The following is a 270,448-nucleotide window of genomic DNA, read 5'->3' as shown; positions in this document are numbered from 1 at the left end:
TGTTCAATTCAGACTTAGTTCTCCTTTAATTGACTATTCTTCTAGTGCAATTCCTTCCTTTGCTGGCTTTCATCTTTATTTTTCATTTCTTCTTCATGAAATATTTAATTGAGTATGTTTTCTAGTGTAGTCTTTGTAGTTATGAATTCTTTTAGTTTCTGCTTTTCATGGAAGGTTTTTATTTCATCATCAATTTGGAACGCTAATTTTGCTGGGTATAGTAATCTTGTTGGCACCCATTTTCTTTGAGAAATTAGTATATATTATTCCCAGACCTCCTGGCTTTAACATCTGGGTTGAGAAATCAGTTGAAATCCAAATTGGTTTACCTCTAAATGTGACCAGTCATTTTTTTTCTTTCAGCTTTTGAAAGCTATCCTTATTTTGTATATTAGGCATTTTCATTATAATGTGTCTTGGGGTGGATATATTGTGATTCCATCTATTTGGAGTTCTATATGCCTCTTGTATTTGAATTTCCATCTCTTTCTTAAGATTTGGAAAAAATTCCAATATTGTTTCATTGAAAAGATTGTGCATTCTTGTAGTTTGTATTTTGGAGCCTTCATATCCTAATGATTCTTATTTATTTATTTATTTATTTAAGACAGAGAGAGAAAGAGAGAGAAATTTTTTTTAATATTTATTTTTCAGATTTTTTTTTGGTGGACACAACATCTCTATTTTTTATTTTTATGTGGTGCTAAGGATCGAACCCAGTGCCCCGCGCATGCCAGGCAAGCAGGTTACTGCTTGAGCCACATCCCCAGCCCTCTAGTGATTCTTAAAGTTGGTCTCTTGATGTTATCCCAGATTTCTTGAATATTCTGGCCATGGTCTCTTAGTATCTTTTCTTTATGGTCAAATTTATTTTAAAGATTATATAGTTTGTCTTAAGTCTTGAAAAATCTAACTTCAAGGTGGTCTAAATTATTGGTGATACTTTCCATTGAATTTTTTAATTTAGTTTATTGAGTCTTTCATTTTCAGGATTTTTTTTCTGAATCTCTTTTTATTGAAGCAATCTTTCACTTCCTATATTTTCCATCTATTCCATCTAATTTCACTCCTTACTACTACAACTATTACTACTACTACTACTACTACTACTACTTCTTCTTCTTCTTTTTTTTTTTTTTTTTTGGTACCAGAGATTGAAAATTGAACTCAGGGGCACTCAACCACCGAGCCATGTCCCCAGCCATATTTTTTTATATTTTATTTAGAGAAAGGGTCTCACTGAATTGCTTAGTGTCTTGCTTTTACTGAGGCTGGCTTTGAACTTCTTGCCTTAGCCTCTCATACCACTAGGATTACAGGCATGTGCCACAGCGCCCAACTCACTCCTTACATTTTCTTTTAGCTCACTGAACATTTTAACTATGAACTTTATAAATTATTTCTCTGACATTTTCTCTACTGTGGTGTCAATAGAGTCAGTTATTGAAATGTTATGGGCTATTTGGGGTGGTCTTTTTCCTCAGCTTTTTCATATTGCCTGTATGTCTTTCCATCTATGTGATGGTTATTACTTCTTCTTTTTTTTTTAGAGAGAGAGAGAATTTTTTAATATTTATTTTTTAGTTTTTGGCGGACACAGTGTCTTTGTATATGGTGCTGAGGATCGAACCCGGGCCGCATGCATGCCAGGCTAGTGCGCTACCGCTTGAGCCACATCCCCAGCCCTGGTTATTACTTCTTTTAGGCAAGAGATTACTTCATGAGCTTCTTTCTCATAGAGCTTTGAGTTGGGCAAATATCCAGGTATTAATACTTAATTAATAATTAATAGCTCTGTGGCCTCTGCTGATCCCAGTATCAGCACCACTTTGAGAGAAGTCACTAAACCCTACTTACCACAATCACTTCAGAACCAAGTCACATACTAGTCAATCTTATAAAATAAAAAGAAAGAAAGAAAGAAAACATGTTGATACTGTTTTCCATTGTTCCTCTAATCCAGGCATAAACTTGTACTAAAGTTCTGGAACAGGTTGAAAAATTAGTTATTAAATATAGTAAAATTGCTGCAACTTTGTACAAGAGCTGCAAAGAGGATGAAGAAATACTGGGCAAAAGAGAAAGAAAGAAAGAGAGCTAGAAAAGAATAATACACACCAAGGTGAAAAGGAGAAAAAAAATAGATGAGGAGTATTTTAGGTTGTAACAGATAATGTAAGAGGGAGAATAAGGGATAAGAGAAGCAAGAGAACTAGGAAAACTAAGATAGGGAGAATTATTCCAATTAGTCCTTTAAACCATTAGAAGAAATACATTCAAGTAGATTAAGGGAAAAAAATGTTTGCTATTGGGTAACTACTAACAATCAGGAAAAAGAATAACATATGATCAAAGTTGTTGTTTGTTATTTATTGTCAACCATGCCAAGGTGAAGAAATTTCTTGTTGAATCTTGGCTTGGATTTCATTAGGATTTAGGACATTTAGAAGATGTCCCTCCAGAATGGATCCAGAGGTACAGGAGCCACCCCTCTAGTTGCTATGGATTTCACCAACCAGTTCTGGTTTGTCAGCTCAATCAGTGGCTAACTGCTTGGAGAATGTACTATTATGTTTGTTGTTTGTGTGTGTGTGTGTGTGTGTGTGCGCGTGCGCGCACACATGCACGGGCAGGAGTTCAGGGTGCAGGGTTTTAGGCTGTGATTACTATAGCTCCCCTCTACAGGATCCTTTTCATGTTGATGTAGAAGTGGTCATCTATAAGCACAGGTCCTATAGTTGGGCATTTTCATTGGGTGGTCTACAGTGCAGCATCATTCACCCTGGACTATGAAGCTCAATGAAGTATGCTCCTTACTGTTGACTAAAGGGATTCAGCTGGTTCACCTGGGTTCTAGTTTCCATTGCTTCAGGTTATGAATAGTGGGTGCCGATTCTCTCTGCTGACTGTGACTGAAGCATGGTCCTGCCAGTATCCAAACAGTGCCCTATCACTTGGCAATTGTGGTCAAAGGTCAGGCTGCAAGCTGGGTCAGGCTGGGGCCCATTGCTCTCTACTGCCTTGGACTCAGGCAGCTTTCTGCTTTTGACTGACCTCCTGCTAGCTATGGTAACATCCAGGCACTTCTCCTTTAAGCTTTCTGGGGACTCAAGGCAACTTCTCATTAGTTGGCCTTCTGCCAACTGCTGCTACAATCTGGGGAACCATTCCTCTATGCCACTGGATATCCAGGCAGCTTCCCTCTTGGATGGCCCCATGTAGATTGTGGCCACGATCAGATGGACTATCTCTCTAGGCTTCTTAGAACTCATGATGCAGCTTCCTGCCTTGTCTATCATGTTAGCAGGTAGCAGCAGCAGCAGTAGCAATAATTCTAAAAGCTTCTCTTTCCCCTTCCCGCTGCTCAGGGATCCAAAACTTCTTTGCTGTTCACATTGGAGTTCTCACTTCAACCACGCTGAATTGTGGGTGTCTGCTCTATCTCTACCAGGCTTCTGCAGAGGCTTTGTGGAGTTTGGCGAGAACTTCCTGGGTGGGTTACTCCACCCTGTTCCCCTCATTCTCAGTAATGGGGAGGGGGTTTCAGCAACTTTCGGCTAATAGCTATCTCTCTACAAGTTCTTCCTAGATGGATTCTTAAGTGAACCTCTGAGTTAATTTGCTGCTCTCTGGAGATGCTGTCTTGATTTACAGGGGTGACTGACAAGTCAGTTGTGGGCTCTGCAACCATTTTGCAAAGCCTGGCAGGGCTTTCTATCCAGGATTTGTTTTATACTGCTTGATCTGTTTCAAGGAGGTCACTGTTCCATTAGGTTTTAATTATTTCTGCCTTTCCAAATGTTGTTAAGTGGATAACCTTATGTGCTTTTCCATTTCCTTTTTCTCTTTTTCTGTTGCCATTTCCTCCTTCCCTGACTCTTCAATTCATTCAAGGTTTTGAGAGGTGAGGAAGCTGCAGAAGAAAAGTCTGAAGCTAGCAGAGTTTTGTTGATGAGATTAAGGAAAAAAGTCCTTTATCTAAGTGTAAGCAGGTGTAAGGGTGAGTGTTTATAATCCCAGATACTTGGTAGACTGAGGCAGGAGGATGGCAAGTTCCAGGTTAGCCTGGGAAAATTAGTATCTCACTAATTGGGGATATAGCTCAGTGTTTGCCTACCATGTTATTGAAGCTGTAGGTTCAATCCCCAATACCAAAACAACAACAACAAAACATGCTTTTAAGTGAAGCAGCAAGTGCTGATATAAAAGTAGCAACAAATCATTCAGAAGATTGTGCTAAGATAATTGATTAAAATGGCTATACTAAACAAGGGTACCTGGAGTATTATTTTAGTGGAAGAAGATGCCGTCTCAGACTTTAATAACTACAGAGGTCAATGCCTAACTTCAAAGTTTCAAAGGCAGGTTTAACTGTCTTATTAGGAAATAATGTAGCTGGTGACTTTAAATCAAAGTCAATGCTCATTTACCATTCTGAAAACCCTAGGGCCCTTAAAAAGTATACTAAATCTATTCTGCCTATGCTCTATAAATGAAAGAACAAAGCCTAGATGACAGCATATGTGTCATCTAAAATGGCTTACTTAATATTTTAAGTCCACTATTCAGATCCACTGCTCAGAAAATAATATTTCTTTCAAAATATTATGCTAATTGACAATGCACCCAAGAGTTCTGATGGAGCTGTATAATGAGATTAATATTGTTTTCGTCTCTGGTAACACAATATCCATTCTGTACCCCACAGATTAAGTAGTAATTCTGACCTTGTTATTATTTAAGAAATACATTTCATAAGGTAATAACTGCCATAGATAGTGGTTCCTCTGGTAGATCTGGGAAAAGTAAATTGAAAACTTTCTGGAAAGGATTTGCCTTTCTATATGTCACTAAAAACATTTGTGATTCATGGGAGAAGGTCACTAACAGCAGTTCCGATGAAGATAATTCCAGGCCTTGTGGATGACAGTGAGGTGTTCAAGACTTTGGCAGAGGTGATAAAAATAGCAAGAGAATTAGAATTAGAAGAGGAGCCTGTGCATGTGACTGAATTGCTGTAATGTCATGATAAAATTTGAATGGATGAACAGTTGCTTATAGATGAGCAGAGAAAGTAGTTTCTTAAGACTGAACTAACTCCTAATAAAGATTCTATAGATATTGTTGAATGACAACAGAGGATTTCAAATATTACATAAACATAGGAGCACTTTACCACTGAGCTATATCCCCAGTGCTTTTTATTTTTTTTATTTTGGAACTGAGTCTCACTAAGTTGCTGAGGGTCTAAGATGATAAGACTGGCTTCAAACTTAACTATCCTCCTGCTTCAGACTTCTGAGTCTGTGGATTATAGGTATGCACCACTGTACCTGGCAACTTGAGAGGACTGACTCCAATTCTGTTGTGGGCAACATGCTATTGTATAACATCACATGCTACTAAGAAATCTTTCATGGAAGGAGGAGGTCATTAATGTGACAGACTATATTGTTGTCTTATTTTAATTGTCACAGCCAACCCAACCTTCAGCAAGCACCACTCTGATCAGTTTGAAGTCATCAACATCAAGCCAAGACACTCAGCCAGCAAAAAGATTATGACTCATTGAAGGCTCAGATGATCATTAACATTTTTAGCAATGAAGTTTTTAAAATTAGGATCGTACTTTTTGAGATACAATGATATTGCACACTTAAGAGACTACAGTTGAGTGCAAACATAACTTTTATATGCACTGGGATACCAAAATCTTTGTGTGGCTTGAGTTATTGAAATATGTGCTTGTTCCAGGCCATATTGCAATGGTCTGGAACCCAACTCACCATGTCTTCAAGATATGCTTATAATGTGCTGGGAATATGGCTTAGTGGTAGAGTCCTTGCCTTGCATGTATGAAGCCCTGGGTTCAATCCCCAGCACCACCAGAAGGGGAAAAAAAAGATATGCCTTCACTCTGTAACAAAGGAATTTGTTGAAAGGAAAGCAAGAAGTCCACCAAAAAACCATAAATCATAAACACACAAATATAGATAAGAACTTTTCTTATTAATTGAAAAGATGAATCTATCTACCATTCATCTTCCCAAATAGTATAAGAGATCCCCTTTTACCACTTGCATGGATTCACTTTACAGCATTTCTTCTTCATATTCTTTTCTCCCTCCATACCATTTATTACTCTTCTATTCTTTCTGACCAGGACTGCCTCTAAAATTTGTCAGGCATGGAATTAAAGAACAAATTTGAGTCAGTATTACATATGTCTAAATATTTTAATGTTACCAATTACTCTAAATTTTTAAAAAAGAAGATGTGCTCTATTTTCTTGCTTTAACAAATATATCTTTGTAATAACCTGGAAGGCTGAGTTCTAATTATTGCTTCATGCCAGCATGTGATAGTAGAGGAAGAACCAACCCTTGGCCTTCATCAGTTAGCTGTTTTATTTTGTTTTTCTTTAGCTGGGGTTTTACTATATTGCTGCCCAGGCTGGTCTCAAACTCCTGGAATCAAATGATCCTTCCACCTTGACCTCCCAAGTAGCTGAGGCTACAGATATGCACTACAGTACCCATCTCCACTCTTCTGCTTGTCTAACTTCTACTCAGTCCTTCACCTGGCTCTGGATACCTCAGAAAAAGTCCTGTGCAGGTCCTAGATGTAGACTCAGGGTATTTGGCCAGAATTTGGGAGTCCCAGTACACAAAACAGGCATTTTCTCAGAGATTTATTATTATTGAGCTGGGGTATGAATAGAGAAAGGCCAGAGTTGGCCTGTAAGCCTAGTTCCTAGGTGGGGGACTATTTCTGATCCAGATCTGACTCCATTTTATTTTCCTGAAGTCTTCTTTGTTTTTTAAAGTTCACATTGACCTCACTTTTGTCTTTCATAAAGTTCTCAGAGCATTCACCTTTGATGTCACTTATTTAAGCATCTTTTTGTATGTGTGCTGGAGATTGAAACCAGGACCTCAAGTATATTAGCCATGCACGCTACCATTAGGCTGCATCTCCAGACACATTTGAGCATTAGGCTGCATCTCCAGACACATTTGAGCATCCTAATCTTACATTTACTATATTATTACTTAGATATTTTCTGACTCCAAAGCAATAGAAGACTGGGATCATAGCTTATAAATGTCAAATATCTGGGTTATCACAATTAATATTTCATAAATACTGGATAAATTGGATGTCACTGAAATCCTATAATAGCATATTAAATTGATATTAGTAACTTTCTTTGTCCTCAAAAAATGCCTCATTTGATATTTTCAAAATTACCATATATATATTTTGCCATAATTACAGAATTATATCTTTTGATTATGCAAAATAACAAACATGCCTGGGGAGGTAGCTCAGTGGTAGAGAACTTGCCTATTATGTACAGGGTCTTGGTTTCAATCCAGTACCCTAAAATAACAAATACAAAACCACACACACATAAACAATTACCTCAAAAAAATTCTGTAAAAACCTCTTTTAATGGGTAGAACTAGCATTGTGATAAATGTTATATATCTAAAGTATAGTTCCAAATTTAGTATATGAAAAATCTTAAGTGAATACACTATCGAATATTGCCTTCAACATAGGAGAGAAGGATATATCCAATATAGAATAAAATTATTTCAACACATCACATAATTTATAAATTTATAAAATAATCGTTAATCAAGCCACAAATGCTTCCTAAGCACCTTCTAATTACTGAGTGCTGTGTTCAGTAGTAAATAAAGTTAAGACAAAGTTACTCCTCTCACAGAGTTTATACTAGAGCTAATTATAACAGAGGACTATAGAAACATTTATCTTTAGCCGTTATATTTGTAACTCCAAATACAGGCCAATTATCAGTCCATGAAAGTCTGAGAAAGAACTGGACAGAGTCAGCATAGTCCTTCTTTCTGTAACACATTTTCCATAAATATCAAGGGGATAATTAAGAACAATAGCATTGCCTCAGAGCTACCTGCTCGTTTCTCTTCAGGTTCCACCTTCTTATATGCCTGTCATCACACCTGCAGCTCTTATTTTTCTAAAAACGATTTAGATTATTCAATCAAGTACTGTGTTGTCTTGAGTTTGATTTTGAAACTCTAATTAGAGTTCTCTAACTTTACTCCCTAGTAGTTTGCCTGAAGGCTGTTTAGGGACTACCAAGGACAAAATCATCTCCCAGCTACTCTAAATTGTCTCATTGTTCTATTTTTCTCCTAAGTCTTTTGAGTAGAAACAGAAAGGAAATGGGAAGGGGAAAGAGGATGGACATACAACTTTGTTCAAACTCTAGGAAAGCATCACCTCTCAAGCTGCCACATCAATTTAGTGATGTAGCACAGAAAGAGGCCTCTTGTTTAGCTTGCTTGATCCACCCTCAGTTCCCTCGCAGTTCAGTCTGAATTATAGCATCGTATCTGCCCTGAGGCCTAGTGAGTCAGAGCAAGGTAACTTACACTCTCCCCAAGTTCACAGTGGAGACAAAGACAGGAAGACTAAAAGTGATGCCAGAGACTCAGGAGTCTGCAGGCAGCAGGAGCCAGAGGACAATCAGGGAGCACCAAGGGGTAGCATTGCCCAGGGTGAGAGCACCCAATCTTTACTTTTTGTTTATGTATAAACTAGTGACTGAGAGGTTATTGGGCAAATCACCAGATCTATAAGATCAGCTAGAGATTAAAATACTGTACATTTTTCTCAACATCAAATGCTTTAATTTTTTTAACCCTGCAGAAGTATCTATTTCAAGGTCCCTCAGATTATTGGCTTACTTAAATCCCTTGAAGCTCTAGGCCCTCTGCTCCTACAAGTTATCTGCAGCTCCTTGCCATGTGGGTCCCTCCACAGGCAATTCACAGTATGGATGCTTGCTTCTTCAAAGCCAGCAGAGCTAGAACAAGACTGCTGGCAAGATGGAATCTCATAAACATAAATTACAGGAGTGACATCCCATTATCTTTGCTATGCACTCTACCTGTATCTACAAGCCAGATACAAGTCTCACCCACACTCAGGGGAGGAGTTTATACAAGTGCCTCAACATTGGAAGGTGGAGAATATAAGGGTCAATTTTTTAAATTGTTTTCACAGATAATTTCTTTTATTCCTTGTGGATTTCTCAATAATCAATTTTTAACTGTGGATTAAGAATAGTGGTTTGCCTTAAATCCTTTGTGAAATGAGATGGGATGTCAATATAAATAAAAAGAACAAAATAATTTGCTCTTCATGTACTGAAACACCTAAGACCATGAATTCAAAATAATGTTTACTGGGAGTTTTTCTCAGTCATCTTCATGCTTTTTATGACTCACTGCCCTTGACCATAGGCATATTTCTGAAGAAAAGTTTAGAGGTGCTGTGGCTATGAAAACAAAATCATCTCTGTGTAATAAACATCAAGTAAATATCAAAGACCAGTCTTGGTCTTTTAGCAGCAGCAAAGATTGGGATGGTTTTTCAAAAATTAAGCCAGCAACTGTTTGTTAGGAAAATTAAAATCTATGTGTAAATGTTTATCTAATTTACAGTTTCTTCAATATCCTTGAATAGTGTGTAGACAAGAATAATAGGGTTATTCATTTGATTTTCCCAGCAAATAATGCTAAATATAATGCCACCCTAATCAACCATGGGTTTGATTTCATAAGCAAGCAGATCATTGCTTCTACATAAGATGTACTTTCATGTAATGGAATATGAAGAATAACCCATAACCTATTAAATAAATAAATGTGCTACCATAAAATAACTAGTGTGCTTATCTAGTTTTTCTTTTTTTAAATTTTTTTTAGTTGTAGATAAACACAATACCTTTATTATTATGTGGTACTGAGAATTGAACCCAGTGCCTCACATGTGAGAGGCAAGTGCTCCACCACTGAGCTATAACCCCAGCCCCTCTAATTTTTCTTAATGTTATTCTTATAATGTGTCATACTGTTCTACGTTCATAGTTGAGCTGTAATATGCAGAGAGAACTATAAAGGATCATGAAAGTTAGATGGATCTATCTATTTCTTCTACTATGTATTTGTTTAAAGTATTATATTTTAATCATAACTAATGAATGATAGTCTTTGAGACGTTAAACAATTTGTAATATCTTTGAAATAAAAGTAATTTTTAGAAAAAAAATTAATTTAAAATCAAACAAAAATGTTCTCATTTTAAAAAATTCCTTCTATAGCCAGATATGGTGGTATACACCTGTAATCCCAGCAGCTCTGGAGGCTGAGGCAGGAGGAATCATAAGTCCAAAGCCAGCCTCAGCAAAAGTGAGATGTTAAGCAACTCAATAAGACACTTTCTCTAAATAAAATACAAAATAGAGCTGTGGATGTGGCTCAATGGTCAAGTGCCCCTGAGTTCAAATTCCTGGTACCCACCCAACCACATTCTTCTATATTTGGGCACACAATGACACATACCTGTAATCCCAGCTACTCAGGAGGCCAACGAAGAAGGATGGCAAGTTCTTGGTCAGGTTGGGCAACTGAGCGAGACCCTGTTTCAAAATAAAAATTAAAAATGGAATGGGAATATAGCTCAGTGCTAGAGCAGTTGCTTGACAAACATGAGGCCCTGGGTTCAATCCCTAGTACCACATGCACACACAAAAATTTCCTTTTTATTGAAAGTCAGTCTCATTTAAAATGGATCATTTAGGAGCTGGGTATGTGACTTGGTGGTAGAGTATTTGCCTAACATGGGCAAAGTTGCCAGCACCATAATCAAAGAAAACAAACAAAAACTAAATCACAAAATTTTTTTCCCAAGGGCCAAGTATATTAGAAGAAATTCAAGGTTGCCTGAACACTACATACAGAAGTAGATGTCACCTCCCTCTAGGTAGTGTCAAAATATGATGATATGTTCCAGTAGCCTGAGTTAGAAAGGTTCTTTCTATAAGAGTGAGTCTTCTGTTGTCCCAAGGGAAAAAATAATGGATAAATGAGGGAGGCTGTTTATAAGTAAAGATTCTGTGTACTCCATGGGAGGAAAGAAGGGATTCTGTATCAAGTTTAACTCATTGGAGATTAAAATGATGATTTTGGATTGTACATGCAGTGACGATCAAGGGACACAAATCTCAGTTATTTTGTAAAAACAGATAACTATACGCTATCTCAAGGAGGCGGTAGCTATGCAGTCCCCATGAAAGGCAGTTACTCAGGAAAGTAATCAGGCTCTTCTGTGCTCTCCCAGCTTTTCATTGTTTCCTTTCTTTTTATCAAATTCTGTAGCAGGAAGTTATTAATCCTAATTTTTTTTGTGTGTATGTGTGTGTATGTGTGTTACTGGAGATTGAACCCTGGTGTTCTCTACTACTGAGCTACATTCCCAGCCTTTTTGGATTTTTAAATCTGAGACAGATCTGGGTAAATTGTCCAGACTGGCCTCAAACTCGCAGTCCTCCTGCCTCAGCCTCCTAAGTAGCTGGAATTACAGGCATTCATCACTACGCCTGGATCCTAATTGATTCTGAGACTACTTTTTAAAAGTGGTACTTGCCTTCCTAATTTCTGTAGTTCTTGCCATACCTATGGGAAAACACATTTAGATTTCCAAATAATTTGAAAGCAAATATCTGAAATGTAACCAATTTGGAAAGTGATAGGTTTTTCCCCTAGACTTGAGGAACTCATATTCTTATTTATCTAATCTACCTTTAGTCATTTTTTATACTTGCACTTAGTAGGTGTTGAATACATGAAATAATAAAAACAATTAATATGCTTCCTAATAAATATACATATTCTTATTTTACCATGGGGTAATCACTTAACAGCTTCAATATCAACTATGCAGTTGAAATTCTTTAAAAATCGTTTAAAGTATCACTAAACAATTATTATTTCAATTATTTTCAAATGAAATTATAATAATTGGGTTCTCATCCAAAAAAGGGAGGAGGAGGAAGCAAAAAGAAATTCAGAGCAATGTTTTACTGGTTACAATAAGAGTTACAATACTGTTTTATTGGGCCTGTCTTTGTTGCAATGAACAGTTTCATTGGGACTTAATCATAGGCTCCAAGGAGATTTCACCAGTGGGACAGATGATAAAGGAGAGGTAAAGGCTTCTTAGCAATTCCAATTTCCCAACACAGGTTCAGGTGGTCACAGAGGACTCAGACTTCTTCAGAGTTCTTGTCCCTGCCCACCCCCCTTTTCCTTTGAAACAGAAAATTGTATTTGCCTGTGGATGACATGCAAAAACTGAAGCTCACCTTGAGTACAAAGAGTGATTTCAGACTCATCGGTCTTTACAATGTCACCTGTACCTTCAGTCCTACACCAAGGTTTGTCACAGAATTTTGACTATTCAAATAGGTAGTTTGATGTGGAATAAGAAGTACCTGAGACCTAAAAAGACTCTCTAAATCGCCTATCTCTACCTTAAGATTGGCTTGCACATAAACCAAAGGATTTTTAAATTGCAAAATCTTCCCTTCCCAGCTCTCCAAAATCTCAGAGCCAACCCCCCATTTACAAGTGGGTAATACAATTACTGTTTCAATTACTTACCCTCAAACAAAATTATAATAATAAAAATAATTGAGGCATACTCCCCTCTTAAAAAAACAGGGTTGGGGGGGAGAGAGAAACAAAAATAAGTTCAGGGCAATGTTTTACTGGGACCCCAAGGTAGGAAAGCACCCATGTTTAATCATCAGACAGCCATTGCAACCTTTGTGTCTGACTGGAATTTGATGTCATCTTTCAAGGCTGGCCCCCCATTATTATGGACAGTTACTATTATCCACTGAGTGATGATGTACCACAGACCCAGAGGGGTGCAAGATTGAAGTAATCCTTTGAGACAGGACACTCCCTTCGTCGGTGCTAGACTTAGTCAAGGAATACCATCACTTGGGGTTAGCTGTTAGGGTGCTATCCTAGTGAGTCCTTGACAGGTCATTCCCTAGCTTGGGAGTCAGTATCCTGGCCAGTTTCAGCATTCACTCCTTGTGTACTAAAACCACTATCCCTGTTCCCTCTTGGGTTGCTCAACTTTTTCTTTTCAACCCTCAAAACCAAGAGGACTGATGACCCCTCTTCCTGGAAAATAGAGATCTGGTCTCATCCTCCTTCAAGCAGCCACCTCAAGGAGGCAGTACTCAGCTCTCAAGACAAACCTGGCATCCCTTGCTATCAAGCCAGAAGAAAAGTCCTTTTGTCTCTAGGGGCACATGCAGAAAAAATGATAAGTTTGCTGAAGTGGAAACTTTGCTCTCTCTTTTATTTTTTCTCTATCACTCTTCATTCTCACCTCCCACCCCTGACAATGGACATGTTTCCAAATTTCTCAGGCCATCAAATTCCTAACACCTAAAAAGGTAAAGATCTATGAAACTAAAATCACCATGAACAGGATATGATGGCACACATCTATAATTCCAGTTACTATGGAGGCTGAGGCAAGAAGATCACAAGTTTAGGACCAACCTAGGCAACTTTGGGAAACCCTGTCTCAAAAATAAAATAGAAACGGCTGGGGATGTAACTTAGTAGTAAAGCACTTTGCCCACCATGCATGAGGAGGAGGAGGAGAAAAAAACAAAAATAATCATGATTCTATAAATTTAGATTACATAAAAAGGAACTAGATGTATGTGCACGTGTGTATTAATATATGTATATGGTTACTAAAGTGATATTTTCCTTCAAACTAAAGAACAAGTACATAACTGGACACAGAGGCCCACACCTGTGATTCTAGCTACTAAGGATGCCGAGGCAGTAGGACTACAAGTTAAGGGCTAGTCTGGGCAATTTAGTCAGATCCTATTTCAAAACAAAAAATAAAAAGAGTTGGTAGAATACAGTGGTAGAACACTCTTGAATTTAATCTTCAGCAGGGGTGAAGGGTGGGGATACATACATGGAAAAAAGAATACTGAAATCTTTGCTTTGTCTATAAAAGATACAACAATTAATAGTTCAGTCCTTGATTGCTAACATTATTACGATCAGTTGCTATTAGCAAGGCCTTTGAACTGTAAAATTTTTACCTGACAAGAACCCTAATGGGAACAATCACTTCATTTTGAGGCTTTGTTTCAATTTTAAACACACCAATAGAACTTCAAGATAAAAGGTTTTTTTAACAGTGACTACGTTTCTTAAGTTCTTTTCCATGGGAAGATTGACATTTCTCTTTATTCTTAGGTTGGATCATTTATTAGCATCGTTTTCATTTAGAGTCACTATGCAATATAAAGTGTAGCATTAATGTACCCCATTTTCCTCATGATGACTAAAGCTTTTTGTTTGGTGACTATGGTCTGGGAAGATCAGTACAATCTTGAAAGGACTGATTGAAGAGTCTGCTTTTCAGTCCTTGGTTACCTACCTCTCTACTTCTTTCCCTTGGATCTTATTTCATAGTCAGCTTTGAAACAGTGTTATCTATTCTTTTCTGGATTCAAATAAATGATGTGGAGGAGGGAATCAAGGGAAAGAAGGAGGAAGAGGAGAGGCACAGGACAGGAATTCTCCCTCCTCCACAGTTACAAGCTTTACCCCCTCAGACCAAGTGCAGGGGACGGAAGGAATTCAGGATTTGCTGCTTTCCCCAAATGCAGAACTTTAAAATGTATTATTAAAAAGATAGTATTTACAGTTACTTTTCTATTTCTGCCGATTTAAATATATATTTGCAAGGTGAAGAATTGTATAACTTTGAAGAACTTCTGAGAGCCTGGAAGGGAATTCAGAGATGGATGCTCTCTTTTGGTGAGAAGAGACAGAGGCCCAGAGATGGGTATCCAGAGTATTTTAACAGATTAATGGCAGAGCAAAGGATCCAAGTTTATTCCCCTTGGTTTACTGCTCTATTGCAAAAGCTGACTTATTCAAACACTCATTCTTCAAAAAACATTTGAGTCTTCACTATGAGCCAGGCATAATTCTGGACACAATCCCTGTCCCAAGTAAATCATAATTTATGTGTTAAGACAGTAGTGAGTACAGCCTCGGAGTAGATACAGGTGCTATGGGAGGGATGATGATATCTAGAGGTAAGAGCTCACAGGCCTCTGATGTAATAATGGCAAGTCATTTTGGTGTGATTGGAACATGGGGAAGGGAATGTGAGGAGGGAGCAAGAGGGAGTGGAAGTGGGGTCAGATCTTGAATAGGCATACAAACTGGTGGGGAGCCACAGAAAGGTTCTAAGCAGAACAGAGGGCTGGTAATTTCTGTGCTTTAGAAAGACCAGTCTGGGGTTGTAGATGTAGCTCAGGGTACATACAAGGACCTAGGTTCAGTCCCCAACATTGGAAGAAAAAAAAAAGATCATTCTGGCTGTGGAATGGTTTGGCTTTGTGCCAAGATAGCCTCTGTGGCAGTAAACAGAACCTAGGGGTAGCTTCTTCCAGCCTTGAGTGTTTATCCCAGTGTGCTATTCAAAATGTCATTTCATGTGTGTGCTATTCTTATCAGCAGCCTTGCCCAGGGACCCTTCCTGGATCCTGACTGGTTGGATTTGGCTGCCTACCCAAATAGAAATAGACAAGAGGTAGAAAAAGGAAAAATGAACTTCATGCAGTTTGACCAAACCCAGGAAAAGTAGCTAGATTGCTTCTCTTTGCCTGTCCCAAGCAACATTTATAATTTATACAAACAAAAGCCAGGTAACAAACATGTAGATCTAATTAGCCAGCCTGTGTTAGGCCTAAATGGACAATTTCTGCTCCCATCTTCTTTGGCATTTGTCAGAGTAGGGTGGTCATGGCCTTTCAGCTTCTTTTCTCAGCAGTAGGAAGCCATTCCCAATTTCAGATGGAGGAAGGCCTGAATTCAGTCTATTTCACTATAATGAGAAACAGACTAGAAAGCACTGCCTTGGAGGAGAGAAAACCATTGGCTGAGACTCTGGTTAGATAGGAAATCCAGGTGGGAATTATATTGACCTGAATCAAGAGATTAAGATCTGATTCTGGACATTATAATTTACTGATTGTAGGTAGTGAAGGGAAAGTAGAAGAGACCCTTGGTCTTGGGCAACTGGAAGGATAATGGTGCTGTTTACTAAGATGAGGAACATAAGGGAAGAGCTAGTTTATAGGGAGAAACTACAAGTTAGGACATGCTATTGATAAATTACCTGGAAGACATCTATGAAACCATATTCAGTGAGCAGGTCAGCATGTGACTCTGGAGCAGAGAAGGAGGTCTGAGATACATCAAATGTATATAGTGAAGGGAAAATGGGGCCTGGGAGAGGAGCATCAACATGTAGGTTTGGGCATAGAAAAGGCATTCCAGGCTGGTCCTGGTGTTGTGCATCTGTGGTCTCAGCTACTTGTGAGGCTCAGGCAGGAGGCTGTCTTGAGCCAGCCTGGGCAACATAGAAACTTCCCATTTTTCTCTTTGTGTGCGTTTGTGTGTGTGTGCATGGATGCTGGCAATTGAACCCAAGGCCTCTTGCATGCTGAATACATGCTCTATTACTGAGTTACTCACTCCCCACTTTTTAAAAACAAAATGGAGTTCCAAAGGAGAAAATGTAGCCAGAAAGGAAGGAGGAAGATCAAAAGAGGTGGGGTTCTGGAAGCCAAAATGAGAAGCTTTCTAGAAGATTGAAGTGATTAAGGGAGTAAAATGCTGTAAGGCCTGTTGGGGGTGGGACTGTAAATGACCACTAATCCCAGAGTTTCTGATTCAATAGATCTGAGGTAGGGCAGAGAGTTTGCATTTCTGACACACTTGGGTGTGCTGATGGTGCAAGTTTAGAGACCACATTTTGAGAACTACTGGCTTATAAAAAAGAAGATATTGCTTGAATAACTGAGGGAAGGAATTGGGAGTTGGGGAATTGGGGATCCAGGAGGAAAGGAGGAAAGAAGAAGGAGGCAACAGGCTTGTGGGATACTGGACACTGTGTGATGCAGTCTTCCAACTTTGGTAAAGAGTTGAAACACAACATGCTTGCAGTGAAGAGATTTCTTGTGGAAGGTGAAAATAGGATTGAACTCTGCTTTCTGAGATGACATGAGGGTGAAATATACATTATGCATGGGACCAGTAGAACTTAAAACTAACTCCATAAAGTTTTCATAAATTGTTTTGTTGTTGTTGTTGTTGTTGTTGTTTTGGTACTAGGGATTGAACCTAGGGGTGCTTAACCGCCAAACCATATCCCCAGTCCTTTTTATATTTTATATTGAGACACTGTCTCACTAAGTTGCTTAGGAACTTACTAAATTGCTGAGGCTGACCTCAAATTTGTGATCCTCCTTCCTCAGCTTCCCAAGCCATAGGGATTCTAGGTGTACACCACCATGCCCGGCAAGTTTCATAAATCTTGGAGAAACACTTGAAAATTTCTGCAGGTGGTAGAAATTGAGGGTGGGGAGTGGTTTAAAGGAATTGTACTCTAAAACTCAAGGAACAAAATTTAAATAAATTATGGATATGTATATATATACATATATATATATATATATATGTATGTATAAAACCTATATCTACATGTACATCTGCTACGGTTTGGATCTAAAATGTCTTCCCAAAAGCTCATATGTTGGATGCATGGTCTCTGATGCAGTAAGGTTCAGAAGTTGGGCTTTTAGACAATGATTGGATCATCAGTGGATTAATATCAGTTGGAAGAAGTAGGTCACTGGAAAGATGCCTTGGAAAGGTGTATCTTTTCCTTCCCCCCAGCCTGCATCTCTGCTTCCTGGCTGCTGTGAACTGAGCCACTTTCTTCCATCACACCCTTCCACCATGATGTTTTGCTTCACCTCAGGCTCAGAGCAATGGAGCTGACCAACTACGGACTGAGACCTGTGAAACCTTGAGTGAAAATAAACTTTTCTTCCTCTAAGTTGTTCTTTTTAGGTATTTTGGTGACAAAAATGAAAAGCTAATATCACACCTATCTGTAAAATTCATGAGTTCACAATGTTTCTTCTAATTTCAAACCATCGCCTACAGAGTTCATCTCCCTCTCCTTATTAATAAATGAATTAAATTTGAGATGAGGTCTCTTATGTTGCTCAGGCTGGTCTTAAACTCCCAGGTTCAAGCAATCCTCTTGCCTCAGCCTCCCAAATGATGGGACTAAAGTCATGTCCCTGGCTCCCTTCTTTTTCTGACAATGATAAACATGGTTTTCATTATTCATAATATATTTACAAATTTGCTCCATCCTAGAATACACAGAAAATGGCTTCAGGACTGTTAACTCACAGCTATAAAAAAGAATAAGGAAAATCATTATGATATGTGATAAAACATTTTTGACTAATAATTGTATGATATTTGTTTATAATTATTGAATTAAAACTCATAGTATAAATATTATTTACTAAAGTTACTTAGTTTAGTTCTTTTCTTCCTTACCCCTTTTAGTATGGATATGTTATTCCTTTTTACTTTTGTGTTTCATTTTGGGTTTTACTCACATCTTATTTATTAATTCATTCATTTATTTGTCTTTTGAGTATAGAGAATACTAACCTAGTTCTAAAGGTCAAAACTATATTGAAAGTTATATTTAGAGAAATGTTGCTCTCCCCATATTTCCCATCCTCCCATGCTTTTCCCACTTTCCCCTTTATTTCCAATAGATAACCAATCAATTATTAGTTTTCAGATTATACTTCCTTTGTTTCATTTTGGACAGATGAGAAAATACATGTACACACTTATATCTTCTTTCTAGAAGATAGTATGTTATAGATATTCTTTTGTATTTTGTTTTTTTCACTTAATAGCATTTTAGTCTGATTTCTATTACTATAACAAATACATGAGTGATCCATTGTATAATTATGTATACCATAATTTAACTATTTTTCTATGTATAGGCATTTAGATTATTTCTAATATTTTGCAAATACAAACAATGTTGCAGCAAATAATTTTATGCAAATATATTTTTATATTGTTGAAAGCATGTCTTTGGGGTAAATTCCCAGAAGGATTACTGGATCAAAATGTAAGTGTATAGATAGTTTTATTAAATATTGCCATATTCTGCTCCAAAAGGTTTACATTCCCAACAGCAATGTATGAGACTGCCTATTTATTTCCCTAGAGCCTCATCACAGAAATGTGTTAGTATATAATGTATATATATGAGACAGAAATTTATTTATTATTTATGTATTTAGTTATTCATTTAATACCAGGGATTGAACCCAGGGGTGCTCAATCACTGAGCCACATCCCCAGCCTTTTTTATGTTTTATTTTGAGACAGAATCCTGATAAGTTGCTGAGGCTGACTTTGAAACAGGATTTTATTGCCCTAGCTGACCAATTCTTGGACTCAAGTGATCCTTCTGCTTTATCCTTCCTAGTAGCTGGGAGAGATGTCATGAGTCTTAATTTATAATTTTCATCAACATTAGAGGTGAGAAATGATGATATTTTAATTTGCATTTCTCTAAGTACAAGTGAGTTAGAAGTATCTTTTTGTTTAAGGTCCATTTTATATAATTCTTGGTGAATTTTTATGTTTCCCCCATTTTTATATCCAGTTTATGGTACTTTTTCCCTGAATTTTTGTTGTTGTTGTACTGGATATTTAACCCAGGAATTTTCACTACTAAGCTACATTTCCAGCCCTTTTTTATTTTATTAATAAGTCTTGCTATATTGGGTAGGTGGTCCTCGAATTTGCGATCCTACTGTTTCAGCCTCCTGAGTAGCTGGGATTACAGGTGTGTGCGACTGTAGCAGATTTTGTCCCTCAATTTTAAGAGTTTTTTATATTTTAGGAATATTAACCCTTTGTTTCTGATACATCTTAAATATATATTCTTCCAATTTTTCAGTTGTTTCTTGTCTATGATTATTAGCAGAATATTAAAAAAATTATTTATATATATATATATTTTAGTTGTTGATGAAACTTTATTTTATTCATTATTTATATGTGGTGCTGGGAATTGAACCCGGTGCCTCCCACATGCTAGGAAAGCGCTCTACCACAGAGCTACAACCCCAGCCCTAGCAGAACATTCTTTAGCTGAATAGTTCTAAATGCTAGAAAGCCTGCTGGTTTTATGACATTCAGACTTTTGTCCTATTGGAAATGTCATCAAATCATTGCCAATAGCCTTGCCACTAATTTGGCGCTAAATACTTTCATCAACCCTACAAGTCAATTAAGTATACTTTATGAGCAAGAATTCAGAAGATGTGAATGAATGTGAAGCTTTCAATTCCTTAATAATAATGAGTAGGGGCCAGAACAACTAAATTACAACCAAGCGAAATCGCCCTACTACATGGGACTTTTATGATTTTGACAGTATGTGATTTTTACTGAAAAGGAAAGATTACCTGTAAAATATACAATATGGGAAGCTCATTTTTGGTTATTATTAAGTATGGTGGGGGTAAAAACAGTGTCTCTTCAGTCGACATCAAAATCATTATTAGAGAAGGAATTATCATTTGTTTTAGAAAAAACAGTTTGATCCTGTGAGAATGGGAGTCAGGAGCTAACATAATAAGAAATGGAAGAGAAATCTGGTGAAATGAAGGGAGGCAATGGCAGCCGGTGGTGAATAGTGGCAGTCTGCTAAAGTCGTCACAAGATGGGGCCCATCTCTGCCAACATTGTCTCACTATAACAAACATCTTTTTGTTTAAGTGTAATAGATCTCCAATTGTTCATCAACAGGTGGTTGAAATTGTGATTTGTTTTCAACATAGTGTAACTGGTAATTTGAACAAGAACATATTAATTACATAGGAAGTTTAATTGTTCTTCAATAATCCCTTTAAAATTTACTCAGTGGGGAAAGTTCTTCCCCTGATTCTGGCTAGAAGCACCAGGAGACCCATGCTGCTTGATAATCCAAAGTCCTGAGGCCCCTTTAAATTGCAAAGCATAGTCTCATTTCAGAAATTAGTGCCACTGTCAAAGCTTGACTCTTCATTTGAAGCTATAGTTACTCCCACTTCCTCATATAAGGCCAGCTCCAGAGGGGTAGCTGGCTCCTGGGGAATGTATGGAGTTGGCTTCTTCTTTCCAAATGACCTCCTTTCCATCTTCCTCTACCTGCAACTAACTGCTGTTTCTTTTCTGCTCTTTCTCATCCTTCCTGCATTGGAGCAGAGAGAAGGAGAAGGGAGTGGGAGAGTTCTTATTTGATCTACACTGTGGAAGCTCAGTTCATATTCTCTAGACCTGGGTGATGTTTAAAGCTGACTTTTTTTTTTTTCTTATTGGTCACTTCCGTGTTTATTTGAGACTCTGGAATTCTTTCATGGGTGCTTTGCAATGTATCACTGGGGATTTCTCACTTGCAGTTTGCTTGACCTAGTGGATATGCTTCCCTCAGGCTCATTGTGTATCTTTCTGCAGCACCTAGGAGTGCTATGATACTTTTTGTATTTTGTCCCTCATCTGATCGTTGGGAACACTCAGGCTTCTTCAGCATCTACCAACTCTGGGAATGCAGCAACGACTCTCCTTCATAGTGGCCATCAGGGTAGTCAGCTATCTCTAACCTCTTACATTTCCTAAGATTTGGTAAATGCCAGTCTATTCAATCTCTCCAATGCAGGATAGACTTTACTGAGCCCTTCTTACTAGGCTTGAAGTGAGGGGCAGTCACTGGGGGAGAGGTAGGACTGAAATCTTCCCCCTCCAACCCTTTCCAAGAGAATCCTTATAAATCCTCTCTCCAATTCTTGCACAAGAATTCTTGAGGTCAAGAATTTAGGATTTCCCTCATCATTCTCAAATCTCTATATTCTGTTTCCCAAAGTGTTTTGCTTCACTGTTTACTTTGACATTTGATATCTTATATCTTGAAGTTGCAGCTAATACATGAGCTTTCTGAGAAAAAAATTATTTGGCCTGGAAAGAAGAGAATTGGTAAGATGTAAATTCAATTTCTTAGCAACTGGCTTCAAAGAGTTATGATTTTGTGACTTTCATCACTATGTGAAATGCTATGATTAGGATGTGAGGTGTTTCCTAAAGAGTCAAGTGTTGAGGGCTTGGTTCCCAGTGCAGCAAAGTTCAGCAGTGGGGCTTTGAGGAAGTGATTGGATCATAGGGTTGTTACTTCATCAGTGGATTTACCTATTGATAGCTGAAGGGACTACTGAAGGTGGTGGTGGAGTTTGTGAGAGGTAGGACCTGGGTTAGGGATTGGTTCCTTTGTGGGCGTGCCCCTGGGGATTATATTTTTTCCCTGATTTCTTTCTCTCTCGTTAACTTTGCTTTCCAGCTGGCATGAACTAAACTTTTCTCCACCAAGCCCTTCCACCATGACATTCTGACTCTCCTCAGGTCCAAAACAATGGTGCCAGCTAACCATGCACTCTAAAAACTTAAGCCAAAATAAACTTTTTTTCTTTTAAGTTGTTTATGTCAGGCATCTTGCTTACAACAAAGAAAAGCTGATTAACACATGAAACTTAGCCTATCGGTTAAAAACATGTTTTGTGGGCCTGAGATCTGAGAGAAATTTGTCATAGTCGTACTGGTAATTATTTTTACCATGATCCTTCAACAGATGAAAATAGTATGAGAAAAATATTCTTAACAACATGATGTATATTATGATAGCTTTGAAGGAGTTAAATATGTACCATTCAAAGATGTGCCAAATTGGTATATTTTTACTGAGGAAAAACTGAATAAACCCTCTAGCTTCACTCATTCTTAATTGACTTGTAAATCTCTAATTTTGGAGATCACACAGCCAGGAAATACAGTATTAGTCTGCCTCTAGCTTTGCTGTAGATAACACCTCTGACATGTGGGTTATGATGATAACGGTTGCCTAGGTTACTTCTCAGAGACTTGAAGACTGCTTTTACTAAAAACACTGACTTTACTTGAGCCTGCAGATATCTGATGGTTGACTGCAATAGGGTGAAAAGGCTTGGCTTCTTTGCCTTCATCATAGTGGTTCTGTGTCCTTTGCTGCCTTTACATTTTAGTCAGCTCAGCTCTGCCTATAGACACAGTGATCATTCAGGAAATAGTTTGGCTGGAACTCTTAAGACTGAGTTACCTTGACCTAGCCTCTCTTCTATTCCTTCAAGACTAAAGACATACCTACCAGCCATCATGACCAGAAATACTAGGCCATGAAAGGAATGAAAAGAGGTGGCACTTGAATTTCTGGAAGATCTCCACCAATTCCAAGAAAATACATGAATATTCCCCTCTTTATGAGTCTCTCTCCCTCTCCCTCATTATTCCTATCCTATATGTGTAACTCCTCAATTCTTTTGGAATTGAGAAGCTGATTTGTGAGCATTGGTCTCCACTTCTCTGTTTTTGACCACCAAAAGAGCCTTTCTCCCCAACAGTCATCTTTTGGGCATTGGTTTTTCCATAAGATGAATTTTTGAATCTGGGTTTGGTAACCTAGGGATTATTTTAAGTTGAAATTGCTTGAGAAATTGTAATGTCAGAAAGGATCATTTAACCTGTATTTTCCTACATGCAGCAAGCTATATTCTTTTGGGAGGGATGTCCTTCATATATCAAGACCAGAAAATAGCTTCGATCACCAGAGACTGGTAATGGGGCTGCAGTGAATCTGAATAAACAAATTTTTTTTTGTGAAAAATAATATATGATAAAATGTATTTAAGTCATAGTTTTATGGGTAAAGATTATCATCTATTAGGATTACCATGAAAAAAACATAAAAAATAAAGCATTAACTTTTCAATATAGTAGGTTCTTGACAAAATATAAATTAAATCATCCTTTAAAATATAACTACCGTATACATTTTACCTTCATTAAAGCAAGCATCAACAAAGTTCAGGACAAACATAGGCAAAAATTGTCTAAATATCATAAATAAAAATTGTAGAATAAGTCATAGAAGGAATTTTAACATGCTGAAATTAATTATGGAAGTAACTTCCAATTTTAGAAAATGTAAAAGTGTTTATCAAAGGCAAAGAAACTGAGCTCACCTTATAATTAAATCCTGTCTAGTCTAATACATAAACAAAGGTGACCAGGCTCCTAGCTTTACACAGCAATGCAGAGATAAAACTCCCTGGGGGCAAAGCCATTTCTGCTTATGGCTTAAACAAAATTTTTGACATAATCTTTTCTTCCAATAGCTTCTAAATTATTACCCTCAGTAACATCCCTAGAATTACCACCCTAGTTCAGATACCCATTTATCCTGTCATTCCTTCACAAATGTATTGTTCTTTGTCTAAAAAGTATAAAACATCATGCTTTCAAAAGTTCTTCACTTTACTCACCCATGCAGATTCCCATGTACATGTAAGATTTAAAAAAATTATGTTTGTCTTTTGTTAATCAGCTCTTGCATTAATTGTGTTCCTATATTCAGTCAAAGAGCCTCACAGAACTGAGAGGAAGTGCAGGGAAACTCTCTCTTTCCTATGGTGTGAAATGGCTATTGGTGAGAACAACAGAAAGTTTTAGTGTGGCTTGAATTTGCTGTAAACTTGCTGTTTACCTTGAACAAAGTACCTTTCCTTGGGGATAAGTTCATTTTGCTAAAAAGGAGGAGATGATTTCTGGGATTCATTCTCCATTAAGTCTACGAGACTAAGCTCTCAACACTGTATAAGTGACAATTCCAACCCACAGGAATCTTATTAGGACAATGTAGTGTGTTAAATATAGTTCTCCAAAAGATGTGTCCACATCTTAACTCTCAGAACCTGTGAATGTGACCTTATTTTGAAAAACAGTCTTTTGCAGATATAATTAAGGATCTTGAATTGAGATCATTCTGGATTGTACAGGTAGTCCCTAATTTCAATGATAAGTGTTCTTATGAGAGACAGAAAAGAAGACAGAGGGAGAAGTCCATGAAGAGGAAGAGGCAGAGAGCAGGAAAAAGCCAGGACAGATTCTCCTGCCTTCAGAGGGAACACAGTTTTCCCCACACTCTTACCTCCATAACTAGAAGAGAAAACCATTTCTACTATTTTAGGACACCATGTTTTGGGGAACTTGTTATAGTAACCCTAGGAAACTCATGTAGAAGGTGAAGAAGAAAATAAAAGCAGTGAAAGGCTCCTGCTTTGGAATTAGAGAAACACATTGAGTAGTGAGAGAAACACATTGAGTAGCCTTGAGACTTTGATAACATTTAGTTCCTTCCTTTGTAAAAATAAGAATAAAATAAAAAAGAGACCACTGTTTTTTTGTATTTCATTTAAAATTTTTAAAAACAGTGACTATATTATAAGGTGTTTGTGAAGAATAAGGAAGATAATGAATGATTTAGAACAGTGCCTGGTTCATAGTAAGTTAGTCATTGTAACTGACACCATTACACATATGAGAAGGCAATCCCTTCCTTCTTTTAATGCTTTTTCTAAAACTTACGTGTTTATGCCCACATTGCTAGGATCATCTAAAAATGAGACTGGGTACAAGTCCAACCAAACCATGTGCTTCTGTCTCCAAATCTGCCTAAATTTTTATTAAAAAGGCAACTTTTTGTATTTCCTTATTTGTATGTTAGTTCATTTAGATTGTTGTAGAAATAGATGACGCAAAGCACCGAAGATAGCAGGAAACAGTTTTATTTGGCTGCAGCCAGGTTCAGAGGGCACAGCTTTTGCTGTAATTAATCAATCCCTTGAACCCCAGTTCAGGTAGTTTCAGAATTTTATACCCAGCATGTAAGGGGAGGGGCTCAGAAGTTCACAGTTTGCAGAAGTTCACATAAAAGCAGCTTTTTCTTTCACCTTTCTGGGCAAGTTAACCCTTCAAGGACAGCATATGAGGAGAGAGCTTTTTCTCCCCTTTCTTTCCTCCCCCAGCCAGCTGTTACCATGGAGCCCAATTGGCAACTACTTTTATCTTAGAAATGTAGATATCTCTGTGAAGCTCCAGCTCAAGGCCAGAAGCCTTGTTTACACATTTCTACAAACTGGATAAATGTTTGTGAAAAACTAGTATGGGGGTGTCCAGCACCTGGAGTGCTGATTTCTTCTAGGCTAGCAGCCAAGTAAAATAGAGCAACACAAAAATAGGAAATTTATCTACATTGAACTCTTTTTTTGTAGCGACTATTTTGCTTATAGTCTTAAAATCAATTATGGTGAAGTTTTCTGGAGAAGCTTAGTTAAGATTTTTTTGTGAAGGAGGGGATACCACTAAAAGATAAGTAAGGTAAGTATAAAACCTGTGGTGTTCTTGACCTCTTAAATGCTGTGTATTCACCAGGCAAATAACAAATATTGTTTTGATGAAATGGATTAGAGAAACACATAATACTGTATCAAAATGAAAATTCTATGACTGATTTATAAGAAAAAGTTCTTAAAATTCAAAATGTGTGGATAATTAAATGATGCTTGCATAACAATTATAAACAGAATGTCCTGGAAAATTGGGTAAGTGCCTATATTATTTCCTTCTTCTTCATCACATCATCATTATTTTGAAGGGCTGGGGATTTAACCCAGGGCCTCGAACATGTTAAGCAAAAGCTCTATCAGTGAGTGAGCTACATCCCCAGCCCCTAAAAAATATTTTTAGTGGTAGGCAGAAAATGAAAGGGAAATTAGAAGGTAAACTGTAACTGAACAAAAACATCCTTGTAATCTTCCAATTTGTATTCAAAGATACTGCTGATAAAAGGCTTTGTGGAAACAAATTTTGTGTAATGCTTTAGAGTTTTAAATTATGTAGCTTATATATATTTAAGTACCAATATGAATACTAATATGGGCTCAAACTCATTTTAAGGTGACCACCAACATTGTTGACAGGGTTTTCTCCTCTGAAAATGACATTTTTCTAGACAAACTCCAAGATCCTTCCCAAGTCCAAATGTCTCAATTTATGTGCTCCATTGCATCACACAGCTGAGTGTTTTTTCCCAAGGAAAAATGACCTTTTATGAACTGTTAAGATTTATTAAAAGGGCAACTCAAGAGTTTACGGTTCACTGTCACTACAGTCATGATGCCAGTTGACGCTGTGTTTTCTTTGAAGTCATAGAAATGAACCATAGGAGCCTTCTAACTTTGGAAATCACATGTTGTCTTTATTATAATTCTGCTGAGATCACTGTGATGGGAGATTACAGAGGGATATTTAGTCTGTAGCTATTAAAACTCCAAATCATAAAGTGTTTTGGCTCACCTGCAGGACTGCCGCAGTCTGGCTGGGCACAAAATTACGAGCCACCACAGCCTTGTAGATTCAAACAGCAATTCTTTATTCCGAACTCACACCGGCACTCTACAAGCAAGTTCTGGGGAAAATCCACACCTCCACTGGGCTCTGTATCCCAAAAAACTCTCTGAATCCTGGAGAACTCAAGGGGAACTCAAGGAGCGGGTGCGCCTGAGGCAGCAGGATACGCCCTATTCCCAGCAGGGTACACCTTAAACCTGGAATCGCCCTAAACCCAAGGAGCGGGATACTCTCTAATCCCAGCAGGATACACCCTAAACCTGGATCTGCCCTGGTCCTTGAGCAAGGTCACTTTTCATGCAATGTCACTGCAAATGACCTGGGTCATGCCATGCATCATTCTTACTTGGCAATGGCTCTCAGCACAGGGCACTTCTCTGTTACTGAGATCTTCTATTTTAGTGATTAAGACAGAAAATATCTAAGTAGGGAGACAAACCTGAGAACCAAAAAGTTATCATAAAATTTAGTTTTTCTTGCTCCCTTGATGTATGTGCTAATAATTGCAAGTGTTGTATCTTCTTCCATTATTCTATCAAAAGGAGATTCATATATAGGGAGTATATAGGTAGACCCAAAGTAGCTGAATTTTCTCACCTTCCCCTCTTTTTTGGGGGGGGGGGCGTGGGGTGGGTTGCTGAGTATTCAGCATGTGATTTTTATGTTTGTGGATTTTAAGCATTTACTCCTGCATTTGAGTTTTAATTCTTTTGTCCCACCTTTCCAAACCAATAGTACCTCTGTAGGTAGAATGCAAGAATTGCAGTCTACGAATCAGTCATGGTGACTGCCACTAAAGAGGCTGCTGCTGTTTCTGTAGGCTCCTGTAGTTCTCTACCATCTCCTCTCTTCCCCCATGTGGGATTACAGAAATCTTTGGCACAGTTGGGAACCTCCTGGGCCTGTAAACAAGACTCCCTAGAGGAACAGATTAGTCTCTCCTTTGTGATGTCTTTAACTTCCTCCTATCAGGACCTCAGTAATCTGTTTTGGGACTATCATACTTTTTCTTTCTACTTCTTCAGCATTAACTGCTTCTTACCTCGAAAGTTATTTTTCTAATCCGCTCAGGCTTTTTTGTAAAACAAAATCCAGAGAGTAAGGAGAGCTAATTCTGCTTTCTTGTCACATGCATTAAAACTTTTGCAGTGAGGAAGCCTAGGGGACAACAGGTTGAGAAAATTAGATCTAAAAACATTAATGCTCAGCTATATTAATTTAATCCTAGAGGCAACTACAGTTATGGGAGGGAATAATTTTATAAAAGTATAGAGCATTTATTGCCATGCAAAGATATATATATATATATATATATATATATATATATATATATATATATATATTTTTTTTTTTTTTTTTTTTTTACCAGAAGCTAAAAAGCTATTAGGAAACTACAAAGATTAAGTAACAAAAGTACAATAAAATTGAAATATACACACACACACACACACACACAAATGCGCCAGCATGAAACAGTGGGTATCCCTAGAATCCACATTTCATAAACAACCTTTTAGGAAGAGTATGTCACAGCTGAATTGGTGAAGACACCTGAGATTGACTAAGGTCTCATTAATATTGTCTTGATTTCTGCTTTATATTCTCATTGATATTTTTCTATAATCTACTGGTTAAAAGCCTAATATCTGAATGTTTTGGCAATACCAGTACACTAAGTTCATAGTTTCATCACAGCAGTAGATAAAAGAATTTTAGGCGAGGGAAGCTGTATTAGGAGGGTCTTGAGTTAACAGTTGAGAAACTATTCAAGAAAAAAAGGGGAAAGGCCTTTTGGCCTCTGCTTTCTAATCCTATGAGGAATTGGGTGCAGATGAACAAACTGTTAACTAAAAGCTGGTAATTCTTTTGCAACTGTCATCTCTAGGAAATTTCACAAAATGATAAAAAAAAAGGGGGGGTGGGGGGAAGAAGGGCGGGCGAGAGGACTTCCTAATGAGTCCTAAGGCTCCTACTAAATCTTTCACTTCTCTGAATACAAGAGAGCTCTAAAGCCCCTTCTATGCTCAGTTACCCCGTGGGTCTAGGTCTCCAAAACGTGGAGACAAAGGGCAACTCAGCAAAAAGGACGATGCACGTGTGTCCTCGGGGCTGTGGAGACTTCGGGGACCACGGAACTCCTGAAGTAACTATGGCAGTGCTTTAAAATCCTAGCATCACACCGTGACAGCGTGCCTCCATGTAATAAACATTCCCACAAAGATGCCTCAAGAAACCCTCAGCCGTCCCAGCGTAGCTCAGGCCCGCCCGACCCCGCCTCTCCCGCAGCCCTCAGCGCCAAGACGCTTCCTCCGGCGGGACCCCAGCCCGCGAGGCACACCACACCCACCCAAGCGCTCCACAGCAGAAGAGCTGCTCTTTCTCCCAGCACCTCTGCGAGTTTGGCCGCTTGCGCCTTTTGCGCAGGCGTAGAAAGCTGGGCGTCCGCCTCAGGCCGCGCCCTGTTGCTCACGCCCCCACCTCTGCTGGCGCCAGCGGCCGTTTACTTTCGAACGGCGGCCCCGCGCTTTTTCCCATTGGCAGATGTTGCGCAGTTGAACGTGGCTTGGAGACTGCGTCTGCGCAGTCAGGCTCTGCAAGGCCCCGCCTCTTTGGGGGCACCTGAAGTCCTTTGGGGCGGAGGACTGGGACGCTTGGCACCTCTCATCTGGCGGCTGCTGTGGTGTTCTGTGTCCTCGTGGTGGACTTACCTCGTCGCCCACCTCCTCGCTGTGAGTCTGAGGACTTTCTTTTGCGATCTGAGAAGGCGGCTGTAAGTCCCTTTTCTTTTGCTGTAACGCAGGCTGCTGTACTGGTGTATTTGGCGGGGAAGGTAGGGGCTTGATGATGGAGAGGGTGGGTGGGCTTGGGTGCTGCATCCATTCCCTTGTTTGCCACATGTGTTTGGGGAACAACTTCCCTTTCTGCAGTCTGGAACTGCATTGCTCTGAAGGAGAAGGTGCTCTGTTGGGGGTGATGGTGAGCTTAGCGGGACTATGCCGAAAGGGTCAACCTTGGCGGAGCCTGGGGCGGGGGAGATCGCGGATGTGGAGGTGGCGTGTTAGCTGGGAGCCTGAGGAGGTTTGTTAGAAACCTTCGAGAAGGGGAAGGAAGAGTGCTGCCATTTTGAGCCCCTTCTTTGTGTGAAGTTTTCACAGACTTAACAGGGGAAGTTGTTAGTATGCCCATTTTGCAGATTTGAAGCTTCACTTTTGAGAGTATTAGTTAAAACAGACCCAGAGTCCCACAACTTTTCTGTACCAGAACTGTGAGCTTTGAATAACCTAAATCAATAGAGATTTGACTGAGTGGTCAAGTCTTTCATGGATGCTTCTTGTCTTCCTGTTAATTTTAAGCAGTCTAAAATGACTGAATATTTTGTTCGTCGTCACCATGTTAGTTAATAGCGTCGAAAGCTCGTTGAGATATTTGATGCCGTTAAAAGAGTTCCTTTGTATGCCGGGCGCAGTGACCCACCCCTGTAATCCCAGCGGCTCAGAAACCTGAGGCAGGAGGAGCCCAGTTTCCAAGCCAGCCTCAGCAGTTCAGCGAGAGACCCTGTCTCAAAAAGGTCTGGGGATGGGGCTCAGTGATTTAAGTGCCTGGGCTCAATCTTCAGTACAAAAAAAAAAAAAAAGTTCCTTTGTGTCAAAATTGGGTTTTCAAGATGCAAGAGATAGCTCCACTTGCAGTCCAACAACTGTTGGCATTTGTCACTACTTTTCTAAAAACACAATGAGGTCTAAGTTCTGAAAGGTACACATCAAAGACAGTGAATTAGCAGTCATTCCCGTGACATCGTATTTAATATATTTTTTTTTGAGAAACTAAATCTGAATACTAAAGATAAAATTATTTTAATTTTAGAACAACAAAGAATCTGGAAAAGTTGGAGAAGATAAAGTATATCCAGTATCCGAAACAGGAGATCAATAAAGGAGGTAAACTCAGAGCTTAAGTGAATATAAAAGAGATTTTTATGATTTCATAGTGTATGATTTAAACTGTAAGGTGAAATTTAAAAGTCTCTTGAAAAAAGGTATACGTTGGTGGTGTATAAAATTATAACATTATAGAAGGAGCATAAAGTGAAAAGTAAATAATGCTGTCATCTGACTTTAAAGGTAGTCATTGTTGACGCTTCCATACCATTCCAGAAATTTTGCAAGGATGTGTACATCTCAACACACACACACACACACACACACACACACAAATTGAATTATTTCATACATACAGATATGCAAATTAAATTTTTTGTTATTTGGATAAATTTTTATTATGTATTTACATATTGATCTCAATCATTTTTGGTGAGTCATAACTAGCTGTCCTTTGAAGGAAGGTATCATAATTTAATCAAGCAAGGTGCAAATTTGACTTTAGGTAATGCTAATATTGACTTTTGAGTAAATATTTTGCTGAGTATTTTTCACTATATTTTCACTTTGAAAAGTATTAAAAAAGCAATTAAAACCTTTTCATTAATGCTTTCTTATTTTGGGGAAAAACAGGTTGATATAATAAAAGAAAAAAGTACACAATGGGTAAAGAATTAAAATCATATCTGATCATAGAATTTTTTTCTTTTTAAGTTTGAGAGTTATGGTGATGCTTTATTATTTTTGTGTATATTCATACATGGCAAAGTAATTTCTAAAAATTTTCTCTTATGCTGGTCTTGTGTACCTAGCTATTCTGGAGGTTGAGGCAGGAGGTTGAAAGCTAAAAGTTACTGGGAAATTTAGAGGAGATCCTGACTCAAAATAAAATTTAAAAAGGCTGAGAATGTAGTGAAGTGGTAGAGCTCTTTCATGCATGAGGCTATGGATTCAATCCCCAGTGCCACATATACAAAAATCATGTATGTATGTAGGTGATAACAGTGGTAGCTTTTCTTAAGGAAGTCTTGAATTGCGTGAAATGCAGTTTTTATCAGGACCACAAAGATGTGAGCCCCAGTCTGGGTGATGGCACCACTTGAATTTTCCTAGACTTTCTTACCAGAAGTCCTGTGATAAGTCATCTAACTCTGTAATACAGTAAATATCATTTCTTTTCAAATATTACAAAATCTAATAAATGTTTTATAACCATTCTCATGTTTGGAGATGAAAGACAGTAAAGCTTTATGAATTTGAAACCTAAAAAGTTGTTTACAGAGGAGAATGAGTATAGTATTTTTGATGTTGTGTAATTCTCCTTCTATTATCATCATATCTGTTATCTTATATGCTGGTTAGATACTATGGAGGCACATGTCAGCCCTTTCTGGTGAAAGACTTCATAAAAAGTTTGGAAGTTCAAACATGTTTTTGACATTTAAACACAAGAAATTTGTGAAATAATTTGTAAGTAGATAATTCAGCCTCATTTTTCTGAGATTTAAAAAATATTCGTATTTCTTGGTGCTTTCAAAAAAAAGTGTGAAACTTGAACTAAGTAGTTAAGCTTTTAGTACTCACTGGAGGAAAATATGTCTTTGATTTTCCGTTTTTTTTTTTTCCTTTTGGTATCAGGGATTGAACCCAGAGGCACTTAACCACTGAGTCACATCTCCAGTCCTTTTTTATATTTTATTTAGAGACGAGTTTTGCCGAGTTCATCAGGGCCTCACTCAGTTGCTGAGGCTGGCTTGGAACTCAGAATCCTTCTCCCTCAGCCTCCCAGACTGCTGGGCTTATGGGCGCGTACCACTGCACCCAGCAACTTTTTTGTGTGTGTTTTAAAAGCATGAAATAATATAAACTGATTTTGAGATTATTTTGGCAGAGGAAAGACTTGATAATAATCATGACAGTTAAAAACTTTTTTTAGGTTTTTTATTGTATTAAAATACATAATATGGGGCTGGGGTTGTGGCTCAGCGGTAGAGCACTTGCCTAGCTTGTGTGAGGCTCTGGGTTCGAGCCTTAGCACCATATAAAAATAAACAAAAAATAAAGGTATTATGTCCGCCTACAACTAAAAACTAAAAAAATAAAAAAATAAAGGTATTGTGTCCAACTACAACTGAAAAAATATTTAAAAAAATAAAATACATAACATGATTTTAATATTTTTTTAAAAATTCAGTTTCTTTAAAAAAATTTTTTTTTAGTTGTACATAATACCTTTAGTTGTACATAATACCTTTATTTATTTTTTTGTGGTGCTGAGGAGCGAACCCAGGGCTTCACACATGCTAGTCAAGCGCTCTACTGCTGCTGAGCCACAACCCCAGCCCTAACATTTAAATTATTCATTTTAAGAAATGTACGGGGGCTGGAGATGTGGCTCAAGCGGTAGCGCGCTCGCCTGGCATGCGTGCGGCCCGGGTTCGATCCTCAGCACCACATACCAACAAAGATGTTGTGTCCGCCGAGAACTAAAAAATAAATATTAAAAATTCTCTCTCTCTCTCTCTCTCTCCACCCCCCCACTCTCTCTTTAAAAAAAAAAAAAAAAAGAAATGTACCGTTCAGTGGCATTATATACATTCTCATTTTTTTTTTTTTTTTTGGTAACTATTTCCAGAATGTTTTCATCTTCCTAGACTGAAGTTCTGCACTCATTAACCAATAACTACAGTCTCCCCTCTCTCAGGTCCTGACAACTGCCATTCTACTTCCTTTCTCTGGATTGCTTACTTTTTTTCATACTGTTTTTTAGATAATGTGAAAAATGGATTTTTTCTTCCATTGACATAATTGAATGAATTGTATTAATAGATTTTCTGCTACTGAATTAACTATTTCTGATGTTATTAGTACCAGTATGTTATTAGTATGTTATTTAGTACTGGTAGAGTGGTAGAGTATTATGTGTGTACACACAAGTGAGTGCACGCATATGCTGGGGATTGAATCTAGGGCCTCCCTCATGCTAATCATGTTTACCACTGAACTACTTTTTTAGCCGAGTCACAATACAATATTTTTTTATACTCCTGAATTGTTTTTATTAATGTTGTGTGTAGGATTTTACATCAGTTTCCTTCTTTTTTTTTTTTTTTTTGGTTCCAGGGGTTGAACCTAGGAGTGCTTAGCCACTGAGCCACATCTCTAACCCTTTTTAAAATTTTTTTTATTTTTGAGACAGGGTCTTGCTGAGTTGCTGAGGCTGGCTTTTAACTTGTGATCCTCTCTGTTTCCGCCTCCTGAAGTTCTGGGATTACAGGTGTAGGGTGTCCTGCTGGCTTAGTTTCCATTTTTGAAATTGGCCTATTTTTAGTTATATTCTGTTAGATTTTGGAATCCTGTTATACTGTCTTCAAAACAATTTGCAAACTTCTTATATTTACTTTCTGTTACAGTTGAGCAAGAAATTGTTTCTTTAACATTTGACAGAACTCAAGAGACTCTTCCCTCCTTCCACCCCTCAGTAGATACCCTATGAGCCCTGGTCCTGGTCCCAGAGTATTTTGGAATCCAGGTATTTCTTGCACATATTAGGCAAGAGCTTGACCAGTGAGCTACATTCCCATCCTCATTCCTTTTTTTTTTTTTTTTTTTAATAAAAATTTGAGAAGGTTGTTGCTCAGGCTGGCCTTGAACTTGGGATCCTCCTACCTTATTCTCTTGTGTGGCTGACATTACAGGATTGTGTTATTACCTAGCTTTAAAACAGCAAGTATTAAAACATAGTTTCTATGGATCAGAAATCTAGGAGTGGCTTAGCTGGTGCCTTATGTCTGCTGCCACTTAATGAGTTTGAAGTGAAGCTGTTGGAGTCATAGTCTTTACTGGGCCTGAAGTATTGCTTTCAAGCTCACTTATGTGGAAGGTTGCAGTCTTAGTTCCTTGTGGGGTATTATACTTAAGGGCTTAGTTCCTCACCATACCAAGTGTGCCTTGGTCTGCTTATAACATTGGTAGCTTGTTTCCCTTAGTGAGAGTGCTTCAAGAGAGGTAAAGAGACAGAAGCTGTGGTCTTTTATTACTTGCAGGTGATAATAGTACCCTCACTTCTGTGTATTTTCTGTGTTAGAAGGGAGTCACTTGGTTCAGTCCACACTCAAGGGGAGGAGATTAGAAAAGAACCCAGGAAGCAGAGGTGGTTGGGGGCCATTTTAGAGGCTGACTGCCTATCACAGATAGCTAAGGCTTGTTTATTTATTAAAATAAACAAACCAGCTTAAGAGGGTTTCTTTGTAAGGTTTGTCACTCTAACAATTTATTTTTGGTACTGAAGATTGAACCAGGGTGCTCAACCACTGAGCCACATCCCCAGGGCATCCCCCTTTTTAATATATATATATATATATATTTTAGTTGTAGGTGGACACCATATTTTTATTTATATGAATAAATATGGGGTTTGAACCCAGTGCCTCACCCATGTGAGGAAAGGGCTCTACTACTGAGCCCCAGCCCCAGCCCTTTTAATATTTTGAGACAGGGTCTAGCTAAGTTGCTTGGGGCCTCAGCAGGCTGCCTTTGAACTTGAAATCCTTTTGTCTTGCTGTGATTACAGGCGTTCATCACTGTGCCTGGCTTTACTCTTGCAAGTTTGTGTTTTCTTTCTTTTTTTCTTGTTGATATTGAGAATGAACCCAGGACCTCATTCATGCTAGCACTCTTGCCACTGAGCTAAATCCCACTACAATTTTAATTTTTCTAGTACCTTTATTATTTTATTCAGGTTGTTTTTTGAGAAATGGGGTCTGGCTGTGTTGCCCAGGCTGGTATTGAACTTGTGGGCTCAAGTGATTCTCCTGCCTCAGCTTACGAGATAGCTAGCTAGAGTATAGACGTTTACTGTTGTACTTGACTCAAACTGTTTTTTAGCAGAATCTTCATTTTTATATTCCTTCTTTTTTTCCTTGATTAATGAAAGTGTATGGCTTCAGTTTTGTCTGTAGAATTTTTTTTTCACTCATTATATATATTCTGGTTATCTACTGTGTAACAAAATTCTGAAGGTTTGGCTAGTTGTTTGTCGAAGAAGTTTTTTTCACTAACATATCTGACATCTCATTGCTTTTCCACCTGGCCTCTCTTCAGCAGAGTATCCTAGATTTCTATTCTTTTTTTAAAAATATATTTATTTTTAAGTTTTAGATGGACACAATATCTTTATTTAACATTTATGTGGTGCTGAGGATTGAACCTAGTCCCTTGTGCATGCTAGGTGAGCACTCTACCACTGAGCCACAACACCAGCCCTAGCCTAGATTTCTTATATAGCAACTGGTTGCCAGAATTCTTCCTCTTTTTTTTTCTTATTGACAGTTCTGGGGATTGAGCCCAGGTCCTTGAGCATGCTAAGCAAGCACACTGTACCACGGGGCAACACACCCAGCCCAGCCAGACATCTTAAAGGCTATACCTAGAACTCAAAACATTGCTTCAACCATATCCTATTGGTCAGAGCCATCCCTTATTTTCCTAGTGGGAGAATAGATTTCATCTCTTGACTGGAGAGTAGCAAAAAGGGCACATCATAGAAAGCATATATGAGAGATAATTGTGGCCATTCTTTTTTTGAAAATTAGGATCATCCAAAAAAAAAAAAAATTAGGATCATCCAGAGGAGAATCTTGAGACCATTATAGTTTTGTTTTGCTTTTTTCATCCTGCCTTTCTGCCTGTGTGCTTGTAGGGTTGTCCATGTATCTTTAACATTTTATAAATTTTTTTAAAAATTTAGGGGTTTAGCAAAATTGCCCAGTCTGGCCACCAGCTTGCAGTCCCACTTCAGCCTCTCTAGTAGTTTGGGATTCAGGCTAGAGTCACCACAGCTGGCTAACATATTTTTATTTGCATGTTAATGATTAAAAGTGAAACCACTGTGTAATAATAAAAATAGCAGACCCTTGCCCATACTTTCCCTACTCATGATTCCTACTGTCCAGAAATAAAATCATCTCTTTTAACTGTTTCTTTTGGCATTTACTTCTGTATTTTCAAATAATATGCTTTTACTATTTTTTCCCCCAAGTATGTAATGGCTTTCTTATAAGGGAAGATTAATAATTAGTTTTTGCTGGGCACAGTGGCCCATTCCTGTAATCCCAGTGATTTAGGAGGCTGAGACAGGAGAGTTTGAGGCCAGCCTGGACAACCTAGTGAGACCTTGTCTTAAAATAAAAAATCAAGGGGGTGGGATTGTGGCTCAGTGATGGCTCACCTGTCATGTGTGAAGCACTGGGTTCGATCTCAGCACCACATAAATATAAAATAAAGATAATGTGTCACCTCAAACTAAATAATAAAAAAAAGAAAAAAAAAAAAAGTCAAAAGAGATGGGAATGTAGCTCAGTGGTAGAAAGTCCCTGGGTTTCAATGCCCAGAAACCTGACCCTACCCACTCCAAAAAAAAAAACCCACATTTTTTTGTTGCTCTGGTAAAATCAGTTTTATGATATATGTGTGTGTGTACACATGTAACGTAATATGACTATGTTAATAAAACAGCTAGGATATATAATATTTATTCTCTTTTTATATCTGTTCCTTTTTCCTGAATTTAGTTTTTTTTTAATGACCTCTCAGTATGTTCAAGTACATGAAAAATTTTGTCAGTTCCTTTATTTACCTAAAGACACCCCTGTATGTGTCTTTTTTAGACACATTGTTCTTTAGGACTGTACTGTTGTCCTGGACTTTGTTTCCTTGTTATCCTGATGAGAATTATTTTCTTTTCTCCTGCAGTAGCTTCATTAAGAATGATTGGCAGGGTCTCATTTGTGAGAGGTTTCATGTCTAGTTACCTTTATATCAAAATGTATTTTAGGTTCCATTAAGGAAGGCTTTTTGTCCCCTGAGAATATCGAAAGCATTGCTTCATTGTTTTCTAGTTCCAATGTCATTATTGATGTTTTCACTTTTTAAAACTTAGTAAATTTAAGAGGTTCATATAAAGTTGTCATCCCCTCCATCCCACTGCAGGTTGCATAAAGTTTTATTTTTTTGTTGCATAAAGTTTTATTTTTTTGTTAAAAGCAGCTTTATTAGGGTGTAAGAGGCACAACAAACTGCATCCATCTCAACTGTACAATTTTTTTTTAGCTATTAGGTTATTATCTCTTTTTTAAATTTTTTATTCTAATTTGTTATATATGACAGCAGAATGCCTTACAATTCATATTATACATATAGAGCACAATTTTTCATATCTCTGATTGTATACAAAGTATCATCACACCATTTATGTCTTCATACTACTTAGGGTAACGAGGTCCATCTCATTCCACCGGCTTTCCTACCCCCATGCCCTTTCCCTTCCCCTCCCACCCCTTTGCCCTATCCAGTTCATCTAATCCTCCCATGCTCCCCTTCCCAACCCCACTGTGAATCATCCTCCTTATATCAGAGAAAACATTTGGCATTTTTTTTGGGGGGGGGGATTGGCTAACTTCACTTAGCATTATATTCTCCAACTCCATCCATTTACCTGACAATGCCATGATTTTAGTCTCTTTTATTGCTGAGTAATATTCCATTGTGTATATATGCCACATTTTCTTTATCTGTTCATCTACTGAAGGGCATCTAGGTTGGTTCCATAGTTTAGTTATTGTGAATTGTGCTGCTATAAACTTTGATGTGGCTGTGTCCCTGTAGTATGCTGTTTTTAAGTCCTTTGGGTATAGACCAAGGAGTGGGATAGCTGGGTCAAATGGTGATTCTATTCCCAGTTTTCCAAGAAATCTCCATACTGCTTTCCATATTGGCTGCACCAATTTGCAGTCCCACCAGCAATGTATGAGTGTGCCTTTTAATCCACATCCTCGCCAACACTACGTTGAGATGTAATGTAGTTTTGATTTGCATTTCTCTAGTTGCTAGAGTTGTTGAACATTTTTTTTCATATATTTGTTGATTGATTTTATATCATCTTCTGAGAAGTATCTGTTCAATTCCTTGGCCCATTTATTGATTGGGTTATTTGTTTTTTTGGTGTTTAGCTTTTTGAGTTCTTTATATACCTTAGAGATTAGTGCTCTATCTGATATGTGAGTGGTAAAAATTTGCTCCTAAGATGTGGGCTTTCTATTCACCTCACTGATTGTTTCTTTTGCTGAGAAGCTTTTTTATTTGAATCCATCCCATTTATTGATTCTTGATTTTAATTCTTGTGCTATTAGAGTCTTATTAAGGAAGTTGGGGCCTAATCCCACACGATGGAGATTTGGGCCTACTTTTTCTTTTATTGGACACAAGGTCTCTGGTTTAATTCCTAGGTCCTTGATCCACTTTGAGTTGAGTTTTATGTATGGTGAGAGATAGGGTTTAATTTCATTTTGTTGCATATGGATTTCCTGTTTCCCCAGCACCATTTGTTGAAGAGGTTATCTTTTCTCCAGTGTATGTTTTAGACACCTCTGTCTAATATAAGATAATTGTAATTAAGTGGGTTAGTCTCTGTGTCCTCTATTCTGTACCATTGGTCTACAGTGTCATACTGATCTCTGGAAAAATAGTGCGCAAGTGTGATAGCAACCTGTAATCCTGTAGTTCTTAGGCAGTAACCAGTCAGAAAGTTCCTGGCCTTATTAAAAAAAAATTTTTTTTTGGCATGTCCCTTTTAAGTTATGATTTCTATCTAATTTGATACCCACAGTTTTTAAGAAGTCTGCAAGAGGGTAGTCAGAATAAAATTTGATTCACTGATATTTAAATTTAATCTGTAAGTTTCTGGTAAATTTTAATAAAAATTCTACATACTGTAACAGTAACTTTGAGACCATGATATTTTATTCTATTATGTTCCATTTTATATAAGCACTGGAGATGGCTTATTATTATTATTATTATTATTATTATTATTTGAATATTCTCATTCTAAAGAAATTCAAGCTTTTGGGTCCCTAAATACATTCTCAGAGAAGTTTTCTCTAGCATTTTGACAAGTATAGAAATAGGGCTTTGGAATGAAATGTTAAGAGTTTTTAGGGCTAGTTATGCTTCTTATACATTAAATAACTCTAATAATATTAAATCTAGGTTGAATGTCTATTTAAATTTTATTCTAGCTGCTCTGTGTATTCCTTCATTGTGCATATGACATCACTGAAATACTCTTGAGAAATATGTTTTTCTTGGATGGTTTTTGAATGACTTCAGTGTCTCTGTAGGTGTGAGGTAGAGTTGTAAAGGTTTTCCAACATGCATTCACTTGAATTTATCTGCAGTGATTATTATCTTCTATGCTATTGCCCAATTAACTTTAGTTTCCTGGAATGCTTCACAATTCAAATTTAGTCTCTGTATGACACAGCTTGGCTCATTAGGGATCTGAATTTTTTCAATCTGAATAGAGTATTTCCTGATGGACTCTCCTGCTAAAGCTTTTCCTAAATAGAAATTTTGCTATTAAAAACACTTTTAAGATTCAGCCAATGGGGAATGAATGTTTAATGTGTTAAGTTGTGTGTGTAGATTGTAGAAATATAGCATAGTTTAGACATAATTCCTATCCTTATTCAATTTTTTTTTTGATTGAATCTAGGAATGCTCAACCGCTGAGCTACATCTCTAGACCTTTATTCTCGAGACAGGATCTCACCAAGTTGTCAAAACTGGCTTCCTTGTGATCCTACCACCTTACTTAGCCTCGAAAGTTGCTGGGATTGTAGGTCTGGGCCACTGTGCCTGGTACAAAATTCTTATAAATAAAATCTCTTATGTGCTATGAAATAAAAGTGCAATAAGATTAACAGAGTCCTAAACTGGTGCAGAGCCAGCTTCATGCTGAAGGATAGGAGTTTGGTACATAGTAAAGGAAGCTAAACAACTAAAGTCTACAGAGGTTTTTAATCTTTCTTAAAAGTGTATTTAGTTATTTTTAGATGCTGTTTTCACAGACTTTTAATCTAAAAATCTGGTGTAATACAGGAGGATTTGATATTCAATAGTATTTTACATGAATAGCACTTGGATTTTCTTGTTTTGTGTGTTTTAACAGTGATATAACTTATTTTTTTTTCCCATCAAAGGGGTAAGTCAGGCTTCTGTTGTTGAAAATATCAATAGCTTGCGAAGAAGTCGTTACTTGTGTCAGTAAATTTCTGAACTATTACTGGATTTATTTTTCTGTCTCATACACATTTTTTAGTGAAGGAAAGATGATTAATGGTGTACTTTATCTTCTTTAGCATCTGTACTTTAGTTTTTAAGTACTCAGTGCTTCAGAGTCAACTTCTTCATATTTCAAACTGATTTTTATTTCAAGGTCTATTTAAAATCCTTTTCTTTTCCAAATATTCAAGTTAAAATTATTGCTTTAGAAAATTTCACTGTGGACTGGTTTAATTCCTAGCTCATTGGTAAAGGGCTTTCTTAGCATGTACAAGGCTATATTCTGTTTTCAGCACTGCAAAAACAGCAGCATTCATCTATAATCCCAGCAATTTGGGAGACTGAGACAGGATTGCAAGTTAGAAGTCAGTCTAGGCAATTTAGTGAGATACTATCTAAAACAAAAAAGGACTGGGTTGATTCAGTTCCCAGTACAAAAAGAACAAAACATGAATGAGCCAACTAGGGACTATGTTTCCTTTTGAATTAAAGAACTGAGCCAACTCGAAGCATGTTTTTTCCTTTTGAATTAAAAAATATTATATTGCTAACTCTGTGTAAACATTATGTAGTAGAAATATTTATTTTTGTTTATTCATTATATACATATCTTTTGACAATGCAAACTTTCTTATTGAAAATGTTAAAAATTCATTTAGCTATAAATTTTGATTTTAGCATAATGAAAAAAAGTTGCATATAGTAGTTGTAATTAGATTTCAGCAGAATATTTTGAATTTTTCTTAAGTGTTCAGTACATGGTAACAAATTTAAACGACTAATTTGAAGCATTGTATTACGAACTAATTGGAATCATTTTGCTTGGGTTGCCTTTTCAATAAACTCTTAAAGATTATCAATTCAATATTAGATTAGGATTTGAATTACTAAGAATGTCGTTTTTAAAAATTTTTAATAATTGTCCTTTTCAGTGACAAGTATAGTGGAGGTTAATGACTGAAACTTTATATAATAGATGTATTTGTTATATGTAAACTTTAAATATACTTCTTTCTCTTGACAGGAAATGCACAATTTTGAGGATGAGTTAACGTGTCCCATTTGTTACAGTATATTTGAAGATCCTCGTGTACTACCATGCTCTCATACATTTTGTAGAAATTGTTTGGAAAATGTTCTTCAGGCATCTGGTAACTTTTATATATGGAGACCTTTACGAATTCCACTCAAGTGCCCTAATTGCAGAAGTATTATTGAAATTGCTCCAACTGGTATTGAATCATTACCTGTTAATTTTGCATTAAGGGCTATTATTGAAAAGTACCAGCAAGAAGACCATCCAGATATTGTCACCTGCCCTGAACATTATCGGCAGCCATTAAATGTTTATTGTCTTCTAGATAAAAAATTAGTTTGTGGTCATTGCCTCACTATAGGTCAACATCATGGTCATCCTATAGATGACCTTCAAAGTGCTTATCTGAAAGAAAAGGACACACCTCAAAAACTGCTTAAACAGTTAACTGATACACACTGGACAGATCTTACTCGTCTTATTGAAAAGCTAGAGGAACAAAAATCGCATTCTGAGAAAATGGTCCAAGGTGATAAGGAAGTTGTTCTCCAGTATTTTAAGGAGCTTGTGGATACATTGGAACAGAAAAAAAAAGTTTTCCTAACAGCTCTCTGTGATGTTGGCAATCTGATTAATCAAGAATATACTCCGCAAATTGAAAGAATGAAAGAAATAAGAGAGCAGCAGCTTGAATTAATGACAGTGACAACTTCATTACAAGATGAGTCTCCACTTAAATTTCTTGAAAAAATTGATGATGTCCGCCAACGTGTGCAGATCTTGAAACAAAGACCACTTCCTGAGGTCCAGCCTGTTGAAATTTATCCTCGAGTAAGCAAAATATTAAAAGAAGAGTGGAGCAGAACAGAAATTGGACAAATTAAGAAAGCTCTCATTCCTGAAATGAAAATCTCTTCAAAAAGAATGCCATGTTCCTGGCCTGATAAGGATGAAAAAGAAGTAGAATTTTTTAAAATTTTAAACATTGTTATAGTTACACTAATTTCAGTGATATTAATGTTGATACTCTTTTTCAACCAACACATAATAACCTTCTTAAATGAAATCACTTCAATATGTTTTTCTGAAGTCTCTCTGTCTATTTACCAAAGTTTATCTAACAATCTTAATGATTTAAGAAATATACTGTGTCATACCTTATATTTGCTAAAGGAATTCATGTGGAAAATAGTTTCTTATTGAAAACTTAAATCAGAATTGTAAATAGGCTCATTGTATATAGCAGAAGCTAACCACTGCTAAATGGAGAAATAGGGGTAGCATAAATAGCAACCAAACTTGATTTGCAACAAATATATATAGAAATGTTAAAACTTATGCTTTTGTTGAAGAGATGTCAGACATAATAGTTAAGTCATAATTAGAAAACTACAATAAAATCTAGTAATTGATTTGGAAATTAATTTTTATTGGTTTGAATGAAAGAGGTTGACTTAAAGCTGCTGGGACCATTTAAACATTTTATGCTATTGGCTTTGCATTTTTCTCACTATATAGCTTTTAGATTAAAACATGGCAAAATTCTCAAAAAAAAAAAATCCTTAAAAACTTGAAGCCTTTGAATGGATAAGGATGTTAAAAGATTAAAAGGTCAAGCAGCAAAGTCTTGTGGCAAAAGACTGCTTTAAGATCTTTTTGGTCAAAGAGAACTAGATAAAGAGCGCCAAAATGTTTAACACCTTTCCAAATAAAGCTTTTGGATAGTCAATATTAGTGAACAATGACAATTTCTAATATTAAGATTTGTCATTCGGGAGCTGGGTGTGGTGGTATAGGCCTGTAGTCCTAGTTATTTGGGAGGCTGAGTTATAAGAATCTCAAGTTCAAGGTCAGCCTGGGCAATATAACAAGATCCCCTCCCCTAGCTCGTTTCTCAAAAAAAAAAAAATTTTTTTTTAAGAACTGGGGTTATGGCTCAGTAGTGGAGCTCTTGCCTATGTGATCTACAGCACTACCAAAAAATATTTTGTAATGTTTTAGTCAGATCAGTTCTTGGATAAAAACTAGAACATGTTACTAGATAGTCATGCTGATGATATACTTCATTTCCAACAGATTTTGATAGCATTATATTCATCTTGTCACATGTTCCCATGGGTAATGCAAATTTATATTGAACTTTTCTTAAGGGATGAGCCTATTAAGCCAGAACTCAAATTCCCTTAATGGGCTGTAGTTGTGGTGCTTGCCAGAGGACTTTTGGCCCATTACCTGTTAAATCCAGAGCATACAAACTCATTTGCTTTCCAAAAATCCCAGACTGGCTGCTCTTGGATGACCTTTCTGGGCCTTATTTGGTTCAGAGACTTTCCAGGTCAGTAATGTTCTTAGCCCTACAGATTATGTATAGGTAGGTTATAATGAATGAATGTAACTTTGTTCAGGGAACTAGTTCTAAAGAACTCCTTAGGTCTTATTACCAGCTGAGATTAAGTCAACACAGATGATGGCATTACATTGATATAGGATCACACTTGGTCTACATTCAGCACAATCATTGTGTGGTCAGAACATTGGAAGGGTGTTAATGAGAGGTGAATTATGTCCAGCTATTAAAGACAATTTTAAGAAGCAGCGGTATCTGGTACATAGACTTAAGCACTACATGTTTGCTTAGAAATCTAAAAAAGCAATAAAGGACATTGTAGTTTAATGACCATTTAGATCAAATGCAGTTATCCTGTTTCCAGTAACTATTAGCAAAAAATGTGTTAGCTTAACCCATTTTTTTTGCACATAAGAAAACACACAAGGTCATATAGGTAGTAACACATGGGAGAACCCATGGATTCTTTTCAGTTTATGCTCAAATTGAATTGGCCAAGACTAATTAATAAATTAGGTGTTCTAAGAATTACTTGTAGCTAGAAATCAAAGTGTATGTATGCCCATTAACAGCAATACAGCAATTTAAGCTTGACATGAGACTACTATGCTTCTTTTGTATTTCACAGGATGAGACTGTACCCCTTTAAGTACATAATCTTGAAATTTTCTTATGTGTAAGTAATTCATTTTAATAAACTCCTTTTGGTATTTTATTTGCATTGACTGGCTTAATGAGGTGGTCAAAATTAGGATGGTAGCTCTGGAATTTTCATATGGGCACTAGGTATTTTGTTGGTTTTAGCTGTTCAATAATTTCATTCACTTCTCTCTCCAATTTTAGTACTTGATTATAGCAGTGCTGATACCAAACCATATCCTAGCCCTTTAATTAAACTTATTTTTCCCTTATGAAACCTTGATTTCAAGCAATGACAATACTTGGAAGTTTCAGATTTTGCTTTATTTAGGTTCATGCTGCCAGTGTTTACATTTTCAATGGCTTTAGTATGATGCAAACTATGTTGGATTTTTAATACCTAATGAATGAGGAGTTAATTACTGAGGATATCTAGAGATTTAAGAGCTAAGGCAAAGACTTGATTCAATACAAAAATTCCTTCTGAAAACTGTTTCCCAGACTATTTCTAGTAGCATAACTTCCTAATAAAATCCTGACAATCTGTTAGGTAAGTTACCTAAATTTTAAATGGGCACATCAAGTTTTAGAAATGTACATTTAAAACTCTTCCCTGTAAAAATTCAGAATGACTGATATGCAAGAAAATGTTCCTATTTAGGTAATAAAAACAGTGATTGTCAGAATTAGTAAATTGAGTGGAATGCCTTAAGAATTTAAACAAGACTAGCTAGCCTTTCCAATGTAGGCCAAGTCACCTACTCTCTGGCATTTTATTTTCCTCCAGTTTGCACTTAACAAACAAAACACATTCTTATACACAGAATATATATATTTTATACAATAACTAACAGCATAAAATAAAATAGAAGCATTTTGTCATACAGTTTAGGAATATTTATACAACTCTAATTCAGTTTGAAGACTCTTCAGTATGAACAAGTTCAACAAAGTCCTTTTGATGCAATTTCTTTTGGGTTTACTGCAACACTTTTTGTAATATTGTATGTCTTGTAAATTCCAATAAGTCGATCTGAAATCTCAAACATGTTATTTCGAAGAGAAATTATTATGAACTGAGCATTTTTTGTTTGTTCCTAAAGAGAAAAACAATAAGGAATATTAAGTAGTAGCAGGTAAATCACATAATAAACAGCTAAACTTTACTTTCAAGTATTTTATTTTTTTTGGCAGTGTAAGTTCAACATTACATAGATATGTTAACATTTAATCAGTGTGAGCTTAAGAGGAAAATATGGGAGCATAACTGTAGAAATCTAATAGAAAAGATCTAGGAGGAGACCTGGGATTCTAGCTGTGATTCTACTAATTTGCATCATCAATTTATTCTTCAAAATAAACAAGAAATTATTTGGTTAGTTCAGTAATAAGAAAGAATTTAAGGAATTCTATCTATATGTAATGTGTATGGAAACCACAAATCTTCCAGAATTAAAAAAAAAAAAAACCAAAATCCACCATTACTTACATATATATAAAATGCAACAATGGACACATTTTTAAAATCAAGGGCTGCATCAATCTCATCCATGAAATAAAGAGGAGTGGGTTTGTAGTGGTGAAGAGCAAATACTAATGCCAATGAGCTAAGTGTCTTCTCTCCTCCTGAAAGGTTGAAGATCTTCTTCCAACTTTTCTTAGGTGGTCGAACACTGCAATAATTACGAAAATCTTTCAGTTACATTACTTGTAAAGCTGAGGTTAAAACTTCATGATTTGTTTTCTATAACTGATTTCTACCACCTTTCTACTTGGAAATCTCATTTGTTTTTTCAAAAATTGGTATATGTTCCAACTGGTAAAATTCATATACCAAATAAAAAATAGCAGTTTAATGTACTGCTTGCTGTTCTTTCTCCTTATTCTGTATAATTTCTCAGTCTTTATGTAGATTGAAAAGGCTTGAAAATTAAAAATGTAGGAATTAGAGAAAGATTAAATATCTGCTATTTGCATGTAATTTATGCTGTAAATTGCCATTACATTTAAACAGATAAATATTGATCTTCTAACCAAGATGTGTAGATCCCACCTTCACATTTCTCAAGAAATGTCAATTTGGAGAACATGTAAAATAGGCCACAGGATTCTAAACAAACCTGAACATGATTCCTTCAGAGAAAGGATCCAAGCTGTCTACAAGCTCCAGTTCAGCATCTCCTCCTAAAGTAAGCATTTGGTAATTTTCCTTTAATTTATTTGTTATTATATAAAAACCTGCCATAAATTCATTAAGCCTTTGTTTTCGAAGATCTTCATAAGCCTGTCTAAAGCTATCTCTTTCAGAAGTAATTTTGTCCAATTCTGCTACCCGTTGCAAATACAATTCTTCCTGTGAAAAGATTGTAAGAAAAATCTATTCAGATATAAATTTGAGATCTGAATTAGCATTAAAGGTCCTAATTTATACTAAGAACTAAAAGAATTTGACTATTACATATAAATAGTCCATCCATACCTTCTTTTTATATTCTGCAATGGCACCGAGGTTTGGTTTCATTTCATGACACTGGGCTTCCATAAGTGCAATCTGATTTGTTATAGAATCTGGATTCTCAATTGCTTTGAGATCCTCTTGGCTCAGAACTGAAACCTCTTCAACAGGACCATCTTCTATAGGATGTAATGATATTTTTGAAATCTGAAAGTTCAATTTATATAAGAAGAAATGGTTCTATGATTCATTATTAGTTTTTTGTAATATTGGGAATTGAACCCAGGGGAGCTCTACGACTAAGCTATATCCACAATGCATTTTGTGTAAGTTTTGGTCTTATCAAGTTGCCAAGGCTGGCCTTGAAATTGCAATCCTTCTGTTATAGCCTTTTCAGTTGCTGGGATTATGGGCATAGGTCACTTTTTTTTTTTAAATGAACATGAAAAAGTACAGTCATGAAAACATGGGATGAAAAAGTAACTGCCCTATACTAACTACTAAACAGATTTCTCTTAATATTACTACTGGTAATTATACCCCTTATAAATCTGAAAACTGATTATATCACAGACTTAAGAGTCAAAATATATTTCAAAAAACAAAACACCCCAAACCTTTTTTCATGAAAAATTGGTATAAAGTTAACTAATGGCAGCAATCTCACCTTTTTCTTAAAATTTTTAGTTGTTGATGAACCTTTATTTATTTATACTCAGTCCTGAGAATTTAACCCAGTGCCTCACACGTGCTAGGCAATCACTCTACCACTGAGCTACAACCCTAGCCCCTGCAATCTCACCTCTTTTTGCCAATATTTTATTTTAGAATTATGTTCAGCAATGTGACCATCTATTTGTTCAAGTTTCAACTTAATACTAAGTGCATCTTTTTGAAGAGCATGTTCATTTTCTTGAATAACTTTTAATTCTTGAAGTAGATCACGATGTTCTTTCTGGATCTCTGGTAAGGACTTCTAAAAATCAAGAAGAACTGCTATAAGGTTATGATCTTCCCAAATAGAACAGATATATATTTTCACATTACAAAGATGGGAGTTAGCAATCTCTTCCAATAATTCACAGAAAAGCTGTAGTTTTCATAAGCTTAGTTATAAAAACTTTTAACCTACTAACTTACTATAAGGCACTGAGGTTGTATATCTAATTCTTACCTCTGCAGCATTTGTATTGTTTATGACCTCTGTTGCTTTGTCCTCAAGACTTTTTAGCTCTGCTGTTAAGTCACTAACTTCTTTCTCAGTGTCTTTTATTTCTTTCTCTGTGAGAACAATCGAGTCTTGTGCCTTTTTAAGATTTCTAAAGAACCAAAATGACAAAAAAATGTGATTAATCTGTTGCTTCTGTAAATATACCACTGAGCCACATCCTTAGCCCTACCAAAGAACTTTCAGTGACATTTTTTTCTCCAATCAGATTTTTAAGTTTATGGTTTACTCAATCATTCTTAGTTCTTATGCATTTATAAGTACCTATGGAATCAATTATTTTACCACACTCAATATATTAATAAAACTTCTTTATATAAATTTATATTGTCATCCAATCTTTGACTATCATGTCAAGTTATCTATCAGATCATCAAGCATTTTTGTCAATTTCTTATCAGATTTAGAGATTCTTCAATCTCTTAAGCATTCTTTTTTTTTGGGTACAGGGGATTGAACACAAGGATGCTTTACCACTGAGCTACACTACTAGGCCTTTTTATTTATTATCTTGAGACATGGTCTAACAGAGTTGCCGAGTCTGGCCTTGAATCTGCGATCCTCCTGTCTCTGTCTCCCATGTCACCGGGATTACAGGTATACAGCACCGTACCTGTGTTAAGCATTCATTTGCTCCTAACAATAAACAAGTGGTTTTCCTGTTATCTTTGAAGAAAAGACAGTGGATTAACCAGATTATTCGGATAAAATGAAATAGCTGTTATAATCTCAACATTTTATGTATATAGTATTTTAAGTAATTCAATACTTCAAACTAAAATCCATGAATGGATAAAGATCCATTTTTTGTTAGTTAGGATGATGGAATCCTCCAATTAAAAATTTAGGGACTGGGGTTGGAGTTTCTCAGCAAGAGAATACATGCATAGCAGGTGTGAGGCCCTGGGTTCCATTCCCAGCAACACACACATATTGTTACCAAGACAATGTTGCAAAAAGACCCCAATTCTTACCTCCTATTTTCTTAAGGCTAAATCTATTTAAGTTACATCTAATTGCCTGAAGTAGATAAACAAAACTTTCATGTCTAATGCCCTTCACAACTATTGGAGTTACACAATTCCAGCCCCTCAAAGCATACCTGTTTACTATTATTATTATTTTTGAATTGGCTATATGATCAATGTTCATTGTAAATTTTCACTTACTGAAGTCCTGCTAGGTAAGAACAAGTCAGATTTAGTAAGTAACAACACAAGAAATACTTAGTGGAATGTTATATTTAAATATAATCCCCTTTCCAATGTGGAGGTAGAGAAAAAGAGATAGGGAAGTATGCATACTCTACCTGTCAGCAGTCTTGATTGCAACTTGGGCTTTAGTAATAGTAGAAGCACATTCATCTAATTGCTTATTTATTTTGTCAAGTTTATCTTGTTGGGCCTGGAGTTTATGGTTATTAATTTCTACAATGAGACTGTGTAACCGTTTAACCTCAGCTTCAACTTTGCCAGCTTTCTCAGCCACATCATCATATTCTAAAATTAAAAAATAAAAGAGTTTAATTCATATTTCTGTGCTAAAGAGCACATTTGTTAAGTTTCTTTAATGACCTAACCCTGATGCGTGATAACAAATTTTAAGACATTTAGGAAAAAGTATTTAAAAAGCCAGAACACCATGTCATAACAAACGCACAAGCTTAAATTCTCTGCTTAAGCTGGGAACACAAACATTGATTTCTTTTTTGGGGGGTGGGGTAAGAGGGATTGAACTCAGGGGCACTCGGCCACTAAGCCACATCCATAGCCCTATTTTGTATTTTATTTAGATATAGGGTCTCACTGAGTTGCTTAGTGCCTCACATTTGCTGAGGCTGGGTTTGAATTTGTGAACCTTCTGCCTCAGCCTTCTGAGCTGGTGGGATTACAGGTATGTGCCACTGTGCCCATCCCATTTCTTTCTTTAAAAAAAAAATTTTTTTTTAGTTGTAATTGGACACAATACCTTTTTTTATTTGTTTTCATGTGGTGCCAAGGATTGAACCCAGGGCCTTGCATGTGCTAGGTGAGCGCTCTACCACTGAGCCACAACCCTAGCCCCCATTAATTTCTTAATGGCTTTACACTCAGGTTGCTGTTTTCAAAGATCTCCTCAACTTTTTCTTAGGGTAGTTCATTGACTACTGGTTTCACATTTTTTTAGCTTTCAGACTAATGTGTAAACTTGTCTGGTGAAAATATTGTGGTTATTTTCCTTTGCTAACCTAACTTGTTCTTCATATATTATAATAAAATGGAAGGATATAAGATGAAGTGGTACTTGCTCTTATGGTTAAGAAGGGTGAATATTTCCCAGATTCTTGTGTACCTAGGGTTTAGACACTATTTAGGTCCATCCAATCAAAGCTAGTTGTGTAACTTGGAAGGCATAAATTGTGAACTGGACATGTTTCTGTTGGCAAGCAGTCACAGAGAAGTCAGGATTTTTTTGTAAGGGAGTTAAGAGATTCTGGTGGTCAGTCAATAAACACTGCCAGATATTCTGTTCTCCACACTTGAATCTTAATCACTATCCAATACAGGAAAGTTAAAAGTGGCAAAAAGGTGGGAAATTGAAGCTACCAAGAATATTCATGTTTAGGAAGGCAATCAGAAACAGAGATCCTCATAAAGCTCCTATAGGTATAGAAAAAAGAAAAAAGATTTGCTGAGAGAAAAGGAGAGTCTTAACTATTTATTTCTTTTGTTTATCCTGTTCGGTAGGTGGTAGAATTTCAAAACTTCTTAACTTTTTCATTTCTTTTTTTCAGTGGTGCCGGGAGTCAAATCTAGGCCCGTGAGCAAACTAGACAATGATTCTACCACTAGCTAGGATCCACAGCTCTCATTTCTTTACCGTTATATATTATATTACCAGATATGCTTAAAACTCTTTTAGCCCATCTCCTAAGTTAATTCCAACATCCATAGTTTTTATTTTCTGAGATCACTATTTGGCTCTTAAAAAAAAACTCCTTTTTTTTTCTTCCTAAGGATATCATAAACATCTTATATATTGCTTACACTGGTATTTGCTTTTCTTTTTACAGATCTGAGTAACTGCATTTGTGATGACCTTTGTGATTACACTACTATTAGGATGCCTCTGTGCTCAGCTCACTTGTGGGTAGAGCATAAGCTGCTTTGGGGGCCATTACCACCATGACATTGACTGAGGGATGGATCAAGTATGCAGCCTAGAAAGTTTCCACCCCTAATCAGCCTCCATGAGATTTTTTAGAAGGAATCTTGTTTCCAAGTACCCACCATGTATTTGTTTTTAAATATCAATAGTAGTATGTCCATTAGAAGTAGAAAACTCTAGCCTGTAATTTTGAAGATGCTATTCTGCATTTAACAACTTATCTAAAAAATAAGATGCTTGTAAAATTAAAGGTTTATCTAGCCATTTATTATTTCAAAACATTGACATGATCAAGACTTAGAAGTTAGTTATGAGTTACCACCTACTGCCTGAAGTGCTGCAATAACACACCAATTTCTCTGCTTTCACCTTGTCGCCTCACCCAGAGACATTTTTTTTCCAACTTAAGTTTCTACCAAATTAGCTATTGAATCTTAATGTTAAGCTTGTAGAAATGGGTCTTCCATATCAGATTAGAGTCTACTGATAATACCCAGCATTTCTATGAGAGGAGATATATAGAGTACCTAATAAAGTTAAATAATCTTTTTCAATTTATAATATAACAGATTCCTACAGCTTTCCTAAGAAAGGCCTGTTATCAATGACATGATAAAAACAGCCACAGAAATAGTTATTATGTATGGGGCGAGGAGTCTGTCAAGTCAGTGTCAGCAAAAATGAATTAAAGAGAAAATAAATTCAATAGGGAAAAAACCCACCAAAAACACCAAACCGTCAGATAATGCCACTTGTCTTAATGGCTTTCTATTTCAGTTAGAATCTTTATCATAACCTATAAAGCCCTTGTAGATATATAGAGTTCTCCATCCTTGAACACTCTACTATACTCCTCAGGGCTTTTGCATTTTACTCCTCTACATTCTTAGAAGGCTTTTCTCCCAAATTATCTACAAGATTATACTTACACTTCCTTTGGGTCTTCTGCTCAAACTCTGTACCATCTTAACTGTGAGCTCGTTAGAAAGAGGGATATTTTATATACCACTAAGTCTGTAGCACCTAAATGAAAGGTTGCCAGTAGCAGATACCAAATAAGCAAATGCTTGAATATTAAAAATGCATATAGGGCTGGGGATTTGCAGTTCAGTAGTAGAGCACTTGCATAGTGTTGTGGGGCTCTGGCTTTAATACCTATTGCCACAAAAACAAATAACCCAACAAATTAAAAAACAAAGCAAAACAAAACAAAACAAGAAACTAATAAACACAAAAAGTATGGGTATAGGTGAATATCTGATGTGCACACTAGACGTGTCTGCTTAGAATCTTTCTAGACAAAACTCCCTTATTACTTGGAGCATATAGATAATTGCTCTAATTCCCAAGTTTTTCGTTTGAGATGGGGTTTTGCAAAGGTGCCTAGGTTGGTCTCAAACTCCTGAGTTCAAGTAACCCTCCAATGAAGCACTGGAGGTGGATATCATTATGTTTGGCTTCCTTATCAGTTTCTTGGGACAGTCAATATTTGTGTCCCTTGGCTCATGAACCAAAATGTAACAGTGATGCCTATTAAGGCAATAATGAAGGCCCACTGTGTTTTTCTGGAGCTAGTACCCAAGATGCTATAAGCCTAGAAGAGGTCTGTGGCATAAACTACCATTTCCTTTGTTTAGAGCCAACATGGAAACAGAAGCACACAAACAGGGGACTCTAATAAAGGCTACAGAGCCAATTCTGCCTATGAATTTACTTTCTTGCTTACAGATTCTATTTTGGCAGGATATTTACATATGCATATAGCACAAGAAGAAAGGTTGTTGTCAGCAGCTTGGGAGGCCAAGGCAAAGGACTGCAAGTTCAAGGCCAGCCTCAGCAATTCAGGGAGACCCAAAGTAACTTGGCAAGCGAGACCCTGTCTTTCTCTCTCAAATAAATATTGTTTTGCTTTGTGTGCATATAATTTATTTCCTGTTTGCTTTTCTTTGAGTGATTTGATTCCTCCAAATCTATAAATTTATTATCTTGAAGCTTTCTTGTGAAGATTAGGACCAAAGTAAATGAATATAAAATTTAAAACATGGGCTCTGGAATCAGATCATATCACGTATACCACCATATGCTGTAAGACCTTAGGCATATTATATATAAAACACTCAGTGCTGTCAAGTCTTGTGAGAATTAAATAGTAAAAACCATAAAACAGGCAGTATAGTGCCTTATACATAATTATTTAACTGCAATTTATTGTCCTACAATGAAAACTTAAAAAAATTTCAAACAATCGGCCTCTTTAAACAAACCTGTTTTGAAAGCATTGACATTGTCTTCTAGCAATTTCTGCTTTTTTTTGTCAGGGGCTGTAGCAAGTACATTAGCTTGAAGTTCCTTAACTTGGACACTCAAATACTCTTCTTGCTCCGATAAACGCTATAAAAATGTTTAATATTTAAGGTCAACATTTTAGCTCAGTAACAATAACACTGTTTTCAACACTCAGGGCAGAAAACATGAATACAGAAAGTAAAAACTGCCAACAAAAGAAAATGTGTAAGCACATTATAAAGAGAAGTTAAAATGCCACTTTTTATACAGAAGGTAGCAAACTTAAAATATACTTAAGACTAGTTTTCAAAGACTTGGAAAAATGTTTATTTGTATATGCCATCTGTAGTGCATGAATAAGAACCCATTTTGAGGGCAATTTGGGATTATACAACAAATGCCGTAAACACTGTACATATATTGTGTAATATACTTTTAATTTTAGGAATTTAAAATAATTACATGAGTGTGCAGAAAAACTTATCAAAATATGATAAATTAGATGCTCTTGAGCAACTGAAAACAAAGGAAATTTATACTGGCTTGAAAAGAAAAATTTATTAAGGGAAGTAAAGTTAGTATGAAATTAAAATACCACATGCAAACATTACATGCACACTAAACATTTTGAAGATCCTTTGGCTCTTTTTTTTTTTAGGCAGTGCATTTTTAAAATGCACTGCTTTTTAAAAATTGACAAAACATTCCACTTTCAAGAGAATGAAATAAATGGTAATATGTTGGCTAAGGGAATTCTTTTTTCTATTGCATACAAATGGAAAACAGGAATGGCTTTGGTGGGTGCTAATACTCAGGGAAATACCCACTAGCATTCAGGGAAACAAAATTATCCCTTATATTTAAAAATGGTTCTGCCAAAGTGCTGCAGAACTCCAACAGTTTTGCTCTCCCTCATATACAATACCTGGATGCTTGCAGTAAACTTTTCTAAGGTATTCCTCATTTCTCGTTCATCATGCCTTAATCTAACTACTGCTTCTTCAAGTTGTACTTTCTGTTCTTGGATTTCCACAACTTTTCTAGAATCCCTTTGCAATTGCAACTCCATTTTATTTACCTAAAAATAAAAGTATGAATAAAGTTCAGCTTTCTCTACAGGTCATTTCAAATTGATAGCAAAGTCAACTTATGAACAAAGAAAACCAGAATTTCTGATTTTAATGACTAGAACATCAAACAATGCCAACACTGTAAGCTTCGGAGATGGCCAATAAATCGTGTTGTAAACTTGCCACTAGTTCAGAATATGGAGGGTGGGGGCCTGGGAGAGAAACCCAACATTTTGGAAAAAGGTAACCAGCATATGAATTTACCATTGAACTATCTATCCCCTTCCCAGCCAAGAACATGTGTGTTTTTTTTTTTAAAGAAACCAAAAAGAACCAATCATCAACCTTTTGAATTTTATTACAGACATGAAGAGGCCAGTAACATTGGGTAAAGTTAGGGGAAAAATATGTTTTCAAGAAAGAAGTTTATATACTGTCCTGAGGATGATAATGGAACTGAATATTTTTATATTCTCATCTACCTTTTGTGGAATAATAAGTATAGGAAAAAAATTCATTCCCCCTTTTTTTAGTGCTAGGGATTAAAGCCAGGGCATGAGCATTACAGGCAAGTGCTCTACACTGAGCTATACTTACAGTTGTCCTGAAAGAAAATGTGTGAACAGTAATCATACATCTTAAAGAATTATTCAGAAACAGAAAATACTGGATATTACACAATGCAGCAATAATTCTGTGATTGAACATTAAATATCAACTAGTAAGTAAACATTTAAGTGAACTACGAAATACCTGTATGATTTAAATATAATAATTGAAAAGATGTATATATATTTAGCTTGTATTTTTACTTAAAGCTTTTTTCTTTTTTTTTTTTTGGTGCTGGGGATGATCTACCACTGAGGTACATAAACTTTCTAATTAACATGTTTTGTTCTTAGAATTTTACATTAAAAACTCCCAACACCATATATAATTGTCAACAGAAAATTCAATCTGTTAACCTAAAATTTGAATACAGTTTTTAAAAACTGCCCAATTTTATAGTGTATAGGTTTTATCTCAGTAAACCTGTTTAAAAAAACAAACCACAAAACAAAGCCTGACTACAATTTTACATATCCTGACCTCCTCTTCAGAGATTTCCATGACCAATGATGAACCCATTCTTCCTTTCCTTACTTTGCTTCCACCACCAGTCATTGTACCTGGAGAACATGGGAGAGAAGCCATTCTTAGATGTCTTACCCATCAACAATAAAATTCAATGGCAGGGGAAAAAAAAAAAAAAAAAAACACTCTTACCTGACTGTTCTATGATTTGCCCCTTTAAAGTTACCACTCTCCATCTTTTATCTTTTTGATATGCTAACCTTGTAGCTTGATCCAAGTTGTCAGCTACCAAGGTATCTCGTAAAGCGAAGTAAAAAGCTTGGCGGATTTCCTCATCTTTTACTTTAACTAAATCAAACAATCGAGGAGTATTTTCAGGAGTCTGAATTTTGTTCATTTTTTTTGCCCATACTGTCATCTGAATGTTAAAAAGAAAAGGGCGGGGGGGGGGTGGTGGTGAGGCACAATGACACACCACTTCACATCTATTAAGATAAACTGTAATCATAAAGACAATAACAAATGTTGGTAAAGAATGTGAAAAAATTTGAACTCATAGGCTGGTAGGAAATAGTACACCCGCTGTGGAAAACAGATGGACAGTTCCTTAAAAAGTTAAACATAGAATTACAATGATAGGTAAATACCTATGAGTGGAATTACTATAAGAGAACTGAAAACACATTCACACAAAATCTTGTATATGAATCTTCACAGCAGCATTATTGCCAATGCAAGATTTTTTTTCATAACCAGGTAAACCCAGAACCAAAAACTGGAAACAATCCTAGTGTCCATCTACCGTCAAATGGAGAAACAAATTTATCCACACAATGGATTATCACTCAGCAACAAAAAGGAATGAAGGATGGGTACATACTACAAAATAGGTAAGTGTCTAATGTAGCTATGCACAAAAGACCACATATCATTCCATTTATATAAAATGTCCAGAATAGATAAATCTACAGAGACAAAAACACTGGTTGTTGTTGTTGTGTGTGTGTGTGTGTGTGTGAGAGAGAGAGAGAGAGAGGGATGGATGGATATTGGGATATTGGGTATGACTGCTAATGCCTAGGGGGCAGAGAAAATTTTCCGGAATTAGATGTTCATGGATAAACAACCCTGCAAATATACTAAAACCCACTCAACTGCATATTTAAATGTAGTGAATTTTACTGTGTGAGTTAATATTATATAGTTTTGTTGAGGAAAAGTAGTTAGTGATGAAAGTCAGAAAAACAAACTGCCAGTCCCTCCAACACTGAAATGTGTATTGCTTTAGTAGAAGCATTCCAAGATTATTTCCCCAAACCATGTAAAACCATCTTCAAAACTTATGGGTGTTTATAAGTGTTTAGTGGTAAAAGAAAAGCTAGAAAGAGAAAAAAAAAAAAAAAAAAGTTGGCACACAAAAAATTAAATTATAAGTAGCTTAATATGAATACCTACCTTATCTAAACCTATAAAAGTTGCAACTCCAATATTTTGTCTTTTAAGGAAGTTTACACATTTTTGGGCTGTATCAATAGAATCAACAACAATGTAATCTAATGCTTGACAACAGGATGAAATAGCAACATCATACTTTTCATCAATGGCTCCTAAGTCCCCCTAATAATTAAGAGGAGGGATAAAAAAATTAGCACACAATTACCATAACCAAAACCTTAAGTGTGTTATTAAACCCAGAATATATCAAATTCTTATTTTAAAAAATAGGATAAAGTAGTTCTGTTACGTTTGCTTATCACTATTAGTTTTTTTCTTGGTATATATAAAATTATAATTAAAACTATTAAATAAAAAACTATAATAGCAAAAATATTTAAAAAATGAGTTGTCACTCCAACAAAAATGTTATTTTATATACAATGACCCTCTATATAGTTAAGTCAAAATAAGAATATAATTTTCAATGTTTTGTCTAGAAAATATAACCTTTCCCAAACAAATGTACTTTACCAATCGTCCATATATTCCTGGAATCCTTCCAGATTTTTTTTCTTGAATTATTGCATCAAGGACTTTCCCCCTACTTCGATTCATTGCTAAGGAACTCTTTGCTTCTTCAACTTTTTGAAAAAGATCATGAACCAAACTTTTGAAGTTTATTTCTTCTTGTGTAAGTTTTTGAAGTTCTTTTTCTTTCTATAAGTGAAAAGTTAAAAAAAATCAAACTCTGAAACATTCGATCCTAAATATGTCCAATTATACATAGATTTAATTGTAATGCTTCAATAACAATTAAGGAAAAGACCAAAATACACACATGAGCCCAAACTAAGCTTTCATATAGCATTCAATGGTCTGGCTATGAAAAATGTGGATGGGGCTCTCTAAAAAGGTATAAATTATTTGGGTTAATAAAAGGGAAAATAGGTACAATATGGTTCCAGGAACAGTCCACCCCAATGAAGCAGAGCTACAGCTATGAAAATCTGAAAATCCCAGTTTGGCACCCACCGTAATGTCATGTTTAAGTATGTCCTACTTAAGTTTTTCGCTAATCAAAAGCAGATCTCAGAACAGGACCCGAGGTATGTGTGACTGGGCTACTACAATTATGATGTGCTTTGTTTTCTGGTTAAATAAAAGAACAAAACCAAAGAAAACAAAAAAGGTATAAAGGGGAAAAAGATAAGCTGCCAGTAAGAGGAACTATAGACAAATGAAATTCTCAATTTCTCAATCTCCAATTTAGTTATCTTTTCTACCTGGTATTCTCCCCAACTTCTTAGCTTTAAATTATTTCTACTAACTGGTAAATGCTCAAGTTATAGATATAATTTTTCAAAAAAATAAAGTGAATCACCAGGGAAAACAGAATAAACGTTGGATGTAATTTAATTTATATTAAAATTCTACATGGTCACAAAAGCCCCTCATGATCAGATTACTACAAATATACTAAAATGAAAAAGACTTAGCCATTTTCTTCTTCTTCTTCTTTTTTAAGATACAGTTTTGCTATGTTGCCCAGGGTGGCTTCAACTCTTTTCATGACTAAATCTCCCATGTAGTTGGAAATACAGACACATAACACCTCACCCAAATAGCATTTTCTATTGTCATCTTGCCTACTGAGGCTTTGGAGATTATAAAGTTTATGAAATTTGGCAGTCATCTTATTCACTCAAGGATTGGGGCCTGTGGCATACTGATGAGCTAAGCGAGGTATCTTCATTAATACATAATATTCTGGAGTTCCAGAAAGAGAACAAACTACATCCATAGATTCAAAAACAGAAAAAAATACATTAAGATAGTCTGCAACCAGGAGTGGTGGCACATGCCTGTAATCCCAGCAGCTTAGGAGGCTCAGACAGGAGGATAGCAAGTTCAAAAGCCAGCCTCAGCAACTTAGATTTTGTCTCAAAATAAAACATAAAAAGGTCTGGGGACATGGCTCAGTGGTTAAGCTCCCTGGTACCAAAAAGTTTATACATTCATTGTTTTTCATTTACCCTTAACATAAGTTGTCTACGCTTGAGATTTAGAGAAACACAAATGTTCTTTTGTTTAAACTATTTGCATGGAATTTTGGTGCTGATTACTTGCTATTTGATGCTTCTGAGGACAAGTTTCTTTGTTGGGGATCAATCCAAGGGCCCTTGCACATATTAGCCAAGGTCTCTTTGACTGATCTACACCCCAGCCCTAGTTTTCTTTCTTTAAAAAAAATTTTTATTGGTGCATTACACATAATAGGATTCTTTATGCCATATTTGTACATGCACATAATTTCCTTAATCTCATTCCCCAGTATCTTCCTTTTTCCAGCCCTCCTCCCCCACCCCAGCCTGTTTCTTCTTTCGAATATGGGATAATGAAATGCTGACCCCATTCTTTTGAGATTAGACTAAATGAAAAGATATCTATAATCACTTAGCTGCTGAGATTAAAAACAACTATACAAATCTACAAAACTAGTTGACACATAATTTTTAGGAAAATACAAAAGCAAAGATTTATTACCTCCTTTAATTCTTGTTCGGTTTGAGGAAGTTTTGCCTGTATATCTCCAATTGCAGCTTTCCTTTCTTTGAGAGTCTCAGAAGCTGCAATTAGAGCTTCTTTCGCTTTACTTAATTGAGACACTGCAGTATTATGACAACTGAGATAGATATCAAGTTCTGACTGGGCTACATCCATCTTTGAACGTGCTTCATTTACTGATTTGTTGAAACCCATAAGTTCGTTCTCTCGACTCTGTTAAAATATGATTCCATTAATCCTGAAATGTATTTATTTTCAAACCTAAACTGAAATGAAAACCATAAATTTTGAATTTAAGAAAGGTGATTTAACAAGTATAGTATATAGAAATAAACAATTCTTATGAATGGAACAGACGAATAATTCATTCCTAGTCGCCAGTGTTCACTGTACATAAAGTCTTCCCAAGTGATCACATAAGAGCTTCATGAGGTAGATCTTAGTATACTCATTTTAAGATTAAAACAAAAAAGAATAATTCAAAGAGAAAAACATTGGTCTTAAGTTTAGATTTCACAATCGTTCCAGATTACCAAGTGTAAGAACTACTTGGAAAATTCTCAAGTGAATTTATATTTTATATTATGCTGAAGAATAAAGATATTCAAATCCTGGCTCTGACATTGGGTGCAAGGTACACAGAAGTACTCAACATACATTAAATAAGCAAACATACAAACCTACCATTCATTAAATATTCCATTATAAAACTTAACTACATTTGCCACTTAATGACACAAGTATTCTACTTATAAAATTCAATTATCATTATTTAGTAAAGTGTGCATTTTACATGCTTAGCATTTTCAAAAGACTGTCTTGAATAAAATCAAAGCTAATTTCACCTTTCTGTTGAGTAGATAACACACATCAATGTGATACCACTTGCTCTTATTTTATTAATGAAATTATAAAATAACTTAAGAGGTAACATTTAATAATTCCTTACTTTCTAAGCACTTTATATAAATTTACTCATTTTTAATTTATCCTAAGTAAACGTTTTCTTTCTTATTTTGAGGAAGATGATCTAGAGAACTAACAAAGTGTAGTACAAAGTAGAGATAGTTAAGTGACTGAGCTAGGATTTTAACCAAGAATAAAAGTGCTACAGTATTTAACTATTATTCAAGAGCTATAAAAGTGGTGGTACATGCCCATAATCCCAGATACTCGAGAGGCTGATGCAGGAGGATCAGGTAGAAGGATCCCAAGTTCAAGGGCATCCTTTAGCAAAACCCTGTCTCAATATAAAATAAAAAAAGGGTAGGGGTATAGCTCAGTGGTAGGGCACACCTGGGTTCAAACCCTAGTGCTATTATAAAAAAAAGTTATTCTGTGTTTTGTAAGGACACAAATTTTATAGGTGGCCAACACTCTATAATCAAGGAGATAAGAAAAAACGTTATGATTCAATAGGCTTAAGAGTGGCTATATGCTAAAGTATTGGACAGTACATATTTTTTTAAAATCATTACAAATCTCAATTCTTTAATTTTAAAATGTGAAAGCAGAAAATAAAAGGGGAAAGAGTACCAACTGAGTAGTTTTAGGAATATGAGATTTTATAATTTAGCTTGTAGTATTACTACAGAAACAATCTTCAAGTTTATTGCCCCCTCACCCACCACCAAAATAAACACTGAGACAAATCTCACTTCTTTTTCTTTCTGAAGTCCTTGTGTTTCCTGTTTAAGGCTATCCATAACTTCCTTTAATTTTTTTTCTTCTTTCTCTTTTTCCTTCTCAAAGGAATTACTTCTAGTTGTTGTCTCAGTTATGATATTTTTACTCTTGGCAGGTACACTTTTAAGTTCTTCAACCTGAAATTAGAAAACAAAGTTATAGAACATATTCCTTTAGGCTGTCTAATACTACTAATATTGACTGATTCAAAAAGCAATTTTTGGGCGAAGGGCAAGGTTTGGTGGTAGAGCATGGGCTTAGCATGCAGAGGCCGTTGGTTTACACACAAGCATACATATACATGCACAAAAAAACCAAAACAAAAAAACCAACCAAGCAAAAAACAACTCCCATCCCCCTCCGCCCCCTAATAAAACCCAAAACAAAGGAAAATACTTCCTGGGATCTCTAGGACTTTTCTACTTTTTTGTAATTAGATTTGAACTAAATGGCTTTGCCAGGTACTTTACCATTTATTTATTGTAATTTCAGTACTCTTAGTCTAATGGTAAAACCAATTGTATAAATTCCCTATTCATTTATGAAAGAAAAATTTTTCTGGCAGGGCTTTAAGTCTGTTTCCTATCTTTGATTTTAGGCTATAAATTATTCTTTAGCCATAAAAATGCCCTGATCACACGGAGTTTTCTAAACTATCCTTCATTGTAAAATATATCAGAAGTATTTCTACTCTATTCCCTCACTTCAGTCCTAAGATCTTTTGTAACTTTACCCTTCCAGAGTCACCATGCTGAACTAATATTTTATCTTATTAACATCCTCTGGTAATAGTCACATGTCCACATTTTATGCCCAAAAAAGCTAGTGCTTCTATAATACACTTTGTTTATTCTATCCAATTTTGGGGTTACTCCTAACTCTGTTGTATTTGTTTATCTTGTCATGTACTACAGAAATTCAATATTCCCACAAATGATGCCCTCATAACCTGTTTTAGTTATATTGAGCATCAAGTACTTTATTAATAAAATACATTTGATAAATGATTATGAGGTAAAGCAGAGCCTCCACTGTAATTACTCTGTCACTAAATGAAAGAAAGCTTTTTCAGAGGGTTGGAGTTTCGGTATCAGATCTATTAATATCTGATAAAGCTATGAACATAGCTTGAAAAATCTTAAATATCAGTTGATTAGAATCTGTCTCTGGCCAGAGTAGTTAGGCTTTTACATATTCTGGTCCAAACTTCATTTTCTTTTTGTTTGATCTAAAAATAGTTGATTGATCCCTGGTAAAGTATGAGCTTTCTCATCAAGGATGTTTCCCTGATCCTGTAAGCTTGATTTTGGTGGTGGTGGGAAGGAGGCACGGGCGAGGTAAAAATTTTAAAGGTCCTTAACACCAAAATAAAAAATTTCTTTTTAAACCACTGTTTTAGAAAAAAATTATCATTAGCACCAAAATAGAACTGGTGATTTGGTAGATGTTCTCCCAACAGCATTTACTATAATGCAAACTCCAAGTCACTGTATGCAAGATTTCCCTTGGCAGGGGCAAAACATTTCAGAGATAAAACACTGAACATCTGTATTTTTAATTTGTTATCTTAGGAAACAAGGGTAATAATTTGTGAAAAGTAAAAAACCAGATATAATATTCAGACATAAAATTTTCATGTTTTTTTCTAACACCTACCTTTTCTTTATCTTTTTGAAGTTGTTTCTCCAGTTTTTTGGCTTTACTGGTGGCATGTTTTAGTTTTTCTCTAACTTGAACATCTTCCAAATCCAGTTGTGTAAATTTTTCTTTATTCTCCTCAATAAATTTTGTAATTTTATTCAGTTTCCTAGCAAAGCAAATAAATCAGTCATTATTTGGGATATTAATTTACTTTAAGGCTATGTTATGTTGCCTTACTGGGATACTTCCTCTATAAATATGTCCAAATTTTTATTAGACAGAATCCTAAAATTCTCTCTTCTTCAAGCTGATCTTCCCTCTCCGTTGAAATTAGACCTTAGAATTCTTGTTTATTAGGATTTCTTTGTTTTTCTAAGCTGGAAAGGAAATACTGTTTTCCAGTAACTATTATATGTCTATTTATATAAACCATAAAAGTTAAACAGAAATGAAACTTGCATCGGTAAGAACACTGGTGATAATTGATTATTGGCAGAGTAGGGTCATGATGACATTAAGGTAATTCAAATTCTACCTGATTTAGATTTGTGGACTTAATAGAATAACTTGTCAGCTCTAATGTTCAATTTTGGTTTTGTTATTGTGTTCTACCACTAGGGGGTAGCACCCTTACTATTTTAAGACTTAAGAGTTGGGCCCTCAACCTGTAAGGAGGTGGAGATGTGTAAACATATCCCTGCATCCAACTATATAGTTTTTTTTTTTTTTTGAAAAAGGGACTATCTTATTTATATATTAACAAATACATTATAATGTGTCAACAGTAAATTTACATGTAGACACATAATAAGATTAACTCAATCTCAATACTTTTAGAACTTTTCAAAAGATTATTACTTCTCTGTATCTTTTACTGCTTTATTCTTAGCTTTCATTTCATTCAATAGTATATTGCTCTTCTCATTAATTTCTTTGGTATCTTCATGAATTTTTTCTTTCTGAGTTTCCATTTCGGCAATTCGTTTCCGCAGATCGTAACTAGTGAGAAAGGAAAAAAATTGGAGATCCTAAAATGCCACTTCTATAACTGCACAACAATTTAATTAAAATAAGCTATTTTGGAAGTATTCTTAACTTCAATTTACAATTATCTCGGGCTACTGAGGAGGAAAAAAACCCCAAGGTCAAGGCTAGAATTCCGAAACAAAATAAGTTCATTGTAAATAAATAAAATTAGATCTGCTATTACATGAATTTAAACAAATATGCCTTTACCCCTTATTTAGCGTTCCATGATTTCAGTTACTTGCAGACAACTATCACCTGAAAGTGGTAAATGGCAAATTACAGAAATAAACAATTTGCTAGTTTTAAATTACATGCTGTTCTGTGAATCTTCCCCTTTTGTGCAGTACACTCACTGTATGCACTACCACCTCCTTAATTAGTCACTTAGCTATCTTGGTTATCAGATTCAACTGTTAAACAGTATTACAGTGCTTATGTTCAAGTAACCCTTATAACTTCGTAATAAGGCCCCAAAACACAAGAATAATAATACAAAGGAGGCACCAGTGCACAAAATGCAGAACACAGTTACTTTTATTATGTGGCATTATTGTAGAGGAAAAAAGAAGACACAACAATAATTAATACTTATGAATCTTCAGGTTATTAAAATGTCACTATCTATGACCTTATATTTTAATTAATTTATTACAACAATTTTTACAACTTTTTTCACTTTAGTCTTCAAATTTTTCTATTACACGAAAAAAGGGGTTTGAGCTTAATGGTTAGAACTTATGTAAAAATTGATGAATCAAGATACTTACATATAATATTGACAAACATGATTCTTTTTTCTGAATATTTCATTTTCCAAGGTAAGAAATTCAATGGCTATGTTTTTCTCTCCTTCTAAGGCATCCTTTTCCTTTTCCACCATCTTAACTCTGTTTAACTACAGAAATTACAAATTTAAAGACTCAATACACATTTCATATGTATAATTTGAATTTAAAATATGCCAACATTAGATAAAAACAATCAACAAGTAGCATGTTCATCTTAAATGTTAGTATAAAAAAGAAATTCCAAACAAAACCAGTATGGTACTGGCACCAAAACAGGCTAGTAGACCAATGGTACAGAATAGAGGACAGAGACTAACCCACAAAATTACAACTACCTTATATTAGACAAAGGTGCCAAAACCATGTACTGGAGAAAGGATAGCATCTTCAACAAATGGTGCTGGGAAAACTGGAAATCCATATGCAACAAAATGAAATTGAATCCCTATCTCTCACCATGCACAAAAGTTAACTCAAAATGGATCAAGTATCTAGGGATTAAACCAGAGGCTCTGCGTCTAATAGAAGAAAAAGTAGGCCCTAATCTCCATAATGTGGGGCTAGGCCCCAAATTCCTCAATAAGACGCCTATAGCACAAGAATTAAAACCAAGAATTAACAAATGGAATGGATTCAAACTAAAAAGTTTTTTCTCAGCAAGAGAAATAATATGTGAGGTGAATAGGGAGCCTACATCCTGGGAACAAATTTTTACCCTTCACACATCAGATGGAGCTCTAATCTCTAGGATACAAAGAACTCAAAAAGCTAAACACAAAAAACCCCCAAATAACCCAATCAACAAATGGGCCAAGGACCTGAACAGACACTTCTCAGAAGAGGATATACAATTAATCAACAAATATATGAAAAAATGTTCATCATCTCTAGCAATCAGAGAAATACAAATCAAAACTACTCTAAGATACTATCTCACTCCAGTAAGAATGGCAGCCACGAAGAAGACAAACAACAAGCACTGGCGAGGATGTGGGGGAAAAAGTTACACTCATACACTGCTGGTGGGACTGCAAATTGGTACAGCCAATTTGGAAAGCAGTATGGAGATTCCTTGGAAGGCTGGAAATGGAACTACCATTTGACCCAGCTATTCCTCTTCTGACTATACCCAAAGGACCTAAAAACGGACACAGCCACATCAATGTTTATAGCAGCACAATTCACAATAGCTAGATTGTGGAGCCAACCTAGAGGCCCTTCAACGGATGAATGGATAAAAAAAAATGTGGCATATATACACAATGCAATATTACTCAGCACTAAAAAATAATATCATGGCATTTGCAGGGAAATGGATGGTATTAGAGCAGATTCTGCTAAGTTAGCCAATCCCCCCCCAAAAATACCGAATGTATTCTCTGATATAAGGGGGGTGACTCAAAATGGGGTAGGGAGGAAGAGCAGGGGAAGAAGATTACCTCTATATAGGGAAGAGGGGTGGGAAAGAAAGGGAAGGAGAAGAGGAATTGCATGGATGGTGGAAGGAGACCCTCATCGTTATACAAAACACATGTATAAATATGTGAGAAAAAAAAGAATAGCATTACCTTAGATTAGGTAGAGAGAAGTGATGGGAGGGAAGGAGAGGGGTTGGGGGGATAGGAAGGATAGTAGAATGAAACAGACATTATTATTACTGTGTGTATATATGTGACTGTATGACCAATATGATTCTGCAACCTGTACACTCATAAAAATGAGAAATTATATCCCATCTGATTTAAATGTATGATATGTCAAGATCACCATACTGTCATGTGTAACTAATATATAAAAAAAGAAATTCCAATCTAAAATAAACATTTCTTTAATTATGAATTATAATAAGACTATTTGACTCAGTGAAGATTTACCTTCTCTCCTCTGTGTTCATTTAATATTTCAACTCTCCGACACAAGACTTTAATAGGTTCATTTAGCCGTCCACAACCAATTATATCTTCTAAATATTCAAGCATACCCTCGTCATGTTCAGTCTGTCCTTTTGGTTTCATCATAGCAATTTGTTCAACTTCACCCTTTAAAAAAAGTCATATTTCAAATCATTGTACATTTTAGCTAAATCAGTCTTCAGTGAGATTTTGGGGTACTCAATTAAATTCTTAAAATATTATAGTGTGTACTATATATACATACAAAGCCAAAAGATATTTCCTGATTTAGAATGTCCATTAAACATAAATGAAACAATATGTAAGTCTGAAATTTAATGAAGCATATAATCAGCAATTTGATGATAGAGGCAACATTAACAGCTATTAATAAAATGGTGCTTCTGTTCTAAAACAAATAATTTTCAAAAAGACACTTCATAGTACAAGGAACTGTACAAGGAACCCTGCCCCAAGGTGGTTATTATAGTTTCTCTTTATATATAGTTTCTCCATAAACTTGATGTTAGGAATTCTTCAACAAGGTTGAAAAATAGGATGCCTAAAACTAAATGTTCTATTTTCTAAAAACAAAAGACTTAAATAGGAATTACCTATTTTTTAACTTTTTTTTTAAACTGGTAAAATTATCTATTTTTCATTGCAATAAAAAATTCAACAGATCATCTCGACTACAGAATACTTATGACATTGGTATATTCAAAGGGACAACTTTGTTTACAATCATTAATCTAACTTTGAACTGTAATTAAAATCTTAGATTAGCAACACATTCGTATTTATGAAGTTTAATTACAAGGAGAAAAAGAAAAGTTTACAATCAGTAACGATCAAGGCTGACTGCTATTTAGTTTGACGGTTGAGAAAACTTTTGTCTGAACATGTTCAGGTTAAATGCTGTTACTCTATTTCATAGAAGTCTCTTACCAGCTTGTACTTTCTACTATTATGTAATAGAAGAAAAGGTACAAGGAGGCAATTGGGGGAAAAAGTAAAAATCACATTTTAATATCTTTGCAATTCCCATTTCTCAGTGTATGACTCAAACTTAAAAATCGGTTATAAAATTTGTTAATGACAGTGCATATTTAAACAAAAGTTTCAGCATAAGATTTAAAAAAAGGTGAAACAACTCATTTTAAAATCTCATCACTTTTTGACTTTGATAACCCATTAGCATTATATAACCAAGTATAAAGTGAAACTGTTGCCCAAAAGGCCTATTATTTATTCTTCAGAGCATATCATGTGTGAACAGTATACAAAATGCAACATCTAGCTACTTTTGTGTACCAGCACCATTTTTTTCTACTTTTAATTATGATTCTTCCCAAATGTTTACAAAACAGTAAAGTTTTAAGCAAGACTTAACCATGAAAGAATGCTCAAAGTTTTAGGATGAATTTTGGTCACCACCAGGTGTTATTCCAAGTTTTTATTTAGGTAGGGTTTATCAATTGGCACTACTGACACTCTGCACTGGATATTCTTTGACATGGTGATTTCTGCTGGACATTAGAAAAATGTTTAATAGCACCTCTGCTCTCTACTTACTAGATGTCAATAATGTTTGCCTTCTACTAGCTCTAACAAACCAAATATCTCCAGTTGTCCTAGGGGAGGTGGATAGTAAAGAACTACTCCCAGACCACTGATCTAGAGATCATAGTTTTAAATCTTTTTGGCTAAGTGCTTAAAATCCAACTGACAAACCATACCGACACCTGATTTCTAATTAACTTCTTAATTCAAATTAAATTTCTGAAAGCCAATTTTTAAGACAAAGAAAAATTATGCCAAGGGAAATTTGTGTCAAATGGCCATAATGTACCATTAAAAAAATTTTTTTTTAGTTGTAGATGGTTCTTTATTTATTTTTATGTGGCATTAATGATTGAACCCAGTGTGTCACATGTACTAGGCAAGTATTCTACCACTGAACCAAAATCCCAGCCCCCATAATGTATCATTTAAGTTTAGACCTTTCAAATATTCCAAAGCTGGAGTCCATTTTAACATTTTATATATAAAAATATTCCTACTAGCTTTACATGTTTCCTGGCCAAATTATTTCTTGAAGAAATACAGCTATTAAGAAACAGGCTAGTTTTAGGTAAAACTTTTAGGTAAATTGCTTGTTTTTATTACCTTCCTCCCCAAATAAGATGAAGGATATATAGTTGATTTCCTCCCATCTGATAAATTTGTCCACTTTAAAAAGAAAAAGACAAATTCACTTTCTGAATCAAAACAATTCCACTGCATGTCTCATGTAACATTTCGTTTTAGATTATATTATATAGCATTTAAAAAAATAGTTACTCTATTACTAGCTTAGCACTACCAAACTGATAGGATATGAGCAATCAGGCCTTTACTTGTCTTTTTTATTAGGACTTCTGTGGGTTTCCCATAACAACTTAGAATTTTTCTTGTGGCTGTGTTCCTTGATGTTCTCTACCTTGCTACCTTTTACTTTTTAATCCTTTTTCCCATTTGTGATATCTACTGCAAAATCTGTGTCTGGAGGACCACTTATTATTTTTTTAAGAAAACTTTACCTCTCCTGTGTGAAATTATAAACGTTTTCATTTAATGCAATAAGCTCAATGAATTTCAGAAGTAATTAACCTGAATTAAAAAGTTACTTTCATATCAAGATTCCAAATTGAATAGTAGTGGCACAATGACATACCAGGACAACGCAAAACAAAAAACATACCACAATCACCCCAAACATAAAACAAACCCACTTTAAGTTATTTAGTCTGGGCAAGAGCAAATAGCTCAGGTAGAGTGCTTGCTTGCCTACCAAGTTTGAAGCCCTGGGTTTAATTCCAGAACCACTATACACACACACAAAAAGAGTAAATATAATAAGAGGAAATGATTAGGTAGAAGAGCCTTTATTTTTATGAATATGTTATCCAAATTTTAACAAGCATGAACTATAGGAAATAATGAGGTATAATAAAACATTTTTCTAAGTCCCAAAATGATTAAAGTAAATATGGGTGTTTGTATCAAAATTAAATGGCTTTGGATTACTGCACTTTTTTGGGGTAGAGACAGAACCCAGGGCCTCATACATGCTAGACAAGTAGTCTACCACTGAGCTCTATGTACCTTTCTACCTTTGGCTTTTTTTTTTTGTCTTAAAAATATTATTTTTTTCCATTATTCACTGCACTATAAATGATTAACTTTTCATTATCTTACTCTAGTACAATTTATTCTAAAATTTGCTCTTTCTAAGCTATCAGAGGCCAAGAAACCAAATCACCCAGGTTAGTATCTAAAATGTATACATGACAGATAATCAACAATTCAGACCTAGGGTAACCCAATCTTCAAAGTAGAAAAGCAAAAAACAAAACAATAACAATACCAAGAAACAAACAACCCCCCCCCAAACCAAACAACAAATACAAAAACAAAAACAACATAAAACAAACAAAAAACCCCCAATTCAACAACAAAAAAACCTTGATTCTTGTTTTAAACTGGGCTAACCTATATTTTGTTTGTAATATAAAGACAATAAGACATATGAAGTTTCAAACTGACAAAATTAAACTTTTGCCAATACTTGTAGTTTAAGGAGTTTACAGAAACATTCCAGAGACAGTAATTGTTACTTTAACTCTAGAATATAACAAAAGCATTCAGGTTTTCATTCTTTTACCCTTGAATGAAGCAAATGCACTAACTAATGGAGCAAAATCAATTCAATCCAGTTAATAGGTCACAGTTACCCATGAAATATTATACAGAGCTAATAGAACCTTATTTGTTTGGACCAACAGTTATTACAATGCGATCAAAGCACGCTAATATTCAAAAAGGGAAAATGTATGTTTCTCTATGGAAAATACAATAGTCAATCATAATCTAATTCTTTTTGTGGACATGTATAAATATCTCTAAAGACAAGAAAAATAATTTATCTTTATATTACTTACAGAATATTAGCATAGTGCCTCATTTGGGACATTTCTTAAATAGTTAATGAGATTTTAAATGGATCCAAGTACTAAAAATGCTTCCTTGAAAAAACCCACTAAACTTAGCTGGGAGCATGCCTGTTAATACCAGAGGCTTGGGAGGCTGAGGCAGGAGGAATTCAAGTTCAATGCCAACCACAGCAACTTAGCCAGGTCTTAACCACCTTAGTGAGACCCTGTCTCAAAAAAGTAAAAAGGGCTGGGGATGTGGCTCAGTAGTTAAGTTCCCTGAGTTTAATTCCTAGTACCTCCCCCCATCCCTTACAGAATCCAGTAAACCATTATATAAATACCATAGATTTTTATTAAAAAACCTTCATGGAATTCTAAAAAATACTACCACTATTTAAAATGGTCTGTATAGTTTATTCAAAGTAATCATTTATATCTTGGATGGTGATATGTTAGCTTCAATCTCTCATCCTTCCCAGTCATGGGTAGTTTTTTCAAGATAAATGTTAATCAGTGGGTGAGAAGATAATAAAAGTCATAATCTTACTTACCTTCAAATATTTTAAATCCCTAGTGTAAAAGTCTTAAGATTTTGATAAGGAACAACAAATAAAAAAAGCAAAACAGAAAAAAATAAAAAAGAGAAACTACTGCCACTTTCCTTCAAACTTTTTTCTAAAGTCCCTACCTATAAATTGTGTTAACTCAGAAGGTTTGCCTTGATATTATTTGGGAAGTAGTCAAAACAATTTGATAAAAGCACAGAAAAAGGTTAACAAATGGCTTAGGTATCCATCCCACGTACTTTAGAATATATTTAATATAAAGTAGACATTTTATAGATTATTCTTATGTACTTCTATGGGAAATCATTAACTTTCTTTATTATGAAATTATATGGAAAAAAGCTGCAGAGAAAAAAAATATTCTTAGAAAAACTAAAACGCAGTCCACTTTATTTTGATCAGTGTTTGCAGAGATGCAAAACTTTGATTATCCCAAAGTGACAATAGTGAAGAATAAACAAAAGCTAAAACACAAGTATAATCCTACAAAATGGTATCATTAAATTTATTATTATAAAGGGATGTTTTATCCATAATAATCAGATCAAGATACCTAAATATAAAAGTCCAGAGAATAGTTCTGATTTAAAAACCAAACACCCCAATTCCACATTCCATGAAAATATGTAAATTCCACATTTACGTATATTTAAATATTGTTTTACATATATATGTTGTCTATATATGTTTGTGTATATATATCTGCAACTAATTTCTCAACATTCATTTATAAATGTTTGGAAGTCACAAAAGTGCTACAAATGTACTTTACCTTGGAATAAAAGATACTAAAAAGCTATTCCAAAATGTTATGTTATACCCTGTATACTATGTATATCTAAAAGCAGTATTTTTAAAAGTACCTAGGTACACATAGTATTCCTAATATTAAAATGAAAACATTAAGTATTATTATTAAATATTAAAATGGAAACAGGTGCTAACATTTTGTGTTTGTCATTGGGAACACTCAGTCATTCCCCAAAACCATTTAGTATGCAATCAAAATACCCACTTTAAGACACTTAAGTATATTAATCTCTGCATAAAGAAACAGTTTTTTGCTTTTGTTATTATGCTCTTAGTAATCCTGGATAGGACACAGGAATAAGAAGATGCTCTCAAATCAAATAAGAATTCAAAAACATCTGTCAAAGCTGTAGATTTACACTAGATAAATATATAAAAATAAATGTATTTTTTGAAAGGTAAGAAACAAGAAAGAGAATTTTTCTTGCCAGGAATGTTGGTAGAACATTCCTTTACTTAAAAAATATAAATTTTCCAATAAAAATCAACTTAAAACCAACTTACAGATAACTATTAAGGAGATTAAAATAAATTAGAAACTTATGGAGAAATTTGTCAAATACCGATTATGCAGATTTTTATTCACTATATTAGAAAATAAAAGGACAGACTATTAAAAGATAATAAATTTCACTGAAAATGTTCTTAAAAGGAAATACAAACAATTGTAGTTGCTATGATCTTGTCACACTAAAGCAGCACAATAATATTGGTGTTTAATATATATTTTACTACGCCAATATTTACGTGCTGCTAGAGTGGAACAAGTATATCAGTCCATGCAAATATAAACTAAACATGTGACGATGAAAATATAGTTTTGAATGAATTTCCTTAAATTTCTAGAGCAGCAAATAATGATTCGCATCTTGACTGTAGTGTGTAAACCATGATGTGCTGCTACAGTACTTTAAGGCCTCAAATACACAGGATTTATCCTATAATAAAACTCCCCCAGCTTTACTAGAAAACAAACACTGTTAAGTCTTTAATAAATTTACCTGTAAGATTAAAAACCTATTATGGTCCAAGTCAATTCCATGGCTTCGAAGAAGGTTTCCAACATCTTTAAATGTTTTTTTCTTCCCACTTATGTGATAGACAGAAGTATTATCTCTGTAGGCCGTTCTGGATACATAGAAGTTACTGTTAGGAATGACTTCATAATCATCCCCTTCCTGTTTTGAGGAAAAACAAAACAAGACAACAGCTATTAGTATTAAGTCAGTTTCAAATTTTACTCCTTTCACACTAAAATTAATTCTATGAATTACTTGCACACAAACTAGCAATAGTTCTCAAAAATAACTTCACTTGGGAGAGAATAGAGACTTTTCTAAGTTGTTTGATTCCTCTCTCAAAGATTCAAGCAAAAAAAAAAAAAAAAAAAAAACCCAAACCAAAAAAAAAACTCCAGCTCAAAAACAAGTGAAAAAACACATCTGGAAAGAGTGGCGTCCCACCATATTCAAACCAAATCATGCTATTGACTGACTGTAATTCTAGTCCATTTTTTTTAAAACAAAACAACAACAACAAAAAAGCTATAAGAAATAATTCAAGGAAAAAGACAGGTAGCATCAGGATGATACTTTATTGGGGGTGGATTAAAGAACCTGACATTAATTGAAAGTAAAAAGAACTGTAAAAAATTTACAATTAAATCTCCTGGATTTAAAAAAAAATTAAGTTTCAATTCTCCTTTAGTATTAAAACTCATTTATTCTTAAAAGTTGTCATATTGAAGCTACGATTTTTCAACTTTAGGTAAATCAAATGTAATTAATAAGCAATGAATAAAATACGATGGGCAATCTACTTTTTAATTAAAATTGTACAATAAACCATATTAAGAAGCAAAATTAAAATAGATGCTTGTTTGTAATTAAATCACTTTATATTAAAAAAACAAAAACCAACAATAGCTAAGTCAGCTTCCTGTTTCATTATGTAATTAGAATCCTTTATTTTTAGGTTCCATTTAGTAATTTTTGAACCATGAATTTCCTGAAGTTAATCATTAAATAGACGAGAGGGAAAAAACCCCCACAATACCAAAACAACTATGTGAATAACCTAAATAGACACTTTACCTATGATCATCTCTATTTCTAAAAAGCAAACATGTTAGCTTGACCTTCTTCAATTTCAAAAGGACTTAATCACTGTAGTTCAAATTGAGAAAAAGTTCTCTTAGGACCACAAATTTAATGTGCATTGAAATAATGGAGATAGGATCAATCAACTGTTATTTCCAAGTTTAGATAATTTATTTTAAAGCAATAAAATACAACTTTTAAAAACAGAAAATTTGTAATAACAATGCCTATTTTGCACCCAGGATCCTAAAACTGCTCAATGTTTTATTCCAAAAAGGTAAAGATTATGATGAGCTATTCATAATTCATTTCTGTGGCTAAAAATTCTAGTTTATATTTAATGAGACCACCACTTTCCAAAAAGAAAAAATGGTTATGCAGAAAATGACATCAATCTCTACGCTTTAATTACATAAACATTTTTTAAAAAGCTGATTTAAGCCAACAATGTAGAGTGAATAAGTCCTTTGTTTTCCTTGCTTGTACTTAAAATAGAAAAAAAAAACCCTTACCTTATCAATTATCTTCTGAAAATGAACTTCTACAGTACAGCTCTGAATATCCTTGTGTTCATCAGAATTATGTATTAGTACCGACAGTTTTTTAGACCTTATTTTTTGTGCTCGATAGCCAAACACAAAAAGCATAGAATCAATAACATTGGATTTGCCACTGCCATTCGGCCCAATAATACAGGAAAAACGCTGCATTAAAAACAAACAAAAAACCAGATTTTTTTTTCAAAGTTTAAAAGATTACACCAGTACTACTGATTAAATTTAAACTGCCTGCTTTTTAAATTCACACTAAAAGCTACAAGGACTTTTCTTTATTAGAAGATATACAACTCGAGTTCTGTATCATAAGCTTCAACATCTTGAATAAAAATGTTATAATTCTATTTCACTTTTCACAAAACTCATTCTAATAAAAGGAAAATATTTCCCTTTAAAAAACATGGATTTCCTTTGAGGAGGAGATCTTTATAGTAAAGAGGTACAAAAGATAATAAAGAAAAGCTAATTTCATTTGTTAAAATCAAAGGAAACAACACACCGTGTATGAGAGAGAATAGTTAGAAAATTGAAACATCCTATATTCCTTTACAATAGTTACTTGAAGTGGGCAAATACCTTATGGAAAGGTCCCAGAATTTTTTCCCCAGCATAAGACTTGAAGTTCTGGTTTACAATATGAGTTATCATAAGCCTAGGAGCTCCAGCTTCATTGGTCATTGCTGGAGGTGGGGGTGGAGGAATACTGTTCAAAATCTCTTCCAAACTTCTGTTATCAAGTTCCTCACCTGGAGTCTCTGAGTCAATCAAAGGCAAGAAAGGAGGAAAAAACGCCTACATTAATACTATTAGTTCCGAGGACTACTGCCGGTTAATATTTAAAATCCTTTAGCTTGGTTTAATTAAAAAACAACAAACTCTTGGAAGAAATGCCACCAGTCCTAAAATTCTATAGAACTACAGTATACTTCTTAGAAGTCAAAACACATCATAAAACAAATCTGGGAAAACCACACAAACTGACTCCCGGTTTCTCTGAACAGAAGCTGAAACTCTAAGGCTCTAGACTTAACTCCCCGTTTCTTTGAATACCTGAAAAATTCAGTAGCTTCAGCAACAGTGTCAAATGGGTTTCATAAATCACCCAAATCCTGGACTCAAAAAGTTACAATAGGTTCAAGTAAGTCATCATCTTCCCTTTAAAGACAGAATCTAAGACCACGGAGGTGAGGTTAGGGTCATGCAACTTTTAATCATGTTCAGTCATATTGATTCTGCCTGGGGGGGAAAAAAAATAAACCTCACTAACTCTTGGCTAACCATGCCGATTTCAGCGGAAATATAAATTCCAAAATGCCACAAACAGAAATTCACAACTGAATCCGTTTGCTCACCCCCACCCCCTCCAGCACCGTTACGCGGAGCCATGAATCGCGGAAAGGCTTTCTAGAGCTACTCTAAGGGAATGAACGGGTCTTCAGACCTCAACCCCAGCCTTTTGGTGTGCCACAACCACAGCTTGTTTCGGGTTGGGCACCGACATGCTCTGGCGCCCAGGAGCGCGCTCATACCGAGTTGCGGCGGGTCACTAGCTCACCTGCGGGTTCAGCTTGGTTCTCGGTCCGGCCGGTCGGAGGCTCAGGTTCCGCGTCGCTGCCGGTGCCGTCCGGGGACCGCGGCGGCCCTTCCTCTTTACGGCGGGCGGTGGAAGGCTGGTTGCTTTTACGGGGCATGATCGCTGGGGTCGGGGAAGAGCCGGAGCAAGTCAGCTCTCAAAACTCATCCTGATTACTACCCACCCCACCCGTTTCCGAGAGAGTTGCACTTTATAATCCGGCTCAGAGGCGACGAATCCTCAAGAAGAGGGCGACAAGAAAGCCCCGAATGCCAAGAAGGCGGGATGGGTTTCTTAACAAGACCCATGTAGGTGGGAAACCCTAGACGTGCCTGGAAATCAACGATCTAGCAAACTGCTAAGGTTCTTTTTGTTTTTTAAGGCCTTCCACCTGTCCACTCCCAATGTAAGAATATACTCAAGACTATTTCTAAACGAAGCGTCTCCCATAGCGGACATTTGTTGACATTCCCACGCTATTCGGACTAGGGATGCAAGCGCACCGACTTTTTAGAGGAGTTGCTGTGAGCTTCAGGTTTGAATGGCCATCAACCCTTTCCAAAGTAAAGACCCCGCCCGCTTTCCTCTCCCCGCCATTTAGCTCTAGGCGTTTAGAGCGCCCGGGTGATTCGAGGTCTCTTCCCCAGTACCACCGGGAAGTATGGCCGAAGCTGGCAACGACCAATAGCCACTTCCAAATTGGACGCCGGCAGGGCTTGGTCGGGGACAATAATTTTGCGGTAACTGGGGTTTGTCTCTCTGGGGTCCGGGGTGGAGTCCCGTTAGGCTGTAGTAAGTCCAGTAACCAGTAAAGGGTCAGACCCAGTGACTAGTCCTTTGGGAGACGCGAGGTGGGGGTCAGAGGAGACGCCGGTTCTGTGAGACCAGGATTTCTGAGAGGAGATTCGAGAGACTTGGAGCCACCGCTAAAAGACGCTGTACGCAGCTAAGAGAAGTGGCGCCAGGGAGAAGCGCGCGAGAGCCCCAGCAGCAGGGAGCGGCCGGAGGGGGGGAGGGGTGACAGTGAGAGAATCTCCCAGTAGCAGCCTCCTCACCCCGTACTTCGCTGCTCTAGTTCAAGGCCTCTAACTTCCAGGCGCTGGTGGACAGGGCAGAAAGTAGGAGTGTGACAACCGTATCAGGAAAAGAAGTACGTTACCTGCGGGACAGTCCACTCAACCAGGGCTGGAAACGGCTATACAGGCCCACTCCCCCTTGCTCCTACCGGTGCTTCGGCTCCAGGTCCTTCACTCGAAAATGGCGCCTAAAATACAAACTCGAACGGAAATTCGTTACAAATGCGCGCAATGATTTCTGGGATCCACTAATTTAAAAAAAAAGTGCGGCGATCATCACCGCCATCTTTTGCCCCTTCACGCGCTTGCGCGAACTCGTGAAGCGCCCCAACTCCTAGGGGAGGTTTCTCGGTGGAAAGGAAAAACGAGGAAATGTGTTCCCTGTGGTTTATACCAGGAACACTATTATTGAAATTAGCATTTGAAAACACAACCTGGTGAATTTTAAAAAAGAGAAAAAAACATACAGAAGGCCCCTCCCGCAGTTAGAGGCCATACTCGGTAGTCCAATAAGGCCCCTTAGCGAGAGGGCGGGCTCACTTAGGGGTGGGGTCTCGGACCCGCTCGGATGACGCGCCTCTGGGAAGTATCGCGTGAAGAGGGAGAAAACCTAGAGCTAAGAAGTCGCTATGGTGACGGAAAGGTTGGGAATCTTCTCTATTACTGGCCCCACAGCTGTAGGAGCAGTAACCGCTGCTTTCTTGGATTTTGAGGTAAATGTCCTCACCTTCTGACGTTTTTAAGAAAGGGTTTGGAAGTCGTAGCCGTCCCTGCAACCTGCCGTCCCTCGCCTTGAGGGTGTGTGGTTCGTTGTGCATCTGTTATTTTGTCTCCCTGGGGGGCAGGGGCTGTGGGGCTCTCGGCTGGGCTTTTTTGGATATCAAAAAGGAATCCTTGAGTTTGAAGAGAGTAGAGGGAAGGCAACCATAAGAGATGACCTGGACTAGTGAATGAATGGTCGGGTAGTCCACATGTGAATAGCAAAATAATGGATTTCGAGTTATTTAGTAAAGGTGGGTTTCGGACTTTTAAAAATCATTTGTTTGAAGGGCTCATAATGGAAGAAACGGTTTGCGGTGGTCATCTTCATCATATCTTCATGAGGGAATTACCAATCATCAAATATTTCTTAAGTAACTTTTGTATACATTGCATTGTGCAAGGCATAATCAGGATCATTAAACAAGTATGACAATTCCTGTTCCCAGAGAACTTGGTTTTGTTGGTGGCTTCCCCGCGCTCCGCATCCCCGGCGCGGACCCCGCCTCCCCCCCCCCCCCCCCCCCCAGCCCAAGCTACTAGGGATGGAGCCCAGGGACGCTTAACTACCGAGCTACAATCCCAGCCCCACGATTTTTTTTTTTTTTTTTTTTTTTGAGATAGTTCTCATCAAGTTGCTTAGGTCCCCTTTAAGTTGAGAAGGCTGGTCTTCAACTTGCGATCCTCCTGCCTCACTCAGCTTCCCGAGTTGCTGGAATTAACAGGCCTGTGGCACTGCAGTCTGGCTGTTAGTGGCTCTTTAACTCTGTGGATGTGCTAGTGATTGGGTTTTAGAGTTCATAATTTCCCCTCAAATTGTGTACAAAACTATCTGTGCGCATTTTTCTGGAGAGTTAATTTTTCCTACAATTTTCATCAGATTCTTAAACTTGATCCTAAATCTCCTACAGTGTTAAAGAACCACTAGTTGATTTGATTCCCGTTAGTAAGCTTTTTATTCAGCAACTCTTAGGTTGAGTTGCTAGCATCCTTAAAAACAAAACAAAACAAAACTGTTGCATACTTAGGACCTAGCATGTTAAAGCAGCAAAAATCTTTATGAATGAATTTACTTTGTTGATCTTAATATATTATGGTTCTTGCACTGAGAAGCATAAAGTTAGATTCAGTTAATTATCAGAAAAGAGCTGAGAGGACACTACCCCCAAGTGTAAGAATTTTGGTGGGTTTGGGAGACTGGGGTCTCTGAATAAACATTGACAGTAATAATGATAATTATTATTAATGACAGTAATAATAATAATAATTATTATTATTACTATTACTACTACCGGGCATTGAAATCAGGGACACTCGACCACTAAGCCACATCCCTAGCCCTATTTTGTATTTATTTAGAGAAAGAATCTCACTGAGTTGCTTAGCGCTTTGCTTTTGCTGAGGTTTGGCCCCTGCCTCAGCCTCCTGAGCCGCTGGGATTATAGGCATGCACCATGGTGCCCATTATTGACTCAGTACTATATCTTTAAGTGCACATTTTTGTTATCATTATAATAATAAATATTTTGTCTACCTTCTAAAAAGGTTGCAGAAATTGTGAAATTAGATTTATGAGTAAATGTTTAAATAGATTGTAACTAAGTATTTCAATAGATTAGATACTAATAAATCAAAATATGAATTTATGTATATAGTATATAAATAGAGAATACTGTTCCAAATTAATAAGTTGGATAGAGACAGTGAAGATAGAAATGTATATTCTTCTTGATAATATAAGCCCTTTGGCCTGGGGGTGTAGCTTGGTAGAATGCTTGCCTAGCAAGCTTGAGGCTCTCTGGGTCCAATCCCCAGTTTAAAGGAAAAAGCCTCCTAGTATGTTAATCTTACTGAAACTCTCACCTAATTTATCACAAAAAGCCCCAATTGAAGCAAAATTTAAAAACCCTGGGAGCTAGGAAGTAGAATAGTTTTTTTGTTTTTTTTTTTTCTGGAAATAGTGTTAAAAAATTTTGTTTGTTTTTTTTTGTTATTTTTGGAAATAGCAGTTTGAAGGATGGGTTTTTGTTTTGTATTGAACCCAGAGGTGTTTTAGCACTGAGCTGCATGCCCAGCCTTTTATTTTTTATCTTGAGTCAGAGTCTCACTGGGCCTCCCTAAATTGCTGAGGCTCACTTGGAATTTGGGATCATCCTGCCTCAGCCTCCTAAGCTGCTGGTGTTACAGGCCTGTCAGGGCCTGGCAAAGGATGGGTATGTTTTTATTTCCAGAGGGTGGTATTTGGAATTACAGAAAGATATGTTCAGTTGGCCGCAGCAGTAGAAAATATACCTCAGGAGGGCTGGGGTTGTGGCTCAGTGGTAGAGTGCTTGCCTAGGACAGGTGAGGCCTAGGGATCGATCCTCATAAAAACAAATCATCAACAACAAATAAAGTTTAAATTCTTTTTTTTTTTTTTAAAGAGAGAGTGAGAGAGGGGAGAGAGAGAGAGAGAGAGAGAGAGAGAGAGAGAATCTTTAATATTTTTTTTTTTTTTTAGTTCTCGGCGGACACAACATCTTTGTTGGTATGTGGTGCTGAGGATTGAACCCCGGCCGCACGCATGCCAGGCGAGCGCGCTACCGCTTGAACCACATCCCCAGCCCAAGTTTAAATTCTTAAAAAAAAAAAAAAAAAAAAGAAAATACACCTCAGGAGAGAAAATGGGATAGTGTTTTAAGAATAATTGGAATACTAAGAATAAGTCACATTTTCAAGGTTATAAGTGGAAAGAGGCTAGCAAGGATGTTGAGGAAGTATCTATTTTTAGAATATGTGAAGAAGAAATGTTGGGTAATATCTAAGATAGGACCCTCCCTAGATTGTAATTGACAAAAAACCCAATCCAAATTGTTTTGAGAAAAAAAAAATTGTCTCCCATAATTAGAAAGTTAGGTGACTAGGACTGGAGATGTACCTTAGTGGTAGAGTGCTTGCCTAATGTGTGTTCTGGACTCAATCTCTAGGATGTGGGGAAAAAAGTAATGTGACTGTAACTATCGGATTCAGGATATATATATATATTTTTTTAATTTTTTTTTTTTTTTTTACTTGCTTTACTTGCCATGGCACCATTTTCAGTTTCCACATGCTGCCTTTGGTATCTCCATGATCTCCCCTTGCTGTGGTAAGATATCTACAGTAGTAACTCCAGCCTCAAATTCTCTAAAATGAAAGGGGATGGGGCTAAAGTGAAATGTAAACAGGACTTCTCTTCCCATCATTTATTTGAATAAAAGTCTTGGGCTAACTGTTGGATAATCTCTGTTGCAGAAGGAATGGAAGGCTCTAATTGGCTTAACTCTTGGCCTCATGCTAGCATGACTCAAAGGATATAGAAAGAGGAAGTGCTGGGCGAATCCCCATGGCTCAGGAGGCTGAGGCAGAAGGATCCCGAGTTCCAAGCAAGACTCAGCAATGGCGAGGCACTACCCAACTCAGTGAGACTCTGTCTCTAAATAAAATATAAAAATAGAGCTGGGGATGTGGCTTAGTGGTTGAGTGCCCCTGAGTTCAATGCCCGGTTTTTAAAAAAAAAATAATAATGAGGAAGTGGTTGTTCCATAGATAAATTATTATTTTTTAATTGAAAATAGTAAATACATGCCGGGTAACAAAAATAATTTTGCAAATACATAATAATTAGTAACCACTTATTATGTGTCAGGCACTCTGCTAGATAATTTGCATACTTTATCTCTTTTTAACCATCATAACTACTTGTAGGTATTAGACTCATTTTACATAATGAAGAAAAGAAAATGTAATATCTAGAAGATAAGTGAGAGTTACAAAAAGAATGGTGATCTTATGGAAAAAAATGGGGTTGGGGTTGTGGCTCAGTGGTAGAGTGCTTGCCTGGCAGGTGTGAGGCACTGGTTTGAGCTCAGCACCACATGAAAATAAATAAAACAAGTTATTGTGTCTATCTACAACTAAAAATATTTTTTTAAAGTTTATTATTAGTTTTTTTTAAATGCAGAAACGCATAAAACACAATTGGGTTATTCCCAGTGGGCTTCTCCTTGGGCCTGATCTCTGCAGGTTCAAACTCACATGGAGAGCAAGGTGTTCTACCTTCTGGGGATGATCTGCAATACTCAGTGTCAGACCTTTACAATGAGACTCCATCTATCATGCTATAGTCTTACCACTCACATAAACCTATATGAATTTATAAATGGATAGGTAAATAAAATGCTATGAACATGGTTAAAAACTTCAAACACATGGAAACATAAAAAGAGTATTAAAAAGCTTCCCTTCTTGGGAATAGGTGGATAGCTAAAGCTTCCCATCTCATTCCAGTGTTCTACCACAAAAGTCTGCTTTTTTTAAAATAGGGACTTGCTAAGGTGTTCAGGATGTCGTCAGTCTCTGGAGTACCTGAAATTACAGAATGCCCCACAGTGCCCAGTTTAGGTGTCCATTATTAAGTGTCTTACATATCTTTCTAGAACAGTGTTTTAGTATTCAACAGCTTAAGTATTTATCACTTCTTATTTACACAAAAGGGATTGAAATAATGTTATATACCTTGCTTTTGTCATTTAACATAGACATTTTTCTATATCAACAAATAACTCATTTAAAAAAAATTTTTTTTGTAGTTGTAAATGGACAGGATGCCTTTATTTGTTTATCTTTATGTGGTGCTGAGAATTGAACCCAGTGTCTCACACATGCTAGGCAAGTGCTCTGCCACTGAGCTACAGCCTCAACCCTATAACTCATTAAAAAAAATGTGTTATTAGTTATTGATGGACCTTTATTTATTTATTTGTTATTATATGTGGTGCTGAGAATCAAACCCAGTGCCTCATGCGTGCTAGGCAAGCACTCTTCCACTGATCCACAACCCCAGCCCCCTATAACTCATTTTTAAGATAATTGTGTTGCTTTCTAGTATATTAATTCAATTTGATTCTTTTATGCTAATTGTTTTAAAAGACAATTAAAAGTGACAACATATTTTTATTTTGTGAATCACATGTTTTATTTGTTAGAATTTATTAGATATCTACAAAAGAATTCTAAAAATAACATTGTAGAATTAATCATAGCTAGAATTGCAAGGAAGCTTATATACTACAACTTACACATACACTTTAGCAAATGCATACAGGAATTGGGGTGGGGTAAAGGTTGGAAGTGTTTACTAGTTGAATTAGTCTGCTATTCCTAAGTCTTTTTTCTTTGATTGTAAGGTCTCTGAGCATGTGCCTAGCTGTAGGGAGTCTTCCCCTCTCTCTTTGCCACATAAGAGATCTTAGTCTGCCTTTCTCATTTTTCTCTTGGAGAAGAGACACAACAGCCTGTCCAGAGCTATTAAGTTAGGGAACCTTTGATAGAAACTGCACTTTTTAAGCCCGCTATCTCTAATAATATCAGTACTCTAGGGTTAGCTAATAGGCAAAAAACCCAATTAGAATTTGCTGTAAATATGTTTATAATCAAGCTCTTGCATTTCTTATCTGTCCTTCACATTTGTGTTGAGGTTTTTCAGCCATTTCTTATCTCTAGGTACATTCTTGTTGACAAGTCATGCCTTCCCTGTTTCCTGCCTAAAAACTTTTTTCATTAATGCTTTTGTCTCTTAGTTTTATTTTTTAGATTGAATTCTTTTCTTCTTTAACACCATCTTAATCATTTAAAATTGTGAAGTTCATTGGTATTAAGTACTTTGTTTTGCTACCATCACCTTCATCCTGCAGAACTGATGAAACTCTACCCCTTAAACAGTAACTCCCTATTGCCCCCACTCTACTGGCAGTGATCATTCTACTTTTATTTTTATGAATTTGACTACTCTAGGTATTTTATACATGAAGTGGAACCATATAGTATTTGTCCTTTTGGCTTATTTCAATTCACATAATGCTTTGGCCTAATTCTTAACATTAATTCTTAATTCTGTTTTATTGGTTCTAACTCTCTTCCACATTAAATACACATATATCCACGTAGGTATACAATCTATGATGAACATTTAAATTTCTAGTTTTTGATAGTACAGGCTGCGTATCCCTTATCCAAAATGCTTGGGACCAAAAGTACTTCAGATTTTGGATTTTTTTTCACAATTTGGAGTTTGTGTATACACATAATGAGTTATTTTGTATGCAGGACTCAAATCTAAGCATAAAATTAATTAGTTTCAGCACCCTATACACATAGCCTAAAGATAATTTTAGACAATACTTTTAGTTGCATCTGCATTCTGTGACTCATCACATAAATTTTTTACTTGTGGTGTTACGTTGATGCTCAAAAAATTTTGGATTTTGGAGCATTTTGGGATATGAGATTTTCAGATTAGGGATGTTTAATTTGTACTACTCAGAATTTTGTAATGAATAAATTTGTGTATATTCTGGGTGTTCATTTATATGTATATGGTAAATTCCTATGGCAAAGTGTTATTTACAGAGTAGATTTCTCCTTCAAGTCTTTATTTTCTAATTCAACATATATAGCATAGTTATATTGAAGAGCCCAAGTTATCTTCCTTTGTCCTAACTGTAAGTAAGAAAGGGTAAAGAGGAAATGGCTTTTTTTTTTTTTTTTTCAGTCCCAGGGATTAAACCCAGGGGCGTTTAAGCTCTGAGCCATATCCCCAGCCCTTTTTATTTTTTATTTTAAGATATGTCTTGCTAAATTGCTGAGGTTGGTCTTGAACTTGCAATCATCCTACTTCAGCCTCTGGAGTCACTGGAATTACAGGCATGCACCACTGTGCACAGCAGGAAATTTCTTTTTATAATGGGAAAAAGGACTCACAAGATAGGGGATTCCCCAAGTATACAAAAGGCAGCAGCTCAATTGGTAGAGTGCTTGCTTTGCATGCACAAGGCCCTGGGTTCAATCCCTAGCAACACACACAAAAGGCAGCACCGATTTACCTGCTCTTTAATAATATATAAAAAATATTTGTTTCTCTGTATGCTAGTTTTGGGTTCTGGGTATTTTTCATGTTGTTTTAATTTTCATTAATTATAATTGAGGCTGGGCATTGTTTCATGTTTTTTATTGCCCCTTTACCATCTGTATTTATGTTTCTGTGAACTGTCACCTTGTAAGTTTTTAAAAATAGAAGTACCCCATTATCAGTGCCCTGATCAAATTACTTTGAAGGAGACCATGCTTTCTAGTTATTCTCTATTTCTATAGTATTGCCAATCTATACCCGTCTACTAGTTCTTTGTCCGTTGCCTCTAAACATACTGACGTCTAACCTAATTTAAAAGTCTTTCATAGCTGCTATTCTGTTTCTTTAAGTTCTAAACTTATCTACCCTTATAAACACACAAACATATATGTATACAATGTGTATATGCTCACATACATATTCTATCTACCTGCCTATCCTCCATTTGCCCTAAAATTGTATCTTTTTACCATCTAAATCCTTTTGGAACTCAGAGAATATCATTAGCCAAATCAGTGTCCTTAGTGTTTACTCTGAACAATTCCTTTAGCTTCATGGTTGGTTTCTAATGTGTTTGTCAGCTTTCCATGAAGGTGACAAAATACTTGAGAGAATTAACTTTTGGAGGTAAAGTTTTTTGGCTATGGTTTTAGTTTGTTGCTTTTAAGCCTAGTTCAAGGCAGAACATTATGGAGGGGAGTACATGGTGTAGCAGGTTTGCTCACCTCTTGGCATCAAGGAGGCAACTAGAAAGAGGAAAGGGTAGAGTCTCAAGGTCATGCTACTAAAGACTTAACTTCATTCCATAGAGCCCACCTCCTAAATATTCCACTAAAACCCAATAGTGCCACATGTTGGAAACTAAGCTTTCAACATGTGGGCCTTTGGGGGACATTCAGGATCCAAACTGTAACACCTAAGGAAACTGCTTTTTGTGTAGTCATCTCAAGTAGAGGTGTTTTGCCTCATAGACTCCCATGTATCAGAAGATCTTTTTCTCATTATTGTACCTAGACAGATGATTTTCTTCCTCTTTTCTAAGATTTGATGGTTCGTTTGAAACAAGTCCTACCAGATTGAAACATTTATCTTGCTTTTTTTCAGTCATCTGCAAAATCTTTGCTATTTCTACTCTTTCAGTGAATATTTTAGCACCCAAGTAACTGTCTTTACCTTCACCATTATTCTTGTTACTTTCAATGCCTTAAATATCCACAAATCAACCCAACCTGTTCCTGTCTTTAGTAATAATCTACCTTGTCATTACCAATGTCTGTACTCTCTTCAAAATCTATTTTAAGCATCTTATTATCTGAATCTCTCTACTTTTTTTTTTTTTTTTTGAAACAGGGTCTCTATTGCACAGGTTGGTTTCAAACTGCTGTGCTGAAGTGATTATACTGCCTCAGTCTCCTGAGTAGCTGGAACTACAGGTCACACTATTATGCTTGGCTTTTCCACTTATCTTTTTATTATTTATTTATTCTTTTAGTTTGTTGCTTTATGTATACACTTCCTCTAGAATCTCAATCCTGACTGACAGTTCTTCACATTTTTAGTAGGATTTCCATGCTATTGACTCTATCACCCTTTTATATTTTTCTGGAAGTTTCATCTTATCCCATGGTTTTTGATGTGATCTTTGTGCTTAGAGTCCTCAAACTGATAACTAATTTGCTATTTCCAACTCCAACCTTTATCTTGATTCTAGACTTGTATATCCATTTTCTCTTTGACTTCTCCATTGGGATACCTAAAAGTAGAATGAACTTAACATATCCAAAACAAAATTTTAAAATCACCATTTCCAACCTGTTTCTATTATCTTTTTCAAGTAAATAGCAACTCCATTTACCTGTTAAAATGTTAGAGTCATTTTTTACTACTTTTTCCCTTTAATCTAATTTATCAGCAGATCCTGTGGAATTTTGCTTTAAAATAGGACCGCTTCATTTTACTTGTAATACTGCTTTCCTTGTCCTGGTCCAAGCCACTTTCAGCTTTCTTCTGGATTATTGAAATCCAGTTATTCTCCCTCCTTATAGTCCTTTTTATCTTCTCTTCTGATAGTCTATTTTTTTTTGCGTACTATTCTGGCTTTTGTTTTTTTGGTGTACTAGGGATTGAGCCCAGGGGCCATCTATTACTGACCTACATTTCCAGCCCCCCTCCCCTTTTTTTAAATTTTGAGAAAGAATCTCACCAAGTTGCCCAGATTGGCCTCAAATTTGCAATCCTCTCTTTTTAGCCTCTGAAATAGTTGGGTTTTACAGCATGCAACACTGTGCCTGACTTGTGTGTTATTCTGTAATGACCTTTATATAATCACATAACTCCTTTGTTCATAACCCCTCTACTGGATTCTTAAGTTCATTCAGAAGAAAAACTGAAGATTTTATTGTGACCTTCCAAGACCCTATATGATCTGTGTCCCTGTTTCCTTCTTAATTTCCTGCTAGAATCTTTATTTACTGTGTTTTAGCCATTCTGGCCTTTGTGTTCTGAGTTAGCCTTAATAGCATTGCTGGGGTGTTTTTAGAAGAATTTGAAGTGGTTAAATGTAGGAGCAGAAAGATCACTTCTGGGCCTAATGCAGTAATTAAGACAGGGAAAGATTGTGGTTTTGAACTATAGTTGAGGTGCTGAGAAGATTTGGAGTGTATTTTGGTGGTTGGATGGACTATCAGATTTTGGTAGGCATATTTTTCATGTCAAGCTTCATAAATGTTGACCTACATGGGGCTGAAGACAACTTTTAAATGATTTTTAGTATCAAAGGCCTAGTTGCTGTTCCTGATGTAAAGTTATAAAGTTATATATGCCTTGGAATTTTTCTATTATCTGCTCCACCCCACCACTCCAGTACTATTTCTTATTTAGACCCTAGGTGACCAATATCTTTGGGCAGATATAAATACCTCAATACAGCATTTGGGCTGTTCCTTGAATTGGCTGTGCTATACTATTACTTTTCCCTTATTCTTCTCTTCAATCCAGTATCAAAACGCACATGTTATTCACACAAATGGTCTGAGCTAAATGGAATGGATGGGGAAGATATTTCTAAACAAGGGAGAATCTTCCCAGTCTTAGGAAGTAACCTTACTTTTTCTCTAATTCCTTGGAACCATGTTTCTGAATGGTTGGTTAGTCCTTTCTTATAAAGACCATACTGCCTTTATTGTGTAAAAGGTATTATGATTTCTTCTGGAGAGAAATTATGATAGAATCAGAAGTTTGAGGTTTTCTGATGTAAAATCATCATGCCTTTGTCAAATCTTCTGATAATAACATTATATTCATGTTTTACATATATTTCCTTGTCTAACATTTTGTTATTTCCAGAAGCAACAACTTTTCCTCTCTTTATTTTAAAATAATTTTTGTAATCTGAATAAATTTGAATTATTATGAAGAAGCAGGTCTGTAGAAAATATTATCATTCTTTGGAGCTCTGATGGAAGTGGAAAAGGAGTTTTGAGGAAGGTGGATAACTCCTAAGGACCAAAAAATGAATCTGGGAAGTATGCCTGGTATTGATTATATTCTAGCTTTAGTTGTGCCACCATACTTTCATACTTTTGAAGTTCAAGAAAATCATCCAGAGAAAATTGTGAGAGAGAGAAGTGAAAAAGAGTGCTTTGGCATACAGCTGTATTTACACCTTGCTGATATGAAAAAGCCTTCCTGGATTAAAGAGAATGAGAAATTATCTAAAGGAGGCCTATGGAATTCAATATTATTTATAGTAAGCACCTTCTTTGATGGAGTTATCAGTTAATTTTGAAATTGTTAAGGAGATTTTTTTTCCTTCCGTTAATTGAGCTTTAATTTGATTTTTTTTTCTATTTAGGTTGGGATGTTACTAAGAAAGAATTCTGCAAATGTAAATTGTGCTCAGATAATTTAGCATTTTTTTTTTCACTTGTGATCTTTTGATGATGATGGTTATTTGGGGAGTGTTAATTTTCTTTTTTCCAACTTTTCCTTTGGCAATTACGCTATATTTTTTGACACAACTTTCTTTCTTTCTTTTCTTTCTTTTTCTTTCTTTCTTTCTTTCTTTCTTTCTTTCTTTCTTTCTTTCTTTCTTTCTTTCTTTTTTTTTTTTTTTTTAAATAGGATCTCTCTATGTTGCCCAGTTTAGCCTCAAACTCCTGGGCTGAAGAGATAATCCTATGTCAGCCTCATAAGTAGCTGGGACTATAGGTGTGTTCTACCACACTCAGTTCATATAACTTTTTTTTTTTTTTCTTTTTTGGTGGTGGCATTGGGCATTGATCCAGGGCACTCTACCACTGAGTTACTCTTTAGACCTTTTTATTTGTTGAGATACGGTTTTGCTAAGTTCCCCAGGCTGGCCTCAATCTTGTGATCCTCTTGCTTCAGTTTCCCAAGTCTCTGGGAATACAGGTGTGCACCACTGCATCCAGCCTTACATAACTTTTACAAGGAATTTATTACCTCTTTCTTAAGCAATTCACTTGTTTTTCCACATTGTCACTATGGTAGCCATAACTGTTGGGCAGTATATCTTCTCATAACAGATTGAGCTTCAGATTAAGGCACTAGGTTGATAAGGTTGTATTATTTCCATGTGTAGGATTAAGGCCCTTTAAAATGTAGGTTAGCCTTCCATCAGACCTTAAAAATTTAATTCATATTCATTAGAGGGATCAAATGATTGATATGCTCCCAGTTTGAAGGATCTTTTGATTTGGCCTCAGGACAGCCTTTGGAATTTCTTTACCCAACAGATTTATTTAGTGTTATTCTGGTAGATGTCTCTCTGGCTAGTTACAGAGAACCCTGTGGTTCAGCCCTAGGGTTTATATCATCTCATGGCAGGATTCTCATACCCACTGGTTTTCTTCCTCTTTATCCATGTATTTGATGCCAGAAGAATTATAGGTACTGTGATGCTCCTTGTGATTCAAAGACAGTTGGTTTTTGTTGTTGTTGTTTTTGTGCACAAAGGTTTGTTTTTAATGCTGACATTTTTTTTCTCCTTTTATTTTTACAGTGAATACAGTCCAAGTGATATTTTAAAAATTTGCTGGAAGTGGAAACATGAGACTGAAGATATCTCTTTTAAAAGAGCCAAAGCATATCCTTTTAATACTTATAAACTTTATTATAATCATCTTATAGAATTATTAGGTTTTCTTCTATTTTGCATTTAGGTAGGGAATGGACTTATTTTTTATTCCTTTAATGCTAGTTTAGATAAATTGCTTTCAAAATATTTGAGATTATGTATTATGAGTACTTCTCCAAAGCAAACTATTTGCTCTAAATCTTACTTTCAAATTCTTATTGACATTTTTCTTACTCATGTATTGTACTGACGTACTTGAAAAGTAGTTTTTGTTTACTCTAGTAGGTTAATAAAGAGAAGCTTTTTTAAAATTTTTAATTTCTTTTGGTACTGGGCATTCAACTCAGGGGCATTTAATCACTGAGCCACCTCCCCAGCCCATTTGATTTTTTTTTTTTTTTTTGAGACAGGGTCTCGATAAGTTGCTTAGGGCCTTGTTGAGTTGCTGAGGCTGGCCTTGAACTTGTGATCTTCCTGCCTCAGCTGCCTGAGTTGCATGCCTTACAAATGTGATGTGTACCACCATGCCCAGTGAATCATTTTTTTTAACCAAATAATTTCTAATGTGTTCATTGGATTTTGCTCAGTTTCTTTGCATTCTTGATAAAGTAGAGGACAAGCTGGAGAAATCTGAGCAGTGAGACCTTTATTATTTCAAAAGGAAAGGTGGCAGTTATTAATATTTTCTCAAATGAATGACCTTGTATTTTGTCAGCAAGTCCCCAGTTCAAATGTAAAGAAGAAATAACACTGGATATAAATGACAAACTAAAATATACTCTTTTCTAGGTGCACATTTCTACTAGGGTAAGCAGCTTGTCTTGAAGAAGGATGTAAGAGCAACTTTAGCATCTCAACATATGTAGAAATCTTATAATAATAAAAGACTGAAAAATGGATTAAATAATTTTAGGGGGTCCCTTCAATCCAGGGATCTGGGAGTCTGAGGCAGGAAGATTGCAAGTTTGAGGCTAACCTCAGCAACTTAGCAAGACCCTCCATGTCAAAAAATAAAAAGTGCTGGGAATGTACCTCAGTTTTAAAGTGCACCTGAGTTGAATCCCCAGTACTAAAAAATAAAAATTAAAAAAAGAATTTTAGGGGTCATTTTTATTCATCTTGTAAATATAGTAAATTGCATTTGAATTAGTTCTTGTCAAATGGAATGTAGCTCAATGGTAGAGCACTTGCCTACCATGCATGAGGCTCTAAATTTGATCCCTAACAGTGCAAAAAGAAAAAATATTTTCGTATTGTCAATTAAAAATAAATAACTAAAATGAAAATGAAAAAAAAATATGTTTGGGATAGTTTTAGTTTTTGTTGTTAAGCTATGGGCTTTTCCCTAGGTGAATTGTTACACTGTGTGATTTAAGGGAATATTTTACTTATGTTTTAGTCTTATTTTAGTACTTGATTTTTTTGTTTTACTTAACCAAAGTAGTATGTGCTTTCAAATAATTGGTGCATATATGTCTACACATGTATATGTGTAGAGTATATGCACACTTTACACGTATATAGTCGTTTCCTTTCTTCCTATCTAGTCCTAAACAATTTAGTGTAGATCATTTCCTACCTTTTAATCTATTAAATTTCTTTTGTATATCTTTTGGCCTTGTTTAAATAATTATTTTGTAATACAAGTTATAAATATTCATGTAGTCAAATCAGTTTATCCTCTCTTTGGGATCTGGCGGTCTTCCTTGCTTTTCATTCCTATGACTATTTTGATAAGATTTTAAATTTCCTTAACATGGAAGAATATCAAAGCCGGGTGTAGTGGCACATGCCTATAATCCCTAGTGTCTGGGGAGGCTGAGGCAGTAGAATCACAAGTTCAAAGCCAACCTCAGCAACTTAGCAAGTTCCTGTCTCAAAATAAAAACGGCTGGGATATAGTTCAGTGGCTAAGTACCCCTGAGTTCAGTCCCTGGTACCAAAAACAAACAAACAAACAAAAACCAAAATATTTAGAAGCTTGAAAACTTTAACCATTTTATATTTTACTTCCTTCTCATAATCTGCATCTGTGAATTATTAAGACTTAAGATTTGTGTGCTTCTGTGTGTTTTATGCCTCCTTAATAAGATATCACATCAAGAATTAGTAAGTTGTGTGGGCTGGACTACTGCTGAAGAATTATATTCATGTAGTGATGATCACCAGATAGTGAAATGGAACTTGTTAACCAGTGAAACAAGTCAAATTGTAAAGCTTCCTGATGATATTTACCCTATAGATCTTCACTGGTTTCCAAAAAGTTTAGGCACAAAGAAACAGACACAAGCAGAAAGCTTTGTTCTCACAAGTTCTGATGGTAAGTTTTAAATAAGTATTTTGTGTCATGTATAATATATGTTTTCAATTGTTTTACATAACTGGCATTTGTGAATCTGCATGCCTTCATTCACACATTTATTTTCTGTATAATCATTTGGTTTGGGTCTCAGAATTATTATTATGGAAGACAGTGAATTAAAGTGCCATATATTGGATTGAATATGGGCCCTTGGCTTTATTTTCACTGTGCTCTGATGAGCTGAATTTAGCTGTTTTCATACTTTTGGTTTGTAATTTCTTCATATTTAAATTAATAACATAACCACACCAAAAAAGATACGGATGTACATACTCAGTTTATTAAATCTATACTTTAATTTCTAGCATATGTTCATTTCCATTTGCAGAGTTGGATATTTATTTAACTTGACTATAGTTTTATTACTAGTGAATAGAAAGCATGATTTTTCTACTTTTATTATTTTATTATTATTATTTTTTTTATTGGTTGTTCACAACATTACAAAGCTCTTGACATATCATATTTCATACATTAGATTGAAGTGTGTTATGAACTCCCAATTTTTACCCCAAATGCAGATTGCAGAATCACGTCGGTTACACATCCACAATTTTACATAATGCCCTATTAGTAACTGTTGTATTCTGCTACCTTTCCTATCCCCTACTATCCCCCCTCCCCTTCCCTCACATCTTCTCTCTCTATCCCATCTACTGTAATTCATTTCTCTCCTTGTTTATTTTCCCATTCCCCTCACAAACTCTTATATGTAATTTTGTATAGCAATGAGGGTCTCCCTTCATTTCCATGCAATTTCCCTTTTCTCTCCCTTTCCCTCCCATCTCATGACTCTGTTTAATGTTAATCTTTTCTTCCTGCTCTTCCTCCCTGCTCTGTTCATAGTTGCTCTCATTATATCAAAGAAGACATTTGGTATTTGTTTTTTAGGGATTGGCTAGCTTCACTAAGCATAATCTGCTCTAGTGCCATCCATTTCCCTGCAAATTCCATGATTTTGTCATTTTTAGTGCTGCGTAGTACTCCATTGTGTATAAATGCCACATTTTTTTTTTATCCATTCATCTATTGAAGGGCATCTGGGTTGGTTCCACAGTCTAGCTATTGTGAATTGTGCTGCTATGAACATTGATGTGGCAGTATCCCTGTAGTACGCTCTTTTAAGGTCTTCAGGGAATAGTCCGAGAAGGGCAATAGCTGGGTCAAATGGTGGTTCCATTCCCAGCTTTCCCAGGAATCTCCATACTGCTTTCCAAATTGGCCGCACCAATTTGCAGTCCCACCAGCAATGTATAAGTGTACCCTTTTCTCCACATCCTCGCCAGCACTTGTTGTTGTTTGACTTCATAGTGGCTGCCAATCTTACTGGACTGGAGTGAGATGGTATCTTAGGGTGGTTTTGATTTGCATTTCTCTGACTGCTAGAGATGGTGAGCATTTTTTCATGTACTTGTTGATTGATTGTATATCCTCCTCTGAGAAGTGTCTGTTCAGGTCCTTGGCCCATTTGTTGATTGGGTTGTTTGTTTTCTTATTGTCTAATTTTTTGAGTTCTTTGTATACTCTGGATATTAGGGCTCTATCTGAAGTGTGAGGAGTAAAAATTTGTTCCCAGGATGTAGGCTCTCTATTTACCTCTTTTATTGTTTCTCTTGCTGAGAAAAAACTTTTTAGTTTGAGTAAGTCCCATTTGTTTATTCTTGTTATTAACTCTTGGGCTATGGGCGTCCTATTAAGGAATTTGGAGCCCGACCCCACAATATGTAGATCGTAGCCAACTTTTTCTTCTATCAGCCGCAGAGTCTCTGATTTGATATCAAGCTCCTTGATCCATTTTGAGTTAACTTTTGTGCATGGCAAGAGAAAGGGATTCAGTTTCATTTTGTTGCATATGGATTTCCAGTTTTCCCAACACCATTTGTTGAAGATGCTATCCTTCCTCCATTGCATGCTTTTAGCCCCTTTATCAAATATAAGATAGTTGTAACTTTGTGGATTAGTCTCTGTGTCCTCTATTCTATACCATTGGTCCACCCGCCTGTTTTGGTACCAGTACCATGCTGTTTTTGTCACTATTGCTCTGTAACATAGTTTGAAATCTGATATCGCTATACCGCCTGATTCACACTTCCTGCTTAGAATTGCTTTTGCTATTCTGGGTCTTTTATTTTTCCATATGAATTTCATGATTGCTTTATCTATTTCTACAAGAAATGCCGTTGGGATTTTGATTGGTATTGCATTAAACCTATAGAGAACTTTTGGTAATATCGCCATTTTGATAATGTTAGTTAGTTCTGCCTATCCATGAATAGGGTATATTTTTCCATCTTCTAAGATCTTCTTCTACTTCTCTCTTTAGGGTTCTATAGTTTTCATTGTATAAATTTTTCACCTCTTTTGTTAGGTTGATTCCCAAGTATTTTATTTTTTTGGAGGATATTGTGAATGGAGTGTTTTTCCTCATTTCTGTTTCAGAAGTTTTGTCGCTGATATACAGAAATGCCTTTGATTTATGTGTGTTGATTTTATATCCTGCCACTTTGCTGAATTCATTTATTAGTTCTAGTAGTTTCTTTGTAGACCCTTTTGGGTCTTCTAGGTATAGAATCATGTCTTCTGCAAATAGTGATAATTTAAGTTCTTCTTTTCCTATTTTTATGCCTTTAATTTCTTTCATCTGTCTAATTGCTCTGGCCAGTGTTTCGAGAACTATATTGAATAGAAGTGGTGATAGAGGGCATCCCTGTCTTGTTCCAGATTTTAGAGGGAATGCCTTCAATTTTTCTCCATTCAGAATGATGCTAGCCTGAGGCTTAGCATAGATAGCTTTTACAATGTCAAGGTAAGTTCCTGTTATCCCTAGTTTTTCTAATGTTTTGAACATAAAGGGATGCTGTACTTTGTCGAATGCTTTTTCTGCGTCTATCGAAATGATCATATGGTTCTTATCTTTAAGTCTATTGATGTGGTGAATAACATTTATTGATTTCCGTATATTGAATCATCCTTGCATCCCAGGGATGAATCCTACTTGATCATGGTGCACAATTTTTTTGATGAGTTTTTGTATTCGATTCGCCAGAATTTTATTGAGGATTTTTGCATCTAGGTTCATTAGAGATATTGGTCTGTAGTTTTCTTTCTTTGAGGTGTCTTTGTCTGGTTTCGGAATCAGGGTGATGTTGGCCTCATAGAATGAATTTGGAAGAGCTCCGTCTTTTTCTATTTCCTGAAATAACTTGAAAAGTATTGGTATTAATTCTTCTTTAAAGGTTTTGTAAAACTCTCCTGTATACCCATCCGGTCCTGGGCTTTTCTTGGTTGGTAGTCTTTTGATGGCTTCTTCAATTTCATCCATTGATATTGGTCTGTTCAAATCGTGTGTATCCTCCTGACTCAGTCTGGGCAAATCATATGACTTAAGAAATTTATCGATGTCTTCACTATCTTCTATTTTATTGGAATATAGGTTTTCAAAATAATTTCTAATTGTCTTCTGTATTTCTGTAGCATCTGTTGTGATATTGCCTTTTTCATCCCGTATGTTAGTATATGAGTTCTCTCTCCTCTTCGTTAGCATGGCTAAAGGTCTGTCGATCTTATTTATTTTTTCGAAGAACCAACTTTTAGTTTTGTTAATTTTTTCAATAGTTTCTTTTATTTCAATTTCATTGATTTCCGCTCTGATTTTAATTATTTCTTGCCTTCTGCTACATTTGCTGTTGTTTTGTTCTTCCTTTTCTAGGGCTTTGAGATGAAGTGTGAGCTCATTTATTTGTTGTTTTTTTCTTTTTTTGAGGAATGACCTCCAGGCGATGAATTTCCCTCTTAAAACTGCTTTCAGTGTGTCCCATAGATTTCGATACGTTGTGTCTGTATTTTCATTTATCTCTTAAGAATTTTTTGATTTCCTCCTTTATGTCTTCTGTAACCCATTGATCATTCAGTAACATATTGTTCATTTTCCATGTAATGTAGGATTTTTCCTTCCTTCTTTTATCATCGATTTCCAGTTTCATTCCATTATGATCAGATAAAATGCATGGTATTATCTCCACCCCTTTATATTTACTGAGGGTTGCCCTATGGCATAATATATGGTCTATTTTTGAGTAGGATCCATGTGCTACTGAGAAAAAAGTATATCCACTTGATGATGGTTGATATATTCTATATATGTCAGTTAAGTCTAGGTTATTGATTGTGATATTGAGTTCTATAGTTTCTTTATTCAACTTTTGTTTGGATGATCTGTCCAATGGTGAGAGAGGTGTGTTGAAGTCACCCATAATTATTGTGTTGTGGTCTATTTGATTCTTGAACTTGAGGAGAATTTTTTATGAATGTCGCAGCACCATTATTTGGTGCATAAATATTGATAATTGTTATGTCTTGTTGGTGAATGGTTCCTTTTAACAGTATATAATGTCCTTCCTTATCCCTTTTGATTAACTTAGTCTTGAAGTCGATTTTATTCGATATGAGGATGGCCACCCCCGCTTGCTTACGAGGACCGTGTGCGTGGTATATTTTTTCCCATCCTTTCACCTTCAGCCTGTGTATGTCTTTTCCAATCAGATGTGTCTCCTGGAGGCAGCATATTGTTGGATTTGTTTTTTTAATTCATGATACCAGCCTATGTCGCTTTATTGGAGAGTTCAAGCCATTAACATTTAGTTACTATTGATATATGGTTTGTACTTCATCCATGTTTGATTATTTATCCTTTTTTTTAAATTTAGTTTGTTTCTCCATGATTATCTTCCCCCCCCCCCCCGCCCTCTGTCTTTACTGAGGCACTTCCCACTGATGGTTTTGGTTATTGTTTTTCATTTCTTCCTCGTGTAGTGTTTTGCTCAAGATGCTTTGCAATGCTGGTTTTTTGGCTGCAAATTCTTTTAACTTTTGTTTATCATGAAAGATTTTTATTTCGTTGTCATACCTGAAGCTTAATTTTGCTGGATACAGAATTCTTGGTTGGCATCCATTGTCTTTCAGTGTTTGAAATACATTGTTCCAGGACCTTCTTGCTTTCAGTGTCTGTGATAAAAAATCCGTTGTTAACCTTATTGGTTTACCCCTAAATGTAATCTGCCTTCTTTCTCTTGTAGCTTTTAATATTTTCTCTTTGTTCTGTTTATTGGATATCATCATAACAATGTGTCTTGGCATTGGTCTACTGTGATTTTGTGTGCTCGGTGTCCTGTATGCATCTACAATTTGTATATCCGTTTCCTTTTTTATTTCTGGAAAGTTTTCTGTAATTATTTCATTCAGCAGGTTACTCATTCCCTTGGTTTGAATCTCTATACCTTCCTCTATCCCGATGACTCTTAAGTTTGGTTTTTTTATGTTATCCCATATCTCTTGGATGTTTTTCTCGTGATTTTTTACCTGCCTTTCTGAGTTGGCTAGACTCTTTTCAAGATTATATATTTTGTCTTCATTGTCTGACGTTCTGGCTTCTACTTGCTCCACTCTGTTAGTGATACTCTCATTTGAGTTTTTAATTTGGTTTATAGTTTCCTTCATTTCTAGAATTATTGTTTGATTTTTTTTATAATCTCTATCTCCTGATAAAGATGCTTAACTTCTTCTTTTATCTGTTTATGTAATTCGTTTTCAATGTGTTCTTTCACTGTTTGAATTTGCTATCTCATATCCTCTTTAAGGTTCCATTCCATCTGTCTAAGGTGTTCCTTGAGTTGTTTATATGACCATTTTTCTGATGACTCTAGGTCCTCCTGAATATTTAGGCTGTCCTGCATTGTTTGTACTCCTTTTCTTCCTTGCTTTTTCATGCTGCTCATGTTACTTCTTGTTCTGTTTGACTGCTGAGTTACTGTTTACTCCTATAAATTTATTTGATGCTTCTGAGGAAAAGTATTAGAAGGGAAGGGAAGAAGTCACTAAAGAGAATGAGAGTAAGCTGGTAGAATCAAGGAAGGGGGAATAAAAATATTGAAAAGAAATGAAAAGACAAAATAAGAAAAAAATAGGAAATAAGAAAAAAAAATTAATAAAAATAATAATAAAAAAATAAAAATTAAAATTAGAAGAAAAAAATTAAAAGAAATTTAAAAAACAACAAGAAAGAAAAATGAAAATGAAAGAAAAAAAACCCAAATCAAAAAAAAAAAAAAAAAACTAATAAATCAGTCTTAGAGTTTGATTACCTTCTCTTCCAGTAGGTGGAGCTGTGCCCACCAGGCCAAGCTTCTCTTGTCAATATGCGGGAACCAATCACTGTGCAGCAGCTCCTCCTCCCAGACTGGGCGAGTCTCCAGTCCTGAGTGCCTCCTCTTGTGTCTAGTCACTTCCCCACTTTTCCTCTAGCCAGGCCCCTCTCATGGGTGACGCTCACCACAATACTGGCTACACGCCAGGTCTGCTGCTCCCAGGAGCCCTGTTTTCATGAACGACTGGGCACACTCTCCCTGTTTGCCATTCCCTCAGACCCTAAGTTTGTAGAGCTTGGGGCTGAGAATCCTCAGGGAATTTTACTTGCCCTCCTGTAGCCACGCCCCCGTAGCTGGTGCAAGAGACCTCAGTTGTCAGCACTGGTGGGAGCGGTAGCCTGGAGTGCTGTGCAGCGGGTTCTGCGCCACTCCTGATTCCCTCCCTCTGGTTATTGCGCTCACGGGAGAGCTGGGAGGGGCCCTTAAGGTTTCCCCGATGTGTGGAGAAGGAAGGATAGGGGATTACACACCTGTAACCGCTGGTTTCAATGAAGTTATCTCCTTATTTTATTATTTTTAATTTAGTTTTTTTTTTTTCAGAAATGCTTGAACTATTTTTGTATTACATTTACCTACTAAGTCAGTTAGCAGGTACTCCAACAGAACTTATCTGGCTAACATGCATAAATGGAGTTTTCTGGTTTACCTAAATCTAGGGGTAGATATTCAAGCATAGCTGTAGCAGACTTCTGTTTTTACCATCTCTTGCATAGTTTCTACCCATGTGGTGAGCAGCCTAAGGTTCATCATCCTGGAAAATAAATGTCAGTAGAAAGAGTGCTTCTTCCATAATACCTTTTGTAGGCAAGTTTTTGAGAGGGTCCTACATGAGCTTGGTTCATGTGAATCACTTTAATCAAGGGAATAGGACACTAATTGAGCATGTCAAGCCTCAAGCAACTACATGGAAAAGAAAAGAGAAAGAAAGGAGAGGAGGGAAAGGGAAGGAATCTTATGGCTAACACTAGTGTCAGGTTGCACTTCATTAGCAGAAAGTCTTTTCTTTTTTAAACTTTTTTTGGAAACTTGATTAAATGAGATACATATGTGAAAGCACTTGGTAACCACAGCTAGAAAGCGAAGTGATGTTATGGCTAACACTAGTGTCAGATTGCATTTCATTAGCAGAAAGTCTTTTCTTTTTTAAATTTATTTTTCTGAAACTTGATTAAATGAGATGCATATGTGAAACCACTTGGTAACCACAGCTAGAATTCAATTTTGCCTCAGATGGATGATAAAGTGAAAGGTTCACTTAAAACAAAATTTTCTATTTTGATATTATTTTGCATTTACAGAAATGAAAATTATAAAAATATTTTCTGCATATTCTTTAATACAGATTCACTAGTTTACCATTTTGTCCCATATTCTTTACTTTTGTCTCTTTCTTCTTTCTGTACACATGTGTACTGCACACATTTTTTTCTCTGAAAGATTTGAGGGTAATTTGCAGACCTGCCTTGTAAGCCATAATGTATTAATGCATTTCCTAAGAATGAAGATTTTCTATTATGTCACCATAATACATTGATCAAAATCAGGAAATTTAACATTGATGCAATACTATTATCGCACCTATAGTTCATATTCAAATTTTAATGTTTGTCCTGACAATACCTTTTGTAGAATTTTGTTTTTTCTATTACAGAATAGCATATTGCTTTTGTTATGTCTCTTCAGGTTCTTTTAATCTGGAATAACTTCTCAGTCTTTCTTGTGTGATCTTGATAATTTTGAAAAATACAAACCTGTTATTTTATAGAATGTTCTTCAACTTGTGTTTATTTGATGCTTTCTTATGATTAGATTCAATTCAATTTCTACATTTTTACCAGAAATACTTAGGATAACAGATTAGGAAATTCATGATGTTGGTTTGACCTATTATTAATGATGTTAGCTTTACTTGATAGGTTGTGTTTACTAAGTTAATCTAAAGTTACTATTTTTCCCATCTAATAAATAATTTGTGAAAGAATATTTTGAGATTTTAAAGTGTTCTCCTTCCTTAGATTTCCTCCCACTCTTTTTGTAAAGGTCAGGCGAGAGTCGGAGGAAGAGACCACCAAGAGACTGTCTCATGCAACAGCAAAGGGTTTATTGGGGGTCCAGCATGCTGGGGCTCAGAGCTCACTTGAATAGAGTAGAGAGCCCCAGGAACAGCTTAAGCAGAGCTTATATATTTTCCTTGGAGAGGGCAGGGACTTCACATACAGCATAGCCAATCATTGCACGGTTTCTGGGAGGGGTTGTTTTCGTAGAGCAACCAGATGATCAGGGGAGATTTCAACATACATTTAGTGGGCATTTCCGGGAGTTGTTTTCAACTTCTACATGAGTTTCAGGTTCCAGGAAAACAGAACTTAATTCTTACATTCTTAACCTTTTCATTTTAGCATCTGTTGATGTTTCTTGGCTAAATCATTTATTAATAAGGTGGTTGCCAAATGGTGGTTTTTCTGTTCTCATAATTTCTTCCATATTGAATAGTTGATAATTTATAATTTATTCCGAGGAAGAGGTTTCATCCCATGCCATTTATTTATTTTGTTTTTTTTTTAAATATCAGATTAGGCTTTTAAAGATTCTTATTTTATTTCATGAATATTCTGTTACTATCATTTTATTTATTTTTTAGGTGGGCACAATACCTTTATTTTATAAATTTAAATTTTTTTTTTAGTTGTAGATGAACACAATACCTTTATTTTATTTTATTTTTAAAATTTTTATGTGGTGCCGGGGATCGAACCCAGTGCCACACGCATGCTAGGCAAGCACTCTACCACTGAGCCACAACCATGGCCCCCTTTATTTTATTTTTATGTGGTGCTGAGGGTCGAACCCAATGCCTCACAAGCGCTCTACCATTGAGCCCTAGCCCCAGCCCCCTGTTACTATCATTTTAAAATCTTGATGTTAAAATTGTACCAGATTTGGCCACTGGGAGCCCCATCAATGGAGGCAGCTAAAGTGTTTTTTTGTTTTGTATATGTCCTCATTATTTGAAAATTTCCTTGCTGTCAAAAAGTGTTGTAGGCTTACCTAGTCCTCTCCTGGTTCCAGTCCCCAAATCAGCCTTTTTCCAAGGAGACCTGTTCTGTTTTTGGTGGTTAAGAATATCAGTGCTGTGTTCATTCCAGAGGGGTGTGTTTGCTTCAAGGCCCTTTCAGTCGTCAGAGCTAAGAAATAGGAGTTCATTCGTATATTTAAAAATACACAGCTATAATATGAATTGTAATGCAATCTGCTGTCATATGTAACAAATTCGAATAAAAAAAAAGAATGCTAAAAAATTCATAGCTATAGCTGTTTAGGTTTTTCTTTTTATGTTATCTAAACCATGAGTTGATGAAGATGTCATCAGTTCTAATTAAATACCACAGTTTTAATTTTGATCTTTTTTCTATATTTGAGAACAGTGAAGAAATCTGGTTCCATTATTATCAGTATCTTTATACATTTCTTAGTTCTATAATACACATTAGTTACAAAATTGATAACACATACTACTCCAAAGATTAATATCAATATCTGTTTACTAGTGTTTTTATCTTTGTTTTTGATTGAAGATATAGAGTCAAAGTTCTGTGTTCTGGAATTACTTGCCTTGTCCTCCTGCTTAAGTGTGTAATGTTATTCATTTGAAATACAGTTATATTTATTCTTGTTTTCCATTTAAGAGCTCCTCCTCCCCATCCTTATTGATTTGAGTATTTTTTATATATGTAAATAATTCTGAAGCAAACTCAAAACTATATAAAAAGAATAGTCAGAATAACCTTAACCCACACAATTCCATATACCCTGTTTCTATTTATTCACCTACATAACCAATCTCTTTGGTTCTGGTTTGTCCTTCTTGTATTTCTTTTGGCAAAAAATAGATGTATATGTTCTTATATCAACTTTTTAAAATACATTATCATATATTTTCTTTACATTTTTCTTTTCAAACTCAGTAGTATATGAGGCTTAACTTTTATCTGGTGAATTTGGACAGTAAAAATAGTCTTGATAATTTCTGTTGTCTGTTTTCCTGAAGTATTCATCTTACTTAATCACTATAAATTAATAATTCCTTAGATCTCTACTTCCCATTGGATTTTTTCTGATTGTGGGAAAAAGTCTAATGTAAAAAAATATAATTTAAAAGATAAATTTATAACAATAGTAAATAAAAATATGTTATGACTCTGAGAAGTCATAGTATTTAATTTTATTTTTAGGTTTCCTATGTAAAGTAACAAAGTATACTGTAACTAGTTGTAGAAAGAAGAGAGAACCAAAGTAGGGTATTTTCTTCCAAGAATAGCTGGGATATTTTCAAAAAAGATGATGGATCAAAGAAAAGAGGTGGAAGAATAAGATAGAAAACAGCATCCAAAAAAAAGGGCAAGTGCTCAGGGAGGAAGGTAAATGCACTGAGAGGTGATGAAGGGGTTTCCTGCCAAATAAACATATGAGGTCATTTTATTTATCAATGCTATGTTCATTTTTAACCCAGGACTTTATAAATACATTGTGGTAAATAAACATAAACATGAAATCTACAGTACAGTATTATTGATTATAAACCCATGGTTGTACTCCCAGCTCTGAAACTTGTTCATCTTATGTGATGTTAACCCCAATGCCTAAAAAAAAATTCCTTTGAGATTTACTTCATTGCTCAAGAATTTCTTTATTCTGTTTTCCTCCAGCTTTCTCTTCTTGGTTTTTCTCCCCTAAGACTGGCAGAAAAGGAAGTTTCAGTTTTTAAATTTGTACATCACTCTTTCTAGCGTTCCCATTTTATGATCCTTTCCTCTTTTGTATTTGTGATACCATTAATTATTAACAGCCACTTCTCTAATATATTTAAGTAATTCCTAATATTAGCACTTGTCAGAAAATCATATTGGGTATTTTAGGGTAAGAAATAAAAAATCCTGAGATTTGTGGCAGGTCTTGAATAATTTTCTCCTCAACATTCCCTCCTTTTAAAATATTTTTAGAAGAGATAAGTGTTAAAATTTTGTTTTGAGGGGCTGGGGTTGTGACTCAGTTTTAAGAGTGCTTGCCTGGCATGTGTGAGGCACTGGGTTTGATCCTCAGCACCACATAAAAATAAATAAAATGAATGTATTAAAGGTATTGTGTCTATTGCCCCCCCCCCAAAAAAAAATCAATTGACCATAAATGTATGTTCATTTTTTAAAAAATTTAGCTGCATGGAGTTGGGCACATCTGTAATCCCAGTGGCTCAGGAGGCTGAGGCAGGAGGATTTTGAGTTCAAAGCCAGCCTCAGCAACATAAAGAAGCCCTAAGCAACTCAGTGAGGCCCTGTTTCTAAATAAAATATAAAAAGGGCTGGGAATATGGCTCAGTGGTTAAGTACCTCTGGGTTCAATCCCTAGTACCAAAAAATATATATATAAATGTTTTGAAAGAATCAAATTATTTAAATTAAATTAAATTATTTAAAATAGGAGCTGCTTTGTGAAGGAATTCTGGTATAAAATCTTTTATTGGGGTGATATAAAAATCTTTTGTAAAGCCATTAAACATTCCTTAAATTATCTTTCATGAATGTTGGTATTTTTTACATTGTATTTTATTAGTTATTATGCCCATTTAAAAATTCCACTTTAAATATAATTTTTATTTTTATATTTTTTGTATCAGAAATGAGCTATTAGAATTTCTGTGGCTGGGTGTGTTGGAACACGCCAGTAATTCCAGCTACACGGGAGGCTGAAATAAGAGGCTCCCAAGTTCAAGGATAGCCTGGATAACTTAGGGAGACCTACTCTTAAAGTAAAGAATATAAATAAAGGGTTAGGGATGTAGCTCGGTAATAGAACATCCCTGGATTCAATCCCAAGTATCACACACACACACACACACACACACCAAAAAAAAAAAAAAAAAAGAAAAAAAGAAAGAAAGAAAGAAAGATAAAAAAGAAGTAAAACAAACATTAAAGAAAAAAAACACAGAACTCTTTGTGGCTTTTTATTGCCATCTGCCAAAACATTTCTGCTACTAAGCAGTCTGCAAAAGCACTCATCTGTTAGTTTTTTCTTAGCCTTCTTGTTCCGAGTCTTGTTCTCATGGACATTTTTTAAGCATTTGTAGTCTTTAAAAATGTGTTTCATGTATTTTTAATCTACTTCCTGTTCTTTTTATCATTCATAATTAATTTGGGTTACTACAAAAAGTTAGGATTAAATTTATTTTATTTAATGGGATAAGTTTATTCATAAGAGTTTAAATACCTGTCTTTTAAATCCAAAACATTCATTGTTTATATAATAAATGAATCAGTGAATCTTCCTGGTTGTATTCACTGACCAACCCCAACACCTAACATGTAGATTGAAATAAATTAATTAATCTCTAGTTTTAGTCCTACATTTTTTTTTCTTTCTTTTTGTCCTGGGGATCAAACGAGGGCTTCACACAGGTGCTCTACCACTGAGCTACATCCCCAGTTCTGTTTTCCATTTTTTCAGAAAGGTCACAAGAAAACTGGGAAAGTTGTAGAGAAAAGCCCAAATAGTTAAATGGATAAATATGGATTTTTTACATATTTGATTTATGTAATTCTGCATTTATGCTTTATACTCTGGGTATGCTATTTAAGCAGCTTGTGACAATCAGATTAAATACAAAGACCAAAGATTCATTGTGTGCTAAATCTATGCAAAAAAAAAAAAAATCCTCAAACCAACAACCTCAGTTGTCCCAGTATGTATTTTCTTTTCTTTTTTTTTTTTTTAATATTTATTTATTTTGGTTTTTGGCGGACACAACATCTTTGTATGTGGTGCTGAGGATCGAACCCGGGCCGCACGCATGCCAGGCGAGCGCGCTACCGCTTGAGCCACATCCCCAGCCCCCAGTATGTATTTTCTTTAAGGTTATGGGTAGCATGGTAATGTTAGCACTTGTCAGAAAATCAGAATTAGATGTTTTAGGGTAAGAAATATCAGTGATGTAAATACATAAATATTTTAAAAATTAGAATAGGTTGAAAGATAAGTTTTGGACTCTACCTTTCTGGTCAAGAGTTATTTAGTTAATTTCTTTGATGAGTTCATACATTATCTGCAACAGTTATTTATTTTGTGCTAGACATTATGCTAACATTTAATGAAACGCCTGAATAAAGTAATGTAATGTCTGATTAGCTTTCCGCTTACTATATGTCATCTTTTACCTCTTTTGAGACTTTTTCCCCTTGTATTTTGTTTGTAAAGTAATATATGAAAACACATGTACACAAATTAATTTTAAGTTGATTTAATAAAGAATTAGTACAGTTGAATTCAAAGTAATCTTGTTATGTTAGAAAAATGACACAGCAGTAAATATAAAGTTAAAAGGAAGTGGGAGAAGTAGATGTTGCTAGTGGATTGTTAGATGAATGATAGGGTAGCTTACTACCTAGAAAGGTTCTAGAAAATGAATGCTGAGAGAAGAAAGTCATTAAAATTAATGGGAAAGAAAGTGTCAAAGTAGGCTATGTTTTGGGATGCTGAGTTGGTTAACTTTAACCAACTGATTGTGTAAAAGGACAATAGTACTTTTACAAATAAAAATAAAATAAAAATAAAAATCTAAGATATGGCCCTGGTCCTGAAAGGAATCAAAACTTAATAAAACATACTTTAACAGGGTGTTAAGTAAAAATTCCTGAGACCAAGAGATCTCTGGAGTAAAAAGGATTTATTGAGCCATAAAAGATGCTTGCCAGAAAGAAAGAACTAGTCCTGGGATAAATTCCCTTAGCCACCACCTAGGTGGCAGGTAGAAAAATGTCTGTTGTATCTAAAGACCAGAATACTTTATAATGAAAGTTTGGAGAGGGAAGAGTCAAGTTATTTACACAACCCTACATTGGCTATTTAGTATAGGGGCAGGATTATCCAAATCAGTGAAGACTTTGAGATAGGTAGGTAATCTACCAGGGATGTGGTAGCATATAACAGGTCAGGATATAGCATATAACACATCAGGTATTTTAAAAGCTTTCAAAATACATCCAAGATTACAAGATGGTCTTTTGTTCTTTTTTTGGCCTGTAGTTTATTGCTGATTAGCCTCCTTCTATCTCTCTTCCTTCTTTCTCTCTCTTGCCTTTTGTAATTAAATTTAGGATGCTCAGAATTTTTTCATTGTCATTAGCTATAAATAAAGTATCCTTTGTGTAGAAAGGGAGAATAACTTTTTTTTTGGTGAAAATGATTAGGTGGGACTAGGTATTGAATGTCTAAAGCTATCTTAAGCATCTGCCTTGTGTGTGTGTGTGTGTGTGTGCGCGCATGCCAGGACTTTGTGCATTCTAGGCAAGCACTCTACTACTGAGATATATTCTCAGTTCTTAAATATATTTTAATGAATTTTTAAGTCAGAATCTTGAAAAGGTGTATGTTAAAAGTGATTTTAAACAGAATAAATCCTTAGTCAAAATTTGATTAGGCAGCTACATTATTCTTTTAGGAGATATATATATACACATATGTACATTTATTTATTCTATGGAAAAGTTTGTAGATTCAATGTACTTTTTTGTTTTATTACTATCTGTATATATATTACTAGGTTTAATGATTATTCAAAAATTATATTGATACTTTGTCTTCCTGTACCACTTATTTTCACATATTTGATTTTTCCCCTTGACATCTGATATAGTTTTACTTATGTCTCTTGAAGTCTTTTTTAACTTTTTGCCTATAAATGTACAAACTTGGAGGAGAGCATCTAAGTACTTGGCCTATTTTTTGTCCTGGTACCTGATAACAGTAGAAAATCATATAAGGCAAGTATTTTAAAACCTGGGATTATTTATATAACTATTTTTTTCTTTGTACTTTTTCATCTGTTCCATAGCTTAAAAAAATCAAGAATGTAAAATTCTGCTTAAATATAAGGGTTTCTTGACATTTCTCTTGGCACACCTTAACTGTAGCAGAATTTCATTGTTTCTCTGAACCATTATGTACACGTCTGTTATACCGCTTGTTTCTAGGTTTTGTAACTCTATTTTTATGCCTGTTCTTCTTTTCTTTTTCTTTAATTTTTTTTTTTTTAGTTATACATGGACACAATATCCTTATTTTGTTTGCTTATTTATTTATTTATTTATTTATTTGAGAGAGAGAGAGAGAGTTGTTTAATATTTATTTTTTAGTTTTCGGTGGACACAACATCTTTATTTTATTTTTATGTGGTGCTGAGGATCGAAGCCAGGGTCTCACAAGTGGGAGGTGAGCGCTCTGCCCCTGGGCCACAACCCCAGCCCTGTGCCTGTTTTTCAATAGATTTGTTTTCCTTGAGATTAAGAATAATTACGTTGTTTCCTTTTATGCCTAGAAGGCCTAGTACTAAGCTAATTATTCTAGTAGTACATGCTCAACAGATGTTTGTGTACTGAATAATTAATAAAACATTTCTCAAATACAATTTTTTAGGTAAATTTCATTTGATTTCTAAGTTAGGAAGAGTCGAGAAAAGTGTAGAAGCTCACTGTGGAGCAGTACTTGCAGGAAGATGGAATTATGAAGGTACAGCACTAGTTACAGGTACGTTATTTGTAAAAATAACTTTTTAAAAATTGGTCTTGGGGATTGAACCTAGGGCTGCCTTGTGTATACTAGGTAAGTGCTCTACCACTGAGCAAAATCCCTTAACCCCAAAGTGACATTTTAAATGAAATATTTAAAGAAAATTTCCAAAGAGACAGAAAGAGATACTTTCATTTAGCAATAAAAATTTTCACTGTGTGATAGCAAATGCTTGGCACAGAATCTAGATTGCTATATAAATGTTATAATTCAAAACATATTGTTAGTTTTCTTTTTTTCCTAATTTACTTTGTTTCTTTTATTGTATGAATTTAAGTTGTATAACAGTATTGTAGCAATACATACAAAGAAAAAATTAGTGTTGTAGGTAAGTAATTTAACATATGCAACAGAAAGTATGTTATGTATTCACAATGGTGAATACATAAACAAAAATGAGATATTGTAATTTTCAGAAAAATAGATGGAACTGGATGATGCAACACTAAGTGATGAAAGACACAAAAAGAAAAATAACACATGCTGTCTATTATATATGTCAGATAAAATAAAATTTATGTGAAAATAGAATACTGGCTCTGGCTGAGAAGACTTCTGGGGCATCAAGGGTGGAAGAAGAAATGGGGCACAGTGTCACACACCTGTAATCCCAGTGGCTCGGGAGGCTGAAACAGGAGGATTGCAAGTTCAAAGCTAGCCTTAGCAACATTAAAACCCTGTCTCTAAATAAAATACAAAATAGGGCTGGGGATGTGATTTAGTGTTCTAGTGCCCCTGAGTTCAATCCTCGGTACCAAAAAAGAGTGGAAGAAGTGTGGTTGGACATTATTAGTACATGTGTATGCATACATGAAAATATCACACCAAATCTTATTAATATGTATAGTAGATGTGTGTTAATAAAATCCATTGTGTTGCATAATTATTCATTCTTCAATAAGAGCACTTAAAATTATACTCTTTGGAATTTCTAGTATATGATGCAGTATTATTAATTGTTGTCTTCTAGTAACCTCTGTTCTCTATACATTCAACTTTTTTTTTTTTTTTCCAGATTCTACACATAGAGTATGTAATATATTTCTTTCTGTGTCTGGATCATTTCACTTACCTCGAAGTCCTCTAGCTTCATCCATGTTATTTTAAATGGCAGAATGTTCTTTTGTTATTAGAGTTTGAACCTAGGGTTGCTTTGCCAGTGAGATGTATCTCCAGTCATTTTTATGTTTTACTTTTAAGATAGCATCTTGCTAAATTGCTGAGGCTGACCTTGAACTTTTGCCATCACTTCCACCTGTAGCATCCTTCTTATAAAAGTTGAATGATAAGCCAGGTATGGTGGCACATAGCGGAGACAGAAGGATTACAAATTTGAAGCCAGTCTCAGCATCATAGTGAGACCTTCTGCATCTTAAAAAAGACCCTGACTCAAAATAATCCTAAAAAATGACAAATATTATATATGTATGCATTTTTATATATTTGACAGGAAAGCCGAGAATAATCATCTATCCCACACTTGGATGTTACACATCTTTGTACCTCTTCTCCATCTATACTCTCTAGACCCAGTTGCTATATTAGAATGTCATTTTTTTGCGTCTCTCCTTAGGAAACTTGACAGGGTGATATGTTCCTACTCACTGCAGTATCTTTTCCTCATCCTGCATTTAAGTCATGCATTAGACTGATACCAGGTACCCACAGGTGCTTTGTCCTAGTGTACTCTCCTGCTACAGAGCAGTTTGAATTTTGGGGCTGGAGGCTCTTGTAGGAGCAGCTAGATACCCTTGGAACTGATTGCAGTTTCTCCAAGGACATTTGGAATGGGCACTCTGGCATTTTCAAAATGAACTTCCTAAGTTCTCGTAAAAGTAAGCAGGCCTCATTCCTCCTCCAGAAGGACTAGATGGAATCCATAGTCAGTTGACCTTGAGATGAAGGATAGCCAAGATGTGCTGCTAGGGTCAAGGTGATAGATCCTTCCAAGCTGATCTGCTCCAGCCACTTCTACTTGGCTGGAAAGGCCCAGGCAACAATAGGAGTTGGTGATGACAAAGGCATCTTCAGTGAAGAACATTTCCATGGATCTCATAAATAGATTGATATCATTAAGTTCACCTTTGCTAGGTTGTTCTTGGATCTGCCCAAGAAGAGCTCTTTGGCCCAAGCTTGGCCATCTGGCCTGCAGCAGGCCTCTCACCTTGGAGTCTATGTGAGCCAAACATCTTTATACAGTCTGCAGTGGATGCAGAGCTCCTCATCTTGTTGGTTTTCTTTTCTTTTAGAGACAGTTCTGTCAAAGAAGTCTTTATTTTATTATTATTATTTTTTAAAGTTTTTGTTCTTTTTAGTTATATACAAACATAGAATACATTTTATTCTAATTAGGATCCCAGTCTTGTGGTTGTACATGATGTAGAAATTCACCGTGGTGTATTCATATATATACATAGGAAAGTTATGTCAGAATAATTTCCTATTCCTTTCTCCTCTGCCTTTCCTTCATTTCCCTTTGTCTAATCCAGTGAACGTCTATTCTTCCCCTCCTCCATTTTGTTGTATTAGCCTCCACATATTAGAACATTCAACCTTTTGGGGGGGGGGATTGGCTTTTTTCAGTTAGCATCATGGTCTCCAAATCCATTTTATTTTCCAGTAAATGTCATAAAGTCATTCATTTTTATGGCTGAGTAATAGTCCATTGTGTTTATATATCATATCTATTCATCCATTCATCTTTTGAAGGGCACTAGGTTGGTTTTATAGCTTAGCTATTGTGAATTGAGCTGCTATAAACATTGTTGTGGCTGTGTCACTGTAGTACAGCTGATTTTAAGTCTGTTGGGTATAAACTAAGGAGTGGGTCAAATGGTGGTTCTATTCCAAGTTTTCTGAGGAATCTCCATACTGCTTTCCAGAGTGATTGCACCAATTTATAGTCCCACCAGCAATGTATGATTGTTCCCTTTCCTCCACATCCTTGGCAACATTTACTTGTATTCTTTTTTTTTTTTTTTTTTTTTTGGTGGTGCTGGGGATTGAACCCAGGGCCTTGAGCATATGAGGCAAGCACTCTATCAACTGAGCTATACCCCTTGTCTTGTTACTTGTATTCTTGATTGTTGCCATTCTGACTGGAGTGAGTGGAATCTAAGTGTAGTTTTAATTTGCGTTTCTCTAATTGCTAGAGATGTTGAACATTTTTTTGACCATATTTCTTTTGTGAAGTGTCTATTCAGTTCTTTTGTCCATTTATTGAGTTTTTTTTTTTAAGTTCAAAGAAAGGTTTTAGAGTAGTCATATTTGAGATAAATAAAAGTTGTAATTCTTTAAAATTTCAAAATTCAAAATATTCTGACTGACTTTTATCTTCCTTTTATCTCTTCCTTATCTTCCTTATGAGAATATTCTCATCTCTCATCTTCACAAAATTATTTACTACTGCATAGTTCATGATTTTTTTTTTTTTTTTGATACTGGGGATTGAATCCAGGGTGCTTAAACACTGAGCCACATTCCCAATCCTTTTTTATATTTTATTTTGAGAAAGGGTCTTGCTAAGTTGCTTAGGGCCTCACTGACTTGCTAAGGTTTGGCTTTGAACTCACGATCCTCCTGACAGCCTCCTGAGTCTCTGGGATTACAATTCATGACTTTTAATAATAAATGTGTAGTATTTGACAGTTTCTGTGGGTCAGAGAGCAGTTTAGGTGGATGACTCTTTATGGCTCAGTGTCTCTCATGAGGTTTCACTCAAGTTGTTGGATGAGACTATAGTCATACCAAGGCTTGACTAGGGCTGAAAGATCCATTTCCAAGCTGACTTACTTACCTGCCTCAATAGGTAAGGGAAGAGGCCTTAGTTCCTCTCTGGCTTTGGCAGGAGATTAATTTCCTTGCCACATAAGCATCTCCATAGGGCTGTATTTTTATCACATGGTGATCCAAAAAAAGAACAATATTTTTTTGTGACTTACTCTTAGAAATCATACTCTTATCATTGCCATCATATCTAGTTCATTAGAAGCAAATTGCTAAGTACAGCCCACACTGAAGGAGAGAGAATTAAGCTGTATCTTTTGAAGGGGATGGGATAACAGAGAATTTGTGGATGTGTTTTAAAACTACCGTAGCTATCACCTGGCTTTTGGTCAGAGGGCTTTCTCCGTGAATTGTCCCTTCTGTAATCTGTATTTTAAAAAATAATAATTTTATTGATGTATAATAAAAACCATGTTACCAGATCCATTGTGACATATTCATATATGCATATAATTTGGTCAATTTTATTTCCTTCTTCCTTCCCTTACCTTCCTCTTTTTCCTCCCCTGCTTTTTTCTACGCTGCTAGTCTCCCTTGTATTTTCATGAGATCCTTTTTCTTCCTTTTTTCTCTCTACCTTCCACATATGAGAGAAAATATAGGACCCTTGACTTTCTGAGTTTGGTTTATTGCACTTAACATGATGATCTCCAGCTCTGTCCATTTTCCTGCAAATGACTTCATTCTTTTTTTAAATTACTGAATAAATCTCCATTGTATATATATGTATACCACATTTTCTTTATCCATTCATCTGTTGATGGATGTTTAATCTTGTTCACACTGGGCTATTATGAATTGCCCAGCAGTAAACATAGATATATATGTATCAGTAATAGATGCTGACTTTATTTCTTTTGGATAAATACTGAGGACTGGTATAGCTAGGTCATATGAAAGTTTCATTCCTGACATTTGAGGAAACTCCATGCTGATTTGCATAGTAGTTATATTGCGGAAAGCTTGGTCCTTGTCTCTGATGCCAATCCAATAATGAGGACACAGTTTTGAGGAAAAAAAAAAAGGTTTATTGCTTTGCTAATTGATAGACCCAACCTGATCTTTTATTAAAATTGGGAGCCATCTCGCCACAAAGCCATGAAGAGATAATTTCGGCTTTACTATAAATTACCGCAAATTCTGAACCTGCTTGGAATGCCTGCCTGTGCCTTGAACTCACCCATGCCTGGCTCTCTGACCAGATAGCAGCCCTCTCTGAAACTTTAGTGATACCTCATAAATATTGGCCTTCCCTGGCCAGACAACGACCCTCTCTGAGGCTCTAATGGTCCTCATAAATTCTGATATTGGGGCCAGCAAAAAAAAAAAAAAAAAAAAGTAAACTACTATTAGTGTGATGCTTGTCAGAGTTCTGTTATCTGTAACCCCCCTTTTGTGTAACTTTCTGGGCTATAAAGCTGGGCTGTAGGAAAGGTGGGGTGGCTGTCTTGTTCCCGCTGTTTTGGGAGGGAGAGGCAGCCCGGCCGGTCGAAATAATAAGCTTGCTTTAATTTGATTTTAATTGGAGTCAGTGGTCTTTTCTTGAGTCCTGGTCTAACACTAATGAAGGAGAAACACAACAGACACCTATCCCAAAAGCTGTGATTCTGCGGGAAAGGAGTTTGTAAAGAGGTGATTCAAAGGCTACATTCCATGTGTTCTTTGTTGGAATTGTAATCACTTGTTAATTTGGGACATAGTCATTTCTGAGATCTTCTGGTACCGACCCCAAAGTCTGGATTACTTTGTTCTTATGGTGGATGTGTACTCAAGGTCAGATAACTCTGCTTAGGATGGGGAAGAAAGGTAACCCTGTTTCCCCTGAGATTAGGGAGGGGGAGAGATTAGGGAGGAGCAGGGAGTGAGGAAGAGAAAGAAACATGTCCATTTTAAAAATAAATTGCATTGGCAGAGCAGCCAAGGCTATATTCAAAGTATAAAGTGTACCACTGTTACAGTAATTTACAATTCCACCAACAGAATTAATATTTCCCATCTCTCCAGCATTTATTGTTGTTCATTTTCTTTTTTTGAGGGGGTGGATACTGGAGATTGGTGGGGCACTCAACTACTGAGCCACAACCCCTACCCTATTTTGTATTATTTTTTTAAAAAAATATGTATCTTTAGTTGTAGATGGACCCACTGTCTTTATTTTTATGTAGTGCTGAGGATGGAACCCAGGGCCTCACATGTGCTAAGCAAACATTCTACTACTGAGCCAGAACCCCAGCCCCCTATTTTGTGTTTTATTTAGAGATGGGGTCTCACTGAGTTGCTTAGCACTTCGCTTTTTGCTGAGGTTGCCTTTAAACTCTTTTAATGCTCTTGCTCAGCCTCATGAGCCCCTGGGAATACAGGCGTGTGCCAACACACTGGCTTTTTGTATTCTTGATGGTTGGATTGCCATTTTAACTGGAAATGAAATCTCAGTGTAGTTTTGATTTGCATTTCCCTGATGACAACATTTTTTCATATACTGAACATTTTTTTATTTATTGGCCATCTGTGCCTTTGAAAAATATCTGTTTAGTTCATTTGCCCACTTATTGATTGTGTTGTTTTTGTTGGTATGTTTTTTGAGTTTTTTATATATTTTGGATATTAATCCTTTTGTCAGAGGAGTAGCTGGCAAAGATCTCCCATTATGTCTTTATACTCTGTTGTTTCCTTTGTTGTGTAGAAGCTATTTAATTTAATGCCACCCCATTTATTAATTTTTGTATTGTTTCCTGAACTTTAGTAGTCCTATTGAGGAAGATAGGGCCTGTGCCTATGTTAGAGTGTTTATCCTACATTTTCTTTTAGCAGTTGAACAATTTCTGGTATAATTCATAGTTCTCTAATCCGTTTTGCATTGACTTTTGAGCAGGTTGAGAGATAGGGATCTAGTTTTATTTTTCTACATGTGGATATCCAGTTTTCCCATCATTGTCTGTTAAAAAGACTGTGTTCTCCAACATATGTTTTTTGTTTCTTTGTCAGGGATGAGATGACTGTATCTGTTCGGGTTTGTGTCTGTCTTCTATTTTACTGGTCTACCTGTTTTTATGTCAGTGCCATGCTGTTTTAGGTACTGTAGCTCTGTAATATATTTTGAAATAGGGTATTATGATTGTTCCTTTTTTTTTTTTTTTTTTTTTTTTTTTTTTTTTGCTATTCTGGGTCTTTTGTTCTTCCATAAGAAGTTTAGAAATTTTTTTCTAGATCTTTGAAGAATGTCATTAGTATTTGATTGCTTTTAGTAATATAGCCATTTTAACAATATTAATTCTACCTATTGATGACCATGGAAAGTCTTTCCATCCTCTATAGTGTCTTTTTAATTTCTTTTTTTATATGTTATGTTTTTATATTTTCATTGTAGAGGTCTTTCATATCTTTGGTTAGATTTATTCCCAGGTTTTTTGTTTGTTTGTTTTGTTTTTAGGCTATTGTAAATAGAATTGTTTTCCTGATTTCTTTCTCAGTGGATTTGTATGCTGATTTAGTATCTTTCTACTTTGCCAAATTTGTTTGTCAGCTCTAGAAGTCTTCTGGTGGAGCATTTGAAATCTTCTAAAATATAGGATCATGTCGTCTACAAAAAGCGATACTTTGATTTCTTTCCTTCCTATTTGTTTTCCTTTTCTTTCTTTCTCTTGCTAAATTACTCTAAAATTTCATTAGTGGTCTCACATGTATCTTAAATTACTTTTTCAATGGCTTCTTTTTCATGGTATAAAGGTGGTTAGATGTCACTTATTTTAAAAATTAAGAAGGACAATAAATTCCAGGCTGGGGCTATAGCTCAGTTAGAATGCTTATCTAGCACTGCCTAAAATAAAATAAAAAATAAATTAAAATAAGTACAAAAATCCCTAACATACCTTGCTACCACGTCTTCTTTTTTTCCTTTTTAGCTAAGCTATTCAACAGAATAGTCCCATCATTTCATTTCATTCAGTCCCCAACTCACTGGAATTTGGTTGCAGTAGTTTTTACTACACTAACAGTATTTCTCTTGTTGTTTTTGTTGGTGTGTGTGTGTGTGTGTGTGTGTGTTTGGTACTGGGGATTGAACCCAGGGGTATTTCAGCTCTGAGATACAACCCCCAGCCCTTTTTATTTTATTTTGTGATAGGCTCTCACCAAGTTGCTCAAACCGGTCTTAAAATTGTAATCTTCCTGTTTCAGCCAAACCAAATTGCTAGGATTATAGGCCTGTACCTCTGCACCTGGCTTTCTCTTAGAATTCTAAAATGGTGATTACTTTGACAATGGAAGCAGTATATGAATAACAATAAGGCTTCTAAATTGAAGGAAAAAATACAATATTAGTCATGGCAGTTAGGATATTTTGACAAAATTGTTTTAAAGTAACTTTTCCATTAATTTTTACATGTCTAAAGCATTCTAACATTTAGAGTAAGTTATATCCAAATTTTAAATATGCATTATATCAATACTATTGACTTTATATGCAAATTTAATAGTTTAATTTTAGTCATGTCAGTTAGGATATTTTGACAAAATTGTTTTAAAGTAATTTTTCCATTAATTTTTCCATTTCTAAAGTTTTCTTTCTATCATTTAGAGTAAGTTATATCCAAATTTTAAATATGCATTATATCAATACTGTTGACTTTATATGTAAATGTAATAGTTTACTTTATTTTCAGTTGGAGAAGATGGACAAATTAAAATTTGGTCAAAGACTGGGATGCTTAGATCAACTTTAGCTCAGCAAGGTATGTTTTATAATTGATAATTTTATTTTTGAAAGTTATAAAATATAAATGCCTTAATGTTTTCCTTTAGAATCAATTCAGTATAGTGGTTGAGGCTGACTTTGGTTAAATTCAAAACCTAGACTCTCTTCTTTCTATTTATACTTTTTCCTCTTATTTTCTATGATACCTGGTGGACATGGTAACCATATTGTTCAACCCAAGAAATACATGAAATACTCATGGAATTTTTCCTTATGTTTGTGAATCTATATAAAGGCAATTATAGGCTAAATATTCTTGTAAAGTAATTCTGAAGCTTTTGGTACATTTTCTGTACTGATTAGGGGTGGGTGTCTTAGTTGAGTAAATCATAGTCATAGAAGACATTAAAAGTATCACTTGGGATTGGGGTTGTAGCTCAGTGGCAGAATGCTTGTCTAGCATGGGTGAGGCACTGGGTTCAATCCTCAGCACTATATAAAAATAAACCAATAAGATAAAGGCATTCTGTCTGTCTACAACTACAAAAAGCAAAAACAAAAAACAAGTATCACCTTACTTAAAAAGTCCCAATAAATTCATATTATTAGCACCCTTTCTAAATTATGTTGTGCATATAATTTCTATCCTAATAGAGGGGAACAGACATTCTGATGACCTGAAACTTGGTGAACTTCACTATTTTAAAGGAGCATCTCCGTGTTCCTTATTAATGGAAAGGAGAGACAGTAAGTCGATCCAATGGTCATTTCTGTTGGAATTTATAGCACATGTGACTTTTTTTCTATATAACAAATTGATTTTTCTAATTAGTTTTTTTTAAAAAATTTTGTTTTCTTTTAATATTTTTATAATTGTCAATGGACCTTTATTTTATTTATTTATATGTGGTGCTGAGAATCGAACCCAGGGCCTCACATGTGCTATCACTGAGTCACAACCCCAGCCCCTAATTAGATTTTATGTAGGACGGTAAAGCAGTTTTACTGGTAACCTGAGAGCAGATGTGAGCTGATCTTCAAAGACAGAATGCCAAAACACTTGTAGCTTATTCTTCAGAATTATATGATGAGGTTATAGTATGAAGCATCAATAAATGACTTCCAAAAATTTCCAGATTTCATCTTAAAAATCATGTTTACTCTTAGGATAATGTTAAAATGAGATTCTTTAGGTATCCATTAACTAAATGTTAACAAAGTAACTGGAAGTACTAAGTAGTATTTCTCTTCTGAGATTGCATCTTTGCTACAAATAATTTCCAGGTAGAATATTATCCATGGGTAAAAAATGTAGAGTTCTTAGAAGTAGTCATAAGTGAATTTCAGTTTAAAAAAGTCAGTTTATTATTACTTTAGTAATGAAGTGATAAAATGTACCTTTAGAGGGCTAGGATTGTAGCTCAGTGGTAGAGCACTTGCCTAGCATTTGTGAGTCACTGGGTTCGATTCTCAGCACCACAAATGAATGAATAAATAAATAAAGGATCATCAACAACTAAAAAAATATTTTTAAAAATCTACCTTTAGGAAATTAATCTTTCTTTAATCTTCTAGTGGGCATGACAATTTGCTTTCTTCTTTATTGAATTTTTTTTTCAGTGCTGGGGATTGGATTCAGGGCTTTGTCTGTTGCTAGGTACATGCTCTACCCCTGAGCTGCAACCTCAGCCACTATAGATTTTTCTGCTAAAGCTAATTATATAAATTATGTGGCATTCTTACTTTGTGATGAGTGATTTATGAGCAATGGACAGAATTCTTCTAGAAATCAGCCCCCTTACAAGGACTGCAGGAAATTCCAGTAGTGTCAGCTGTTGTCACTGAGACATCCTTTTTTCCTTCCCACCGGTGCTCCACTTTCTTCTCTCCCACAGTGGTGATTGAAGCCAGGGTGATTTAGCAATGAGTTATACCCCCAGCTCATTTTATTTTTTATCTGGAGACATGGTCACTGGCCTTGACCTTGTTCTCCTGCCTCAGCCTCTTGAGTTGCTGGGATTATGGGCATGTATCCAGTCTCCTTCCTTCCTTTCTTTCTTCTCATCACTTTTGTTGCCTACAAATGACACAGATCTCTGGAGAAATTTTGAAAGATTATCCCAGTTTCCACCATCAAAGATTTGAATTCTTTCCCAAGATTCTTTCCCTTCATAATCAGAAAAAGTCTCTGATTATTTTTATTATTATTACTCTTTTTGTGGTGCTTGGGATTGAACTCAGGGCCTTATGTGCACGGTAGGCAGGCACTTTGATCATGAGCTCATTCCCAGCCCCGGTCTTTAAAAAAAATTTTTTTTTAATAAACTTCCTCGGTAAGTTTTGAGGATGATTATAAATCTGAACTACTGAGAGTAAGATGCTAAAAGTGTAAGTCAAAAGGCAAAGCAGGTGGGTATGAGGAACTCCTGCCTCTATTGAAAAGAGAAACTGTAAATTTTGTTATAAAAATGAAATAATAGAAACTAAAATTATTGTATATTTTAAAATCTATAAATAGTGCGGAAAGCATCCTTGTGGTTTTGTTTCCCTGTTTATGGTAATTATGCTTTTTTCTAATGAATAAAAAGGAGCCCCCCCTAATGCTCCTTTTCTTTCCTTTTGTTTTTGCCGTTTTCTCATTTGATACCCTTGGATCTACCGCTTTAGACTTTCCAAAGTCCAAAATAGAATAATTTCTTTAATGTAAAAATTGTTAGTCATAGAAATCAGGATAATAGTACTATTTGTTCAGTACTGTAGTTTACCTGGACTAATGGATCTGGAAACCAGCTACTTATTTTACTTATTTACTAAAAACTATTATTTACTAAAAAAAATAACTTATTTTACTCTTAGGGGAAAATGTGTTCAGAGTTTTCAAACTTATAAGTCAGAGACACATGTTCATAAATTAGGGGCTTTCTATAATATTGGAGGTTACAAACAGGGACCTGTGGGATAAATCTATTTTACTGGGCATGGTGGAGACCCAGTATTAAAGTGAGGACATTTTACATACATTTTTAAATTTCCTGTTTTTTTTTTGTTTTTTTGTTTTTTGTTTTGGTACCAGGATTGAATTCAGGAGCATTCAATCAATTGAGCCACAGTCTTAGTCCTTTTTATTTTTTATTTTAAGACAGGATCTCACTAAGTTGCTTAGGGCCTTGCTAAATTGCTGAGGCTGACTTTGAACTTGCCATCTTCCTGCTTCAGCTTCCTAATCGGCTGGGATTACAGGTGTGCACTGCTGCACCTGGCTAGATTTCCTGTTTCTTTTGAAAAATGGGCAGTAATATTGGGCTTGCTATCTAACATAAGTACAGTCAGAGTTTAGTAGCAGTTGCTTCAGTTTTATATTTTTAAGGTTTTCTACTTATTTTTCTATACTCCTACCTACTTCATTCATTTGCATTATATGATAGAACACAACATAAATATCTGAATGCTTTGAGTTTGCAACTCTGACTTTCAATAACATTGATTTAAAATTTTATTTTTAGTGTATAGCATTGTATTTTTGTCTTAATTTGTTTAATAGATAACACATAAACATTGTTTTGGTTTTTTTTTTTGTGTGTGTCAGGGTCTTGCTGTGTTGGCTAGGCTAGGCTGAAGTTTCCCATCCTCTCACTTCAGTCTTCTGAGTAGCTGGGATTATGTGCTTAGTTCTTGTAGTGTTATTTTATATCCTTTTTGTCCTTTTAAATATTACCCATGTCTCTCATATTGCCCCTGTCTTCTAGATATCCAGATCATATTTCTATAGGCAACTAGCGTTACCAATTGGTTTGTTTGATTTAGGTACTAGGGATTGAACCCAATGCCTCATACATGCTAGGCAAACACTCTACCACTGAGCTTTTCCTTGCCCACCAGTTTTTTGTGTAGCAAATATGCATTTATATATTTTTCTTTTATAAACAACTGATTGCATACTATTATGGTATACTTGTTTTTTGTCTTTTTTTTTTTTTTTTTGCTGGAATCATGACCTATCTTGGAGATAGTTTCATTTCATCATACATAAAAATCTCTCTCAAATTATTTTCTAAAGCAGATGTACCATTTTACATATCCAACCACAATAATTGAAGGTTCCAGTTTCTCCATATCCTTGTCAATGCCTGCTATCATGTTTCTTTTCTTTCTTTTCTCTTTTTTTTTTTTTTTTTTGAGGGGGGGAGTACCAGGGATGGAACTCAGGGGTCCTTGACCATTGAGCCACATGCCCAGCCCTATTTTATATTTTTATTTAGAGACAGGGTCTCACTGAGTTGCTTAGCACCTTGCTTTTGCTGAGGCTGGCTTTGAACTCATGATCCTCTTTTCTCAGCCTCCCAAGCTTCTGGGATTATAGGCATGGTGCTGGGCCTTTGTTTTTTGTTTTTTGTTTTGTGTGTGTGTGTGTGTGTGTGTGTGTGTGTGTGTGTGTGTGTGTGTGATTGAAAAAAGGGCCTCGTGTATGCTAAGCATGTACTCTACCAATTTATCTTTTCAATTATAATCTAGTGGGTGTGGATTTATGCAAATCAATGTAGTTTTGATTTGCATTTCCCTGATGACTAGTGAGATTGAGCATCTTTTTATTTGCTTATTAGCCTTTTTGTATATTTTTTTTGGGGGGAATACCCAGTCAAACCCTTTCCCATTTGAAAAATTGGGTTTCTTAGCCAAGCACAGTGCTACTAGAAAGATGGAGACGAGTGAATCACTTGAATCCAGGAGTTCATGAACAGTTTGGACAATATACTAAAACACTATGTCTTAAAAAAATTATTATTATTGTATCATGTAATAAATAGTATTTTTCCTCAAATTCCAAAGAGCTATAATTTTTTTAGCATTAAATGACTTTGAAAGAGTTCATCTTTTTTTGTCCTATTTTCTATCTTACTGTTCTCACTTAAGGTTTATATTAGTTATGATTTAAAGAAAATAAAATTAGATTGACTTTCCTATTTTAGTTAACATGGTATTTCAACAGTAATTTGATATATATTAATTATGATATTAGTAAGAAAAATTGAATTAGATTATTTTCCTATTTTAGTTAACCTGTTAGTATTTCACTAGTAATCTGATGTCTTTTTTTTGCATTAATATTATAGAGCTATGCATTTAATTTTTGAGTTTTTAATCATTGCTGCCACCTGTACTTTTCTTAATAAGGTAGGCTTTTTTCATTTCAACTCTGGAAAAATCATTAGAGAAGTAGTTGTAACATCACTAATCCAGAAGGAAAAATCCCTGATTGATTATTTATTTACTTAGTTGCATTGCTGGGGTCAAACCCAGGGCCTACCTTGGCTCTCTATCACTGAGCTATATCCTCAGTTCCCTTATTATTTATAAAGTCTTCCATAGAAACTGCAGATTTGGAGTGATTGTGAATCTGAGCTACCTAGAGTTAGAGGTAGTAGATGTTAAAGGCTCAAGTAGGAAGGTAAGGCGGGTGAAGTAAAGGACTCTTTTCTAGTGAATAGAGAAACTGCATTTTTTTTTTGTTGTTGTTGTTTTTAACATTTTGCACAGCATTTTTTTTTGTGCCATTATAGTCTTTTTGTTGTTTTTTTAAAAGTTGATTTATTGGTGCATTTAATATACAGAATAGTGGGTTTCATTGGGATATATTTGTACATGCATACAACATAATTTGGTCAAAATTAATCCCTATTTTTCACCTCTTACTCTCCCCTCCTCCCTTCTCTTCTTCCTCTTCTTCTGCCCTATTGTTTCTCCTAACTTTCATTATATCCCTTTTTTTCTTTCTTTCCTGCTGTCTTCCACATATGAGAAAAAACTTTTGATACAGAAATACAAAATAACAAATTATTGCGAAACTTGGAATTCCATAAACATTGTTGAAGATACTTATGATTTTTGTCTTCATGTCTATGTTAATTATGCTTCTTTCTTGATGAATAGAAATTAATTCCTGCCTTCATTTTTTGATTATTGGGGCTGGACATTCACCTAGAAAACAATCATAGTAATAACCTTGTTCTTTAATACAGAAAACTTATTAATCCCATTTTTTTGGGGAAAATTTGACTTATAAAAATATTATTACTGGTATGTATGCTTTTTATTAGAGAAAAAATAAATACATAGGTTAAGAATAATTGCAATTAGATCAGTGTGTTATGAATTCAAATTGGGATAAAGCAGTACTATAAACCAATAAGTACTATAAACCAATAAGACATTTCCTCCTATTTTCAAATGAAGGAATGGGATAATGAAACAAGGAACCTATGTATAATAAATCTAATAAAGTGATGAAATATAAATTAGTATAACATAAGGTAGAGCATGCTCATTGCTATGTATTGCCATTGGAGATCAGGGAGGCAGATATAATGCTTTGTATGGAGAGAAGGTCCTTGAAAGGTTTTCTAGCAAATATTGCAGCATCTTTTTTTACTGGACTCTGAAGGATGAAGAAATGGGTTTGTTGGTATTGGAATAGAATTATGAAGGAAGCTAGCGTGACTAGAAGCATAGAGACAGAAGAGCAAGAGGCACAGAAGTTAGGTAAATGGGAGTAGATCTTTAGGGCTAGGGTATAGGCTATCTGAGGATAATACTAGAGTGTAGTACTGTCAGAGGGGCCAGGATTCCAACAGCCGTAGGTTTTGGAGTTTATTCTGTAAGAATACAAAACCTTAAAAAAATGTAAGTAGGAGACAGTGACTTAGGAATATTACCTCAGCAGTTATGTGTAGGTTAAATAAGAGGACGTGGAGTATTAAATGGAGGTGGCTAGTAAGGATGTTTCTGAAAGGTCCTGTGCTAGTGCTATTTAAAGTTTGAAGGTAATGGCAATAATAATTGAAAAAAGTGAACAGTTCTGAGGGGCTGAAAGGGATTAATATCTTGTAAGCAGTAAAGAGTTAAGAAAGAGGAAAAAAATTAGGGAATATGTATGGAGGGATGTAGGTTTTTTTTGTTTGTTTTTTTTTTTTTTGGTACTGGATATTGAACTCAGGGACACTCGATTACTGAGCCACATTCCCAGCCCTATTTTGTATTTCATTTAGAGATAGGGTCTCACTGAGTTGCTTCCCGCCTCACTTTTGCTGAGGCTGGCTTTAAACTTGTGATCCCCTGTCTCAGCCTCCTGAGCCAGTGGGACTACAGGCTTGCGCTGCTGTGCCTGGCCAAGGGATAATAGTTTTTGAATATTGTAGAATTTGAAATTCTAGTATGGAGATGCCTTTGGACAAGTGGAAATGTGTTAATAGCTCAAAAGTGAAGGCTAAAATATTAACTTGGAAGTCAGTTATGCAAAGGTGAAGGAAGAAAAATGATGCTATAGAGGAAATTGAGACTCCTAAGGGAGAGATGACTGAGGACAGAAACTAAATAAATAAATGCTTTTATTTAAGCTTTTTCTTATACTGACCCAGTGACATACATAACCAAAAAGTTGCTGTTTTTGAAATAACTCCCATTTGATATGGTTAGTACGTGTTCCCTGATATAGAAGGAAAGCAAAATAATTCTTGGCTTTTAAATTCTTAATGAGCTTGCTAAAAAAAAAACGGAGTACCTGCTAACATGAAGAAGAGCATAATAAACTCTAATGGTTGCTTATTGCATTTTGAAGTCATTTCTAGTAGTAGCAGTAAACAGTACATATTTAGTGCTAGACTTTATTCTAAGTACTCTACTTAAATTCACTCATTCCAGACCTACATTACATTCAAGGCAAAGATAGCTAATGCTTCATTATAATAGTGAACAGTTTGTTTCAAATACTTTCTTAAAAACATACAAAAACAACTGTTAGGGGATACTTTTATAGTGTGAATGTGAAAAACATGTTTGACCAGGTACTTCCTTAAAACAACTGAAATACATTTTTGTCTCCTCTTCTGTGGTTTAAAATGCCTTCAACAGGTTGAAAGAATTTAGATAATTTGTTTTACAGAGAGATAAGGGCCTGACATTTAACACAACCCCAGGTGCATGTGGTTTCTTAAAAAATGTCAAAAAGGTCACATGGTTTTAGTGTACAAAGTCAGAAAAACAAGATATTTTTGAGTGTCTCAACTGAAATGAAGCATAAATAAAAATTCCCATTATAAAAAGTAAGAAATTATTTAACTATTATAAAATTATTTTCTTGATTTTTGCCCATTTTTGTTAATAATGAAGGCAATAACATCTTGTTAAATAATTTGCTAAACTCTTTGTTTTAAAGTAATTCAATCTGGAGCCTTAATTTATTATTTCCATACTGATTTTGCATTGTGAAATACAGCACTAGGAATAATTCATTATTTAATAGGTATGATTATAACAATATTTAAAATGTTATGGATTTGTTCCAACTTTTAATGGAATTTCATAATAGAAATTGTTCTTTTCTTTGTGAAGCTAATTAATCACTTTGAATACTGATCTTCATTAGAACTAACCAAATTGAAATTTATATAACTATGTTCATCTCCTTTTTACATATATAGTAATAGATATAGTAATTTACATATATAGTAATATACTTAATTTCACACTTAATATTTTATTTAAATGTAAGAAATGAATATAATGAAGACGTCTCTTAGTTCTTGATATTGTATGCTTTTTGAAGTTTTAGTGGTTAGAGTTGAACTAATGAGACTTAGTTGTTGATATTATTTACTGCTGCTTATACAGAACTTCATATTTGTTTCTATTGCTTTTATTTTGATGGAAGGAATGTGGTTATAACAAATGAATGTGTTATAACAAAGGAATTATTTTACTTTTCCTCTATAAGCTATTTTGGTTTTATATCATAAATTATACTTGTTACTTTAAAATTATTGTTTAACAATTATTATTTAAGCAGGAAATAAATTTTCTCCTTGTTCCAACAGGGCAGATAAGTATTCTGAAGAAAGGTTTATAAACAAGGAAATGGTGACCCAGCTGATTTAATGGGGCTACAAATAAATGTTAAGACTGGGAGGATGAAAGCATCCCTAGCTCCTCATCCTGTACCCCAGCTGTGCCTTTTACCATAACTGTGGGCCTAAGGTTGCATCCTGTATAACTCAATGGTAGTTGTATTTACTGAATTATTTCCTTGAGGGTAGATGTTTGTCATAGTTTAGTATACACCCTCAGGAAAGTATAATTTTACTTAATGAATTCAATGAAGATTTGATAGCCTGTAAACTAAAATATATTAATTTATTGTTTTGCATAAAAGCTATATCTATAATAATGGAAGTAAAGAAGGAACCTACAATTCTATCATCTTGATATAAGTATCTTCCCATTCTAATCCCTTCTAGTCTTTACCAAGAACCACATTTGAAACATCTGAAATTTTGCCTTACATTTTCTGGATTTTTTTTTTTTTAAATAAGTTAAATTCCTTATTTGTAGATTTGCTTTGAAGCTCAGGTAAGCTCCTGACTACTCCTGGAGAATATTCGCCGAGAATATACTTACCAAGTATAGGTCAGGCCCCAAATAGCTATAGTTAGGCTTTCTTACCAAGAATTCCAGCAGACTATGTTTTTAGTACATAGCCAAGGTCATAAACCCTGATTCAGGATATATTCCCAAGGTCATAAACATTTGCTAGTGAGCGTGAGCTCACTTATGTAACATGTTGGCAGTGTGCTTTCTTTGTTTGGCCTGCATATAAAAAAGGCCTATGGAAGGATTAGGGGGTGGGGCTAGAAGCTGAGAGCTGCTGCTACTTCTGAATAAAGCCTTTTCTACTATCCCAACCTTGCCTCACATCTTCTTTTATCTGTTGGGGTCCTGAATTTGTTTCCCAGGGTCTTAGCCTCAGCCAGAGTATGGAAGATGGAGGAGTACCTTCTGAGGCTGGGAAGAGTTTCTATGGGTTCCTTTGAAATACAACAATCTTATAGGTAGGAAGGGTAGGTTGCATCAGGGAGAGATGATTTCTATTCATTAAACTACTGCTGAATCAGTAGTCTAGAGAATTCTATTGCCTATTATACTATAAGGCAATATATATCATTGACTAACATAAACCCTTTTTAACTTTAAGTTCAAATTGTGGAAGCCATGCTTCAGGGTTTGTTTTGTTTTGTTTTACAGTGGGTCTAAACTTGACCGCTGGTACTTGCTCACAAATGAATTATATCCTGATCAGAAAGAAAATGGCACAAAAGAAATAAGATAACACTTTGACAAAAGAAGAGTATGTGTTTTATTGAAATTTATTCCACATTGATTATAGCTGGGTGAGGCAAGTGAAATACAGAATATTTATTATATAACAAATGCTTTCAATAGGTATGTATTCATATCTGTTATATAGATATGTGTACAGGTATGTGTTCATATCTGTTTAAAGCAAAACTAGACTCACATGAAGCATAATCTTTTGGAAGGTAATTAAGAATGTAATCAAGTTAAGAAATACTATTCTTAAATGTAATTGAGATAAAAATATAATCTTTAAATTACTACCAAAAATTAAAACAATATCAAATTTAATATATGGTAGGTAAATCAAACTTGTGCTTTTCCCCTGGAAATGAGTCAACTTTATCTTGGTTATAGCATATATGACCCTTTCTTAGCCTTGCTTTCAGGCTAAAGCCATACATGAGAGATAACAAAACTTTTTCTAGTCTGATATTTAATTTTCCATTTAAGATCTTATATTTAGGAAGGGTAGGTTGCATTAGGGCGAGACAATTTCGCTGAATCAGTAGTCTAGAGAATTCTATTGCCTATTATACTATAAGGAATGGGAATTAACTCAGGTTTGAGAATTTTTAATCTATAAGGTAAGTAAACCAATATATTTTTACATGGACAATTTATTCACCTATGTTTAAATAAGTTTAAACATTAGTGGCTGTTGATGGGAAATCATAAATCATGACTTTTCTAATATGTGTTGATACCTTTAAAAATGAAGTATATTTTATATATTTTGATAGTGTACTATCTGAAATTTCTGAGAACTCCATATTTTCTCAGCAAGATCCAAATTAGTTAAAAATATAGTATGTTGGATGAATGAATAAAGAAAATGTCATGGAGTTTTATTCAGCCATAGGAAAAATGTCATTTGCAGGAAAATGGATGAACTAGAGATCATTATGTTGAACTAAATAAATCAAACTCAGAAGTTTAATGGTTGTATGTTTTCTCTCATATGTGGAAGCTAGAGAGGAAAAAGGAAAAGAAAGGAGAGGGGGGTGGATTTCATGAAAATCAAAAAGTGATCAGTAGAGAAAAGAGAAGTGGGAAGTGAGGAGGTAGGGGAAAGTGCTAAGGAATGATATTGGCCAAATTATAATGTTATATTATGTATCATGTGCATGTATGAATATGTAACAACAAATTCCATCAGTATGTACAAATATAATGTACTAATAAAAAGGTTGGAAAAGAAAAAATTTTAGTATGTCATTTATAAACAATAGAGTTTTATTCAGCCATGAGGAAGAATGAAAATTTTCTGATTGGATGGAAATGGAGAACTTCATGCTAAGTGAAATAGGCCAAACTCAGAAAGTCAAGTGTTGAATGTTTTCTTCCTATGTAGAAGATAGAAAGAAAAAAATAAAATAAAAAAAAAGTGGATCTTACAAAATTAGAAGATCAAAAGAGTAGAGGAAGGGCTCCAGAGGGGAGGAAATGGGGAAGCACTGAAGAAAGAAATCTTCCAAATTATCCTATATCCTTGCATGAATATACCTTAACAAATACTGCTTATACAAATAATTATAATGTGCTAATTAAAGTAGTGATAAGAATAATGGAAGGGACTTTGAATAGAATATTGTAAGTGGATGGAGGGGAGGGAAAAAGGAAGTAAAAGGAGCTGGGGGATGAAATTGATCAAATTATATGCATATGAATATGGCATAATGAATCTCACTATTATTTAAAATTATAGTACACCAATAAAAATGAATTTAAAAACCAAAAAACAACATGTCAGTGGCTTACAGTAGATTTTTAATGGTCAGTATTAACTCAGTCTGTATTTTAATATCAGGCTATTCTCTAGTTTGAAAGGACCATTAAGTAGGAAAAGATGAAATAACATACCAGATTGCTTTATTGATTCTCTTAATAGTCTCCCTTTTTATAAGGCATAATAGTGAAAGTTTTTCAGTCATTTTTGTTTCTTCTTTTTTACAGGAACACCAGTGTATTCAGTAGCATGGGGCCCTGATTCAGAAAAGGTTCTTTATACAGCAGGAAAACAGCTGATCATTAAACCTCTTCAACCAAATGCTAAAATTTTACAGGTACTTCTTAGGCATTTTAAAATTAACATCAGGATCTGCCTATCTGCTAAGGTAGAGGGTGCTTTCTTCTGGGTGGTCTTTTTAGTCTAAAGGATTTAAGTGTGTGGTCTTATCAGTCTTAATAATAGAATAGGAATATCTGTTTATGTTTCTGGCAAAGTTCATTTCCCCCTTATTCCAACTTACATTATACCAGTATATCATAAACATGTTTTGAGCTATTGAATTGTAAGATTTGGCACTACTGGGTTATGTTTAAGTTTAGCAGTCAACCACAAATATATAGTTATATATAGAGAGTTATATATATAGTTGACACAAAATAAAACAAAATCATGAAACTTTAAGAGCTTGCTTAGACTTTGTTTTTTATCATCATCATCTTCATCATCTGTTAAAATACTTGAACTGTTTCCTACAGCCTAGCATTCTTAGTATTTTCAGAGTGGAGGAGTTGTCAATATAATACTTAGAACAAATAATGTATATATAACTTTTCAAATAACATAGAGAGCATTTATCTTAAGGATAAGTGTTGAGCTCACATTTTCTTTTGTACTGTTCAGAAAGAAGACTTTAGTTAGGAGCCGAATCTTAAAGGAGAAGAGGGAAGGTTGTTCTAAGCCCAGGAAGCAGAAAATGTTCAGAAATATGAGATAAAGGGGCAAGTAGAGAACCATATAAAAGCAAGCAAAAAAAAAAAAAAAAAAAGGGCCATTGAGACAGGTCAAGGTCAGATAAATGAATGGAAAACTTATAAGCCTTTATCAAGATTTTGTTATTTGATTCCAGTGTTAAAAGGCAGAATGAAGCTGGACATGGTGGCACACACCTGTAATCCCAGTGCTTGGGGAGGTTGAGGCAGGAAGATTGCAAGTTCAAACTCTTTGTCTCAAAAATAAAAAGGGCTGGGGTTGTGACTCTGATTCAGTGGTTAAGTGCCTCAGAATTCAATCCCTCAAAAAAGAAAAGAGAATGATTTTCTTCATATGTTGATAATGACACATCATAATTTAGTAATAAGAACATAAGCTTTCTAGTCAGTCACCTGAGTTCACATCTTCCCTTACCCTAGGTAAGTTATGAAATATCCTTGGGCATCAGCTTTTTGGTATCTTAGTTGGTGATGCCAATACCTACTTATTTGGATTATTATGAGGATTAAATGAGTTAAATTATAAAGTTCATAGGACAGTGCCTGGCATATAGTAAGTATTCAATATAGAGTAATTATAGCTAGACAAAATGGCATATGCCTGTAATCCCAGCTGCTCAGGAATCTGATGCAGGAGAATAGCAACTTCAAGGCCAGCCAGGGCAATGTAGCGAGACCCTCAAAATAAAGTTCAAAAAAAGGGCTCAGCATGTAACTATGTGGTAAGGGCGTGTGTTCAATTTCAGTACTGCCAAAAAAAGAGTAGTTTTAATATATGCTATTATGTTATTTATGAGTTAATATACCATCTCTACCTTTTAATCAACTAGGGAGGTCAGAAAAAAAATGATGTAGAATGACTAGTTCCTGGGCAAGGAATTTGGTGATGGAGACTGACAGATTATAGTGGGTATAAAAGTATTTTAAGAAGCATTAGATTCAATAGTTAAGGTAGATTTCAGGGAGTAAGGAGAGAAAATAAATTTTTCTTATAGTCAACAGCATTTACATTTTTACTGCATGTAGAGCACTCTAAGAACTGTGGGAAAAAAACACGCAATAGAAGATATAAGTCCCTATGCAACTAAGGTAAGGAATTTGAGCAAAGAGAAGAATCTGAGAAAAGAAGACTAGTCAAAGTCCTTTCATACCAATTACTTACACTCTGAAAATCTGCTATGAAATTATATAGTAAAAACAAACAAGTTGAATCTTTTAGTTTATACCTTAAACTTTTAGTTTCTGGTTATGTGAATTTAGATATTTGCAGTTAGGCTATATAAATGAAACTGCTTATGTCTGGAATTGCTTCTTTCACCATTGATCGGTTTGAATGTAGTTTAGGGATTTGGTAGAACCTTTGAGCTAGAAGGTGATGGAGAGAAGGAAAAGTATTCATTATCAAAATTCAGCTATAGTAAAAAAGGAGTTAAAATATAAGTAGCAAGTTAATGCAAATTCCTTTTGGGAAACTAAACCTGCAGCAATTTCCTTGAGCATAAACACATTTGAATTTAGATTGTATGTAAAAGGAAATGCTTTATTAATTCTTGTTTGTGGAATGCAGTTTAAAAGACCTTCTAGACACATCTAGAACTTGTTTACTTTTAAATATTTATTTTCTAGTTGTGGGTGAACACAATACCTTTATTTTACTTTTATGTGTTTATGATGTAACACAGTGCCTCACACATGCATGATGCTCTGGGTTCAATCCCTAATATCACACACACAGATAAAAAATAGTTGTCCTAAATTTATTTAGAAAGAAAGGAAAAAAGAGAGAGAGAAAGAAAGGGAGCATAGTTCCTACCTTTAAGGTGTTTGTTGTTCAAAGGGATTTAATAAAATGCCCAATAAGTTGAGAAATCACTGAAAGTTTTCTGTGAATTATATGTAATATATAAATGTCTACGTAACATATAAGCTAGTACCTGAAATTTTATAAAGAAAATTTAATTCATGTTTTGTTCATAGTTTTTTTTACCTTTTTAAAAGAGATATAATTAACTTACCCTCAAATTTATCCATTCAAGCATTCAGTAAAGTAGTTGTTCATGAATTCTGAATGTGTAAAAATTTATTTTGTAACGTTGAAAAGAATCTCTTGAGATCATCTATGTGTGTGTGTATATCTGTATGTCTCTGTAATGTTTTCATTTATTTCAGGATATTGGATTGATTCTCACAGTTAATTGTGAGAACTATTGCATTAAAACATGCATTACCAAAACATTTGTTTTTAAAAATGTGTAATTTTGCAATTCTGAATAAAGCAAGCTATAAATCATTGCTTATCTTTGATATTGTTTGATCGTAATTTAATATTTTCTTCTGTTTATATTAATGACAAAAATTGTAAAGGATCTAAAGAGAAACCCCTTAAAATCTAATATGAATTTAAATGGCTCAGACATTTGAAATATACCCTGAAATCTTCAAGGAAAGTTAATTCCTTTTTCTTATATTATTCTGCCTACGTTAGCACTTAATGACATGTGTAATAATAACTAAATGGAGACATGAATTACATTTAAGACCAAGGTTTCCATGTTTACTTTCTAGTTTGCCAATTTCTGGGTGACTTATACATATCCATGTATATGTATTCCATGTATATTCTCTCTCTCTCTCTATATATATATAGAGAGAATATACATGTATATATATATATATGTATGTATGTATATATATATATGTACACACAATATTTTTATGTGTGAAAGACTTTTTAAATTATATCATAAATGCAACAGAAGATTCTAAGTAGTCTAATTATGAACCAAAGTCAAAGGTAAAGAGAAAGAAACTTATGGGAGTATACAGAAGAGAATGAAGAGGGTACTAAAGAAGATGTTTATGAAAAAGAAAGACAACAAGAAGAACAAAAAAAAAAAAAAATAGAGTTTTTTTTTTGGTTTCCCAAAACAGGGGAAAAAAAAAAAACAAAGAAAAAGGGAATTAGTAAACAAGCATAAAGCAGTTTCAATAGTGGGATCAAATATACAAAGAAGATAACAAGATTTAGATACGCCTGATATTTTGGAGTATATATTTTTATTCCAGTGTTATCACACAAATACAAAAAGTTGAGCAGCAAGTGATTTTCCATCTTGAGTCTAGGCAACTGAGCAAATTCATGGGGATGAAAGCCATAAAGTCGATGTCATGGTGCTAGGTGCTTTCACTGATATAAGTTAGAAATCAAACAGTAAGATAAGAATTCTGGAGAAGATGGTAAAAGAATCGTGAGAAAGAGGAAAAGAGCTGGGTATGACAGTGTGTCCCTATAGTTCCAGCTATATAGGGGACTTAGGCAGGAGGATCACTTGAGCCCAGGAGTTCAAAGCTAGCATAGGCAATATAGTGAGAAAAAGAAAAGAGGTAAAGTTTCTTTTCTTATAAAAATAGACATCACTTTTAAAGTTATAATTAATATCTTATTTTTTTGCCCCCATAGTGGAAAGCTCATGATGGCATTATTTTAAAAGTTGATTGGAATTCAGTCAATGATCTTATTTTATCTGCTGGTGAAGATTGTAAATATAAGGTATGTAATGTTCAGGCTTGTCATCTGCTTGAGAGAATCAAATTTAGGCAAAAAGTATTTAGCATTTAAGAATATTATTTTATTCTTTTACATTAGGTATTACTTGTTTTAAAAAATATTTTGGGGCTGGGATTGTAGCTCAGTGGTAGAGTGCTGGTCTAGCACTTGCGAGGCCCTGGGTTCAATCCTCAGCACCATATAAAAACAAATAAATAAAATAAAGATGTTGTGTCCAGTTATAATTAAAAATTAAATATTAAAAAATTAAAATATATATTTTAGTTGTTCATAGACCTTTATTTTATTTACTTATTTATATTTGGTGCTGAGAATTGAACCCAGTGCCTCACACATGCTACGCAAGCACTCTACCACTGAGCTTCAACTCCAGCCCCATATTAGGTATTACTTTTAACTCTAACAATTTTGCAAATTATTTTCTAATTTTAAAAGGTATTTTAAAGTTCTACTGTAATAACTGTCTCATTGGCCTATAGAATTTGATTTAATAAGTAGCAACATTAATATAACCCCTATTTTTATTTTAGTTTAAATCAGCTCATTTAAATTTTTAGAAACAAACCCTGTTGGTTTACTGAACATTAATCAGTTTCAGAACAAAATTATTTATGGGGAAGAATAAGACTTATTTTCCCCTTATTTGTGGTGCTGAGGATTAAATCCAGGTCAAGGAAGCACTCTACTACTGATGTGTATCCCCAAAATAAGATTAAAGTAACTTACAGGAACTTTAATTGAAATAAATTCTTTTAGAGAAATTTTATAAACTCAAACAAAATACTAGACATCTCAAAATGTTACTATTAAATTTAAAGAACTTAGAATGTGGAGGTTTTTTTTTTTAACATATTGAAAACATTTTTTTGTTTTGACATACAGACAGGGAGTGGAACTTGTTCTAATTAGGATCCCATTCTTGCAGTTGTACATGTTCTGGAGTTTTATTGGTCATGTATTCATATATGAATATAGGATAGGTATGTCTAATTCATTCTACTGTCTTTACTGTTTTTATCCTTCCTCCCTTCCTATCATTCCCTTTTGTGTAATCCAGTGAACTTCTATTCTTCTCTCCCCATCCTTATTATATGTTAGCATCCACATATCAGAGAGAACATTCAGGCTTTGGTTTGTAGGGACTGGCTTATTTCACTTAGCATGATAGTCTCCAGTTCCATCCATTTGCCACAAATGCCATTATTTCATTCTTTATGGCTGAATAATATTCCATTGTGTATATATACCACATTTTAAAATCCATTTATTTGTTGAAGGGCACCTTGGTTGGTTCCATAGCTTAGCTATTGTGATTTGAGTTGCTACAAACATTGATGTGGCTGCATCACTGTAGTATGCTCATTTTAAGTCATTGAGTATAAAGGAGAGGAATAACTGGGTCAAATGGTGGTTCCATTGCAAGTTTTCTAAGGAATCTCCATACTGCTTTCCAGAGTAGTTGCACCAATTTGCAGTCCCACCAGCAGTGTATGACTGTACCTTTCCCACATATCCTTGTCAGCACTTATTGTTGCTTGTATTCTTGATAATTGCCATTCTAAGTGGAGTGAAATGGAATCTCAGTGTATTTTCTTCTTTTTTTTGGTACCGTGTATTGAACTCAGGGGTACTTGACCACTAAGCCACATCCCCAGTCCTATTTTGTATTTTATTTAGAGACAGGGTCTTACTGAGTTGCTTAGCGCCTCGTTTTTGCTAAGGCTGGCTTTGAACTCATGATCCTCCTTCTTAGCCTTCCTAGCCTCTGGGATTATAGGCGTGCGCCACCATGCCTGGCTAAGTGTAGTTTTAATTTGTGTTTCTCTAATTGCTAGAGATGGTGAACATTTTTTCATATTTTTTTTGACCATTTGTATTTCTTCTTCTGTGAAGTGTCTGGGCACTTCCTTAGCCCATCTGTTGATTGGGTTATTTGTTTTTTTTTTGGTGTTAAGTTTTTGGAGTTCTTTATATATCCTGGAAATTAATGCAAAAATGGTCTCCCATTCTGTAGGTTCTCTCTTTCGTTCTTGATTGTTTCCTTTGCTGTGAAGAAGCTTTTTAGTTTGATGCCATCCCATTTATTGATTTTTAAAAAATTTGTTCTAATTAGCTATACATGTCAGTAGAATGCATTTTGACACATCATACATAAATGGAATAAAACTTTTTTTCTTCTAGTTGTACATGATGGGAATCATACCATTTGTGTAATCATATATGCACTAGGGTAATAATATCTGATTCATTCTACTATCTTTTCTACCCCCGTATCGCCTTCCCTCCCTTCACCCCCCTGTCTAACCCAAAATACTTCTATTCTTCCCTAGCTCCTACTCCCTTATTATGAATTAGCATCTGCCTATCAGAGAAAACATTAGGCCTTTGGTTTTGTGGGATTGGCTTATTTGGCTTAGCATCATATTCTCTAGCTTCATCCATTTACCTGCAAATGCCATAATTTCATTCTTTTTTATGACTAATATTCCATTGTGTATGTATACCACATTTTATTTATCCATTCATCTGTTGAAGGGCATCTTGGTTTGTTCCATAGTTTGGCTATTGTGAATTGAGCTGCCATAAACATTTATGTGGCTGTCACACTGTAGCATGCTGATTTTAAGTTCTTTGGGTATAAACCAAGGAGTGGGGTAACAGGGTTAAATGTCTGAGGAATCTAAATACTGCTTTCCATCATGATTGCACCAATTTGCAGTCCTAACAGCAATATGTGTGAATGTACTTTTCCCCTACATCCTCACCAACATTTATTGTTGCTTGTATTCTTGATAATTGCCATTCTTACTGGAGTGAGATGGAATCTCAATGTAGTTTTGATTTTTACATTTCTCTAATTGCTAGAGATGTTAAACATTTTTCCTATATTTGTTGATTGATTGTAATACTTCTTCTGTGAAGTGTCTATTCAGTTCCTTAGCCCATTTATTGATTGTATTTTTTTTTTCCTGTGTGTTGTTTCTTGAGTTCTTTATATATCCTGGAGATTATTGCTCTATGTGAGGTGTAGGTGGCAAAGATGTTCTCCCATTCTGTAGGCTGTCTGCTCACATTATTGTTTCCTTTGTGAAGAAGCTTTCTAGTTGGATTCCATCCCATTTATTGACTCTTGATTTTACTTCTTTTGCTTTAGGAGTCTTATTGAGGAAGTCAGTTCCTAAGCCGACATGATGGAGAGTTGGGCCTGCTTTTTCTTCTAGTAGGCACAGGATCTCTGGTGTAATGCCTAAGTCCTTGAATTGAATTTTATGCAGGGTGAGAGATAGGGGTTCAATTTTATTTTAGTATATATATGGATTAGAATGGGTAGGTTTAATGTTTAATCCAAGGTTTATAAAATCTGAAAATTATAATAATGTTTTAAAATATTTTCAATGTATTTTGGTTTCAAGGAATACAGCTTTTTCCCCTCTCTATTGTATAGTAGTAAAGACATTTAATTACTAATATCATAAGGTGGTCATTTCTTAAACTTTATGTGCTACCTTATTAGAAGACAAACTTGTTTATAGCAATGTTGTGATTATTATAAGACTTTAAAATTTTTTTGCTTTTATAGGTGTGGGATAGTTATGGCCGCCTCCTATACAGTTCACAACCCCATGAGCATCCTATTACCTCAGTTGCCTGGGCTCCAGATGGAGAATTATTTGCTGTTGGATCGTTTCATACTTTACGCTTGTGTGATAAAACTGGGGTAAGTTATAGTTGTGAGGAATTACACATGTACTGTCATAAATGTGGTCATGCACACACACCTGGTTCTCAGTCCTTAAAAAAGAAACATTTTCAGTGAATGCCCTTTCTTCCTTCCTTCTTTCTGCAGTGCTGGAGATTGAATCCAGACCCTCCCTCACATCAGGCAAACACTCTTTAACATTAATATCCCTTAATGAATGCATTTAGCTGTAAATTTCTGATTTGTCTTAATATACTGATTCAATCAATTCTAGATTTATGAAACCAAACTGTAAGTTTAAAGAATGGATATGTTCTCTACACATTGTCTTTCTGGAAATGTTTGTTTTGAGCATGATTGTGAAAGATGGTGAAATATTAAAATTTTTGCCCATTCAATATGGAAAATAGAGTTTTAAATGTTTTTGCTATTGGTATGTTTCATATAAAATGTTAGTCATATTTTTGCATAAAATTAATAGTAAATTTAAAAACTGGTCATTTTGAAACCAAAGTACATATTTCTTTTTGTTAAGAATTTATATTTGAGTCAGGTATAGTGGCACATGCCTGTAATCCCAGTGATTTAGGAGGTCAGTCTAGGCAGTGAGACCCTGTCTCAAAAAATAAAAAATAAAAAAGACTATGGATATAACTCAATGGTAGAAAGCCCTGGGTTTAATCCCTAATATCTCAAAAAAAAAAAAAAAAAGGTCACTTTTGAAAGTGTGGGAGAATTTTTACTCTTGATACTATTCCTTTCTTCTCATTGAAATCTAGGCAAACAACCAGGCTTAACAATATTTATCTATTGTTCTTGAAGAATGCCCCCAAACAGTGGCAGTTTGGGGTAAAAATAGTTTAGACTTGTTAATCAACTTTTCATCAGTATAAAAAATACTTGAGATAATCATGAAGAGAAAAGATTTATCTTGGCTTGTACTTGTGGAGGTTCCAGTCCAGGATTAATTGGCTCCATGTCTAAAAGAGCCTATGATATAGCAGCAGGAGTATGTGGTAGAGTAATCCACTCACCTCATCATCTAAGAAGCAAAAGAGAAAGGACTGGCTGGAGTCTGACAGTACCCTGCTGGGGATATGGTCCCAGTGACCAGAAGACCTCCCTAAGGACCTACCACAAGGCCCTACCACAAGGCCCTACCTTCTAAAGGTTCCACTATCTCCCTGTTAAAGGATCTAAGATCCAAATTATAGCAATAGGGCTTTTCCATACTATTTCTAAATATAAGCAAATCATATTATTGTTCCATGGCTCATTTTCTTCAAATGCAAAACAAGGTAGTTAGAACCTTTAGAGCTTTTTAAATGATGTATTAGTTTTCTGGTTACTTGTTTTTCATCACATAAAATTTTAGCCCTCTGCCTGGCTTTGGAAGCTCTCTGAAACCTGGTACCATTAAATCCATTCAGTCTTTTCCTCTCCAACTCTCTAATTTGTATGTGTGCTCAAATCAGGTTGAATACTGGCTCATGAATCTTGCCTGCCCCTAACATCCTCACTCTTTTTATCGCATATTCTCTCCTCTGTTTTATACTAAGTGGAATTCTTTCTGTTCTTTAAGACCTATCTCATGTTTGACTTTCTCATGCCTTCTATAGTCAATCTAAAGTTTATTTTCCAAACTTTCTCTCACCTTATGTCTCTTTATTTTTCCCTTAGCTATAATATCCGGATGTTAAATTATCTTATTACTTAAGGATATTTTTTGTTTTGGTTTTGGACTTAATGACCTGTACCTCAGGTTTTTTATTAATGATGCTGCTATAGAATTATGTGGTCTCATTTTCACAATGTATTTTGCACTTACGTTGTCCAGTTTAGTTTTACATATATTATTTTGACTCCCTAGTTTATAAGATTTTATAGCTTAAAGATTCCTTATTATCTATACAATATAGTCAATATTAAATTATTTGTTAATAAGTGAATTTAAATGATAATTTTAATTTGCCTGTTGATTAAAAATATTTTTAAATTTTTTTAAAGTTGCTGATAGACCTTTATTTTATTTATTTATATGTGGGGCTGAGAATCGAACCCAGTGCCTCCTCACACATGCCTGGCAAGTGCGCTACTGCTGAGCCCCATCCCCAGCCCTGATTAAAAATATTTTAAGGTTTTAGAAACTTGAGAGATTAAGTTAATAACAATTAAAAATTAACCTCACTAAGCACAATACCTTTTCTTATAATGTTAATAATTCTAGAAAAATAAACTGAATGAACTGTTATAAAAATTTTTAATACTTGAGACTTAACATTTTAAATGTATGTTCTTTTATTCAATAAGCATTAAATTCATACTATGAATCAGCCAGTGTCCTAGAAAATTGGGTTTAAAATATTTAAAAAAATAAAATGTAAAGATTTGTCCTCAAGTTGTTTCTCACCCTGCACAAAAGCCAACCCAGATTGGATTAAAGACCTATGATTTACACTAGAAACTTTGTAACCATTAAAATGTAGGATCAACACTTCACCATATAAGTGCTGATAACAGTTTCCTCAATAGGACTCCTGAACCTCAGGAAACAATACCAAGAATTAGTAAATGGGATGGCATCAAATAAGAAAGCTTCTGCACAGTAACAGAAACAGTTAATAGTATAAAGAGAGAACCTACAGAATGGGAGAAAATCTTTGCTAGCTATTTGTTTTAGTTAGCATTTTCACTGCTATGACAAAAAGACCTGGCAAGAATAATTATAAGAGGAAAAGTTTATTTGGGGATTCACGGTTTCAGAGGTCTCTGTCCATAGATGACTGACTCCATTACACTGGACCCAAGGTGAGGCAGAACATTGGGGCAGAAGGATGTGGTCAAGGAAAACAGTTCATTACATGGCACCAGGAAACAGAGAAAGAGAGCTTTTCTCACCAAGAACAAAATATAAACCCCAAAGGCATGCTCATGAACCATCTCTTCAGTTATACTGTATCTGTCTACAGTTACCACCAAATTAATCCCTATCAGGGGATTAACGCACTGACTCTCATAACCCAGTCATTTCACCTCAGAACTTTCTTGCATTGCCTCACATATGAGCTTTTGGGGACACCTCATATCTAAACCATAACATTATTCGGACAGAGGATATCCAGAGTATATAAAGAAATCAAAAAAACTTAGCACTGAAAAAACAAATAACCCAATTAATAAATGGGCAAATGAAATAAACAGATACTTCACAAGCAAAGAAATACAAATGCCTTCTTTTTATTTCAGTAGATAAAAAAGTATAAACAAAAATAAATAAAAGGAACATCATGAATGCTATAAAAATTAAACTGGGAAAGTGAGACAACAATTTTTAGGTATAATCAAGGATTATAAAAACAACTGTACAAAATAAATATACACTTCTGGGTGGTTAGCATAATAAATTATGGTACAGTGAATTACTTGTAGAATAAAAATTAGAGCCATAGTACCATACTTTTTTCTTCGGTTCCATAATAAATTTTGTTTTTATCTTTGATTTTTAAGAAATGCATTATTCAAATTAACATAGTTATATATAAGTAAATATCCAGAACATATTAATGAGTTTTATTATGTTAATAGAATTCAAGAGAAAAGATCTGAATATATAATTACCTTTGGTGTCTTCTTAATAAATTGACATTGTTGCTTTTATTTATCAGCAGGTGGTGCTATTGCTTGTGTAATAGAAAACTTCTTGATTCTCATTTTCTCTTTGAATATCCATTCATTATAAAAAAAGACTTACCTCTGTTTATTCATTTTTCCATTCAATTAAAATAATTGCAATAATTTATCATCTACAGTAACTGGTCTTACTGCCATATGTAACTTTTCATTATCAAGTAACATAATTTAAGGCACTCTGTAATTTGCTAATTACATATGAGACAGAATATTCTTCTTTTATTTTAATATTTATTTTTTAGTTTTCGGTGGACACAACATCTTTATTTTATTTTTATGTGGTGCTGAGGATCGAACCCAGCGCCCTGCACATGCCAGGTGAGCGCACTACCGCTTGAGCCACATCCCCAGCCCCCAGAATATTCTTCTTAAAAATCAGTTAGTTGTGGCTTAGTGGTAGAGCACTTGCCTAGCACATGTGAGGCACTGGGTTTGATCCTTAGTACCACATAAATCTAACTAAAGTTATTGTGTCTATCTATAACTAAAAATAAAAAATAAAAAAATCAATTAATATCCCTCAAAGAAAGGCATCTGTTTTCTCTTTGACTTAAACTTAAATTTTGAACATGCAATTTTATGAATTATTGAACTTGGCCAAAGATTGTGCCTTTGAGAATCCTTTCAATGTAAGGAATATAATTACACAGGGTAGTGAAGAGAAGAATGTGGGGCTGGGATGTGGCTCAAGTGGTAGTGCACTCGCCTAGCATATGTGAGGCACTGGGTTTGATTCTCAGCACCACATAGAAACAAAATAAAGATATTGTGTTCACCTAAAAAAATAAATAAATAAATAATAAAAAAAGAGAGAATAATGTGGTTGACATGGAGGAGTCAGTTATTATGGTCATTGTTTTTAATTTAAATATTTATTTCCCTTCTTGGAAATACTTGCATGCATAAATAATTTAATACAGAAGGAAAAAAACCTGATGTCTTTCCTTAAAGGGATGTATCATTCGTTGATACTTTATAGAAACTTTATAGAAATCGTCTCAATTTTTGTTCTTTATATTGTGCATATTCAGTTGCTTTTTTATTTTTAAATTAAATTAAATTTTATTATTTTGTTTTAATTTTTAATTTTATTTTAATGTAGGAATAGCATTTTGTAGAACTTTGGAGTCAACTCCAGTGGTGAATTTACAAAGTGGAAGTGTTCTTCTGGACCTTTAATTCCTCATTGTGTTAATCAGCTCTTCATTGCTGTGGCCAAAATATCTGATGCAAACAACTTGGAGGAGCATAGGTTTAATTTTAGCTCACAGTTTCAGAGGTTTCAGTTCATCCTTAGCTGGCTCCATTGCTTTGGGCCTGAGGTGAGACAATTAATTATATTGAAAGGGCATGGCAGAGAAAAGCTGCTCAGCTCATGGCAGTTGGAAAGCTGAGGGAGGGAGGGAGAGAGGGAGGGAAGGAGGGAGAGACAGAGAGGAAGGGGCCAGGCACATGATATAGTCCTTAAGGGCATGCCCCTAGTGACCTAGTATGCTCCATCTGCTTACAGTTTCCACTTCCTCCCAGTTGTACATTCAAATTATTAATCCATCAAATGGTTTAATCCGTCAGTGAGGTTAGAGCCAGTCACTTCCCAAAAGCACCACTTCTGGACATTGCTGTCTTAGGAACATTCCAGAAGGGACATACATAAGCTTTTGGGGGACATTCTCGATCTAAACCACAATATTTACCTACAATAAATTGTTAGGGCTCAATGATCTCTTCTTTCAACTCTGCAATTCTGATGCCTTTTTCAGAGACACTGAGCATACTTGTTCTTTCATAAGTATTAGTTTTTTGTGTGTATCTTTGCTTTTTAGTATAAGAGGCAACAATGTATTTGGTCTGCCAGAAATAGGAAAAACTCAAGTAGTGTTGGAGAAATGTGGCTGATCTTATGACTTCAGACTTTACATTTTATTGTAGTTTGTTACAAATAGAAGCAAAAATGGGAATTGGTTATAAGGTACAGGAAAAGATTCTAGATGTCATGGAAAGAATATAACTAATAGGCCCTAGGAACCAAAAAGTAGAGTGCTTATCTTTTGCCTTTTTGTGTATCTACATATCCAGGTCCTTTTTTTTTTTCTTTCCTTTGGGCTGACCTTTTTTCTCCTTTCAGTTTACATGCTGTAAACTGACATCATAAGTACCTATCCTCTATTGGAGAGAGCATACTGAGTCAAAAATCTTGGTTCCAATTTTAAATATCTCCAGGGAAGGGATCACTGGCACATCAGATTTGTTTAGGCATGTTGTAGTAGGTTCTATAAACAGGATAATGAAGACTTAAATAGGACTCATTGGTGAGGGCCAGGTCTTACTAAATGAAGGAAGAGACAGGAAGCAGCCAAACCAATAGGTTGCTATTGTTCAATCATTTTAGTCTAATTTACCCAAAATTTTTAGTTTAATCCTCAGAGATTTTCTTTTACATGAATACATTTCTGACTTTATAATGAAGATATGAGAAAGTTAAAATTACATTTTCATATTTCTATAAAACCAACTTTGCTAAAAACAAAGTATAAACCATAAAGTAAAGGAACTGTTGCCTTTATGGTATGAGTCCATCTTGCCCAGAATTGAGAAACTTAGTTAATAATATAAAGTTAGATTTCTGTTACAAAATTCATTTTTATTCTGTTTAAAATCAACACCTAACATGTAATGGGTATTCTGGAAATGTTATAGAATTTTTGTTCAGAGAAAATATATTGTTCTAGTTTTTAAAGAGTTATAATAGCCTAACATTTAGACTATTTATTAATGAAATTAATATACTTAGTAAATTTCGTGGTTGTTTTTGAGAAGATTAGTTTAAATATTTCTAAATTTCTTGACTTTTAATTCATTTTTATGTATTTTTTAATTTTAAAGTCAGGTTTTGTTAAAATGGTGGTTGAGCTTTTGGAAAGAAGGCTTGCTTTAGGAACACAGGCTTGCTTGTTCATTCATTCAGCACATATGTTATTCATTGGCTATTTAGAGAATAACTTCTATGTTTGTTTTCAATAGTACCTCACCCTCTACTTAGAGTACTAAAATGTAAACAGATGATTAAATAACAGTTGTTTAATAGTAAGGGTTATAATTGTTATGAAAAAAACGAGAAGAAATAGAATAATGATAAATGTTCAGATGTCTTTGTGCTTTGTTTTCATGGAATAAGTTGGTTAAGTAAACTTCTATATGGTTAGTTAAGTTAAAAATAAACAACTTTTTTTTTTTTTAATGACCAGAAATTCTTTCTTTCTTTTTTTTTTAAACCAGCATACACAAATTTGAATTTGCTTTATTATGATACTGGTACCTAAAAATCTGAGTCTGTTTAAAAGCAGAGAATTTTACTTTTTATAAATGTTTTCTTTCTTTTTTGCTGGTACTAGGGATTGAACCCAGGAGTGCTTAGCCACTGAGCTATAGCTCCAAAACCCCTTTTTATTTTATTATTTTGAGGCAGAATCTCATTAAGTTGTCTAGGCTATTGTTGAACTTGTGATTCTCCTGTCTTATATTTTCTATATAGTGTACATGCAGAAATCATGCAAAAGCTCCAGCAGCATGTACACATGGGAAAATCCACTTATGAGGTTTTTCCTCTGCCCACCATTTGGGGGACAAATGGTACAGCTTTTTCTTCTAATATTTTGCTTATATTTTTTCCTACTCATAGATAACTCATAAACCCAACTCCAATATTCACATTCTGATAAGTTGTTGCCAGGAATACCAATAATGTAAAAAGTTTTAAATCCCTTATTGTGTTTTAGTAAAATATATAATTTCCTTTTATTTTACTTACTTTTTTTTTTGTTTTTCTTTTTTTTTATTGATTGTTCAAAACATTACAGAGCTCATGATATATCATCGTTCATACATTTGTCTCAATTGGGTTTTGAACTCCCATTTTTACCCCAAATACAGATTGCAGAATCACATCTGTTACACACTCACATTTTTACATAATAGCATATTAGTGACTGTTGTATTCTGCTACCATTCCTATCTCCTACTATCCCCCCTCCCCTCCCCTCCCCTCCCCTCCCATCTTCCTGCTCTACCTCCTCTGCTGTTGTTCAATTCTCTCCCTTTTTTTTTCCTCCCCCTTGCCCCTCACAACCTCTTCTAATTTTGTGTATCATTGAAGGTCTCCTACCATTTCCATATGCTTTCCCTTCTCTCTCCCTTTCTGTCCCCCCATTCATCATTGTTTACTATTAGTCTTTTCCTCATGCTCTTCCTTCCTGTTCTGTTCTTAGTTGCTCTCTTTATATCAAAGAAGACATTGGCATTTGGTTTTTAGGGCTTGGCTAGCTTCACTTAGCATAATCTGCTCTAATGCCATCCATTTCCCTGCAAATTCCATGATTTTGTCATTTCTTAGTGCTGCATAATACTCCATTGTGTACAGATGCCACATTTTTTTTATCCATTCATCTATTGAAGGGCATCTAGGTTGATTCCACAGTCTAGCTATTGTGAATTGTGCCGCTATAATCATTGATGTGGCCGTATCCCTATAGTGCGCTCTTTTAAGGTCCTCAGGGAATAGTCCGAGAAGGGCGATAGCTGGGTCAAATGGTGGATCCATTCCCAGCTTTCCCAGGAATCTCCATACTGCTTTCCAAATTGGCCTCACCAATTTGCAGTCCCACCAGCAATGTATAAGTGTACCCTTTTCCCCACATCCTCGCCAACACTTATTGTTGTTTGACTTCATAATGGCTGCCAATCTTACTGAGATGGTATCTTAGGGTGGTTTTGATTTGCATTTCTCTGATTGCTAGAGATGGTGAGCATTTTTTCATGTACTTGTTGATTGATTGTATTTCCTCCTCTGAGAAGTGTCTGTTCAGGTCCTTGGCCCATTTGTTGATTGGGTTATTTGTTATCTTATTGTTTACTTTTTTGAGTTCTTTGTACATTCTGGATATTAGGGCTCTATCTGAGGTGTGAGGGGTAAAAATTTGTTCCCAGGATGTAGGCTCTCTATTTACCTCTTTTATTGTTTCTCTTGCTGAGAAAAAACTTTTTAGTTTGAGTAAGTCCCATTTGTTTATTCTTGTTATTAACTCTTGGGCTATGGGCGTCCTATTAAGGAATTTGGAGCCCGACCCCACAATATGTAGATCGGAGACAACTTTTTCTTCTATCAGCCACAGAGTCTCTGATTTGATATCAAGCTCCTTGATCCATTTTGAGTTAACTTTTGTGCATGGTGAGAGAAAGGGATTTAGTTTCATTTTGTTGCATATGGATTTCCAGTTTTCCCAGCACCATTTGTTGAAGATGCTATCTTTCCTCCATTGCATGTTTTTAGCCCCTTTATCAAATATAAGATAGTTGTAACTTTGTGGATTAGTCTCTGTGTCCTCTATTCTGTACCATTGGTCCACCTGCCTGTTTTGGTACCAGTACCATGCTGTTTTTGTTACTATTGCTTTGTAGTACAGTTTGAACTCTGGTATCGCTATACCTCCAGATTCACACTTCCTGCTTAGAATTGCTTTTGCTACTCTGGGTCTTTTGTTTTTCCATATGAATTTCATGATTGCTTTATCTATTTCTACAAGAAATGCCGTTGGGATTTTGATTGGCATCGCATTAAACCTGTAGAGAACTTTGGGTAATATCGCCATTTTGATGATGTTAGTTCTGCCTATCCATGAACAGGGTACATTTTTCCATCTTCTGAGATTTTCTATCTCTCTCTTTAGGGTTCTGTAGTTTTCATTGTATAAATCTTTCACCTCTTTTGTTAGGTTGATTCCCAAGTGTCTTATTTTCTTTGAGGATATTGTGAATGCAGTGGTTTTCCTTATTTCCATTTCAGAGGTTTTGCTGCTGATATACAGGAATGCCTTTGATTTATGCGTGTTGATTTTATAACCTGCCACTTTGCTGAATTCATTTATTAACTCTAGCAGCTTCTTTGTAGACCCTTTTGGGTCTGTTAAGTATATTATCATGTCATCCGCAAATAGTGATAATTTAATTTCTTCTTTTCCTATTTTTATGCCTTTAATTTCTTTTGTCTGTCTAATTGCTCTGGCTAGTACTTCGAGAACTAAATTGAATAGAAGTGGTGAAAGAGGGCATCCCTGTCTTGTTCCAGATTTTAGAGGGTATACCTTCAGTTTTTCTCCGTTTAGGATGATGCTAGCCTGAGGTTTAGCATATATAGCTTTTACAATGTTGAGGTAAGTTCCTGTTATCCCTAGTTTTTCTAGTGTTTTGAACATAAAGGGATGCTGTACTTTGTCAAATGCTTTTTCTGCATCTATCGAGATGATCATATGGTTCTTTTCTTTAAGCCTATTGATGTGGTGAATAGCATTTATTGATTTCCGTATATTGAACCAGCCTTGCATCCCAGGGATGAATCCTACTTCATCACGGTGCACAAGTTTTTTGATATGTTTTTGTATTCAATTCGCCAGAATTTTATTGAGAATTTTTGCATCCAGGTTCATTAGAGATATTGGTCTGTAGTTTTCTTTCTTTGAAGTGTCTTTGTCTGGTTTCGGGATCAGAGTGATGTTGGCCTCATAGAATGAATTTGGAAGAGCTCCTTCTTTTTCTATTTCTTGAAATAGCTTGAAAAGTATTGGTATTAATTCTTCTTTAAAGGTTTTGTAGAACTCTGCTGTATACCCATCCGGTCTTGGGCTTTTCTTGGTTGGTAGTCTTTTGATGGCTTCTTCTATTTCTTCCTTTGTTATTGGTCTGTTTAAATTGTGTGTGTCTTCCTGTCTCAATCTGGGCAGATCATATGCCTTAAGAAATTTATCGATATCTTCACTTTCTTCTATTTTATTGGAATATAAGGTTTCAAAATACTTTCTAATTATCTTCTGTATTTCTGTAGTGTCTGTTGTGATATTGCCTTTTTCATCCCGTATGTTAGTAATTTGAGTTCTCTCTCTTCTTCTCTTCGTTAGCATGGCTAAGGGCCTGTCTATCTTATTTATTTTTTCAAAGAACCAACTTTTAGTTTTATCAATTTTTTCAATTTTTTTTTTTGTTTCAATTTCGTTGATTTCTGCTCTAATTTTGATTATTTCTTGTCTTCTACTACATTTGCTGTTGTTTTGCTCTTCCTTTTCTAGGTTTTTGAGGTGTAGTGTGAGTTCATTTATTTGTTGGTTTTTTCTTTTTTTGAGGAAAGAACTCCAAGAAATGAATTGCCCTCTTAAAACTGCTTTCATTGTGTCCCATAGATTCCGGTATGTTGTGTCTGTATTATCATTTGTCTCTAAGAATTTTTTCATCTCCTCCTTTATGTCTTCTGTAACCCATTGATCATTCAGTAACATATTATTCATTTTCCATGTGATGTAGGATTTTTCCTTCCTTCTTTTATCATTGATTTCCAATTTCATTCCATTATGATCAGATATGGTGCATGGTATTATCTCCACGCCTTTATACTTACTAAGAGTTGCCTTATGGCATAATGTATGGTCTATCTTTGAGTAGGATCCATGTGCTGCTGAGAAGAATGTGTATCCACTTGATGATGGTTGATATATTCTATATATGTCGGTTAAGTCTAGGTTATTGATTGTGCTGTTGAGTTCTATAGTTTCTTTGTTCAGTTTTTGTCTAGAGGATCTGTCTAATGGCGAGAGCGGTGTGTTGAAGTCACCCATAATTATTGTTTTGTGGTCTGTTTGACTCTTGAACTTGAGGAGAGTTTGTTTTATGAACGTTGCAGCTCGATTGTTTGGTGCATACAAATTGATAATTGTTATGTCTTGTTGGTGGATGGTTCTTTTTAACAGTATATAGTGCCCTTCTTTATCCTTCTTGATTAACTTAGGTTTGAAGTTGATTTTATTCGATATGAGTATGGCCACTCCTGCTTGCTTCCGAGGGCCCTGTGAGTGGTATGATTTTTCCCAACCTTTTACCTTCAGCCTGTGTATGTCTTTTCCTATCATATGAGTCTCCTGAAGGCAGCATATTGTTGGATTTGTTTTTTTGATCCAGGTTACTAGCCTATGTCTCTTGATTGGTGAGTTTAGGCCATTAACATTTAAGGTTACAATTGAGATATGATTTGTACTTCCAGTCATGCTTCTTTATTTATTTATTTTAGTTTGGCTAGTTTTACTTTTTGGTTATTTTCCTCCCCCTTTACTGAGATACCTCCTGCTGTTAGTTTTGGGCACTATTTTTCAATTCCTCTTCTTGTAGTATTTTGCTCAAAATGCTTTGCAGTGCTGGTTTTCTTGCTACGAATTCTTTTAGCTTTTGTTTATCGTGAAAGATTTTAATTTCATTGTCAAATCTGAAGCTTAATTTTGCTGGGTACAGTATTCTTGGTTGGAATCCATTATTTTTCAGCGTTTGAAATACATTGTTCCAGGATCTTCTCGCTTTCAAAGTCTGAGATGAGAAATCAGTCGTTAACCTAATTGGTTTACCCCTGAATGTAATCTGCCTCCTTTCTCTCGTAGCTTTTAATATTCTCTCCTTGTTCTGTACGTTAGCTATCTTCATAATTATATGTCTTGCTGTTGGTCTATTATGGTTTTGAATGTTTGGGGTCCTGTAGGCTTCCAGGATTTGGCAATCCATTCCATCTTTCATCTCTGGGAAGTTTTCTAGAATTATTTCATTTAATATGCTGTCCATTCCTTTGGTTTGATTCTCTATGCCTTCTTCTATCCCTATGACTCTCAAATTTGGTTTTTTTATGACATCCCATATCTCTTGAATAGATTGCTCGTGGGATTTAAGCATCTTTTCTGTGTTGACTATATTCTTTTCAAGTTGATAAACCTTGTCTTCATTATCTGATGTTCTGTCTTTTACTTGATCAAGCCTATTTTTAATATTCTCGATTGAGTTTTTAATTTGGTTTATAGTTTCCTGCAATTCTAGGATTATTGTTTGATTTTTTTAATATCTCTATCTCCTCGTAGAGCTCGTTCTTTGCCATTTGAATTTGTTTGTTTAATTCATTTTCAAAATATACTTTTATTGCTTGGACTTGCTGTCTCATGTTGTCTCTAATATTCCTTTCCATTCGAGCTAGGTATGCCTTGAATTCTTTCCCTATCCCTGCTTCTGGTGTTTCTATGTCCTCCTGTAGAATTAAGTTGTCCTGCATTGTTTGTACTCCTTTTTTCCCTTGTTTTCTCATGTTGTTCACGTTACTTTCCAGCTCTATTTGATTGCCATGTTTCTGCTCTCTTCTATAGATTTGTTTTGGTTCTGTTTCTCTGTTGTCTCTCCTTTGTGTTGTTAAACTATGCCTGCTAACGTGGATTCCGCTGGGAAGGAATTCCGACAGCGGAGCTCCAGTGACGTCACTACTCTGCTATGACGGGCACCAGGCTCCTTGCCGGGGTGTCCTAATGGGGGTGTGTGACTGGACTGTCTCTGTTTGGTTTCAGCTCCCGGTCGCAGCAGGCGGGCGGTCTCCAGCCGCCCAGTATCACAGGCAGCGGGCAGGTGATCGGTTGCCCCGGGGGGGGGGTGGACTCCAGCCGCCCAGTTGCACGGGCAGCGGGCCGGCTGTTGCCGGTGGGCGGGCGATCTCTAGCCACCCAGTTGCGCTGTCGGTAGCCGGCGGGCGGGCGTTCTCCTACCGCTCAGTTACGCGGGCAGTGGGTGAACTGTCGCCGGCGGGCCTGCGGTTTCCAGCCGCCCAGTCGCAAGGGCCTGGCCTCTAGTCCCCTTGTTTCTCCTGCTAGTCTTGGTTTCTCCTGCTAGACCAGATTTCCCCTGAGTGATGGCTCTCGGCAGTTCAAACTGTACTCTGGGCCTGCCATTTGTTGGGTGTGGAGGGTGGCTATTGGGAACCCCGGCACTCTATTGTTTTGTTTCCGTTGTGGGGGATAGAACTGTACCGCTTCCTTCCCCCTCTGAAATCCCGTACTCAGCCCGGGGATCAGTGCGGGCTCATCCGGCAGGATTCCACAGAATTGCAGCCACTTTTCTCCCTGCTTGCTAATTAATTGCTTCTCTGCGGCGCCCCGCCTTCTGTAGCCGCGGGGCAGGCCGCGCGAATCAGTCAGCCTGGATCTCCGGGGTCCCACAGTTGGCTATTGGGATCCCCGGCACTCTATCGTTTTGATTTTTTCTGCTTGCCCCTCCCCCAGCGCTGGCTAGACAGGTTTCGTTTTGGCTGCTGATGGGAGCGGGAGTTGAAGGTCAGGTGTCTCTAGTTTTCCCGTAGTCTTTATGCTGACTCACTCTGATACCCCCTCCCCCAGAAAGCCTAGGAGAGATTTTATGCGAATTCCCCGATGTATAGGGGATGAGCTGAGTGACATACACCTATTTTATTGTTGCAGTCTGTCGGAGAGTGGCGGTGGATACTTCAGCTCTCCAAGATGGTGGCCGCTGATTGCCTTGGTGGAGTTTCCGTTGTGGGGGATAGAACTGTACCGCTTCCTTCCCTGTCTGAAAGTCTGAAATCCCGTACTCAGCCCGGGGTTCAGTGCGGACTCAGCCGGCGGGATTCCACCAAATCGAAGCCACTTTTCTCCCTGCTTGCTAATTTTATTTTCCTTTCTTTAGTTAAGTTAGCATTCCCTTCTTCACCCTTCCCCCCTTTAGAGTTCTGAGACTCTTTTGTAGATCATTAGGCAATTTCTAATTATTTGCTTTATCATCTGTTAGGGACTATTGATTTGACAATTTGAAATTGTTCCTTGAGGACTCTTTATCAGTATTCTGAGATGTTCATATATTGCTCTCAGAAGGTGTCTGTAATCTAATTTTTCTTATTGTTAGGAAATATTCATAAAAAAACAATGACTTTCTTTTTCTTTATATAATCTCAATGCTTTTGTATAATTCACAGGGTAAAATATTAAATGTGTATTTTATTTGATATCATAACTCATATTGGTTCTTTTTTTCCTTTGTGAAAGAAACTTGTTAAATAACTTCAAAATATTTTATTTTGGATATCCTTGTTGATCTAGTACCACATTACCAAGACCTGGCTCTTATAGGGTGACAGCATGGTTAAATTATTATTTAGTTTCTTTTTCATAGTGATAGAAAACTTTGAAAACCCAAACCACAGACCTCAAACTACTCTTAAAAAGTGGTAAAATTATTGTTTCATATGTTTATGCCCTCATATGAATTTGAGTCTTTAGGAAAAAATGAATAAACTTTAAAAATCTCAAGTTGATTGCTTTATTTTTCCTAATATAATTTTGTGGTATGCCAAATAATGGGCTCCCAAAGATACCTATACTCTAATCCCTAGAAATTTTAAATATGTATCTTAAATAGCAAAAGGAATTTTGCAGATGTGATTAAGGGCATGGACCTTTAGATGGTAAAACTTATCTGGATTACATGAGTCCTTAAAAGCACACCTTTATTAGCTAGGTTAGAGGATGGAGAAGGAGGAGAGATCAAAGTAAGAGCAGCTCAATTTGCTGTTACTGGCCTAAAGATCCAGGAAGGGAATCACAAACCAGGGAATGCAGGTGGCGGTTAGAAGGTACAAATGGTCAGTAAGGAAATAGGGACCTCAGGTTCTACATACAGCTGCAACAAAGTGAATTCTGCCAACAATCCACATGATCAAGGAAATGGACCCTGTCCATTGCCTCCAGAAAGGAAGCCAGCCCTACCAACACCTTAATTTTAGCTCTTGTAGAACTATAAGACAATAAATATGTGCTCTTTTATGCGTCTAGGTCTGTGGTAATTTCTTACAGCAAATAATAGAACATGAATACTTTGTAACTGCAGTTCATGGCCAACCTAAACAATGAGTTATGTGAGTAGAAGGATTTCACTACTTTCTCACTGTTAACAAATTTCTCTCATTAGCTATTCTTTTGATTTAAGAAATTATCATTTCTTAAAATATAATAGTATCTCGGGAGTAATTTATGATATTGTTCTTTCAGAATAAGTAAGTTGGTAAATTGGTAAGTAATTTGATTATATAAGAGTAGATTTTAGATGAAAGAGTAAAAAAGGAAACAGTTTATGGTTAATCTGGGGAGGTTTCCCTTTCTGGGGAAAATTTTGACTAGCTATAGACTACTACTAAGGTTGTGGCTATTTGGGGAGATGCCAGTGATATTTGCCCACATTCAAAATCCAACTGGTCTGCCTCACAGTTTTTCAAGACTAACCTTCCTTTGTACAAAAATATATTTCTGAGTCTTTCAAAACAGCAATTGATTTATCATGTGTTGCTTACTGTCTCAATTTTGCTGAGGCGGCTTTGATCCTCCTGTCTCAGCCTCTTACTTTTGATCATCTTACTTTTGCTGTAAGCCTTGTGAACCTGATAACGTAACTCCCAAGTTCCCACACTAAGCTCTCTTCAAATTAACTAATCGCACTCTGTCTCAGAAAATCAGCTAGGTAATATCCTGGACCCCATTAAAAGCTTCTTCCTCTTTCTCTCTCTTCTTATCTGATGGTTGAGCACCTGAGTCCTAAATGGTACCTACCTTTGGTACTGGGAGGTGAGTTTCTTTCTTCTCTCATGGATCTATGAATAATTAACCTTATCTTCCCACATTCCCTCCAACTGTTCCTCCCTGTGCCAAACCTGACTATGCCAAACTTTATTTACATCCTTACTTAAATCACAACAGCACACAAAATCACTTCTGAAGTTTTCTTGTCAAAAAATTGAACCTGAATTTGGTCAAAACTCTTAAATATAAGTATCAATTTATATGAAATAAAGCTGACAGAAGAACATGTTAAATAACACCATGAGAATACAAATGGCAAAATCCAGATGTGGAAAACTTTTTAGAACAAATGATCAAGTTTCTGCAACAGCAAAAATCTGCAAGGCAAGAAATAATGTGGAAAATGGGACTTAGATGAAAACATATCTAAGAGATTTTTTTTCAGCCAATTGCAGTGATTGTACCTTATTTGCATTTTGATTTAAACAAACTGAAAAAACATAATTTAAAGTAAATACTTTAAAAATATGAATCTATGGTTTTAAAATACAAGTTAAGTTCTCTTCCATCTATGCTGTAGGAATTGACTAAATTGAAAATGAAAGATTTGGGTAAGCTTCAAAACCTTAAGTGGTATCAATACATCAAGTCTTATTTATCTCTGTCAACCACTTTTAATATTCATATAAAATAATTGTTTGGTAGTATTTCATAATTCTTGTTTGTCAGACATATTATGGGTAAACTTATTGTTATTGCCAGAAGCAGATTATTTTTGTCTTTGAAATTCTCAGTCTTCACTTATTTTCTAAAAAGATATATTGAAATGTATATGTTCTTTTAAAAAAATATATTTGTAATTCCAGAAAAGGAAATTTCTAATATTTCGTACTGCTGATGAAGCAAAGCTTATAATTTATTCATTACCCCCTTAAGGTAATGTTTAAGCAGCATTTAGGGGTTCAAAAAGAGTGAAAAAGATGAAAAAAAATGTTAGTGAGTGGTAAAAGTCATTCACTATTTTATTTTATGTATGAATTTTTTATTAGGAATTTAAAGTTTTGTATGACAGTAGTATAAATTAGTGACTTTTTTTCTGTTTTTTCATTTCTCTCATATTTGGTTTTGGAGGGAGCCTATAGCTAATAATGAATGTTTCCTCCCTGCTTTCCTTTGGTACAGGGATAGAAGCACACTACCACCAAGCCACACCCCCAATTCCTAATAATGCATATTTCTGCAAAAATAATAATGTAAAACAAAACAAAAAACCCCAAAGCATCAATAACAGAATTCAAGACTTAAATTTGACTCTAGGTTATAAGGAAAGAAAACATGCATGTAAGTTTAGTCAAACAAATTAATCATCCTTTTTGCAAATATGTATGTTGCATCTGAAAAAGGCCTCTAGTACCATCTATCAAATAGTTTTTTTTCCTTGCTGTCTTCTTGTATACATATGCAAGAATCTCTTTTGTCTTAGTTGATGCTTATTGATCTCTAGATTAGTTCTGAGAGGATAGATGTACTTCAACTTTCATGATTTAGAATGTGTATCAGAGATGTTTTAGTGACATTTTGTGTTTAGTTTCAGTTTTTGCTGACATTCTTGAAATACTATAATCAGAAATTTTTAGATGTAGAGACTATAGAGAACTTTGTTTTGTCCTACAGAATCTTTGCATTTACCCTTTCAGTATTATTACTTGAAAGTAATCATGTGAATGGAAATGGTATGTTTTTACAGTCCTTGAGAGATTTCATGTAATGTTTTATCATGTTTTTCTACTGACTACTTTTAAAATATATGTGTATCTTCTGTTCAGTATACTAGAATTTTATTAAGAAAACATTTCTAATAATTCCAGATAAAGATACATTCTTTTAAAAAATTATCTTAATATGTTAATGTGATCAGTTTTAAATTTTTACAAACATTTTTGTTTTGTTCAGTCAATTTTTCTTTCTTTTTTCCCTTCAGTGGTCTTATGCTTTAGAAAAACCCAACACTGGCAGCATATTTAATATTGCATGGTCAATTGATGGCACTCAGATTGCTGGAGCCTGCGGAAATGGGCATGTTGTTTTTGCACATGTAGTGGAGCAACGTTGGGAGTGGAAAAATTTTCAAATAACATTAACTAAAAGACGGACTATGCAGGTATGATTATGATCATAGGATGATTGAGCCTGCTTCTTTTCATATTAGTTCACTATATATAATATAGAATTATCTTTGTTATATTTACTCAAAATTTATGAAAATTCAGGCACATTTGAACCATTTTAACTATGCCATTAGTTGGTTACCTTTTTATGATGATAAGAACCTTTCATTGAAAGAGAATCGAAACAGCTGTAGTTACTGTGGTTATAGATTTAGGACAGCTTTGTGGAATTTGAACCGTTTATGAAATATGTGAATTTAGTTAAGGAAGAAGCTCTGACACATAGGAATAAGTTAAATTTTTAACTACTAGAACTGACTCTAAGGCAGGCCTAACTTGCTAGTTACCAATAGGAATAAATTTTATTTTATGTATTTATCATAGGTACTAGGGATTGAACTGAGAGGAACTTTACTACTGGGCTATATCCCTAGTCTTTCTTTTTCTTTTTTTTTTTTTTTTTTTTAGCTTTTGAAACAGTATCTTTCTAAGTTGCTGAGGCTGATCTCAAACCTGAGGTCCTCTTGCCTTAGTTTCCTGAGTTGCTGGGATTACTGGATATTCTTATTCATAATTGAATGAATTTAATTAACCTGATTTTTAACAATTGCCTTTTAAGAATTACCTAAGGCAACTCAAAACTGGAAAATGGTGGGAAGTTCTTATTGGGAATTAGGAAGTGTGGGGCAGAAAAAAAATCTTTCCTCATCATTCTTGGTTTCATGGCTGAGGCCCCCATGACAAAGAACATGTTAACAAGAAAAAAGAATTCAAATTTATATAATATACATTTTACATGATATGGGATCCCTCATAAGGAAAATAAGACCAGAAAAAAACAGTTAAATTGATATGCTTTCATTGTTAGGTTTGATGAAGAGTAGATAGTTGTAAAGGAATAATATGATAGAGCAAAAGTAGTATACTTAATTGGGAACAAATGGGAAAGCTTAGCAAGGCCTGTTTATTCAGATTCTTCTCTGAGTCTCTCTGTTTTTAGAGACAAGGGTATTCCTTTCCTCTGGAATGTGAAGGTCTTATAACCTGCTTTAGAGAAGTGTCAGAGTGACCTTTCTCCTCTTTCTGTTTTCTCAGATTCCTTCAGCTTGAGATATTCAATGTGCTATGGTGCCCTGTTTTGGGATTAGTATTTAATTTTAATTGAAATGCTTTATAAGATTGATACCGAGAGTTTGGAATGTGTCAATGGGTGATTATCTACTCTGTTGTGAGCTTCTTACAGTAAGACATATGTACTATATTTCTCTCAGTTTTGTCTTTGTCTAGGGGCTCCACTAGCCTAGGCTTGCATATAAAAATGCTCAACAAATATATTATAATTAGTTGAAAAAAGATGTTGGGAAGAGGCCAAAGACAATTTGCCAGTGCAAATCTTCTGCCAAAGAAAGGGAGATTCTTCTTCCTATTATATATATCATATATGTTTATCTTCAGGATTTATAATTCATATAGTAATTGCTATAAAAATTTGGAAACATGTGGTTTGTAATTTCATGATCAGTTCTGTTCAAATATTTTATTTTCCCCAATCTCCAGATTTTTAAAATTTGGATATGTTCACAAGATTTATAATAATTAGGTTAATTATAATTTTTCTATGGTCTGTTTACTTATTTTAAATTTAAAATATTTTATTTGAAGAATTTAAACCATACACAGAGTAGTGGTACAAATCTCTATATATTCATTACCTAGCTCCAGTAATCAATCACATCCATATCACCACTCATTTCTTCATTTATTTTCAAGTAAATTCAGACATCATATTTCATCTGAAAAGTTCAATTATACAGCTAATATATAAGGACTCTTTAACATAGCCAAAGTAGCATTTTCATACTTTAAAAATAATTCCTGGAACTAAGGATGTACCTCAGTTGGTACAGTGCTTGCCTCACATGCATAAGGCCCTAGGTTTGATCCCCGGCACCACACACACGCACATACACACACTCACACAAAATTCCTAATATTATCAAATATCCAGGAAGTGTTCAAATTTTTAGTTGTCTCTTACCTGTTGCAGTTTTGTTCTTATTATTGTTTTGTTCCAGTACCAGGTTCAAAATCCAGGGTTTTGCACATGCTACATCAGCCCCTGCAAGATATATGGTTTAATATGCTTCTCAGTCTTTAACTTTTTCTACAAATATTTGGATCTAGATGATGATGTAAATTTATATTTCAGTTATTTAACTTGAGAATCAAAACATTATATGTGGTAGTGGACCTGTGACAAAGAATGCATTGTGAATTCTAATTAACTGGTTTGGAATGTAATTATTATATTTATACAGTACATGGGAACTATCTAATATAGTATTACTCAAAATAAGGACTAGTCTTAATTACAAAAATGCCCTAAGATGAATATATCTAGAAAGAGGAGTTTTCTTTCAAAACAAAAAGGAATCATCCTAGTAATAGAGGATTTTTATCTGAGGTAAGATGAATCATGAAGTTTTTAAATGGCTTATTTAATTCAAATTATCTTGGACCTAATATTTGTAAATAATTTTTCAAACTTTTATAACCAGAAACTTTATTTTAAAAGGGAAATGTATGCTTTCAGTGGTTTTTATTTTTATTTTTTTTTTAAGAGAGAGTGGAGAGAGAGAGAGAGAGAGAGAATTTTTTAATATTTATTTTTTAGTTGTCGGCGGACACAACATCTTTGTTGGTAACATCTTTGTTGGTAACATCTTTGTTGGTAACATCTTTGTTGGTATGTGGCGCTGAGGATCGAACCCGGGTCGCACGCACGCCAGGCGAGCGCGCTACCGCTTGAGCCACATCCCCAGCCCTTCAGTGGTTTTTAAACATTTGGTTGCATTTTAACTAAATTGGACCTACACAGTGTTTTTACACAGAACATTTTCCTTTACTCATTCAATAGAGGTTTATTGAGTGATACCTACTTGCCAGGCATTAAGCTAACCAATAAGGAATATAGTCATGAATAGAACAAATTTTGTCCCTCTTCTCATGGACCTCCTAGGTTGATATCTTAAAAATCTTTTTTCCCCTCATAAATTCAACTCAAATTAACCTAATGTGAGAAGGGAAGGAAAAAAATTACTGGCTTATGCAAAGTCAAGTCACAGGCTGACTTGAGACATTGGTTCAGGTTTAAATTAGGTGTAAATAACTATCACTTTGTCTCTCCTTTTCTCTGTAATTGGCTTCTTTTTCAGCAAGGCTTTCTCCATTTTGTGACTTTGGTAGCTCTAGGTGTACATTCTGTTAACTGCAAGTCCAGCAGAAAGTACTTCTCTTCTTAGTAATTCCATCTGAAGTCTCAGCGTTTTAGTCTCATGTCCTAAGTCTGGGTTTAATGTATTTGATTAAGGGAGACGGGGAAGATGAGTCAACTCATCTGAGCTACTTATTTATTCACTGAGATTAGTGGAATTGTTCCTCAAAGGACAATCAAGGCATATTTATCAGAAAAGATATGATTTGATTTTGGGCAGACAAAATAGATATCCACTTATTTCTTTCCTTTGATTGTTTAGCAGCCGTACTGTATTATTTATTTATTGTTACCTGAGGCTTGAAACAGCAACATTTATTATCTCTCAGTTTTTGTTAGTCAAAAATCCAGGCTTGCTTTAGCTAGCTTCTCTGGCTCAAAAATCTCTTAAGGCTGCAGTAACAATGGTAGGCAGGGCTAAAGGCTCAAAGAGGGAAAATTTGCTTTCAAGCTCATTGACACTATTATTGGCAGGATTCAGTTCAGCAGTGTCTTTTGGACCAAGGGTTTCAGATTTCTCTTTGTTCCTTATAGTGTGTTTTTTCTGTAGGGTATTTTGCAACTTGGTAGTTTACTTTATCAGAGCAAGTAAGTGTGAAGAGCCAGACAGCAAGCATTAAGACATTAAGTCATAATTTTTATAAGGTCATATTTGCCATATTCTTTTTAATACAAGCAAACTCTTAGGTCCACCTCATACCCAAGTGGAGAGATTTACACAGGATACAATTATCACAAGGTGAAGATTGTTGGGAGCCGTGTTACCACATACACATACCTTCATCCATATAATTCAGAAATATATTACTTACCTAATGCAACTATTACACATATGATTTTAAAACAAACTCATATCGCCTCCTAAAAAGAAGATAATTTAGACTCATCCAGTTATTGCATCCAGCATCAACTCTTTGGTCTGGAAAACTGTAAATATATTTTAACTTTTCTTCTCCCTCCTCCTTCTCCTCATATTCTCATTTTACAACGATTAAACAGTTTGGAAAAGAAAAAGGAAAACAACACACAGTGATGACCAAGCCCCTAACTCAAAACCAGCCTGATGGGAATATCCTGAAAACTTTTTGTTAGCAATAGAGTTAGTTGCTTGGTCAATTTGGTCAGTGTGCCTTCCTGGGAAGATCTCCTTGGACATTTTGGAGTACACCCTTTGTAGGGGCTCTACTTTTCAGTAGCCTACTTTCTTTTGTTGTGAGGTGGGGTCCCTGGATTTCCATATGGACTGAACAATCACAGCTTTTCACTTGTAGGGTGTAAAATTTTACAGTATTCTCAGAAGCTTAGTAGGATTTTGGTTGACCTGTGTTTTATTAACTCAGAAACCAGAGATCTTATTCTTTTTTGTTATTGTTCTTTTTAGATATACATGACAGTAGAGTGTATTTTGACATATTATACATACATGGAGTATAACCTCCCATTCTTGTGGTTGTACATGATATAGAGTTACACTAGTTGTGTATCCACATATGAACATAGGAAAGTTATATCCAATTTATTCTACTTTCTGTACTATTCCCATTCCCACTTCCCTTCATTACACTTTGTCTAATTCATTGAACTTCTGTTCTTTCCTCACCCAATTGTGTGTTAACATCTGCATATCAGAGAGAACATTCAGCCTTTGGTTTTTTTGGGATTGGCTTATTTCACTTAGCATGATAGTCTCCAGATCCTTTACCAACAAATGACATAATTTCATTCTTCTTTATGACTGAGTAACATCCATTGTGTATATATACCACATTTTCTTTATCCACTTATCTATTGAAGGACACCTAGGTTAGTTCTGTTAGCTTAGCTATTGTGAATTGAGCTGTTATAAAATTGATGTGGCTGTGTCACTATACTATGCTGATTTTAAGTTCTTTGGGTATATATGGAGGAGTGGATAACTGGATCAAATGATGGTTCCATTCCAAGTTTTCTGAATAATCTCCATACTATTTTCCAGAGTGGTTGCACCAATTTGCAGCCCCACAAGCAATGTATGAGTGTATCTTTCTCCCCACATCCTCGCCATCATGTTGAGTTTTGATTGTTAAATGTAGACCTCGACCTGGAAGTTGCTGTTTCCCAATAATAGGATTCATTGCCCTTCCTCTCTCCCTCGAGCTCAGCTTTTGTGGATACCATATTCTGGAATAAGACGGTTTCTTAATCTGCTCCTTAGCTCCAGGATGCATCCTAGTAGATAATTCTTTCCAAAAGACTTAGTTGATGACTTTGTTAGGATGAAGTGCCTAAAGGGGAAACGGTGCTGAGAGAGAGGATGAGGTGTTTCTAGTATCTCAAGCTTATCTTTGTTTCTTTGTTGTCCTTGTAACTTTAGCATGGGGTATAGATTTGGCTTTGTAAAACAAACAAAAAAAAAATTGTAGTTGTAGATGGACAGTATGCCTTTATTTTATTTGTGTATTTTTATGTGGTGCTGGGGATCTAACCCAGTACCTCACACATGCAAGGCAAGAGCTTTGCCACTGAGCTACAGCCCCAGCCCTAGATTTGGCTTTTAATAGTTGCCAAAGTTCAAGATTATCTGACTCTTAGTCACTTTATGTCTTGTAAAGGTAAATTCTAATAATAGTGATTTTAGGATTAAATGAGATAATGTATATAAAACAAAAATAAATGATAGCTATTGCTCTCATTATAGCTATGTATAGAATTAAGTGAGTGTTTAGGAAATGTAAAACAAAATTTTTGAACTGGTCAATCTGAGGGTTCTATGAATAAGTATCAGGTGATATATGAGTATCAGGATATTAATCCTAGGGCTGACCAGAATTAAAAAGAATAATGGGTACATTTTAAAATTCAGCACAGACATATTTAATGTAAGAGTCACCAGAGTTTTACAACTATAACAGCATTTACCAGAATGTCTTTAGTTGTAAGACTGGTGAATCTCACATCTGGTTCTGTTGTGGTTCTGTTGTGCCAAATACACAAAAAAAGTCATTCTCCCTAGAAAAACTTCAGGCAAATATGAATTCTAAGGAATCTGTAATTTGAGGCATGTACAATTGGAATTTAAATATCATATTTTCTTAAAGGTGTATTAAGTCAGCTTGCAGAATCAGAATGTGTAATAGTAAGCAGAACAAATGACCTGGTTTTCTTAATAAATAAATTGTAAATTTAAACAAGAGGTATGTATTTGAAGGAGGAATTGTTTCAGAATTAAACAGACTTAAGAAACAAATTAACTAAATGCAGTGTGGTACTTTGTTTTCTTTATTTTTTAATTAATTAATTATTTTTTATTTATATATAACAGCGGAATGCATTACAATTCTTATTATATAGAGATAGCTCAATATTTCATATTTCTGGTTGTATACATAGTATACTCACACCAATTTGTGTCTATACCTGTATTTCGGATAATAATGATCATCACATTCAACCATCATTAATTACCCCTTGTCCCCTCCCTTTCCCTCCCACCCCTCTGCCCTATCTAGAGTTCATCTATTCCTCCCATGCTCTCTCTCCCTATTGGCACTTTGTTTTCTATACAAATAGACCGACTATATATTTGGAAAAGAACTGGAGAAATGTGATCTCCTACTATAGAAAGACATTAGGAAACAACTGGATATATTGTTTTGCATTAGAGAAACTAGCATATAATTTAGCTTTAAAACTTTTACATCATGTTTCTAGGAGAAGATGCTATTTTTGAAATTTAAAAATGTCTTTGGGAGCTCAGTCAGACTTCTGGTGAAGATAGTGTCATAAGTTCACTGAAATCATGTTCATGTTATTGTTCTAATTAAAAGTCACCTTAGTACTGGGACCAGTGCTTCCCCTACAGCCTTCTCAAGAATGCTTTCTTTTATATGCCACATAACTGGGTCTAGAAGTAGGATAGGTATCTTATTCCACAGCACTGATTCTAAACCATTAAAATCTCCTATTCTTTAAAACATTTCATTTCCTTAGAAACATTTCTTATCAGAGTAGTTTTCTCTTTGCATTCATTTCCCCCTACTTGTAGAAGAAGTAAACAAAGATATTAGTCTTTTTCTTCTTGACTGGCTTCTTTTTTAAAGACTTTAAAAAATGTCTGAAAGATAAGAACTATTCTCATTTAAATATAACTGTAGTGACCCTGCACATTTTCCCAATGGTTTCCTAATATCCTTCCATAACAGCAGAATAGCAGATCAGTTATTTTTGAAATATATTTTTATAGTTGTTCTATTTACATCAGAAACAGTCCCACATTGCATTTAGTTAATATGTCTCTGAGGTCATTTTTAAGTCTGAAACATTTCCTCCTTCATATGTATAAATATATAAATATTAATATATGAAATTTATAATTTATTAAACCAGGTCATTTGTTCTTTTGAACGTATTGTATTCTACATTTACCTGATTGTATCTTAATGATATATTTATATATAACATGTTCATTTAGTCCTCTATATTTCCTATAGACTGGTTGTTAGATTTAGTGCCTTGATAAGATTTTAGAGTCTTAAGAATTTTAAAGAATAGTTTGTACATGATACTGTTCATTTCCTATTACATCACATCAGCAGGCACATATGTTTGCTTGTCTTTATTCTAGTAATGTTTTGATCAGTGTGTTTAGGTATTATAAGCCTGATTCATCTGTCGTATAGTTTCCTATTAGGCATCTTACCTTAATGTTTTTAGTAGCCATTGATGACAGTTGCCTAGATTAATCTAATAATTTCTTTTGCATTTATCATCTAGAATTCTTATACCTCATCAACCATTTGATTTCTATGAAGTGAGAAAAGCTGAATTATTTTCCTTTATTTACCAGCTTTCCAATCATGGGTTGTTTTCCTAGCATGCCAAATTAGTTTCTTTTCCTTTTTTCTTTCTTCCCTTTCTTCTTCTTCCTCCACCTCCTCCTCCTCTTCCTCTTCTTTTTTTTTTTTTTTTTTTTTTTTTTTTAGTACTGGAACCCAGAGGCACTCTACCACTGAGTTACACCTCTAGCCCTTTTTATTTTATTTTATTATTTTTTTAGTTGTGTAACAATAATTTATTTATTTTCCCCCTTTTAATTGGTGCATTATAATTATGCATAATAGTAGGATTTGTTATAATATATTCATACATGATCAAAATAAAAAGTATAATTTGATCAATTTCATTCTCTAGTACTTCCCCTTTTCTTTGCCTCCCTCCTACTGATCCCCTCTTCTATTCTACTGTTCTTCTGTTTTTCTTTTTCCTTTAATTTGTTCTAATTAGTTCTATATGACAGTAGAATGTATTTTGACACATTGTACACATAATGGAGTACAACTTCTCATTCCTCTGGCTGTACATGGTGCAGAGTCATACCAGCAATGTAATCATACATGTAATGTATATAGGGTAATAATGTCTGTCTCATTCTGTCATTCTTCCCATCCCCGTAGTCCCACCCCTCCTCTCACTCCCCTCTGCACAATACAGATACTCCGTGCCTAATAGAGAAAAAAGTAGGCCCAAATCTTCATCATGTCGGATTAGGCTCGACTTCCTTAGCAAGACTCCTTAAACACAAGAAATAAAATCAAGAATTAATAAATGAGATGGACTGAAACTGAAAAATTTCTCAGCAAAAGAAATAATCAATGAGGTGAAGTGAGAGCCTACATTTTGGGACCAAATTTTTGCCACATATACATCATATAGAGCACTAATCTCCAGGATATATAAAGAACCCAAAAAACTTAACACCAAAAAAACAAACAACCCAATCAATAAATGGGTTAAGGAGCTAAACTGACACTTCTCAGGGGCAACAGTATTTCCTCTGCTTGAATCCCGAGTTAGGGAGTAAGAAGGAATGCAGCCCCTATCTAGTCTGTTATCTTGGATCTGACCCCCTTTTTATTTTTTATTTTGAGACAGAGTCTCACTAAATTGCCCAAACAGGCTTGGAACTTTTGATGTTCTTGCAGGAGCCACCTGAGTTTCTGAGATTGCCAGCATGTACTGTGCCTGGTTCCAGTGAATTTATTTTGCGTTTTTATCATTGTAACTTGGAGATGTGAACATTTTTGGTGTATTTCAGCCATTGCAGTTGTAATTCTTTTTAATGATCAAATTGTTCTATCTTTGGCCAATTGGCTCCTATGTTCTTTTGACATTATTTCAGTAGTTTCCTTGCTTTCTTGTGTGACAGTATATTCTAGGCTTATTTTGTGCATTTCCTATCAGACTTGAAATCAGCCATTTTTCCAGGAAGCACTATCTTCTGTTAGAGGGAAATGTTACCTTTTTAAAAAAATATTTATTTTTTAGATTTAGTTGGACACAATATCTTTATTTTATTTTTATGTGGTGCTGAGGATCCAACCCAGTGCCTCATGCATGCCAGGTGAGCGTGCTACTACTTGAGTCATATCCCCAGCCCCATTGTTACCTTTTTTTAAAAAGAAGTACAATTTACTGAAGAATAGAAGAGGGAACCCCATAGCAGGTTTTTCCCCAGGGAAATGTTTTTATAGACTGTAGTTGGGTGCTGTATGGGCTCATTTGTACTGATTTGATCAATACTTTTAGACAAAATGTTTTTGTTTCTGATAGATAAAAATATATCATGAATATGTACTAAGGTTCGTAATTTGTGTTTAAAGTTAAGAAGTTTTACTCTTTGTTTGTTCTTGGCAATTGTTTTCTCTTACAAGAAAATTTTTGTTCCTAAACACATTAATGATGCCATGTATGTTCTAAAATATAGTTTTGAAATAAAAAATGTAGATTATTCTAATAATTTGTTATTGAATACCATTTAGTATTTCTTGTTTTTTTCAAATACAGGCAAATCCATGTAACTTCATGTCCTTCCCTTAGATAAAACATATTATACTATATATATTGTTCTGCATCTTACATTTTTACTCTATGTCCCATAGATCACTCCATATAACTGCCTCATTGCATCGTACTGCTATATATTATTTGTGAATGTGCTGTAGTTTATTCAACCTGTTGATAAACATTTGGACATTTGCAGCCATTTGATATTGCAAATAGAGCTATAGTAAATAGCCTATATGTATGTTATTTCATAGTTTTGTTTATCTTTGTGATAGGATTCTAGAGTATAAGCTTTATTTTGCTTTCTCTTGTCATGGTGATGGCATATTGATGGGGATGGGAGTTGGGGAACAGATCATTAAAAAATGAAATATACTTGTCTTAGTCTGCTCAGGCTGCTATAATAAAACCACATTGGGGTAGCTTATAAACAACAACAAAAACATTTTTCACAGTCCTAGAGGCTGGAAAGTCCAAGATCAAGGTGCATGCAAATTTGATGTCTAATGAGGGCCCACTTTCTGACTTATAAATAGTGCCTTCTTGTCCTCACTTGGGAGTGGCAAGGTAGTTCTGTGGACCTCTTTTAGAAGGGCATGAAGTAATTTGAAGAAGTACTTATAGGAAGTTTTACTTTATCCTCCTATCTTTCTTTTCATATCATTTAATTGCTTATTAATACCTGATACATTATTTTTAGAAAAAAATAACATTTGAGGAGAATTGTAGGTACAATTACATTATTTTTCTCTTTCTTTTTTTAAACCTCTTATTATACTGTCTTACCCATTCTGATATTGACCAGATAACTTGGTAAGTTTAACTCACTCAACATTTTTATTGATTTGTTGCAGTTGGTCCATTACCTTCAAGATTTTAGGCAATATTACCAAATGTTAAAATCCTTACAAACTAGAATGTTATAAACCTTTATAACAGTCTTAATTATAATAAGCAAATCTTCTTGTTAATTGGTCCTTAGCCTTCTTATATATTATCTCTGTGTTTTTGCATCCCCCACTCTGTGCAGCTTGGTTTCTTTACTAATAACTCCTACTCCACTTTTGATTTTTAAAGCAATTTTATCTCCTGTTGTAAAACCTAATTTAAAAGTAAAATCTAATCTAAAAAGAGATATTCTTATTGTTTTTGGCAGAAATCATGTAGTCTTTTTCCAACTTATCTGTGCCATCTTCATTTAACTATATCTCAGTGTTGGAACATTTTCACTTTTATCACTCCATTGCTATAGCATTCAGTGAGGCTTGCAGGTTAAAATTTTTTGTCTTTTCTATTTACTTTTAAGAGATTATCTATATTTGTACTTTGTTGGTTTTTATACCCACGTGTTTAATATCTTATTCCTAGTTGAAATCTTCTTTTTATGAGATTAGGTAATCAAGAGTGCATTGAATTTTTTGTGTGTTTCAAAATCTTGCTAACATTCAATTGAAATTTTGATGTGTTGTAATGTTGCTTGTTGGTATTTCATTTTTTCTTGTTTAGGTTCGCAACGTTCTTAATGATGCAGTGGATTTGCTGGAATTCCGTGATAGAGTCATTAAAGCATCTTTGAACTATGCACACTTAGTTGTTTCAACATCTCTTCAATGTTATGTGTTCTCGTAAGCATCTTGCATTTCTTAAAAATTCAGTTATGTCGTGATGATAAATTTTTTTTAGTTTTTTTTGTAGGTGGACACAATATCTTTATTTATTTTTTTTAAATTTTTATGTGGTGCTGAGAATTGAACCCAGTGCCTCACGCATGCTAGGCGAGCGCGCTACCACTTGAGCCACATCCCAGCCCCTATGATGATAAATTTATTTTCAAGTTTTCATATCATTATTGTTTGGCTTAAACTTAATTTTTCTCAAAACCTCACCTGTCCTGAGCTTAGCTCAAACCAGGAAGTGAGAAAAAGTGAGCAATGAATGAGCAGTGAAAATATATCTAATATATGTACATCAAATGTTAATGATCACTTTTATAATAGGAAATACCTTCTCTGAGATAGTGTTCACTCTTAGTTTCAAGGAATTTATTGTATATATGTTTTTCAAAATTTAGAGCTTAGAAGCAGCTGATAAATGATGGGAAAAGGAAGCATCCATTTACTATAAGAGGGGACAGCTAGCATCCTGATAACAGACTTATTTAGTATGGATATAATAGCCCAGGGTAATCATGGATGTTTGTATTGATGGCCCAGAATTCAAAAAATGATGGATTAAAGGAAATCTATTCAGTATATTCTGTATTGGAAGGCAGGGAATGATTCAATAAACATTTCCAGGAAACTTGCATGAAAAACTTAAAAGGACATACTGTTAAACATACAACTGGCTTTCTGGAAATAAACAAACCTGATTTGCAGTTTTGATGATTTCCATGATGTAAAAATATTTCTACCAGGACCAATTTTAAGCTGCAATGTGATTTCATGCAAAGTTGAAAGGAGATGAAGAATTGCAAACCATTATATATGTAGTATTGCTGCCATACAGATAAAACAAAATTTCAGGTACAAAGATAATAATAAAAGATCATAAAATAACCTAGAAGTGATATTTTGAATATCTATTACCTTTGTTTTTAATATAATTTACTTGATAGTAAGTCTATAAAATTTCATTTTACATCCCAGTTTTATTTAATTTTTTTTCTGATTTAAAAAATTCTTGAAAATTTAACAACTGGTCCAATCTGACTATACTTTACCTCCAATTGAGTCCTCAACTATCCAGAAAACTTGTGTAATCACTATGATACTTTCAAGGGTTGTGAATACTTAAGGATTTAAGAAAACATTTTTAAAAACATTGTGCTTCTATTTATAATAGAGATCTTTTTAGTTTGAGTTTCTTTGTTGTTTGAAGAAAACATGGTGTGATTATAGTTTAATTATTGACTATAAAATTGAGGATAGAGAATATATGTCTTACTCATCAGAACCCAGCATGTTTGAATGAATTAATGAATTGAAACATGTATAATATTTTCTTAGAATCCTAAAGCCCAGTAATACACAAAACAAAGGTATTAATTTAATTGACAACTGCTGTATTTTTTAGAAATCCTTACTTAACTCTGTGTAAATCTGCTGCTAATCAGAATCTGCAACTCAGGAACTAACAGCCAAGTCTGGAATAATGAAATAGGAGAAACAGGAGAGTGAATAAAGAAATAATCAGATCACTTTTATATGAATTTTTCTTCTTAAATAATAGGAAGAACAATAATAATTCGGGAAAATTAAAAAAATACAAAATTAAAACTTGAAATATGGGAAAAGGATTAGAGAACATGGGAAAATCTTATAATCACTTAATATGGTTATTTAAATAATTTTTATTGGGTTGAGAAAAATAGATCTTTTTAGTTTGAGTTTCTTTGTTGTTTGAAGAAAACTAGGGCTCTCCATTGCGCTAAAAAAGGTATTTATTCTACTAGTTACAACAGATAGAGCATAAAATTTGAATCTGTAGGATTCCTTTCATTAGGTCTTACTCACATTAGAGAGTTTGCTTTCAAAAATACCAACATTTGGGCTGGAGATATGATAGAGTAATAGAGCACTTGCATAGTCGGTGCAAGGGCCTGGGTTGGATACCTAGCATCATTTTCTTACCTTCCCCAAAGCAAAGTAAAATACAGCTCCTATTTATTTATTCTTTGTCATTTCAATTTTCTTATATTACCTAATATGTGGCAAAACATAATATGTTTAACCTTCTCTCCTGTCTGGTTGTCAACATACTTATTGTTATAAAATATTTATTAAAATGAAATACCAGGGAGCAATAGTAGAAATGAGGAGGTCTCTGGACCTATCATCACCAAAAAGTTTCATTAAATTAAAAAAACTACTCATATTTTAGGTAATAATAGGTATCATTTATTGAGAAATTTTTATCTTTTATCTTTAACGTTAGTATTATTCCCATTTTATGAGAGCTAAAGGACACAGTGATTAAGTAGCTTATTCTTAGTATTCTTTAATTCATGTATTGTAGTACCTGCAGTAGGTATTTGTTGAGTGTTAGTTGCAGGGGACAGAGAGTCTCCTTTCTAGTTGGGGGTACAATCTAGTTGCGGGTACAGAACAAATAATTTCAGAGCAATATTCTACATACCTTAATAGAAGTACAAATAAAGTTACTGTGAAACTAAAATCACTATTTAAAATGAGTACCTGTATACTTAAAAGAGTATTTTAAATGTTAATTTAGTATTTTAAATGTTAATAATGTTCCTTTTATCTGTCTTTTAGTACAAAGAACTGGAATACACCACTTATATTTGATCTTAAAGAAGGAACTGTTAGTTTAATTCTACAGGCAGAAAGGTAATTTGTTTATTATGTTTACCTATTGGATTTAGGGTTAAAATATTTCATGTAGGGGCAAAGCAGTCTTTAAAGCATCCTACTTACATAACAATATACTACTTATTTGGAATAGATTTGTTTATATTATAGGTTTAAAAATTAGAAGCAATAAATATGCTTTTTAGATAAGAAGTCCTGAAACTTTTTAGTCTCAACATTTTTTTTACATTTTTAAAAAAATAATTGAGGGTTATATGTAGGTTATATTTCAGCATTTTCTGTATTAAAAATTAAAACTGAATAAGAAGGAGAGAGGAAGGATGGGAAAGGGGAAAACATGGAATGAATTTAACAAGATCATGTAACATGAACATATAAATGTACCAAAGGGAATTTCACCTTTGTGTATATATAGAAAGTACCAATCAAAAGTAAATAAATAAAGGAACAAAAGAAAGATTAGTAGAATAGAGGAAGGGGGAACAAGGGGAGGGTGAAGGGGAGGAAAAGTGGAAGGAATGGGGATTAAAATCAAATTCCTTGGATATATGAGTTTTGTCAAAATGAACCTGACTACTGTGTGTAACTATAATGCTTTAATAAAAAAAGGAAAAATAATTAAAACTGACAAGTTTTAAAAGTATTGATTTATTTTAAATGTTGAGTTCGTTATAACTGAACATTGGAGTAATGATATGAGAGAATGGGAGTGAATCAGGCAAATAATTATGAAATAGTTTGAACCTCATGGTTTCTCTATTCTCTCTCTCTCTCTCTCTCTCTCTCTCTCTCTGGTACTGGTGATTGAACTCAGGGGCACTTGACAACTGAGCTACATCCCCAGTCCTGTTTTGTATTTTATTTAGAGACAGGGTCTCACTGAGTTGCTTAGTGCCTTGCCATTGCTGAGGCTGGCTTTGAACTCAACAATCCTCCAGTCTTAGCCTCTTGAGCTGCTGGGATTACAGGCGTGTGCCACCATGCCTGCTTCCTTTCTCTTTTCTTTCTTTGTTTTTCTTTTCCTTTCTTCTCCATCTTTTTCCTTCTTCCTCTCTTTTATTCTTTTCTCTTTTTTAAAAAAGATGGACACAATATCTTTATCTTATTTGTTTTTATGTGGTACTGAGGATCAATCCCAGTAACTCATGTGTGTGAGGCAAGGTACCACTAAGCTATAACCCCAGCCCCTATTCTTTTCTCTTTTACTCTTTCTTTTCCTTCTTCCTTTCCTTCCCTTCCCTTCCCTTTCCTTTTTCTCTCTCTGTCTTTCCCTCCCTTCCCCTCTGCTGAAGATTGAACCCAGGGATTTGCTCATGCTAAGCACACACTCTGCCTCTGAAGTACACCCCAGGCATAACTTTGTTTTAAAATATTGGTTGAAATTCATTGATTTCATAACCCACTGCTGGGCTGTGACCTGAAGTTTGAAAAATAATATTCTCTACAAAGACACTGAACTGTGTAAAAGACTAAGGAACTTGAGACCAGTTAACTAGAGTAAATTAGGAATAGATATTACTCCAGGAACCTTCAGTTTTCTGTGAAAACTATCAGTCTGTCATGTACAGTGATATCCTACTAAAACAAAAATTAGACTTAGGAAAGCTACTCAATAAAACCTGGAATAAAATATGGAAATATAATTGATATTTACCTAAAATACTTTTACAGTGAAACAATGCACTTTATTCCTTATCCCTTTATTCATCACCTAGGCAGCTCTTAATAGTGTTTCTTATCAGGTTTTCTAGCCCACAGCTTTTTATAAATAGAAAACTAGAAGAAAGTGCTGATGAGCTGTTAAAGGCTGGCACAATGACAGGAAGAAAAGTGACTGCCTGGCAAGGGAATATAGAGAAAACTAAAATTACAGAACTGTGCAGCTGAGAGTATAATTATTCTGAGCAACAACAGATTCTCATGAGTATCAAAGCTATCATTTTGTTACTGAAGAATATAGTCATCATACTGATGATATTGAGTGATCAAGAAAATGTTATGTTAAATTTTACATATGTTTAATGAAATTGAAATGTATGATTCAATTATTAATTATAAATTTTTAAAACAAGTCATTTTTGCCATTTAAAAGTTAAGATGTCAGTGTCTAAAAACAATATTTCTGAAATGATTTTTACTTCAGGAGTTTCAAATAAATTTATTTGTTACACATTGTTTATAAGTATATTTATTGGATATTTTCTTTGTAAAAGCATATATTAATGGCATAAATAATTAAGTAAAGAATATTTTTAGTTACCTCCTACCACTGGTCTTATTTATGCCGTTAGAGATGTTAGCCCATAGAAACAGGGTATTTACTTAAAAGTTAAAAGCTAGTGTTCTATTTAGAAAAGAAAAATTTTTAGTGATAACACAAAGAATATATACTAATATAATGTGTCACTTTGTCAAGATCAACAAACATTGTTTTCATACACTAATGGGTATGGCCATATACTGATATGCAAAGAAAAATGCTTCAATTAAATGTTACCTGTCATTCCTTAGGTATTAATTTAGTTGAAGTGTGTACATAATAATTAGTAATTCCTGAATAATTAGAATAATTAGTAATTCCTGAATCAATAAATAGTTCTGAATCAAGGATATTGAGACCCTGAACATTTTTTTTACAATAATGTTGTCAACACAAAGTAAAAGCCTCACCAATTTAGTTGTATGTGTACAAATCAATATTACCTTTCAAAAGGAAGTTTAACAGTTACATTTTAATTTTGAAACAATTTATATATATTTTTAGTTGTTGGTAGACCTATATTTTATTCATTTATTTATCTACGGTGCTGAGAGTCAAACCCAGTGCCTCATATATGCGGGGCAAGCGCTCTGCCACAGAGCCACAATCCCGGCCCACATATTAAATTTTTAAAAGTATATATCCTTTAATCCAGTAATTATGCTTCTAGAAGCTATATATGAATTAAGTAGAATAGATATACAGAGATGTATGCACACTATAGACACTCACTAAAACAGTTAATTTAATTTGAAATTAATATCCATCACAAAAAGTGAGTTAAGAAGTAATTATGAAAATGTATCCATATTTTTTTTTGCTATAGTTATCTCTGTAAAGGTAGAGTCACAAGAAGTCTTTTGTTTTCTCTTGTTTTAATTATTTCTTACAATGTTTATCCTTTTTCAAAGGAAAAATGTAGTAGCCATAAAATAGTTATATAAGCCAATAAAATATTGTACAGAGCCCTATGCCTTAATATTAACTGTCAACATAGGAAATGAATCTGAAACCCTGTTGTAAAAAATGTGTAGGGTTTATATGTGAATATATACTGATGATTGGTATATGATTTTAAAGTCAGAGAAGCATCTTTACTTTGTATTGTTATTATTATTTGGATTTTATTATTTAGATTTAGATTTTTGCAAAGGATATATATATATATATATATATATATATATATATATATATATATTTTTTTTTTTTATACTGGGAATTGAACTCAGGGGCTCTTAAACACTGAACTGTATCCCCAGCCCCCAGTGTTTTTAGTGAGACAGGTTCTCACTAAGGTGCTTAGGGCCTTGCTAAGTTGCTAAGACAGACTTTAAATTTATAATCCTCCTGCCTCAGCTTCCTGAGCTGCTGGGATTACATGTCTGGGCTAGGATAAATTATTCTTTAATATAAAATGAAAATATAGTATCTTCCTCTCTAAGAACATATTTTTATTCTTTATTTTTTAGACATTTTCTTCTTGTAGATGGTGGTGGTATCTATGTATATTCCTATGAAGGGCGCTTCATTTCTTCTCCAAAATTTCCTGGAATGAGAACAGATATTCTTAATGCACAGACTGTGTCTCTGAGTAATGATACTATAGCAATAAAAGACAAAGCTGATGAAAAAAGTAAGTACATCTTATAATTTTCCACAGCCAGTTTCCATGAAATTTGTTAATGCTATAAAATTTTTATAAATTAACTTGCATTTTCTTATCTATTAATATGTTAACTTTATGTGACAGTCATAAACTTCATGATTTGTTCTAAATTTGAATTACATAAGAACTAAAGTTGTTATATCATACCCAATTGATAGAACACATACATATTGTTATAACAACCAAGATTGGTGGTAAGACATAAATCTTTATTCAGTAGCTATTGGTAGAGTTTTAATTAAAGATTGTGATCTTAAAATGTGTATTATTTTTTTTAATATTCCTGTTTTCTTCATTTGGTAACAGAGTGAATATTGTACTTCATTATACCATTTGTTTTGTTTACATGTTTTTAAAATTAAGTTAATGAAGTCAGGCACAGTGGCCTACAACTGTGATCACAGTTGGGAGGCTGAGACAGGAGGATAGCAAGTTCAAGGGCAGCCTCACCATTTAGCAAGACCCTGTCTCAAAAAAAAAAAAAAAAAGAGTGGGGAGAAGGGGACTTTTACCATATCACTCAATGGTTAATCACCCCTGGGTTTAATTCCTGGCATCAAAAAATAAAAAATGTAAGTTAATAAAGTGGAAGAAAGGTATGAATAAAATTTCTATTAAAACCTAGGCCAGTTTAGTATTTATAAATAACTTTGTTAAGTGATTTGGAATTTCATAGTACAGTGAAACCATTTTATTAAGGTATCACTGTATTAAAGATTCAATTATCTGGCAGATATTATAGAATTCTTACTGTGGGCCAAATACTTTTTTTTGAAGATATAAAAAGGAACAGATAGTTTATTATATGTTTGTTTATTTTCTATACTATCTATCTACACATGCTGTGAAGCAAACTAATGTAAAGTGAGGGATTAGGGCATTCTGGAAATGAGGAAGGGGAATGACTATAGCAAGGATTCTGAGATGAGAATGCTTGGCATGTTAAAAGGAATTGCCAGAAGGCCATGTAATTGGGTGACCATGAAAGAGTAGCAAGAGATGAGGACAGAGAGAGAGGCAAGAACCAGATCACAGAGACTGGACTATGGTAAGGATATAAGCATACAGGAAACTGGGGAGGTAAGCCTTTTTATCTTATAGGCTTTTACCCTAGTTAAGTAAGATGGAAGACAAAAAACAGGGAGGAAGTTTTGAAGGGGTTTGTAAATCAGTAGTTCTGTTTTTGTCATGATATATTTAAATGCTTCATAGACATCAAGCAGAGATGGAAGTAAACCAATAAATACAGAAAAAGCATTTGACCAAATAGAGAAACCTTTAATGTTCAAAATACTAGAAAAACTAGGGGTTGTAGGAACATACTTCAACATTGTAAAAGCTATCTATGCTAAACCCAAGGCCAACATCATTCTAATGGAAAAAAATTGAAAATATTCCCTCTAAAAACTGGAACAAGACAAGAATGCCCTCTTTTACCACTTTTATTCAACACAGTCCTGGAAACTCTAGCCAGAGCAATCAGACAGATGAAAGAAATTAAAGGGATACAAAAAGGAAAAGAAGAACTCAAACTATCCCTATTTGCCAATGACATGATTCTATATCTAGAAGACCCAAAAAATTCTACCAGAAAACTTATGGAACTCACAAATGAATTTAGCAAAGTATCAGAAAATAGAGTTAACATTCCTATACATCAATTGCATTCCTGTACATCAGTGATGAATCTACTAAAAGAGAAATTAGGAAAACTACCCCATTCATAATAGCCTAAAAAAGAAAATAAAATATTTGGGAATCAATCTAATAAAAGAGGTGACAGAACTCTACAATAAAAACTATAAAACACTAAAGAAAGAAATTGAAGAAGATCTTAGAAGCTAGAAAGTTCTCTCATGCTCTTAGATAGGCAGAATTAACATTCTTAAAATGGCCTTACTACCAAAAGTGCTGTACAGATTTAATGTGATTCCTATTAAAATTCCAATGACGTTCTTCATAGAAATAGAAAAAACAATCATAAAATTCATTTGGAAAAGTAAGAGGCCCAAAATAGCCAAAGCAAGAAAGGTTAAACAGGAGACATCACAATACCAGACTTATACTATACCAGACTTATACTTAAATTATACTACACCGCTATAGTAAGAAAAACAGCATGATATTGGCACCAAAACTGACACATAGACCAATGGTGCAGAATAGGTGGCACAGAGACAAACTGACATAAATATAGTCAGGTCTTTCTAGACAAATGTACCATAAGCATACATTGGAGAAAAGATAGCTTCTTCAACTAATATTGCAAAACCACAGGAAATCCATATGTAGCAAAATGAAATTAAACCCCTATCTCTAACCCTGCACAAAAATTAACTCAAAATGGATCAAAGACTTAGGAACTAGAACACAGACCCTGGGCCTAATAGAAGAGAAAGTAGGCCCAATTCTCCAACATGTTGACTTAGGAACTGACTTCCTTAACAAGACTCCTAAAGTGCAAGAAGTAAAATTAAGATTCAACAAATGGGATGGAATCAAAACTAAAAAGCCTTTTTACAGCAAAGGCAACAATCAACAACATGAACAGAGAACCTACAGAATGGGAGCAAATCTTTACCACATGTACCTCAGATGGAGCATTAATCTCCAAGTTATGTAAAGAACAAAAAACTCAACACCAATAAAAAAAAATAATACAATCAATAAATGGACTAAGGAACTGAACAGACACTTCACAGAAGAAGAAATACAATTGATCAACAAACATGGAAAAATGTTCATTATCTCTAGCAATTAGAATACAAATCAAAACTACTGTAAGATTTCATCTCACCCTGGTCAGAATGGCAATTATCAAGAACACAAGCAACAATTAATGTTGGTGAGGATGTGGAGAAGAAGGCACACTCATACATTGCTGGTGGGACTGCAAATTGGTGCAACCATCATTGAAAGTGGTATGGAGATTCTTTAGAAAACTTGGAATGGAACCACCATTTGACCCAGGTACGCCACTCCTTGGTTTATACGCAAAGGTCTTAAAATCAGCATATGATCAGCAGTGACGCAAATACTAAAGTATGGAACCAAACTAGATGCCCTTCAACAGATGAAAGGATAAAGAAAATGTGTATATATACACAATGGGATGTTACTAAGCCATAGAAAAGGATGAAATTATGTCATTTTCCAGTAAATGGATGGATCTAGTACTGTCATGCTGTATGAAATAAACCAATCCCAAAAGACCAAAGGCAGGATATCTTCTCTGATATGTGAATGCTAACTCATAATAAGGGGGTTAGTGGTAGGGAAGAATAGAAGTACTTCGCATTAGACAAAGGGGAATGAAGGGAAGGGAGGGAGAATGGGAATAGGAAAAATAGTAGAATGAATTGGACATTACTATCCTATTTGCATATATGATTACACTATCAATGTAATTCCACATCATGTACAAACATAAGAATGAGAAGTTATATTTCATATATGTATAAAATGTCAAAATACATTCTACTATCATGTATAACTAATATGAACAAATAAAAAAAGAAAGAAATGAAAAATAAACAACAGGGTAAACAAGTACAGGACTCAGGAGAGAAGTTGGGTGTAGTGATTTAAATGTAGAAGTTACTGGTATACTCCTAGTGCTTAAAGCCTTGGCACAGAATGAAATCACCTGGGAAAAAGTGTATATAGAAAAAGAAACCAAGTACTGACTGAGCACATTGATATTAAAGACAAGTAAGAGAAAGAGGAGCTAGTGAGATAAGAGGAAAACCAGGAGGGTGAATAATCTCTAAATCCTAGTATACAACTATTAAATAGTTGTTTCTCTTTTTTAATGCATGTTATAAAACATTGTCTGTTACTGTAACACTTTACTAAAAAAATCTAACTTGAGTGTTTAGTTCAGGCCATGGAAGATGAAACTAAGGAGCTAGGAAACTATCCCACTTTTTAATTTTCAGTATTTTCAGGTAGTATCACCTCTCATACTCTAAAATAGAGTAATTCTAGCTATTTAGGCTTTCTTTGAAAGAGGACATTTGGTAGTTGATTTGTTTTTAAACAACTTCATTTCTGGCTAAAAACTTCAATAAAAGTGTGTGTATTTCCAACTGAATATAAGCTTATTTTTTCTATAATCAATTTACATACAAAACATGTTTTACTACTACTATTTTTTTTTTTCAATACTGATGATCAAACCCAGGGCCTTACACATGCTCGTCAAGCACACTACTGCTTATCTACATCCCAAGTCCTTTGTAATTTAAATTTTATTTTGATTCAGAGTCTAACTAAATTGTTGAAATTGGCCTCCAACTTGCTGTCCTCCTGCATCAGTCGCCTGAGTTGCTGGAATTACAGGTGTGCACTATTGCACTTAGCTTATATTTCAATAGTCTTTATTCTTCTGATAATTCATAAAATTTTAGAGCTAGAGGAATTATGAACATTTCCAGAAAAAAAAAATATATATATATATTTATATGCCAATAATTATTTTATTTATATAAAGTTTGATTGTTAAGCTATTGACTATTAAGCTATAACTATTTTAGTTATGCAGTTAGTTCTATTTTGCTATAAACAGAAAATCACAAAGACTAAAATAAAATTATTGTAGAACATGAATAAAATGAGAGGGAAGGGCTGGGGTTGTGGCTCAGCAGTAATGTGCTTACCTAGCACGTGCGAGGCCCTGGGTTCGATTCTCAGCACCACATAAAAATAGGTAAACGAAATAAAGGTATTGTGTCCAACTACAGCTAAAAAATAAATTTAAAAAATAAAGTTAAAAAATTGAGAGGGAAAATACTTTCCTATTTTGGCTAAGTAAATGTATATTCTAATAATAGTAAACATAATTGAAGTACCTGGCATCTTTAACATGTAGAGGGAGCCATCTACATGTGATATCTTATTAATTTGAGAGCTCCTTTATAGTTAGGTTTCTTGGGTCAAGTATAGTACTCTACATTGTAATAAGTGCTCAATAAATAGATGTTGGTAACTTTGAATGTCTCTTTGGGTGATTAAGTACTAGAATTACTGCTTTTACCTTCCTTCTTTCCCCCCATCTACTTTGCAGAGATATGCTTTGATATTTGTGTGGGTAATTATTAGAAAGATGTCTGGGTGTGTGGAAGTGGAAATTAAGGAGCAGTTGTTTATGTCTATAAGCAACTCTTAGCTCCCAGCTCCTTAGTTGTTCCCTCTGCCAGTTTCTATTATATGTGAACACTGAAACACAGGTCTAACCTTCCATAGATTAGATCTACTTACAGTTGAGGGAAAAAGTAGATGAGTTCATCCACATATACCTAGCTCTATATAATATGTACAGTTAGAAAAAGAATAGAAGGCTTTTTTTAAACATTATTCATTTGTATAGCTATGAAAATAATTGGCTTTAGCCAAACCCAAAGTACTTTTTAAAATGGAAGACAAATTTTTTTCTAATTTTTCTTTATGTGTTTAATTAAGATCTCTGCTATAGTATTTTTTTCATTTTTCTCAACATAATTGATAATCTTAGAATATAACTAAATATTGTAATGGGATTTTCTCTGTGAATATAGCCAGTAACCAACCTCAAACTTAAGCTAATAATTTATTAAAAATATGGTCTTCTTGAATTAAATATGCTTTATATATATTATTATTTGTATCTCAAAACCACTATCATGTTTGAGAGTAGGAGAAACTTTGGTGAAACCGAAAAGGGAATAGAGGCAGCATTTGTTTCAGGCTTCTGCAGAACATCATAGAAAGGTTGGAATTGGAGATAGAGAACTTCAGATTATAAGTAGTGATTGATGTCATGAAAATAGAAAAAAAATGGGGAAAGAATATATTGTGAAAAGGCAACCAAGTATAGGTACTGTGGGACACACCTGTAGTCCTTCCCAGCAACTCAGGAGATTGAGGCAAGAGGATTGCAAGGGAAACTTAGTGAGACCCTGTCTCAAAAAAGTAAAAAGGACTAGGGATGTAGCTCTTTGGTAAAGTGCCCCTGAGTTCAATATCTTCTACCAAAAAATAAATAAAAATTAAAAATGAAGCCAACCAAGAACAAAACCTTAGGAACAAAGGTCACCAAATGAGGAGGAACTAGCCAAAGAGAATGAGGGATGGTCCAGTATAAGAGATCATCAGGATATACAATCAATCAACAAATACATGAAAAAATGCTCACCATCTCTAGCAATCAGAGAAATGCAAATTAAAACTACTCTAAGATACCATCTCACTCCAATAAGAATGGCAGCCATTATGAATACAAACAACAATAAGTGCTGGTGAGGATGCGGGGGGGGGGGGGGGGGGGAGGGAGGAGGCGGGGGGGGGGGCAAGGTACACTCATACATTTCTGGTGGGACTGCAAATTGGTGCAGCCAATTTGGAAAGCAGAATAGAGATTCCTTGGAAAGCTGGGAATGGAACCACCATTTGACCCAGCTATTCCCCTTCTTGGACTATACCCAAAAGACCTAAAAAGAGCATACTACAGGGACACAGCCACATCAATGTTTATAGCAGCACAATTCACAATAGCTAGAATGTGGAACCAACCTAGATGCCCTTCAATAGATGAATGGATTAAAAATTGTGGCATTTATACACAATGGAATATTACTCAGCACTAAAAAATAATAAGATCATGGCATTTGCAGGCAAATGGATGGCATTAGAGCAGATTATGCTTAGTGAAGTTAGCCAATCCCTAAAAAAACAAATGCCAAATGTCTTCTCTGATATAAGGGGGATGACTCAAAATGGGATAGGGAGGAAGAGCATGAGAAGAAGACTACCACTAAATAGCGAAGAGAGGTGGGAGGGAAAAAGAGGGAGAAGGGGAGTTGCACGGAAGATGGAAGGAGAACCTCATTGTTATACAGAATACATTTATGATGTTGTGATGAGAAAAAGAAAAAAAAGTGTCACATTAGATTGAATAGAGAGAAAGGATAGGAGAGGAGGGGAGGAGTAGAGGGGATAGGAAGGACAGCAGAATACAATAGACAATATGATTGATGTATGTACATTCCATGTATGTATTATATGTCAAAATATATTCTGCTCTCATGTATGACTAAAAAAATAAAAGTTAAAATTAAAAAAAAAGAGAGATCATCAGGAGAAAATAATGTTACATGTAGCCCACATAAGTTTGATTTAAACATTGGATCACCATAAGGGAATTTCATCAATTCATCCAACCTCAATGTTTTGATCCTAGTAACGTTTGCTTTATTCAATTCATTTCGTAGTAACTGTTTAGAGATATATTCCCTCCACCCCCATCTGCCCAGTTGGAAGGAGTCCCTTTATCTATCCCCATTCTCTTGGGAACCATTCTAGTCTTTTTTTTTTTTTTTTTTTTTTTTTTACCATTTAAGATGGATTTTATAACTGCTCTTTTACAGAAAGTTATTTCCTATAAAACACCATGCAGGCATAGCACATTTTTGCTTTTCTTTGAAAAATTTCTCTGCCTTCTCAGACTTAATTCTCATGCATCTTTTTGCAAAAGACTCCCTCTCCCCAACCTCCTAATACAACCAGGATGCAGTGTTCCTTATAAAGTTAGTTACTTTCTTTTTCTTTTTTAAAATTTATATATGATCTAGTCTTTTTTAATAATTTGTTTCAGCATAACTTTTTCCTTTGAAAATAGCTCTGACGGCTGTACCTGGAACTGACTAGAATCGGGATCTTCCCTAACATATTCCTTAGTAACGTTCCTGAAAGAAGAGCCTTTGATTTAGACTGATCAGAATTTATATTTGGCCCACTCTTTACTTTGACTTTAGCTTTTACAGTTAATAAAAACCAAGGAATTGCATATTTTTTTTTCCTTATTATATTTGCATTTTCTTATGCATTTAGTGAGCCAGTTCCCTGGAAATTGTATGTATCATCTCTAAATTCCATAAATAAATTTTTACTTCCAATAACTGATTGCAACATAGCTACTATTTCATACCTTAAATGATCCTGCGGCCACTGAAGAATCAGAGCTTCCTCATCTCCTATCCCTTTATCATTTTCCCAAATCAAATGTTTCAGTGCGTCAGGGTCATCCTAGTGAACCCTTATATTTCCTGACTCAAACTATTCTATTTGTATCTAAACTGGTTGTACTATAATTCATTTCTGACATTACCTGGAGTTAGCACAAACCCAAAAGCTTAAGGATAAAGTGTTTAACACAAGACTGCCTTCACTTTAGATATCAGCCACCACTTTGTATAAATTCAGGGATTTTTTTTCTATTTTATTCTATTACCTCCTCAAATTTGATAATTCACTAAAACAACTCAAAGGACTCAAGCTATCTTATGATTATCGTTTTATTATAAAGGATACACAAAGAATAAGGCCTGGCAAGGAACATAGAGCTTCTGTGTCCTCAACTCATAGCAATTAGTGTTTTCACCAACGAGGAAGCTTTACTGAACTTTTCTGACTAGAATTTTTATGGGGTTTTATTACTTGGCATAATTCATTTAATCATTGGCCATATTGATACAGGTCTTGGAAATCAGGAACAGGTTCTTATCCCCAGGTGTTGAAGATTAAACACCTGAGAAACACCCAAGCAAACATAGAAAACAAGGCTTATTTAAGAAAGAGACAGGTACAGAGACAGCAGAGAAGGGGGGCCCATAGCTGAGAATTTGGGGGAGGGGATGGTCTTGTCTCATTTATAGATCCCAGAATCCCTGTTTTAATCCCAGCTTAAGGAGCAGGAGCACAGGGGTAATCACTTGTGCATTCCCAGAGGTGTTAGCAACCCATTTCCTTTTCTTTGATAGCCAACCCTCATCTTTTTCTAAGATCATTTATTATCTAGCTGACTACTTGTCCTTTGCCCCTATCTCAATATGCTATAATCTTTAGTCTTATTCCTATCTCCAGAGGTCAGAAACATAAAAGTTCCATCCTTCAAATCACATGCTTGGTGCTTTTGATTATCAGCCTCTGTCCTGAGGTTTTCCAGGTACCCACCAAGACTCTGATTAATATAACAAAGAAAGTCCTGTCACTCAGGAAATTTTAAGGGTTTTTGAAGCTTTCAGCCAGGAACCCAGGATGACAGAAAATTAGCAGCACATGTTGTCTGGCATCATAGCACCTGACACATTTTTTTCTTTGTGAGATGTGATTTTCTATGATGTATGGGTCTAAACCAGAGATAGCAGAATTACAAATTTGAATTTCCATTGTTGAGCCTATAGAGAGGCATTGATGCCTTAGATAAATAACAGTTTTAAATAAATGTATGTTTTAGGAATATTCAGTTCCACTGTTTTCATAAGGAATGTAACCCCATTAATAAAAAGGAATTTGATGCTGTTGTTCTTCTTTGCTAATAGATAGATACTCAGAGTTTCAGAGAGTTAAATAATTTCTTATGAGGATTATGATAATTCTCCCAAAATTTACCAATAAAAATGCTAATATAAAACACCATGTAATGTTATACCTTTTTTTTCAAGTAATCTTCCTTTTTGAGGCATCAACTGGAAAACCACTAGGTGATGGGAAGCTTCTTTCTCATAAGGTAATGGACATTAGCTATTTCTAATGTAAATAACTACTTTTTGTTTACTTTCAAAAATAGTTTCAAGGAGGAGAACAGAAATTAGTCTTATATTTAAGATCAGTGTGCATTCTACATATTTTGCCTAAAAATGTCACAAAGACTAGGCACAGATAAAATCTGCAATAGGAAGCTATTATGAAAATTAATTGAATAAAAGGATCTGACTTATATGTCTATTTTCTAGGCTTTTTAGTGCTTTTCAACAGCATATTTTATACTGATTAAGCTTTCAGGACCTAGCAATAAATAAAAACTAATTTTTATTTTAAACTTCTTGCAGTTTTTTCATTGATTTATCCTTAACCAGCATTTTCTTTAAGACTATAATTACTCCATAAAGAAGTATAAAAATTTTTTATTGGCTTTTCATTTTTTTAATCTTAAAAAAAGGAGCTCATTATATTACTGTGTCAAACAAGTGATGTGTTGGGTCTTAAGATGCTTTTAACTCAGTTGTTTTATACTTCTAAAAAACTGTTACTCTAAATTATATTTTTCTTTCTATAAGTGCTGTTTTTAAATTTGAATTGATGTGGTTCAGAAATCAAAAAACATGAAAAAGTTTTCCTATTATATCTGTTACTCATGAATACAGTTACTCCCTATCAAATAAATAACCACTGTTATTAATCTCATATATACTTTCATAAATTTTTAGTGTATGTACAAACAAAACTGATATTTGATCTATTTCCTCCTCTTAACCAAAAATATAGTGTATAGCTCGGCACCTTGCTATTTTCACACAACGCACTATTTCTGGAGATTTTTCAATATCTATACATACTGTGCTTTCCCAATCCTTTTTCCTTCTACCATATAATGTACATTTTATGGATATATCAGAATTTATTTAACCTGGGCCCAGAGGGTGGACACTTAAGTCCTCTCTAGTCTTTTGCTTTTATAGTACTACCAAGGTGAGTTACTTTGCATATACATCATCTTGCTCCAGTCCTAGATCTTCTTGCTACAGTTCTAGTATAACTGGCATTAATTCATGAAATGTTTCTGGCCCGAAAGATATGAGCATTTGTAATTTTAATGAGAGTTGTCAAGTTATCTTCCAAAGAGAGTGAATCAGTCTCACTAGGAATATATGCATTGCCTGATTCCCTACAACCTCTCCATTATAAGTCATTTTAAATCAAGATGAAAATTTTTCCTTTTCAGTAGAAATAAGTTTGTAAAAAATAAATTTCCCAAATAATAACAACCTAATCTAGAACTCAAATCTTTGTGTTATTAAATGAATATTAATTAGTACAAGGAAAAGTAGAAGGTTCTAATGAACAAAAAATTACTGTCATCTCCCACTACAAAGAATGACTCAGGATGAATAGAACAGAAATAGAAAGAGTAGAACTAGAAAATGGGGAAGTCCTGCTGAATGAAAAGGTAGACTCCTCCCTTTTGTGCATAGGTATTATTATCATTATTGTCCATGTTTAATTTTGATGGGGATTAATGCTTGGGGATTAAACCTAGGGCCTTGCACTTGCTAAATGGTAGGTGCTTTATAACTGAGCTACATCTCCAGTCCTTTTTATTTTTTATTTTGAGAACAGGGTTTCACTAAATTGGCGAGGGTCTTGCTAAGTTGCTGTGGCTGGCCTTAACTTGCAATTCTCTTATGTCAGTTGCTAGGATTAGAGGTGTGTGCCACTACATCTGGTAAAAATCAATTTCTTTAAAAGGTTTCCATTTTGAAAATTTCTAGCTGTATATTTCATGCATGTCTTAATATACATAGAACAAAATTCTTTACTTCCTTAAAATATAAACTGTGGTATTCCAGAAAAGAGCTGCATTTAACAAAAAATGTATTTGAATATGACCTATCAATTTGGATAGACGTATATTTTGTTTTAAAAGGTGTTAATTACAGACTTGATGGCATGATCATGATTCTTATTGAATTTACAGTTCCTAACAAAATCTTCAGACACAGTAGGCAATAAATAAATCCCTGGACACTGTGGCATGCACCTGTAGTTCCAGCTACTTGAGAAGCTAACACAGGAAGATTGCTTGAGGCCAGGAATTTAAGACCAGCCTGGGCAACATAGTCAGACCATGTTCTGTGATCCCCCAGAAATCCCTTTTGGATTGAATTGAAATGAATCCATTCTAAACCATTTCTAAGTTATAAGAAAGTTTATCTTACTAGCTAATATGGTAGCTTAATGTAGGATGCCAGAAAAACTCTTATTTCTGGAAAAGCAATGGTCTTAGAATCAGGAGGCTGAGTTGTTAAGTTTCAGATCTGTTTGGTACCAAATTTTTCTGAGCAAAATTGCTTAACAAATGTGGGTCTGATTTGCAAAATAAGTATTATAATAATACCTATATAAGATTTCCTATTTCACAGGAAATGAATATGAAGAATCTATAAAATCTAAGGCTCTGGAAGAATGAAATATTTCTACATATGTCCAAATTTTATTTTTAACTAATTCTTAAGATATAGGTATTAGCCAGTATACTTAGAATACATTCTTTTTGTGGTAGGAGGGACCAGGGATTGAATTCAGGGTCACTTGACCACTAAGCCACATCCTCAGCCCTATTTTGTATTTTATTTAGAGGAAGGGTCTCATTGAGTTGCTCAGTGCCTCGTTTTTTGCTGAGGCTGGCTTTGAACTTGTGATCTCCTGTCTCAGCCTCCTGAGCTGCATGCCACCACCGTGCCCATCTTAGAATTCATTTTGGTAAGAGGGGCTTGTTCATTGAACTAAACCTCTCATTTTCCCTACCTTTTTCACCTGATCCTTCATGGATAATTCAGCAGGTTTCTCAGTGTACAGCATATCTATATAACCTTTATTTTATTATGATTTAAAGGCTATCTTTCCCTTGGATTGTAGGAAAAGAAGCTAAATTTTAGTGTAGCTTTTGAATTATTAATATATTGGCAACTTAAAAATTTTTAAAAGGGACATTTTATCATTATAAATATGTGACATTTAATTGATCTTTAAATAAATATTATAATTAAATAATCAAAATGGTCTTGCAACTAAAACTAGTCCTACATTTATATATTTTTTAAAATTTTAGAATGAAATCTTGGAAATTGCTCTGGATCAAAAAGGACTTACCAATGATAGAAAAATTGCATTCATTGATAAAAATAGAGATCTCTATATCACTTCAGTGAAACGATTTGGGAAGGAAGAACAAATTATCAAACTTGGTAAAATTTTAATATGTTTTATATTTTAATTATTGTCCATTTTCTTAGCTCTACTCTATCTGTCATGTACCATTTTCCTTGCTTGAATGAATCTTAAAATGTTTTGGTCTCACATTTCTTAGCTATTTCACTCCATTTTAATATCAAGTCTTTAACTACTGCACCTAAATTGGCATTGAAAAAAAGACCTACAAATTAAAAATGTAATGGCTTAAAGTAGAAGATTCAAATATGTTCATTAATTTTTATGTGAATTTTGAATGTTTTATCATCATACATTCAGAAAGTAGAGACATCATTACCAAAAGTTAAATGGGATCTTGTTAGCTGATTTTAAAGATATATTTTTGATACTTATATATCAAAACTAATAGAACATTAATATTCTTGTTAAATTAAGGAACAATGGTGCATACTTTGGCATGGTGTGATACATGCAATATCCTTTGTGGACTTCAAGATACTCGATTCACAGTGTGGTATTACCCCAATACGGTTTATGTGGACAGAGACATTTTGCCTAAAACTTTGTATGAAAGAGATGCAAGGTAACATTTTACTACATAGAAATTTGTGTTGTGGTAAATGAAACTGTAATAGACTGTCATATATTCACTCTGATTTCAATTCTACACGGTATCTTATTTTAATCAAATAAATTGTTCAGCTAAAACTAGCTTAATGAGGACTAAGTGATGGAATTAAATTGAATATATAATATGAACTATTTATTTGCCTCTTAATATAATTTTTAAGCTCAGTAGTATTTAATGGTAGCTTAGATAATTTTCTTCAATGTGATTTAGTGATTTTAATACAGGCACTGTTAAGATTTTTCAGTGAAGCACAACTTTGTGATAACTACCCAAAACACAGATTATCATAGACTTTAAGAAATTCAGGAATGTATATGTCTTTTAAATTGAATTTTTTGTTTTAGACTAAAAGTAAAAAAAAAAAAAAAAAGATTATAGGAAAACTCTTGGAGAAAATATAAGTTTGAGAAAAGGCTTCTATGAAAACCATAACTCGGTTTTCAAATCTGTTCTGAGTCTGTTTGTTTTTGCAGTGTTGGGGATCAAACCCAGGGCCTTAGACAAGCTAAGCAAGTGCTCTACCACTGACTATATGCCTAGAATTTGAGTTCATTTTTAATATTTGAGTCGACGGCCACAGGAAAATCAGAGGGATACCAAAATAAAACTACTTAATTTTTAAATTAATGAAGTTAGTTACTTATTTAAAGTTTACCTTTTTATTATTAGAAAATAATATATAATCTTGGAATTCAGCTTAATTTTTATTAGTTTACCTCTTTTACTTCTAAAAACAAAAATTTAGTTATTTAATCATTTACATGATTTATCTTAAGATGGAAAAAATATGTGTTAACTTTCTATCACTGTAACAAATATCTGATATAATCAACTTATAAAGAGAAAAGGCTTATTTTGGTTTAGATTCAGACCATGATTGGTTGGCCCTGATGCTTTTAGACCTGTGGTGAGGTAACACATCATGGTAGGAGCATATGGCGGAGCAGAACCACCCACTTATGTCTCAAAAGTGAAATAGACCTAAAGACCTCCTACTAGGCCCCATCACTTCCTCAGAGCATCACCCTTGGGAGCAAGCCTTTAACCACATGGACCTTGAGGGAACACAAGGTCCAAACTAGCAAAAGGTCACTTTAGATGCTTTTAAGAATAGCTTCAAATATATAAGAACTTTTGTCACTTTAGATTGATAGTATATATTTCTTCAAATATGTGCATATAGCAAGTTAGATTCAAATATTTATTTGAATACGTATATAATTTTGGAGGGAACATTTTAGAGATTGAAAACTCCCTATGCATGTCAGGGGTCTACTTCTCAAATTTATTAATATGAAAATTTTGCTCAGAATGTGACCTTACATTGCCTTTTGTTATTTTTTTAACAGTGAATTTAATAAAAATCCTCATATTGTGAGTTTTGTTGGAAATCAGGTAACTATAAGAAGAGCTGATGGCTCCCTGGTACACATCAGCATATTACCATATCCTGCTATTCTCCATGAATATGTAAGCGGTTCAAAATGGGAGGATGCTGTAAGACTTTGTCGCTTTGTTAAGGTACTTTACATTTCAGATACATAGTTATGTATATATTGTGAATGGGTTTACCTTTTTGCATGATGAGTAATGATAAAACTAAGGAGTAAAAAATTTATGAATAGGATCATGTCTTTTGCTTTATAAACGAACATGAGCAATTCAGAGGAATTGCTGTGTGATTTATTCTTTGAAGAAGCTATAATTAGATCAGTAGTTTATAAATACTAGCATATATAAAAATCTTCTGTGGAACTGTTTATAAAAGTCAGTTTCCTAAATTCTTCCCCACAGAGATTTTAATTCATTAGGTCTGGGTTGAGGATTAGGCATATTTTTTAAGTTCTTCTGATGGTTCTTTTGTATAACTAAGGTTAAGAATCTCTGCTTTAGATCAGCATTTCTCAAATTTGGAATTCAGTATTTTCCAAAAGTAGTTTGACCATAGATCTCTTTTATTGAATATCAGTTAACATCCCTCAGAATACACTTTGTAAAATAATAGATGCTTTTTCTTACAATGAATTGGTAGTAGCTGTTTGTCACTATAGTATTGTTTGAGAACATCAAACAATTATGTTCCTCTGCTTCCCTGTAATTTATAATTTCTGGTCTCTCATTAAAGAGATGGAAGGGCTTATACCCTTAAATTATTTCAGATTAAAAACAAAACAAAACAAAATAACAACCTTGGGCTGAGTGTAACTCAGTGGTAGAACAGTTGCCTACCATGTGGCAGACCTTGGATCTAGTCCCCAGTATCACAAAAATAAATAAGCAAATAAATAAATCCTTGATAACTAGAAAAGTATTTAGAAATTTTTATTTGAAAATTCTCTGTTATTAATGTATTTTAAACAAAGTAACACGATGAAATCCTCACATTATTTTTTTAGTTTTTTTTCATTGCCATGTTCCATAATTTTATTTTTTAAATTAACTGCTTTAATTATTATTTTACTAGAAGTTTGTTTTAAGACAGTTCAGCCATGTAGTTGAGGCAATTCTTATATTTTACTTTAGGAGCAAACCATGTGGGCTTGCCTAGCTGCTATGGCAGTTGCTAATCGAGACATGACTACTGCAGAAATAGCCTATGCAGCAATTGGTGAGGTAAGTAAATAATGTTTACATATATAATGTGTAATTTTTCTCACCATAATTTGTCATATTTCTATTATTTTTCACTTCAAATATTTTTCTTTTGTTTTAGATTGATAAGGTTCAATACATCAATTCAATAAAAGATCTTCCCTCTAAAGAATCAAAAATGGCTCACATACTAATGTTTAGTGGAAACATACAGGAGGCTGAAATAATACTTCTTCAAGCTGGCCTTATTTATCAAGCAATTCAGATCAATATTAATCTCTATAACTGGGAAAGGTAATAAAAATGCTTTTTATTAATTCTAAAACCTGACTGACCTTAATATATTTTTCCATTTAGCACTTAGTAAATCATATTTTTCTATTGTATTAATAGTTTCCTATCACCACACAGTTTATTCATATTTATATTTGTGAATAATTTCACTTAAAGATTTATGTATTCTCTGAATTTGTGATTAGTTAAAAGTTGAGGGTGTGAAGAAGAGAGTCTATGATGTCTCCCAGATTTCTGATATTAATACTAAGAAGATGGTGGCACTGCTAGCAAATTTTGTAGCGAAGATAGTGTGTACACTTTTAGCTAAGTAGAATTTGAAATACTTTTGAAGAAACATCTGATAATAGTTTATTGAATGGACCTGAAACTCATGAGAAACATTTGAACTGGATTTTTAGATTATAAGTCACCAGGAAATGGACAATAGTTGAAGCAAGAAGAAAGGAGTGGTTAGGAGCAACATTCCATTAGACTTTGGGACAGATTGCTTTCTGAGACAGAGTGGCATGCTAATCTTCTCTGATGTATTAAATCCTTCCACTCATTCTCTCAGAACGTGTGTCCCAGTGAACAAAGATAACTCATATATCTCCCAATCGTAAGGCCTTATATTTATAACTCTTAGGCTGTCTACAAAAATTCTAATCTCTATCTCTGTTTTTCCCTTGAATAGAAGTAATAAAAATGGCAGATGGTTAATTTTGTGATATACTGTAATTGCTTTATTTATGTCCTAATGACCTATACTATTTGTTTAATTCAGACATTCTATTTCTGTCCTTTTTTTGTTAGGGGCAGGGGTTAACTAGGGATTGTGCTCAGGGGAACATGGCCACTAAGCCATATCCCCAGCCTTACTTTGTATTTTATTTGGAGACAGGAACTGACTGAGTTACTTAGCAACTTGATTTTGCTGAATCTGGCTTTGAACTTGTGATCCTCCTGCCTCAGCCTCTGGAGCTGCTGGAATTATAGACCTCCGCCACGCTCAGCTATGTTCTTTATTCACACAAATTGGTTGTCATTGTTTATAACTGAACACAGAATCATGAAATATGTTGTTGGTACTGTAAAAATGCAAAGGCCATTGTCCTTGTCTGCAATTTATTCACAATTCATCTATTTACATGCAGGATCTCTGGTCTAATTCCTAGGTCCTTGATCTACTTTGAGTTGAGTTTTGTACAGGGTGGAGGGAATTAATTAATTAGTTAATTAATTAATTTCATTTTGCTGCATATGGATTTCCAGTTTTCCCAGCACCGTTTGTTGAAGAGGCTATTTTTTCTCCAATATATGTTTTTGACACTTTTGTCTAGTCTGAGATAACTGTATTTATGTGGGTTAGTCTCTGTGTCCTATATTCTGTACCATTGGTCTACATGTCTATTTTGGTGCCAATACCATGCTGATTTGTTACTATTGCTCTGTAGTATATAGTTCAAGGTCTGGTATTGTGATGCTGCCTGCTTCACTTTTCTTGCAAAGGATTGCTTTGGCCATTCTGGGTCTCTTATTTTTCCAGATGGATTTTATGATTGCTTTTTCTATTTCTATAAAGAATGTCATTGGGAATTTGATTGGATTTGCTCAAATCTGTATAGTGCTTTTGGTAGTAAGGTCATTTTGACAATATTAATTCTGCCTATCCAAGAGATCTTTCTATCTTCTAAGGTCTTGTTTAATTTCTTAAAATAACTGGTTTGAGGAAAGAATATAGCTAAGATTAACCAAAAGAACTTGAAGAATGAAAAAAGAAAGAGATCAGCAGGTACATATCTGTTGAATATGAACATTCAAAGGTCTGGTTTAAGAAGAGGAATCGGCAAAAGAACAGGAAGAAACAAAAAGATGAAATTTTTAAAAAAAATTTATGGAAAAATTACAAACACAAAAATAGAATAGTATAGTTTATAGTATAGTAGTATACTAGTATAATAATATTATAGCAATATAATAATATAAGAGTAAAAATAGAGAATAGTATACTAATCTCCATGTACCCATCAATCCTCTTCAACAATCACCAATTTGTAGATAATCTCCCTTCTTCCCCCTTCTTCTCTATTTAATGTGACCTAATCATAATCATCATATAATTTTACCTATAAATATTTTAGTTTATATCTCTAAAAGTTTTTTAATATAGTCCCAGTACCATGATTGTATCTTTTTTTTTAATTACTTTGTAGTTGTAGATGGACAACATGCCTTTATTTTATTTGTTTATTTTTAAGGTGGGCTAAGGATGGAACTCAGTGCCTCATGCATGCTAGGCAAGCACTCTGCCACTGGGCTACAGCCCCAGCTCTCATGATCATATCTTAAAAGGTTAACATTATTGTATTCAGTGCTCTTATTTCTCTATTGATCTATAAATATTTTGTTTTATAGTTTCAATCAGGATCCAAAAAAAGATCCACATATTGTGATTAGTTGATGCATTCTTAAGTTTTTTTTTTTTTTTTTTTTTAAGCATCGGTTCTTCTATTTCTGTTTATGTTTTCTTGCAATTTCTCCATTGAATGAACTGGCCCTATACAAACCCCATAGTCTGGACATTGTTGATTGCATTTTTATGGTATCATTTAGCATATTCCTCTATATCCTGAATTAGTTTCTGATTGGTTGTTGAATATAGAAACTTGGTAGGTTTAAATTTGATTTTTCTGGGAGAAGGGCTGGCTAAGGATCTATAATAGGTGGTGGTGTATGTTTCCATGGTAACTGTTTTTCTGATGTTAGTAAGCCATTGATGATCACTGTCTAGATCCATTAATTAGGGGTTATAAAGTTGTGCTATTTCTAATTCTGATATTCTAGAAGTATAGAACTTAAGTATTAGATGATGAATATAATAGGTTACTTTTAAGATCCTTGACTTTCTATTATTTGTTTAAATTCTCTAGAAGAGAACAGATTTTATTTATTTATATGTGTTACTCTATATTAGAGGCATAGATGTTTTAAGTTATGCTTTTGTCTTTCCTATTTGGACTTGAAAATTGCCTGCAACCTAACAAGAAGCAGTTCTTTTTTTTTTTTTTAACACGACAGTGATTTTGAAATATTATACATACATAGAATATGTATAACATGTTCTAATTAGGATCCCACCATTATTGTGGTTGTACATGATGTGCAGTTGTATGGGTCGTGTATATACGAAGATAGGAAAGATATGTCCAGTTCATCCTTTTGTCTTTCCTGTTGCCATCTTTCTTCCCTTCCCTTCATTCCACTTTGTCCAGTCCAGTGAACTGCTAATCTTTCTTCCCTTGTTGTCGGTTAGCATCTACATATCAAAGAGAACATTCTGCTTTTGATTTTTTGGGATTGGATTATTTTACATAGCATGATAGCCATTTATTTACTAGCAAATGTTATAATTTCATTCTTTTTAATGGCTGAGTAATATTACATTGAATATATATACCATGTTTTCTTTATTCATTTATCTGTTGTAGGGCACTTAAGTTGGTTCCGTAATTTAGGTATTGTGAATTGAACTGCTATAAACATTGATGAGGTTGTGTCTCTGTAGTATGCTGATTTAGAATGTATTTTGGATATAAACCAAGGAGTGGGATAGCTGGGTCAAATGGTGGTTCCATTCCAAGTTTTCTGAGGAATCTCCATACTGCTTTCTAGATTCCTTGCACCAATTTGCAGTCCCACCATCGATGTATGAGTGATCCTTTTCCCCACATTCTTGCCAATATTTATTGTTGCTTGTATTCTTGATAATTGCTATTCTGGCTGGGGTGAGATGAAATCTTAGAATAGTTTTAATTTGCATTTTTCTAATTTCTAGAGATGTTGAACATTTTTAAATGTTTGACCATTCATATTTCTTCTTCTGTGAAGTGTCTTTTTAGGAAGGAAGCCCATTATTGGTGTTGAGTTTTTTGAGTTCTTTACATATCCTGAAGATTAATGCTGTATCTGAGGTACATGTGGTAAAGATTTGCTCCCATTCTGTAGATTCTCTGTTCACCTTATTGATTATTTTCTTTGCTGAGAAGAAGCTTTTTAGTTTGGTTCCATCCCATTTATTGATTCTTGATTTTATTTCTTGCATTTTAAGAGTTGTTAAGGAAGTCAGTTCCTAAGCCAATATGGTGAAGATTTGGTCCTACTTTTCCCTCTATTTTTAAAAAATATTTATTTTTTAGTTGTAGCTGAACACAATACCTTTATTTTATTTATTTTTATGTGGTGCTGAGGATTGAATCCAGGTCCTCAACATGCTAAGTGAGCGCTCTACCCGAGCCCCACTTACTTTTTCTTCTATTAGGCACAGGTTCTCTGTTCTATTGCCTGAGTTTTTGATCCACTTTGTGTTTAATTTTGTGCAGGGTGAGAGATGGGGGTTTAATTTCATTTTGCTACTTATGGATTTCAAGTTTTCCTAGCAATGTTTGTTGAAGAGACTATCTTCTCCAATGTATGCTTATGGTACCTTTCTCTAGAATGAGATACTGTGTTTATGTGGTTTTGTCTCTGTGTCATCTATTCTGTTCCATTGGTCTGTGTGTCTATTTTGGTGCTAATACCATGCCATTTTTGTTACTCTGGCTCTGTAGTACAGTTCAAGGTCTGGTATTATGCCTCCTGCTTCACTCATCTTGCTAAGGATTGCTTTGTCTGTTCTGGGCCTCTTACTTTTCCAAATGAATTTTATGATTGCTTTTTCTATTTCTATGAAGAATGTCATTGGGATTTTAATAGGAATCACATTAAATCTGTATGGCGCTTTTGGTAGTATGGCCATTTTAAGAATGTTAATTCTGCCTATCTAAGAGCATGAGAGATTTTTCTAGATTCCAGGATCTTCTTCAATTTCTTTCTTTAGTGTCCTGTAGTTTTCATTGTAGAGGTCTTGCACCTCTTTTATTAGACTGATTCCCAAATATTTTACTTTTTTTAAGGCTACTGTGAATGAGGTAGTTTTCTTAATTTCTTTTGCAGTGGATTCATCACTTATGTATAGAAATGCATTTGATTTATGAAAGTTGATTTTATAACTTGCTACTTTGCTGAATTCATTCATGAATTCTAGAAGTTTTCTGGTGGAATTCTTTGGATCTTTAAATATAGAATCATGTCATTGGCAAATAGTGATAGTTTGAGTTCTCTTTTTCCTATTTGTATCCAGTTTTTTGAACATGAAGGGGTGCTATATTTTGTCAAATGCTTTTTCTGCATCTATTGCTTTACTTCCATCTCTGAATGTCTATGAAGCATTTAAATGTATCATTACAAAAACAGAACTCTAGAAAAACTAGAGATGGTAGAAACATACCTCAACATTGTAAAAGCTATCCATGCTAAACACAAGGCCAAAATCATTCTAAATGGAGAAAAATTGAAAACATTCCCTCTAGAAATTGAAATAGACAAGAATGTACTCTTTCACCACTTCAATTCAATGTAGTCCTGGAAACTCTAGCCAGAGCAGTTAGATGAAAGAAATTAAAGGCATACAAATAGGAAAAGAAGAATGCAAACTACCACTATTCTCATTTACCTCTAAGTATTTTTTTATTTCATTCCTGATTTCTTCTGCTATCCATTCATCATTCAATAATGTATTCTTTAGTCTCCACATGTTGGAGTAGCTTTTGTTTTTTATTTTATCATCGATTTCTAATTTCATTCCATGATGATCTGTTAGAATGCAGGTACTATCTGTATTTCTTTATATTTCTGAGAGTTGCTATGTGGTATAAGATGTAGTCTATCTTAGAGAAAGATCTGTGTGCTGCTGAGAAGAGAATGTATTCATTCATGATGGATGAAATATTCTATATATGATTAAGTCCAAATTATTAGTTGTAAATAATACAACCAATAGTTGTATAGTTTCTTCGTGAGTTTTTGTTTGGAAGATCTATTCATTAGTGAGAGAGGTGTGTTAAAGTCATCCAGTATAATTGTGTTATAGTCTATTTGACTCTTGAAGTTTAGAAGGGTTTGTTTGGTATATGGAAATGTTCCTTTGAACTTTGGTCTGTGGATGTCTTTGCCAATGATGTTAGCCTTGTTTTTTAATCCAATCTGCCAATCTGTGTCTTTTGATAGATGAGTTTAGGCCATTAACATTCAGGGTTATTGTTGAGATATGATTTGTATTCCCATTCATTTTGGTTTATTTCTGGTTTTAAATTTGACTTAGTTTTTCCTTTGATTGTCCTTTCCTTTAATGTAGTGCCTCATTTTGCTGGGTTTTGGTAATTTTGTAGTTTATTTTCTTCTTTTTTCATTTCTTCCTTATGGAATATTTTGCTGAGAATGTTCTGTAGTGCAGGCTTTCTAGTTGTGAATTCTTTTAGCTTTTGTTTATCATGGAAGGTTTTTATTTCATCATCAAATCTGAAGCTTAATTTTGCTGGATATAAGATTCTTTGTTGGCATCCATTTCTTTCAGAACTTGGTATACGTTATAGGACCTCCTACCTTTGAGGGTCTGGGTTGAGAAATCTCCCGAGATCTGAATTGGTTTCCCCTTATATGTAATCTGATACTTTTCTCTTGTGGCCTTTAAAGTTCTATCCTTATTCTATATGGTAAGGCATTTTCATTATAACGTGCCTTAGTGTGGATCTGTTGTAATTTTGTACATTTGGGGTCCTGTAAGCCTCTTGTATTTTATTTTCCATTTCATTCTTCAGGTTTGGGAAATTTTCTGATTTATTTCATTGAAAAGATTGTGCATTCCTTTGGTTTATATCTTTGTGCCTTCCTCTATACAGATAAATCTTAAATTTGGTCTTTTTGTGTTATTGCATAATTCTTGGTAGTTCTGTCATGTTTTCTTACCATCTTCTCTGTGTGGTTAATGTTATTTTCAAGATTATATATTGCCAGAGGTTCTATCTTCCAAGTGGTTTAGTCTGTTGGTGATATCTCTCATTGAATTTTTAGTTTGGTTTATTGATTCCTTCAGTTTGAGAATTTCTGCTTGATTTCTTTTTTATAATCTCTGTCTCTTTAGTGAAGTGATCTTTCACCTCCTGAAATTTATCTCTGATTTCACTCCTCACATAATCCTTTATGTTGTGGATCAGTGCATTCTGAACTCCTTTAACGTGTTATCAATGGGTTCTATTATTGGAGCATCTTGGTTTGTTTGAGGCGCCTTGTTCCCTTGTTTTTTCATGTTGTTTATGTGTCCTCCCATCTAGCAGTGTGGATGTGAGGTAGTACAGTTTCTGCCCTATCAACTTATAGTGTCCCTGAAGGTTTTCAGTACCTCACCTTTAAGGGAAAGATCAATATTAACAGCACCCAATGCAAACAATACATACTTTTAAACCAAATAGCTCCTATTAAGATGTCAGGTACTTCTCCCCCAGGTTGTCCTGAGGGCTGAACACTGGGACCTGTGTGTCTGACTTGGAGAGCTGTTCTGTATCGGATGGATCAAGACCAGGCACTGAAAGATGCAGGCCAGCCATGTGGCTGTGAGCACTGGGCCTGGTTGGTGGATAGCAAAGGGTTGGGAGACTGGGGACTGATGAGCCGGAGGGCCCTGCTGGGTGCTTGACTGATGCCGGACCTAGCAGGATCATGGGATTGATGGAAGCCAGACTGTAGAGGGAGTTGGGGACTGTGCTAGTGCCATGGCCCAGCGAGTGCCAGCCTAAACGAGGGCCCCAGGATCCCAGTGGGTGTTGGACCGGCTGGCTGGGTGAACAGAGAGCAAGATGCCTTCACACCTTCTTGGAACCTTCTGACCCGCTGTAGCCAGCCCCATATGTCACCATGCGCTTCAGGACTCCAGGAGCTGGGAGACCCTGGTTCTCTCCCACCTCTGCAGCATGATGATGGTTACTTGTACACCCAGCAGGAAGACCCCAGGTACAACCAGACCTGCAGGCACCTCTACAGTGAACCTCTAGGCCCTGGCCACTATCCCTAAATGGAGGTGGCTGTGCCTGGAGATGGCAGTGGTGGTGGTGACACCAAGCCAGGTTCTGGCCAGTGTCCTAAATTGGAGGCTGCTGCATATTGATGTCGGTGGCAGTGGTGTCTCAAGATGGAGTCCTCTCCGTTGGGAGATGGGGCAGCAGGAATGGGCATCCACATTCCAGGTTTTCTAAAGAATCTCCATACTGCTTTCTAGAGTAGTTGCACCAATTTGCAGTCCCACCAGCAATAAGTGAACCTCTGCATCTTTGCCAACATTTATTGTTGCTTATATTCTTGATAATTGTCATTCTGACTGGGGTGAGACGAAATCTTAGTGTAGGTTTGACTTGTATTTCTCTAATTGCTAAATATGTTGAGCATCTTTTTCATATTTTTTTGACCATTCACATTTCTTATTCTGTGAAGTATCTTAGCCCATTCATTGATTGGATTATTTGGATCTGAGGTAGTACATTTTTTACCCTTTTGACTTATAGTGTCCCTGAAGGCTTTCCTTAGCCCATTTATTGATTGGATTATTTGAATTTGTTTTGTTAAGGTTTTTGAGTTCTTTGTATATCCTGGAGATTAATGTTCCGAGTGCAGATGGAAAAGATTTTTACCCATTTTGTAGGCTCTCTATTCATGTTCTCAATTGTTTCCTTTCCCGTGAAGGAAAAGGAAACAATTGAGAACATATCAAAACATTTATTTTGATACCATTCCATTAATTGATTCTTGATTTTACTTTTTGTGCTTTAGGAATCTTATTGAGGAAGTTGGTTCCTAAGCCTACATGGTGGAAAATTTGGTCTACATTTTCTCCTAGTAGGCATAGGGTATCTGGTCTGATTGCTAAGTTCCTGATCCACTTTGAGTTGGGTTTTGTGCAGGGTGAGAGACAGGGGTTTAATTTCATTTTGCTACATGTGGATTTCCAGTTTTCCCAGCAATGTTTGTGGAAGAGGCTTTTTTTCCAATGTGTGCTTATGGTGCCTTTGTCTAGTGTAAGACAACAGTATTTATGTGGCTTTGTCTCTGTGACTTCTATTCTGTACCATTGATCTATGTGTCTGTGTTGGTGTCAATACCATGCCATTTGTTACTTTGGCTCTGTATTATAATTTAAGTTATGATATTGTGATGCCTCCTGCTTCATTCTTCTTGCTAATGATTGCTTTAGTTGTTCTGGGCCTTTTATTTTTCAAAATGAATTTCATGACTGCTTTTTCTGTTTCTATGAAGAATGTCATTGGGATTTTAATAGGAATTGCATTAAATCTGTTTAGCGTATTTGGTAGTATGGCCATTTTGACAATATTAATTCTGCCTATCCAAGAACATGGAAGATCTTTCCATCCTCTTAGGTCCTCTTCAGTTTCTTTCTTTAGCGAAGAAGCAGTTGTATGTAAGCAATTTGCCTGCTTGAGATCCATTTTAGGTATTTAATGGTAGTCTCCTTTCAAAAATTGAAGTTAAAAGAGGTAGAAACTAGAAGCTCCCAGTAACCATATTGATACTTTTTTTAAAACATATTTTTAAGTTGCAGATGGAACAATATCTTTTTTAAAAAAAATTATTCCATTTTTATGTGGTGCTGAGGATCAAACCGAGGGCCTCATGCATGGGAAGCAAGTGCTCTACCACTGAGCCATAATCCCAACCCCCATATTGATACTTTAATAAAAAATAATTTCTGTTCTATCAGTTATGCAAAGTGATTCAATCACGTTATGCAAAAGATCATATGTTGTTGTTGTTGTTGTTGTTGTTGTTTTGTGATGGTGTCCTTTTATGCTTCATAGGCTGTTCTTGAATTTATGAACTCAAGCGATTGATCCTCCCCCTCAGCTTTCTTAGTAGTTGGGACTAGAAAGTGCCACCTCACCCAGCATAAAGATCATATTTTAAAGTTCTAACATCTTTTTATATAACTTCCTTCTATTTAAAATATGTGGATTTATTCCAATCTAATGTCATATTTGTTTGGTTGCCAAATAACCATTTTTAAAACTAGAGACATACTGTTCCCAAAACCCTTATATAATTTGGAGTAAGTTCTCTCCTAAATGTGGTAAAGAAACATTTTTACTCAGTGTGTACTGTTAGAGGACATTTTAAATAGCACTTATTATTTCAATGTTTACCTTAGCCATTTCTTAATCAGATAATTAATAGTAATGACAATAAGGATAGATAATACAGATTGGTTTCTTATGTATCCTTACTTAGAACACTTTCAGTTTTGCACAGTCAAGATCTCCTTCCCCATCATGCACAGTAATGTGCCAAAAGGGTGATTCACCAGAGTCTCCACTACACCACTACACCACTGAAATCAGAGCCTTAGGGATAAATAAGGGAATTATGTATGAGAGAGAAGAATTGAGGCATTTATCTTCTACTGTGAATTGCTTTTTGCCTTTCTGTCATTCCTCTGTTCTTGTGCCTTTACATTCCTTTCTGCCTACTCTCTTTTTCTGTGAAAATCAGAGATTAGGAAACTTCATTGATAGCAAATACTGATCTTTGGATTTAGTAATATGTCAATATGTTTCTATAAGAAATGCTATTTGGCATTACCATTTGTATTTTACATGACTTATATTCTTATTTTTCATATTAAGTCTTTAACATCCATCAGTTATCAATTTTCAATATATACAGCATTTTGAAACGCTTCTTAAAATGATTAGCTTGGTTAGTAGTAGGGCAAATAAAAGCATACTAAGAATGAACTAAATTTTCCTACCAAAGAGTCACAAGTTGCAAAAAATTTCACACCATAATTTCTAAAAGAATTACTTGTTACCTCATGATGTTGTGGTCTTATTTTGTGACTATATTCTTATAGCACTTAATTTTTTTCTGGTTTCTTACAGCCATGATTTGATTAACTTGTATGTTTTCATAATATTCAGTGTGTTTTAAGGCTAGTAGTTATTTGATATTTTTAGATAAATAATAGACATGGTTAGGATAAAAGCTAACTTCTGAATTTTATCTCCACAAAATATCTTAGTTACAAAAGTATCTTTGTCTAAAATAACAGATTTAGTGCTGAAGTTGTAGTTCAGTGGTAGAATGCTTGCCTAGCACATGTGAGGCACTGGGTTCAATCCTCAGCACCACATAAAAATAATTAAATAAAATAAAGGTATTGTGTCCATCTATAACTAAAAAAAAATCTTTAAAAAGATCCATTAAAATAACAGATTTAGCTTTTTCTGATTCCAAATCACTCAAATTCCTCATTACTAAGCATTTTTTTCCACATTTGGAAAAATAACATTTTTTTTTTTTTTTAGTCAGCTTCAGAGCAGTTGTTGTGTCTGTCCATGTACATTCCAATTTATAGTGAACCAAAGTCATTTCCCAGAATTTTTCAGTAGCACAATGGCTATATACTTGGGCAAGAATTGATTATAGCTCTGTGAATACAGCCTTAAGGAGAGAGTTAAACAAATAGTGATCTCATAAAATTTGAGGTCATGAGAATCAGATTCAGTCCCAACTGATGGTGCTAAAGTAGCATATTTTGGGTAGTAATAAAGAATATATGGCAAAAAAACCCACTAATATTCTCCTTGATTTCAACTAATGCTGATGAATCTATGAAATTCCATGTTTTTCTTATTTATTCAAAGACCCATGAGAAGAAATTATCTCAATAGAGTAATGACAAATACAGAAAAAGAGTATCTGAAGACTATCTGATAATTTGAATATATACACAAAGATGCAGATTAAAAAGCTGAAGAATATATAAGTGATTTTTATATCTATGAATGAGCCTCATTTAAGGGTAATATTTTTTCACATGATATTTTAATTCAGACTGATCAATTATTTGTGCAGAAATTGCACAAGAAGTATGTGAAGAATGATCATTGCCATGAACTGAAACATTCCAACTCAATGAACAAAAAAGGAGTGAATTTACTTAAGAAACTTGAAAAAAAAAAAAAAAAAGCTTGGAGAGATAGGAAGAGTAGACTTATATGTCAGGAAACCTGGCATACAAAGTAAGTTATTCTTAATGTAGAAACTGATGAATTATCATCTATATACTTCTCCACCCAACTTATAATATATAAAATAATTTCTTTATGGGATAGGTAAATCCCAGCAGATATGTATTATTTACAGAATTTGAGAATTTTGAGGTGTTATTTCTTATCCAGAGCCATCTACTTTTCTGACTTGTAACTGTAATATATTTTTTTATTATACATATCTTTGCTGCTTATATACTTATTATTTTTCAGCAGTAATCTTTAAAAAATTCTTGATTAATCAATGGGCACTAAGTCATAGATAGGAAGAAAAAATTTTGATGTGCTATTGCACAGTAGGATGGTTATAGATTTAACAATGTACCTGAATAGTTCAAAAAACTAGAGGAAAGGATTTTGAATGCTTTGCCATAAGGAAACGATAAGTGTTTTCTCTGATATGCAGATGTTAATTCACAATAAGGGTGGGCTATGGAAGAACAAAGATACTTTGGATTAGGTAGAGGGGAGTAAAGGGAGAGGAGGGGTATGGGAGTAGGAAGGATAGTAGAATGAATCTGACATTATTATCCTATGCACATATATGACTACCCGACCAGTGTGAGTCTACATCATGTACAACCAGAAGAATGAGAAATTATACTCCATTTATGTATGATGTGTCCAAATGTATTCTGTCATGTATAACTAATTAGAACAACTAAAAAAAGAAATGATAAATGTTTGAAGACATAGATAAATCTTAAATCTGGTTTAAACATTACATAATGTACACATATATTGAAACATCATATATCTCATAAGTATATACAATTTTTGTTTATATTTATCAATTAAATTTTAATTAAATAAGTAAAAAATAAAATAACAGATTTATAATATTTGGCTCTGCTTAATCATTACTACATATTTAGGAATCATATTAGAAGATAAGAGAACTTAAAAAGTAACGTATTTTTTACTGATTGTTATTCATACTTTAAAACAAGTTAAAAATAAGTAGTGTAGGAGAGCTTTACTCTGCTGGGTTGTTCCTGACTCAACTAATGTGTATTATGCACAGGGCTGCTGTGGTAGAGACATTGGCCAAAAGCTACATGTGAAAATAAGCCTGGAAGTGAGGATTAATCTGGTTTGATATTTGCAAATTATCATCTGTGTACAGATTTTGTGTCTTTGGTATTGAACCATTGTTTTCAGTGGTTCATTTTAGTCTCTTCAGCTATTTGAATAAAATATTACTTTAAAAATAAGTTAATCGCATGAATCAATATTGAGTTACAGAATTTAAATGGCTATTTAATTTTTTCTAAGACTGAATTAACAAAAAACTTTAGGTTGATGTAAGCAATTCTGATAATATGTTTTATTTCTCATTATAGAGCCCTGGAGTTGGCTGTAAAATACAAAACACATGTTGATACAGTTCTTGCTTACCGTCAAAAGTTTTTGGAGACCTTTGGTAAACAGGAAACTAATAAACGATACTTGCAATATGGAGAAGGTGTAAGTACTGTACAGTATTAATGATAATGTTATGCCTTGTAAATTTGTTTATAAATTTATAAATTATAAAATATTCATTTTAACAAAAATTGAATAATTTTCACTGTCATTTTTAAAAGCATTACTTTTGCCTTATGATGTTGCAGTCTTATTTTGTGACCATATTCTTATAGCACTCAATTTTTTTCTGGATTTCTATAGCCATGTTTTGATTAACTCATGTCAATTTGTCTTAAGGTTAGGTGCTATTTGATATTTTTAGATAATAGAAATAGGATAAAAACTAACTTCTGAATTTTATCTTTCACACAGCAGAGGGCACTGGCCAGAAAATGAATGCATACTTTCTTTCTTTGTAGAATCTTAGGAATTAGGTTCATCTTACAGAACTGCCTTGCTAGGTAGACTTCATTTGCCTAGGACCAAGGTAGGCTCAATTTTTGCCTCCCAGACTCCTACCAGAATCTCAGATTTTACTACTCCAATTAAGAAAAAAAATTCAATATTTATCAGCCCATAAGAAGAGTCAGAACAAGAGAGTTTGCCCTAGTGCCTAGAGCATAACTGACTTTGGCCACTTTCCCAGATGCTACAAGGCTAATACAACAAATCTCATCTCACTAGCCATGTAGATTTATTTTACCCAAGAGCTGTGATTCTCGGGCAGTCTTGACCTTGTTTCCAGTTCTTTGAACCAGTTTCCTTACCTTTTCTTCATTCATTGTTCAAAAAAAAAAAAAAAATTTTAAGAATCTCACTCTGGGATAGGCATTGTATTAGGGGGTGAATAAGATACAGCCTCTATCTTGCTGTAGCTTGAGGAATATGTGGGAATACCTTAGGGTAGAATATTCAGGGGCAGAATTAGAGCCTTTAGAAGAGGAGACAAAATAGATGACACCTATGATTTCTACTAAAGCTAACATTATTTATTGATCATATTTAGAGTACTGAATGTTGTGATCTACATTTATGCACTTCAGAGCAATTTTCAGGGTGGTGAAGGCCTTTAGGGCTATTTTTATTGTTTAGTAATGAAAAACTTCAATATCTGGATCTAGGAGAGCTATAAGTTGTAGGTTTTGTGATAGAAAAGGGGACATATTTTATGGAAGCTCTCGTTTGTTTGTTTTTGTTGTTGTTTTAACTTGGAATCTGCTAAATACTGAAGTGGATCATGGGAGTGTGGGCTGTAAGGGTCTTCTCTACTACTAAGACAAATTCAGTGTCCCTGAGACTGTAATTATAAAATATGACAGCAGCTACCATTAATACATTGCTAAGGAAATCACCAAATCACCTGATCATTTTGTCAATTTTAAAAATATGTCTATGTTGGGGCTGGGGTTGTGGCTCAGTTGTAGAGCCTAGCATGTGTGAGGCACTAGGTTCAATTCTCAGCAGTACATATAAATAAATTAATTAAATAAATAAAGGTCCATTGACAATTAAATATATAAAAAAATATGTCCATGTTAAAACTGAGCACCTAGCCTAGGGATATAGCTTGGTGATAGAATGCTTACGTAACGTGCATGAGATTATGGGTTCAATCCCCAGCACCACATATGTACATGTAAAAATAAAAAAAATAAATAAAAACAACAAAACTGAGCATCCACCTTAAGTTTATTTTATTATGTAATTTTTAATCAGATTAATGCCTACTCTGCTTTTTCTAATCATCATCATCAGTATTTTTGTAATATTTTCACATTAGGTACTTTCAAGAACATAGAAAATATAGTCATTTCTCTCAATGAAATCTTGTAGATAGCAGAAAACTTAATATCCTTATCATCTTTTTTGTTATGTATATCTTCAACTGTTGCCAAAATATAATATTTCAATCAATTTAGCAGACATTTCCCAAGTGGGATAACCAGAACAACATGGTTTTCTTAGGTATTTTGTTTTCTTCTCATTCTGAAACTATATAGGTTACTTTGAATCCCTGTGGCATTATGTTCCAGTTTCCTACTTTTCTTCTTCATAAAATGTCATTTGGAAGTTAACTAAAAATTATAAAATAGTATTTTCAAATGAAAATTATTTGAGGTTAAAAATTTCCCACTACTAAGCAGGGCACCTGTCTATAGTCCCAGATATCTGGGAGGCTGAGGCAGGATCCCAAGTTCAAAGTTAGCCTCAGCACTTTAGTGAGGCAAACTAGCAATATGGTCTCAAAATAAAACGTACAATGAGCTATGGCTATGGCTCTGTGACCCTGGACTCAATTGCTAGTTTAAAAAAAAAAAAAGAAGAAGAGGGCTTGGGGTATAGCTTAGTTTGTAGAGTACTTGCCTCTCATGCACAAGACCCTGGGTTCAATCCCCAACACCACAAAAAAAAAAAAAAAAAAGAAAGAAAAAGAAAAAAAGAAAGAAATCCCAGTATTGAGATAAAATTTAACTGTAGGAAAATAGCTTTGGGGGATATCTGTACTACTTGCTGATCGTACACTAATCTAGTTATACTCTATCATCTATGTATTTCCCTTATTTCAAAACTAAGAGTTGAATAGACAAGTTTTATTTAAAAATAATATTGAGAGGGCTAAGATATAGCTCAGTGGCAAAGTATTTGCCTTGCTTTCGCAAAGCCTTGGGTTCAATCCCCATTTCCAAAAAAACCAACAAAATAATAATAATAATATCGAGAAGCCAGACATGGTGGTGCACACCTATAATCTCAGCAACTCAGAAGGCTAACACAGGAGGATCATAAGTTAGAGGCTAGCTTCAGCAACTTAATAAGACCCTGTCTCAAAAAAATAAAAAGGAATGGGGATGTAGCTCAGTTGTAAACTGCCCTTGGGTTCAATCCCCAGGACCACAATTAATAACAACAATAATAATAATTTCTCTTAATTATATTTTATTTTTAAATTATATTTTATTATCATTAACAATAAAATGGGAATATTAATCATATATTACATATAATAGAGCATAATATATTTATGTTGCATAATATAATCTATATTACCTGATATATTATATTTATGTATTTATATTATGATTGTATGATAATGTTAATATTATTTATAATAAAACTATTGTTAACATTATTATTATTGGGAAATTTATTCTAAATATCTGGTGAATTCTGTTGGGCTGACAATGCATGCCACATGAATGTTCATGAATAAATGGAATCTACCAGTTATTAGAGAAGAAAATAGATGTTTGATATACATTCATGTTTATGAGCCCTGAAATGTTATTTGGACATTTCTAATTTAAAATATGGAAGTCTGTGATTATACAAGGTGTACTATTTTCCAATAAATCTATTGTTTAGATTCATTGTACGTGGTCTAGAATGAAGTTCAGTAAATATTTACAAAATATGTTGTAAGTCTAGCAAATAAAACCCATCAAGTAATACATTAACTGTATTTAATGCATAACTCCTTGCAATAAGAAAAGCAGAAGATCCAAGAAATACTTAAAACATTATATTAGGAAAAAGAAAGTGAAAAATATCAAACTCATGAGCGGAAATTGAGAAAGTATAGAATTTTGAGGACAATCCAAAAGAATCAACACTGCAGTTTGGAAAAATCACTTTATTTAATTACTACCAATGCTGCCTTCAGGTTTTAAAGCTTTACAGCAGGAATTGTTAGGGGATTATTCATTTGCTGGCTAATTATTATCTTTTATTCATTTAGTGTTCATCAAGTGCTTCCTCCAGATAATTTTTGTTCTCTTTTTGGTGCCTAGGATAATATTAAGTAAACATGTTAGAAACTGGCCCTGGTTTCATGAAGTTTATGTGCAAATGTAGGTGACAAGTTTTATAGTTGTTAATTTCAATTCTTATAATTGTTTTGAAGGAGGCTAACACGGCAGAGGAAAAGCTCTGAAGTGAGAAAGATTAAAAACAACAGAGAGACTGACTTTAGACAGATTGCAAGTTCAGGTCCAATTTGGACCTGTCTCACAATTAAAAGGGCTAGAGATGTAACTCAATGGTAAGGATCCCTAGTACTGGAAAAAAAAAATCCTGATTCCTAAAAATAAATGGAAACTTAAAATTTTCCACAAATTGTCTTAAGATTTTTGTCATTCATCTAAAGAATATGGGAATAAGAAGGAGCAAATATATGGGGTCTTGAAATAATAGGGAGGAATTCTAAGTGACTGCCCTAGGTTCAGAGTAATTGAAAACTGATTATGACCAGACATTGAAGGGTCTTCATACCATATTAAGGAAATGGACTTTGTGGGCTGGAGAGTGGTGTAATGGTACAGCTTTTCCTAGCATCTGCATTGACCTGAGTTCTATCCCTAGCACCAAAAAACAACCTACAACCTAACAAAAAAAAAAAAAAAGGACTTCTTAAATAGGGCAATGAGAAAAGTTGGAGATTTGTTAATCAAGAAACTGACTTGAAAGATAATTTCAGACATGAAAGATTAGAGATGAGGGTAGTAACTAGGAGACCAATTGGGAACTTACTATAATAGTCCCACCAGGAGATGGAAGGGCAATATTAATGTAAAAAAGAATTCAACAGTAAAATTAAGAGAACAGTTGTACTTGGGGGTAGGAAGAGAGATGATGAGGTAAGACAAAGCATTTGAGAATGACTTCAAATTAATCTAGATAAAGAATATGTGAGAATATAAAAGTTATAAAGCTTTGAGTATAAGTAACATGAAAATATATGTTTTTTTTTTTTTTTTTAAGTTTGAAATGTCTAGAGTATCCAGGTAAGCATCTCTGGTAGCCAATTGGAAATATAAATGTGAACATAAAAAGACATTGTCAAAGGAGAAATCAGAGCCAGACAACCAAATTTCTCATGACCATATACTTGAAGGTGTATGAATTGCTGGGATCTCCTAGGGGAAGTATGAGAAAGCTTTTGTTAGAACCGTGGTGACTATTGACATTGAAGAGATTGTTAAAGGAAACCAAAATTTGATAACCCCAAATGGACCTCTTTGACCTAATATTTGTTGTTGTTGTTGTTGTTAAAGGCCATTAAGAAGCAGAAAATTGAGGAATAGCTCTTATCCTCCCTCCTTTTCATATAAAAATAGGATATGAATTCTCTCTCCTTTACTAGAGACAACTATCAGCTCAAAGATGGCACCAGAGATCTTGCTCTTTTAGCTTATTCTCATTTTGTTTATCTTCATAATTTCCTGCCTCAGGAAACCTAAAACAGCTTTCCTTTGTCTTGTTACTTCTCTGAAATCTGTTGTTCTTTTTTGGAGATGCTGTATAAGCTACAGTTCTAAGTCACTGTTTTTTGAGTTGCCTTTCATTGAGGTTTCTCCTGAATGATATACCCTGCCCATTGTAATAAACTTGCTTGTTTTTCTCTTGTTTGTCTTTTGTTTTAGGGCATTTATAAAGAATAGAAACCAGAATCATCTATAAGAGATTTTTCAAAGATAGTGCTCAACAAGTCCAGAGAATGCTCCTGTGTCAGGGTCTTGTTCTTTCCTATGATAGCTAGCCCTTCCCCAGGTGTGCACATGGGTTCACTCATCTCCTTCAGGTCTTTTTATTTTTTACTTTTTTGGTACTAGACAGGGTCTCACTAAGTCTCTTAGGTCCTTGTGAAGTTGCTCATCCTTCTTCCTCAGACTTCTGAATGGCTGGGATTACTGATGGGTGCCACTGTGCCAAGCTTCTTCAGATCTTAAGTTTGACTTTTAAGAGATAGCAGTTTTTAAGATCACTATTGAAATAAAACCAGAAATCCACCAAGTAAATTGATAACAATGCAACCTACCCTACTCCTGGCACTCACTGTATCCCTTCCCTATTTTCAAAACCCTCAGCACTTCTGACCTACTATCGATGTTATTATCTTGTTGTCTGTATCTTCCATTAGTATCTGTCTTTATTACCTCTCTATGAAGATAGTGGTTTTTATCTTTTTGTTCACTGCTGACGTCTTGTACCTAGGACAATCCTTGATATACACTCAGTGTTAAATATTTGTTGAATAAGTAACTGAATCATACAGAGAAGGTATTTGGATAAGGACTGAAAACAGCTGATGGTGGCTTTAGTGAAAAGTTCCTGGGGCTGGGGAAGTAGCTCAGTGATAGAGTGCTTGCCTAGCATTCATGAGGCCCTGGATTCCATCCCCAGCAAAACACACACACACACACACATACACACACACGCACGCACGCACTATTTCTGAAATATAGCTAGAACACAGTCATAATTCATTAGTCTTGGGAGAGAATGAGAGTGAAGAATAAGAAGAATGAAGTGGTAACTTGCAGGGGGATGGAATTAGAGACAGGAAGATGAGAAGGAGCCAATGAAGAGAAGGAAAATGAATGCATAGTAATAATAGAAGGCAGTGTTCTAGAGAAGTTAAAGAACATATGTGATCAGGGTCATATGTGAAGAGGTTAGTCCTGGACAGAAGGGAAAGAGATAAGGATGAAAACAGGTATAGGTAAGTTTGTGAATATAAAAGAAAATTAAGTGAATCCATGCTTGATTCCCATTATATTTTCTCTAAAGAAAGAAGCTGATTTTTTAGCTGAGAGTGAAAAGAGATGCGATACTGGATGGAGAGCCATTAGATATAATTTTGAAATTGCTTCTCTGTGAATAAGAATTGACCAGAGACCAAAATAAGAATATTGGTACTCCCTATAATAAACAGGATGAATTTTAATGTAGAAATTACTTGACAACTGCCAGAGAACATCCTTATCTAAAACCTACTATGAAAATGTTCTTTTCTAAGGAATAAACTGTAGAATATTTTTTAAAAACTGGATAAATGGCAAAGTGGAAGTAAAACATTTATTTTCAGTAGAATCCTATCAATTGGCACCCTCACATATATTATAACAGGTAGGTAATATAGATGTACTTCTGGTACAACAGAACAACAGTTATTCAGAATATCAGCAATATATCATTTTATTGTGATTGATCTGAGAAATATATGTAAGTCAATTTAAGGCTGGAAGGTGGCCAAAACATTCATCAAGTTTCTTCTTCCTCTTTATGAATGTTTTGTTCAACGTGGAAATGAGTGTTTTGCCATTTAAAAAAAACAAGTTTTGGCTTGATTGAGAAACAAGTCTTTCAAATAATCTAACATTTGCTCTGTTTTTCTTTTTATTTTTTTAATTTCTCCCTTTCATTTGTACTACTCATTTATTTTCTCTTTCCACCTTTTTTATTGTTGTATTATAGTTACACATAATGATGGGATTTGTTGTTAGTTTTTAGCGGTTCACACAATTTGGCCAATATTGCTCCCAGCACTACCCCCCACCTCTCTGCCTTCTATCTGCTGTGCCCCCCCTTTATCTTATCTCCTTTTGATTTGCATGAGATCCCCAACGTCCCCCCCCCCACTTTGCTTTTCCTTGTTTCTCTATAGTTTCCACATATGAGAGAAAACATATAACCTTTGACCTTCTGAGTTTGGCTTATCTAACTTAACATTAATGATCTCTAGTTCCATACATTTTCCTGAAAAAGCCATAAGTTTATTTTTCTTTATGGCCAAATAAAACTGCATAATGTAAATATACCACATTTTTTTTTTTTACCCATTCATCCATTGATGGACATCTAGGCTGCTCCCATAGTTTGGCTATTGTGACTTGGGCTGCTATAAACAAGGGTTTGATAACTTTCATTCTTTAGAATAAATACTAAGGAGTGGTATAGCTGGGTGATATGGGGGTTCCATCCTAATTTTCTTTTCCTTTTTCTTTTGGTACCTAGGATTGAATCCAGGGGTGCTTAATCACGAAGCCACAGCCCCAGTCCTTTTTATATTTTATTAAAGAAAGGGTTTTGCTGGGTTGCTTAGGGCCTTACTAAGTTGCTGAGGCTGGGTTTGAACTCCTGATCCTCCTGCCTCAGCCTCCCAAGTCACTGGGATTACAGGCATATGCCACCACACCTAGCTGCCATGCTAGTTTTTTGTGTAAGACCATAGAGGTTGTACTAATTTACAATCCCACCAACAGTGTAAAAGCATTCCTTATTCTCCACATCCTTTCTAGCATTTATTATTATTTGTAATCTTGATGACTGCCATTCTGACTGATACAAGGTGAATCTCAGTGTAGTTTTGATTTGTATTTCCCTAATTGCTAATGATGTTGAACATTTTTTTTATATATTGACTTGCCATTCCTATTGTTTCTTTGAGAAGTGTATGTTTAATTCATTTGCCCATTTATTAATAGGGTTATTTTGTTTTGGGGTGTTAAGTTTTTTGAGTTTTTTATATATTCTAGATATTAATCTTCTGTCAGAAGAGTAGCTAACAGAGATTTTTTTCCTATTCTGCAGGTTCTCTTTTCACATTCCTAGTTGTTTCCTTTACCATTTAAAAGCTTTTTAATTTGATGCTATCCCATTTTATTAACTCTTGGCATTATTTCTTGAGCTTTATGGGGTCCTATCAAGAAAGTTGTTGTGTATTCCTATAGGCTGGTGTGTTGACACTACATTTGTTTCTAGGAGTTGCATAGTTTCTGGTCTAATTCCTAGGTCTTTGATCCATTTTGAGTTGACTTTTGTGCGGGGTGAGACATAATGATCTAGTTTCATTCTTCTACATATGTATAACCAGTTTTCCCAGCACCATTTGTTTACAGCTGTCTTTCCTCCAGTGTATATTGTTGGCCGTTTTTTCAAGGATCAAATGATGGTATCTGTGTGTATTTGTCTCTGTGTTCTATTCTATACTATCAGGCTATGTGTCTGTTTTTATGCCAGTACCATGCAGTTTTTGTTAACATAGCTCTGTAATATAATTTGAAGTCAGGTATTGTGATGCCTCCAGGATTGCTTTTTTTGGCTTATAATCGTTTTGGCTACTCAAACCGTTTATTCTTCTAAATGAATTTTAGGACTGTTTATTCTAATTCTGTAAAGAATGTCTGTCATTGGTATTTTTAAAAAAATATTTATTTTTTAGTTGTAGTTGAACACAATATCTTTATTTTATTTATTTTTATGTGGTGCTGAGGATCAAACTCAGGGCCTCACACGTGGTAGGCAAGTGCTCTACCGCTGAGCCACAACCCCAGCCCCAGTCATTGGTATTTTAATAAGATTGCATTGCATCTGTATATTGCTTTTGGCAGTAAGGTTATTTTAACAATATTAGTTTTGTATATTCATGAATATGGGAGGTCTTTCCATCTTCTGAGGTCTTCATTAATTTCTTTCTTCAAATTAATTGTAGAGGTCTTTCATCATCTTGGTTAGATTTATAAGTTTTTTTTGAGGCTATTGTGAATGGAATTATTTTTCTGATTTCTTCCTCAGCAGATTCATTGTTGGTAAATAAGAAGGTCATTGATTTTTGTGTTGATTTTATAGCCTGCTCCTTTGCTGAATTTGTTTATTAGCTTTAGCAGTCTTTTGGGGAGTTTTTTTAGATCTTCTAGGTATATGACCATATCATCTGCAAACATTGATAATTTGACTTCTTCCTTTCCTATTTTCATCCCCTTTATTTCCTTTTCTTGCCTAACTGCTCTGGCTAGAATTTCTAACACTATATTAAAATAGGAGTGGTGAGAGCTTTTGATATGAATGTGATACTAGTTTCATAGAATGAATTTGGAAGTGTTCCATCCCTCTCTATTTCATAGAATAATTTGAGGAGATTGGCATTAGTTCTTCATTAAAAGATCTGGTATAACTCTGCTGAGAATTCATCTGGTCCTGGGCTTTTCTTTTTTGGAAGACTTTTTATTACTGATTTTATTTCATTACAAGTTATTGGTCTGTTTTGGTTTTCTGTGCCCTCTTGATTTAATTTTGGCAGAACATATGTGTCTAAAAATGTATCCCTTTCTTCTGGGTTTTCTAATTTTTTGGAGTGTTAAGTTTTCAGAATAGTCTCTAATGATCCATTGGATTTCTGCAATGTCTGTGGTGGTATCTCCTTTTCCATCTCTATTTTTATTAATTTGGGTCTTCTCGATTTCTTTTGGTTGGTTTGGTTGAAGGCTTATCAATCTTCAATTCTTCTTTTCAAAGAACCAACTCTTTGTTTCATCAATTCTTTGTATTTTTTAAATTCTCAAATTCATTGATTTTAGTTCTTCATCATTTTCTTCTTTCTACTGGTTTTGGAATTGGTTGGTTCTTCATATATTATTAGGTTGTTTATTTGGAATCTTTCTGATTTGCTTATATAGGCACTCATAGCTCTAAAGTTTCTTTTTAGAACTACCTTCATAGTGTCCCAGAGGTTCTGGTATTTTGTATCATGATTCTCATTTGAGTCTTAAGAATTTTTTAAGCTCTCTCCTGATTTTTTCTATCACCCATTTATTATTTAAGGATGTATTGTTCAATCTTCATGTGTTTATATAGTTTCTATATGGTTTTGTTGTGTTGATTTCTAATTTCATCCCAGTATGATTTGATAAGATACAATGAATTGGGATAGGATTGTGGCATTGTGGTTGAGTGGTATAGTGCTTGCCTAGAATGTGTGAGATACTGGGTTCAATTCTCAGTACTGCACATAAATTAACAAAATAAAGTCCATTGACAACTTAAAAAATATATTTAAAAAGATGCAATGACTTTATCAAGATTTTTTGTATTTTGACTTAATTCTATCTTAAAATAGTTTTTGTTTTGTTCACAGACATTTATCTTCTAGTAGAATAGGAAATCTGTTAATTTACCTATTTCCCATATTATAGATAATTGTGTGGAATTATTTTTTAAGATGGCGATCAAAAATGTCCATAGTGTACTTCTTAGAAATTTATATAAAGGGTATTGAAATAAAAAAAGAACAAAATACTTAACTGTGTCAACTTCCAGCACACAGAGAAAAGAGGTGTGAAGTTTTGTTAAGGATAAATTAATATTTCAGTTACTTAAGGTAGATCTGTTCAGGCAGCAAGTAGTACCTCATCTGGTTTAACATCAATTAAACTTCTCTAATATGGAAGTCAAAACCTATTCACCGCTGACTTAATCTCAGGGTCTGAGGTTTATTTTATAATAAATTTGTCAGTTTAATCTAGTCTTTAAAGAAGTTGGGGCCTAATCCCACATGATGGAGATTAGGGCCTACTTTTTCTTCTGTTAGACACAGGGTCTCTGGTTTTATTCCTAAATCCTTGATTCATTTTGAGTTGAGTTTGTGCATTGTGAGAGGGATTTAGTTGCATTTCTTCGCATATGGATTTCCAGTTTTCTCAGCACCATTTGTTGAAGAGGCTCTCTTTTCTCCAATGCATGTTTTTGGCACCTTTGTCTAATATAAGATAATTGTAATTTTGTGGGTTAGTCTGTGTGTCCTCTATTCTGTACCATTGGTTTACCCATCTGTTTTGGTGCTAATACCATGCTGTTTTTGTTACTGTTGCTCTGTAGTATAGTGTAAGGTCTGGTATAGTGATGCCACCTGCTTCACTCTTCCTGCTAAGCATTGCTTTAGCTATTTCTGGGTCTCTTATTTTTCCAGATGAATTTTATGACTGCTTTTTCTATTTCTATAAGGAATGTCATTGGGATTTTTATCAGAATTGCATTAAATCGATATTGTGCTTTTGGTAGTATGGTCATTTTGATAATATTAATTCTGCCTATCTAAGAGCAAGGTAGATATTTCCATCTTCTGAGGTCTTCTTTGATTTCTTTCTTTAGGGTTCTATAATTTTCATTATATAGATCTTTCACCTCTTTCATTAAGTTGATTCCCAAGTATTTTTTTGTGTTTTTTTTGAGGCTATTGAGAATGGGGTAGTTTTACTCATTTCCCTCTCAGGATTTGTCACTGATATACAGAAATACCTTTGATTTATGGGTATTGATTTTATATACTGCTATTTTGCTGAATTCATTTACTAGCTATAGGAGTTTTCTGGTGGAACTTTTAGGGTCTTCTAGGTATAGAATCATATCATCAGCAAAAAGTGCCAATTTGAGTTTTTCTTTTCCTATGCGTATCCCTTTAATTTTTTTTTCTTTCTAATTGCACTGCCAGTGTTTCAAGAGCCATGTTAAATAGAAGTGGTGAAAGAATCATCCCAGTCTTGTTGCAGTTTTTAGAGGGAATGCCTTTGATTTTTCTCCATTTAGAATGATGTTGGCCTGGGGCTTAGCATAGATAGCCTTTATAATGTTGAGATATGTTCCTGTTGTCCCAAGTTTTTCTATTGTTTTGAACATAAAAGGTGCTATATTTTGTGAAATGCTTTTTTCTGCATCTATTGTGATGATCATATGATTCTTATCTTTAAGTCTGTTGATGTGGTGAATTACATTTATAGATTTCCATATGTTGAACCAAACTTGCATCCCTGGGATGAATCCCACTTAATCATGGTGCATGATCTTTTTGATGTTTTTGTATTCAATTTGCCAGAATTTTATTGAGAATTTTTGCATCTATGTTCATTAGAGATATTGGTCTGAAGTTTTCTTTTTTGGATGTGTCTTTGCCTGGTTTTGGAATCAGGGTGATATTGACCTCATAGAATGAGTTTGGAACTGCTCCCTCTTTTTCTATTTTCTAAAATAAATTGAAGGGTATTAGTATTAGTTCTTCTTTAAAGTCTTGTAGAACTCTGCTGTGTATCCATCCAGTCCTGGGCTTTTCTTGCTTGGTAGACTTTTGATGGTGTCTTCTATTTTGTCACTTGAAATTGATCTGTTTAAATTGTGTATATAATCCTGATTCAATTTGGGAAAATTATATGATTCTAGAAATTTTTCGATACCTTTGATATTTTCTATTTTATTGGAGTACAAGTTTTCAAAATAATTTCTAATTATCTTCTGTATTTCTGTAGTATCTGTCGATATTTCTTTTTTTTTAATCACCTATGTTAGTAATTTGAGTTTTCTCTCTCCTTCTCTTTATTAGCATGGCTAAGAGTCTGTCAATTTTATTTATTTTTTCAAAGAACCAACTTTTTGTTCTGTCAATTTTTTCAATTGTTTCTTTTGTTTTAATTTCATTGATTTCAGTTCTTATTTTAAATATTTCCTGTCTTTTACTGCTTTTCGTGTTGATTTGTTCTTTTTCTCGGGCTTTGAGATGTAATGTTAAGTCATTTATGTGTTGACTTTTTCTTCTTTTAAGGAATGAACTCCATGCAATGAACTTTTCTCTCAGAACTGCTTTCATAGTATCCCAGAAATTTCGATATGTTGTATCTGTGTTCTCATTCACCTCTAAAATTTTTTAATCTCCTCCTTGATGTCTTCTGTAACCTTTTGTTCATTCAGTAACATATTATTTAGTCTCCAGGTGTTGGAGTGGCTTTTATTTCCTATTTTATCATTGATTTCTAATTTTATTCCATCATGATCTGATGGAATGCAGGGTAGTATCTCTGCTTTTTTATATTTGCTAAGAGTTGCTTTGTGGCATAATCTATTTTAGAGAAAGATCATGTGTTGCTGAGAAGAAAGTGTATTCTCTTATTGAAGGATGAAATATTCTATATATGTCAGGTAAGTCTAAGTTATTGATTGTATTATTGAGTTCTATAGTTTCTTTGTTCAGCTTTTGTTTGGAAGATCTATCTAGTGATGAAAGAGGTGTGTTAAAGTCACCCAAAATTATTTTGTTGTGGTCTATTTGACTCTTGAACTTGAGAAGAGTTTGTTTGATGAACGTAGACATGAGGATGGAAACCACTGCTTGCTTCCGCAGTCCATGTGAGTGGTATGATTTTTCCCAACCCTTCACCTTCAGTCTGTCGATGTCTTTGTCTATGAGATGAGTCTCTTGGAGGTAGCATATTGTTGGGTCTTTTTTTTTAAAAAATCCAATCTGTTAGTCTATGTCTTTTGTTTGGTGAATTTAGGCCAGTAATAACATTCAGGGTTATTATTGAGACATGATTTGTATTTCCAGACATTTTTGTTTATTTTTGGTATATAACATGACTTGGTTTCTCCTCTGATTAGATTTTCCTTTAGTGTAATACCTCCCTTTGTTGATTTTCATCATTTTGTTTTTCCATTTCCTCTTCTTGGAATATTTTGCTGAGGATGTAACTTTTGTTTATCATGGAAGGTTTTTATTTCATCATCAAATCTAAGCTTAATTTTGCTGGATATGATTCTTGGTTGGCATCCATTTTCTTTCAGAGTTTGGTATATGTTGTTCCACAATCTCCTGGCTTTGAGGGTCTGGGTTGAAAAATCTGCTGAGATACGAATTGATCTCCCCTTATATGTGATCTGATTCCTCTCTCTTGTGGCTTTTAAGATTCTATCCTTATTCTGTATGCTAGGCATTTTCATTATAATGTGTCTTGGTATAGATCTTTGTAATTTTGTACATTTGGTGTCCTGTAAGCCTCTTGTATTGGATTTTCGAATTCATTATTTATGCTTGGGAAATTTTCTGATATTATCTCACTGAAGAGATTGTGCATTCCTTTGCTTTGAAACTTTGTGCCTTCCTCTATCCTAATAACTCAGATTTGGTCTTTTGATGCTGTCACATAATTCTTGGATGTTCTGTTCATGGTTTCTTACCGTCTTTACTGTGTGATCAACTTTATTTTCCAGATTGTACACTTTGTCTTCATTTTCTGATGTTCTTTCTTCCAAGTGATCTAGTCTGTTGGTTATGCTTTCTATTGCGTTTTTTATTTGATTTATTGTATCCTTCATTTCAAGGATTTCTGTGTTTTTTTTCAGAGTCTCTCTTTCTCTCAATAATCTTTTGCTAGCTGTATTTGCTCTCTTATCTCTTTGTTGGACTGATCATTTTTTGCCTATATTTCCTCATTTAGATTATTCTTTAATTCACAGATCATTTTAATTATGAACCTTCTGAACTCTTTCTCTGACATTTTAATAACTTCGCTGTCCATGGGTTCTATTACTATAGTATCCTGGTTTGTTTGGGGCACTTTCCTCCCTTGTTTTTTCATGTTGTCTATGGGTCTTCCTTTCTTGCAGTGTGGATCTGAGATATTACAGTTTCTTCCCTATATTCTTATAGTACTCATGCAGATTGTCTGTACCTCACCTTGATGTTGGGCTTCTAGACCCTGCTAGTATCCCTCAATGTGTGCTACTGCATCTAAAGGTGGTGGTGGCAATAGCCGAGGTAACTCGAGATAATAGTTAAGGTGCCCCAAGTTGGAAGCGATGTCTTACAGAGATGGGGCTGAAAGGGTGGGCCTCACACTCCCTTTGGCATGCCTACTCTGAGATGCAGCTGCTTCTAGTCCCTGTCTACTGTCAGGGGCTAGTGCATGGGGAAGGCTATGGCGATGAATACAGTGTCCCAAGATGGAAGTGTGTTAGGCTTAGGCTTCTAGGTGGCAGGGCGGTGGGCCGAGTGCGAACTCAGACTTACCCTGCGAACTCAGACTTACCTGGGTCCTACACAAGTCAGTGTGGATGGATCTGGACGGGGCCTGGGCTCCCACAGTAGTCTGCTGGTTGGAAGAGGTGGTCCAATGCCAGAAGCTGGGCTCCTGTGGGTGTCTGCCCCATGGGTGGAGGGGTGAACCAGGGGCCTTCTATGAGCCTGGGTCCCGCACAGGCTGGAGTGGGCGGTCTCTGGGACTTTTTCAATATAGAAAGGTATAATTAGATTTTGGCCTTTTAGATCATAGTGAGTCTGCTTTTTGTTATATAATTGTTCTGTTTGGTCTTATTCTTCAAGATACTTCATGTTTTTTGAGCATATTTATTCTTGGTTCCTTTGGATTTTAAAAAATATCTCATACTAAATAAGCATGTGTTTTCTTTCCTTTTATTGTAGCTTCAAATAGATTGGGAGAAAATCAAAGCCAAAATTGAGATGGAAATTACTAAGGAACGAGAGCGATCATCAAGCAGCCTGTCCAGCAAGAACATGGGGCTAAAGCACTAAGTGACATGCTAACCTTTAAAAATGTTATCTTTTGAAATTAATTTTGACTAGACAAAGATAAGCATGTTTTGGTTGCTAAAGAAAAATGCATCATCTTTAAATAATAATGAGCACTTTCTGTATATTAGTAAAAGTACATTCAATTCAGTAAGGTTAAGTGCAGAATAATTGATGTAATGCCATCTTTTATATTTTTCTAATTAGCCATTTCTTTATACGTCTCTATACCTGTTGATTACATTCCAGTTTTTTCTTTATTACTTTATCCCTGAATCTTCAGTATCAACAATTTTAATGCTGATAATAGAACATTGAATTCTTTAAAATGTATGCTATCATTAATTTATTTGACCTCCACATTGTAAAACACCTCCAAAAATTTATAAAAAAAATTGATAATGATGGATTTTTGAAAATGTGTAACAATGTAGACACTTGAATACTGAAGTTCATAGCAGCATTATTTGAATAGTAATGGGTGAAAACAACTCAAATATCCATCAACAGATGAGTGATAAATCAGTGTGGTATGCACATACAATAAAATATTATTTACTGTTACCATGAAATTAAATTCTGTTACATGCTACAAGATGGAAAAATTATGCAAAATGAAATAAACCAGACACAAAGGTCTAATAGTCTGTGATACTACTTATATGAGAATAAGCAAATTCATAGAGACAGAAAGGAAAATAGTGATTATCAGTGATCAGAGGGAGGGGGAGGAGTTTATCATTTAAAGGACATAGAGTTTATGTTTAGGATAAACAAATTCTGGAAATACAGATAGTGGTTGTGGCCTCACAACATCATAAATATTAATGCCTCTGAATTATAGTCTTAAAATGATTAAAATGCTAAATCTTATTATGTAAATTTAACATAATTTAAAAAACATATATAGAATAAGCAAGAGGTATTTCCCTTATTCCTCTCCTGACTTGAGAATGTTCTGGCTATAGGCCCTGGGAATCTGAAAGATTTGTGAAAATCTCCTTAGATAATAAACCTATTTGACTATCTTTAACTCAGTATGTCCCAAAATTATTATTACCACAAAAGTTTTTTAACAATAATACAAAGATCCCTTAGAAAGCCTCCCATGAATTTGTATTTTGGCAACAGTACATTATAGAGTGGGTATGTGCATATACATTGGAAAGGAATTAACTCTTTTACCTCCATTTTAATTACTCTTTAGTTTTTTTCTTTTATAAAAATGTTCTTTACTTTTCAACACATTTCTTTTCTGAAATGTTGGAATATGCTATTCTTGATGCAGATGCTGGATATAAGGATGTATTCACTTTGTGAAATCTGACTAATCAGTTTATTTGTAAGTTGTCCTGAAAAGTTTATATATGCTTTTTATATTGTTATATTTCATTGAAAAGCTTAAAAATAAAATAGTTTAAAGGATAAATTTTATGTTATGTATATTTTACCACAATTAAAAGAAGTAAAAAAATACTAATGACAGGTTTGTGTTTAACAAAAATTTTCTGATATCCTATGATTCAATTCCATTCTGACACTGACTACTTAGAGTTGGCATTAGATCCCACAAGTTAAATGTCAAGGTCCCCAACAAGATTGCCCTTTCTTCAGACACCATCTGTAAGTAGAGTCCCTGGCCTTCTCTGAAGTCCCTAGGTTACCTGGACTTGTATCTGAGTTGGCTGCACATTTAGGGGTTCCTATAACCCCTCTTCACATTTGATAATTTTTTAGAATGATTCACAGAACTCACTCAAAGTCTTTACTTAACAGTTTTATTTGAAAGGATACAACTCATGAAAAGCTACATAGAATAAATGCAAGGTCTGAGGGGGCTTTTGAGGTAGGGTGGAAGGGAAGAGGAAGGGACACAGAACTTCCATATTCTCTCCCTGTTGAATCTAGGTGCAGCATATTTCCAGCTCATAAATGTGTTTACCAACCAGGAAGCCCTTTAACCCAGCCTTCCTGTCCTGAGAGCTTTTTTTTTTTTTTTTTTAATTAGGGTTTCATTACATATGCATTGGCTATGCAACTGAATTCAATATCCAGGCTCCCTCCTCTGATTGGAGATATAGTAACTAAAATTCCAACCTTTTGATTTATTTATTTTTGGCAACCAGCCTCCTTATGGCTACTATCTAGGTCCCCTCCCCAAAAGTCATTTCATTAGCATAACAAATACTCTTATCACTCAAGGAATATCATGGATTATTTTGAATTATCTGTGTTAGGAACCCTCTTTTCTCACCCCATAAAAGACCAGATATATATTTTTATTTTTTGGTGGTGCTGGGTATTGAACCCAGAGCCTTGTACATGCGAGGCAAACACTCTATCAACTGAGCTATATCTCCAGCCCCAGATACATTCTTTGTATACCACAGGCCTCCCCTGGTCTTTGACTATAGGAGTTTTTTGTTGTTGTTGTTGTTGTTTTCAGAAAATGTATTGGGATTTAGTTTTTTTTCCCTTTTTATTGGCATATTATAATTATACTATGTTTTATAGCGAAAGGATCATTCCTGACTGAGCCTAGCAGATATAGCAACATTTGTAGTTTTCCAACATACTTAACAGTATCAGCATTATAATCTTACTCACAAGGCCAGCGGTAGCTGACATTATGGTAGGTGTAACCTGAGAAATAAGTTTTTAAATACTGGTACATTACTAGAGTTCCATCTAGTCCCTAATAATTAGTCCAGTCCATCATTTTGAATGATCAACATATCTCCCAGTATAAAATCACTATGATTTGCAGGCTTCCATTTGATCATGTCAGATTCTAAATGAATGGGGTAAAATTGGGAGTTCATAACCAACTTGAATCTAATGTATGAAACATGATATGTCAAGAGCTTTATAATGTTTTGAACAACCAATAAAAAAAAATAGTTACAAGAATTGTAAAAAAAAAAAAAGAAAGAAAAAATGGTCTCAGCAACACAAGATGTCAACATTCAGGCATCTGGTATTATAATTGAGCTAAGAGTTAATGTCATCTCTTCCTCTGATCCTCTTTTGAAGCATTAATGTAATACTGGAATTCTCTATTTAATTCATTTATTCATTCCTTCACCTTTAGCTACTATTTCTACTTTTCTACATTTATACTCAAACTTTCAACCTTTGGAAGGGACAGTATATTTGGCCATTGTGCTGCTCCAGATTCTAGGCAATAATAGTAATCTAGCAAGTACTTCTCCTTCAATCTATTCCATGTAGAGTGTAATTACATAAGTACAAAATTAACGGGCTGTTTCTACCAGTTATCAATATAAGTATATTCATGGTCAGCTTCAGTTTTGCCAAATAGGGTGCTCTGGTTTGAATGTCCCCTCCAAAACTTAGGTTGAAATTTAATTGCTACTGTGAAAGTATCAGGTGGGACATTTAAAAAGTATTTAGGTCATGAGGACTCTGCCCTCATGAATAAATAATTTTTTTATCAAAGGAGTGGGTTAGTTATAAAGCAAGCTCTCTTAAGTGTGTATTCTCTTGTTTCTTACCTTCTCACATGCTTTTTTGCCATGTAATGCCCTCCATCATGTTATGACACAGTAAGAAGTCCTTCTCCAGATGCTGGCACCTTCATGCTTCCCAGCTTCCAGGACTATGAGAAATAAATTTCTTTTCTTTATAAATTATCCAATCTATAGCATTTCATTATAGCAGCAGAAAATGACTAAGACATGGATGAAGGCACAACCCATCTCCATTAGGCACTTAGGAATTCTGACATAGAGATTTAAAGTAGTATTTCAGTTTTTTGCTTAGGAATCATCCCTGCTTCCATTACTTGTAGCTGCCACCCTGGTCCTAGGTCACTGCATCAAGTAGGAAAAAGAAAATGGAAGAAATGTGAGCAAGAAAGGAAAAAGTATAATCATAGCAACATCCTCTCCATTTTTAGAATTGTATAATTATGCCAGTATCCTTCCCCAGTCTCTCTTCCCCAGATCCACCAGAAAAGCACAAGAATCTAATGCAGACAGTCTGTAAGCACATATTCCTGAAAACATGTAAGCCAGCCCTTCATGCCCGTATCTCCCCCTATTTAAAGATTCAGTTACATGTTCTTTTTTAAAAAATCTTTTTAGTTGTTGATGGACACAATACATTTATTTGTTTATTATATGTAGTGCTATGGATCCAACCCAGTTCATCACACATGCTAGGCAAGCACTCTACCCATGAGCTACACCCTACCCCAATTGCATGTTCTGATTCTCCTTTGAACTATTACTCTGAGAAGGACATCTCTCTGTCATTGTTAGATATCGGTCTTCCTTGGTTTGAAGAAATATGCCTTGGTGGTTGAATTGGTGCAATATCTTCTCTTCTAGTTTTTAATAACACTCTGAACATTAGCATCTATCCCCAAATAAGCAAAACCACTCCAGAGTACCTGATTCTGCCAGGATTCATATGTAGCTTCTCCCAGGTCTACTGGCATCAGTCCAGCTTATCAATTAGGGATAGGGTTTTCCCCCTGGAGTATATGTGCCAGAGCCATCTATCTGTAGTTTCTGTCTTTCTGACAAAAAGAATAGTTCTAGTGCACATTTTGTTCCTCAGCAGATACAAGAAGAACATGTCTATATTCAGTCTATTTCTGCATTACCTCAGAGCCCTGCATCAATTCATTTTATTAACCTAGGTGGCTATGTCAAGTGAACACACTGGGTCATCTACTTTTTGATTCCAATCACCTTCCTATACTGGAAGCACTTCTGATGGGCTTTGACATGTTCCACTTTAATGCACCCTGAAATTCCCATTGTGGTTTCCACAGAGCTGTGCCCAATAAAGACATCCCTTTAATAGGCACAGTCTCCTTTTGCCTGACTATGTGGTAAAAACACAAACAGGAATAAATGGCATGCAATGCATCCCACAAAGGTGATTGGCTTTTCACTTCTTTGATCAGAGCCTGACCTTCCCCCCAACCCAAAAAAAAAAAAAAAAAGTGATGCATTCACATTGGAACCACCATTAATTAACCATGAAGGTATTTATTAGTTCAGTTAAAAATATTTATAGGGCACTGTCCAAAAGATCATAGAAACAGGTAGCAGCTTGGGTGGTTTCAAAGTCAGTACTAAGAGATAGGTTACCTGCTCATGAATATGTTGCATTCCCCCAGTCCATATTCCATACAAACCATTCCATTTTATTATGGAACTGTTCTTATCATTGCTCTCCTCATTAATGTTTCTCTAATACTAATCCAGACAACATAGATATTTCAGGTTTTAAGATTATTTTATGTCCTGCAGTCATAGAGGTGGTTTAAAACTTTAATTTTAATATTTTCCTCTCAAATGGAAATTCTGTACTACTCTCAGGAGTTGTTGCTGGGAGAGATTCACATGCTTTTGCACAAGCCCCAGTCTCTGAAGCATGCAGGACTATTGTACTGAGAATTTGTCCAATGAATTTGTGGATTCCAGCTTTTAATCTACACTGTGTGGGTTTAGGGATCTTCTTTATTTCCTTTGGCTTAAAGGGCAGGTTTACATGTCATATTTTTACTATTATAGGTAAGGGAAATGTTCCCCAGTCAGACACATTCATCCCCATACTCAGGTAAGAGCCATAAATACTTCACATAAACCTTGTTAAAATGTATCAATTTTTATTCAAACTTCTACCTTCATCTCATCAAATCTTGCATTTCTGTTTCCTCTGAATCTAATGTGGCTCCCATTAGGTCTTCAGCAGATTTTGGCACCACAGTAAATAGGGCTACATGTCAAGGTGTCCCAGAAGTTTCTCTTCAATTTCTGACAGTTTAACTAGAGCTTTCGGCCCTCAGCAAAAGGTTGAGTCAAGAGAAATGAGGCATTTTGTCAACATACGCTTTGCTTAATCTGACTAGTGCCTCAGACAGTTCTATGATGGGTTTCTCATTGCAATCTGTGCTGGATATTAAAAATTCCTCTAAATTGTGATTTTAAAAAACTACCCAGATTTTTGAAAGTTTTTTAATGATGGGGGACCAGCCAAGGGTCTCATTGGTCCACCTAACCTTCTGTAATGCTGTATTAAGACCTTTCTTTTGATCCCATCAATGTCTTATGTCTTTTTAAAAAATTTTTTTAATTGTAGTTGGATACAATACCTTTATTTTTATTTATTTATTTTTATATGGTGCTGACGATCAAACCCAGCGCCTTGCACATGTCAGGTGAGTGCTCCACCGCTGAGCTATAACCCCAGCCCCTCAATGTCTGTCTTTATCCATTCCATTTCTTAATAACCATCTAAAGGTTTCTACCCTGTTAAGATGAGTCCCTTGATTCTTCTGTTTGTCTCTCCTCATGTTTTTGCTAATTACTTCCATGTTCTTGGTCTCTGTAAGTTCCACACAAGAAAGCCAAAATAGCAGATCCAATAAAGCTTTCAAATTGTTGTTGAATTCTGTAGGAGTAAGGTTACATGGGATGCCCATGCCAGAGAGGCCTGATAATCACAAAATTTATCATGACCTGGGTAACAGGCCTATTTAGTATTCTGATTATCATAAAACCAGTCCCACATGGTTTACATACAAAGTGTATTAGCTGCTTCTTCTGGAGTATTCCACTTGACATTTGGGGTGGGAATTGGAAAGTACTACTTCTCAGGGGAAACAATTTTTACAGTGGTTTTTTTAATCCAGTCCATCAGGCTGACTGCTTCTTCTGGAATAACCTGCCATATGTGGCTGGATCATGTATAACCACCTGTGTTTGTTCCAGAGTGAACTATGTGTTTATGTGAACATGTTACATGGGATGCCCTTCATGTTCCTTCATACTACAGCATTTGAAACCAAAGACACTGCCCCTAAATTAGACATTCACATGGTCATTTTAAAAGTAAGATTCTTCTGGAAGCTGATAATGACCCACAGTGTAAGATGACTCCCTTACACAATCCCTACTGATATCAGTAGTTTTTTGGTTTTGCCCTCTTCCTATGTGGAGTACCTTCTTGGTGACCAGAAGCCTTAGAGGTACTTTCTGCTGTTTCCATACAAGTTCCCTTTAGGGATATTTTGAGGCTAGTGACTATGGCCCAGGCTTCCAAAATCTGAGCTTGGTTCAGAATCAAGATCTACCCTATTATTCTCTTTTACTTTTATTTTAGCTATTATGTATAACAACAGACAAGATATTATGTGTTTAGTATATTTCTTATTATTTTGTATTCCTTTAGGAATCCAAATGTGCTACTTCCTCCACTAGTTTTTAATTTCACCCTTTTTAACTGGTTATAACATGGTTACAATTTCATATCCTGGTGACTAGTTAACTGCTACAGTTTGGACATGCCTTGAGGGTCCCCCAGATTTCATATGTTGAAATTTAATTCCCATTATAAGGTATTTAGAGGGTGGAAATTTAACCTGACTATGGTGTTCAGAGGTGAGACCTTTAGTAAATGATGTCTCCATGATAGAATCCTAGTAGCTTTTTGAGAGAAATCACATACAAGCACAGGTGTGCTCCCTCTTTCTTGCCATGTGATGCTGTATGCCCTTGAGCCTCCAGAACTATGAACTAAACCTTTTTTTCTTTTTTTTATTATTAGTTGTTCAAAACATTACAAAGTTCTTGACATATCATATTTCATACATTTGATTCAAGTGGATTATGAACTCCCATTTTTACCCCATATACAGATTGCAGAATCACATCAGTTACACATCCACTTTTTTACATACTGCCATACTAGTATAAACCTCTTTTTTTTCTAAAACTGTGATATGGTGTTATTAGCAACAGAAAATGAAGTAATACAGTAACCATCCATTCAACCTTTTCCTTTGTAACCCATTTTCTGAGTCGGTCATTCTAGAAAATTCCACATTTTCTGACACCAAATGTGTACTAACCACAATTCTCAGGTGCCAGCTGGGTGTTCTACAATTCAATTCAATTCTGACACTAACTACCTGGGGTTTAAGGAAACTTAAGTTGGGGACAGGTTCCCCAACAAGACTGTCCTTACTTCAAATGGGGTCTTCAGGCTACCAGCACTTCTGTCCAATTTGGCTACAAATTTTGAGGTTCCCACAACTCTTCAGGTTTGATAATTTGCTAGAATAACACACATAATTCATTAAAACATTATGTTACAATTTCAGCTGTATTATAGAGGATGCAATTTGGGAATACAAAATGTGAGAAATGCATAGGGAAAAGGCCAGGAGTGGGGGCAGGGGAGCAGGGTGAAAGATGATTTAAAGCTTCTGTGCCTTTCCTCATGGAAGCTCTCCTCATCATCTTCCCTGCATATCAATGTGTCCACCAATTAGGAGGCCCTGCTCAGCCTCAATCCCAAAGTGGTTTTTGTTTTGGGATTTTGTGTGTATGTGCTAGGGATTAAGCCCAGAGCTTCAGTGCTACTAAGCTACCACTGAGCTAGACCCCTGGACCCCCAAGGTGTTTTTCTTTTCATGTGTTTGTTTTTAATATCTTCATTACATAGGTATGATTAACTAACTCATTGACCATAAGACTGAACTCAATCTCCAATCAGGGAGCTGAAAGTTCTAGTCCTCCAATTGCATTGTGACCAGCCCTGATCCTGAAGCTACCTAGAGACCTCATTATTGTATTTCAAAGTCATTTTCCCAAATATATTGAATACTGTATTTACATGTATTTTGTGTAGCACTTTAAAAAATATTATATAAGCTTCTCAGTTGGTTTTAACACAAATACACTTACTCACTTTGGAATGATTTGATATAATTTTATGCTTTTTAAATGTATCTATAAACATTTTATTTATTTTAAAAAGATATCAATTAAAAAAGATTTGTTTATCCAGAATGCGTGACACATGGCTTTGTTACAGATCAATGATGTATCTGCACTGTGATGATCTAAAACAATGTTTTGGTACAGAAGGTATGGCATATAATACAGAACATCATTTATGATGAGTCTTAAACAAGTTTTAAAGCAAACACATTTTAGAAAATGGTTAATGTATTAAAAAATTACAATGAATATTCATTGAGGGTATTGTCAAATATATGTCATTTTCTACTGTAGAAAATAAATGCCTTTCAGAAGACAAAGTATGCTACATAAATCGTATTTAGATACATATTGTACCTCAAATCCATTTTCCTTATTAATTCCTACATGAAAAAAAAATTTACAGTGAAAAAAGGTGATAAGCAATAACAAAAATATCTGGATTTATGTTATTATTTTCTGAGACATCTTTATTGTGAAGATAAGATTGTGAGAAAATCACTTGTGAAGGTTTCATACCACCCACAAAAACCAAAGAGAAGGTGACTTAGCTGCTCTTTTGAAAAGACTCATCATCTTCTACTTGTCCTCAGTCTGTATATCTTCAGTGTCTTCTGCTCAGTGGTGAATGACTTTTGGGCCAGAAAATTTATGGGATTCTCATAACCTTTTCATTCTTCCTCCTATTTCACTCTAAATTTACTTTGTCCCTTTGTCTTGGCTTAAACTGTTAGAATATCACCACCTGGTACTTTGCAGCCCTACAGATTATATACTCACCACACCCTGTGAATAATTTTTTAACAGCCATTTTTTAAGATAAACTATTTCAAAACAATTTAGAGCAAATCAATTTTTCAGATATTCTCAAATGTTCTAAATTATCTAAAATTCTTTTCTAGCCTAATAATCTACAATGAAGCAACTTCTATATTAATTTTAAAAAATATTTTTAACTCTGGTGTCATAATTTGGATCTGGAACATCCCCAAAGGTTCCCATGTTGAAGGCTTTGTCCCTAGTGCAGTAATGTTCAGAGATGGGGTTTTTGGGGAAGTGATTGGATTATGAGGGTTCTGGCATCATCAATGTGTTATCCATTGATGGATTCATAGCTGAATGGACTACTGGGAGGTGGTGGAAACTGTAGATGGTGGGACCTATTGAAGGGAGTGGATCCTTGGTAATATACCCTCTTAAGGACTATATCTAATCCCCAGCTCCTCCTCTGCTTTGGCTGCCATGAAGTGAGCAGCTTTCCTCAGCTATGCTCTATGCTGTGATGTTCTGCCTCACCCCAGACCCATGGCAGTGGAGTCAACTGACCATGGACTAAAATCTCTGAAACTGCACCAAAATAATTATTTCCTCTTTTAAGTTGATTTTCTTAGATAATTTTTCACAATGACAGGAAAAAGAGCTTTATAATTTGATGGAAATGATTGTAACATTCTTTTTCTAGTAGGGTGAACATAAAATAGCTCTAAGCTTGTCTCCATTTTGGGAGTATTATCACCAAGATAGAAAGTTTAAAACAAATCACTCCAGAAACAATAAAACATCTGTCCAAAGTTTATTTTCTTGTTCTCAAGTCAATGAGGGCTATACCACAGAGTTATTTATCTAGTAAATAAGTAAACAAATAAGGTTTACTTTTATAAAACATTCATAGACAAGAATTTATAAGCCAAGAATATCCAGATTTAAATGCTAGAAAGTAATCTCATAGAGGTGGGATTAAGTAATATTTGTAATAAACTGGAGCATTAAATGAGAATAACCCATAACAGTAGAGCCTATAGCCAACCTTCCAGTGTTTTTGTTCTTTTTCAGCCTTTGCCATCAACAAAATATTAGTGTCTTCATTTTCTGTCTTTTAAAGCTAGGTACAAATATGCATGGCACAATGCACAAAATGAAAAATTTTAAAGGACTATATTAACAGGTTTTGAAGTATAATGAATTTTGCTTAAAAGAAAATATAACATAGCATTTACAATGAATTTTTTTTTAATTTTTTTTTTGGGGGGGGATTGAAACTTAGGCCTTCTATATGCTAAGCACATGCTCTATTACTGAGCTACACCACCAGCTGGTACTGGGAATTGAACTCAGGGGTGCTTTACCACTGAGCTACATCCCTACTCTTTTTATTTTTCATTTTGAGGCAGGATCTCACTAAGTTACTAGGCTAGTCTACAACTAGCAATCCTCCTGTCTTAGTCTCCTACGTTACTGGGACTATAGGGGTGCACCACCATGCCTGGCCTGAAAGGAAAATTCTTATCTAGTCTAGTTAATTTATTCACTCAAAATTTTTAGAAAAGCAGTTATATAACTAAAAGTCAATAAAATCCCTTTTTTTGTGGTCCTTGTCATCCTTGATTGAAATCTTTTCTCTCGTTCATGATGATTTCCTATGGAAAAATCCACTTACTAACCAAATCACTAATGAATACCCATTATAGCCTGGGAACTGTTCTAGATTATATAATAGTGGGAAGAACAAAGAAATATTCCTGCCCTCTTATGAAGCTTATGCAATAATGGAGGAGTATATATGGAAAGATATACCATAAACAAATATTTTACATTATAGTATTTCAGGGATAGGGATGTAGCGCAGTGGTAGAACATGTGCTTAGCATGTGTGAGGCCCTAGGTTTCACCCCCAACACCACACTCAAAAATATAAATAGATTAAGAAACAAAAATGTAGTATTTCAGATATTAATTTTTTAAAATATTTTTAATTTTATAATCAAATATTTATATTTTATTGAGACAATGTACAAAAGGATATAAGAAGATGATGAAGAGATGTCATTTTAGAAGGTGTCCCTGTGAAGGTACAACTCAAGCAAACACTCCAAGGAAGTGATGCACAATTTAAACTTCTGCCAAATAACATACATGAAAATCATTAAATTAAATTCCTGGGGCTGGGGTTGTAGCTCAGTGGTAAAGTGCTTGCCTAGCATGTGTGAGGCACTGAGTTTGATTCTCAGCACTGCATATAAATAAATGAATAAAATAAAGGTCCATCAACAATATATATATATATATATATATATATATATATATATATATATATATAAAATTCTTATTAGCCAAGTTTATGCTATCCCCTTGCACATGCTGGCCAAATGCTCTACCACTAAGCTACATGCACAGCCCTTAACCTTGTTTTTTTTGAAAAAATTAATTTTTAAAATATATATATGACAGCAGAATGCATTACAATTCATACTACACATATACAGCATAAATTTTTCATATCTCTGGTGTATACAAAGTATATTCACACCAATTTGTGTCTTCATACATGAACATTGGATAATGATGTACATGACATTCCACCATCATTTCTAATCCCATGCCCCCTCCCTTCCCTTCCCACCCCTCTACCCTATCTAGAGTTCATCTATTCCTCCCAGGCTCCCCCTCCCCACACCACTATGAATCAGCCTCCTTATATCAGAGAAAACATTTGGCATTTGGTTTTGGGGAATTGGCTAACTTCACTTAGCACTATATTCTCCAACTCCATCCATTTAACTGCAAATACTATGATTTTATTTTATTCCATTGTGTATATATGCCATACTTTTTTTATCCATTCATCTACTGAAGAGCATCTAGGTTGGTTCCACAGTTTAGCTATTGTGAATTGTACTGCTATAAACATTGATGTGGCTGTGTCCCTGTAGTATGCTGTTTTTAAGTTTGAGTATAGATCAAGGAGAGGGACAGCTGGGTCAAATGGTGGTTCCATTCCTAATTTTCCAAGGAATCTCCATACTGCTTTCCATATTGGCTGCACCAATTTGTAGTCCCACCAGCAGTGTATGAGTGTACCTTTTCCCCCACATCCTCGCCAACACTTATTGTTGTTTGTCTTCATATTAGCTACCATTCTGACTGGAGTGAGATGAAATCTTAGAGTAGTTTTGATTTGTATTTCTCTAATTGCTAGCGATGATGAACATTTTTTCATATATTTATTGATTGATTGTACATCATCTTCTGAGAATTGTCTGTTCAATTCCTTGGCCCATTTATTTATTGGGTAATAGTTATAATTATTATTATTTGGTGTTTAGATTTTTCAGTGCTCTATCTGATGTGTGAAGGGTAAAAATTTGCTCCCAATATGTAGGCACTCTATTCACCTCATAGATTGTTTCTTTTGCTGACAAGAAACTTTTTAGTTTGAATCCATCCCATTTATTGATTCTTGATTTTAATTCTTGCACCAAAGAAGACTTCTTAAGGACGCTGGGGCCTAATCACACACGATGGAGATTAGGGCCTACTTTTTCTTCTATTAGACGCAGGGTCTTTGGTTTTTTCCCTAAGTCCTTGATCCATTTTGAGTTGAGTTTTGTGCATGGTGAGAGATAGGGATTTAATCTCATTTTGTTGCATATGGATTTCCAGTTTTCCCAGCACCATTTGTGAAGAGGCTCTCTTTTTTTCCAATGCATGTTTTTGGCACCTTTGTCTAATATAAGATAATTGCAGTTTTATGGGTTAGTCTCTGTGTCCTCTATTCTGTACCATTGGTCTACCAGTCTGTTTTGATGCCAGTACCATGCTGTTTTGTTACTGTTGCTCTGTAGAATAGTTTAAGGTCTGGTATAGTGATGCCACCTGCTTCAAGGATTGTTTTAGCTATTCTGGGTCTCTTATTTTTACAGATGAATTTCATGGTTTCTTTTTTTATTTCTATAAGGAATGCCATTGGGATTTTTGATCAGAATTGCATTAAATATGTATAGTGCTTTTGGTAGTATGGTCATTTTGATAATATTAATTCTGCCTATCCAGGAGCAAGTTAGATCTTTCCATTTTCCAAGGTATTCTTTGATTTCTTTCTTTAGGGTTCTGTAGTTTTCATTATATAGATCTTTCAACTCTTTCGTTGATTCCCAAGTTGTTGGTTTTTTTTTTTTTTTTGAGGTTATTGTAAATGGTGTAGTTTTCCTTTCTGAGGCTTTGTCACTGATATTCCGAAATACCTTTGATTTATGGGTATTGATTTTATATACTGCTATTTTGCTGAATTCATTTACTAACTCTAGAAGTTTTCTGGTGGAACTTTTAGGGTCTTCTAGGTATAGAATCTATCATCAGCAAATTAGATGAAACAAATTAAAGGGATACACATAGGAAAAGAAGAACTTAACCTAGTTTTGAGTGTGCTGATCTATAAAATAATTCTGCATAGTTTTGACAGTAACACTGATCACCATAAATAATATAACTTACCTGTGATTAGAATTTATTTACACAGACACTGAATATTTATGAAATCAAAATCAGGCCGTCCCACTGGGCTGGGGTTGTAGCTCAGCAGTAGAGTGCTCGGCTGGCATGTGTGAGGCCCTGGGTTCAATCCTCAGCACCACATAATAATAAATAAATAAAGGTATTGTGTCCAACTACAACTAAAAAAAAATAATATTTTTTTTTTTAAAAATCAGGACCACTATCTCACACACATATAAACCCCCTGAGCTAAATCTGGTTTTGAATTCAAATCTGTTTAAGAAATAGTGTGTATTCCAATGTTTTTGGTATTACCATGCATATTTCATATTTAGCAGAACATCCCCAGCAGGGTTACAGATAGCATTCCTTAGTCAAACACATTAAGATTTCTGCATGGGTTTGGAGGGATAGCTCAGTAGTAGAGTGCTTGCTTAGCATGTTTGAAGCCCTGGATCTGAACCCCAGCACTGCAAAAAACAAAAATATTTTTGTATGTACCACAAGAATATTTACATTAAGTAGTGTGAATAAATATTATAATTACTTCTTTTCAGAGTTTGCTCTCAAATGAGTTCAGGCGGGGTCAGTTATGAAAAAACATTTTGGATTATAAATTATGGATATGAGATTATGGATTTGTTGTTGAAGAATTATGGTAAAAATAGGAGTGTATATATGGAGCTGGGGATAAAAAGAAGGGTAAAAAAACAGAAAAGTCTTCATTATAGTGGAAGGAAAATAGATAATGGCCCCCCAATCAGGAAATAATAAACATATTACATAGAGACATGGACGTCATATTAAAAAAAACAGCTAAAAGATACAAAAGTAACTGCTTCTAGGGAGGAGGGCATTGAGGAGAAGGGATCAAAATACCACTATTTTTCACAACAAATCATATAGAACCCTTTATTCAAATGTGTATGACTTTGATAAAAACAAAACCAGACCCTTTAAAATTAGGTGTTATGGTTTATGCCTGTAATCTCAGAGACTTGGGAGTCTGAGGCAGGAGGATTGCAAGTTCAAAGCCAACCTGGGAAATTTAATGAGAAACATCTCAAAATTAAATTTTAAAAAAGGGTTGGGAATGTAGCTCATTGGTAGAGAACTTACTTTTGGTACATCTATGGAAAAATATGTACAGAGAAAATTCTGGAAGGATACTCACCATGTCATGGTTAGATCTTGAGTTAAAAAGAGTGGTTAGGATAAAGGTATTAGAGGGGTCTTTGTTGCAATGATTCCTTCCTCTTTTTTAAAGGAGTATGCATTTTTTATTAAGTAATTGAAAATTTAAAGAAAGGGATGGGGATGTGGCTCAAGTGGTAGCGCGCTCGCCTGGGATACGTGCGGCCCGGGTTCAACTGCATACAAAGATGTTGTGTCCGCCGAAAACTGAAAAATAAATATTAAAAAATTCTCTCTCTCTTTAAAAAAAAAGATTACAAACATCATCTTTTTTAAAAAAAGATTACAAACATCATCTTTTAAAAAAAAAGAAAATTTAAAGAAAAAGGACAGGAAGTTTATATACATTTGCTGGAGTAAGTCAGTGTAGTTAGACAAAAATAATTTATTTTAAAACTGAATTTTCTATAATTTCTATTGAAATATAATTTTCTAAATTAAAAAAGCAAAAAAAATGACTTTTTAAAAGCTTATTTGAGAGAAATAATATTTATTGGGAATAATTTGCAAGTTAGTCATCTACATAGAAACTAGAATAAAACCTCCAGATTAAAACCTGTTTGGGTATTGGGCAAAGCACCCGTGTTGGAGGTTCTGTACTATATTATTTTGACATTTTGAAAAATTGCTTCCTTTGTAGAAAACACCAATGGATTTTATCTATTTAACATGTCTCCATCCTATAAATAATTGGGAAATCATTATAGATTGCCAACCAAAATTCTATTTTATTTTCATATTAGTTCCTTTAAATAGTGAATAATAAGTAATAGCTACCTTATTTTGTTCATAAAAAAATTAAAGGGATACTAGTGGGATACAACTGCAACCTCAGGTCTGATAAGGTAGTCTGAAAGGTTAAATTAATTGCATGTTGAAACATTTGGTGGTTAAGACAGGCTGGATCAGTTTCCTTGGTCTTCTACTTATCTTGTGAGCTTGGGCACACTATTCAAGTTCTTTGAGCCTCTCTTATCTATAAAAGGTGGATAATAATCCTCAACTACTACTGCTTTGAAGTTTTAATGAAATAATATATGGGAAATGCCTAGTACAGTGCTTTGCATATAGAAACTTTTAGAAAATTATAGTTATTGTTATAGTCATCATGATAGAAATGAAAAGTATCACCCCTATAGCATGTACTAAGCTTATATCTAAAGTCATTATATGCCTATATTTTAATTTTTGGAAGAAAGTTTAAAAAATGTAAATTTCTACAAAATGTTAAATTGAAGCAAGCTAGAAATAATGATATTTAGTTTATCAAAGTCAATTGCCAGAATTCAAACACTGTGAATCTTGGAAATTCACTAATGAAACAATTCATTACAAATAAAATAGATCACAGATACTTACTGAAATAAAATTAGGTGTGTACAAAAATTAATCGCACTCCAAAGTATAATCTGGAACCTATAGAAATTCTAACATTCCCCGAAAACACTGAGGAAAAAGTAGAAGCCATAGAAAATCTGACAGTATCATAGAGCTCCTGCAGTCACCAAAAAACCCAGAGGAACAATTAAATGGTTTCAATGCCCACAAAATTCTTAGGACCACTCAAAACACAATTTGGAGTCTTATACTTTGCCAGACAAAATTCTATTGTATTTTTAATACAAGTTCCTTTATATAGCAAGTATGTAATTGCTACCTTATTTTGTTCATGAAAAAAATAAAAAAATGTAACTAATGGGGTATTATACAACCACAACTCTAATGATAAGATAGTCTTCAAGGTTAAATTTGCATGCTGAGACAGCAAAACTCTTAAGCATCCTCATGAAAAAAACTAAGCATACCAAAAATAAAACCAGAAACCATAGAAGACCTGGCAGGTATCAGAAAGCTCCCACAAATACAAAAAGAACCGAAGGAACAATTTTATGGTAAGAATGTCCACAGGAAAAAACAGTAACCTTCAGAACAGAATCCAGAACCAATAGAAAGTCTGATAAGCATCAGGAGGCTTCTGAGAACACCTCAAGTAAAATAAGAACCCATGGAAGACCTGGAGCTATCAGAGAGTTCTCACAAACATCAGAAGAGTAAGGGGAACAAATACATGGTAATGATGTCTACACAAGGACTAGGAACATTCCAAAGAATAAATCAGAACTGGTAGAAAATCAAATAATTCTCAGGAGACTACAGGATCACTGAGGACAATACAGTCAGGAAGATCCAGTGGGCATCAGAGAGCTTATAAAAAATACCAAAACAAGCAATACAGCCATTTAAAATAGTTTAAAAGTAACATCTTATCTCTCAAATGGAAATGTGGAAAAGACAGAAACCTCACAGGTATCAAGAGACTGTTCAAGATGCCTAAATAAAAGGCAGAATCCATGAAAGACCCAATAAGAACCAAAAGCCTAATGAAAACTCCACAGCAAATTGTGCAGCCAAAAAATAAGACAATCAACAAGAAACTCAGGACAGCTCTCAGAAAGAAATGAGTCAACTGAATGTTTGACAATAATCAAGAAACTTCTTTGAAAAAGATTGAACCAGCCTGACAACCACCAACAGAAAAAAACTAAAGGAAAGGATAACTATGGAGAAGGCTTGACAGGCATCAAGAACCCTCATGACAACTCCAAAGTGAGAGATGAATCAGCACAACTTCAAAGTTGGAATTTCTCCAGCAGACAAGAGACCTATGAAAATGCCTAAAGTATATCCAGTAGAAGATCTAGAGAGCATATTCAATGCTTATTAGAAACTCCAAGTTCTACAACCTTTCTCATGGGAAACCCTTAATACAGATCCAGATATAGTAATTACAAGAAAACTAATTGCCCAAAACAAGAGACATGAAAACCAGTACACAAGAAAGCCAACACTAGAAAAAAATTACAACATAGTGATCTTTATATTCTATCTCAGTACAAGTTTAATTGTACAAGATTCAGCACCCCCCAAAATGTGGAAAACCCTATACAATTTTTAAAAATTATCAAAAGAAAACTTTGAGCCAAGCAAGAATTATCAGAAATTTACTGAAACCATCAAGAAAAAAGAAACATGCAGTTGAAGAGTTCTTGGAAGGCAAACACTTATGGCAGAATCCAAATAAAAACAATGTTTGGAAATAGACTATAGTGGATTTGAAGAAATTTTTGATTTAACAAACAAAAATAAAGATGGACCAGGAGATCTCAGTCAAGAAAACCCCTCCTACATTTCTTGTGAATATGAATCCAAAACTAATGTCTCTTGACTAGAGACATATGGTCAAAGAACATACAAGATAATGTGAAAGACCAAGATCTTCCCTAAAAAAACAAAAACCCAAATAAACAAAAACAAAAAAAAATGATTTTCAAGAATCATTTGGGGCTTGGGATGTGGCTCAAGTGGTAGCGCACTTGCCTGGCATGTGCAGGGCACTGGGTTCCATTCTAAGCACCACATAAAAATAAAGATGTTCTGTCCACTGAAAACTAAAATAAATATTAAAAATTCTCTCTCTCTAAATTAAAAAAATATTAAGAATCATTTGTCTAGTTGAACAGACAATGTACAGACAGGAATATATAAAAAATATGAGCTTAAATTTCATGAAATCTGAATCAGAAAATGTCCCTATGGCTCAGACACAAATACAAAACTGATTTTAAAAAAAACTAAAAGAGTCTCAGTTGCTTCTATCAACAAAACAGACCAAAATAAAGATGAAAAGAATATTGTGAAGAGATTTATTATTTTTTATTTTAATTTGTTATGTATGACAGCAGAATGCATTACAATTCATATTACACAATTTTTCATATCTATGGTGGTACATAAAGTAGAGTCACACCATTTGTGTCTTCATACATGTACTTAGGGTAGTAATATCCATCTCACATGAAGAGGTTTTATGAGAGAAATTTGGAAGATGAAGGTATAAAATAAGACAAGGAGTGTAACATGAGAGGGAGAGGTATAATTGGCAGAAATCTGATAGTTTGGCTAGTTCAACCAGGACTGTGCACATTGAGAAGGATGACAAACCAATGAAAAGTTTGTATCAAAAACTTAAATAAATGAAAGATACTTTTAAGACCTAGAAAAATAATCAAAATTAAAAATTCCACCAGAAAACTTCTAGAACTCATATATGAATTCAGCAAAGTAGCAGGATATAAAATCAACACCCCTAAGTCAAATGCATTTCTGTATATCAATGATGAATCCTCTTAAAGAGAAATTAGGGAAAGTATCCCATTTATAATAGCCTAAAAAAAAATTGGGAATCAACCTAACAAGAGGTAAAAGACCTCTACAATGAAAACTACAGAAAACTAAAGAAGACCTTAGAAGATGTTTTTAGATAGGCAGAATTAATATTGTCAAAATGGCCATACTACCAAAGTGTTATACAGATTTAATGCAATTCCTATTAACATTATAATGACATCTTTCATAGAAATAGAAAAAGCAATCATTAAATTCATTTGGAAAAATAAAAGAACCACAATAGCCCAAGCAATCCTTAGCAAGAAGAGTGAAGCAGGAGGCATCACAATACCAGACCTTAAGCTATACTACAAAGCTATAGTAACAAAAATGGCATAGGATTGGCACCAAAACAGACACATAGACCAATAGTACAAAATAGAAGTCACAGAGACAAACTCACATAAATACAGTTATCTCATTCTAGACAAAGGCACCATAAGCATACATTGGAGAAAATATAACCTCTTCAACAAACGTTGCTGGGAAAACTGTAAATCCATATGTAGTAGTGTGTAGTAGAATTTAATCTCTGTCTCTCACCCTACACAAAACTCAACATGGACCAAGGACCTAGGCATTAGACCAGAGAATCTGCACCTACTCGAAGAAAATGTAGGACTAAATCTTCACCACCATGTCAGCTTAGGAAATGACTTCCTCAAGAAGATTCCAAAGCACAAGAAGTAAAACCAAGAATCAATAAATGGGATGGTATCAAAATTAAAAGATGCTTCACAGCAAAAGAAACAATAATATGAACAGAGAGCCTACAGAATGGGAGAACATCTTTGCCATCTGCATCTCAAGTGGAGCATTAATCTCAAGGGTATACAAAGAACTAAAAAAATTTAACACCAAAAAAAAAAAAAGAAGGAAATAAAGAAAAGAAAAAGAAAGAAAAAACCAAAACAACAAACAAACAAACAAACAAACAAACAAACAAAAACCCAGATAACCCAATCAAGAAACGGGCAAAGGAACTAAATAGGCACTTTACAGAAGAAATATGAATGGTCAACAAATATGTGAAAAAATGTTCAACATCTCTAGCAATTAGATAACTGCAAATTAAAACTACACTTGAGATTCCATCTCCAGTCAGAATGGCAATTATCAAGAATACAAGCAACATTAAATGTTAGTGAAGATGTGGGGAAAAAGGCTCTCTCATACATTTCTGGTGGGACTGCAAATTGGTGCATCCACTATGGATAGCAGTATGGAAAGTCCTCAAAAACTTGGAATGGAGCCGGGTGAACACTTGTAATCCCAGCAGCTCAGGAGGCTGAAACAGGAGAATTGGGAATTCAAAGCCAGCCTTAGCAATTGTGAGACATTAAGCAACTCAGTGTGACTCTGTCTCTATTTAAAATACAAAGTAGGGCTGGGGATGTGGCTCAGTGGTTGAGTGCTTCTGAGTTCAATCCCCAATACCCACTCCTCAAAAAACAACAACAACAAAAAAGTTTTGAAATGGAACCACCATTTGACTCAGTTATCCCACTCCTTGGTATATGCTCAAAGGAGTTAAAATCAGCATACTATAGTGACACAGCCACATCAATGTTTATAGCAGCTCAATTCACAATAGTCAAGCTATGGAACCAACAGATGAATGGATAAAGAAATGGTATATATACACAATGAAATATTAGTCATAAAAAAGAATGGCTTTATGGCTTTTACCAGTAAATGGATAGATCTAGAGACTAACATGCTAAGAGAAATAAGCCAGTCCCATAAAAGCCAAAGGCCGAATGTTCTCTCTGATATGTGAATACTAACATACAATAAGTGGGGTGGGGAGAATAGAAGTTCAATTGATTAGACAGAGGGGAATGATGGGAAGGGAGGAGGTGTAGGAATAGTAAAGACAGTAGAATGAATCTTTCCTAATTCATGTGAAACTCCACATCATGTACAACCATAAGAATGGGATCCTAGAATAAGTAATACTCCATGTATGTATGTCAAAATACACTCTACTGTCTAAAAAGAACACATTTTTAAAAAAGAAAAATAATCAAAATTAAGTTTGATCTGGTAACATCTTTGGCCAATAAAGAAGATAAAATTCACACCAAATGAAATAAAACAGGAGTAAATCTGGAAGGTTCTGGAAACAAATGTAGCCAACGGAGGCTACATTTTTTTTTTTTTTTTTGGTGTTAAGAAAATAAAAATTGACAATTCTTCAAATAAAACTCTTATATAATGGGACTTAAGGCATTATTATAACTTCAAGATTATCTGAAAGCAGAAACAAAAGTAATGTAAAGTTCTAGCTTTCTAGTCGACCCAGTAAAACAGAGATAAAGTATGCAGAGGACAGTGACGAGGAGGCCTTGCAGAACATTCATAGGCAGTTAAAAGACACAGCAATCCATTGGAAATCAGTTACCTTTGAGGTCTAGAGTCTTAAAGTCTCTTCTGTAAAGTTAGAATGATATGATCATTTATCTAGTAGAACAAATAGGGTATTTGTGAACAAGGATGGGGAAACAGCAGATGACCATTACTCAGATAAAATGACACACAAAGAGGAAACCACAAAGATGACTGTGAGAAAAATTGACCAGAAAGATATAGCAGTCCATAAAGAAATAATGTGCCTAAGGTTTGGAAGCCAAAATAAGGTCCCTGTTATTATTAGAATGCAAGGATTTAATTCTGTGTCCTAACATATTAGAAAATCATCTTTTAGGGAAGCTTGGGGAAAAGTGTTGACAATATCTTCATGAAAATCTAGGTGAGGAAGCAGAACAATGAAGATGTAGTAATCAATAAATGTAGATTTTATTATGTTTCAGGTCTGGAAAAAATCTTCATTAGAGGGATGTAAATATTCTATCCTTTTCCCAGAGCTACAGGGAAAATTCTATAGGTTGAAAACAAGTAAAAAGTGTTTACAGTCCTTTAATGAATGCAAGAGAAACCTACCTGCCTCAAAATGAAAAATCTCCAGAAGTTAGATGCAAATGGAAAACAAAGGAAACACTCTGGAAAATACTGATTTACCAAAAGAGAAATTCTGTGCAAAGAGTGAAGCATAACCAAAATGATATTGAATCACAGCAGGGAGTAACATAAAGTTCTAAGAGATGTGTTTTTGAGGAAAAACTACTGAAAATCCAAAGCAGGATAAGAACAACACATAAAGAATATAAGAATTGCAAGAAATCAAAATAACATAGATACTTAGCAAAGAAGTTGAAGAAGAAAAATTATATAGTTTGATGAAAAGCATAAATATCCCCCCTACAATTTTTCCATTAAGTTAAAAATGAATTATGTAAATAAAATAAAATTAGATTCAATATTTATTTAAGTTTAAAGAAAGTATTGATTTTTATCTGACATTTGATTAGTTAATTAATTAATTATTTTGGTACCATAGATTGAACCCAAGGGCGCTTAACCCCTGAGCCACATCCCCAGTCCTTTTTATTTTTTATTTAGAGACAGGGTCTTGCTAAATTGCTTAGGGCCTTCCTAATTTTCTGAGGCTGGCTTTGAACTTGCCATACTCCTGCCTCAGTCTTGTGAGCTGCTGATAATCTCACAAGATTTACAGGCATGGTCCTGTAATTTGATATTTTTAATTTTTTTATAGGCAAATATTTCAAAAAGGATTAGTAACTTTTCTGGTATCAACCATATGGAAGAAAGGATGTTTTGCTTTTTTGTAATTAGCTGATTGCTGGCTCATTCTTCAGTTAATAAAAATACCTTCCTTTACTCTATTGGTTGTTAGTTTTTTCATCAATGGATAAGGAGAATGAAAAAATAAATTGTATCATTGTGAAATCAGATATAAACTTGCCAAATATTCTGCTAGTTGTGGGGAGCCATTCTGACACGTGATTGGGTGACTCCCATTAAGGGCCTGAGGCGCTCTGGCTGTGTCGGAGTTATCCCGACCCTTTCCTGATGAGAGATCCCATCCGTGTGGGGGTGTGCGTAACCACTGACCCCGGAGACCCAATCACTGACCCTGACCTTGGAGTACAGCCCCCCCTCAACCTTCATTGGATGGAATTCTCCCCTGAATCTCTTGTCCCCCCAAATAAAAGGCTACTCCCCGGCGTGTTCGCTCTCTCTCTCTCCTGCTAGCCCAGAGTAATCCTCGCTGCCCTGCTGGGCGGCTGGAGGCGGGGAAACAGGGAGGCGAGCCGTCTCGGACCTAGCAATGTAAAATAAGGTACTGTCTGTGTGTTTTATTTTGATCTCTTCTAACTAACTTAATGCCAGAACCTCATTAATGAAACCACTGCGCAGGCCGCGTGGTAGAGCTAGTGAATGGTTTCTGACAACTTTGGGAGAGATGGTCAAAGTTTGTTGCTCAAAAGAAAACTCAATATGATATCATTGTTACTCTCAACCTGAAAAATACAAATTATTTATAATTCATGAATTTTTATAAAAGTCAATGCAGAATACTGTATAAATATGAATCTCCTATTTGTGTTTATAACATATCAGTTTCAGCTTTAAATCATTTCCTTTATGAATTCCACTTGAGAGAAACCATATACATAAAAGTACAACATTAAGATACTTAGCATATTGCCTCCTAAATGGTTAAGTAAGACCATTTCCTTAATATTCCCTTTGGCCTTTACAATTGAATCTTGCTTTACTTATATAGTACACATCATATCCTTTGGAATAATTGCCAATGCCAGTTCCGTGGTTGAAACACACTCATATTTGCAGAATGTGACAATTAGAGGCCTCTTAAAACTTATTCTATTTCAAGATGATATTTTCTCCTTGGTTATGAGATTGAACACCCATAGCAAATAGCTTTTAAGTAACTGATGATTACACACACAGACACAAAGACACAAACACACTCACACATACATTTATAGTACATAAATTTATAAAACGAATCATGTTTTCTTCCATTCAAGATTATTTTCCTACTTATGAAAAGTCAGTGAAAATTAAATGTACTCAACAATGTTTTTATATTTGAATTACTTTGATAAATGAAAATCAAGAGGAAAGTACTGGAGAACATGTCATTTCCATGTAGGTTTGGTTAAGATATATATGCCCTTAAAATTAAACTTATTTTCCATATTAATTCCATTTATTTGAGATAATAAATTAATGTTTTTCTATATATAGTTGCAAAACATATATACTTAACTATATATAGAATATTAAATATAGGTAGAATCCACATCTCAACATGAATTTTTATCAAGTAACAGAATGATCACTTTCTATATTAACAAGCACATGCAATTATATACAATAGATTCTGACCATATAATAAATAACTTCCAGGTAAAATTTGTAAAACCAAATACCCAGATGCTGCCTTTAATGCTTTAAAATGTTTCTATTCAGGCATTTCAGCATAACAAACACAGAGGTTTGATGTGTGTTAATATGGCCTGTTATATGTGTATGTATATTACTCTGAGACATGCTCACTTAGCACTAATAAAAATATTGTTAAGATTTTTTTTTCACAAAATTATTTAACAAGTTTATACTTGGTAAATCAATGAATTGCAAGAAAAAAAACCACAGTAGAATCAAATTCCTTTCTACTGAATGGATGTGAATAAGTTTCTGGGGTTGAATAAGTAAAAATCTATTCCATAGAACCTCATTGTCTGATTGATATAAAGTGGAATTACCACTTTATAGACATTCTGGATTTAAGGAAGAGAAAGGAAAACATACTTGACTCATATTGAAGTACATTTTACCTAGAATTATAAATTTCTTTAAATGTTGGTAGTAACATATAGGCTATGCTTTATATATTTGCACTTGGATATTTAGGTTAATGTTTTAGATACAAATGAATTTTAGGAAATGTCTGAAACTGTGTACCCTCAAAGAATAAATCATTTGAAAGAATATGGGAACTTTCCAGGTTGTTTGGGGGTACTGGTATTGATAGCCACATGTAACAAAATTTACCATATTTGAGTAACATTAATGTATGTGATTATTTAATATAACCATATGGTGTGATTATACTAAATCTTGTACTATTCTCAACTGATATAGTACCAACTCCTGATGTTTTTGCCAACTGACAGCTTAAAATTGCTTTTAAATGACATAGGTAATACTTTATATTTTAATACATTACATATAGTCACACATCTGATGAACTTTGCACAAAGATTTTAATGTTTTTCTGTTTTAATACACTTCAAATGATTTTTAATTTAATGATAGGGTCGTTCATTTTTAGAAGTTTAAAGTAAACCATTCTATTACAAGTCAGACATTTAAAAATTTACCAGAACTTTCAGATTATTTAAACCAGCTTCTAAACTTTACAGTAGTCAAATCATTTTTATTCTAATGTAAGTCGAATATTTTAAGATTTCTCAGAATTGTCCAACTTCTTCAATCATGAGAACAATATTCTAGATCCATATGGATAATCTTTCTTGATGTAATGGTCACCCTTCTCCAAAGAAACCTTTGTATTTGTTTTCCTTTCATTGCTAATTACAAACTGTTATATAGTATTTGATGTATATACTGTACATAATATGCATATGTACATTATACACAACACATTAAACTGTTACCTTTTCTTAAAAGACATGTCACAGAATGGTAGAATAAATATGACACTCTTTCCCCCTTAAGATAGTTGGCTAAATCCATCTGAAGCACATTACCATACAATTATGGCTTTAAACAAAAATTACAAGTCTCAGGATCTTTTGTTTTTGTATCACGTCGTGGAGGTTTCCCAAATAAAAAAAAAATTGAAGAAAAAGTGTATGACATCATGCTTTATGGTATGGCATTTATGCATCAATTATTTTTACACGTAACTATGTAATGAATGATATACTTAAAGACCTAGACTACATGATGTACACAGTTATTATAAAAAGTTATATATTATGCCACAGTACTAAAAATAAAATATATTCTCAAATAGTGAAAATAAGATATCCTTCATATTTTTATGTTACATGTTTCCTCATGTGACCATCTCTCTCTCTTTTTCACTCTTAATGAAATAATGTCCAACATTTGTTAAATAATAATGACAGAATGTGGGCAATTTCTTGACTATTAATAGCCTAAAAAAAGTGATTAAGACAATTATTTGACAATTTGTTGAAATGCCCTCCTGTTAAATACATGGCAAAAATATAAAAATAAAAGGAAAATATACCTTCTCAGTTATTGAAAAATCAAAAATCCAACTGTACCATATTACGAACACAGTCTTAATAAAAGTAGTTGTATCTTGAGTAGGTACAGCAACTAACGAAACAACCACATATCACAGGTACCTCCCCACCTAATTGTGAGCCATCAGCTGCAACTATTTGCTTGTCCAGGAAGACACTGAAGGGTTTTCTGGGTCCTTCTCAAGAAAGGGATTTCATCATACTCAAGTGTAACTCTCCCAGGCCAGCGCGAAGCAGTCACTGGCCCTCTGCCCATCCTGGGAGATAGTGGAATGTCCAGGCAGGAGCGAAAGGAGTGAAAATGTGCCCCTTTCTCTTCGACCTTAAAGAAAACCGCCCTTCTTCCAAAGGGCAAAAGGCTCACGTGTTCTCTTTGATTAGGGAAGCAGGCACTTAAGAGTGAACACAAGAGGAGGCAAGGCAGAGGGCGGGGACGACCTTTGAAGTTGAAGTTGCGTTGGGTGGTCCTTGGCTGCTTCCGCCTCGCCATTGTTTCCTTGAACCGAATGAAACACAGGGAAACTTAAGGTCCGGGGGGAGCATAAGAGAGAGGGATGACCCCAACCCAGTTGCTGGGCGACAGAAAGTTAGGCTGGAGTTCTTAGCAGGGTGAGAGGCAGTTAGTGATGGCCGCGGGCACACCAGCCCTCGTGGCTACTCGCAGCCCCCTGTCTCACAAAGTCCGCAGGGTCCTGGAGAGAACCTGGGCGCTCAGATGAGTGGGAAGCGGCCGGCGCCGCAGTCTGGGTCCCCGGCTCCGCCGCCTCGTGGGCGGCCGAGCACAGACACCGGCAGCACCACTTCTCCTGGGCTGAGCTGCTGCAGGCGCATGGACTCTTCATACGTGGGCAGGTATTTGACCTCTTCGTAACTGGGCAGCTGCAGGAAGACCGGAGAAACTACACGCAGCTCGTGCTCGGAGGTGCAGGAGGGGGCCAAACGGCCGCCGCCTCCCCGGCCACGACCGCTGCAGCCACTGTCTAGCAGCGAGTCCTGTGAGCCGGTGGCTGCCTCGTCGCGCAGCAGAGTGGGCGAGTCGTCGTCGTCGTCGTCTGGTGGTCCTATGTTCCCCGGTGGCCCGACACTCCCTGGGGGCCCCGGTCTTGCCTGCCCAGGTCGTGCCTGGCCACGCGGATACCTGCGTGGGCTGGGGCAAATGATGCGCTGCAGGAAGTAGCCGATGGCGAAGAGCACAAGCAGGATGAGCAACCCTGAGAGCTTGCGGACAAACCAGCCTACATTGTCCAGGAAGGCGTGAAGCGGCAGCTTGCAGCAGCGCACCGCCGTGGCGTTGGCCGAGTCGCAGCAGCGCTCCCGCTCACCACACGCCAGCTCCGCGCAGCCCCCGCCGCCCCGCGAGGGCGCCACCAGCGCCAGCGCCAGTAGCAGCAGCAGGGGCAGCAGAGACGGCGGCGCTGGCGCCACCGACAGGCCTTCAGCGGTGACTCCGGGTCCCCACATGGCCCACTCAGGCCTCTGCTAATGTCCGGGACCGGAGGCTAAGGGATCCGTTTGTCCGCGAGTCCGGGAGCCCCTCCCTGGAGCTCCGTTCGGGTTCCGCGCGCGCTGCCTCCAGCTCCTTAGCTTCCTGAGGCCAGAACAGTCCTCACTTGGCCACGCTTGGGCGGGAGGAGGAGCCCGAGGCGCGCCAAGGCTGCGGGAGGAGGCTGTTTCTTGCCGCCTGAGCAGCCTCCGGAGCTTCTGATCTTAGCCCAGCCACCCAGGCCAAGCGCGAGGAGTCCGGAGTGGCTCCAAATGGCAGAGGCGCCCTGCACAGGGCAGTCCTGGGCATCTTGGTCTTGTCCGCCTGTGCTTTTACTCCTCTGCCTTGTCTCTCTCCAGAACTGAAAGGGTTAACACTCCGCTCTCAACTGGGGAGCCCCTTGATCTTGATTAATTCAGCCGTCGCGCTCTTCCTTGCCAGACTGGGCGGGGGCTCTTACAAGCGTAGGTGTCTCAGTTTTAAGTGATTGAATTTCCCCAAGAATGTTATTTAAATTGACTTGCGACTGGGATTCACTTACCATCTTTCTTGTGATCTTTCTGATTAAAAATGGATGATGCCCTTTAACTGCTAGTGCATTCCCACTGCCATTTTAGATTTTGGGTTTGGGGCCCTCCGGAGAGTCTGCTTTCAGGCAGGTCAAGGGTGTTGGGGAGCCGGGATCCCCAGGAAACCTCCAGAGCAGGTAGAGAATACCTTGGAGTGGTGCAGGTCACCACACCACAGAAGTAGCCCCAGAGGGACACTGTCAAGGTGACCCGAATTGATCAAGGAGAGAAGAGAGAAGTTTTTTCCCAGTGGCTTATCCAACAAATCCCCACTGCACTTGAAGCGTAAAGCAGGGACTTGACTTGTGGGGTGCAAGGAGGTACCTCCGGAGCATGAATATCTGTGAATTGTCAAAGTGGAGCTGAAAGTGGTTGGCAACATTCCTGAGCATTGATCTGCGTCTAAAGGGGCTTTTTCAAGGTTATTCTTGTTTGCAAAGTTGGATTTTAAAGGAAGATTGTGCTTCCACTTAGCATGGGCAGAATTTACCTTTCCTTATCACACTCACCACTCCCTGGGGAAGCACACAGGAAGAATAGCAGTTACTGTGATCATGGAATCAAGGTGCACCTACCCCATAGAGAGCCACACCATAGAGAAGCCAGGAGCTTGCCACACTTAGGCAGTCTGAAGTAGACATTATTCCCTCATCTTTTAAACATGAGGACCCTTTGAAGAACCACCAAAGGGATCGTGCCAAAGTCGTTGTGAGAAAAAAGCAAAAGCAAAGAAAAAATAAAGAGTCAAGATTTAACTATGGGTCAGAAACAAGTAAAGATTTCTCTCCAAGTCAAGCTATATCTCTTTAACAAAGTAATGGACCCAGAAAGTCGGGCTGGGAGGGGGTGTTGATAGACACAGCCGAAATGAAAACATTTTAAATATTTCTGTTTATGGGAACACCTTATTTTTCCTCACACTCCAAAATGATATTTTCTCCTCATGGGGAATAGGCTGACTCAGGACACTTCATAACCTACGCTTACTTGAGCATAGCAAATCTCTCCTCCCCTTTGAAGCTCTTCTGAAGCTGAAAGGTTTCTCTGCATCATCATCAACTTCCTTGTACTATGGCCTTAACCCTATTTTGTAGAGCTTGATTGACAGCACTTTTAAATTATAGTAAGATAAGGAGATGAAAGTGACTCATTTTAATACAGTGAAAATTGTAGCATTACTCCATTCACCCACTGTTCTGCTTCATTTACACCTAACATTTTCTATATTAGGGAAACTCTGCTAAATGCTTACCATAATAGAGGGAAAAAATTGACTGGTTCCTAGCATGGAATAATCCCAGGTCAGCACCCCCAGCTTCAATTAAATGGAATTAGGGAGAGAATTCACAGAGAGAAACAAATGGCGCTTTCCTCTTTCATCATGACTTGTTCTTACTTTCCCAAAGCAAAAATAAAATTAATGAATTCCAAACAATCTCAGTGATAAGGGCAGTTAGTAGATTGAGATGGACTTCGTGCGGTTTAAAAAAATGTAAAAATCTCTGGGTTTTTATTATCTGGTTTTCTTTTTTTTAAGGATTTCTGCCAGGACTAGCAGAAGCAATGGTAAGGGAGTTGTATGGCTGATGATACACCAAAGAAAATGCCTTGCTTATTGTTATCTTGAAAGTACAAAATGACAGCATTTAAATTATTTTATTTCTGTTTGCCTTTAAGGAGTTAGAATTTGTTTGCAGAACATTAGGATACAGAAGAACATAGATCTGATATAAAATAAAACATTGAGCAGAGTTATATGAAAACAAAGAAAAGGATGAGATCTACAAAATGAGTAAGGAATGGATTTTTAATTTTTTTCTACCAAATTGATAGTCCCAAAGCATCAGCCATTAAAGCTCCTGTGCAGAAACTGGCGTCTCTTTATTCTCTGATCTCTCAGTTTCACTTAATTCAGTTTTACTTGCAATGTAATTTATTGTGTTCAACCTTTTGAAGGAAAGAAAAGAAATCCTATAGCATAAAAGCCCCAGAAAAACCATGGTCTTCGTTACTCAGCATCCTTATTCTTTTCTTTATATCTAACATAGAAATGAATAGGGTATATTTAGCTCCCAGAAAGTCACAAATTCAAACCACTTAGGAAGATGGAATTTAATTACATGTTTTATAGGGGAAAAAAACCACAGTGTATTATGTTACAAATTGCACAAAATTATGCTAATAAGTGACTGCAAGGGGAAAAAAAACAACAGATAGTGGGAGAGGACTGACCTTTATCCAAAAAAGCACAGTCTCTTAGAATATGGGTTTATAAAAATTAGAAACATTAATTGCTTTACCTTGCTATAGCACTTGAATGATATTTTTTGAAAATTTTTCCTCCTGATTTATTCATGCGAATGAATGGCAAATTAGCTAAATTTTCAACTTTTTAGAACAAACAAATGTAAACAGAGCATAGCAAAATTGGAGACTATTTTACCTGTGTCATTGGGAGCTGTTCTGATAGTTTAAGAAAGACTGAGTGGCTCCATTGTGCAACCTTCTGTTCTATCACAAGACACTGGGGCAGACGTAAAATCTTTCTGATGTCTGTTGACATCAAGCCTGGGAAGCAATAGTCCTGCCCTTTTCATGTCACCTCTAGGCATGGATGGTTTGGGCTCTGTAAGTTATCTAGTCCACAAGAACCTCTTATTTAGGATGTGCAACATAGTTCCTTACCAATAAATTATTATAATTGGGCTGGGGTTGTGGCTGTGCGGTAGAGCGCTCGCCTGGCATGTGCAAGACCCTAGGTTCTATCCTCAGCATCACATAAAAATAAGTAAGTGAAATAGAAGTATTGTGTCCAACTACATCTAAAAATAAATATTTTAAAAATAAATTATTATAATTGCTTTATTAATCCCCTTTACTTTATGGTTTCCCTTCATTTGCAATATATCCTCCCTGAGCAACAATAAATTAAGGATTTTGTGTATGTTTACGTAGATGAGTCTACCTAGAAATGATCTGTGATCTGAGAAATCTGCTGTGGAGTTCTTTTCAGATCATATTTCCTTCATCACTCATCCAATAAATATTTAATGAGGGACCATTCTGAGTTATATTCTCTCCACTCTGGGGATATTATGAAATCAAGCCTTTCCCTGTCCTCAGGGAGCTTACTGCGAGAGGGGCCAGAAAAACAGACATTAATCAAACAGTCAAAATAATGAATTGATAACCCAGTGATCAATGCTTATGATGGAGAAGTGCAGGATGCTTTGAGTTGTTACACTAGGTCTGAACTGGGTTGGGGTTGGTGGTTCATGGGAAAGACCTTAAGACAGACCTAAAACATAATAAAGCCAAGAGGAAAGGACTCTTCCAGGCAAAGGAAACTTCATGGAGACAAGTCTCATCCTTGAAGCAAAATTTGTGTAATTTCTATCTCAATTATAGTGACTTTGCTTCTAGATCAGCTTTAGGTAGCATTGAATGATCCCCTCTGTCATCCAATTTCAAACTGACCCTGGTTCACTGTAGGGGTCTGATGGGTTGTGCGGTTGTAGTTACCATCTTATTTGGTCCTTCTCAGTAAGCCCTTGGAGATCAGGGGAGTTTCAGTAACATTTTCTGTTCTTCTCATCTTTATGCCCCTGACTTGGAATGTAAATTAGATTTGCTCTTTCAACCTTAAGAATTTGCAGCTGTGGACAAAAAGCTTCTTCAAGCCATGTGCCTGAAGTATAGGAGAAAATTAAAAGTGAGGTACATTTTCTCTTTTGTGCTAATTAGGCTTAAAAGGAAATAGGAAGCTTTCTCCTTTGCTTGAAGTCAGAAATTGAGTAATTTTGGGTCTTTTTGAAAATGATATCTATATGCATATTGGGCTTTTCAAAGAATTTCCACATAAATTGTTTTGTTTTCTCCTTACTCCATTTCTGTGAGGTGAGTTGAAGTTATTATTAGCCATAGATGAAGATTGCTTAAAACCCAGGAATCACAATGCAGATTAGTGGCAGGGCTGAAACTGGAATTTAAGACTTGTGAATACAAGTCTAGTTGGAAAGGGTAAGTAGGTATCTCTGTCCCCACTTGGGCCAGGTCAAAGGGACCACTGTGGGAGGAGGCACTTGTCTTCCCTTTGACAGCTTGTGATGCATTATCAGGTTAATTATAAGAAAAATGAGAGTCAAGCTGGATTTATTCTAGTCCATGAGTATGAGATATTCTTCTGAGGAAATAAAACTTAATTTCTGTCATTTTGTAACCCATTAATAGTGGTTTAGGTAATAGACCTGCTGTTTTTATACTCACTTCTGCAAACAAAAAATAATTTTCCCCCCTTTATTACATTTGACCTTTACCTATGAACTAAGTTGCCTAACACCAATCAATATAAAATGATATTGCTTGTTAAAATAAGGTTATATTGTGTTCTGAAACTAATGAATATACAATATTATTTATCAATGACTTAAACATCTATATTTAAATTTTTGTTTTATAGCAATCTACCAGTTAATTTCTTCATGACAAACTTATAGACAAGATTGATAACTTTTACTTCATTGATGATGATATAACATAAATACTATGAAAAATATTAAGTAAGACCATGAGGATATGAAATTAGAATTCTAGTAATGTCATCTGAATGAATTTATTTCTCACTCATGCTTTTCTTAAGTGGTCAGATTGTTGAAGTTCAAATATATTTGTCAGTAGACTGATGTCCTAGCCAAATCATCACAATGGCAGAAATATAATAATGAAGAGTAAAAATGTTTCACCTTACTAATTTCATAATATATTCTTTGCCTCACTTTCATTACAAGGAAAAATTGCTTGTTAACGCCTGCTTCTGCATATTTTCTGTAAACCTGGATGGAATGTGAAGTGATTACTCCTGTTCAGCACCCTGCCTGGGTTGAATAGTTACAGAGCACAGGACTCATGGTATTGACTCTGAGCTTGTCACCTGTCTATGGGAAGCAAGGCTGTGGTCCATCTGCTCAGCATCCTTCTTTTAAAGTTAAGTATAATGTAGTAATTGTCTTCCAATACACCTGTCTTAAGAGATTTTGAATACACCCCAGATATCTAAAATTGCCCTTAATAATTTTCATTGAAGATTCATCTTACCTAAATTTTTTTTGTAGTGTTGGGGATTAAACCCAGGGGCTTTTGCATGCAAGGCAAGCACTGTACCAATTGAGCTATGTTCCCAGACCCTTACCTGAATTTTAAAAGGGCCTTTAGGATATAATTTTACCTTCTTTCCCACCACCTTCACCCCCCCCCTATTCTTTTCCTTCCTGCACCTTTTGCTTCAAAAGTTACTATCTGATCACCAAGTTTTGGAGATGTCATCCCTTTATTTTCTCTGTGTCCTGCACAAGAAAATTCTCTTTTCCCATCTTTTTAAGTCAAAACCATACAAGGAGCAGTTCTGATGACACCTTCTCTCCAAAAATTTTATATACCTCCCCAGCTTTAGGTCATGTTTATCTCTTTCTGGAATACCTTAAACACCATCACCTGTTTGTGAAAATTATCATTTCTATTTCATATTTCAGGCAGTTATGTGTATATCTTAACCTTAGGAATTTTAGAAAGAAGTTTCTGGCAGTCCATTTTGAGTGTGCCTCTGGTGCACAGCAGTTTTCCTTTCTGTGTACTGACACCCATTTGTTGTTGGTGGTGGTGGTGCTGGGGATGGGACCCACACACTTTACCACTGAGCTACAGTTCCAGCCCCTGGCACCTTTTTGAATGCTAGACTTTGGGAGGCTCACTTGAAAGGTTCATCTGGACCCATATTGCCACCCACTCATTGCTATGTTGTTTGAATGTAGTTCTTCACTTATAGCCCACATTCTAAATGTTTCTGTACATGCACCATCTTTCTTTAGCCCCTCCTTACTGTTAGAACATTCTTCTTACTTCCTATAGCAAGACTTCAGATGAACACAAGTTAAAAGATCCATAATGTCCATCATTCCTTCTGACAGATATCACCATATACGCAAGGAGCTCACATGGAACAAAATGAACCAAACACATGAAGAATTTAGAGGACTCCAGAATGCCATAGCCATATCATCCAGGAACTTCTGCCAGCTTACACATCAGAGTGCTGAACAATTTTATCGAATTAAACAATTTAAGGATACAGACAAGCTCTGTCTTGTCTGTATCACAGGAAAGTGACCCCTGGAGGGTGCATTTTCCTGTTAGTGGAATTCTGGCCAGAGTTTAGCCAGTTGGAGATTAGAAAGTGGATGAAGAAGAAGCCAGGTTGGGGGCTCCCATAGCTCCTCCAGGGCTCTCATTGAGACCTGCTATGGTTTCAGATTTTGCCAGGTGAACTACCCTAAGGCTCCCATAAGATCACCCCACCTGCTTCTTTCTACTATTGCATGCTGCTTCATTTCTTGGAGATTCTCAGTTTTTCCTTAGAAACCATTTTTATGTTAATTTTCCATGTTTTAAAAACTCAGAACGGTTTGTTTTTCTGTTTAAACCTAATTGACAGTTCTAGGATGCAAAGGTAACTATCCTCTGATTCTATGGATTGCACAGGGCAATGTTTATCCACTTCATTTGATTAAGACTAGTTCCATTTCTCCCACTTATCAACATGGAAAGTTGACCTCAAATAAAAATGGCAGTAAACTTTCTCATTTTTGAATGATTTCTTTTAGAATTCAACCGTTTCTTGGATTTTTTTTAACACCTGGAAAAACTGTCTTCTTTATCATCATGGTAATTGTGTGAATGACTATGCATTCCTTTTTGCTTTGGTTGCTAGGAAGCTCAGAACTAAATTTAAAGTTAGTTATGGCTGATTCATCCTTTTCTCATATTTATGTTTCTACTTTAATATGACCTTGTATTTGATAAGTTAATTTATTTTTTTGCCACTTATATTCATGTTGTAATTCATGGTATAACTTTTATGGAATTAGGTGTGATATAAACAAATAACACTAAATTTGTAGGAATTTTAGAGTGTGTTGTGAATTTTGCATCAGGATGTTATTCCACGTCACCAGATTCATTTCAGAACATAATCTCCATGTAAAAAATCACATTCTTAAATAATCATATTTTCTCAGCATGGCATATCTTGGAAGTCCAAATAGTTTTGTCATATGTTAGTCATTTTTTTAAAAATTCAGAATCAATTATAATAGCTTTTACGAAACTCTCACAGAGTGTGGATTCTGTGGGATGTTATTGCTATTTGGAAAAATGGTTTTGTGGTCAAGTAAGTATGGGAAATGCTTAGTGAATTCATTACTGTAGGAATTTCCAGAAACTTCAGTTTGTTAAGATAGATTGTGCTTTTAGAGAAGAACAACATAAGGTAGAATTTTCCCCACCTATGTGACCAAGGAACTACCCACTCCCATTCCTCAACATTTTTTTTTCTTAAGTGAAATTCCAGTTAATAGTTTGAGGGAAAAGGGTTTTCCATTATGGTCCAATTTTCCATTCAGCAGGTTTTACTTTTGTAGGCAAAAGCCACTTTTTCAATAAGATCATAAGAAAATCTGTACAGGTTGTTTATCAATTCAACATTCCTTAGAATCAGAAATTTTGAAGATGCCTTAATTTTTAAAAATCACTTTATTTTATTAATAAAATAGATTGGAAGTAAATGTACATATTTAGTGCTGAAACTTCTGTGTTTTGCTTAAAGTCTACTAGTTTAGGCAGAAATATGAAATTAATAGTCATGTCATTAACGTGACATTTAAGCTATCAATATCATGGAGTCACAAGCTTTAGAGTTAGATTAAGAATAGGTGTAAGGATAGAATTAAAGGAATTAAGCTGTGAGTAGGAGAATCTTTTAAATGACATGCTTGGGACTTTAAACAATTTTTTTTTCAGTTGTAAATAGCCACAATATCTTTTTATGTATTTATTTTTTATGTTGAACCCAGTGCCTCAAACATATGAGGCAAGCTCTCTACCACTGAGCTACAGTCCCAGCCCCCATGCTTGGGACTTTTGAGCACTTTTCTGGGTACATAAATCTCAAAGAAACTGGGTGTTATGGCAAACACTTGTAGTCCCAGCTACTCGGGAGGTTGAGGTGAGAGGATCATTTAAGTCTCAGAATTGGAGGCCAACTTGGGCAGCACAGCAAGAGTCCTGTCTCAAAACACAAAACAATTTGTACAAAATGTGTCAAAATGCACTCTACTGTCATGTATAACTAATTAGAACAAATAAAAAAAAATAACCCCCCCAAACAAAATAAACGACTCAACACATGACATAATCTTATGATTAACAAGTTTAATCTATAATTAAAGCAGTTTAGAAAGACATTTCCACAGTGTTAAAGCATAAAATAAATAGATGCTGCTAAGTAGAACTATCTAATATTAAAGCAAACAGAATGCCCATCTTTCTTTGGTTCCAGAGAGCTCAGTGGTACCAACTCCAGAATTCTCAATTTGTCTGTGAATGTGGACAGTTATTCCCATACTCTATACTCTCGTGTAGCACAGTTTTTCTACTGAAATTAGAATCATCACAGATAATAATTGTCTCATGCTTAACATTAATAAAATGTTTGCATGTTAATCTCATTTGTTATAATAACAAGACAAATTGGGAGAGCATTAGTAGGGACAAATAGGCTCAGTCACTAGGAGTTTAAACCATGGAGTCATACACACCTGGGTTTAAATTTAGTTCTACCACTAGCTCTGTAATTTTGAGAAGGTCATCTAATTGCTTCAAGGCTCAGTTTAATTCTCTATAAAATGGGAATAATTATAGAATCTAATGTCCAAAGTTTTGATAAGGGTTAAATGAGATAATCTGAAGTGCTTGATGCATACCAAATCTCAATAAAGACAATATTCTAGAAAATTCAGAAGAAAACCATATTCAAGAAGAGTAACTTATTCAAATTTTTAGAAATAGGAAAAGCTAGGTTTAAACTCTGGTCTTCTGTTTCCAGTAGGGAAAACCATGGGACCCCTCTGCTCAGGGGTGAGCTGCTGACCCAGTGCAACATCGCCCTAGCATCCATTCTACCATGGCATCAGGATAGAGGTTCAAAATGCATGTGGTATAGAATTGGGCAGTTACAAATTCAAATACAAATGTTACCACTTATGAGATTATGATAAGTATTCAGGATCACTGTGAGAATTCAATGAGATTATGTTCATAAGTGACCAGGTGGATGCTGGTTTTTGTTGAGAAGTCATGAGGGGTTAGGAGGTACTTTCTCTGTATCAATTTGGCAGAACAATGTTTGGAATGGCCCCAGTCCACAATCAAGAGGATGGACACTTAGACTCATTGTGTTTTATTCCCTCTACTCAGATATAAAGAAAAAATAGAAAGGCTTTCTTATCCCCATTACTTTTTAACAACCTTGTTTATAAACCTTATCTGCATAATCCAAAATAAAATATTTAAGATCCTTAATAGGCTCTTAGAAGTAACATTTTGGCAAGCTTTTCCGAGCATGTTTATTGCATCTTGGGTTTGTAGTTACAGTAAGTCAATATGTTCTTTCAGATATAATTTGAAGTTTACACTTAAATATTAGATGTATTAAAGAATATCATAGAATGCAATATTCAAATAGTGCCCCAATGTTTGAGATTAACTACTATTTATTGGGAGTAATACAAGTATTTAGATATTAAAAATGATGTCTTTGTTAGAAGGGACTTGGGAAACATGAGGGCAAGAAACAGAGCAGGGTGTCCCCCCAGCCCCATGGAGGAGGGCCTGGCTCTCCCAAGGAGTTGTGGGCTAAGGCTGGAGGTGGAGTTGGGGCAGGAAAGACACTGAAAACTCTAGGTTGTTGTAAAGTGTGTACAACAGATCTTATGGTCTAAAGATTAGAATAGGTGCAAGGGTCTGAGGCTACATATAACTATACAGTTGAGCAGGTCATTCATTTTTTTCCCCAGGTCTATGGCAATAACAATATTTCCATGCCTCTTGCCTCTTCTCTCTGCCCTCTCATTGAAAGTACAGATATCTCACATATACCGCATCTGATATGCTCTTACAGTGTAACATTAACATGTCTTCATCAAAAGATAGAGTTCATGGTTCCTTTCCTTGAACTAAAAGAAATTTAGGTCATAATGTAATATGGCTTCCACCTCACTCTCTTGTTTCTTTCAGGGCACTTGACTTTGAAACCATGTTGTGATTTCTCAGGATACAGAGAGGCCTCTTGTGAAAGTCCCAGTTGACAGCCCCAGCTTAGTCCCAGCCAAGCATCAACCACCAGATAGGTGAATGAATGAGCCTTCTAGGATAACTAAGCCCTGCTTTAGCTGATGCTCTTTTGACACTGAGGAACAAAGCAAAGCTGGCCTTTCTGTGCCTCATTTGAGTTCCTGATCCAAGGGAACTGTGGTAGATAATAAATGATTATTGTTGTTTTAAACTTCTACATTTTAGGGTCACTTACTGCACAGCTACAGTGATCAGAGTAAGTTCTCTCCCAGGTTATTTTTGGGGCTCCTTGAAGGCATCACAAATGTGTCTCATGAACAGTCTTCTCAGGATGTTCACCTTTGTTTTCTGTCCAATACTCACTGCTCAAGAAGCCATACAAAACATAATGCCTCCTACCACCACTATAGCAAGGGGGATTGGCTTGATTAGAACTAAGTTAGGTTTATTTGGGAAACTTCATATGTAGCTGGAGAATTTTTATTAGAACTTAAAAGATTATTACCTGAAACTGGAATAATGTGTCATGATTGAGTGGCTTAAATATGCATTCAAAAGTGTCATTCTGTCTTTCTATACATAGTTGGGTGCATACTGCCTTATGGTTACAATGTATCTACTCCACCTCTAGGAGTCATATCTGAGATCCAGGCAGGAGGAAGAAAGAAGAAGAAAATATAAAAAGTATTTGCCAATTTAAAAAATTAGAATATTCTAGTTATGTCAGCCACTGCTTTATGGAGCTTTCTAGAAGCTCTACCTAAATAATTCTACTTATCCCACACTGGTTAGATGAGTCTTGTTCCTAGTCCCAGTTGCAAGGGATCTGGGCTGTGTAGTAGGTGATATATCCTGCCCAAACATTCCTGAATGTCCACTGGTTGAAAAAAAATGGTGTATATCTCATGGAATATGAAGTTTCCGGTGTGTGATTCTTGGCACTAATTTTATTTTATTTTTATTTTTTTATGATAGAGACAATTTTTATATTTTTTAATTTTTATTTTTTTATGATAGAGACGATTTTTATATTTTTATATTTTATTTATTTTTTACATGAGATCTCATTATTATTATTGTTGTTATTATTATTATTTACATTACAATTCTTAATATCCCTTTATACCACAATTTATTATCTCTGTATACAAGATATGTTGACACCAAATTCACATCTTCATACATGTATTTTGTACAACAATGAGGGTCTCCTCCTTCCACCATCTATGCAATTCCCTTTCTCCCTCCCTTTCCCTCCTACCACTCTTAACTATCTAGAGGTAATCTTCTTCTCATGCTCTTCCTCCCTACCCCATTTTGAGTCACCCCCCTTATATCAGAGAAGACATTCAGCATTTTTTTTTTTTTTGGCATTGGCTGACTTTACTTAGCATAATCTGCTCTAATGCTGTCCATTTCCCTGCAAATGCCATGATCTTATTATTTTTTTAGTGCTGAGTAATATTTCATTGTGTATAAATGCCACATTTTTTTTATCCATTCATCCATTGAAGGGCATCTAGGTTGGCTCCACAGTTTAGCTATTATGAATTGTGCTGCTATAAACATTGACGTGGCTTGTCCCTGTAGTATGCTGTTTTTAGGTCCTTTGGGTATAGTCCGAGAAGTTATTTTCCTATAGTTAGCTGGGTCAAATGGTGGTTTCATTCCCAGCTATCCAAAGAATCTCCATACTGCTTTCCAAATTGGCTGCACCAATTTGCAGTCCCACCAGTCCCACCAGCAGTATGAGTGTACCTTCTTCCCTGCATCCTCACCAGCACTTGTTGTTGTTTGTCTTCATAGTGGCTGCCATTCTTACTGGAGTGAGATGGTATCTAAGAGTAGTTTTAATTTGCATTTCTCTGATTGCTAGAGATGATGAGCATTTTTTCATATATTTGTTGATTGATTGTATATTCTCTTCTGAGAAGTGTCTGTTCAGGTCCTTGGCCCATTTATTGACTGGATTATTTGTTTGTTTTTGGTGCTCATCTTGTTGAGCTCTTTATATAACCTAGAGATAAGAGCTTTATCTGATGTGTGAGGGGTAAAAATTTGTTCCCAGGATGTAGGCTCCCTGTTCACCTCACAGATTATTTCTCTTACTGAGAAAATACTTTTTAGTTTGAATCCATCCCATTTGTTGATTATTGGTTTTAATTTTTGTGCTATAGGCGTCTTATTAAGGAAGTTGGGGCCTAGCCCCATGTGATGGAAATTAGGGCCTATGTTTTCTTCTATTAGATGCGGAGTCTCTGTTGTATTCTGCTACCTTTCCTATCCTCTACTATCCCCCCTCCCCTCCCCTCCCATCTTCTCTCTCTTACTAATAGGGCATTATGTAAAATTGTGGATGTGTAACCGATGTGATTCTGCAATCTGTATTTGGGGTAAAAAAGGGAGTTCATAACCCACTTGAATCTAATGTATGAAATATGATATGTCAAGAGCTTTGTAATGTTTTGAACAACCAATAAAAAAAATAGATGTGGAGTCTCTGGTTTAATTTCTAGATCCTTGATCCATTTTGAGTTAACTTTTGTGCATGGTGAGAGATAGAAATTCAATTTCATTTTGTTGCATATGGATTTCCAGTTTTCCCAGCACCATTTGTTGAAGATGCTATCCTTTTTCCAGTGCGTGCTTTTGGCACCTTTGTCTAATATAAGGTAGTTGTAATTTTTTGGGTTACTCTCTGTGTCCTCTATTCTGTACCATTGGTCTACCAGCCTGTTTTGGTGCCAATACCATGCTGTTTTTGTTACTATTGCTCTGTAGTATAGTTTAAGATCTGGTATAGCGATACCACCTGTTTCACTCTTCCTGCTTAGAATTGTTTTAGCTATTCTGAGTCTCTTATTTTTCCAGATGAATTTCATGATTGCTTTTGCTATTTCTATGAGGAATGCCATTGGGATTTTGATCGGAATTGCATTGAACCTGTATAGCTTTTGGTAATATGGTCATTTTAATAATATTAATTCTGACTATCCATGAGCAAGGTAGATCTTTCCATCCTCTAAGGTCTTATTCTATTTCTCTCTTTAGGGTTCTATAGTTTTCATTGTATAGATCTTTCACCTCTTTTGTTAATTTGATTCCCAAGTATTTTATTTATTTATTTTTTTGAGAATATTGTGAATGGGATAGTTTTCCTCATTTCCTTTTCAGAGGATTTGTCACTGATATACAGAAATGCCTCTGATTTATGGGTGTTGATTTTATATCCTGCCACTTTTCTGAGTTCATTTATTAGTTCTAGGAGTTTCTTGGTAGAGTTTTTTTGGGGTCTTCTAGGTATGGAATCATATCATCAGCAAATAGTGCTAGTTTAAGTTCTTATTTTCCTATAGTTATTCCTTTAATTTCTTTCATCTGTCTAATTGCTCTGGCCAGTGTTTCAAGAACTATGTTGAATAGAAGTGGTGAGAGAGGTCATCCCTGTCTTGTTCCAGATTTTAGAGGGAATGCCTTCAGTTTTTCTCCATTTAGAATGATGCTGGCCTGAGGCTTAGCGTAGATAGCTTTTACAATGTTGAGGTAAGTTCCTATTAACGCAAGTTTTTCTAGTGTTTTGAACATAAAGGAGTGCTGTATTTTGTCAAATGCTTTTTCTGCATCTATTGAGATGATCACATAGTTCTTATCTTTAAGTCTATGGAAGTGATGAATTACATTTATTAATTTCTGTATGTTGAACCAACCTTGCATCCCAGGGATAAATCCCACTTGATCATGGTGCAAGATCTTTTTGATATGTTTTTGTATTTCATTTTCCAGAATTTTATTGAGGATTTCTACATCTATATTCATTGGAGATATTGGTCTGAAGTTTTTTTTCTTTGAGGTCTTTGTCTGGTTTTGGAATCAGGGTGATATTGGCCTCGCAGAATGAATTGGAAATACTCCTTCTTTTTCTATTTCCTGAAATAGATTAAGAGTATTGGTATTAGTTCTTCTTTAAAGGTCTTATAAAAACTCTGCTGTATATCCGTCTGGTCCTGGGATTTTCTTGGTTGGTAATCTTTTGATATCTTCTTCCATTTCCTCACTTGATATTGGTCTGTTTAAGTTGTGTATATCTTCCTGACTCAATCTGGGCAGATCATATGACTTAAGGAATTTATCAATAGCTTCACTATCTTCTATTTTATTAGAGTATAAGGTTTCAAAATAATTTCTAATTATCTTCTGAATTTCTGTAGTGTCTGTTATAATATTACCTTTTTCATCCTGTATGCTAGTAATTTGGGTTCTCTCTCTTCTCTTTGTTAGCATATCTAAGGCTCTGTCAATCTTATTTATTTTTCAAAGAACCAAATTTTAGTTTTGTCAATTTTTTCAATTGTTTCTTTTGTTTCAATTTCATTGATTTCTGCTCTCATTTTAATTATTTCTTGCCTTCTACTGCATTAGCTGTTGATTTTTTCTTCTTTTTCTGGGGCTTTGAGATGTAGTGTGAGCTCATTTATTTGTTGGCTTTTTATTCTTTTAAGGAATGAACTCCATGCAATGAATTTTCCTCTTAATACTGCTTTTATAGTGTCCCAGAGATTTCGATATGTTGTGTCTGTATATTCATTTACCTCTAAGAATTTTTTAATTTCCTCCTTGATGTCTTCTGTAACCCATTGTTCATTCAGTAGCATATTGTTCGTTCTCTATGTGATGTAGGAATTTTTCTTCCTTATTTTATCATTGATTTCCAATTTCATCCCATTATGATCGGATAAAATGCATGGTAATATCTCTACTCCTTTGTATTTGCTAAGAGTTGCCCTGTGGAATAATATATGGTCTATATTTGAGAAGGATCCATGTGCTTCTGAGAAAAAAGTGTATCTACTTGATGTTGGTTGATATAGTCTATATATGTCAATTAAGTCTAAGTTATTAATTGTGTTATTGAGTTCTATAGTTTCTTTATTCAACTTTTGTTTGGAAGATCGGTCCAATAGCGAGAGAGGTATGTTAAAATCTCCCATGATTATTGTGTTGTGGTCTATTTGACTCTTGAACTTGAGAAGAGTTTGTTTGATGAACATAGCTGCACCATTGTTTGGGGCATATATATTAATGATTGTTGTGTCTTGTTGGTGAATGGTTCCCTTGAGCAGTATGTAGTGTCCTTCTTTATCCTTTTGATTAACTTTGGCTTGAAGTCTATTTTATTTGATATGAGTATGGACACACCTACTTGCTTCCAAGGTCCATGTGAGTGGTATGATTTTTCCCAACCTTTCTCCTTCAGTTTGTGTATGTCTTTTTCTATCATATGAGTCTCCTGTAGGTAGCATATTGTTGGATCTTTTTTTTTAAATCCAGTCTGCTAGCCTATGTCCTTTGATTGGTGAGTTTAAGCCATTAACATTTAAGGTTACTATTTTTTTAATTTATAGTGGAAGGTTTTTATTTTATCTTCAAACCTGAAGCTTAATTTTGCTGGATATAAGATTCTTGGTTGGAATCTATTATCTTTCAGCATTAGAAATATGTTGTTCCAGGATCTTCTAGCTTTCAGAGTCTGTGTTGAAAGTTCAGCCATTAATCTAATTGGTTTGCCCAAATGTAATCTGTTTCCTTTCTCTTGTGGCTTTTAATGTTCTCTCCTTGTCCTATATATTGGGCATTTTCATTATAATGTGTCTTGGTGTGGATCTCTTGTGGTTTTGTACATTTGGCATCCTGTAAGCTTCTAGGATTTGGATTTCCATTTCATTCTTCATGTCTGGAAAGTTTTCTAAAATTATTTCATTGAACAGATTGCTCATTGCTTTGGTTTGGACCTCTATACTTTTCTCTATCCCAATAACTCTTAAATTTGGTCTCTTCATTCTATCCCAAATTTTTTGGATGTTCTGCTCGTGGTTTCTTATCAGTCTCTCTGCTCTCTCTACACTCTTTTTGAGACGATATACTTTGTCTTCGTTGTTTAATTTTCTGTCTTCTAAGTGTTCTACTCTGCTTGTGATACTCTCATTTGAGTTTTTAATTTGGTTTATTATTTCCTTCCTTTCCAGGTTCTCTCTCTCTCTCTCTTTCTCTCTCTCTCTCTCTCTCTCTCTCTCTCTCTCTCTCTCTCTCTTTCTTTCTTTTTTTTTTTAAAATAACATCTATCTCCCTGTAGAGTTGATCTTTTGCTTCTTGGATTTGTTTATGCAATTCATTGTCAAAGTGATCTTTCATTGTCTGCATTTGCTGTATGAAGTCTTCCTTGAGACTCCAGATCATCTGAACCATGTATATCCTGAAATCTTTATCTGACATTGTTTCTGCTGTAGCTTTTATCTCCTCTAATGTTGGATTGTCCTGCATTGTTTGTGGTCCTTTCTTTCCTTGTTTTTTTTATGTTGCTCATGTTTCTTACCAGCTCTGTGTGACTGTTATGTTATTGTTTTTCCCCTATAGATTTGTATTTCTCTTTTATAGTTCTGATATCTCTCCTTTTTGATGGGAGACAATGTAAACAGTTCCCAATGACAACTATACATCATCTATGAGATAGTTTTTGTTATTAATGTATTTATTGTTAGCCTCTATGTCTAGAGATGTTGCATTCAATTATAATTTAAAATATATTCATTAGCTTCATAAAAGGTATAAAGTTTCTCGTGGTGTATAGAGAACTGAGGGTCACACGTAGGACTTTATGTTAAGGGGGAAAGATGTGAGGGTATGGGGTTAACATATCTTAGCTACTTTTGAGAACTCTAATGAAGGGGGTTACTAGCAGGAAAATAGACAGGAGGTATTTTAGGGTAGTTAAGTACATGGGAGGACAATAAGAAGCATAGAAACAAACACCTATTTGCATTTAGTAAATTACATGTAGTAGAAATAGTAACACTTGGGAGGTTGAGAGAGGAAGAGAAGGAGGAAGAAAAGTTAAAAGAAAAGCAGAAGAAAAAAAGGAGGGAAGAGATAGAGAGAAAGGAATGAAAAAAAGAGAGAGAGGAAAAGAGAGTAGTAAAAGATAAAATGAAAAAAGGAAAGAAGGAAAATGAAAAATATGTACTCTTAGAATTCTGTTTTATTCTCTTCCAGTAGGTGGCATTGTGCATTCCAGGTTGAGTCTGCCCTCAGGGTTGTGGTAGCAGCTCTCCCTCACCTGCTGGGTGCCTCTTTAATCCCAGTGTCTTTGGATTGCTCTTGGTCTCTATCCCCCTCACCTCTCCTGCCCACCAGGCCCCAATTGATGGATCTCTTGTCCACAGCCCTCTGTTCACTCCAGGTGGGCAGTGCCCTGGCCACCCCATGCTCCTGATCAACTGAGTGCTATATCTGTGTTGGGTGGTCACCAAGTCATCACCAAGTGGAGAGGGGGAGTTGGAAAATGGCAACCTATTCTGTCATATTCCCTCTGACAGCCACGCCCACCAAGAGCTGGTGATAAAGGTTTTGGGTTATCACAGCTGGGGGAGGGGGAGTTGGAGATCAGGCATCTTCTCAGTTGCACTGGGCTCTGATAATCATGCCCACCGAGAGCTGGTGAGAAAGGTTTTGAGTTATCACAGCTGGGTAGAGGGGGTCTGGGAATCGCACACCTGTTCAGAAGCCAATCGCGCTATCTGCTATACCCGCCAAAAGTTGATGAGGTAGGTTTTCCAAGATGGTGACCACCTGTTTCTGCACTGGGGTTTCCAGTGAGGTGGAGGGAGCTGGCTCTTCTGATCCTATGCTATGTCCAGAATTTGGTCCTCAGTCTGGTGCCCTGTGGTGACGCAGGTTGCAGTCTGACCCGCTCTAGCCCTGAAGGATCAGTAACCCTGCGTCTCTGCGCCTCCAGAACTCTGTGGGGCTCAAACTCTGCATGTCTGCGACAGGTCCCAGCTCCATGCTGTTGGCTGGCTTCCGTGGCAAAAAGCAACTCTGGTTTCCCAGCATCCTGGGCTGGACTTGCAACAAACTGCTGTTTAAAATCCTGTCACATGCTCCATGAAGCTTATATTCATGAACAAGAGCCCCTGTGAGGGAAAATGTCTGACCACTCACTCAGAGTCATGCCAGTAATGGGTTCTCCTCTACTCCACCATCTTTGAGTCCCCCTTGGCAATAATTTTAGAGAGGCTACATTGTAACCATGCAATCAACCTCAGCCAAAATGAGGGCCCCAAGGAATGTGAACACTTAATGCCAGGAGAGACAGGAATTCATGCAGTGGCAGGTTTTTGATTTGGGGGACCCTGATGCCTCTGAAAGTCTTCTCCTGATGAAGTCCAGGTGCTATGTAGGTGTTTTGAGGGTGCCTGAGGAACAGTGCTCTATCCAAAGAGGCTGAGAATCTCTCCTCAGTCACAGGATGTGGGCTTCATGAAATATAGGCAAAAGATATAAGTTGGTGCCAGGCTTAAAGGCCTTGATGGGTTACTTAGTATAACAATGAAAGACACTGACATTATATTAGATGAGTGTTTACCTCTGAGGAGGGAGAAGGAGAAAAGAGACCATCACAGTACAAGCATTTGTGGGCTCAGCTCATGTGAGGGATCATAGAGTTAAAGGAACCATAGGTCTCTCCCAAATCTCAGTGGATTTGTACAGCAGGTCTTGTTGGGGTAGTTCTTCTACAAGCAGTGATTTTGAAACACAGACTCCTTTTTTAAAGGGTCCTTCAACCTCAGTTTTTCCACTAATCTGCTTAAAGCCAGTAGAAGGGAAAGAGTATGGAGGATCCTGCATGGATGGTTTTGTGGGCAAGTACCGGAAGTCATGATCATTGCCTTGACTAGAAACTATTATTGTGGCTACCTCATAACTGCAAGAAAGGCTGGAAAATGCAATCCAGATGAGTATCCAGGAAGAAAGGGTATTGTCTATCTCCATCTGTGCTTCTGTCTTGAGCAATGACAGTATTAGATGGGAAGAGCTGGGAGGAAGCACAGGTGTGTGTCCATGAAGGAATATAAGGCAGGATTTATGATTGCTGAAGAACACGGGAAGTTTCAGAAGTGTTCATGAGTGTGAAGAGTGTACCATAAAGCTAGTAGTAATTGATAAACATTATCTTTGGCAAGTGGTTTTAAAAGTTTGATCCCTGAAATAGCATCATCAGACTCCTCTGGCAACTTTTGAGAACTGCAAAATTTTTAGATACCACTCATGTCTACTGCATGAGAAACTGGAGGATAGTGTCTAGCAATCTGTGTTTTAGTGAGTCCTCATAGAAACTGAGCTTCAGAGCATATCAGTTCTGCAGTTTTTACAAAAATTTTTGTTCTGTTTTTGGATGCTTGGGCCTGTAGGACACCCTAGATGATAAAGATTTCATATGTTTGTTTATTCCAATGTTGTAAGATCATTTCACCATTGAATGTCAAAATAGATTCAGTTCAGCCATTTACAAGTCTGAGTTATTTAACTAACTAGATTAATTAAATTAAACTAGATTAAAAGTGCTCTTTATAGCATTTGACTTCTACACCCACAGGGTCATAAAGAATGATAACATTTCTAATCCTCTCTGCAAAATTTAGGTAATGGATTTTTCTTTTCCACAATGTTTCATAGAAGCATCAGAACTTTCTTTAAATTTTTTTATTGGTGCAAAATAATTATGCACAATAGTGGAATTTGTTGTGACACATTCATACATGCAGGTAACAACTTGATCTATTTTAATCCCCAGTACCTCACTTTGTTATCCCCTCCTTCCTCCCTCTCATTCCCTTTCTCTACCATACTGGTCTCCTATTTTCATGAAATGCCCTTTCCACTTTCTTCTCTATAGTTTCCACATATGATATAAAACATACAAATCTTTACTTTCTGAGTCTGGCTTATTTTACATAACATGATGCTCTCCCATTCCATCTTGCAAATGACATAATTTCCTTATTCTTTATGGATAAATACAACACCTTTCTTTTTCTTTTCTTTTTTATTTTTTAAAAATAAATGATGGCAGAATACTGCATCTCAAAGCCCTAGAAAAAGAAGAAAAAATCAACACTAAAAGCAACAGAAGACAGGAAATAATTAAAATCAGAGCTGAAACCAATGAAATTTAAACAAACAAACAAAAAAAAAACAATTGAAAAAATTGACAGAACAAAAAGTTGGTTCTTTGAAAAAATAAATAAATTTTTTTTTATTGGTTGTTCACAACATTACAAAGCTCTTGACATATTATATTTCATACATTAGATTGAAGTGGGTTATGAACCCCCCATTTTACCCCAAATGCAGATTGCAGAATCACGTCAGTTACACATCCACAATTTTACATAGTGCCCTAATAGTAATTTTTGTATTCTGCTACCTTTCCTATCCCCTACTATCCCCCCTCCCCTCCCTCCCCTCCCAACTTCTCTCTCTACCCCATCTACTGTAATTCATTTCTCTCTTTGTTTATTTTCCCATTCCCCTCACACCTCTTATATGTAATTTTGTTTAGCAATGAGGGTCTCCCTTCATTTCCATGCAATTTCCCTTTTCTCTCCCTTTCCCTCCCATCTCAAGTCTCTGTTTAATGTTAATCTTTTCTTCCTACTCTTCCTCCCTGCTCTGTTTATAGTTGCTCTCATTATATCAAAGAAGACATTTGGTATTTGTTTTTTAGGGATTGGCTAGCTTCACTAAGCATAATCTGCTCTAGTGCCATCCATTTCCCTGAAAATTCTATGATTTTGTAAAATTGACAGACTCTTTGCCATGCTAACAAAGAGAAGGAGAGAGAAAACTCAAATTACTAACATAGATGATAAAAAAATAAATATCAACAGACACTACAGAAATACAGAAGATAATTAGAAATTATTTTGAAAACTTGTACTCCAATAAAAATAGAAAATATCAAAGGCATCAAAAAATTTCTAGAGTCATATAATTCTCCCAAATTGAATCAGGATGACATACAGAATTTAAACAGATCAATTTCAAGTGACAAAATAGAAGACACCATCAAAAGTCTACCAAGCAAGAAAAGCCCAGGACTGGATGGATACACAGCAGAGTTCTACAAGACTTTAAAGAAGAACTAATGCCAATACCCTTCAATTTATTTCAGAAAATAGAAAAAGAGGGAGCACTTCCAAACTCATTCTATGAGGCCAATATCACCCTGATTCCAAAACCAGGCAAAGGCACATCCAAAAAAGAAAACTTCAGACCAATATCTCTAATGAACATAGATGCAAAAATTCTCAATAAAATTCTGGCAAATTGGATACAAAAACATATCAAAAAGATCACGAACCACGATTAAGTGGGATTCATCCCAGGGATGCAAGTTTGGTTCAACATATGGAAATCTATAAATGTAATTCATCACATCAATATATTTAAAGATAAGAATCATATAATCATCTCAATAGATGCAGAAAAAGCATTTGACAAAATACAGCACCCCTTAATGTTTAAAACACTAGAAAAACTTGGGATAATAAGAACATATCTCAACATTATAAAGGCTATCTATGCTAAGCCCCAGGCCAACATCATTCTAAATGGAGAAAAATCAAAGGCATTCCCTCTAAAAAGTGGAACAAGACTGGGGTGATCTCTTTCACTACTTCTATTTAACATGGCCCTTCAAACACTGGCCAGTGCAATTAGAAAGAAAAAAAAAACTTAAAGGGATATGCATAGGAAAAGAAAAACTCAAATTGGCACTATTTGCTGATGATATGATTCTATACCTAGAAGACACTAAAAGTTCCACTAGA

General features: G+C 35.0%; 4 protein-coding genes across 7 annotated transcripts; 2 read left to right on the top strand and 2 right to left on the bottom strand.

Annotated features, from left to right (window-relative positions):
- Positions 1-29,739: 29,739 nt before the first annotated feature.
- On the top strand, positions 29,740-44,256 carry TRIM59 (tripartite motif containing 59). 2 transcript variants are annotated; one of them, XM_081302470.1, is made up of 3 exons: positions 29,740-29,848; positions 30,984-31,057; positions 42,144-44,256. In XM_081302470.1, exon 3 carries the CDS (start codon positions 42,147-42,149, stop codon positions 43,356-43,358), a length of 1,212 nt encoding a protein of 403 aa, XP_081158596.1. In that variant the 5' UTR covers positions 29,740-29,848; positions 30,984-31,057; positions 42,144-42,146; the 3' UTR covers positions 43,359-44,256. The 2 variants fall into 2 exon arrangements, with proteins under 2 accessions (XP_081158596.1, XP_081158595.1); XM_081302469.1 differs by having other exon boundaries at positions 29,753-29,889.
- Positions 44,257-45,457: 1,201 nt separating this feature from the next.
- SMC4 (structural maintenance of chromosomes 4) lies at positions 45,458-78,599 on the bottom strand. Its single transcript, XM_081302598.1, has 24 exons — positions 78,181-78,599; positions 77,004-77,144; positions 76,025-76,203; positions 75,404-75,595; positions 73,794-73,970; positions 67,422-67,586; positions 65,527-65,654; positions 64,589-64,729; positions 63,746-63,896; positions 62,062-62,226; positions 60,383-60,616; positions 58,370-58,555; positions 57,857-58,018; positions 56,594-56,819; positions 56,417-56,496; positions 55,183-55,335; positions 54,236-54,362; positions 50,134-50,323; positions 48,771-48,915; positions 48,399-48,572; positions 47,621-47,803; positions 47,262-47,494; positions 46,631-46,814; positions 45,458-46,238 (listed from the first exon to the last, which is right to left on the bottom strand). The coding sequence occupies exons 2-24, from the start codon at positions 77,137-77,139 to the stop codon at positions 46,086-46,088; spliced, it is 3,864 nt and encodes a 1,287-aa protein (XP_081158724.1). The 5' UTR covers positions 77,140-77,144; positions 78,181-78,599; the 3' UTR covers positions 45,458-46,085.
- Positions 78,600-78,699: 100 nt separating this feature from the next.
- IFT80 (intraflagellar transport 80) lies at positions 78,700-221,332 on the top strand. 3 transcript variants are annotated; one of them, XM_081302444.1, is made up of 20 exons: positions 78,700-78,810; positions 90,808-90,893; positions 92,983-93,202; positions 108,913-109,023; positions 117,513-117,581; positions 129,683-129,792; positions 133,908-133,997; positions 137,596-137,733; positions 155,809-155,988; positions 167,598-167,716; positions 170,366-170,440; positions 174,152-174,315; positions 183,828-183,892; positions 186,995-187,130; positions 187,531-187,678; positions 189,076-189,247; positions 190,250-190,339; positions 190,440-190,612; positions 203,928-204,051; positions 219,791-221,332. In XM_081302444.1, the coding sequence occupies exons 2-20, from the start codon at positions 90,855-90,857 to the stop codon at positions 219,899-219,901; spliced, it is 2,334 nt and encodes a 777-aa protein (XP_081158570.1). In that variant the 5' UTR covers positions 78,700-78,810; positions 90,808-90,854; the 3' UTR covers positions 219,902-221,332. The 3 variants fall into 3 exon arrangements, with proteins under 3 accessions (XP_081158570.1, XP_081158571.1, XP_081158572.1); XM_081302445.1 differs by lacking the exon at positions 108,913-109,023; XM_081302446.1 differs by lacking the exon at positions 155,809-155,988.
- A 25,652-nt stretch (positions 221,333-246,984) lies between these two features.
- LOC308653211 (putative membrane protein C3orf80 homolog) lies at positions 246,985-248,104 on the bottom strand. The gene has a single exon (XM_081301806.1). It carries the CDS (start codon positions 248,007-248,009, stop codon positions 247,260-247,262), a length of 750 nt encoding a protein of 249 aa, XP_081157932.1. The 5' UTR covers positions 248,010-248,104; the 3' UTR covers positions 246,985-247,259.
- Between the last annotated feature and the right edge of the window lie 22,344 nt (positions 248,105-270,448).

The sequence above is a fragment of the Spermophilus citellus genome (assembly GCF_964194105.1).
Source record: "Spermophilus citellus genome assembly, chromosome: 7".
NCBI classification, from domain to species: domain Eukaryota; kingdom Metazoa; phylum Chordata; class Mammalia; order Rodentia; family Sciuridae; genus Spermophilus; species Spermophilus citellus.
Note: the sequence above shows the minus strand (reverse complement) of the source record. Positions and strands in the feature narration are given on the sequence as shown.

Coding starts and splice junctions, on each gene's coding strand:
- SMC4 (XM_081302598.1), bottom strand. CDS start 77,139: ATGCCCCGTAAAAGCAACCAGCCTTCCACCGCCCGCCGTAAAGAGGAA. Junction 67,587..73,793: donor ATAGGTTTTTAATCTTACAG/GTAAATTTATTA, acceptor CTTTTTTTAAAG/GGTGAAGTTGAACAAATTGC. Junction 56,820..57,856: donor CTTTTATAGGTTTAGATAAG/GTAGGTATTCAT, acceptor TTTAACATTCAG/ATGACAGTATGGGCAAAAAA.
- TRIM59 (XM_081302470.1), top strand. CDS start 42,147: ATGCACAATTTTGAGGATGAGTTAACGTGTCCCATTTGTTACAGTATA.
- IFT80 (XM_081302444.1), top strand. CDS start 90,855: ATGAGACTGAAGATATCTCTTTTAAAAGAGCCAAAGCAT. Junction 117,582..129,682: donor ATCAACTTTAGCTCAGCAAG/GTATGTTTTATA, acceptor TCTTTTTTACAG/GAACACCAGTGTATTCAGTA. Junction 190,340..190,439: donor CCTATGCAGCAATTGGTGAG/GTAAGTAAATAA, acceptor CTTTTGTTTTAG/ATTGATAAGGTTCAATACAT.
- LOC308653211 (XM_081301806.1), bottom strand. CDS start 248,009: ATGTGGGGACCCGGAGTCACCGCTGAAGGCCTGTCGGTGGCGCCAGCG.